Here is a 288,358-nt window from a genome sequence, read left to right as displayed (position 1 = left end):
CTGGTGTAGTAACAGCCATACTGACAGAAGGCAGCTTTTGTCAGTTCAGGTTATGTCATTGAGTGAGCTGGTGTAATTACACTAGCAGAAAGACTCTTTCTGCTAGAATATACTGCAGGTGCAGTTTAATGATACAGCTCCTTTGGCAGCAAAGCCAGTATATTAAGTTCCTACCCCACAACCCCCAATAGCACAGTTGACTCCTCGGTTTGTCAATAGAAGTGTTTGTAGACCTCAGCATAAATTGGATAGCTACTCTGATTGTACTTAAGTACCCAAACAAACAGTGTAATGCCTCCTATTTATTTGAAAAAAAAACATTTCACTGATGCGTTTTGCAGTGTGAACAAACAGTTGCATCTGAGCTTCTGATGGGGTGACAAACTGCTCTGTAGGCATGGAAACAAATAACTAGATTTAGCTATGGAAGAAATGAATGTTTTATACTCACTTTGTTACTGAGGAAAACATTTGTGTAACTACTCAAAATCTACATTAAGGGACTCTAAATCAGAACACACTGTATACATCATGGGCAACCTCTTTAACTCTCTTCCTTCTGTAATTTGCCCAGATACTCTCTGTGGCAAGGACTGTCTTGTCTTAAATTTTTACATCAACCCGCACAACTAGGACCTCACTCTAATTTAGAACTTCAGAACTGTTACTGTTATGGAAATAATCATGATGGCATTACTGGAGTGTCTTGTAACTAGAATTACAAGATTAGGGTAAATGAAACGTTCTACTTTTATGTTGTAGCAGACTTCCGTAAAAAACAACTCCTGTACTTAAAACTATACAAATCGAGATTGAAAGAGACAAAGTTCCAAACTTTGGTACAGCTACTACACGAAAGTGGTGTATAAACTCTGCCCACAGAGTGAATTCTCTTTTCCTGACTATGTGGGCAGGAGCTACTGGTGTCAGCAGCAGCAATAGTAGGGCAAAAGTAAGATAAATTTGCAAATACCCATTTTGTGTATCCTATTTAAAAGAATCTGTGGACAAAGGAACTGTGACACTTTAATCCTTACTACGTCTGCCACAAATTACTTAGCATAAACAATAAATGCTAGCTTTTCATGGTTCTTCTGCTTGTCGGGTGGTAGTTTCAAACATAATTTAGATAATGAGGAATACCAGCTGATTTCACTTGCACATAGAGTCCAAATTTTTCTCTTAACAAAAAGCTATTATCATTCTCTCTAGAAATGACACTTGCATCCCCCAGATCTAACAGCTGCTATCAGATGCAAAATGCATGAAACAAGAGTGACAGTAACATTTAAGAGTTCCCAAACAATTCTGTATTTTATCAGCTATTGATATATTTAGGCAACAGAGAGGTTGTTCAAGACTGGATCTTATTTGGCCAACACAAGCTGAACGATCTTTATGTAACTTGGCCCTGAAATGTCCTCTACCCTGAATTTCTGATGTATTCTTGTCGGTCCCTAATCTAAAACCAGTAGCTCGCATGAATTTCTGAATCATTTGAATTTCTGAATTCAAAATCTTACCTAAATATTATTCTATATTTAGAACTCAAGATAGAAAGCTCCATATGCAACCATAGACTCATCCGTTTTCATTGGATAAGTAAAAAAGTAGGAAGTAGAAAAGGGAAAGACCTGTCTTAGCCCTGGCTTTGTCAAATCTGATTTCTCATCAAATCAAGATTTATGTACTGATGCTTTCTGGTGCGTGATTTCAAAAAAGTTTGACAGAAGAGTAGAGGTCTCAAAGATAATTGAAGCCCTACTGGTTTTATGGGGGAGGGGAAGATGAAGAAAGTAAAAGCATTTTGTTTGAAAGATGTATCACAATATGAGCTTTTATCTTTTAGAACATCATAAAACTTCATGCCTTTACACCTTTAAAAATGTCCAAAACATAGATAGAATTGCCTTGGGAGCTCACTTTCTTTCAGTCATCAAAATCAGTCACTCTTGAATGCCTGATTATTTCTGTTTGGTCTGCAGAATATCAGATGGATTTGGGGACTGGGGTTTTTTTTTGGTTGTTTTAGAGGGATGGGTGTTGTTTGGTGATTTTTACTTCCAAGACCGGTGGGAGTAAAAATACTTCTTTTACTATGCAGTGTTTTACCATCAGTCCTGAAAAGAAACAGAAAAGTCAAGTTTGAACGATTCTGTCCTTTGATAGGCGTAAGTGCCCTTTATTCATTGGCCTGGCCTTCACAACCCATTTGTGTTGAGCGTTTCCCCTAGCGTTTCCCGTGTTGCTTCAGTGGTGTTTGGGCTATTTGCTTCTCTTTTGCACAAACGTACAATGCTACTCCAGCAATGCCCAGCCCCTGTGTTTGTGTTCAGCTCACAGTGGAATCGCTCCACCCACACAGCCAAACATCTGATCAGCCATACATGTGGCCTGTGTTTTGGGCGGTGGCTCCCTACTGCTTGAACAATTTTGTTCAATAAAGAAATTTAACTGCTTCGAACATGCACCCTGGTGAAGGGGAAATACCACACTCAACAACTTCAGTAGTATTTCATTCAGTGCTACGGTGTTTTCCATTGCAACTAGTATAAGTATTATTTGCTTTCTATTCTTCAGTTTGTCTTTCAGAGTAATGAAATTAAATAATATACAAAGTTTAAACTAGCTCCCATGTGCTTGGATTGAAGTACACAAAACTCTATTGATTATATACTGAACTGTGGCAATGTATGAACAGTATTTATGGGATCTTATCTTTACTATTTTAATGCTTATATTATTTAGATGCTTATAATACAATATAATAAATTTTATAAAATAGATGCAGTTACCGTAGCAATCAATGTTACAGTGTATTGTAATGGTCTGAAAGATATTGCACCATATGGAAATAATAGTGTCTCCAAAAGACATAAAATACTGTCTTCCTCTTACTACTACTAGTGTATTTTTAATGCACGGTTGAAAATCATGGTGCTGTTGCTTTTGAAAGTGCAAAATTCACAGTTTAGCAAATTAATTCCAAATGTAGCTTTCTTCTAAGAACTTTGTGTTTTTATATCATCTGTTATTGCCACATCTTGCAGATCCCACAACATAGGACAGCAGATGACTTAGTTCAAATGGTTCTTCATTGTTTTTAATATTTTTAACATCCCAAAGGGGGGCGTTATTTATATGTTTAATAATTTCCAGATTTTTGAGCTGCTAGTTAGTTCAGTTGTCTGGAAAAAAAAATCTGACAGCTATTATTCATCTTTTTCTCTCTCAAAAGATGATTTTGGACCTCTGATTGGATTATTAAAGCAAAATTACTCATTTTTAAGGCATATTTTCACTTTTTTGTTGTTTGTTTATATGGGATTGTGAATTACTATAATTAAAAAGATATTTTAAAAATATATTACATTGAATTCCTTCTTTCCGTCATGCATACATTAATGGGTATGACTGAATTACCTACATTTTCCCCTGACATGTTTTACATAATTATATATATCTATGACTAAGTATCTATCCGTATAGCTTTTTCATCCTTACATCATTTTAGCCATGTTCTAATTCTGTTAGTATTAATAGTCCTTTACCGTAACCTGGAAGGCTGACATCTTTATCAGAAATTTTATGTGATTTCTACTGATTTCAGTGGGACTATGTGCCAAAGAAGGTGCTATTTAAGATGAGAATTGAGGCTAAAAATTACCTGATTATTTAAGACTCCATTCTCATGAATAGCCAATAGTGATTGTAGCTTTATATAAAGTTAATGCTTTTCAGGAGAAGAGTACAAGAATGTCAACATGGTATACTCATAAATATTTATGGAATCATGTCCTTAGATTAATATAGAGGTTGTGTAACTTAGAAAATTTGACCTGATGTCCCTTAATTTGCTTTAAATAAATCTAGTTTCATCAAAGAAAATTCTCAGCATAGGCTGATATAAGACAATTCAGTCACTAAATTTTACTTGATATACTAAGTAACAAAAACACTTTGGAAGAAAAATATTTTAAAGTCATGGATTGCATTCAGATTTCTATAGTGCTAAGCCCATAAAGGAATAATGAAGGTTCTGTGGGTGAGTATATATTAATCGAAACTGTGGCAGTATAAATGAAAGTCTCAGGGAATGCTGGTGTGTGATATCACCAGCAAGAATACAAAAGGTTTGAATTTATTGTTCTCATAATTGTTAGGGTTTGAGAAGTTCTGATGCAGCCTCGTCTGTCAGTAGACCAAATTATCATTTGTATTAATTAATTAAAACATGCAGCTATAGCTTATTGCTTTCAAAACCACATTGGGCATCTATTGTTTATTCAACTGAATGGGGATAAAATATGTTGTTCTAGATGTAGTCTATGGAAGAGAGAGATATAATTGTCATGCTGATGTCTTCCTTAGTGAGATATTTATGAAGAAGCAGTAGTTTAAAGCAAGTCATTAGGTTGGCTAAAGAGAAAGTTACAATGTAAAGTAAAATTTAAAGATAAAAAGATACAAAATAAACATTATAATGAGAGCTTTAAAAGAGACAGCACTGCTTCCTGCCTGGAAAAATGGAAGCTGTTTCTAGGAAGTTTGAGTGCAATTGAGCCCAGAAAGCTTAGGCAGCATCTATATGAAAACACTTTTCTAATAAACTGAAACAGTTGTACATAGTGTAAAATGTGCATAGCAGGGACATAGCTGTAGAAACAAGACTATTCGCTTGTCAATACAGCACTTTGCATTTCCTTCCATGATAATGAAGTTATACATAAGTATTTGAAATCATACGTACATATATAAATCAGTAAAAATTGCATGTTGTCATATTTCTGACCAGTCTGACTGAACTCAAAGATTCGTAGTGTAGAAATAGTGTAAAGAAAAGGCCATGGTGTGGAAGCCAATGAGGACAAGGGTAGCCTGATCTTTCTGCAAATCTGGGAAAATTTTCTTGTTGTCAGGGGGAGGAACTGCTGGACAACATGAGAAGTTTCATCAGATTCTGTCAGTTTTCATCAATCATTTAGTAGTTTTGTAAGGAAGACTCCTAGAAGAGCTGTATTTTGAGTACCAACATATAAATAATAATGCACAGTGTCCTTCAGACTTTTTTTGTTAATGAGGTAAAGGATGTTTCATTGTCTTATCTCCCTTGTGAAGAGCTATTTCCCCCAATCTAATGTCCGGCGAGGGCTGCATTCTCTTTCCCTTCCTGCCAACTTGCCATCTTTCTGGTTCCATTAATTTCAATGGTGGTGTTCTTCACTTTTATCACTTTTAACAATGTTACTGAAAGGATAATAAAACTAGTCCAAGCACAGAGTGAAACAGATTCCATAAATTACAACTATCGTAGCATGTCTTCTTAAAACTAACTCCCTATCAGAGATTATTTTCTTCAGCTAACAGCTAGCAGTGTTTCTTTTGTAAAGCAATACTTCACGGTGACTTTCTTCAGAATTGCCAGTAGGTGAGTTTGAAGTGCCCATAGTTTCAACTTACTTTTATATAATATTTAATGAAATACAGAGCACAGTCCTTTTCCTCTTAGAAATAACAGAAAATGCAAGGGACTGTGCTGTAAAGTCAGGTACCTGTAAGGAGTCTACAAGTAATTTATTGTAGTACTAACTGATCAGGAAGTTGAATCAATGAGTAAAAAAGATCCGTATTCCTGCATTGCATATACACTTCAGGACTGTGCTTTGGACAAGATGTAGCTTAGCCTTTGGACCTAGTATCTGTAACACCCATGGATCAATGTTCAGAGCCACATGTAGAGTTAGGGTATTCCAGCTCCCAGTGTGGAGTAGGCGCAGTTGAGACTGCAGATCAGTCCTGCGTTGGCATGCACCAAAACCCCTCTGCAAACTATATCAATGCCCTGAAAGCAAGGATACTGGGGCTTTGCATCAAAACTGCACTACTGTTCTGAACCAAAATACGAAGTTATATGAAGCTTAATATAATACTTGTTGTTTCACAAGATATATCACACTACAAAAATACAAGTCCCAATCCTGGTCGTCAGGAACATTGCCAATGATTTCGGCAGCCAGAGCGGGATTATTTAGCCCATTTTGTTCTGGTTGTATCTGACTATATATATAAACAAGGCGATGTATATATCTTTCCTTCACCAATTATGACATTTATCCTTCTGGGAAACTACTGTACACAGAAGGACCAGAATGTTTGTTTGTGTGCTGTGATTTAACTTTCCAGTGTCTCCTAAGAACAGACAGAGTTTGTGGCTCAGAGCCAAACCCAAGACAACTAACACTCTTGTGAATTGCAGAGATAGGTTTTGTGCAAGGAGAACTCTGCTGAAATTTGGAGCCAGTCTATTTGCAATCTTTTTTTAAAACATCACAGTAATTTTCTGACTAACCCTCAGTCCTCAGGGAGATGGGACTTTGAAAAACAGAACAACAACAAGAAGGACAGCACAGGACACAAAGCATGCGTCATCTAATACGTCATATGTATTCCTGTTCTCTTTCTAGGTATAGCTTCCCAGACTAGAAAACGTGGTTGCATTTTAAAAGAAAAAAAAAATGCTTTTCTGTTGTTTTCCTGGGAAATGCTTCCTCTAAGCATGTAGCAAATCTGAGGATCCATTTCCACAGTTCCCAACTGCAGTGACCAAATTCACACACAAGATATACTCTACCTAAGGAGCCTAACGGCTGCTAAAGGACTACTAAGGGACTATCTTTGATAGGTTTAAGATCAGATCATTCATACTGATACTGCACTGTACCGTTCTTCTGTCAGCAAGAGATACTTGACTGTTGTAGAGCTATTCAGATTTTCCATCGAATATAAAGTTTAGTCATGCTTTGATTTTGTTCTTCCTGTTCTGCATTGTGAAAATGCTGAAATGTTCACTGATGACATATTTTCAATTAGCAAAGCATCTGCCACACAAATCTTGCTTGTGAAAAAAGTAATGAAGCACCTCTTATATGCAACAGTTTCTGTTACATTTTGAAGTATCTACAAAAATTATTTACCTGTTTAGTAAGCTTATTTTTCTTACATGTATAATTCCTCTGTTGTTCCCTGATTTTGTTGCTTTTTATTCTGGGTGCGGTCCATTACTGCTCTAGTTGTATGTCATTTTAAAGGAGATATCTTTTAGATTGAAAGACTAACAAGAGGCCTATTAGGCTTACATTGTGCATTAAGCACTATGAGGTACTTCAGAATCTACATTTTTTTATTTGAAGTTATGCCTTCCATCTCCTAAGAGAATAACGCTATTTGTGTTGTCCTCTTAAAAGTATGGGCCTACATGGAAAGGAAAAAAAAAGCTATTTGGAATTCACATTTAAGATGCTTCAAAAAGGGTCTACTGATAGAAAATTATTTACCGTTTGGTCTCTGTCAACGTTCTCTTGATAGGCATCAAAATTATTTAATTAACAAATTACTCAAAATTACTTGTTGCTGGTAAAAAGGAATATATGAACACTGCTGTCTTCCAAGAGATAAAAAGATTAATCAAAGAAATGCAAATATGTGAGTGTACAAAAGAGGTAGAATGTGAAAAGATGGTAATTCATATGAGTGTTTTTTTCATGATATTATTTGCATCTATGAGTTACTGGTAAAAATTATGTGTATAATAATCAGTCATTATAAAATAGTAACTTAACACTTCTTTAGTCATTAGCAGCAAGAGAATTGAGACAGATGACAGTAAGGACCAGCCCAGCGTGACCAATGGAGGAATGGATCATAGATCCTGTATATGAGGCTGCGGAGGCCTTGGGTATCCCATTTTTGTCCAGTGTTGGACGGAGATTCACAGTCTGATATCCAAAGTAGAACAAAACAAAAAAACATAACTGCAAAGAGAAAGAGTACAAGTTTTGTCAATTTATAAACAGTATTTCAGTGGTTTGGGGATGGGTGTTAGAGGTGCCATTCTCAGCCAAAAAAGGCTCAGACTTGTGTCATTTTAACGCATTCGTTAGAAACAAAGCATTGACAGACTATCTGTCTTTTTTTATGCACACATTGCCCCAGAAAACTTTATGCTTTTGATAAGGTGAAACTTCTTGTTGGAACTCACAGCATAAACTTTCAGCTCTAGTACGAATCAGTGACTGAAGATTTAAAAAATTTTGTAGTTGTTTTGCTACATTCTGGAAAGCTTTTAAGAGATGTTTTGGTGACTTACTTGGAAGTCTGTACTAAAAAAGGTAAGTCAGGTATATTTATGTATATTAATATATATAAATACAGAAGGTACTGTATAGATATAAATGGATGTTACTATATTGTAACATAGTGACCTTGGCGGGGGGGAATTGGTGAACAGAGAAGAGAATTAGTTCATGCTAATTAATCTCTTACATATTCCTTATATTTTCTGTCATCTGACCCTGATTGTATGTAAACATATATTAACACATAACTGATATGTTCATGACCCCCAATTTATAGAATCACCTAACATTTAACAAATCAAAATCAAATACAAATAACAAAGGTCAATTCTCCAAACACTCTGGCCTCAGCTGCAGTCTCTTTCCAGTGATCCAAAACACTTATCTTTCCACTTCCACACCCCACCGGGATTTTAAGTTTTAAGGCAGCATCTGATTCTCTGATTATTATTCTTTTTTTTTTTTTTTTTAATGACCTATGAACAGAAGTTCATGTGTGTCAGTAAATCTGGCTCCAGCAGACTGTACACTCTGTGAAGCAGCAGCATTTCTCCTGTTATCTCTTGTGACACCTGCATTTTGGTAGTTACACAATACCCAGATTGCTGGCTGGGGTGTGGGTTTGGAGAACGTCTGGCCAAGAAGCAATCTCTGCTCTTCTTACGGAGAAGTCCAATGAACTAGATTTACTTTTTTTTTTCTCTCCTTCCACTAGTCTCCCTGCTCTCATAAATTCTGTAAGATTTACTGTCAGGACACACAATATATTGAGTACAGAGACGGACACCTCTCAGCACCACTGTAAAAGTGGATGTATGTGGTAGGCTCAGTGCTTTCCCCACTTCGTCTTACACCATAGTGGGAGAGGCTGAGCATCAGTTTCTTTGAAAAAGAAACAACTATCTTCCTTTTTCCCGTTATGGTTAACAAGACGTCTCAATGAGTAAATGAAACTGGTAACTGTTTCTGTAATAGTGCCACTGTATGCCCTTTCATTACTGCCTCTGGTAGCAAAGAAAGGGGCAAATCCTGAAAAGTCTTTGCTAATGTGTAAAATGTCTTAATTCAGTGGGATTCCAAACAGATCTGTTATTTCTCCTTCAGTTTCCTAATCTCACCTGTTTTCAAATTTGACTCTCATTTATTGTGTCAGGCAGAATTCAGATTAGTATCTTCAGACAGGCAGCATAAGGGGGCATTTGTGAGGAATCTAATATAGTTTCCTACTTGTTAAGCCTTCATGCTTGGCTTTGGGGGGGGAGGTGGAAATGTTTGGAATGTTCATTTATATCCCTGAACCCATAGCAATTTTGCAGGAAATTTTCATTAAAACTAAATATTTGCAGACAGGTGACAAATAATGTTGAGTAACATGTTAATGTTTGCTTTTGTGGAAACAATGGGCTGGAAAGTATCATGTAAATTAATATTGAAGGTATTTTGGCAACCCCCCATCATTCAGAAGTCCCCACTGACTGTGGGTACCCAATCTGAAACTCCTTGCCTGTTGATTTTCAGCAGTTTAAAATACCTGCTGTATGAACAGACTTCATCGCAAATAGGAGTATTCTTCCTCTGAAAAGTAAGACCATACTGTGGAAATCCTGGTTTCTGTTGACTTCAAAAGTTTAGCATACACATAACTGAAGTTTGCAAAAAGGAAAGCAGAGGCACTCAAATTAAAGGGTACTTTTCAGATGCGTAGTTAGCCTTCAAACCAAGATGAGCTGTACACCTAGATTTCAAAGAATATTTTTTCTGATCTGAAAAAATAGCTGCAAAATCATGCAAATTTAAAAATAGCATTATACAGGAAAGTCCATATTCTTGAGAATTACATTTCATGTAGCATAACCATAAGCCATAAAATGTGACTATACTAAAAAGTCTAGATTGCTCCAAAATGTCACCTGACCATGCAATGGAAAGCAGAGCTACTTGGATCACAGCTCTAGTTCCCGTGTATTGCCCTTGCAGTGAGCGCATACACCCGCCAATAAACAAGTACACAAAAGCTGCAAGTTTGGACACTCCATCAGAGAAGAGAGATGCTGAATGTGATGAGAGGGGGAGGGATAAGGTGGAAGGGGAAATAAAGCACATCCTTTTTGTGCTTCCATAAATTGCATTTTCTCTCTCTAGAGCAATAGGAAGAGGAAGTGGGATTCCCTGAAGCACAGCTCCTCACTGTTCCTTTTCTGCTGCCCATTGTCTCAGACTGAATGCGAAGGTTTCCCTGTAACCCTACGTGACTTGTGGTGCTTCTCCCTCTTCTTGCAGTAAAACTGAACAAACAGAAAAAAATGCAAAGCCTCTAGAATTAACAGTAAATGTAAATTTGGAAGTTCAGATTTGGTGCAGTTTCATAAATATTACCACTTGTATATTTAGTCCTTAGCCTTGTCCACACAGAAGGGTTCCACTGACTTTGCTAAGGTTTGGTCTAAACTTAAAAGTATAATTGGTATAACTCTGTTAGCTTAAGCATAGTTTGTATGTTGGGTTTTTTGATTTGGGGGATTTCTTTTGACAACAAACTCATAAAAGCCTTGTCTATATGCAGTCATACACAGATATCTTACACTTGAATAGTTTATTTCAGGTCCCATACTAGAATCGGTTAAAGGAGTACAGACACTGTTATAATATGCTCGAGTCAAAAGAGAACATGATTTTAGAACTTGAATTAGTTAATGAAGTACATTTATATAGGCTGTTGCTAGAAGTACTAGTTCAACCAAATTTTGCACAGACACGACTTTCCAGATACATTGGTATCTGTCTTCTGTTTGCCAAGTAGAGCTTTGAACCAATTTTTTTGCCAATTAAAATAAACGCGTTGTAATGGAATGCCCATGGGTTAAAACAGTGCAAACATCTAATTGTTCAGCATGTTTAGTCATGAGGCCAAACTGATCTTTGATGTATCACTGGCTTTCTACTCATTTACTGCAAAGATGAGCCGTTGCATATTTGATGTTATTAATAATGCCTTTTCCATTTTTAGTGGTTTTTGTTCAAACAGAGTAATACCTTAAAGTTGCATTAACCTAGGTTTATGTTACTTAACAAATGTAAACTCACTTCACCAATACTGTGTTTTTTAAAAATAGGTGGACCACTTTTATTTGGTGAATTATAAAGTTTGTGAAATGTTATAATAGAAAAACATAATGTCTCTGTGATGGTGGAATTTAAATTTCAGGTTGATAGAAATGTTCATGACGCAGTTTGAAATACAAGTTATCCTGGCGTTAGCCTGTAAATAATTGATGGTGGTAGAGCTGTGGTGATGGAACAGAGTTCTTTCTTTCAGTCCTTTTGTGTTCATTCCTAATTCCCTTATCCTGATTTCATCCACCACCTCTCAGTGTTTCCTCTACATTATTGTCTCACTTTTGAAACCAGGATGCTATGAAAGCTCTCCCTGACTGAAAATGATGCCTGTATATGCACAGTTAGTGCACAGTGCTACCCAGCCATGTTACTGAAAGAGCAGAAAGGAAGAAGGCCTCTTCTTTCTTTTGGACCTAATCTGAGTGCTCCTGATGCACACTGCAAAATGTTCCCAGAGTTTTTCAGACTTCATCCCCCCAAAACATTAAAAAATAAAATATATAAAAAAGGTAACAGCAAGCTTTCCTGCAATAGTCTCTGAACAAAATGCAGTCAGTGTAGAGTGCTTGATCAATCCCCTCTTTGTAGATGGGCTCAGTCAGATTTAGTGACTCTCCGATTCAATCCTGGACAACCTGCGACCTCTTTTGGTCAATTAATAAAATGAGCAAGAGGACAAAAGAAGACTGAAAATTGTTGGTGCAATAGCCCATCAGGGTATTAAACTAGGGTGATTTCTCTTTTGACACATCTTTAATTTCATTTTGCAGGTTAAAGTCTCCATTTATTCTTACATCATATTCTTCATGGATAAGATTGGGGGAGAGGTATCCTGTTATTTATGGAATCCCTTTCACAACAGTTTCTGAAAAGTATCATTACAGAATAAGGAACAGAGAATACAAAGTAGAGAGTCGGTTTTAATTATCTAAAAAAATCTGATTTGTAAAAAGTGCAGTTTTTGAGATGCACAGTATCGTGGGAATAGCGGTTCACTGAGCTACAACGCATCTACTTCACTCTTCCATCTGAGTTCAGATACGCGAGCAGCTGATGAATTACTGGAAGGTGAACTTCAGTGCTAATGATGGAGAGGTTGAAAACAGAGCAGTAGTCTGGCTCGTATCATTTCCATGGCAGATAATCATAGTGCTAGCCAATATTTGCGAGCATTAAACGTTTAATTTTGCATGAGGAATAGACTCCTATGACCGAAAGACCGCAGTGTATGCATAAACACCTTACGATCCCCTTCAGCGTCAGCTGGCATGAGGGCTGCAGCAATGATGCACGCACATTTTGCCTTTGCCAACTCGGATTTTCTTGATCGAAGCTGAGCCAAGTAGCCGGCGGAGCTAAACAAACCCGAGGGACTGAATTTGCACGGGCTGCGAGCAAAACCAAACCCGGGGCTTATATTCATTTTGCGGGACGGACGGTGGGGCTGCTCGCTGCGGTTCGCGTCTCGGGCTCGCGAGGAGATGTCGGCGCGGGAGCCGCCTCCTCGTGGCAGCAGGGCGCGTTTTAAGGGTCCGGAGCAGCGCAGGGGAGGGAAGCGCCGCCGGGCCGGGCCGAGCCGGGCCGGGCAGGCCGGGGCGGCGGGCGCAGCGCCGCGGGACGCGCCGCCGCGCCGGCTCCGAGGCATGTGCGGAACCTGCGTGCGCGCGTGCGGGTGCGCACAGGCACGGCACCGCTGCCCCGAGTCCAAAAAAGGGCACTCTCCGCGGGCTTTGCTCCGGTCTCCTCTCACGGTGCCAAGGGAGGAGGAGGGCGGGAGGAGGCGGGGGAGGGGAGAGGGGAGGAGGAAATCCCCAAACGCGGAGGGCTTTCTTATTTTATTTTATTTTTCCTCCCGAAACAAAAGGCACATGATGCGGCCCCGCTCCTCCGGAGCCGCTCCGACGCATCCCCTCCGCGCCGATTTCCAAGAAGTGCCCATAAACCCCAGCCGCCGCGATGGGTTGCTCCCCCCTTCCGCCCTCCTTCCTCCCTCCCTGCCCTCCCCTTCCCACGGCACTTTCTGGGCCGAAATCTGGATTTTGAGCGTCACGGCCCTGCTCCCGCAGCGCCAGGTTGTTCATTATTCATAGTCCGGGGCGTGTCCCGGGCAGGGGCGCTATATAGGCGGGGACCTCGGCGGCATGAGAGAACAGATGGGAGCAAAGAGTTACAGAGAGTAGAAGCAAATAGCAGGCAACAAAGAGAATAAAAAGAAGGGAACCTTGCTTTCTTAATTTATTTTTTTCCTGCTCTATTTTTCTTTTTTCTCCCCTCCACTTTCTCCTTCTTTCTTTTGTAAAGCATTTTTGGACCAAGTTTTCTTCAGACCGTCTTGACTTGGCTTTTTTTTTTTTTGATTTTTTTTTTTGATTTTTTATCTTTAATTTTTACGAGGTATTTTGTAACTTTTTTTTTTTTTTGCTCAGTTTTGTGTGTAGCAAAAAAAGAAGAAGAAGAAGAAGTTAGGGTCCAGCCAAGTGTTTGAGGCGCTCTGCAGGGAGGAGGAGGGGAGGGAAAAGAAAAGAGAAGAGAAAAAAAGAGAGAGAGCGAGAGAGAAAAAAGTTGCCTTTGTTGCCAGCCAGCTCTTTTATTATATTCATGTTACTAAAGGCAGGAGGCTGAGGAGCGAGGCCGGGCTCTGCGCGTGTGCGGTGCGTGCCCCGTGCCCCGGTGTGCCGGGAGCGTGGCTTTCCTCCCTCGGACGCTGCCCGCTGCGCGCTGCTAGCGGTGCGAGTGGCTTGTGGCTTTTCCTCCCGCAGCCTGCGCGCAGCCCCCCGCGGCGGGGTGCGCGGGCGTGCGCGCGCTGCTCCGCCGCTGCTGCGCTTGCGGCGAGGAGGGGGCGGCCCGGCGCTTACCCCCCACCCCACCCCCGCCCCGCGCGGAGCCGAGCCGCGGCCGCGCGAGTGCGTGAGCGGCCCCGGCGCGGCTCTCTGCCCCCGCGCCGCGCCGGCGCTGCGCGGCGCCCTGCGCGCCCCTGCGCGCCTCTCCGCGGCGGCGGCTCGCGGCGGCGCCCCGGTGCCGGTTGCTATGGTGCCGCGGCCCGGCGTGCTGTGGGCAGTGGCGGCGGCGGCGCTGGCGCTGCTGGCGCGGCGGGCGGCGGCGGCGGCGGCGCTGGCGGGGCCGGTGGTGCGCTGCGAGCCCTGCGACGCGCGGGCGCTGCAGCAGTGCAAGCCGCTGCAGCCCGACTGCGCCGAGCGGGTGCGGGAGCCCGGCTGCGGCTGCTGCCTCACCTGCGCGCTGCGCCTCGGCCAGCCCTGCGGCATCTACAGCGAGCGCTGCGGCGCCGGGCTCAGCTGCCAGCCGCGGCCGGAGGAGGCGCGGCCGCTGCAGGCGCTGCTGGACGGCCGCGGGCTCTGCACCAACGCCACGGCCGGCGGCAAGCTGCGGGCCTTCCTGCTGCCCGGACCGCACGCCGCAGGTAAGCAGCGGAGCCCCGGCGGGGATGGGGGTGGGGGGGCCGAAGCACGAATTGCATGCCTGCCGCTGCCGGGTTTAGGAAGCAGAAGGAGGAAAAAATAAAGTCGGAAAGTAAGTTGCACGCAGAGGGGGAGGTGCGGGCGCGCTTGCTGCAAGCGTATTCCTGCGGAAAGGTCCCCCGTGCTTGTTGCCAGCGCCCGGCTCGGCATCCCGAGCGGGATTTCGGCGTTAGGGTGCTCCCAAGCGAGCCTGAGCTCCCCTCTCCATCGCAAAACATGCCCTCCTGGCGCCGGGGTCAGGGCCGGGCTCGTTGGAAGGAGAGAAATGCTTTTTCGGAAGGAAACTAAGTTTGTCCCCTCGCGCCCTTCCCCTTCTAGGTTGTTTTTATGTTATTACTACTTTTTTCTTCTTCAACACCGATGGTGTGAACTAGAGCCTTGCAAAAGAGGCGGAGTTGCCTTTAAAAAAAAATGTGAGGGAGTTGCTCTTCGCTGGGATGGGTGCTTGGGGTTGGCACGTCCGCAGGGCTGCGCAGCGCTGAGGGAAAAAGGTTAAATCCTGGTGATTTAGCCGGAGAGTTCCTAGAAAGAGGGGACGAGAAATCGGAGAAGCCGGAGCTAACTCCTGCGCTGCAGTGCCTCTAACTCGGGACAGTGCTAAACCCAGGAAAAAACGCCAAAAAAGGAGGGGAGTAGGGGGAGTTGTTAAGTGCTTCCCTGGCTCGGAAGGTGGTTAATCAGAACAAAGCATTTGCACAAAAGTATTTTTAAGAGGAAGCTGTTTTCCCCTGCACTGCAAGTAAATGTTTGGTCCCACGAAACTTTCCCATAGCTCTTGCATGTCTTGTAAACAAGATGTTCATAGAGCGTGTTTTGTTGTGTTTTAAGAGACAGGGAAGGCTGGAAAAAGTTCTGTTAGCATGCACATTTGGAAACTTCAGAGACAGGGAAACTTGGGATTTGGATCAAGAAAGCACAGTCGCTCTGTGCAAACATTTCATTAAACTGTTTGCTAACCAACAGCAAGTATGTTAACATTTATTTAATAGAAAAGTGTGTCAAAAGGCTTTCCACTGTTTGCGTTTTTAAAAAGCCTGGCGTTTTTCTGCTGGGCTGCAGGGACTCTTTGGCTGGCCTCTCCTTAGCTGTGCAAGAGGAAGTGGCACCAGAGCTCCAGCTAACTGGCTGCTCTGGCAGTAGGAGATGCCTTATTATAATTATTTATGTGCTGCTCCCAAGCTGTGACAATTTGAATGAGCGAGGGTTCAAAGGTACTCATTGAAATTTTAAATCTCGTCGGAACATGGAGCAACTTCCTTCATCCGCTGAACTTGGCTTTACATATTCATCCTTCAGATGAATCAAAAAGCGAGGGGAAGCCTCCCTCCAGGTAGCTGGGACTCGTCACTGAGGTATCGTTTTGGAACGATGACTGTTGGGAAGGGGGAAGGCAGAGCTGTGCTTTAGTTCCCTGCTGAAAATCTTTGCGTTTTGAGCCGAAGAGTGGAGATGCCGAGTTCCTGTTTGTGCGCTCTTGGCTTGGGGAGCACGCCTATTTTGAAATCAGTTGGAGCTCTGATCGCTTAAAAAGTGGAAAGCGGGTCCCTTACAGTTCCCATTCAAGGACTGAATGCCAAAAACTCCGTGTTGGAGGAGGGAAAAATAGTCTGAACCCGTGTAACGAATTGTGCCCGCCTCTTTAGGGGGACCTCTAGAGTTTCAGCTCTAAATCCAGCACTCAGTAACTGAGATTCGCATGTCACACACACTTTCGGGGCAGGGCCAGACCCTCTCCCTGACACATAGCTAGGTCCTGCATCATATGCGGCACTTTCTGTCATTACTGATTTACAGAAATTGCTGAAAAGTGGCATGGGCAGTGCACATTACGCTAGCTTCTTAATTCCAAATATAGTGACTTAATTTACAGTTCAGTTTTCTGGACACTAAAATGAGATGATGTCGTGTGTGTACGCAACCCTTCTAGTCTGTTTTCTAAAGGAGGGCAAGTAACTTTTTCACAGAGCACTTTTGTTTCCATTAGGACTGGATGTAAAGCTAACATGGCACCAGGTTTTATAGGACTGACTTGACAGAGTGTGCTTCACAGATTAAAATGTGACATTAAACCAGTTCAGAACTCACATGTAAGAAATGCTGTCTAGGCACGAGGGTCTGAATAAACCGCGAAATGACCAGCCTGGTGATTATTCAATGCACGTTAAGAATACTTTCTACCTATTTTTGGTAGACCTGGTAAACTAATGAATGGGACTGATTGCAGAAAACCTGGTAGGCAGATAGTATTTATATATAGGAGATCCAGATTTTCTAGCGTTCTATTGTATCACCTCTTGCACGTTTCATTGCGAGTGTGGAAAAAAATACCACTGTTCAAAAACAGGACATTAAACCGCCAGAAATATGTTCAAATACCGCTGAGAGTCTGACTTAAACCCACAAAAGCCAGGAAATTTAGACTTAAGACTTAAACTTCCTTAATCCATTTGCACTGGGAGTTGGATTTTCCTGGTCAATTATGTCCATTGCCAGCAGTGGCTACACTAAAACCACTGGCTCCAAGATGTTAACTCTGATCCCTCCTCCTCCTCCTCCTCCTGTTCCTCCCCTGTGCCTGTGTATTGCTGGGGCCACTGAGCTGTGTGTTTAAATACTTTGACTCCATGGTTCGACATGACCATGGCCTTTCAGGTTTAACACTGAGTTTCTTGGCTTTTGTGGTATTTCAGTGAGCTGGCGAGTATAACTTTAATATAGATTTTCAGCATGTTCCTTGCACATCGGTTATCACTGTACACTCCCAGGACCATTTCCTTAAGAAAAAGAAAAGAAAAGTGGCCAGCAGCCAAGGTACTGAAATGCAGCAGCAACTAGCGTGACTTAGCGGGTAGGAAGATACGAACTTAAAATATTCCACGGAGGAAATGCAGCCAGTTTCAGTTGCACTGCAAGTCTCCTAGGAGAGAAATGCAGTGTAGACAAATACCTCAGAAAGTACAGGAACACTGTGCTCATGCAGTATTTAGGAAAAAAGTATTTCTCCTGTATTTTTACGGATGGTAGTTTAAAGAGAAAATATTTTTAAAGCCCGTAATGAAAGCAGATGTTTGTCCTTTGACACCATTACAGAATGAATGGCGATTTTTTTCCCTGTTTTGTGCACCTAGAAATATTTTTGAGGACTAAAATTAATAACGAAAAGCAGTGTTAAAAATTGTTAATTAGAACCACCAAACTCAACCTGGTAGAATTTCTTTTAATAATGCTTTTTTTCTTAATTACTTTCCCAGGGAAGACAATCACACCAAAACCAATAAGTTCCACAAGTTAGTTGTATTTAATTAAATTCCACTAAATCTGCTCTAGGTCAGGAATAAATTATTCGGATACTTTGCATGTCCCGCATTGGTGAAGTTGCTAACAGAGTTCTGATGCAGGTCCAAACCCTGGGAACTGTCAGGTCATGGTACAAAGCTGCCCCCATCTGGTGGCAAACCAAAAAACTTCAGCATAAAGCAAACAGCAAGACATCTGAGCATCAGCGATTTAAAAACGCTATGAAATCGAATTAATATGAAGAGCTTTCAAATAATTAATTAGGAAGGGTGTATATGCAGTAGCACTTTAAAGATTTACAAAGTGTAAAGAGTTTCTTCATTTATAAAAGTCATCACTGTTCTTAGCAGTAAAGATGCTGTTGCATGCACAATACTAAATTGTTCATGGTTTTATATATCGTTATTTTGTAAATAAAAATTAAGAATATAGACTAATTGAGTGGTCTTGACTTAACTGGCAGTTGGTTAACATTTCTTCTTCACTGATTTTTTTTCTACTTGAAGGAAATTCCAGTGATTCAGAAGAAGACCGGAGTACCAGTAGCATAGAAAATCAGGCCATCCCAAACTCTCACAGGGTGTCAGATTCCAAGTCGCATCCACAGCACATCAAAATAGATATCATCAGGAAAGAGCAAGCCAAAAATACACAACGCTACAAAGTGGAATATGATTCGCAAAGTACAGATACACTGAATTTCTCTTCTGAATCCAAACAAGAGACTGAATATGTAAGTATTTTTGTAAACAGAAATGTCTTTTCCTGCATGTGAGTGTGCACACAGGTGTATGTGTGTGCGCGCCTGTGCATGTGGTGCATTTGACAAGGTAAATTAAAAAAAAAAAAAAAAAGAAAAAAAAGAAGATAGTGATAATTATTGTAGCCATTTAGGAAATTCTGGCTGATACTGGTTTGACCAGTAAAACTATAGATTTGCAAATGCAGATGATCAGCAGACCGAATAGATCATGTTCATAAAACATAGAGGCCTCGTGCATTGATGTTTACATTGACTTTTAATACGATTTTTGGTAGTGGATTCTTCGCAGAAGTTCTTTACACCTACTATTACGCATTTGTACTTGAGGGTTCAGAATTGGCTTAACAGTATCGTCATTAAGCGTGGCTGCAAGCAGCATTATTTGCTTGCAATAAGGCAGAAGAGGGAAAGGCTTCCCATTCAGCGGTATCGTGCTCCCGCTCCGTGGCGCGCGTCAAGGAAGAGAAACGTAGCTAGTTTTGCTACCGACGGTTTGGCTAGTCGGTATTTGCGCGGCATGCAGAACGCCGCCTCCCTTCGCAGTTTCTGTGTGGTCCCGCTGCATGAACAGGTAATGGCTCACCAGCGCACAGTGCGCAGCAGGGGGACTGCCGGGTGACCTGGAGGAGAGGATGCTCGCTGTCTGGGAACTTCTTGGCCGATAAGCTGGTTATTCTCGTGCCTGTGCCGGATGGCGTTAAAAATAATTGCCGCGTACGCTTTGGCATTTCATCAGGAGAGGCGTGATGGAACCAGATACAGTTTCCCATCTGCAAAAGAAGGTTTCAATACCAGCATACAGCAGAAAGTTCTGTCCGAAGGGGATGTGGCCTCGCAAGTTAAAACAGCAAGGTTGATAATACTGCATGCTCAGTTTGTCCTCTATTCTAGTGAAAATACTTCTGTGTCTGAGTTTCAGCATATCCTTCTTCCAAAAACATAAAAATAAACCCTTTATAGTAAAGGAATCAGCTTTGGTAGCACTGAGGAAATAAGGTCCCGGCCTTAACCAGCAGAAGCATTTCTCCTTATGTGGTAGTCTGGACTCATGTGTAAAGGCCCGCAAAACTGCTTAACAAAACCGCTCGTGGCTGTAAAGACCAGAAATAAGTCCATCTGGGACACATGCCTTTGTAAGCAAATGCCTTTCTAGCTGTGTCCGTATGTTTGCTTTTGATATTGATCTCTCTGAAGCCTACTTGAAGTCTACTTCAAGAAAAAAAAAAAAAAAAAAAAAAAAAAAAAAAAAAAAAAAGTAGCTCTTTCTGTAGGCCTATCTGGGGACCAGGTCTCTGGAAGCGGGTGATCTGCAGTCAGTGCATCTGAACAGTTTGCAGTTTTGTTCGTTTAAGGAGCTGCCAATAAGAGCAGCAGCAGTTTAAAGAACATGTTCAGAGCTTGTGAGATTGATACTGAAAGAAAAAGTATGAAAGCTGCAAGGAAGGTATTTGTTAACCAAACCAAAAAAATCAATTTTAAACTTCAGTAGGCCTGCTGGGCCTGTGTGCTTTCAGACACTCAGATGAAAGGCACTTTATATGAGCAAACTATTAATATTGCTACTTGAAAGTATAAATATCATTACTTCACTAATTAAGAAGTGCACCAATGAGCCTTTGTGTTGTTACAGCAACTTAAACATTTTAAATCCACGTAACCATGCGAAGGATTTTTTTCAGGTCTGCGTTTAAGGAGTGGATTGGTGGATTGAGTCAATAATACGCTCAAACAGGAGCAGAGCTAAGCACAGAATTTGCAGGCTGTAATTCTTGAATTCTAATCCCACTGCTGACACTGACTGCCTTCTTGGCAAGACTGACCTCTGGCACATCTTGAACTCCTCTGCTCCTGGTTTTCTGCCTGTAAAAAGGGACCGGTAATGCTGTACTCCCTACCTCAAAGGGCTGCAGTGAGAAATAATTAGCTGGCATTTGAGACACGCTCTTAAAAGTGCTTCTGTAAGTTCTTTTTATCTCAGTGCCCTAAAGCCGCACTATTGTCCTCCTTTTGCAGATGTAGAAACTGATGCAAAAAGCGACTGACCTATCTCATGAAAATATCATGTGCAACCATTCATTTGCATGACTGCATCTGTTTGGTCCAGCTGAAATCTGGAATCGGTGTCCAACATTATATTACTTAGACTCTACTTAGCTAGAGACAGAGAGGGAGAAAGATGTTGCACAGTATTTTTATGTATACATATACAATGTGCAAGACTGCACATTTTCAATTAAATCCATTTCATTTGAGCTTTTGGATCCAGCATCACCACAAAAATAAATGGCATTAAGGAAGAATTACTGAGTGGTTTATTTCCAATTCCCTGCCTCCTTTCCCAAAATAAGGTGTTTGTGTGATCAACCTGTACACTGGTTAGGCCTTCCCTTTAGGTATAAGTGGCTGTGATTACAACTGGAAATACCAGTCTGTGCCTGAGCATAGCATAGGGCATTCAGTGTTTAGAAACCAGTTTATCCTTAAAGCATAATCTCAAAATTTTACTTGTGAATGGTCTGCTTTTGACATTTCTAACCATTGCTTTGTTTTAATAGAGTATTTGGGTTTCATGCTTCTTCTGATTAAAAGATTTACTAAACTCTTGTGTGAAAAGCAGCATTTGAAAATGAAATTTCATTTGTGCTTTCTAAACCATCCTCATTAACAGGGTCCCTGTCGTAGAGAAATGGAAGACACATTAAACCACCTAAAGATCCTGAATGTCTTGAGTCCTAGGGGTTTCCATATTCCAAATTGCGACAAGAAGGGGTTCTACAAGAAAAAGCAAGTAAGTACAGTGTCTTGGTCACTTCAGGGAATACATTTTACTTTTATGCGTTTTTGCTGAAGGCGTTGCATAGCATTTTACTGAGGTACTCATTTAATCCCACTTTTAGGACCTGATCTTATAGCACTGAACCTTGTCAAGTGGGGACAGTGTTTTTATTTGGTGTTGGTCATGACAACAGATTAATTTGTGAAACTTCATACCTAATCACACATGGGTTGGCTGTTGTCCTAGATACTAATGCCCTTCAGTTTAAAAAAAGCAATGCCTCTGTAACAACCCACAGAGCTAAATGTTGCAGTCACCATATGACTGCAATAGATCAATGCTTTGAATTGTAAATAGCTGCCTGAGAGTTCCTAGAAGAACTGGGTTAGATCATATTACAAAAAGCAACTTGAGAAAGGCATATATCTGCCCTTTATATGCTGCACAGATCACTTCCAAAATCCAGGTCATGTTATCATGAAAGTGATACATTTAGCAGTTACTCTGCAGCAAGGGTGGCTTCTCAGCCCTCTTTGGTTTTCCATTTGCATTTGGCTCTGGGGTTGTGACCTTTCTTGACAAATGCAGACCCAAACAGCAGGTATTCCTGCTGTAGCTGGGTCCGGATTGAACGACTGCATCGCTCTCCACTCAGTGCTGCCCTTGAAGCTCATTCTGGAACTCGGAACAGTGCAAATTATATCATACGAATCCTTTGCTTAGTGTACACATGTCGTATAATCCCAGTATTTAGTCAGTGTCCTGCCCCCAAATGTATTTCTTGGTGTAATTCAAGCAATTCTTGAATTTCAAAGATTCTTTAAGATTTTCCTCACGGCAGGCCTCTGTAAGGAAGGATTTTTTTTGTGGACCATCTTTTGTCTGCCATTTGGGTTTACATAAGTCAGCCGCCTCCTTTGTATCTCTGGTAACTGCAGGAGTGACTTACTCAACGTGCTATTAGCTAATGCAGTTTCTTAGGTGGAGGTGAGAGGCCAACCTCAGACCAGACGACCTCGTTTGAAGAAAGGTGTCCCTCTGTTTTTTGGCTTCCCGCTTTCTTAGAAATAGTCTTTCCTTTTCTGTTTTTTCCTTGAGCTCTGCAATAAGCAAACAGTGTCAGGTGGGGTGTTCGCAACAGGCGCTGTGGGTCCCAATATTCGCTTTTGCCATCAGTCCTGCAGTGACTCTGCAGTTTGACCTTGGCTACACGCTGCCGAGCTCGTCTGTCCGCCCGAGCTTTTCCCGAGCAGGTGGTGATACTCCCCGGCAGGGAGAGTTTCTTTTCCTTGCCTGGAGTTTTGAGTCCCCCACGTCAATTCTCGTGCCGTTGTGCGTAGATGAGCTGCCAGTGATACTCAAACCCCTGCCTGCATTTGTTCAGAAAATGCTGTGGACTTCTGCACGAGCTGCTCTGTGGAGCAAGGCTAGCCCTGTGCTTTGTGGCTGTGCCCAGAAGCATTACGTAGCTACTTTAGAACAGCATATAATTTAATTACATTCAAGACGCACAAGTGAATCATAGTCCTTATCCTCCAGTAGGTAGTACAGAAGACCACAGATTGATATTTACTTTGTTCAGTCGATCTTTCATCTGTCTTTAGGTTCTAAGGGCTTTGCTTCATCAGCAGTAAGGTTTGCGCACTCTCTCTGGTGCATGAATAATAAATTAGATCCACAACAAACATGTCAAGGTGCATTACGTGCAGTGATAGTTCTGCCACTGAGGTACTCGTACACTCTTCCTCTCCAAAAAAAAAAAAAAAAAAAAAAAAAGGAAATAAGGATAGTATACCCTCATGCCATTCTTAGTCTTTACTCCTGGATAAGATGATAATGTGAAACAAAGACGTGCTTTTGCAGTCTGGGTAGTATTCAGTCTATTTGGAGACTTTGCAAGTGCTTTAGGAAAGGTTCCTGCACTAAATGTAACAGTCTGTTGGGGCAGCAAAGATGCAGGGGCAGTTTCATACGTGGCTAGCCTTGTCAAATGGTGTGCCAAGTTACACAAGTCGCAGTGGTAGTTTAAGACAGCTCAGGATTTTCTAAGAGATTCTCCCAGGTAAAGCTCATGTAGTCTACGTTAAATGCAATTTGAGTTCTCTTCTAAAAGAGCCAACTTCAAATAACTTGAATCAACCCTTGATACAGGCTTTCATATCATGTAAGGCTTAGGGAGCACAGGATGAAATGAAAAACAATGTATTTATGTTGCCCTTCTAAAATTAATTGCCAGGAAAAAAGCATCAATTTAAGAAATAAGTGACTCCTGGCCAGACTGGATTCACTGTCCATGAGACAGCACAATGATTGTATTCATTTATTTTTCTTTCTGGAGCATCAAAATATAGATCTGATATTTTGGGAACTGTAAGCAGGTGTCGAACTGAGTAACAGAATGCTAGGCTATTTCATTGATATTCTTCATTGCTATTATTAGCAGCATTTGATCTGTAGTTCAATTATATCCCACTGAGACAACAAAATTCGGAATAATGTTAGGAAAGAGACAATAAGGCCATCAAAGAAGAGCTCACGAAGTAGGCATTTTTAATTCTGGAAACACTGGCCACTTTCCTGGATCTGTGAAGTTCTGTGGTTGGATGTTCATTTCAGTGCACAATTCCTGTGCAGTCTTCACAAAGTGCTGTCATGGGTAGGTTAAAGCCTGATAAAATAGTTAGTTCCTTCCCAAAACAGCTTCACTGCCATACAGCAGTACTCACAGTATTGTATTGTTGAATGTTTGGATCAGGTATTAGGAGTGAGAACCACTGTATTTTCTCCTTGACTCATCTTTGGACTTTGTGACCCCGCACACTGTTTCACAGGCAGATAGATCTGTTTCTCCTCCTTGTGCAGTCAGCTCCTGAGGACTGGAACTACACTGGGTTAAATTACATAGTGATTTACAAAATAATGGGTCCTCATGCCTTGATTTAATGTCATATCTCAAGGGAATTGTGATAGACAAGTTCACATTAATGCATGCTCTTAAATAAATTACCTTTTCAAAGACAAATTGTATGTTTTGTGGATGCATGTACACGTGTAGTCCAATATACAGATATCTCAATACAGAACCAGGCAATGCACTGCAGGCCAAAACCTAAAGAGATGTACTTTAGAAGGAGTAGAATGGTGATGTAGGTGTGTGTGCGACAGGAGGAATCTGATAAATTATGACTACTCTGTCTCATTCATGAGGCACTTTGCATGTTAGTATAATCTGCCTTCCTGGTCATTTGCTCTTCCAACCAAGTTGAAAGCAGCTGTTTTTCATGACCTTTGTGGTTGTCTGGAAATTGACTTTTCAGGAACCACCATAGGGGGTAATTTTCATAAGTGAGACAGATTTTAAGAGCATAAATTTATCTGTCAAGCTACAGCAAGAACAATATTTCAGACATGGTGTTTATATATAAACTTCTTTTAAAAAATCAGACCTATTAAAATTTAGATTTCTTTATCTTAACAAATCACCCATGTAAGGCTGTACTACACAACTGTGGTGTGAAGGTGTATTTATATGAAATATGTTTATACAGGCACGTTTCTGCCTCCAGCATGAAAAAAAAAGTTTTAATGAAATTAGAATTATCTTTGAATTGCCCCATACTCTTCTACTGGAGCCAGATATTCACATAAACGTGAGTTGGCAATGTTCCACTGAAAACAAAGTTGGGCTTGACAGGAGCCAAAACGGCCTGAGGTGTACGTCAAGGCTGTCTGCAGTCTGTTCCAAGATATCACAATTGTAGCTCCATGGAGACTTCTGCGCTGACCAGGAATTAAGTGGGATACCATATGCTTTGCTGTGCCCCAAGAATGCCTCCGCGCCACTTCTTTGCGGAAGGCCGAGAGGCAGGTGGCATAAAGCTGGCAGCTGGTGTTTCTATCAGAAGTAATTATTGGCTCCACTGCTTGGGCAGTTTTCCAGCTCTTCTGAGCTTCTGAAGTCATATATAAGAGCTGAGTGGAGCCTTGAAGTTTACGTGGAGTACAAAATTCAGAAGAGTGATTTTGTTGTTGTTATTGTGAATTATCCATCATTTCAGTAGCGAATGCAAGCTAGCCATCTCGGGATAAAAGCGTCCCCTTTGAACCACAAGTGCTCTGCTATTGACAGCATGACTGAGCAAGTAGTACAATATCACAGATTGGAAAAGGTAAATTATTTCTCTGTTTCCTCATAGACAGAATGTTATTTCAGCTGCAGAGCTCTAATTCACATGGTCTAAGGGGCTTCATTTTCTCAAATGGATTGTCCAAAAGAAATAAAAAATTCTTAATAGTAAAGAATATGTTCCTGCAGACTAACTCTGTGATAATATTTAATTCCAAAAATTGATTATGTGACTGTGAAAAGCGATCGTCACCCTCAACTGTGTGAGATAACTTTAATTGATCATTTGTTTTGACAGTGATGCAAGCCTGTGAATCAGCGAGAGTTGTGTAACATACTTCATATAGTACTTCTAAAAGGGGAAGATGTGTTACTATTATTAGTAGAAGTGTAGTTTCATCGCCCGAGCACCAGGCTGGCAGCCAGAAACCCTGCCTTCTAATTCTGGCTCTGTCTGTGCTTGTGGTCTTGGGAAAAACAACCTCAGAATTTCTGCCTCAGTTTCCTTATCTGTAAAATTTAGATCATGCAAAGGCTTTTGTTTATGAATTACTTCATTCTGCACATGAAGAATTTAAGGTGCTAAATGTTAATACAACTTCAGCTAGAGTCTAATCCAGCCACCACTGAAGTTAAAGAAAAACTGCCCATTGACTTTAGTGAACTTTGGGCAGCTGTTCACTGAAATCCTAGAGAACATTTGCAAGCCCTAGTCAGGCTCATGAAACAAAACAAAGCATACATTGATTTCATATGTAAAGGTTTGCTTTGGAAAACGAACTGAACAGATAGCCAGAACTCAAATACAACTAACCATATAGTTTAGCAAATTATTAATGTTTCTCTTCTCTCAATAGGCTTGTACTTCTTCACCTTCTCTTAAAATAAGCCAATATTTACTTTAAGCCTGATCTTATAATCCTGCTGTCAGAATTGCCATTCATTCACATAGGACTATTGAGGAAGGACAGCAAATCCAAAGAAAAGAAGGCACTATTATTTCTGCATTAGACTTCCTACTCAAAAATGTAGCACAAAGGTAGATTTATTTTCAGTTGTGGTGATCCACTTATTTCATGTACTCTAAAATAGAATAAGAAAGATAGAAGCAAACATTCTAGGGGCAAAGGAGTCTGCCCAGCAAAATGATCTTTGCAAGGGCTGTGGAAACTTGGGGTCCCATTATGGTGGCAAGTTCAAGATTTTTTTTTTCTAATACATGATTTGTTCCTGTCTCACAAGTTCCTAGTGATGTCTGTCTGTGTTAATCTCTGCTGCCACAAATTAATAGGCTCAGGGGCCAATTTGCTGGTGTGGCCAGTCCCAGGATTTGCGCATATTCACGTTTCTGTCCTATCCTGAGATCCTGAACTGGAGGTGGAAAGGGTCCAATACTTTTGGCAGTATGTGAGGCCCAGCACTTAATTGGTGTTTCCCAGTGTGTCTGCACCTGGAAAAGATACTTTGTTTTGTGAGCATGGCCATATCACATGAGAGAGCAGGCACCTGTATGAGGCTCTGGAGAACAGTGCAGTTGAGTGGTAATGGCAAAGTTTAGCTGGCCTGTGGTAAACCCATGGCCAGTACCCTACCTATGCTTCAGAAATGCTTTAATTGCTGAGAGAGTAATCTCAGAGGTAACACGTAGTTTGAGAATCACAAGGTATATGCATAGGCTACTGTTGTCTTTTGAAAAAGTAGTTCCATGCTCCAAGTAAAATTCTCAAAGTGGAAGAATTATATAAATAATCATCTAATCTAGTCTTGCTTGTATGATAGCTTTTAGAGTATTGAAGGGCATAAGTGGCTTCAGCCTGTCTGGCCTGTTCTTGCTTCAAGTTCACAGTACAACAGATCCAGTTGCAAACTTTGGAAGGCTTGGTAGGCTTGTGTCACCTCCTGCTTTGAATGTCTATCCTGACTCAGTGATCTTTTCTGTTAGTATTTGCAGTGAGCCCTCTATTGTCAAACCTCAAATCTTCAGCTGACATAGGTGGAGTCTCTGCCTCAGCCAGGAGGTTGACCATGGAAAACATAGTAAGACATCCATGTCTGTGCAGAGGAGTGGGTTCACCCTTTGTGTAGGTGACAACCTTGCAGAGTCTCAGAGATACCTGTAGGCTGAACTGGGCCCAGAGTTACATGAAGAATATACCCTACAGGATGTTATCTCCTTTAGTCTGTTTTTTTTATCACTCTGGTTTCTTGGGGAGACCATTAGTTAGTTCATGGCAGACCTGTTTATCTATTTATTTAGTGCATTATTATTTCTGAAGTTTTTGTCCACTTATTTTCTTGTTTAACGGTAGTTTCAGATTGGTTAGTATTGTTAGCAGATTCCACAAGGCAACTGACTTCTAAAGTTGCCTTAGGTTATAGACCTAATACATAAGCAACATTATTTATAGGAAAATACACATGTAAAGTTCTAATATATACCTAGCAGTTGTTGAAGTGATAACTCCGTTACAGAGGGATTCTGTATCTGTTAATAAATGTCAACTACAGTACTGAAATTCCTCTGGAAAGCAGATGCAAGTTACGGGTGTTTATTGCTGCAAGAGCTGTCTTTGCCAAACCCGTGCTTTAGCGCAGAACAAATCTGTGGGCCTTCTTTTCCAAAGAAGGGTCCCAGTCATCAGCCCATACTTTTGTAAATAGTCCTTGTTCAGCAGAGGACAACTGTGCCGCCTAGTCTAATAGGGAGCAGTTCAAAAGACTGGGGTTTTGGGGGCAGTTCTTAGAGCAGGTTTATTGTGAGATAATTAAACCCAAAATAGTGTACTGATGGAGACAGTGGCTTTATCCTGTCCTGCTTTGTGGTGGAAACACAGCTTCTACTTAACAGCAGCAATGTCAGATATGACCAAGATACAGTTAATGCAACTATGAAATGAGTAGCAATCCCTGCGGTGTAAAGCAGAGCAAAGAAATAAAACTAACTGGGTTTTACGTTCTGTTTCAGTGCCGCCCATCCAAAGGCCGAAAAAGAGGTTATTGCTGGTGCGTGGATAAATACGGACAGCCGCTTCCTGGATACGATGGAAAAGGAAAAGGAGACGTCCACTGCTATAACTTGGAAAGCAAGTGAGGAGGTAGAGGCTGTCTCTTCTGGCGCCTGTGCGTGGCAGTTCGATGTATCGGAGACCTTGGAGGGGCTGGGCAAACACCGTGGACTGCATTGCACGTGGAGCTCTGCATCCTGCCTCCTGCCTTGCCGGGGGATCCGCTGGCTGTGTGGACTCCGCAGCTGCACCCCACCACTGACACGCTTCGGGCTCCCTGTAGCACGTGTAGGGAGCTCTGACTTCCCAAGTAAATCTGCACTATTGATACCCAGAAAGAAAAAAAAAAGAAAAAAGAAAAAAAAGGCACTTCAGAATGGATTCAGGGAGTCTCCACTGACTTTTTAAAGAACGGCCTGTGACCAATTTGATCCCGAAAGATACTGTGTTTTATTTTAAAGAATTTATAGATTGTAAGCTTGTAAAAGTATTAAAACAACAACAACAACAAAACCGCAAGGATTTAAAGTTTAAGCTTTTTTACAGGTCTGACGGGAAACTTATCTTCACGGGTAAAATGTTTTATAAAAATCTCAAAGAACTTTTTAAAGAAACGTATTTCTAAAATAAAGACATGGCTATTTTTTCTGTAAAATATATTATGAATATTCTGTTAGTCTGTATTTAATATAATTGTTTTTTAATAAACTTTTATTTAAATGTAACATGTGAATACCAAATATTACACGATAATTTTAGCGTAAACTTATGTATGCAAAGAGAAACTGAGGGGATGGGATGATTTACAGCTATGTATAGATTCATATGCATACACACTGATCTATTATAGATGATGGAAATGGATTTATGGAGTGAAGAAAGTATTTCCAGAAGAGGTTAAATTTCCTCATTTGAGATAGCTACAACTACCAAGATAATTTTTTTAAGTGTGTTTTTTTCCCCCATTTTATTGGTATTTCTAACACAACCATCACTGAATTATGCCACTGGAAAGAATTGACAGTTGCACTGAAGCTCTCTGTAAAGCATCCTTCTGTCTGTCCTTTGCTTCAGTTAGTGCAACAGGGCTTAAATTTCCTTGTTCCTTCAGAACTGCCCATGTTAGCATAAAATACTCATGGACAAAAAGTTGCCATTGCAGTACGACTCTTTCTGTTTGCTTATTTATTTTTTAAGAGCCTGTATCTATTCTCTGTTGTCTCAGTATGCTCTACCAAAGCACATATTTGGGGCGAGGAATGTCTGTTCAAGCGAGTGCCAGCAAGGTGGGGGATTGCGGACCCCGCTTTGAGACCGGCGCGCTTCGTTTTGCGCTGCCGCACGATCGTTGCTTCCTTTGACGCTGGCAGAAGGCATTTGCCCGCCTCCGGGCGTAGAGTAAGAACCGTCGGGTTGAAATATTTGAACTGGTTCTCTGCCGTGGTGTTACATGTCCTTTTAATCACAAGCGTGTTGGTTTTGTGCTGATAATGCGATGCTTTCACACGAGGAAGTCTTTGGCACCGATTTGAGGCTGTTTGTTGAACTTTATGACAAATCCTGTATGACAATGAAATTTGGATAAGGAAAAGCAGCCTGTGAAATGTAACATCTCTCTTGGAAAGTAATGCCATATTTTGTATGTGTATTTATTTATATATTTTATATAAATATTTTATATATTTATATAAATATATAATATATTCCTTTATGTGTCACTATAAATGTTTGCTGTTGCTGTAGGAAAAAAAGAAAAGAGCCCATCAGCACCCTAACGTCCTGGTGGATGGGGAGCCGGGGGCGAGTTCAGAGCCGTATCCCTGCCTCAGGGCTTTCCAGCGACCGGGGCCGAGGGCTCGCGCGGGGGCCGCTGGCGCGGAGGGGAGCCCCGGCGAGAGGAAACTCGCGGGGGGACTCAGGGCTGCGGCCGCCCTCGCTTTTCCCGCTGCCTCCTGGCTGCAAACCCGCAGCCGCAGGAAGGTTTTTAACGTGCAGCTTGTGGGATCGAGGCGGTCGAAAGCTTTCCCCCGAAACACGGTAGCTGAGCCGCCCGGGGGGGCGTTCTGCGCAGCTTCCCAGTTTCTCTCCCATGGAGGAAGCTAATGTCATCGTTAAAACTGCAATTTTAACCCTGAGGAAGAATAAGGAAAATATCTAGAGGTGAGGCTTAGTCCAAGCTAGTGCAGACTTCCCAACAGATGGTTGCAGAAAACTTTGTGAGATGAAGATTTATTGCATTTTTTTTTTTTTAACCACTATTGCAAATACAGTGCCTGCAAAGGCTGGTTGGCAAAAATACTATTTTTTTTTCTTTTTTTAAGTTATTAATCAGTTCCTCTCAAGTAGTGTCACATGAGGAAGAAAACTACATATAGCAGCATTTGGACGCTATAGATATGAAAATAAGGATCAGATTCGTGAAAATTAATCTGTATTTCACCATTTGACTTACAAGAAATGTTTTAATAACTCATGGCAGTATTTCTGATCAGTGTTTTTTGTTACATTTTTAAGCTTTTTATATTTTGCGCCCACATTAAATAGATATAAAAGACATATTGGCCAATAAAGTTTCTTGAACAGTGCAAAATTCTTTAATCTACACAGAGCACCAGCTTTATTTTTAAAAGAATACGTCTTAAGGAACTCAAACTTCTTGATTCAAGCAAACAGTTTGTCACAGGAATTGGAAAAAAAAAAAAAAAAAAGATTCAGCTACTTTAGTGGTGCTAATGAATCCAGCCTTCTGTATGTAACATATTAGACATATAGCCATAGGAAAAAGATACGAATTTCTGTATGGTTGTGCAAATCAATTTGGTTATCTTGTTTTCAATAGATGCTTTTAAAACAAAGACACTGTTAAAAACTAGCAAATAAAATGTTTCTCGTGTGTAAGTTAAAGTTCCCCCCTTGTTCAGAAATTGCCTGTTCCATGCTTTGTATGAGCACAGTTACTTGCATGAGTATTGGACACTTCCCATCAGGTGCCTGACGCGCCCCACAGCTGGCATTCTCGGTATGAAATAAAATAACCTTACTTTCACCCCTAAACCACACTCATTAAAATGAAGAGGAACAGTGGTGGCTTTTTTTCTTTCTGGGGTTTTGTTGTTGTTGAACGTTACTATTTCCACGAAGACAAGGGGTCAATTCAACAAACACGTTACATGTCATTCAAAGGTTTTTCTCGTGGCTGTGGGAGTCAGGCTGCACAATTAGTGCCTCATTCATCAGAAATACTTGTGGGCTGCAGTTAAGCAGGAGAATGTGAGCAATATCAAGCAATCGGATGGGTCAGTATCAGTTCAGGGGAAGAGCTCCTTTCCCTCTGCCTGAGGACTTTTTGGTTTTGGTGGCAGAAATGGAACGGATGCACTAGAAAAAGATCTGCTGTTTTGGTGCCTTCGATTCTTCATTTTTTATCAAGTAAACATTTGTCAGCTTTTTTTCTTAGTTTGAACAAGGTCTTTCAAGAATCTGAGGCCATCCAGGTGAATAGTGTGACGTCTCAGAAAAATCTGTAACTTCTAACATAGTTTACACGGTAAATATTTGCACGGCAACACAAAAGCACAAAAGCTTAATGTATATACTGCAAAAGTTGCTGTTCTTTTTTTTTTTTTTTTTTTTTTTTTTTTTTTTTTTTTTTGCGCAGACTTCAACACTAGATGCGACATGGGTACCATATGTAGCCCATATTGATGTGGTAAGTATTTATTTTAACCAGAGTAATAAATAGTTGCATAAATTCCTATAACTGACCAGAATGTAAGTTAAAGCTGCCTGCAGGCAGCTCTATTATCTTTCCAGCTATTTGAGAAAGTTCCCTTTTTTAATGGACCTACTGTGCTATAGTCTTTTGAGCTCAGAATATCCTTTTCCCCCTTTTTGGCATGCACACGCTTCAGGGCAAAATGTTAGCTATTTGTGCACAGGGGAAAGGAGGCTTCAATGAATACCAAAACCACAGAATTAATTAGTTTTTAGTACAGTCTGAACTTTTTATGACTAAATTCCATAGAAACCTTAACACAGCATAATTCTTCATTGAACTGAGCCCTAAATTTAAGTAATGGTTTTACAAATCTTTGGGGAAATCATTTTTTGGTATCTCTAGTCACTCTTTAAAATTGTGTAACCCAGGATGGCTCCACAGAGATTTTATGTATTAGCAATACAAATTATATTTAAAGTTTGAAAAGTGCTGAGCCATTTTCCTGGATGCCAAAGCTTATTAGTATTTCAAATGAAATGTTTATATGGGTAGCTGTTTTGTATGTAGGCCTGCTGTGCGTTTAAAAACTCTTCACATCTATTAATTTCTGTGAGCTATGTTTGCTTTCTGCGTCAGAAAGGATTATTTTTTTCTTCCCCCCCCCCCAAATTTTTCTAAAAGAGTTCCAAAAGACTGGAGTATTCCAAGAGCAAGCTTTCTGTGGTCACTATCTGTAGTAAGTTTTTCATCTGCAAGCGTGTGAAATTCATTCTGTTTAAGACCAGTAGAGGAGTAATGTTTTGCTATGATCAGTGGACCTGTGCATCTTCTTCTAACTGGAAAGCATTTAGTCTGTCAGCATGTGCGATCTTTGTGTCTTCAGTTCCAGTACATTATAGAGTCTTTGCATTATACAACAAGTTGGATGGGAGACTGTCACGTTTTTTTCTGCAAAACGGCAGCTATGCTAGTAAAATGGTAAGTAACACAAACTTGTTGTTTACCGGAAGAAGTCCTAGTTTTGCATCTCTTTCTGCATTTTGTGTTGTATCATTTCTTTCTGCTCAGGTTTTGTAGCTCTAGAAGCATACACACCAGCTGTAGAGGATACACCATGGTAAAAACTTTGCTTTTGCCCTGTGCTTTTACTCAAAAGTGCAAATGACTCCCAGGCTGCATGTTGCAGCTGAGAAAAACTGGAGACCAGGTATTAGCAAAAGCGAAGGATAATGCTGCAAATCTCAGTTTATCCTTGCAGAGTGCTTGTCCCGCTGTAGTATGTGTCCTGGCTTTCCACTTATGCTGACTTATCCAGATTCCTTGAGAGCCTTTCTCTGTCATGGCTAATTTCACCCCACTGCTCTCTCCACGAGCAGAGATGGAAAGAAAGGCAAAGAAGTTATTGTTCCAGAGAGCAGCTGAGATTTCCACCAGCAAGTCTGTCAAACTGAAGAAAAATGTCATGGAGAAGGGCTGTTTCCCATATCCACGTGCCTAGGACCTTCCAAAAGCGGGGTAGCAAAGGGGCTTGGTTGCGAGAGCCAGGCAGCATTCACGTTTCCCTCACTCCCTGTAACTGGAGAGTAGTGCCTATTTTTGCCTGCTTCTGCCACACAGAGAATATTCAAGGTGAAGATGTGTTTCCTATGTCTGCTGCATATCACATAACTTGCACCCAGTAAAAAAGCCGTAACGGGCTGAGCCTGAAAAGTTGATTATTGCTTTAACGCAGGGGTGCCAGACGCAACCTTGAGCCTGCCACGCATTTCCACAGCTGCTGTTGCCCTACTACTAGTGACATGTTACTGCTCTTCTTTCTCTGTTCCCTGGTCGGAGCCAAATGGTGCAAGCTCAGCTGCCGAAGTGGCAATAAACAGAAGTAGCAGGCCAGCAGAAAACATGAAAGAAGAAGATGATGAAGATATAGCCAGCATTTGCTCTAGGCCTTCAGAGTCCTGCATGAAGACACTTTTCCAGGGAATTGCAGTATCCACACATTAGCTTATTCAGCTTGCAAAACACTGCCAGCAAGAGAGAGACAAAAAAAATCACACATCACAGTGGGCATAACTGTGCAATTAAAAACCTCAGCGTAGGCACAAATGTACAGCTCTCTGTTAGCTTAAGAATGGTTTGAGGAGCCCAAGCAGCTAAAGCAGCAGGAAAACGGCTGGTGCCATGGGCCACATCTTCGGCAGGGGGCTCTGCTGGCAAAACTCTGCCCCGCCAGCTACGCCGCTCCCCAGCGCAGACGTGCTCTAAGCTGCAAAACGTGATTCATAATTAAACAGCAAGAAGCCCGGTGTACGTGCAACCCTCCCTTCACCTCCGCCGTCGTTAGCTGGGTTACCCAGGGTATGGCTCAGAGGTTATAAAACACCAGGGAGTTTGAAACGGCAGACGGAAACTTTGGCAAAGCGAAACACCCAAGATCTGGAGCGGTCTAAAGTTAGCTTTGCTCGTTTGCTTCAGCATCCGTGGGCGCTCCTCACTCCTGCCACCCCCTCCCGTAGCTGCCTTGTAGACGGACTTTGCGCCCTGGGGGAGGAGGGAGCTCCAGGAGGAAGAAAGGAGGGAAAGTAAAATAAAGCCCTTGTTTGTTGACAGAGCTATTGTCAGAGCTGTTTTCATTACTCAGAGTGCAGGCGCTGGTATGTTTGGGCTCCTTCTGCATCGCGACTGTTTTTGGCACATCCTAGTAACGCAGAACCAACCAGCTACATCTTGCTAGCTGCTCCCAAGCTGCTGTCCTGCCAGCTATGAAAGGTATGCACCCATAAGCTTGACTGGGTGAAGTGGTGAATGTGCAGTGACATGTCACCAAGAGACTCCCCCTGCCAGCCCGCTCCCCTCTATTGCCTTATTATACATCGTCCATGCAAGTCGTGAAGGGGGCAAACGTGCTAAATACCGTTAGGTGCTTGTTAAAGTTAAGGTGCTCAGACACCACACTTATGCACCCTGTTTCCCCGCCTAATTCTCAATGCAATGTCCAGCAAGTGCGTAACATAATTGGTCTGTAAATAAAGAAATGTGTCTGTAAATAGAAAAGCCTGGGAGCTGCTCTCATGCAGCCTGGGGAGGCAGTTTAGGCTAGCAGCTTTATCAGTGAACTGATAGCTAAGGAAAAGGAGAACCGCTTCAAAGGTGCTGTCATAAGGTAGAGAGATAGGACTTGTCCATTTGGCACACAGCATGGACTGAGAGTCTAGCTCTGAATGAGTCACCTGGACCATCTTTTTTTCCTGTAGCTTTTTATTACTATGGTAATTATTACAGGGGGGAGATGGGAAGGAAAAGCAGAGCCTGTTGTGGTTCGGCATTAGCAGGCAAGGAGGAGCGCAGAAGAACCTCTCTAATTCGCCTAAGTCAGAAGGCGGCATTGCTGGTAAAGCACGAGCATCTCTTGTGCTGACTTTTTGTGAGAAACAGCTCTGTTTTAGTATTCTGTTGGGGCCCTCACGCTATGTCCGATGCTATGGGAGCCAAAGGCCTTCCAAGAGTGCAGCAAGTCCTATGACTAGCCATTGGTTGCTGTTCTTCACTATCCTACTTTTCTTCCTCTGCCTTCCTTCCCCTGGAAGAAAGTTACATATGAGACACTCTGTTTGCTGTTTTTGATTTTGGGATGTGTTTAGGACTTTTATTAGCAAGTGAAAAGTCAAAAAGAAATATATTTCTTTTTGGAAAGGAAAAAGGCTGAAATATGAGATGCTTTATGTTCAACTGTGCTTTTGGGCCAGCCCTGGAGAGAGCTGTTTCCTAAATTTTGCCTTTGCAGTGCCTGTGTCCTTGGTGGCTCAAAAGTGGCAGAGATGCCTATGAGTTTTCAGCATTGCTGTGGCTGTTCCCAAGCCCCATTTTCTTCCTCCCTTTCTTTGTATCCAGCTAAGTGCTAACCAACATGGATGGGTCTCTGCTGCACCCCAAGTAACGAGCAGACCTGACTCAGTATCAGCAGAGCTGGGTACCAGGTGACTGCAGATCGCCTTGGAGAGCTTTAGGGGAAAAGGAGGGTAGCAAAGCAAGGAGAGAGGGCAGTGAGCTCACTTCTCTGCGATGAGCGTTTTGTGCTTGGCGGCAGGCCAGGGGCAGGAGGCGGCATGGCTGGAACAAACCCGGCTGCAGCAAGCCTGACAGCGTTTTGGCAGGAGAAAGCGCGAACCAGGGCAACTCTAGGTAGCCTTCTCAGATATCGTAAGCCACACGTTCCAGGTGCGTGCCTAAGACCTTCCCACCAGTTAATTTCTCCTGGGTGGGAGAAGTGCGAGCGGGCATGAAGGGAGGGAGCTGAAGCAAGCGGGAGCAGGGTGTCCCCTCCAAACGCCCCACTGCACTGCGGGGATGTGCCGCCCACTCAGAGCATCCTGCAGCACTGAATCCCTGCTCTGCCCCACCAGGCTGGGCTCTCTGGCACCAGAGGGGCCGGGGCAGGAGGTGCATGCTGAAGCCAGGGTTGCCAGCTGGCATATGCCACCACCCCCCCCCCCCCCCCGCCCAAAACACCCAAAATCAAACGAAAACTACAAATCTTTGATTTTTTCCCCCATATTATTGAGGTTAGTGATAAAAATCAGGACAAATCACAAGATGAGGCATCTAGGGCCTACACATAGGTTCCTTGGTGGTGGTGTGATAGCAGGGAGACGATTTACCTCCTTGCGTTAGTCCTAATCCCAGCATGCAGAAGAGCCTGGCCCAACTCAGACAGCCCAGGCCAGCGCAGTGCAGCTTGGCAGAAGTCGGTCCTGGTGAGTCCTGGCAAGATGTCACAGGAGGCCAGATTGCAGATGAGGAGGCACCCATCCCCTGTTGCTTTCGGTGGGAGGTAAGGAGCTAAAGCCCTTGAAGGAGTTGGCCCGACACGCCTGGATGCTGTGCTGGGAAGCCCAGCCCAGGGCTCTGCTTGGCATTACGAGAAAGGATTCCCTAAAACCTGCTCCCTGGTAAACACTCTTTTTCCTTGCAGCAACCATGAAAACCTGCCACCCTGGAAAACATCAGCATTAGCTGCACTTTGGGTTGTTACACTGCAAATAGACTGTGCTGTTAACTGTTATTGAAAAGATGAACGTTTCCCCATAAATAACAACCCCAGCAATGAGAACCCACTTCTGTTCGTTAGAAATTAGCCTTTCCCCAAGGCTGAGTGGGCTCAGCAAGCTCTGGCGTGCATGCTCTAACTGCAGTGCAGGTATATAATCTTCCCTCTTCTCCCTCCCAACGCCGTACGACTGTGGTGCAAGGCCGCGCGCGCGCCGCGGGTGCAGCCAAACAGGGCGATGCCACAAAGCGGCAACACGTCGCGCACCGATCGCCCGGCTTGAGCTTCGCTGCTTCTACAAGCGACTTCGCGTTCCCACGTTGAACCCAAAGCTGGTGCCAAAAACTGCAGGCGGATTTTAATGCCGAGTTTCGCTCTGGCCAGGCTCGGAGACAAGGTTATCTGCTGCTCCCCAGCCGCTTTCTCCGGCAGGGCTGGCGCAGCCCGTTTCCACCGCCGAGACCTGCCAGCTCCCACCACCGCTTCTCCGGGGGAAAAACACAACTTGAAGCCGTGGGGGCAAGCAACCGCTTTCTCCCTCTTTCTCTGAAACCACTAAGGCGAAGGGAAATGTGGAGGAGGGGGGACAGGATGGAGACTAATTCCAGGGTCCCAAGCCAAGAGGAGCCTCTTCTCTTCTTTCGGCCAAAAAAATAAATGAAGTAAAATAAAGCCGAGGTGTTCTTGCCAACCTCCCTTTTATAACCTCCGACTTTCTATGCGGGAAATGTATTTTTCTAGCACTTGTCAGCCCCCGTGTTACCTCCTAGGCACACTCAGGGCTGCTAAGTGGAGGACAGCATCCAGCTTTCCCGACTGGGAAACCTTCTAGTAACTCTCCTTACAGGCTACTTCCTCGCCCAGGGCCACGGCTCCCAAAGAGAGCTGGATCCAAGCGCGGTTTCACTCGGCCCTGGAGTAACTCGCGGAAAGCAAGAGACCAGGGCGGTGTAGAGGAAATTATTTAATAGCACATCTTAAATAACCTGATAATGTCAACATGTGACCAATTTACACCTGTCAAAGGTCGCACAGAATATCCTGCTGTGTTTTACCATATAGCCAGTGCATATGTTTGGAAAACAGAAACAAATATTGTCCCATTGGATGCTTCAGTGTATAATCCAGGTTTAGACTTTCTTTTTTAAGAAACAGTTTGACATTGAAACAGAGGTGCAAAAGCAACATGATATATAAACAAAACAGGTTTTAAATAAGTTCCTAAGCTTGTTCTCTACTGAAAGCTATTTTTTCAAATTCAGTTTTACCTCTATAAATACATAGTACAAAAATGCAAGTTTACAAGCCATTTCTCCCAATAGAGTTATGCCATTTGAAGTTTTAAGTAGCAACATTCCCCCAGCATAGGATGCATACATTTAAGATCAATAATATTAAGTATTTACATATAAAGTTATGAAGTGTTTGAGGATATAAATTAGTAACAACACACAGACAAAAATACACTTACTGTGAAATAAATAATTCAACAGCTTTACACATGAGGGTATCTAGAATATTATACAGACATAATATACAAGACTGTAGGACTTGATCTTGCAGTTGCTCGTATCTGACCTTCACTCAAGCAGCTGAGTGATCCCAGTGCAGCACGAAAGCTACTTTTGGGGGTTATTCCCACGGCGAAAGTCAGGCGCACGTATCAACCTTCCTGAAGGGGCTCCCAGCGGAGAGCTCAATCGGGCCCTTCGGAAAGCGTGGTGCGAACGCCCGCGTTCGGATTTACTCCTGCGAACTGAGCTCCTGTTGGCATTCGGCGTCTCCTTTCAGCTCCGGAGAGCCAGGGATTCGCTTCCCGCTCGTCGGATAGACACACCAGCACCCGGCAGACTCGCCGTCCAGCGACGTTTCGCACTGGAACGATCAGGAAAACCGAATTAAAGCCCAGAGTAAGCAACCGATGGCACAAGATCAGCTAGGGAAAACTACAAGCGTGGGTGTTCGGGCAGAGTTAGGATTAGAAACTGGGCACCTGCCACGCGCAGACTTTTTTTTGGAGCGCAACGCGCTCCGTTTTGACCATACCTCCAGGCTTCATGGAGGGACGCGGGGCTCTTTTGCGGGGACGGGGACGCTTTCTGCACGTGCTGGATGCGACCGCGGCGCCCGCGAGCAACACGGTGGTGGAGTGCCCCACGCAAAGGCGGCACGGAGACCTTAAAACTGCGCGCCCGGCCGACGGCGCAAAGGTTGCGCTTTGGAGCTGCCGCTTGGTGTAACCCAAAATGCTCCCGTGGAGGCCCCAGCGCCCGTGAGGGGTGTTATCAGTGCAATGCAGGATTATTATTATTATTATTATTATTTTTTTTTTTTTGCTCGGTGTGGTGTGGGGACACACAGGGTTAACACCTCTTGGAGGAGGCCTTGCGTGCACCTGTTCGCCCGCCCCCGTTTCTGCCAGCCTCCGATGCGCGGCTCGCTTTTAAGAGAAGAAGGACGAACCATCTGCTCCCGAGCGCTCGGGACCCCTGCTCGCACGACCTGCTCCTGCAGCAGCTGCGGACCGGCGGGCTCGGGGGCCGCGAGCGCGGCAGGGGCCGCTGCCGGGACGGGCAGGAGGCACGTACCTGTTTGCTGTGGTAAAAGCCGTTCCTGCTGCAGTTGGGCAAGTAGAATTTGTAAATCTCCCCTCCGCTCCTTTGCTGGGCTTTGGCCAATTTATACAGGGCTCGGTAGAGCTCCTTCTGGCATGGTCCCTGCAGCAACGCAACACACAGGTCGTCAATACGGAAATCGCAGAGACACCAGGCAAACAAAACGTGACCGGCAGCGAAGCCAGCCGAAAGCCGAAAATTCCCACCCTCCATGAAACCTGCACCCAATTTCTATTTGTCCCCACAGGGGCGCAGCCGGGAAACGCCAGCGTTGCCTTTACGGCCTTTGCTCTTATTCTTCGGCCCCATGTCAGGTCCTCCCATAAGCAATCCTCTTCAAGTCAGCTGGTTTTATCCATGGTTTGGTTCAGAAGAGCAGAAGCCTTAAAAATTGGAATGGGAGCTAACAGGGCTTACAGCTAAGTGAATTTTTTTGGCCATGCAAAACCGGGCTTTTCTGACCCGCTGACTGCCGATTTAGTGCGGGGAAGGGCTGGAAGCGGTCTAACCTGGTTCTCTGGTGCCCTCAAGTGGAGCTTGCTATAATCTGGTACCACTTGCTGAGCAAGATTCAGCCTCTGCAAGGAGTTCCTGTAACTTCGTAACTGATGCACGAGTGCTTTTACAGCCACTTCCATTTCGCTTACCCATCTAACTGGCATATTCCAAAATAAGTCTGTTTGCTGCCTACCAAAAACACTGACATCTCAGGGCTGCTGATAGAGTGTCATGTACATTTTCATTCAGTATTTTATATCAATATTGTCTACTGAAATGCTGTTTGAAAGGCTTGCAGTAAAACCCGTACCTGCTCTCTCCATTTCTTGAGTTCAGATATCCTCTTTGCTTTCATGTTTTCATAGGCAGTGATGGCGTTCCAGGGGATGGATTTGTCCTGGCCGAAGGGAAACATCAACTGATAGCTCAGCAGCTGATCCTGGGTCATTTCTGTGCTTTCTAAAGTTATATCCTCCAGTTCTACAGAGTCTGGAAAGGAATGACAGTAAGGTGGAAATGTTCAGTGAGCTTTTGCCTTTACTTCTCCAAGGAAAAAAGAAGAAGAAAAGGAAAAATTGATAAAAGAAAAATGCTATGTCTAAGATCAACTTTAGTACCTCCCCCATCTTTACATGGGCAGCACATCAAATTCAAGTTCTGTAATATATTGGTATGAGGACACATCTGCTGTTCTCTAACAAGCTGGCTATTTTATTACCCTCTGGAATCGTTCAAATACCAAAAAGAGGAAGCTGAAACCAGTCTGTTGGAAATGAAAGGTCTTACCTGACTACAGTAGGTAAAAGACACTTTGCTAAATGAGGAAAGACTGGAATCAAACTTGTAACGCATATGGATTTTTATCAGAACGATATGTTCTAGTTTTTATTTGGGAGAGGAACTGGTTGAGACCCGATGCCACAGCATCCTTTAGCTTGTGCTGTGGCTTGGCATGTAACAGGGGGGGCAGCAACCACACAAGCGGGCAGCAGATCCCGCTGGCCCGCTGAGGATCGGATACCCAGGGACTAGGAGAAGCTGGACCATGCTGGGCCCACCAGCCTGCGCCCCGCTTGGAGCACGCAAACCCCACAGAGGTCTTAACAGCCACGGGGATACCTCGTGGGTGCAGATATGGAGGCTTGTTTAAATAACTCGCAGGATTAAGGCTGCAAATGACCAGTGAAGGGATCAAAAATATCAGAACTTTTTTTTTCCCCCCCTCCCTGGGGTGATGTGTTAGAAAAAAAATGAGGAGGAAGACTGAGGAGGGAAAGAAGGAAAGAACAAAATCAGAGAAAGAATAACATCAAATACTGGACAGTTTTAACTGAAGAAGGCTTAAGCACCAAGTCTAGTGACTGCTCCCACCATCACCACCCCAAACAAGAATAACTCCATTTCTGCCAGCAATGGCAACTGTGATTTTGAGTCAGCCAGGGTTATTTTGGTAATGCTATATGACTGAGTTACTTTAACCACCAATATGCAACCGTAGCAATAATATGATGCTGAAAAATAAATAACAAACTGTTGAAGCAACGCTGTTAGAAGTTCTTGCTCGTCACTTAGCCTAAGATGCTTGAGCCGCCTGCCTGCTGCATTTTGCTCAGAGAGGGACCGGTCAGCAATGCACCGCTGAAGGTACTTCCCATGCTCAAAGCGGAGCCAAGCGCAAAGCCCGCACAGGTCTTCCCACCACCTCGTGTGGCTTCTGAGAGAGGGTCGCAAGCAGAGCACGCAAAAGCACTCGCCCCGCTCCAGCGCCTGCTTACGACTGATGCAAAGCGAGCGGTAGCATCCCAGCACCCTCATTCTGGCCTCACTGCGCTCTCCCCCGAGGGCTCGCTCCGCCGCGGTGCGGTACCTGTGGGCTCGACGGCCTCGCCGGTGGTGGGCGGCAGGCAGGTGCCCTGGCCCCGGAGCAGGGCGCGCAGCGGGCCGGGCTGCTCCGGCGGGACACGGCAGCGGAGCCCGCGGGCGCAGCGGGCTGTGTACACCCCGCAGGGCTGCCCCGGCCCCAGGGCGCACATCTGGCAGCAGCCGCAGCCGGGCTGCCGCGCCGTCTCGGGGCAGCCAGCCGCCACCGGCGGGCACAGGGCCAGCTTCTCTGCAGTGCAAGGGGCGCAGCGGGCCGGTGGCAGGCCCACTCCGCCAGCCGGGCCGGGCCCCAGCAGCGCCGGCAGCGGCAGCAGCAGCAGCAGCAGCAGCCAGGGCAGCAGAGACTGCATGCCACTCATTGCAGGGGTGAGTGAGTACCAGGCGGAGGCCGGCTCAGTGCGTGGAGGAGCAGCAGGCACTTTGCACGCATTCGCCTCCCCCCGAGCCATTTATACAGTGCTGTGCCTGGCTATTAATCTTTAACCCCGAGTTAACGATTATCCGGACGGGAGGGCCGGAGGAGCATCATTTCGCTGGCAGTTCATGTCCCTGACCGCGCTTCCCCTCCCCTTTCACTTTCCCCTTTTATCTTTTTTTTTCTTTTTTTCCCCCCCTCCAGACATGCAGGAATGCTTTCATTCCCTCGCCCCCACCTCTAACGCGTCGTTAACAGGGAAAAATGCGGGGGGGGGGAGGGCGGAGGGGGATGTTCCCCTCCCCTTTTGCCTGTCACAAGCATCTCCTTTTCTTGACATTTGATAAAAATGTAAATGTTTAAAAAAGAAGAAAAAAACCGTGGTGGTGCTGGCGGTGGGGCGGGGGGAGGAAGGGGAGGAGGGAAACCCCATTGAAACCGAAGCAGCTGACTTCACATTTCCCCAGCAAGCCGTGCAACAAACCCGTGTTTGATTTTCGTCATGCAGGTTAGGAGGACACCGACGTGCCGAGCCGGGGGGCCCCGGGGCGGCCGGGGCGGGGGTGGCTGCAGCCGCCGCCGCCGCCGCCGCCGCCGCCGCCGCCGCCGCGCACGTCGCTCCGCCGCCGCGGCTCCGCGGGGCGCGCGCGGAACGTGTCGGCGAGCAGCTCCCGGCGAAGCGAGGCGCTCTGGCTTTCTCCAGTTTCACCCGGAAAAATAAATAAATAAATAAAGATACCCCCTCCCCCCAAAAAAAAATCTTTTCTCCTTTCCATGCAGCGGTTGCAACTGCAATAAAAGCAAAAGCGCTCAAACTCGGCTGTGCTGAACAGATAATTTTATCCTGGCATTCGCAGTATGTACTAAGCTGGAAATAGCAAATTCCGCTGTCAAGTCATCTAATGTAACATGGTTTTTGTTTGTTTGTGGGGGCTTTTTATATGTGTTTAGTTCTCTTTTGTAAATGCATCGTTTGTGTGAAAGAAAGCAAAGAAAAGCTGCAGAGCAATGCTTTATATTTTATTATTCACTTTTTTGTTTCTTTTTAGTATTCAGGCTTTATTTATAGTGTAGTACTTAGTGTGTTTTAACTCCCTATATCCATAACTCAATTCATAAAAGTATTCTTATCGGTTACAGACAGTTACAACTGGAAGAAACATTTTCACCTGAACACTTCATGTAATCATTTTTAGGTGTCCAATCTTTTAGACATTTAATGGAATGTAAAATAAAAAGAAATAGCTCAGATTGTTTTCAGGGTCTCTCTCTGGATTCCCCAAAGTGTGTCTCCACTCAAAATCGACTTGCATTTTGAAGTATATTAAACAAAGTTAGTTTTACAAAGAATTTTGTGAGTTTCACATTTCTGTGACTGGGATCAGATTCTGGCTGAAAACCTGGGACTCAGTAACTTCCGTGGAAAAACACAGCAGGCAGACCTTTCGCTCTCTAATGCTTATTTTCCCCTTTCAAGTGTAAACATTCTTCTTGCACATCTTATGTAGAACATGATGATTCCCCTACTCAACATGCAGTGAGAAGCCACAGAAAAGTAGCAGCTTAGGCTCAACACCCTTCTTTCCTCCCTCAAAGTGGAAAAGAAAACAATACAAAATCCCTTGCATGAATATGAAAAAAAATCCCAAATTAAAAGCAGAGCCAGCGGGATGATGACAAAGACCCAAAGAGCTCGTATGCATGTGCACATGTGTGTATGTTTGTTTGTTCTGTATCTATGTACGTGTATTTCTTGATTTAGATTGCTTTTGTGTGAACAGAATTGAGGCTCATTCTACTGCTGGCTGCTTGTGATGAGATACAAAGAGAGACTTAAGGCAAGAGCACAGTCCCTTGCCTGAGCGCTGTTGACTTGCAGGCCATGTTGCAAAGGCCGATGTCACAAAATTTCCATTGGTTTGCGAGAATCTCATTCCTCCAAAGCACCATGGAGTATTCAGGCCTTTGGCACTTCTCATTGCTGTGGGGCAGCTGGCAGTATCTGAACTGTCCAGATATTTCCTAACAACTGGAAGCTATTTAGAGGCCTTTTTTTTTTTTTTTCAGCTTATCACTTAATGATAAGCAGGCAAAACCCCACAGATTATACAAAAAAGAATTGAAGGTGTTTTTGTTTTGTTTCCTTTATAATCACAGGTCAGCTCTATGTGGTGGCCTGACCTTGTTCTATTTGCTGGCCCTTGTACATTCAAGCTGAGGAAACTTAAAGCTCTACTAAAGCAGACGTTGGCTGCAGATGGCTGTCTACAGGAAAGCCAGACACATATAAATCAGCCCCTTCATATTTTGTTTGTATAAAATATAACCCACATACTTCAGAACAGGTTGTGATAACTGAGGACAGTTTCAATCAACAAAGCAATGTTTTTGTGTAGGCCATAAGACATCAATGAAGTGAAGGTAGTGTATATGTTTATGCAGGCTCTGTTTGATGTAATACTACAACTCATATACCAATTTCCATCTCTGACCCTGACATTGCTTTAAAGAACACAAACAGATAAGAGTCAGGAGGTTAAAAACATCCATGATGTAAAGGTGTGTTTACTGAAGGGCTTTGACGGTAATTTTTAGGTATTCCAAATGATGTCCTCTAGTTTGAACCACTTGTCAGGAGACACCACATGAATCCTAAGCAGGGTTTACTTTTCTACAAGACCTTTCTCACTGGTTTCTCAATAATTCTTAGCCAATGACCTCATTTTGTATGTTAAATAAAGTTTGTTTTGTTTTTTTCTTTAAAGCTTCATGGAGTGACTCATAGAACATAAAGTTTTATATAAGTTTATGTGCAAGCGATCTTTATCCTCTAATCATCAAAAATTTAAGTGACTTGCCAAATAATTTCCTGCCGGGACTGTTTCTTTGGATATGTTTTAAAAAAACACAAACAAACAGTGGAGTATCGTCCTTATTTTTCTTTAGGTAAGAAACTGATTCAGAATTTAATATGCAAAACTGCTATATATCATATACGTACATGGCATCTAGCTTGCAAAGAAAGAGAAACAATTACGTTAGAAACACAAAATAACTACTTCTCCTTAATTTGTCCCTCATCAATGATGCTTTATTTCAGCTATATAGATTACTAAAAATTATTTAGCAAAAAATTATTCGTGAATAATTTAAGTCTTGGTTGGTTGCTTGTTTTCATAGTTTCTACTTTCTAAAAATAACATGCATGTTACTTGGTATTATTTTTCGAGTCTAGCTGGGTAAGGAGGTCCTTTAGTATTAGATTCCAGATGTAGATAATCAGGTGCTCCCAAGTTTGTTTTGCTCTAATATTGCCTAACTTGCTAGAAAAAAATGCTAGAATATAGAAACTGATTTGGGTGAAGAAACTCAACAAAGTCACTAGTGAGAGAGGAAAAGTGAGAGACTGTTTCATGTCCAGTCTAGATAGGGAAACCTGAGGACTTTCTGTGTCAAATTGTAGCTTATCACATTCAAGAAAAAAGAGAGGAAAAAGTTATCCACCTCCTTGGTGACACTCAAAGCATTTGAACATTGAGTAAAATGTCTCATTGCCAAAATATGCTCTTGCATGCATAGACCAGTCAGATAATTATTTTCTATGATCTACTGTACTGCCTGCAAGACAGGTAAAAGAATGGTCCTTTAAAGGAGCTGCCATGGATTAGCTTCTCCATGCAATAAATAGTATAAGTGAGAATTTGCCTAGCTAAGAAATAATCCAGAAATGCTTTGAGAAGAGATAAAGCTGCAAGTGCTCTGCAGGCTCTGAGTTCCTGTGTGGGCAGTTAATACAGAAAAGCTTCAGCTTCACCCCTGCTGCTTTGTCCACACTAATAACCCCCAGGGCAGTGGTATTCCCCAGGACCGCTCATGAAAATTGAGGGTTTTGGTGCCTACTAGATTAGGCATTAGCTCAGCAGGGGCTTCTAAAAATTTTACTGATCTCTTCAGTGCTGGCTCCAGGCACCTAACTATCCTCAGCTGTTTAAATATCTTTGTGTGCTTCAGCCTTGTTGTCCCTGCAGGTCCAGAGGGAGGAACGAGTGTCATCGAGGCGACAATGTGGCTCTGCCTGTCTGCGACAACCTAAGGATGCTGATCTTTCCTCTTTATAGCCTTTTAACAATGCTAATAAAAATAGGAATTAAGTCATAGGACTTAGACCACAGTAGCTCCAGAAGGTCATTTGCTCTTCGTATCACATGAAGGGGGAAGCCAAAGTTGGGGGACCAATATGCCCAAACAGTGCCAGCTACGGCTGCCAGGCTGGAAGGGGGGTTTCCTGCAGGCTCGGTGTAAGCCAGCACCTTCAGTCTCAGCAGATGTGGGCAGGAAGGCTATTCTGGACACCAAAACGATATGCTGTTAACACAGGAGGGCGCATTTCCCTGGGTCATTTTTGGTCTGCTCACCCTTGAGCTGGTTCTTGCAAAAAATCAAATAGTTTGCCCAGGTGCTTCTTTGACAAAAAAATCTATTTCTGCCTTATGTCTTGGGGCATTTCTGATTTCAGCAATACTATCCTTATGAATTATTATTATTACTACCATTGTTACTAATACTTACAGTATTTTTTCAGGTTTCTGTTTCTGTAGTGGGCAAGGGACAGAGGACTTCATTTCTGCTCAATTTTGGAGAGCCCAAGGCTTGCACAGAGAACTGAAATTAAGCAAGCTGCTTGGGGAACTCAGGGCCACCCCTTCCCTCAGGTGGTCAGACATCATCTCCATTGAATTAGCCTCTGGTATTTAACAAGCGTGAAAGCTTTTGATGCTCGCTGTGAGCTTAATCTATGCGTATGTCGGATTTCAAGCTCTTAGGACTGGACCCACAGTGGGAATTAGGCACGTTCACACTATCCATAGGAGCGAAGGTCCCCAGCTCGCTTCCACGGGCTGCGAGGAAGGAGAGCAGCATGATGATGCTGTAACCAGGGGACCCGACGCCCTCGTTCAGGCAGATCACCCTGGGTGATTTGTCCCGCTCATGGGCAAACCCATCTCTGCAAGCACCTGGGAGAAAGCCGCATCCCCTAACTCAAGGCTGAGGGTGCCACTTGCCAGCAGAGCGCTTACAGCCGGGCAGGGCCCTCGGAGCAGAGCACATTTTGCAAGCAGAGGTCTGCAGGGGTTAATGCAACCTGTTATTTCACACCAGCGATAAGGCTGAATGTCACACGAATATTTGCCTGACCTACCGTATAAATAAGCTTTGCCATCAAACACAGAGATCGCACAGAGTTACTGGATTAAAAAAAAATCAATATAATTAATGTATAATGAAACAAAGCAAAAAGCCAGATTAGATTGTCAAAGCACTTCGTTACAGATGAAAGTGGAGTGCCTCTCTTTACAAATAACTATTTGTCTGCATTCAATAAATCATCATGATCTTGCCCTCTGCAGCAAAACCATGTGGAAAAGAATAAAATTTCTAGTGACCCACAGCTCAGTGACAATGAGTCCATTGTAAAAATTAAGATAGTCACAGAGGGCAATTATTGGATGTCTCAAAAGCTTCTCTCTCCTGAAGTATAGCTAATCAGGCCTATGTAAAAATGCCTAAATGGGTAACTATAAATTTAAACCTTTAATTTGATTTTTGTTGTTGCTGCTGTTATTGCAGCCAGTGACTCATTGACTATGACACGTTTGTTTACAAAATACTTCCTCCTCCCCCCCCCCACCAACCTTTAATTTAATGCATTTTTCTCTATTTTCATTTGGGTACATAGCATTCTTTTTTTTTTTTTTTTTGCTGTGATTTAGCAGCTTCCTTGGCCTCAAAGGTATCCAGTGAAAGCAAGTGCCCCAGACTCATCAAGCATATGCAACACATTGTGAGAAGCCAGAACAGCTCGTCTGCTGCTTGGGAGTCCTCAGTTTGCTACTAAGGCGAGTTTTTGCTCGCCTTATTCATCTCTTCTCCCAATGAAGCTATCCCAATCTCATCAGTTGTCCAGTCTCATCTAAGGATTTTGCTATATGTTTGGCTTCCTTTAATCAAATTTTGTCATCACCTCGCCGTGGCCAAAAAACCCACCTGCTCCTGAATGTGCTAGTCAATGTCAGGATACACTATTGATTTACCTGCTTGCATCATACCACTTGTAGTATAAGTCCTGTGTTCTCCGTAGACAGTTTTCTCAGCTACCCAGGGCTATTTAGGATGTCAAACAGCATTTCTCCTTTCTCCACTATCCTGGTTGCCCTCCTTCTTGCTTGCCTCTAGCACTGTTACGATTACAACACGTCTCCAGCCACATTAGGAGAACATCAAATGACTCCCCTTGCAGCATGGCAAAGCCTGTCTCTATTGCTATGTTACGCACATCACCCATCTAGCTGGTTTGTGGTGCAGTTATTTTAACTGCAATTAATTGCTCGGTGCTCTCTCGGCTGGGCAGTTGACTTTGAAGCCCACTTCTCCTAGGCATTTTGCAAACTTTTTTCCTGGCCCATTTCCTCTCCCAGTGATTCTGTCAGCACTCATTCTTTGTTTCCTGTATCCTGATGTACACATCACCTTTCCATATGTAGAAAGATGGATTATTCTGTTTCCAGGACAGGAACCCATTTGCTTTCCTATCCTAAATTCATGAAATACTTCCTTTCCCCCTTCATTAATGGTATCTCCTCTTTAGAAGATGTAAGATGTCATGTTTAGGAAGCTTACGGTATTTTCCAGTAGAAGAGGGTCACTACAGGGGACAAATCTGCAATAAGATGAAGAGCTGAAAGCAGAAGCCAGTTAGAAGAGGATCAAAATGGCAGTAAAGATAAGGAGCAGAAAAGACACGATTTCGTTATTTTTTTCTCCGCCTGGGAGTAATGAGGGCTATCCCTACCCTTTCCACTTCTTCAGTAAACATGAATTTTAAACAATCCAAGAAATCAAACACCAGAGATGCAGCACGGTGAGTCACTGACCTACGACGCAGGTTCGAGATTCTTTTCTGATGAATACCTGGGCGAAGCAGAACAGCTCTGACAAGTGACGCTAAAAAGCTCTGACTGCAGAGTAAGGCTAGACGTGGCAATTACTGTCCTGTGATACAGGCTTGGTTTCACGGTCCTATTTCACCAGAAAGGGGGATTTGGGAGGAAATCTCCTACTTCCCATTTAGTTCTCTAGGGCCTTTAGGCACCTATATAGTAATAAAACAGCTGAGCAGCAGAGCTGAGGTTTACTGTACAGGGCAGAGGGAATTATATGCTAGGAGAGGTGCCAAGATCTACGCCTAGATATAGTTTTTTAATTACATTGGAAAATGTTATCAAATAGTTTCAACTGGACCAACTTTTCTGAGGTGGCTACTTTAAATATTCCACATACAAAATCCTGATTCATTTGTTTTTTTGTAAATTCAGAAATATTGAGGAGCAAGCAGTTTTAGCAGGCATTGGCAATGGGAGACACAGCTGGAGCTAAGCGAGACTCTTGTGCTTGTATGTCTTATAGAACAAACCACATGGAGTGCGGACACCGCTGTGTTATTTATTACTCAGGGTTTTGTCTATAGCAGCAATGAAATTATGTTGTGATTTGCAGGGGGGGGAAATCTGTTTTTATTTAAGAGAGTTGATTTTTCCACTTTTCCTTGTTATCCTAAAATTGTTCAGCTATGCTCAGTTCAGCTGGATCACCTATCATAGTGATCCAGATGGACAGAGAGTGCCTAACTCTGTCAACAGTAGTGTTACCATTTCCTTCTGGGGGAACAAAACTGAGATCATAAATCAAGAGCGAAGACATATCTGTCTCTTCTCTCTCTGTTCTTGGTAGTGTTTTTTGTTCGTCTCCATACAACATCATGCTTAGTCACCATCAGCAGGTAGATTGTGTAATATCCGTTCAGAAACAAATGTACTAAAAACAATTCCCTAGGTCAAGGTCATAGCTTAGCTTCTAAAGGAAAAATACTGCCCTAAAGGGGGGACCCTTGGTGGGAAGGCTGTTCTGAACATATAAACACGCTCCGTGTTACGTTTGAAAGAGCAAGGCTGAAGAACCTGTTGCAATTCTTGCTTCACAGTCATCCATGCAGAAAATGGGCTTTTTATGTTCCTACATTTTTTCAGAACATGGTGTCTTGGGGGCTAGGTTCTGATAAGAATCTAGTGTCTATAGGATCTTTTTCAACTTCAGCACTTGCAATCCGTATTTGGGCTCGCTAATAAAACAGGCTAATTTTTTGGAAGTGTTGGAATCCATAGGTCACACTGGGTTGTTTGTTTGTTTGTTTGTTTTTTTACATTGGGGTGATATTGCAATGTAAGTATGCACAAAGGAAATGCACATGAAATGAGCAGCTAACCAAACAGTAATTCTTGGTTGTTGCCACTAGAGGATGAACATTAAACAACATTGGAATCGCATATTACTAGTGTCTCTCTCAAAGCGTGTTCTTCATAGGTGTATGCTGCAGCAGAAAACTAACTGTGTCACTAAAACATTTGGAAGTCAACTAGAGAAAGAAATGTAAGTGTAAACCCTGTAAATAAATGTTATTTTTGTCTTTTTCTTCCCTATGCATATGCCAACATGCGAAACATAGCAATAGCAGTTATATGTCAGAGTTTCATATTCCCTAACATCCTGGCTTTTGAAAATTAGAGACAGGCCTTTCTTTGGGAATATCATTGACTAGGGGACAATGTATGACTTAATACTCTGTGGCTGTCGTTGAAGTCCCCTCATGCTATAAATGACAAGCAGTAATAATGCTGTTGATGTAGATTATATATCAGTCACATTTCAGCAGTGCCCTAGAAAGCCAACTAATTCTATTCATATTTTCTCATAAATCATAAAAGGCTACCAGAGCAATAGTGTGATTTTTTCAAATTCTGGAGGATCTGAATTACTTTGAGAGAAATGCTACAAAATGCTTTGGCATTTCTTTTCAAATTTTCTGTACGGAGGAAATAGAAGTGTTTTTTCCAAAATCTTGAAAATCATCGGTTTTGTGCATCCATCTGTCTAATGCAGTTTCAGGACTTGCAAAGACCCAGTCAAAGTCAATTCTGTGTTATCACTCTGAGCAATTTGTTTCTCTCCACTGAGAAAATCCTTTGGGACTTTACTGGTACCAGCTGGCTCCAGAAATTTGGCAGGGAGGCAGCGGCTTTGTTCCCCATCAAACTCTCCAAGTGTTTACCATGTTCTAAATCTTAGGAAGTTTTGTATTGTGCTTGGCGCAAACCTGGAGACTTCCCAGATGTTAGTAACTATATTCCCTAGATTTTTCCTCCATTTGATCTAGCCCAAAGCAGGGCCTGAGCAGGATATTCCCAGCAACTGCATCTCTGGCTTGCTGAGACTCTGGGGGCAAACAGCCATTTATGACTTTTCTGCTTAGCCTAGCATCATGGAGGAGGCAGCCTAAGTACACAAAGGCACGTCGGGGTCTGATGGATGAGATTAAGAGTATTGCTGGAAGACTGACGTCAAATGTTGGGGGGGAAGTCTCTGAAATTGGTCAAGTCTTCCCAATTGGTTGGGAAGACTGGGCGTAAAAGACAAATAAGGAAGGAAGCCACAAGAGGACAGATTGGAGAAGACTTTTGATGGAGATATGTTAAGGCCAAGGGGCTAGATGAGCTTGGGCAGGAGCCAAGAGTGGCTTTGAGAAGTGGTTGGGGTAAAAAAATGGCAGAAGTAAGACCAAGACTTTCTGAGAGCAAGATGAGAACCCAAAAGAAGGAACAAGTGGCTATCTGGGGAAAGTACAAATAAACAGGAGACAGAACTGAGTCATTTGGATTAAGCGTTGGGTCATACGGCCAGACTAATCTGTGCTTGTCCCGGGGGTAGAGGAGGGCTTTATGCTAACCTTGCAGTTGCCTGATCTTAGCTCAGCCCCTGGCACAAATCATAGCTGCTGCTGAAATGCCTGCAAACCCAAGGGTATAGCAGCACATCTGCAACCCTGCCCACTTTATCTCAAGAACATCTTGGGATCTACATCAGCCAGGAGCTCCCTGGTTGCCAGAGGAACCTGAGGAGGCTGGGCAGGCAGCCAGAGTAACACATACAAACAAATACCAGAACATTAACTAAACTTCAAGCCAAGCGAGGGTACCTTGGCCAGTGACCTGAGGGCAGCATCACCCCGCTGCCAGGCTACCACAGAGAGCTGAAGCTGAGAATGCTCTCTTGAGAAACTGGAGAGTTTCATTTCAGGAATTGTTAGCAAAAACATCCTAATTCTAAATCCTGGGGGAGGTTGTAAAGCCACAGCCCTCCTTGTACATGGATTTTTGAACATAACGATACAGCTATTTATTGGTCAACATGTCTTGTAACATTGGTGCGGGCCATGTTTCTGCTTATCTGCCATCTTGGACAGCAGACACTACAAGTTTCAGTGTGTAAGAAGGAAAAGCAGTGATTCCTCCTTTCCTTATTTCACAGTTTCTGTTGAACAGAGACTGTCCCCTTAGCAGAGCCAGGTGCAAATACATCTTGCCCAGGACAAGCTGCACACCCAGTAGTGTCAGAAAAGCATATGTGCTACAGCAATGCTCGTGCAGAGGCGGGTGCAAATGGACATACTGCCATCAGGTCCACCATAGGTCCCTGTTGCTGTTGGCCCATAGGTCACTTCAAAGCATTAGGCTCTACTCAGTAACAGCTAGTAACTGACAGTAGCACTATGCTTTTTGTATTACTTCTTGTCTGGTGCTTCACAGCAGACAGCTGCTGAATGCTAAATAGCCATTTCACTACTGTGGTCATCAGGGAGCCCTCCGTCCCCGCTGCCACAGCTCCAGAGAGAAAGACAAAAATCAAGAGCCCTTGGAAAGGCACAGAAGAGCACCGAGCACTGCCGGTGTGACATTGCGGTACACTTGCAATCCAGGGCCAGAGCAAGTTCATTTAGAACCAACCATTCCAAAACAAACTGTCATTAATTAGTAATCTCCAAAGGCAATCCTCCCTCCTTGGTGCCTCTCGCTATTTCCTCATCTCCCCAGCTAGCAGCAAAAACATTCCCGATTGCATCAGTTTTGATTACTCTTTAGATGAGGAGATTCTCCTTTGGCTAACCAGCATTATACCCTCTGCAGCCACTAGGATTGCAGCCTTTGTCATTTGAAGAACATTAGCAATCCTAGAAGATTTGAGTACTGCGTGAAAGAAGGTGCTTGGCATGAGCTTTGGCAAGATCAAGAGCCATTCTTGCACAATATTTCCCCCTTGCTTCCTCATGCCAGGGCTTCAGCTGTTGTATATTAACATTGGTCCCCTTGGGGAGGTAGTCCTCCGTTTTCACCTAGCACTCCTAGATTTAGGAGGCAAAAGCAGAACACCAAGAAGTGTGTGTATGTGTGTGCGTGTGTGTGTGCACGTGCGTATGTGTTCAGGGTGGGGGGAAACAGCAGCAAAACTACACAAAACCTTTTGGAAAGAGGAAGTCTAAGCAGCACTACAGTCTAGTCAGGTAGGTGGTTTATTGGAACCAGCTATTCCCACCAGAAGGATGTGGTAACATTCATTCCAAAGATGATTCAATCAAGCTTCCTCAATTGTAAGTTCATGTTCAGTTGCTTCTTCAATATTTTTAAGTTGGCGGAGCACCCATTCTCTTTGCTTCTTCTTCTGTTGTGGAGAAGAAAATATTATTTAGCCAACCTAATCCACTCAGATGTCACATTTAAAAACAAAACAAATGCCACAAGCACATTAGGAATAAATCCAACTAGATTTGGGGCAAAGATTTCTATTTATTTATTTACATTTTTATTTTTAAGCTAAGAAGTCTTTATTAGCAGAGCAGGTAGGTTTTCTGCGAGTTTCTAGGCTCCCCTCCACCCCCAACACACATGAACAAAGCAGTAAAACTACACTAAAATAGCAACAGAATTCAATGACTTCACACTGATACAACAGCTTTAGATTAATTTTGCTCTCTCCTCTTCCTTTCTATGGGTTTTCCACAGAGCCCTTGGCAATAACTGAAGCTGTAGGAATTTGAGCTCTCACACATCACAAAAAAGAAAAACAAAGACCCCTGTAAAGTCTATTAAGCTAAGCTTTCCCCAGAAAACCCTGAGCTGACCAAAGAACTTCACCCAAGATATCATTTGCAACAATTTAGGAGGCTTTTTTTTAAAAAAAGACCACCGCTACCAAACAAAGAAGAGCACTTCCAAAGGAATTAAACAAGGAAAGGAGTGTAGATCATTTCTTAAATGCTAACATGCCAAGTTCAAGTTTGTTAAAGCTAAAACACTGATTTCTTCCCATACTTAAGCTTCTCTTAAGAAAAAAAAAAAAAAAGTGTATTTTTGCACCAGCATACATGACTGGTCACACAGGTTCACAGGGTGAGGCAGATGCTGCTTTTGAAAACAGCATTCCACCCACTCTGTGACTCGGACTGATACCACGACTAGGACTGATACCACACAGCCAGCTGGTTAGACCCAAGCCATACATTAATGCTCTGTGGATACTCATACTGCTAAAGTGCTGGGAGATGTTCTGTTAGACATGCCCATACTACTAGAAAGGTCTAAATAGACTCAGCATTGTAGGAAGTAGCTTAGCTATTTTATAACATTGGGAATGTAATTACCACAAGAGCTTTATCAATTCTCTTCTTTTTGGCTTTTGCTATTGGGGGATCTTTTATCCCTGGTATTCCAGTAACCAGCCACGAAAGTCCATGCTTGGGAGTTGCTGCAGCCTCCTCAATTGCTTCAGAGGGGACTTCAGTTTCCGCTTCATTTTCTGCAGGAGGGACACCCTTATTGCTTGGTTCTTCAGCTGATTCATCTGAGGCCAGCACCGTTGAAAGTCTCCTTCTAGGAAGCACAGCCCAAGAGCTTTGGCTTCTCTCTTCACTCAACTCTTGTGAGTCAAATACTTTTGAGAGCCTTTTTGGGGACACAGCGTGAGGGAAGTATGCATCAACGCGTACTGATGATAACTGAGCTAGTGATCTGCTGAGAGACGATTTTGGCATTGGGGATCCATAAACTCTCTTACTGGCATCTTGGTCCTTGATTGACTGATTTGTCAAGTCCATTAGAGACGGCATCGTTCTCGAGAGCATCGAGTCCACTGGAGTGCTGTGTTTCACCATTCTTTTCTTCAGGGATCTTTTAATGTTTAGAAAGGAATCTTCTTCCTCTGACATGTCCAAGTCAAGTTTGTTGTCTTAAGAAAATAAGAGAGAAAACTGGAATCTCTCACTTTGTGAACACTGACACAAGTGTAAGATACCTAACTAATCAAACAACAAATCCAACATATTCCTGTTCCCATTGTGACAGTCTGTCTTTACATGAAATTTAAAGTTCATGTAAATCAGTGTTCTTCAAGGGTTTAAGAGTCATACTGAAAACTGAACACTAAAGGACAGCTTGCCACACACTTACTCCTACGCCAGCCCTCTGCATGTAGAGCTCCCCATACACTAAGGCTTCTTTTTTTAAGCAGTTAACTGCAACTTCATTAAGACAGTGCTTTCTCCTTCAGGACATAGAGGTAATGTGCTTTTGGGGTTGCAGCTGCTACTACTGGCTAGGTAAATAACTGCTGCATGCAGGAAGGATTAGCATAGTGTAGCAGAAGTGAAAGTCTTTTGAAAAGGATGAGCGAGGACATTCTGGACTCAGGCAAGCATCTCTTACTAAAATTTCCCTTTAATTTCCTTAAAGAGGGCGATCACAAGCCTCTCCTTCCCTCCCACTTGCTCACTGTTTGACTTCATTCTTATGCTGGCCCTGAACTTGATCCTAATGCAACTGTTTTACGCGCAAACCCCCTTTCAACTGGATCTACAACACCAGCAAGGTGGTTGTTTTGTTAAAGTGTCTGCTGCCCCCCTTAAGAAACAGAACTTGACTTCCTGTAAGTGAAGATAACCAAGAAATATATCCTGTTATATAGATATAGTTAAAATAAATATCTTAATTGGGTGGCCAATTAAGTATCACGAGTAATTGTTGAGCTCCTAAAGCTCACAAAGGAGGTAATAGCTTGTGAGCTTATTCAAAAGCCCATGGAGCAAAGGCCCTTGGCAGAGAGGGGGGCAGACAGAGACATTTGCTGGAGTCAAAGGCCTCAGGTCTCCACGCCTCAGAAATGACTTGCACCTGTGCAGGCTCTATGAGTGTAGCAGAGTTTCACACCCACTTTGTATTTCCAGAGAACACAGAGCAAAGAAAATAAAGAATTAAGACCCTTTAAGCACTTCAACACAGCAAAACAGTCTGTTCATAGTCAGGGAGTGGGTGGGAGGGAGAAGAGAGGAGGAAAAGAAAGAAAGAGGGGAAAAAAAATTTTTATTAGTTTCTTCCAAACAGCCATTTCACCTTTTCCCACTCCTTAATAGAGACAGCTTGTGTGATGCCTTATAAGCAGCACTTCCAACCCAGAGACACTACTTTTTCTTCAAAAGACTTCTCTATCCCTGTTTTGCCAGGTTGACTTAATTTAGTCATTACTATAAGAGCTTACTAGCAGTAAGCTTGTATGAATAATATTAGAGGGAAGCAGTATAAGAAGTTTTTTTGTTTTTTTTTTTTTTTTTTTTTTTAATTTGAAAACATTTCTCAGCTGGACATTTTAATGCCTCACCTTTATTCACTAATGAAAAGCTTAAGTATTCGGTCAAAAAGCTACTTTTGCTTTTAAAGTTCATTTCTTAAGGAGACTTAAGAAAGTCTCCTAACAAGGCTTCTGCCAGTAACAATAAAATGCCTTTTTCCTTTTCACACCTCTTTTTGCACTGCAGAATACATGCATGCCAAGAACAGATTTTTTCAGTTCAGCTGTTTTAATAAGACCATTACAGATAAAAGAGGGGAAAAGTCTAAAACAACAACAAAAAAAAGTAAACATTTAAGAATATCAGAATCTACATTTAGAGAACATATCTTGTAGCAACTTCGACAAAACGGAACAGCCTTACCACTTCTGCTAGGACCTCCTGATGTTTCTCGCTGATCTCCTAAGTCTCAGGTGCTCTGGTTTCAGGTGCTACTTGCATTTTTAAAGCCCTCACAGCTTCCCAGCACCCTTTGCTGCACAGAGTCCCTGACTCTCACATTTAGCATCTCTGTAGGACTTCCATGAGGAGTGTTGCTAACTGAGCGAGCTATTAAATAGAAGTCTAGGATGAAGTAATCATTATAGATTTTCATATCTAAAAGCTATGTTTATTGCTATTTAGTCTCTGCTGTTTGCTACTTACTGCAGTCGTAGAAAGGTATCTGGTGTCTTTTGGCTTCACATAGCTGCTTACAGCATATTGAGGGTCTGTCCCAAGACCACTATTGATATAGTGTATCTGTTCCCATTCTGATTTTGTTTTCTTTACCCTAAATAAAAATGAGAAAACAAACGCTAAATCTACCATGAAAAAATTTCTTCTTTTAAGAAATGATGGTAGTCAGAATAAACTGACATTTATTTTACTGTTTTGTGAATTTCACAGCATCTGCAGCTGATGATTGTGGCAACAACAACATTTTGTCTTGAAGCTAGTGGTGCCAAAATATCACCTCCTAGATGACAGTTGCACTGGTCTGAAACAGTTCAGGTGGAGGACTGCAGTCACCACCAAGAGGTGGTAGGACTAGACCACCTAAAGCTGGTCTGCACCCAGCACCACCGAATTGCCAGTCTGCTTCCCGGTGGAGGACAGTCAACAGCAGATGTAAAAAAAACAGATCTGAGAATCTGCACCTGTACAGATATTGGGGTAACCTCTCTCAATCAAACACAACCTGTGGATCTTTAAGATCTCAGCTGACCAGAAAGACCTAAAGTCACAGCTGACCTGAGGTTGCAGAGCTCGTTAAGCATGGCGGGGTGAAGGGCTGAGGTGATCTTACCAAGGTTTGAACCTGTGGTTCCAGCGAGTCTAGGCATTTTGAACCTAATCACAAACCACCCTCTCTTGCTGTATTAATAATTGTACTATGAATAGAGAATTAGAGCTACCAGTTGAATATTTAGGAATAACAGTCTGTCAGTATATGGGGTAAGTCGCTAGGTTTAAATTATGTGCCCCTAAGGACCTGAAAGAGAGCTTGAGAAATGGAGGCACTTTACAATCACATGGATTGCACAAGTAAACATCCTGGAAATAAATAGTCTGTCCAGGATAAGCTATTTATTTCCTGAACTCCCAGGAGAGGTCTCTACAGGAATATTTTGAGAACTAAACAAAAACTATTTTGAGATATTCGTGGCTGGGCAAAAAAAAAAAAAAAAAAAAAAAATCCCTGCAGTAAAAATCTCAGTCCTTTGTAAACACAGAAGAGGGTAGACCAGCCCTTACCTCATTTTGAATATTAGTAGTTAGCTTTCAAACTAGTGGCCTTGTGGCTTGGTGAGCAAAGCCACTAGGTCAGCGGCGCTGCACCTCGCAGAGCTCGGCAAGCCCGTGCCTTATATAGCACAGAGCGGGGAGCGATGCCTTGTCACAGTGTCGCAATGTTTGCGCCGTCCAGCCGTGTCAGTGGGACATATCATCGCCTCTCCTAGCAAGACAGTGATGCAAACAACGCCGGGCACTGTGAAACCCCACCAGAGCTTTTTCAGTGGCTTTGGGCACCACTGGTATTGTTTCACTGGATCCCATAAAAAAAAACTTCCTGGCCATGTCTTCAAGGCTTGAGGTTGCACTTTGCCCTCCCCTCTGTGTTTGCCTTCCCTTTCTAGTACATCCTTGTCCTGGCATCTCCTGGTTCACCAGCGCTGCTTGTAATTGCACCATGTTATGCCAAGCCTCCTGCCTCAGTGCCTTTCTTATGAGCCCCGTAAAAAAGACCTCCCTCTTTCCCTTGTAAAGCCTTTCCTTGCTGCTTGTTCCAGTTCCTGTTTGAACACTCTCAAGATGCAAATTAAGAGTTTTGCAAGTTGTTTTCTCTATTATCCATGGCTTCTCTTATGTCATACAGATTTAGTTTTTTATGAAGTGAAATTACAGGGGACAGGAAGGACGTAGCCATCCAGAGATCAAAGAAAAAAGAGTCCAAGGTAAATATAAGCATGCTAAGCTCAGCAAACCAGCTGCAGTGTTGATATTACCTTGGCCTTGATGTGTGCCCTAGAATAAAATACCCAGACTCAGACATGAGTGGTGTCTTGCATGCGTCTTGCTGATTTTTAAAAAAGAACACATGGCGTGTCTTTTCTTCACTCCTTTTCATTAAACATTCCCTTAATAAAATTACAGACCTATTGCAGTCTGTGGCATGGCCATCTTTCTCCTCTGTATTCACTGCTTCATATGTTGAAGCAATAACTCATGGATCTGGATCCAGTTGTTTGGTTTATGTTTATGTATCTTCTCTTTTACTGGACCATGCAAGATGGCACACAATTCCACCAAATTTATTTTGAAGTCTCCGTATATTTTATATCCAGCTTCCTGCTGCTTTATGTATATGGCTTGAAAGATTGTTTTATTGATCTCATTTTAGAAGATAACTTTATGTCCCATTCTAAATTGGTTCCAAAAATACAAAATCCACATAGGAAATGATTTAAATGTCTTCAGTGCATTCCCTTATGGAAAATATTAATTCTTAATATTCTTCCAAAACCAACAAAAGTGAGAAAAACAAGACAAAGCAGGGTTTTGTTCAAATTTCAACCCTTTAATTCCGATTCAGATGCGCATATTCACTTCAGAGATGTTGGAGTTTGTGACAACTAGCTGGCCTCATCTGGAAAACGACAAATCTGGAATTATTTATGAGTATACCAAGGAATAGGATACATTTCCCTTAGTGCTCTGCCCTAACCTGAGAAACCACCTCTCTTCAATTGCTGGTCCATTCACTGCTTAATTTCCAGCTCTGACGATGCTACCAACCAGCACTTTCCTGGAGGGAACTTTGTACATCGGCTGCTGAAGTGACCCTTAGTGCCTATGGTCCCTCACGTGCTATGTTGGATTGGACATGTAATTTTAGCTTACAAAGTCATCAGTCTTGCAAGTGTCCTAGCAGTTTTGAGCTAGGTGCAGTCTTGACTGCACAGCAGTGTTGTATTACTCTGAAGCCTGCGCTTCTTGCCACTCTGGCTACTATCCTGATGGTTTTTGATGTACAGGGTGATTCCACAGAGATTTTTATAACTGACGGTAGGAAAATGCACTGTTAAGTGCAGCTTGGCACACTGCCCTGACTGATGAACCATGGCTGGATGATCATTGGAGAAGCGAAGGAAGGAGGAGAGGTGATGATGGGGAAAAAAAGCACAGGAAAAAAAGACAGAGAAATGAAGAGAGGGAGACAAAGATTAAAATGTTTTCTGGAATTTACAGCCATACCAAAAGCATAAGTTAGAGGAAAGCCTAAAGGAATGAATGATAAAAAGGAAAAGATACAATAAGAAAGGAAATTGAACTGTATTTCCTAAATGATTTAAATGACTTAAGCCCAGATTATTTGTTGTTTATGGATAAAGATCCCGCTGAAATATAAATCCAGCTGAAACGTTCATAACTTCCTGTGTCAGTGTTTTGTGCACAGTCATGTCAAGTAGGAATGCTCCAAGAACGCTGGTCAGACTTTGTGTGTGTGTTTGGAAGGCATTTTGCTGAAACCTTGGATGCCAAAGATTATATGAATCCTTGGTTAAATAAGCTCTGTACTTCTCAATGCTTGAAAAGCACCTCAGTACATTTTAGCTCTTGCACCCCAAGAGCTTTAAAATTTGGGTCTTTTGGAAGACTTTTCTCAGTCAGTAGAAAGCTGAATTACATCACTATCATCTGCGAAACAAATGACATCACTTATATCAGTAGAAGGGAAACGGTACCCTTGTGTCTGCTGCAACAGCCTCCTTTTCAGCATAGCCGTCACTTTGACTTTTTTTTCTGGCCAGAAGCAAGGTCAGTATCTTTGGCTATGCTGTCCAGGAACAGACTTTAGTGTGATACAATTCCCACTCCAACTCCTGCCACAGGAGCATCTCACAAACAACCTGAAGGGGAGGCTTCAGCGAATTCGAGACAGATGGTTTGGTAGTTTCAAAAGCTACCGGAAATTAAAAAAAAAAAAAAAAAAAAAAAAAAAAAGCATCAAACCACCAACTCTGTACTAGCAGAATACAGAGTTGTGGCTTGTGTTTCAGGTTACATAGTTCCACATATTTTGGGTAGTGTACCCTGCTTTAGCAAAGACTGTCTAGCTGGACAGCAAATCTGATTTTGAGCACTCAGAAAGACAGACTTGATACCCTAATTAGGTTTTGTGGTGGCTGCTCAGGCTGCTCATTAAGTTAAAATATTTAAATGTTTTAATCTCCTTCTAGGTTAGTGATAGTTAGAAAATGAATGGGATTTGGGTCTTTGCCTCTGAATCATTGCAAATATTCTTAAGTGCTTTTAATTTAGACATTGAAGTTTCAAATTTTTCCTCTAGGTCCACCAATTGCAGAGAATTGAAGTTAGCATTCTACTAGCCATTTTTTTTCTGCTTTAATGTAGCATTAAGGCTGAGTAAATGAAAACCTTAAGGAGTGTACCTTTACCTGTGTGTTTTAGCTCACCTGGTGAGTATCAGAATTCAGAGGCAAGGACAGAAATCTTCAGCTCTCTGGCCTCTGCAGGGCCCAGCTTTCCCGTCAGATATAGCACTAAGCACCCATGTCAGAGGAGGATTGAGTTGTAAATATTTAAAGATGCTGCTATCTTCTAATCCGAAATCTTACAGGCATGAAAGTTTGTTGACTGTTTTGGTTAAACAAGTCTATAACATGCAAGTAGCCACTCTGAAAACATTCCAGGAAATGCCAAATTGAGAAAAGTCTCTCTTTTTTATCCAGAGGTCTGGCTGATTAATATTTGACTTCCAAAAGTCTAATTACTTCAGTAAAAAGCTAGGTACACTTTAATAGTCGGAGAGGTCATTAACCTTCATAAAATCAATGTGCCTCCATCTGCCTTTGTAATTGCGTCAATGATTCCTCTTCATTTTGCGCTTACCCCCTTCAGTCTTACCAGAATGCCACGATGTGCTCTATCTCCATGTTGTTTATTCACTAGACGGTGTCCTATACGCTTTCTACGTGTTTCTACACCCCAGAAGTCAATCTGAGTTAATATTCAACAGGGACCTTTCCTCAGTAACTTGCTGTGTGTTTTCTGATATGACTGCTCCTTTCTAATTATGTTGGCAGTGCTGCTGAGGAGCACAGAATATTATTGCCAAAGTTCAATAAACATACAGAGTAACTATAGAGTTTGGGGGAAAACAGTCGATGATGCTTTCATGACCTTTGGCAACAGTATGAGCACAGTTTGGCTAATGCCAAACAAATGTCTAACTTCAAATCTCTCAGCGACCAGAAGATGATGGATTTGCTTTACTTTATTACATCTAATAATAAACAAAAAATGCTGTGTTTGTGCAGTGCAGTAGCATGGCCAGACTGAGTGTAGTCCTGTGCAGGAGGTCGGGCCAGATGACTATCAATGGTTCTTTCTTGCCTTATTAGAATCGCTCTGACAAATCCCCAGGTGGTCGGAGATGAGGGTATGCTAATGAAGTCATCGGAGTCGCACCGACTCAGGGAAGCAGAGCGTTCGCGATTGGGTAGCTCTTCCACTTCGTCTGTGGCCGTGGAGTAATCGATATGGCATATGGTCTCTATGAAAGTACTCATTGGCATCTTACATCATGCCTACTAAATGAAAGGGTAAACATTTATAATAGTCATGACTGCTTCATCGCTAGCTCATTCTACTTCTTCATCGCTAGCTCACGATGGCTAAATCTGGCAATTGCAGACTAATGTCTGGTTATAAGTATAGAAACAGCAGAAGCCTAGGAGGTTCACATTAAAGCAACATTAAATGAGTCTTTTCTGTTTCCTCTCAGCCTTGAGCCTGAAAATGTGTTAAACCCATGAAAAATCTATGCAGCAGATAGATAGCAGGAATAATCTGCAGAGGACTGAATGTTTAGGATCAGACCAGACTCCTAAGTAGCCTGGCTGTACCTCAGGCTCCCCATCCTCAAATGTTCTCTCCACAGTTCAGTGGGTTTCATGAGAGCCAGGATTGTCACAGACAATTTCCACTACATGACTCCCTTTCCAGCTATGGCTTTTTTTCCATCAGAACAGCCCAGACCAGAATAAGGCCCGTGATTGGTACCTGTATAATTATTTCATTCCACTGCACTGCAGAACATCGTGTTCTACCAGCAGGAATAGTGAATCAGGTGACCTACTGACCTAGGGAACGGCTGCAAAACTGGAATGCTTTGACATAGATAAAATGGCAATGCACCAATAATGCCTGGACAATGTACACAATGTTCTCATTTTCCATTCTTGCCTTCTCCTTATTTCCAAATAACAATAAACCATTCCAGAGACTGCCTTTCTATAGCATAAACCACCCAGGACTGGAACTGGCTTTCTTGTCCAAAATTGTTACCAGAGGATATGAGCTGATAGTACGCATTATTTAAGCAATACAAATTCTCATAGTGTGATTTGGTCTCTGAGGTGATTCAGCTGTGTAATGGGGCATGACGGAAAACTGTTTCAAAGTACCTCACCACAGCCATTAATCCAGAATTTACACAATGTATCTCATTAAGATATGTGCATCTGTGTGTACACGTGCATTAGATATACATAGCTACATGTATATTTATACACATAAAATCCCCTGACACAACACAGTGAGATTTGCACATTTTAATATTAAGAAAAAGACACAGAATACCAATATCATAGAATAGGTCCAATTATTAAACATGAAGGATAGATTTTGCATTTAATTTATGGTATGGCCCTTCTGGCTTTAGCAGAGCATTTCCGATTGACGGTTCTGAAGATCTGGTACATTGTCTTCCAGAGGAGAAGGGGAGACTCAAAAATGGCTATATAAGGGCACAGACAACTCTTCTCACTGCTGTTAGGGTAACCCAAGAACAGGTCCATCACGTTCACTGTCATCACTCTAATTCTATCCAACCCACACTGTGCTCTCTAACCTGCAAGAGAAACAGCTGGGCAGCCTTCATCCAGCATTTGGAATAAAAAGCCTTGCATCTGAGCCCAGGCTGCTTTCCATCGCAAGGGACTCTGCATTTCCAAGTTATCTCAGGGCATATCTGCATGGACAGGCGTGACGGACCCAAGCACCTCTGCTTTTATTCTGAGCTGGCCAGATGGGAGTCTGCTGTAATCTGGAAGCAGTACAATCGAATTAATTTGGTACTGTGCCCAAGCTTACAGGCTCCCTTGAGGGACATGCTACCTGATAAAACTTTATCAGTTTTCAAGTCAATTTTAAGTTAACCTATGCAATTTCACACATATAGGCCTATTTTCTATCTTTTTGCACTATTTGCTCCATATGAGCTGCCTCTGTGATCTACTGCATCTGCTTAAGTGGCTCAGTTACTGTTGGCTTGTGGAAAGGGAGCGAGAGATGAGCTTCCTCTCCCCTTCTTCTGGTCTCTGTGGCCAGTATTTGCACATGTTTACTTTCTTCTGCTTGCAAAATGGATGGAGCATTTGGCCCATGCCAGCTTCCAGTTTAGTCAATGCAAAAAGTCCTCATGACTCTATAGGGAGCTGGACTGGTCCTATAAGGTTCTTTAGTCCAAGGCATTTGTGAAAGTAAAATTGCAGGATTTCTAGATGTGTACTCTTGGCTTTAAACCTTAAAAACATCCTTTTTGAACCCTCTGAAAAGCAGCTTACTGTAAAGTAATGAATGCAACTTGGTAAAAAACAAAACAAAACAAAAACAAAAAAATGCCCATTCAGCTTTTTACTCAAGCAGATCTTTTTCCTTTATTTTAATTAGATTCCAGAAATTATAATAGTGCAAACACTCAGTATAAAAGTTGCAATAAGAAATTTACATTCACATTTAACATTTCAGTCCATTCACTTTTTAACATAAAAATAGGACAAATATTCAATTGCTCTTCTCAATTTAACAATCCTGAAAAAGACTGGAAGATACTCTACAATATTCTATTTACATAAAAATAGACCCGTATTATTAATGCAAATCTATCATTAGAAGTTACCCAGTGTTAAGTTATTGTATTATACTGTTTATCATGCACACATGCACACGCACACACACTATATATAAAATACATAAATATATATATAATGCGTGCGTGTGCATGTGTGTGTCTATGTGTAGCTATATAGATATAAAAAGTATTTATAGGTGTCAGTGGACTACAATACCTGGAAAAATGACATCTTGACTTACTAGTTCATTCCTTAAAGCTAGGACTAGTCATTTTATTTACCTGTGTAGATGTTTCTATTATGATAGAGCTGACCTCTTCCTGGTTCCTTTGAAGTCAGTGGCAACACCCCATTTGACATCAGTGAGAGAGGAACAGACCTTGAAATAAGGCCAGATCTAACATTCATTGAAGTTAATGTTTTCATCAACCTTACTGGGCTTTAAATAGAATAAAAGATATTTTGAAACTTCTTAAGCCAATTAAATAAAGAGAAGAGTACATTTGATTTCCCTTTGAAAGAATGGAGTATCTCTGCCTGGTGCATTCAAAGTCTAACTCAGAAACTCAAATTAGTTTGGAAGCAATATAGTTTACTGCAAACATCTACAGGTTAAGCAGCTGACAGGATTCCTCTAGCATGACCTTCTTACTGAATAACTAAATTCAACCAACCTCATAAAACTCCAAAACTGTACAGTCAAGCATCTGTCTTTACTCTTACTATTTGGATTAAACAGTGTTATCAAGACACAGACTAAGTGACGACCCTGGAAATGGTTTTGCACACGTTTTGTGAGAATGCTCACACATGCAGCTAAATAACCATCTAATATGATTTAGGCTTCTTTTCCCTTAATACTTGTTCTTTGAAAAATCTTTAAAAAAATGTTGGCAATCATGTGATGGAGGACCTACAGAGAATGACAGCAAGCATGCCTGAGAAGACAGTAACCTCCTGAGACAGATGTGCGAGGGAGCTGAAACCTGATGGTGAGTGAAGAGCAGCAGTGGTACATCTACTTGTTAGCAAGCTGTGCAGTGTTTATGAGCTGCAAGTCATATTTTAATGTCCAGAGCAGAATTATGTTGTGTTAAGATGCAGGTATGCATGCCTAGCTCCTTTTCTCGTCTTAGTACTATAGTGTTTATTTATGGTGTTATGTACATAAACAACTATGGTTATATATATAGTTATTGGATGCTTAAAATTACGGATATGGCTACAATGGAAATTGTACTATCATTTGCAGGCAGACCAATTTTGATTTTTGATTTTTTTTTTTTTGCTTTGTAGCTTAGTCTTTTCAATTAACAGAGCTGAGAAATGATTAACAACATCTCATTTCTATGCAGAAGATATGAACATATACTGGTAGGGCAAAAATTAACTTCCTGATGCCAGAGAGCATGAGAATGAATCTACAAGACAAAATTCAGACAGGTAATGTCAGTGGCAGCATAAAATTTAGTGGCAGGAATTTTGAGAGATGGGTCAAATTTGGTCCAGCCTGCTGAAATATTGAAATCTGTGCAATACTACTGTTTTGCACCATTATTCCAATTCTGTTTAAAATGTTAATTTGCATGCTAATCTACAGATAAGTATATTGCAAAAGATAAAATTCCAGGAAGAGTACAGAAATTCTATAAAATTTTGACTTCTCTTCAGAATTCCACTGAAAATAGTGTCCCTGCTCTAGATTTCTCTATATAAGGTTAAATTACTCTAGAAATGACAGAGCACTGGACTCCTCTTTTCTAGAGCAGTATCTAAGAAAGCATTACTTTCATTCCTACTACATTCTATAACATTGTCCAAAGCCAGCTCTGTGTAGCAATCAGCTGCTTGAATGCCAAATAGAAAATTCACCTTTTGCTTTGTGCACACATATGCCCTTGAAAGTGGGAGCAAGTCACAAAATCGCTTTACACTTTTGTTTTCAATTGAACACAAATAGTATCACTGTAAAATAAAAGCAGGAATTCTAAACAGAAGGATTTCTACTGTGGCTTTTTAAAAAATAATGTAATTATTATGATGCAATTTTGTGATCACAAAATTGCTATTGGAAATGTAAAAACAGGTAACCTTCTCATCAATGCTCAGTAAAGAGTTTTTTTTAAAAAAAGTGACAAATCATCTAAATCACTTCCACATGCCAGCTCAAATTTCTCACAACTGATGCCACCATTAACAGGTCTGGGATCAAAGTAGCAGGTCAGGCACTTGAACAGTAAGACACGATAGCGTGCACGACTGCAGTAATTAAAGCACACCTTGCCCTTGCCCACAGTGAGAATTGTTAGCTGTTTTACCACCAGTAGTTTAACCTGCATACGGCAAACATGGCAGTGCAGTTATAAGCTACAGATAAGCATTCTAGATTTTTTTAATCATCACGTTGTCTAAGACTGCCTTCAGGACGAGGGGAGCCAGCTCTTTCAGAGGAGCTTCAAACCATCTGGCCAGATTCTCTGCAAAATTCAGCTTACTGTGTACACCAAGCTTTTAGGAAAATCTGTTCTTATTAAGCTTGGACCATATATACCTGTGCGTGGCCTCCCTCCACGAACACTTGCATCACCCCTTGCACCAGCACAGCTGCACTGGTAGTAAACCAAGGTGGGAAAGGAAGCGGTAAAAAAGTTTCACAGTGATGCAGCACTGTTTGTTCCTTCAGTTTTATGCTAGTGCAACATGTCTCATGCCACAGAAGGCATAAAACGGGGATCCCAAGATAAAGACGTAGATCCTCCAGCATGCAGTAAGGCACAAGCAAAACCAAGTCCCTTCAGCACATTGGCTACATATATTAACTAATGCTAATTCAGATTTCAAGATGCTTCCTTGTGATTAGAAAATAGGCATCAGAGATAGCAAATCCCAATCATTTCTAATGATTTTGTCTGAAATTCTCAAAGCAGTTCACTAAGAGATCTTGAATGCTGTTGTGAATGTAAACAGACATGAAAATTCAGAAATGGAGCTGGCCATGCACTTAAACACAAGCTTAACTTTGCTGCATTAGGAATCTGGTCAAGGACTTTGCCAGCTCGGATGCTCAAAACCTGCCCCGTGCCACTGAGAGCTTTGCCGTTGACTTCAATAGGAGTACTGTTTTTTCACCTTTCCTTTCAGCAATTGCTTTCTTGTAGTCTCCTTTTTGTTATTTTATACCCCTGCTTGCTTTGTTCTTTTTTCTTTCCCTGTTTTGGCCCTTGTTTGGATCAGATGCCCTTTAAGTCACACCACCAACCCAAGCAGTGTGACAGTTTTAAGTGAAATCAAAGAGCAGAAGGCAGACACTCTCTCCTCCCTCCTTATGTATACCTGCACTTATTTATTTAGAATCATATATTTATTCATTATTTAGATCTGGTCACAAGTGAGTCAGGGATAGATAGGCTTAAAAGGAATGAAGAACTAAAAAAAAAAAAAAAAAAAAAAAAAATCTGGAAAAAGCCAATCATAAACTGGGTCGGGCTACAGAAGCAGATTGTCATTAGTCACAACACTTATGCCACATTGAAATTCAAAACTCACTGAATTTGAGAGGAATTAATTTATGACTGTTAGAAACCCTGAACTGCTGTATGAAGCCAATCATCAACACAAGGTAATGGTTCTTGTATGCAGCCAACTGAGACATAGTGTATAAATCTACATCTTAACGTCTGATGACAAGGTTACTTGCAGAAACTGTACTGCTTTATTAAGCACCGAGTCATCTGATTAATTTAACTAAACAAATTAGAGGATTTGTAAGTCCTGTTGTAACACTAAAATCTGTAAAACATAAGCAGCTCTTGTTAATCCATAGCAGACAGTACTCACTGTCCACACCCTTCTCCCCTGCAACCAACCCCTGCATTAAGCTTCTACAATACTCCTGAATTATCATGCAGCAAACATTTGGGTAGTCTCCTGCTGTAGCGACATAGATATGATAACTGTAAAAATGATGCATGTAAAATATCTTCATAATTTGAAGTTTTGTTTAGCAGCAATACGGTAAGAATCAGCTAGAAGACTGGATACTGATCTGTTATTCCCATATCATTAACTGATGTCAGGCTCCAGCTCTGGGCTCCACTATGATATCTAAGGGACTCAAAGCCAGAGAACCCAGTGAATGTCTCCTAGAAGTTCTGTTCAATACTTTTTGTTTAGGAATACAATTTATTTGGAAAACGAATCAAGAAGCTAACAAAAATAAGGCATTAAAATGATTTATATATATATATATATATATATATATATCTTATATAGCTATATATCTAGGAAAAGAATCTATTTTTGCATTGTGCACTTTTCAGATACAATAACTTATTACCACATTAAAAATATACTCTGGGTAACATCAATGGGCCAAATTCACCTCCTTTACCTTTAATAGCGTTGCACCTGCATACAGCAATGATGGATTTGACATCTGGTCCTTCTCCTTGATGATTATACTACATCAAATGCAGTATCAGAGAGTACCCACTGAATATCAGATATTACACCATTATGAACTAGAATATCTGCTTGCTTTTTATATTACAGTAAATAGAGTTTATTGCTTCTAACGACCAAAAGGTACCTTATAAAGATAGCATAGATGTTGATAACACATTTCATATACTGTATTATGGACCTTGGAACACTGAGATTGGCAGATCAAGATCATTAAATTGTTTTCTTCTTATTTTGCTGTTTGCATTTTGATTTTTTTTTTTTGCTGAACGCACATGCAACTAGTGAATTTAACTCTGTGCCAGAAGTGATATGTCAAAAACATTTAGGAAAACGTACAGTTTTGTTTTGTTTTACTGAAGTCAGGCATGAGTGGCATGCAGTAGATTGCAAGGGAAAGCAAAGGGACGTCCATTTCCAAAGGATTTATAATCTCCATGCACATGTAAAATGTCTGTTACAAAAATCATTAACATTTGTTAAAAGTGTGCCTTTTTGCATCTTTTTATACAAGTGTACATGCAATTACCTGTCAGAGCTAAAACTATTTACAAAATTTCATACAATACATCTTTTAAAGTGAATAATACATGAAAGGCCAATGTTTTTTTTGTTGTTTTGTAACACTGTACAAGATTAAAAATAAATAAGGCATTATAATACAGTTTATCACAAATTAAAAAATGTTGGTTTTCACTGTAATACAAAACTCTAACTTGAAAGAACAGTATGGCTAAATAGTCCTTCTGTCTGGGCAGAACGCGTACAGAATCTGGACTTGCTGATGTAGAGAAAATGCTTCGTTTCTGCTACAAGCCGGTAGTCAACAAATGAAAATGATTCACACTGCTCACTAATGTGTTCAGACTCCTCAAAGCGCTGAAATGGCACAGATCATACGCTGTTTTCTTACAGTGACTCTCGAGGACTTTCTTTTGCCTTACCGCTACATTATAGGCAAAAGCGGGAAAGAGACTCAGGCTCATCATCTAGTCTGGGTTACAGTACGGTGACCTCGGACCAGTACCACGGTGAGGCGTCACTGTAACCCAAAGCAGAATTTTGCCTACAGAAGTTCAAATCCTGACTTTCCTCACCGTGCTAAGCTCTGGGCGATGTCCGCAGGCCTTGCGGGTCTGTAAGGAACGGAGGTTCAGCCCTAAGGAGCTGAACCGTTTGGCGCTCAGTCTCACCTAGAGAGAGAAGTACGGGCGAACTTGCGCGCGTTTCGGCGAAGACCGTGGAAGCCGCTACAAAAAAAAAGCATTGTACAGGCTGGACAGAATAGCTTTCTAGTCAATGCAAACACAAAATGTTTCGAAATATCTAGCCAGTAATTCAGCTGAATGACAGGTTGTAATCTCAGCAGTAGAATAGTAATTAAAAAATCATTTAAAGATAAAGGTAGCATAGGAACATTTTGAAATTAGCTCCCAAGACAGTGAAGTAAGTTTGAAGATCTCTGATACTTATCTGCTTATATAAAGAACAAAAGACTTCATTTATTACTATTATCTTAAAGAGAAAACGTGCAAACCAATGTGAAATATTGTGCTTGCTACTGACAGACGTTAACTTGCCGTAATGGCACCACTTTGTTGTAGGGCTCGTATCCGTTGTTTCAAGCTGGCAGCTGCACAAAAGATTAAACAGAAATGCAGGAGGCTGTTCTGCCCATGATACATCCAGGTAGCCACCCTCAGTTAGAAGTGAGGGCGTCTGGGGCTCTGTGGGGCAGAAGTGACCCCTTGCTGGGGCTACAGCAAGATCACCCAGTCAAAAGTTACAAAGCTTGACCAGAAAATTAACGAATGCAATATAGGGAACACGATTGCATGCGTTAAGGCGGGCCAGAGCCAAATCCTACAAAACTCCAAGGAACTATTTCAGATTGTTTTCACTGGTATTAAAGCAGGCCACATATTATCTTCAGCCAATTATCAATAGAGATGTTAGGACCAGCGTCTCAAATTTGGTAGATAATATGCATTTTTGGGGTTATCAGAATTACAAAGAATCACAGAATTATTGTTATTGTTATTATTATTATCATCTCTTTCCTTTCCTTAAATAAAATTTGCTAGAGATATCAAGAATGTGAAAGAGAAGAGAGATTAAATCTGTCATTTAAAGCCATCATATGAGAGTTGAAATAAAACAAATGTACACAAAAAATGAAATGAAGAAAAAATTACAAGAATAGGGAGGGAAATAAAGAGCACAGCTTTATTATATCAAGATTTCAGTGCATGTTTAGTCTTCCCTGCTGGAACAGCTGCTAAACACTTTCTATGGCTTTTTATTCATTTGTGTCTTGGCTGAAATTTTTTGTGATTCTGCACTGCTCAGTCCTGGGCTACAAAGAAATAGGGAAAACATAGTTCTCCCTGTGGCCAAAACAGCAACAACATCAACAGCAATCTGAAAATGTTAAGGCTAGGACTCAAGCAAACAAAGGCTTGAGCTTGACTCCAAATCCACCTCTGCCAGTGGTCCCAGCTAGTCCGTGCCATCTGCAGCGGCTGTGGCTCCAGAACCCATCCTGGTCCACACACCCTACTCCAGAAGCAACAATCTCCTGCAAAGGGACTCTTGTGAGGAGCTGACCCAAGACTGCCTCTGTCTCATCCCTTCCATTCAACATGAAAATCGCCCTTACAGAAGACACATGTCTTATTCGACTGTTGGAGAGGAGGATCAGGTCTAGAAAAAAGTTCTGAGTGATTCCACCAGCACCTTTTACCTTGTTTCATGACTTCCCACACTAACCTTACTCGAGGACTAGACTGGGAATGAGTCTCAAGCTTTCTTGTTCCTGTGATGGGTAGGAGTTTATCAAGACCCGGACAAAACGCACAAAAATTCTTCCAGTAAAACTGCTGTTGCATTAGTGACAGCTGAAAGTAGTAGGTCTGACATATCCATGTTGCAGTTTTTGAGGCATCTGCCACATGCCACTGTATTGTTAACTGGCTTTGCAGAACAGTCCCCAAAATATTAGCAAAGGGAAAAATTCACTGTCAGTTTAGTGATACATGAAACAACGGCAATATATCTCTGTTTTGGACGCATTTAAAAATAACAAAAAAAATACTCTCATTGTAAGCTTTTCACAGGGATTCAATGACTATATTTTACCTGTGTGGTCATGTACTACTTGACCTACACCTAGGATCCAAAGATGTTTTGTGATAACAGTACATGTAAAAATAAAGCTTAATTATCATCAGAGAAGTCCACGATCCGCAGATTGTGTGACTTGGGCTCTTTGTGAGTGCAGTTAGATGATTAATGCTATTGCACATAATAATTTCCATTTTAGTTAAATATTTGACTTACTGTGGGTTGGTTTAGTTCTTACAAAGCTATTAGAAAACATAAAATATGCTGTGTCCATTATGTGGATAACATTTATTCAGTTTAATTAGCAAATACTCGCTCTTTTAAATGTATGTTCTATAAGTGTGTTTATTTAAATGACTCTAAATGCCTCAAAACCAGAATTTAATTATTCTAGAAGAATGCTTGTGAATTGGATAGATTCTTGGGAAATAAAGAAATTCAGTGACTTTCTGCAGGTCAGCCAGGGTGCATACACCTAGTACAGCTAGGAATCAATCCTCAGTTTCCTCAACTCACTCTAATTACAATACTAATTTTGCTGGTTTTGTAATGAAGCATCTAGCTGACAGTCAGTTAAACACCCTGCTCAATGATTGTAGAACCCCGTAGCTACCTGACATGGCTATATGGGAACTGAAAACTGCAGCTTTTCTTTAATGCTTTGCATCTATTGACATAACATTTTGCATATATGTAAAACATAAACAGTGACTGATTCAAAAAAAAAGAAAAAAAAGAAAGAAGGAAAGAAAAGAAGAAAAAAAAAGCTGATGGCAGGAGACTCACACCCAGAACCCTCTTTCCACTGAAATCAGTTAACAAAATAGGCTCACTGAATGGGAAGGTAACACCTAGGACATGCAAGCTGTCAACTGTATAGTGCAGTATTGTATATTGTATATTGAAGACTTCTTTTTTCAGCTAAATGGAAGTTTTACCTTTTTTTTAGGCAAAGTAAAGCTTTTCTTTTCTTTTGGAAAGCAGCAAGGCTGGTCAGCTTGTGTATCCCCACAAGGACCTTACGGCAGCAGTCCTTGGACCACACTGCCAGCCATCCTTGACAGGATGACCTGGGACTGCTCTCACCTCAACTACGGAGCTGCACTCCACGTTTCACATCCACATCAGCATTTCAAGATGAAACCACGCTCAATGGGATGTGGGCTACATTAAAGGAAAAGCAGTCAAAATATATTCCCTTTTATGCAGATGAAGAGCAGCCCTCACTCTCCTGGCAAGTTTACCAATATGCTCCTCTTTTGGGCAGAGTTTGACTGTGCTTGTTTCTCAGAATTGTAACTTTCTATAATTGTACAACTTTGAAGAAGGAGCCTGGGTAGAATCAAGATATAATAAAAATGTGGCATCAATTTAAAAATCAATTAAGAAGAAAGTATATTGGCAAACATACAACTATCACAAGCCTAACAACAGTATGTTTGTCACCAGTATAGGACTACTCTTTGAGTTGTTTAAAAAGGTGCAGCTGTAACTGAGCCCAAGGACCTATGCTGTTTGTAAAAGTCTGAAATAATACCATCCTTCTACTCTTCAAAAATATTGGCATTGAATGTAAAGAAGGAAGGAATGTTTCTATATTTTGTAAGCATATTGCTGTGTTGCCAGGCTGGCATTTTTGTCTCACAGAATCAAATGAGCTGTGAAGAAGAAGCAACTTTTAAAACTTTATCATCAACTTTTTTTTTTTTTTTTTTTTAACCGCAAGAATAGCTATTGCTATCTTCACAAAATTTTAAGCCTTGTCATTTATCTACTTCATATCCTCATGTTATTATTTGAATTGGAAAATTTTCAAAGTTTTTGGCGCATGCAAGTAGAATTTAAAAAAATACATTGGATTTATCAGTTAGCTGAATCCAACCCTCATTAATCTGTCACTGATAAGTTTTCATTGCTTGAATTCAAGCACTGGCAGCATAGTTTCTTTAATTCTTGCTATAGCCCCGGAGAGCTTCCAGCTGCCCTACACTCTCCAGCTAAATGCAGCTTTTCTAATCTCAGACCAAACAGTGCTGACTATGACAGGAAGAGAAATCTCTTTGCTATGTCATTGCAGGTGGTTGTGTAAATAAATACATTTTTTATATTTATATATATAAATCTCTATTAAGTCTACGTAGGAGTGTTTGTGCATATATAGATTAAAACATATATATACACACACACGTAAAGAATTGCTTGCACGTTTGTCTCAATTTTTTTCACATACCCTTTAAAAATGCCAAGAAAATACTCCTTATTTCCAGAAAATCAGGTTTTGACTTTTCCTAACAGAATTGCTAGCCCTTATATGTTCCATCCCAAGAGTTCATTACACAGCCCCCCAGTTCTCTTTGGTTGGGTTGTAGTGGTCCTTGGTTCATGCCATGGCCTACGACCTCTGACCTCTTGGTAAAAAATTCAGGCAACCACTGCTCTCCAAGTTCACTGCAAATGGCACAACCAAACCGCCTTTGCTCTACGCCTCCTTCACAGCTGGCACAGAAGGAAGATAATGTAGTGTTTGATTTGTGTGAGTAGCAGACGCTTGAGCTGCTCCAAGCCCAGCTTTTGTAGTAAAGCCAGCAACTGAGGACACCGATGGACAGCTGGTGCCCAGTTTTGTTTGAATGTTTGCTCTCCCATAAGGGTACATTTTCCGCTCTAAGTTTAAAGATCGTGTTTGTGAATTATTCCCATTGGCTTTTCCTTCCAGGAAATAGGTCAACATTTCGCCTTTTCCCTTTACACTGACTTTACCCCGGCAAACAAATTCATAACTGCACCTCTTTAATATCCGCTGAACTTCTTCTGTCACCTGAAGACAGAAAATAAAGAGCTATTAGGTTTTCTCTATTCATATAAGGTTAATCCTAGAACTGCCCAAACTCTCTCTGCTTTACTTCTGCTTCATGAAACACATGGAGCAGAATGAATAAGCAACTACTGCTGTTCATTGGTTTACCGAGAATTTTCTTAAGGAATTAAGTATATACAAAACTGGAATCTGAGAAGCAAAACTTTCGGTCTTAAGCTAAATAATTACAAAGTCAAACTAAGCTCCATCCATCAGAAACATGTAGCCATATTCTCTACTGTTGTAGGTTGGATCAACTCCAGTGAGCTTAACTTACTCCGGAAGAAATTTTAGGAGACAAAACAGGTATTTTGGATAAAAGACTCCAAAAGTTCATTGAGATTTTCAGAAGTGTAGCATTACTTCTAGCCAAGCTCCAGTATACCAGTAACGTCCTCTGACTCTGTAGCCCCTCTGATCCAAAGTATCCTAAGAATTCTTAAAGCTACATAAAATGCAGCAGGATGCAAATGGACATAGCTCCTTTCCTTGTAGTCTTTATTCAGGCAAAATTCCTGCAGCTCAAGAACTGGCCCATGCAGTGTTGGCATTCCCAGGCTTGCCTCCAACCGAATAAAATGCAGCAGAGAATTAAATGTCAAATCTGTTTCTTTGGATGGGAAATGATTTATCTGAGGATTTCATCGCCTCCAAGTAGTGAAGCATATATAATGGAAAATAACTATACCTCTGATGCCTGAATCATTTGGAGAGTGTTGTCCTTTTCATAAAACCACAACATCAAGTGAGGCTGAATTTTCTAAGCAGTCTTGAAAATGTAACCACATATGAACCAGGAAGTACATAAAGCTTGCAAAATGCTCTCAGAATGCACTCACCTGAATTTTCCCCTGTACTCCAGTACTATCCATTCGGCTGGCAACATTTACAGTGTTCCCCCAGATATCATATTGCGGTCTTCTGGCTCCGATGACTCCGGCCACTACAGGTCCGACGTTAATACCTAAGATCATCATAACAATAATGCTTTTGTTATTCTTTCAAAAACTACAGCATGTTATCTGAAGGAAACATTGATCCTGTAAATTAGATTTAACACAAGTGCCTCAAAGTTTTCATGGTCATAGAACATAATATACATTAAATTAATGCCATTTGGACTTCTGGATTTTTAAGGGCTTTAGAAACAAAACAAACATGATATTCTTGGAAATGCAATATGATAGACAACTTACAAGTTTTGCTCATCTGTGGATTTTTCTTTTTGCTTGTTTTAAGAAAAGAAGAAAAGTAGCAGTAATGCAGAGCTTAGCTGTGCACCAGTTCAGGACAAATTGTTAAAAATCTCCAATTGCTTCCTACGACTTCCACTGTAGTTGCTATTACAAAAGCCTTTGAATGGGGGATTTTCCAAACTAAACAGAAATAGTGGCCTGGGAAACACCAGTACTGGGGTACAGGAATCATGTCTCATTTGATCATCAGTACAAGACATCTCAGATAACGTATTGTCAGTCAAGAAAACCCTGGAAGTAGAGAGGAGTGCATGCAAATGACTCAAGCATCTTTTTCTTTCTTTCTTTCTTTCTTTTTTTTTTTTTTTTTTTTTTTTTAATAACCACAGTGTTCACTGCTATAATTCTGAATGATTTTGGCTCCCTGTTTGGAAGATAAAAGGGAATGTTTCCTTTTCTTGTGTGTCCTGAAGAGCTGCAGGTGCTAAATACTACACGAGGCTCTGTGCAAGGCATTTCCCAGGCAAGTTGCACAGAAAAGGGGGAAAAGATATTTGTGCTATCTCTGCCTTCAGGTATACTTGGAAAGACCAGTTAAAACACAGTTCTAAAAAAAATTTTGGACATGTAATTACTAGGATGCAAGGGAGGGCAAAGATGCTGTATTACTGCTGTGCTTGATATCTTCAGTCTTTCACACTACTCTGCAGCTAGCAACCTCACTTTACCCTTCTCTAACCAGCTCTGATAATTAAAACATGAAAGCATATACAGAGAGAGAAAACTAGCTGTGTTAGAAAAATTAGTGCAATGGAAACAGCACTGGACGTACCATTGGAGAGGAGCTGGATGGATGGAAGCGAAGGGGAGAAACACCTTCTAAGCAGGCTGGTAGAAAAGACTCAGAAAGGTAAGATATAAGATAACATATAGAGGGAACATATATGGGAATTCTGTGTCATGAAGACCAGAAGATTTGATTTGTTGGAGAAAATAGCATCCATCCAGCCAAAGAGTTGGGAAGACTAGTAAAAAAATATGGAAAATAACGGCATAACAAAAAAAAATAAATAAAAAAATCAAAGGGAGGGCTTTTCAAACTATAAACCTAAGCCTAGAATTCAACAGGAAAGCTTCCTTATCCAGTAAAAAATTTCAAGATATCTTTTTTCTTTTTTTTAACTTGAATGAAATGAAATATGCATCCATATATGGAAAATATTCATATATCCCAATATGCCTTGAGCATTCACTGAATCCAGATCAATCTGGTCATGTTTCTCTTTCAATCAATCAATTAATTAATATTTCATTAATTATATGAAGCAGAGAAATGCCAGCAGAAGACATTGAGAGTGCCTTCTGCCAGCACAGCACAATAATCTGGGGACTAAAGCATGTCAAGGATTCAAAAACTTGAGTCTGATTCTTCAACTGCCTTAGCAAGCCTCTTCTCTCTCCTCCTGCTTTCCCCAACCAAAAATTCCATCTTGGAACTAAAAAGTCTTCCCTATCATAATCTTTTTTCACACTATGTCCTGACAAAGAGGACAGGTGATTTGTGATTTGACATCTGCAGATGAAAAAATTCCACCACACTTTAATGGCAACACAGCTTTTGCACATGCAGGAATACATAATAGTTAAGTACAGCAGCCCCAGTCTGCAGCAGTTTAGCAAAGCAAAGCAATGTGAGTCACAAGACTATGTACATGAAGAATATTGTATAAAGTTATTAGTGCAGTTTCTTTTGAGGTGCGCTTTGATTAATTAAACACATTAGAGCTACACACAAGTAAAAATCCTTAAAACTGATGCCCACCCTTCAACCTGTTTATTTCTTATATGGATGTACATCTTCCACTACAGGAGGCTTTTCAGCTTTGCTCAAGAGTGCAGGACAGGCAATGTTTTGCAGAGAGCACAGGGAAAGCCAGCAAACAACAGGGTTCCACTTGTGGGATAATTGTAGAAACGTGACTTACCAACTCGTAGGACAAAGTCGTTGTAAGACTGATAGTTGATTTCATCAAGAACGTCAAACATCTCTATTGCAAAATCTGCCAGTGTACTCAGATGGGAATAAATTGATTTTTTAGCCTAGATACAAAATAATGTTGCACATTAGATTTGCATGGTATTAAGAGGCAGGTGAAATACTGAACTGAAAAACAATGAATGGCTCAAACTGGATGGCTTAGGAAAGGAATCTAACCTATTTTGTTGATTGTGAAAGGGAACTTTTGATGGTGGCTAGAGCACATGCATTCTTTTCTCAAGCACTGAATTCTTTTTTTTTTTCCTCTCTTTTTGATTTCTGGGAAGAATGGAAAGCAATGTTCCCATGGTAAAGTGTTTCTGTTGCTAGAGAGCTGCAGATGTTTGTTGTGAGCATGGCAGGGAATATAACCTGCTTTCTTACAAAACTGCTTTGCCTGATGATTATTAATAACTATAGTTTCTGCCCTCTTCTTCCTTTGGGGCTTTTTCTAGCTCTCAGCTCCATAGGGTGCATGCTGTTCCCATTGACAAAATTCCTGTTAAGTTCAGTCCCATGAGAGGCAGAACACCCCTATTTGCTTTCCTTTCCAGGCAAGCCAAAGTGATTTGTTTTGAAACATACCTAAATGAATGACAGCAAAGGGATCGTAAGGAACCAAATGAAATGATGAAGTGTCAGGCTTTAAAAAAAAAATCACAAAAAATACTTTTTATACTGATGGTCTAATTAAACTGTGGAACTCATTGTCAGAGGATACTATGGATCCCAAAAGTTTAGCTAGATTCAAAAATAGACAAATTCATGGGAGAAATACGTGTTATAAACTATTTAAAAGGACTATCTCTAGCTCTGGAACTCCTAAAGCTGCACATTGTTAGAAGGCGGAAAACAAAGGTTTGCATGTTTGTCCTGTTCCTTAGGTCCTTCCCCCAGGAACCTGTCGTAGAGACAGGTTACCAGGATGGACCTTCGACCCGACGCCGTATGGGTGCCCTGCTGCTGTGCTCTTACTCGAATAACACATATGAATTCTTGAACAGCTTTGCAAAGTGAAAGCGGGCTAAAGGTAGGAGATGGTGAAAGCAATGCGGGGGCAGTGGCAGCGTAGCTGCCGTGGGTGTTGCACAACAGGGCTGCGGCAGCTGGCATGAGGTGAGAGCTCACTGGGCTGTTGTCATGATAGCGAGATTTTATAACTGAAGTAGCTGAGGATGGCTGAGGAACCTGAGGAACAGGTTGCTATTTGCTTTATTTGGCTCAGCTAGAAAGAGATCCTTCAAGTGCCTGGGAAATTTAAAAAAATTAGAGCAAAGCTTTAACAAAAAATGATGAAAGGCAGTCTTGGGCCTCTCCTAGTCTTTAGGAAGGGTATTTTTAAATACCTGCCTGGCTCTCCAGTATCTTGTATCTTAAAATGTCAGCTAATTCCACTCTTTTACAGCCCCAGCAAGATAAAGGAAGAGCAAGAGTTAAATTTAAAATTAAAGGAGCTAATGGTCATACTTGCAATAGAGATGGTGAAGAATACCAAAGGTCTGGAAGTGGAAGAGGGAGCAGTCTACAGTTTTCTTTAAATCTCTGTTGTTCTTTATATTGCTTTTCCTTTAACCTCTTTATTGCCTCTTGCAAACCTTGTTTTTTTTGCAGTGCCCTACATGCTGGCAGGAGAGAGGATTAGTGACAAATACGGGATGAACTCCAAGCAACAGACGTCTCTCGAAAGGATTACTATCAAATTCTTTTGAAGCCACATTGAAGACCACAAAGTTGGGACCCCAGTGAAAACACAAACATAATTTCAAAGGGCTCTACATGCAGAAAAAAAGCTATAGGTCTGCAAGAGGCTTGGTCTGTGTGCTGCCCTGGTGGTGTAACTGGCAAGCAATAACTTATTTAATATTTCAGAAGAATAGCTGTTGGAAAGACTGCTCAGAGCATCACAGCAAAACCACTCTGACAGAGTCAATATAGTATTTATTATAGTCATCGGGTGAAGCCAAGCTGCAGAAACAAAAGTCCTGTAAAAAATGTGATTTAAACATTTAACTCCACCAGTGTGCCTGGTTGTTATGTGCACCAGTAATCTCGGTAGGAAAAGCACAGAAGAGCTGAAAAATCTAAGTTACAATCAAAAATATTGGCAGTTTTCATACAAGATCTTTAGATTTTCTGGAATATTGAACATTGAATAAATTCTGCCTATACAGAAGAGATCAAAATTGGCCCTTTACGTTTCAGAGAAAGGCACAGTCCCGCACAAGACCTACTGCAGAGATTTAAAATGCATTACTGTTGTAAGCTTAGAGTGGTATCTTCAGTACAGGACTAACTCAGCTGACCCTTCCGTTAGCAACTATAAAATGCATGAGATAAACATGTTTAGGTTTTGGAACATATGCTGCCAAAGTTACCCAATAACACACTTGTTTTCAAGATTGTAGTTCAAAGAGCATTTATAGCAGACACACAAGCATGCCTTTGCCTGTTTGTCTGACACCACACTGGAAAAAAAAAAAAATCAAAGTTTTTTTTCCCCTCCCTATCTTAGGATCCAGGAATTAAACATTTTCACATAAATAAAATGTTTTTAAAACACTTTTTTTTTTTTTTTTTAATATCTAGATTTCTAAGCTAAGAATGATACATAAAAGGCATCATTTGGAGATACCCTGCAGACCAGAAAATTAGTTGTATGTGATATACTCCAATACGATTCTAACAGTTGATTCCAATGTGTCCTTGTTTTTTATTTGCTTAACAAGTGTAATTGTTGCTAGGAAGTTCACAGGCTATCTTCTAGCCCCTTTTTGCTTTTGCCCTTTAATTCAGTGTTATTTTGCAATGCTAAACTATATGAATCAACTGTACCTCTGCAACATATGTGCCCGCATATCAGACCAGGGAAGAAGCCTCTGGAAGTTCTGGGCAGACCATGCACATGGACTGCTCTCATTTGCGTTACCCTACTCGTATTATTAATTTGCATAATGCTCTGTATACAATTGATTCAGTACACTGCTCACAGGGCTTTCCACTGTTCAAGATGCTGCATGCAAATTCAGGAAATCCCAAGACCCAACCTTTAAGGTGAGAAACATGCCCAGGAGCAGTAATGAGAAGGTAGATGGAGAACTGTGCCCCAGAACCAGCAGCTCTGAAATCACTCTGACTTTTTTATTGCTGAGTCCTTAAAGCAATAAAGAGAATGGAGCAGTGGAGACAAAGAAGAGCTAATTTGTAAGGGCTGGGATAAGATGCAGTAATGTACCTAGTGTTAAGTTCCTGTCTACAGTGGGGTCTGTCTGTGATGGGGGTGGAGGGGATGTTTGCTTTGATTGTAGGATGCACTCAGATTTCAATATTAAAAAAAAACCCTCATACTTGTAACGTTCTTCTGTTTGTTCAGCAGCAATACATTACATCTACAGTCTCCCTTGCCATGCGTTTTTTCAAGGCCGTCTATGATGCCAAGTTTAAAACACCACCATTCTGACTTAGGAGCTTTTTACACCAGTTTGCTGAGAATCCAGAGCTACAGACAATCAAATCTCATATTTAGCCTCGTGAGCAGCTGCCAAGGTAGTAACTTCTGCTTGCAGGCTAAGGTTGCTATTTGAATTTCAGATTTAAGCTGTTGCAAAAAATTAAAACAAATTTACATAATCATATGAAACTGGATGTGTTTCACATGTTCCGCTGGAGACTGGAGCAGCACAGTTTGTCCACCACAAATTACAGCTGTGTAAGATCTACTTACCTTGGTTCCCGAAGTAGGTACAAGTCCCACAGCTGCCATATATGTACTTCCAATTGTCTTGATCTTTTCTATGTCCTTATAATATTCTTTGTCCATAAGCTTTGTTTAAAACATAAAACTGTTAAATATTACATAATATTTTAGACAAACAACCATAGTTATAAGATAATATGTGCATAGTTGATCAAACAACATTATTTCTGGTAAGTTAAGGCTTTCACACTTTGAAGTCATTGGGAAAATTACTAGTAACTTGTATTTTAAAGACCGTACATATATTATGGGAATTTGAGGACAGATTTAGATGCCTAAAAGTACAAAATAAATTATTGGAGAGGCCCACTGGGCATCAACTCCCATTAAGTAGGAAGTTCATAGATGTATTTTATTAGGAAGTGCAAAGTAACCTGAATTCCTATAAATAACCCTTGTTTACAGTAGACTGGTAGAACTGATACGGTCAAAAGACAATGCATTTAGACCTTACCTCATCAAAATCAGCAATAATCTCATTTAACAGGCGTAAACATTCCACTCCCATATTATTGCCATCCAGTTCAATGTAGAAGTCGTTAAAATTTGGGATGGAAGCAAACATCACTCCCACTTGTGAATATGACTGGTAATAGAGGTCCTGCAGTTCACGAACAGATATAATTTTTATTTAAACAGATTAATCTAAACCAGACAAGATTATTATGATATCTATTCTAGTGCTAAGCAACGAGAGAGGTTGCTTTGCTAACTAGGACAAAAGCCATCAATTTTGCTAGAGGGAAAGCAACTAGATTTGCAGGCTTCTCCCACCTTTGAAAACACAGATGAAAATTAATGCCTAAATTATCAAATCCATTTAAGTCAATTTAGTTTTTTTTTACTGCTTAGACTGCAAAACAAAGACTGAAAATGTAGTAGGAAACAGAAAGTCTGAACAGTTTCAGAACTTCTATTGTATGGGGAATTTCATTAGATTTTCCCAGTTTCTTGTTAAAACTAAATAGGAGACAGAACAGCTTTTTATTTTTTTCCTTTTTTTCCTTTTTCTTTTCCCTGCTATACCAAATCAGCCTCACTTCTTTACCTCTTTCTCCTCCGAGTTGCAGAGTCCTGGATTCGGCATTAACCATATAATGTTGCTCTGCATTGTAAAGCTTCTGCGTAAGAATTCAGAGAGCTAACAGAAATTAAAGCCACTCTTCTGTGGTTCAAATACACTTGGCCAAACTCTCCAGCACAGAGGCCCATCGCTTGGAAAAGCTGTGTCACAGCCATTGTGGCCAGGCCAGCTACTGCAGCCACTCCAGAAGGTCTCTGACCAGACCGTCCTCGACTAGTTTATTTCATCACTGCTGCCTTTGAGATTAAAGCTACTGCATTTTCCTTGGGGGTGCACAATACGTTAATTTTACTTCTAAGTTGATGGCTTTTGTAATGTAAGCATACTTTCAGCACTAGAGTGGTTCCAATGGAAGTACCCAGCAGTTCATACACTTCATCATCCAGAACAAAAGTGACCTCTGTGAAATACTGCAATAAACTCAACGGTTTTGACTTAACTGAAAAAGGATTCGCTCATCTGCATGTAGGCACTCAGCTGCATTGATGCTGAATGACACAACATTCATTTAAACAATAATTTATTAAAAACCTTCATCGAAGGAGGACACTATAGAGAAGGAAATAATCCTGATCTAATTTCTAAACACTAGCTTTGACAAAACCGTTCATTTTAACACGAATGATATTTAAAAATTCCAACATTTTCTTGAAAACATATAGTTGAAAGGTGACTTTAGTTGTTGTAAGGGTCACACCCTTAAAACATTCTCATGCATTTAAATTTTATCTTGTCTTACCATATTCCTTGGATTAGACATAAGAAAATGCTGTGCAACATGTGCTGGCAACAGGTTGAAGAGAATTCTTTTATTGTCCAGCTTGACTCTCTCCATATCATCCCTCTCTTCTTCTGCCTGTTGGGACAAAACAAGAAAAAAGAAAAATTGTTCCAAAAAGCAAGAAGTTATCTGAAACGATCATATGCCTTCTATCCCTCCAGGCTTTGAAATTAAACTGGACAAAATAATACCTATGAAATGGAGTGGGGACAGTTACCCTACACCATGCTTCTACCTTAAGGTCCCTTAAAGACCTTATTAATTCAAGCTGAAGTCATTGGACAATCATTATTTCTAGGGTCTGACCAGCAAAGTGTACTGGCATCTCCCATAGATCTTTGTACTTTTAAATAGGCCCCACCTGATATTTTTATAGACTAAAAAAATGGAATAATCCCACTTAAGTCACATTGGCCTTGGAGGCCCATTACCTTTTCTCAGTAAGAGTAGAATCAATAAATCAAATCAGTAACAGCAGAATCTGATTCACCTTTCAAAAAAAAAAAAAAAAAAAAAAAAAGAAGAAGAAGCCTGGAGAACTGGAGAATCACCAGTGTTTTAAACGAACCTATGCCATTTTGCAGTGAAATGGATCTGATGAGACAGAAGCTTCGACAGAGAGAACATCCTTAAGAAAGACATGCAATTTTTAAAATGATTTTGATAGAAACAGTACGCATTTCTAGGGGTGACTTTAACTACCCTGGTAATTGTCACGAATACATATACGATTCCCGTGCACAGAAATTCGTGGGAAAAAGCAACCAGGATCCTGCCATTCTTGTGAATGGTGACATTCAGAAAGAATACCGGGGAGTTAACAAATTTGGGGTGCTTCACCCAAGGTTCTGGTGCCATATTTAGGTGAACTGACTCACAGGAGTCATTGGAAGTTACAGATAGGAAGCAATTCTGAAAATAAGATACCTTATTAAAAAAAAAAAAAAAAAGCCATTAAATCTCTAGAGATTGCCTTTGGGACACTTAGATTTGCAAATTTCAGCCTAGTGCTTAGTACACTCTCCCGCAAAATTACTTTTCTAGAATCTATTCCTTGTTATCAGAGTGATTTTGGCCCCCAAAATTCTCATTTTCAACTAGAAAACATTTGATCAGTACTATACAACTCATCCTATGGATATCACAGCAAATTCAGTTGCATTCTTTGCTCTTCAATCACACTCGCAGAATTGTAACACAAATCTTCTGCAGTAATCCCAACATGACTTGGTTTACCTAGTTACAGTCAGCAGAAGACTGGAAGGCCAAATTCTCAGGTGGTATCAGTGAAACTAAGACGTATAAACCCCTTAAGGATCAGCTCTAATCTCTGTTTGTGTCCCTTTGTATCTAGAATTTGCTATCCTGATCTATTGCAAAGTCCACATACTTTTCTCACTATCTACTCCCGTCTAAGTAGGAGAAAGCCAGTCATCTCGTGTCTGTGTATTCTTTTCATGTGAAAAATCTTTTTTAAGCTTTTCTAAGAGTTTACTAGGACAAGAAAGTAATTTTTGTTTTTCATGATAAAAATTGGGGAAAATCCACTTTTCCCAAATAGCATAGTAATGCCACATTTCCTGGCAGTTTTATTTTGTACTTTTAAATTTATTTACAAGAAAAGAAAATACTGAAATAAAACTGGTTTTAAAAACGTAGCTTCTTCAGGAAATATTCCCCTTTAAAATAAATTATCAGCTTCTCCTTTAATTTGCATAATAAGAATTATGCCTGAAATCTGTATCCTAACCAATGTTTCTTATATCTTTCCTGATTTTGATGTATTTTCTTGACACTTTTTTTGCTGCTTAAATTTTGTATGCTATTTTCTTAAAAGCCTTCTTTTCTCCTATTCTGGAGGTATAAAATCTGCCTCTGACTTACTGCTTACAGATGCTTCCTGCATTTGTAAATGTGTGTAATTGACCCCTGCATTGTATAATATGATTGTTGGAATTTAAATATTTTAATGGTAATATTAAAATTCAAACCAGATTTACAACTCTGTTTTTGCAACACATTGGAAATGGGGAATTTGATTCTGATTACAGCAATGAGATCTGTGAACTCTTAAATTCAGGCTCTGAATCAAACTCCAGTCTGGGTTTGGCAAATGCTTGTGTATTCTTCTATTTTGTTAATAAGAACTTTTTTGTTACCTTCCTCCTAGGAACATTTGAGGTATAGTAATTTGCAGCTCCCAATACAATATGGGGCAGAATAGTAGCCTAAGGAACAATACACTTTTTGGTTAGGACATAGAAATAAAAAGTCAGAATAATCAAGCAAGGGCTTGCAAGTGGAGCAATCACTTTGACACAGCATGAATAGCAATATTGCTCAATTGCTGGTGTTTGCTGCCCGCTTCTGACCTAGAAGTGTGCAATCAGATTCTTCTGCCTTACCCAGCCATCCATCAGGACTTTTGGATGAAAAGACTGAGAAATTTCTACAGCAATGTGTGGCTTTCCTGACATTGTGCCTGATTCACAATAAAAGGTTCAGAAAAAAGCCACAGCACAAGAACAGAGCTGTCGGCACTGAAACATTATCTCTTTGTGACCTTGCTCTTGTTGCTGGACTTCTGTCCAGTCACAGGAAAATACACCTAGAGAAAACAGTGAAGAAAGGACAGTCCAGCCTGTTGGGTTTCCAGCAGTTTCCTTCTGGCAGAATTTAGAAAGCAGTGACGGCTTTTCCTCTCCTCTCCACCGCACTTCTCTTCAATACAGTCATGAAACATGAGAGATGCCAATGGTACTATCATGTCTGTGTGGGCTACTGCAAGCAGTAGTTTCATGGAGTTAGCATAGCAGAAACACTAGGTATGTCTAGTCTAGGTAATCTAGACAAAACACTGGGTTAACACTACTATACTGCTGCTGGTATCTAGACTTAAATCTCTGCATGAATTGTGCTTCTGCCATATAGATGTGCCAAATTTCTATAGTTAGTGTGGATTATCCCAACTTTTATCAAAAAGGCATGCCCGGAAACCGAACCGAAGGGTACCTTTTCTGCTACTACTGCACAGAATTTAAACATCCATCTTCTCTCGCTGCTCCCCCTAAGGTAGCTCTCACACGCACCTCCTCAGGAGTCGCGTGGGAAAAGAAGAAAGATTCCCCTGTGCCCCTTGCAAGGGAAGCTAGGAAGTGAAGGTAAGGTACAAAAAGACTCGAATTCGTTCAGCAGCGAGGACTCTAAAACCCTCTATCTGTGAGCTCCATGGGGAAGAAAGTAACTTACTTATATTTGCTGGACTTTTTCACGGTTCTCTGCTTTCCACCCTTTAGGGGAATGCAAATGAAAACTGTCTTCCCTTCACACAAGACTCATGAACTCCCAGCACCTACTCTTTGAGTAGCTGAGATAAGGGAATGTGTAGGCATCACCCTTTCCCAGGCAAGACAGACACTGAGAAGAAAGGAGGAGTGTGTGGGGCTCCATAAAGAAGATCAGAAAAACACAGATCACAGATATTTACATTCCTGGTGGAAATATTAGCCAGGCAGCAAAACAGCATCTGAATTTTCATCTATTTGCCCCTATTTCTATTGGGTAGTTCAGGAAAGCTGCCAGCAAGGTATTTCAGCAATAGCTGCTAGCTAAAAAAAAAAAAAAAAAAAAAAAAAAAAAGGTAGATTACTATGAAAATGCACAGAAAGGAAACTCTATAGGAATGAGAGATATCATTTTTAATATCCTCCTTTTGCTTGTGCCTGTTCAGTATTCACAGCAGCTAGGTCTTTTTGCAGAGCTTACTGTATTTTTTTAGAGCTGCAGTATTTAAAAGCAGGCTTGGCTTTTGCTTCAGGTTTGGTAATAAAATTTAACATGTTCTTTGGTACTATAGCTTTTGACACCAATGTGATAAGCATCCGTCCACATTTCATACGGTCACATAACCCACTATTTTGCAAGGCTGAGAACTCGTTACACATTCTATACTCAGGAAGTGATCCAAACTGTTGTACTGGCTGAGATATCAGGTGATTATTAAATAGGCATAAAAATGCTGTAGCAATGTCACTGACTGAAGATTTATCTCCTAGAAGTCCAGCATTTCAAGAGAGAGCTAAGAAGAAATTGGGCACCAGTGCTTCAGAAACATCATTTTACCTGAAGGGGGCACTAAAACCACAGGAAAGAGACCCATGAAAATAGTTTCTATAGGGCCAGATTTTAAATACAAGGCAAGCCAGCCTTGAAATTATGGCCTGCCGATCGCAGAGCAAATATTTTGTACAGGTGTCGTAGACTAGAAAAGACAGCTGAATGACATTCTAATATTCCCTAAAGAATGTGACAATCAGTCACGGTATATAGTTATTTTCCTCCCCTGACAAATCTTGGGTAAGCAACTGTTTTTGGCAGGTTTAGCTTCTTCACAGACTTGTTACTTACAGTTATTTGTCCATTTTTTCTAATTTTGTTGAATAATTTGTATAAGTAACATTATCAGTCACAAATACATAAAATGCTCCTATATTTGCTATTCACAACGAAGCATGTAAAGTTATTCAACAATTTTATTCAGAAACTTGTATTTCCCTCCCATTGCTTGTTAAAAGGCAGGTTTTTTTAACAAAAAGTAAATACTGTGATATTCAGAAGAGTTAAATCTGGCATAGAATAGAAGCAACAGAAACAGCAAAAACCTACATGACCCCTGACATGTGAATAGTTAGAACACACATAAATGTTTTAACAACTTGTCATCAATCACAAAATGTATTCTTCCAAATGATGTGCATAAATCACACTGTATTATCTCAGTTCCAGCTATGTGACCTAGATGCAAGTGCATTAGAATAACTTTTGCTTGAAAAGTATCATTTTTAACTAAGTTTTGCTTTTCTAAAATCTGCTTTTTCTCAAAATACATTTTTTTTTTCTGATGCTGCAACTGCAGCTATGTGGGCTAAGATAAAGTTTGTGGAAATGGGTTTTCCTCAGACCTTAGCTCTGTACACTGAGCATAGATAATCTATCTATATATTCTTATCTTAATGGCATTACTTTCAGGATACTTTTGATGTTTAAAATATCATTTCGTTAGTACTAGACTCTTTGTTGTTCAAGATAAAGCAAAAAAAAATCTATCAAATCCTTTATACTGCAGCTTATGCCACAAATGGATTTATTCATCTGAGAACATTTTACAGGATTAGCCCCACAATGAACCTTACTAAAGCTAGGCAAACAAAGTGCTTCCAGCTTCCAGAATAGCCCTTGAGGCTGGAGTTCTTCCAACAAAAAGTCAGCATCCGAGAAACTTCCTAAAATCCATATTGCCTTCTCACAAGTCTTTCATACAGCACAGGCTGGCAGACCTGAGTCTTCAGCTCTATCAGTACTTTGTGGAATTTAGTGTTTGCGCAAAGAACCAGCAAAGTCGCTCCGTAAAATGGAAGAAATTCTGCATTGTCCCTGTGGACTAAGAAATGGTGCTTCTAAAACTTTTACTATGAAAAATGTAACCAAGTAAAGCCAACATAGGGCCGAGAAAAGTAAAACTGAAGCCACAGAGAAACACAGCAAGGGATATTGTTAAACCATTCACAGGGATCCTGGAAACCACATGTAGGAATCCCGGAATCCTAGAGTCCTGGAATAACTACAGAAAATTGTCTCTCAATATGGTTCTTTTTTCCTCATCTCCTCTTAAAGATTGTTAAACCGTTAAAAGCTTGGAACCTGCCAATTATTCAAAGGCAGGTTGAAAATATAGATATTTCCTACTACCAGTCTGCACAGAGCTTTTAATACTCAGGTTATTATGCGAAAGAACCTAATATGCACAAAGAAAATGTTTTCTACTTATTCACTGGAACAGATAAGCACCACAAGCACTTCTATAACATTCACTGCAATGGTATCTCTGCCTGTTATGTTAATTAGCCCCAGTATTCAGTATCACCTGGTACACAGAGTGGAAAACAGTCCAACATACCTTACAATATGGTATCCACCATTATTTATGGTTCATGGAAGAATAGTACCTCCATGGAGAATCAAACAGAACAAGGAGGTGGTGCCTAGATCAGTAAAGACGCTGAACATCCATCCAGAACACTGATTTCAAAGAATGGCAGTTACGATGACCCCTAATTCTGAATCTACACTGATTTTTTCTTTCTAATTTTATCATGCAAATCTCTCAGACTGGATAGCATCACTTAAGTAGCTGTTTTGTAATCGAGGAAATCTGAAAATTGCATTGTCTTCAAGGATGAAAAACCCTTTTTGAAGTGAAGTTTTCCAGGTACTTGAAGATGCTGATGGACATTACTGAAATTTGATAGGCATCCATATCTCTTAACTCCCTTTATTGTTCTTTGGAGCAAGTGCACAATGGTTTTAAAGACTGTGATAGATTACTAGGCATTTCTGTAAAAACCTGACTCCAAGAAAACAGGAAAAGTTTATACACCTTTCTTCACTATTGTACAGTTCTGCTCTTTCAGCAGGCAGGCCTCTTACTAGTTTCTTGGATTTGAATTTTCATAACTTATTAATTTCGAATTTAAAACTACAGACCTTTAAGCAGTAAGTTCCTTAGGGATGCACAATTCACCGTGTAAATCATGATAGCTGCAATGACGAACAGCGTTTAATTCACTGTTGACTTATGGACAGGCAACAGGATGACAAAGTAGTATCTTCCTGCTTGTTACTGAACTTTACAGCTAGAAATACTTAATTCACATACATAAGACTCATAACCATTGATCAGACGGTGCTCTCAAACCTCCACCATTTGCCAGCCTACATGAAGGCAGCTGCTATCCAGTAATTCCAGTCATGTGCTGCACTGAGTTGTAAAGTCGTATTTTCCTCTTGAAAACAATATTTGGCACCACAACAAGAAACTTCTATCAGTCCAACAAACTTGTGAGGCCGACATGCAAAGCACCTATCAATACTGTGGGTCACAGGACAAAAATGAAATGAAGTGGTCATGCGTTATTGACTAAGTTAAACAGCACAGAGTCCACACTAATTAAAGAACAAGATAAACTTAAATCATAAAGGAGGTGGACATGGTCCTGGGCATCAAAGCAAACAAAACATCCCAACAGAACTTAACTGTTTGGTAGAAAAGCTTTGAGAGTAAAAGATTACAGAGCTGAAATCTCCTGGTTTCTCCATTCTAATCAAGATAGAAAAGTCAAGGATGTGTTTAACCCATCTGTTGCAGTTTTGTTCTTAAAAGTAAAAGCAAGCACTGTGGTGATTTATATGATCCTCTTAACAACATATTTAACGATGTAAGTGAGAACAGGATGTTACCACTAGGAAACACAGGACTGTAAGATTTATCATACAGACAACTTCTGTATTCCATCAAATCAAACTTCCTTCTTTCCAACTTTATTTTGCACAATGGCCAATGTTAAACACTCCAAAGGTGGGAACAGGACAGCTAGGGGCAGGGGAAGGTAGTCAGATGTTTCTTAGAGCCCCTGCTTACACTTAATACAGTTTTCATAATTTTTGCTGTAATTACGCTAATCAAGAAATACATTTTTCCCCCTAAATGTCCACACTCTTGGTAACTAAATAACTTTCTGATCTTCCATTAGGAAAAAGTTCTATAGTCTTATGCTATAATATGCATGTAAGTATTTCTTTTTATCGATTTTATTTACTAGTCTTCAATTTAACTGAACATCAACTTCTTTCTACCATTTTTTGCATTAAAAGGCAAAGTGAACAAAAACAGATTTAATTTCTCTGTCTCAAGTTTATGTTGCTAATAGTCAGTTTCCCAAGTCTGAAGTTCTTTGTATTCATAATATGCCTTAGTTATAATCGTATTACTTCATTAATGAGGTACTGTTACAGAACAATTACAAACAAACAAACAAAATTACTTCTCCAAAACAATTATTTTTTGAAGGTCTATGGATGGAAAGCTGCAGTAAATTTTCCACAGTAAATTCCAACAAATATGGAAGATCTTGAAAGTGTTTTAGTCTAAGCAAATTGTTGTGGAAACATTTGCAAGCAGTTCCAAAAAATCAGACAGCATTATGTGCACGAGAGTACTGGAAAGAGACATCCTGAGACTTGCCTGCACAGCCCAGAGGTAGTCCAGACGCAGCTTCAAGTCCACCTGTCTCGAATGCAGTGCCAAAGCACAAGAAAATAGCAAAATGGCTAGTATTGGTTCATAGCCTCGCATATAAAAGGAGCCACCCCTTTAAAAATAAAAGGAAAGTGAACAGGTTATTCTAGGTTATTTTAATATCAAACATTGGGTATTTTTAGTATCAAAGCTTTAGTATGGAACATGTGGGTACCCTCTAATCACTAACCTTTTTGCAAGAGGCTCATACAGGCAGGGACACAGGTGACAGTAAATCTGATCATTGCATCACATTGACATTCAACCTTGCGAGGAACTTACGATAATACTCATTATTGTAATGTGTGTGCCTGCTTTTAATTAGAGATATATAAAAATTTAAAAAGCTCAGAAGCTTAAATAAGGTTGGAAGTGGCTAACGGCTGGCAAAATATGGATGGGAAGTTTTAGCAATTTTTTTTTTCTATTTCATATTAGAATTAGACTGCAATGATCAGCTGAGTTATGTTAGGAGAAAACTACAGAATAACATAGTAGCAGTTACTCATTCCCCCAAACTGATCTCCTGTTGATGAGTATTACTAGGTCCTGCAAGTATTTCTCAGGCACTGCTGAGTATATAACCCTAACATGGGCACAGACTGCTAGAAAACAGGTCATAGATGAACAGTCCATACTGTGACTGCCTATACAGAAATACTCAGCTTTGCAAGACACTTACCCCACTGCTTTTCTGTAACCACTGAGTTCCAGAATAACTATGTACAAAATTGTAACAAAAAGCAGGAGGATCATTTTTGGCAAGGAAGATACACGTAGGAATATTGCCAAGGTGAGCGTTCCCACTACGCAGGAAAGGAAAGCGTAGTGGGCTGTGTCGCATGGAAGTTCATTCATCGTTTTGTTTGTTCCGCCAGGAGAAATGATAACTATGGAACTGCTGGAATTGGTGTTCCAAACCCAAGGCATGCAGCCAACCTAGTAAGCACAGCAGAGGAAAGAAAGGGAGAAAGTTAAATACGAAATAATCAGAAATATAGTTGCCACTGACTGTAGTTCATTCTTAATTGGGAAAATATGGCCGTGGAGTTCTCAGATAGCCAGTTCTCTGCTTTAATAAAATCTCCCTCCTTTTCCTGGAACATTGTACTCAGTTTTCGGTGGGACACACACTCTTTGTTCATTAGATGCCAGCAAGTACAAACAATTAAAGTCTAGGCTTAGTTAACTAACTTCTCTTTCAGTGATCAAAACCAAGAGATTCTAAGGCTAACATCTTTCTCCTAAACTAAAGAACTTCCGTAAACATTTTATGTAGCCATTTGGGTGAGAAAGGTTCTTGCACACATTACAGAAAGAATCGTGTTTGTTTTATAGTCTGGACAAGCAGTTCTAGTTTCAATTAATCAAATCCAAAAACATATTATAATCTTTGATGGACAAGCTAAGCATGAATAATGCCTTTTCTCCACCTTAGAGCTGGTTCTGCTATGACATATGATTCAAATACAAGGCTTCATCTTTAATTATCCATGCCATTTCAAATATCCAAGGAGTTCAGTCTCCTCCCTAGGCTGGAAAAAATCGATGCATTTCCTCTGGGAAATTTGAGGAAATTTATCTTATCCTTACAAAGGCAATATCAGGTACACATCCCAGATCCATTAGGCAAGAAAGGGAAGAATCTCTGGCAAACGGTTAAGTCCCTGGAGCTCCAGTTTTAATTGCACTCCAATGTACGCCCTTTATCAAAGGAGAGGAAAAGAGTTAACATGAAGGGGGAAAGTGGGATGGTAGTGCAAAACTGATTATAACAGGCACCTCTACGTAAGCCCTACCTGTACTTAAGCATTTCTTTTGAAGTGTGTTATTAGACCTTTTTATTTCATCCTAACCACCAATAATGAAATTTTATAACATGCTGTGAAATAACTGATAACCTAAAAGATGATTAAGCAGTATGTTTGACAGGGAGTTGTAGTAATTTAAAAAGATGAGACATAATAGATAAAATATGAGTTAAATTCTTAACAGCTAACATTATGAAACGAGATCAGAAAGAGCGAAGTGAAAAATCCATTTAATGTCATTTTGTTCAGTGTTCTTCTTAAAAGCGCTGTTCATACCAAAGTCATCTGAAAACACAGGCATGCACGAGGGCTTCATAAATGATGTGCAATCCATTTAGGAAAACACCATCTGCTCTGTAACAAGACAGGTGAAATCTCAGTAGCTAGCTCCTCTCATACCTGTGAATTCTAGAGGCATTATTTTACAGGAGCTAATAGTTTCTACTGATTACACATTTCTCCTACGCATTTTAGTGGTTATGGGGTATTTTTCCTTCCATAAAGGATAAAATTATACTTATGAGGCATTCTAAGGTAGAAACTGAACGTCCACGGTTCTGCTGGAGGCCAGAACTTCCAATTTCTAGTCTGTGTTCTTCCACCAATGCACAATGTTGCCTTAGGCCTTACAATGTCTGGTGTTTTGTTTTTTTTTTTTTTTTTTTTTTTTTTTTTTTTTTTTTTTTTACTGTCTTCAGGTGGAGACAGTAGTACTTGACTGATTCACTTAGAAAAAGTAAGTACCAGGTATATTGGGGCTGATCCACAAAAAGTCTTAGCTGGCAGAATATTCATCTAAACAGCAAAGTACAGACCCCTTGCTCAGATGCTAGCTAGCTTGCAGGCACTGCAAATCTCTATGCTCTCAGCATGTTAGCAATCACATGTATGTCTATGTGCTTAGGGCTGTGTGTTTGTCACACAGCTGGAGTTCAGGAATTCCCAGAAATATCTGAACATCAGTAATTCCTGATACCTCACTCAAGCCTTTGGAATTCACAAGCAAGAGATCCACATGCAGATCACTGCCAGTGATCCCAAGTCATAGGGGTCAGCTTGGCAACTACTCTCAGGGCTAGTCCATGGACCAGTGAATATACAAAATATAAAACAAAGATCTTGGTACTTCAGTGAGCACTGTGAGTCCCTTATGGAAAGGGTGCCTTTCTATTGCTCCACATACATTGCCCATCTCCCACAGAAAAGCATGACAGAGATATCTGCCTCCTCAGCACTTCCATTGGTGCTTAGCATGCTATTTCGCATTCTTTCCTTAGGGTCCTAAAACACCTTTAATTCATTAACAGCCAAACTTGCTGCAAGTGAGTGTTGCGAATCCTAGAAGCAACTAAATGTCAAGTATTTAGGCAAAGTGTAAGCCCCATTTTGACATGAAATGCCACCATGTAGACAGAACTGCTAATCTACAGTAAAATAAGCTTACTTTTCAGAAGTATAGAGCAAATTTGCTTCATACAAGAGAGCATCCTAGCCATTAGATGCTAACGGATCTTCTAACTAGCACAGGGTAAACACCTCTTCTCATTACACATTATTGTCTTGATTTTAAGATATGATCATTTCAGATCTGCCTGGACTAAAAATATTGTGCTGTTATTATACAGAAATATGTTCTGTAAGTTGCCACATAGAAATAAGTAATGTTCCTCGACACCGTGCTTTCTCTGTCACAAAATATTAGCCATTAAAGTAGTTAGTAAGCAAGCTAATTATTTAAAAATAGTTTTCCAATGAATAACATAACATTTGCATACTATGTAATGCTAAGGTCTCATATAAACATTTCTATAGGTGTTGACTATGTATTATCTGTACGTTTTGCTAATAGTCTTGCCACTCAACACTGATTCATGGCAGTGAAATTTCAAATTACAGCAAAGAACTTTAAATTCAAATAAATGTCCTCTGCAAGCATAAATAATAAAATGAGTAGGAATTCACAGAATAGAATGTGGCATGCATTTAATAGAATTATAACAAGTTCTTAAACAGAATGCTAAATTTTGCGATACTTGATTTAAATACTCACCACACATCCTTGAGCCACAGAGTATATTAAGATCACAATGAAAATACACAAAATGGTACGAATTTGTATTGTCAGGCACCCTGGAAAACACTAAAAAATAGAAAAGAGAAAAATTTAAAGACGAAGATTTTAAAAATATTTTTTAAAGTGCGGTTGTTATTGTTTAGTAGGCTATAAAAAAGAAGTGAAGAAAGGATATGTGAATTTTGCCTGCACTATAAACTGATAAAAAGGCATGCAGTTGTAAGTGTACACATGTTTTAATGGTAATTGTATTTTTGGAAATAATAAATGTGAAATTATTATTATTATAAATTATTTTCACTACACTTAAAATTATTTGAAAGGTTAGTAGGATGTCTACTCACAATAAATACATTAAATTAGGATGCCATTTGATTTTTTTTCCCATGGAAAAAATACCCAAAGCATCTTTTGCCTTGCAAATTATCAGCTACAGATAGTGATCCAAGGGAACATACTGCAGTAGCATAGAATTTGGAAGTGATGTTTCTGTCTTCTGCTATAACAGTCACATTAAATGCCAGGATAGTTTTAACTATCAAGACCCATTAAAAATATTGAATTTGTCAGAGCAGAAAGAGTAGTAGAGGACAAAAAAGTCTGGTGGAGTGGAGTCTTGCTCATCTCTGTTTTCACTCTCAGTCCATCAATGGGAAATGTGAAGTGCTGTGAGCACACATGAAGCCAGTGACAGAAGGTGAGAGGAGAAGGATAAGTCTGTCAAGCACCAGTGCATATGCTTGTTTCAGCCATAGTGAGCTACTTTGGTCTCAGAGAAAGCTGCTTTCCTCCTCTTCCCCTTCACTGAGAGTGTTTGGGACATCTAGGGGGACCTAGGGGATGCACAACATGTCTTTGAGAGCACAGGAATTCTTTGGTGCCTTCAAGGGGCAAGAATCAGCTCCAGAAAACAATGAAATTTAAAGGTGGGGACAACCGTGTTTTGCTGAAAAGCAGAGGCTCAGATTCCTCAAGGCTGGATTTGACTTAAGATCAGATGGAGCGAGAGAAAGACTAATTTTTGGATGAAAGTCACGAGTCCCAAATAAAACCTGTCTATTTGCTGAGTAAAAACAATAAAAAAATGCAGCTTCCAGCAGGCTGAACAGCAGGGGCTTCTGTGGCCTTGAGACAAACGAAATCATGTACTGAAACGCCTCCTCTTCCTTTCACATGTGCACAGAAATTTCTTTTGTGTGTGTGACCAGAATTCAAAGTTTGAGAGAGTCACAGGTGAATTGGCTTCACCTGCATTGCAAAACATCAGCATACAGGAAATAGAGAAGCAACAAAAACCACGCATATTTTATGTGATTTGCAAGTACATTCTGGCTTCGATATAGATTAAGTTCACATAAGCATAGCTGGGAAATAATCAGTGTAATATCAGCAGTAGATTTGTATAAACACACTAAAAACAGAATGGGCTTGAGTTAAATGGGTTACACCAGCAACTAGTTTAACCCTTAGTACATTGAAACACTTACCGTGTCTCAAGGGACAGGATAAAGCAGTGTCAAAAATTACAAGATGAAAGAAGGGATAGAATATTTCTGCACGCCATCATCAGCATAGCTCATCATAGGATATTTCATGTTGGAAGGGACGCTCAAAAGTGGGTGCAGTATACTAGATGTGACCTAATGAGTGTTGAGTAGGAGGGATAATCACTTCCCTCGATCTACTCGCCCAGAATATTATCGGCCGCCTTTGCTGCTGGGGCACACCACCGGCTCATGTGCGCCTTGCTCAGCCATGACCTCCAGGGTCTTTTCCGTGGAGCTGCACCCCAGCTACTTTGTCCCCAGGCTATATTGTTTTTTCTTCCCAGGTGCCGAGCTTGGCATAGGTTTCTGCTGAATTCCTTGTGGTGGCCCATTCCTCCAGCCTCTCTAGGTACCTTTGAATGGCAGCTCTGCCTATGAGTGTGTTGGTTGTTCCCCCTAATTTGGTGCCCTCCTTCAACTCGTTCATGAAAAAAATTAAACAGGTGGGTCTAAGTTCCAACCCCTGCAGTATTCCACATGTTACTGGCCTCCAAGCAGAGTACAACTCATTAACCATTACCCTCTGAACCTGATCATCCAAAATGGTTTTTTTTTTTATCTCTTTAGTTGTCCACCCATATAGTTGTCTGGCCATCTCAATGGAAATCCTATGCACATGTGACATGAAACATGTGCATCTTTATCTACATAGATAAAATACCTTTACAATCATTTTGTATAAAATAAATACATTTATTCCATGAATTCATTTTGCAATAGAAGACATTTAAAAATGAATTCCTTATCATTCATAGACTTAAAAGCAGTAACAACAGAATCCTGGGAATCCCCATAGTTTGGAGATAATATCTCATGGTTAATAATGACAAAATAAATCAGCATAATGCTGATTCACAGAGAGGTCTGACACATTTCATAGCCATTAGTTTTGTGGTGCATATATGTTATAAAAGTTGACATGTTAATTTACTGAGTTAAAAAGGAAAAAAAAATATTAAAAGGTAAAGTATGAGAGAGATGTCTGAATTAAAGCTCTGCCTGGAACTTAAAAATTTATACTTCTGACTTTTGGTCCTTCTAAGATTGCATCTGCTCTTACAGATACATTACAGGTACAGTTAGATATTATTATAGTGATTTTATGAGTGGAGATGCTAAAGCACAGAGAAATTGAGTCACTTGCCCAGTGCAAAATAGCAAACAAGTGCCAGAAGACTGATTAGAGGATTGTTTAGTTTACAATCCTATACAGATTATATGAAACAAAACTTTTCCACACAATTTCAAACTGCTCTATCTGAATTTTTGTATATCTTTATTTTTGTAATGCCAAATTCAATTCTGTAAGGTACTGAATCACTAGAGGAATCTGGAATAAATTCAAAACCTGCTGACTGCCATGACAGCTGGAACAAACCTGAAGTTCACGCTAGCCCCAGAGAGAAGGCATAAAGAAGAGTGATTTCCTACAAACTTCAACTGTCTTTCTAGCATGCATACACAGAACAACAGAAGATAAACTACTGTGCACTTCTGAGGCAAAAGAGATCATCAAAATTACTCCCAAGTAATTATGTAAGTTTATAAATAAAGACCTGCTCTGTACCAGATACTCTGCTAATTAAACTATTTATGTTTCCATGATAACAATTACTCTCCTCTTGCCAAAGGGCATTTTTGTTAACTAAAACTCAATGTGTGCTAATCAGCAGAACTGATTAACTGTGTAGGTGTTTTGTCCTGATATTTGTCTGAAAGGACTGAATTTAGATCAAGATAGTAAAGACTTATTTCACCAGAAAATTAGTCTGCAGATCCTTTATTGGGACCTGGCACGTTTTCTCTTTCTACAACAACCAAATGTCCTACTGCTTCATTACTGTTGTGAAAATGTAATGCAGGCGAATTAATCATTACTAAAGGTTTTGTAAAGGCCAGGGGTGGGTGCGCATGTAAAACATTGTCCTTCACTGTTAACGGGAGCTTTGGCAGGAAAAGTTTTGAAAAGAGAAAGGAAGTTAGCAGGACTTTACACTCAGACATCAGGCAGAATGGAAGGGACAACTAGCACATTCTGTAGCTGGAAAGGAGAAAAAGTCAGGTTGAAGCAGTTGTTTATCTGGGCACTGGAATGATTCTACAGCTAGTGGCAGATATTCAGGTAAGATGCTGCAAAAGAAAATGCATAGCGTTAATGCCACAGAACCCATTCTGCACTGCTGTAATGATGGCTCACACAAAAAGTCTACCTTCATGGAAATCATGTTTTTGGAGTTCCTAATATATTACATTGCAACAAATCAAACACAGATTTCAGAACAAGACTTCAAACTCTCTGATGCTGTGAAGCAGGCACTGATGCTCCATGTTCCAAAGGACAAACAAAGCTTTCACCGAAAGGAAGAATAGTCATAAAATCTTAAACCACTTACTTGTACTCGTGTGACATGTAGGTACATAATACAAGCCACTAGGAAGCATATGCAGAACACCAGGAGAACAAGAACTATGGTACTCCTAGAATCAAAACACAGTAGAAATAAAGCAGTGCAACTCTGTCTTAGATGAGAATCAATAGAATAAGAGTCCTTCTGAACAAGTATGTTAGATGAACACTGGAGGAGTTCCCCCTCAATCCTGCCGTAAAACTAACAGTCACAGGGGAAATTCTGGTAGCTTCTTTCCCCATTGTTTTACTTCAGATTTGACAGCAAAACGTGCTGCTCTCAAGAACAAGAAATCTGTAAATGTTCTTGCATGTGGTATCCACTTGGACCTTAGCAGCGAAATCAAAGTATCTCAAAAATTCAACTGTACAGTGTCTCAGGAGTGAAGAGTGCAATCCAACTACTTGGCCTTCAGGCCTTGGCAGTTGTGTAACAGATACCAGATTCTTCACAAAGGTGCTGTAATAATTCTTAATCTTTCTTCTCCTGATCTCCCAAAATAGGCCCACTCTCTATCAGAAGAGGGGTATTGGCCTGGCATGTCCCTCCTCTAGCAAGCCTCTGTTATTGAAACAGTACCTTATGAATGTGAACAACCTGGCTAAAATTAGACCACCAGTGCTGGTACTCTGATTTATGCTAGGGAATAGTCTGGTCTCATGCCAGCTATGGGACCATGGCTACAACAGTAGCATAACATGCCCCTCACACCTTTTTCCTAGTCTTATGAGAACAATTCAGCCAGATCAGAAGATACGAATTGTAGCTGCATCACAGAAACACAGAATGATTGAGGTTGGAGGGGACCTCTGGAGGTCCAATCAGGAGTCCAACCCCTCCTGCTCATAAAGCACATTTCCCAGGACTTATCCATGTATGCATGCATACATATGTATGTGCCCTTGACTATCACTGAGGAAAGGCTGCTAATATTATAGGATTATAACACTGGAAGAAAGAGAGAGATCCCTCCTGCTGTAGAATTTCTCAGTATTTGGCCTTGATTCCAAATTCATGTAAGAATTCCCACTAATAGACCAGCAGGGGAAAGGCTGTTGTGTACTATGCAAATCCAGAATAGGGAGGTGACTAAATACTGACATAGTGTGAATTCTAAATACAAGTACTAATAGACAGCAGACTCCCTCATGATTTTAGACAACTGGATTTTATTCAGGATGGTAGAACATTACAAAAAAATGCAGGGGTTATGATTGCAATGGTGTTTTTTAAGGCAGCAACAGCAAACAACTGCTGCTCCTTGACAGAGATTTGGGTTGGCAATAGTAACAAAGAGCTATAGTGTTTTTTAAAATGCAGCATATGATACCAGGAAGGTTCACCATCAGTGCTTTTAGTGGCTACGCTGTATGTGTGCCTCCACAACGGACAGCTTAGTTTGATGTGAACATACCCTTACTTTCACCAACTCCATCTGGGGACATAAATACCTCTTGAGCCGAAAAACTGTTTTGCTCAGATGATCACAAGAGCTGTGAGAATGCCAAGCCCATTGCTTTTTGCGTATTTATGCAGCAACTGGCTTTCTTACAGCATTTTCTCCCCTCTAGATTTTGAACCTCCTGCTTGGAATATTGTGATACTTGTCAAACACCATTATTGTCACCTCTCTCATTACAGTAATACATTACACTTCTTGTCCTGGCTGTTGCATTCTCTCATCACACTCATAACTACTTTTGGCAATTTAAATAGCATCTTAAAGTTCAAGGTTTTGTGGAGAGGGGAAAATTTTACGCTACTTCCAAAGTTTCAGTCTAACTCATGGTCGCATCTGGTGTCACTACTAGAGAAGGGTAAGATCAGGCTGATACTTTGATGGTCTAAGTACATCTCCCATAGATATTGGAAGAAATAACTTTGATAATTCAGCAGGTGGCTTTTCTAACTGGCCAGTAATGAACAAGTCCACCAGTGTGCCATTCAATGGTGGCATTCTGCTGGAGCTCCTATGCCTGTCAGATTGGAGCTTCAACTGTATCTCCGTCCAGCTGGTCTTTAAGAAGTGATGGTACTTTTTGGAAAGATTACAAAACCTGCCATGTTATATGATTCATTGAAAGTCATTCCAGTTTCAACAAGGCTACTATTCTTCGCCTCTCCCTGTTCTAAAATGCCATGTACTGCAGCAAGCCTTTACTTTAGAAGCAAGTGGAACAGTTCTTAACTGTGCTTCAGTTAGTCAGCAGAGGTCTATGGTAATTACATGATTTCTGTAAGTGGCTTGGAATTGTCGAGCTGAAAGGCATTATGTAACAACTTTAAATGGTGATTATTACTATTTAGCAGTACTGGTGTCTCTCAAACTTTCTTTTAAAAATAATAACACCATATAAAAGTAAGTATTATTCTAACTGGGGATGCGTAAACAGAAAAGAGCCCGGCTAGTAACGAGATTTTCAAAAGCATTACTCTGCGGCCAATTCTATTCCCATTGAAATCCTAATAATAAGTAAAAGTGTCGTAACTCTAATTTTGAATGTTTTTGATATCTTATATGAAAAAGAGTATTTTAAATCATTCTTATAATCTGAAAAATAATTAGATCTACTTATTATAACCCTTAGATGTGAAAGCAAAGTCTAACCACCTTTTTCTTTAGTAAGCATTCATATAGAATGGAGAAATCTCAGAAATAATTGCTTAAATATATTATTCAGAAATAAGCAATAAATCAAAACACATCCCTAAATACATCATGAGCATTTGTCTATGTCTCTTTTAGTGCAACCAAGGTCTGACTCCAGCTCATATGTGAATGGCCAAACAAACCTTGCATTAGGCAGCTTTGTACACATAATGAGAGCATTGATCCAAAAAGCTCAATGCAGGCTATAAATTTGTGTTGAAAAGCTAGATGGATACTTCAGTGCTTAGTCCCTAATAAGCTCTGTATAGCTTTATCTATACTGCTATCAATACCCAAACTAAGTGGTTCAAAGCTAGCTCACATGCATCTAGAAAAGTTACAGTAACACCTTTATTTTCAGTGTAGAAATGTTTTAAATTAAATCTAGTTTTGCAGATTACAGCATTTTCTTCTTCCAAATACATCCTTCCAAAAATTATAAAGAAAAAAAAAAGAAGAGAGCAGGGAAGCATTTGTTTTAAATAAGCCAGCTATTACTAATCTCATGGTTGCTTTGGGCAAATGGAAGAGATAACAGTCAGATTCAGAACACACCAAGAGAGACTTTCCAGGCTGAGAAGCTGCAGACCTGGCGCTAATAATCTCTGTTTGAATTCTCATTCCAGAGACTTTAATGTTTTGAATTTGTGCAGGATGCCTGAGGACATTCCACTTTGAATTATAACGGCAAAAGACAGAAACTTACTGTGGTATTATTAGAAGGTAGACAAGGCCAAATAAGGCAGCTAGAATTAGTGAGAGAACTACAGCACTGGTGAAATACTCATCCTGAAGCTGGTGATACTGTTAAAGAAAGGAAACAGATGAAGATAGTGAGCCTTTTCCACCTTAGTGATTCTCAGCAAGAAGGAACTACAGCCTAAAATAAAACAAGCCTCTAGCCTTTTAAAAATATGGGAATAAACATTACTCAATTCACATAAAAAATAGATGAGGCATGTTTACGTACGATTTTCCTTGATAACCACCTGCTTCAGCTGCTCCTATCGGTCCAGACATTTATTCTTCAATTTGGAATTAGTCTGAGCTGGGCTAGCTTGTTTTTCAAAGCAAAAAGGATTCAGACATTTTGAAGCAGCAGGAGGTGCTCCCTCCTTCCCGCACCTATTCATCATAAAAAAATCACCAAAACCCCCTATGGCTGCCTGCAAGGGGCACTGTCACCACAGATGTTCTCAAAAGCACATAAAACAGTGGATTGAGAATAGCTCCTAATAGGAGATGCAGGCCTATTTTTCAGCAATTACTGTTTCCGATTTTAACAAAATCATGATGCTTACAATAGAACACATTTCAGGGGCTAAAATTATGTCAGTGTTTTCTCAGAAGGATCTGAATTTCAATCTCATTTGCACCACCATAAACTATAGTTTATTTCTATCAGTTAGACAGAGTTATTCTAAATTTATACCAAATCAACTGAGACTGTGTTGTGATCATAACCTTAGAAGGCAAGCAGCTGAGTAAGAATATATGCATGACTTTTAAAAATAAGTAGAAATTGAGGCCAGCGCTTTGCATACTCTAACCCCGCAATACAAATTGAACATAGTACAGTGTCTGGTGCAACAACCTCAGAAGATTTTCTCAGGGAATAAAGTTTACAGCAAATATTTCCAAATTATTGCATGTTCATATTATTGTTGTATACTTGCTATGCTTGTCTCTAGTTTTAAAGAGGAAAAAGCGTGAAATACAGAGCTATCTGGGAAAACACATTCTTTGAATTAAGAAATGACAAGCCAGGTCCTGATGTCTGAGGATATTTTGTGTTGCTAGATTAAAAAAAGAAAAAAAAATCAACCATATGAAAAAACATTTTTGAAGTTTTAAATATTTCCAGAAGACATCATATACTTGACATGAAACATTCCATTCTCTTCAGTAAACCTCATATACTTTAACTGTCATACACAGAGAACTTTCTTATTTTGAAAGCAAACAGTTAAAATTCAATAATAAGTCACTGTGGAAACTTGAAACCAAAGTTAAAATTCCAGACTTTAAACAAAATTCAGTCCAATGTGGCACACAGCCTCCCGATTTGAAACAGTATCCTAGACTATCTACGTATCTAGACTATCTATGGTACCCTAGACTATCTAGACTATGATGTGACTTGCGGTGGAAAAATAAATTATAGGCTACTGCCAAATTAATCCAAAACCATATTACTTTTGCTTTTTTCTCACTTAAGATAAAGCTTAAAAACCCAAACAAAACCCATACAACGTAGGAATGAACAGCTTTACTTTGATAACTCTTCTGCCACATATACATTTAAAAAACTGGAGCAACTTCACTCCTTCACAGTCACACTGGCATGAGATCATAACCTTTATCCAAGATTTAAGTTTCTCTTTTTATTTTATAGGATGGGTAGGGTCAACCCTTATCAGGGTATATGTGCAGAGGGAAGCCTCTTGCTGTCATTCTCCAGAACAAAGAAGGAGCCACATTGCCACAAGACATCATTACACATGTGACACAAACCGGGCACTTCAGGGAAGTAACAGGAAGACCAAAACATGGGAAATGTAATACAATGAAGGGGGGAAGCTTTATGAGGAGAAAGATACGGATCTTCCTTTTTATCCTCTCCAAGGGCTTCCACAGGAGGTGGAGACACTTCTTCTTAGTTAAGAGAGTCCAGAACATTAATTGAAGACAGTGAGTAGAGTTTAGTTACTGGCTGAAAACAACCAAGCAAACAATACTAGCTAGCCCACAATCAGCAAAATCAGTCAAATAATTTAAAGAAACTTACTTTATTCTCACGTTCTATTTGTTTATACTTCAGGGTAATGAAATTCAAGTCAGCCATCTCAGATTCAGTTTGCCGGGCCTCTATCAAACGGCTGATGTATCTGTTTACTCGAGTTCCTGGAGTGTTGTATACAACATTTGTAGAAAAAGAGGAACGATTCCTGAGTTTTTCAGAGGCTGTCCTTAATGCTCTCCTCTGTAGCACAGATGAAGAAAGAAGTATATATTTTATTAATACTGAAATTTATTATTGTTATTCATATTATCTCAAGTTCACAGCCAAGATGAGGATTTCATTAAGCAAGGTACTACAAACGATACTTGTCTCAGTATGATTACTACCTCATTAAAATCAATGACAAAATTCCCACTGCTTTCCAGGATTTTAATTTTCATCTTCTGAAGTCCCCTTTACATATTGCCCTTTCTGAAACTTCTCTGTCACTAAGGAAATATACAGTTTGACCTAACCAATGTGACTTTATCTAGCAAAATGGTTGGAAATGTTTTTATAGTGAAAGATGTGAAGCTCTGGACATCATGAAGACAAGATAACCAGGCTATTAATGAGACAAGCAATGTTCTACTGTCCAAAACTGTCCAAGTAACAACACATACTGGAAAAGAAAATCTTCCTTAATCTCTTGCATAATGACTACAGGTGACTCTAGAGATTCCAAAATACCCAGTATTCCTACTTCTAACTCACCCGAGTGGCTCTCTTTTTAAGACCTCTTGGGCATGCTTCGAGGACACTTGCAGATCTGGCTGGAGCACTCTAATAAATGATCAGTTATCCACAACTGCGTTTCACTGGAATTTAGTCTTCCATAATAGCACAACTGACCAGATGATCACTTACAGTTCTTTATAGTGCAAAAGATTTATCTCAAAGTATATCTGAAAAGGATTTTAGAAAATCTGTCTCACTTTTTATTAAGAGATACTAGGGCACTCACAGAGATGGCAAACAGCATCTCAACCATGATGCTGGAAACCTTCAGCTGAGGGAGACGTAATTTGCACCTCTAGGGCTCAATCTGTACTAGTATGTATGTGTACGCCTCAACACACATTAAAAGGATCAACACACATTAAAATGCCCTTGTACCTGCAGAAATTCTTAAACATGGAGTAAGAGAGAGGTAGACCAGCATTTTAACAGGGAAAAAAAAAAAAAAAAAAAAAAAAAAAAAGCCTAATGGTTATCACATTGAGCAGGAAGGAAGATACATCAATTAAACATCCTTTTCACTTCAAAGGAGGTCAAGTCTTACTTTCCAGAAGGGTTTTAATGACAGGCTATAAAGACTATTCTGGGTTTGAATCTCCATTCATTCCTACTGCAGGAATGATACAATTGCAAAGCAAATAATCTGAGATTCTTACAGAGCGAGCAAGGAGATATGTGTGACTTCACAACGCAATGTTTAGGGCATTCACCAAGAGTGATGAATGTCTTGAATTTCATACCATCCTCCACACACTGTGCATTTTCTCTAATCACTACCTGAGGTGAAATAACTGATGTCGGGGAGCCAGGACCAGGACACAGACTCCTCCTGTTGTCAGCTGAATGCTGTAAATGTAATTGAAGAGTCAAGGTGCCTCTGGTTGGCCCTCCAAAATAAGCCTATTCAGGCAAGTTAAGCTACTTTTGTGTAGTTAAAATAATATATATATATATATACACATATATTTATCTAACACCTGCGGAGTTCAAGAACAGCATTCAAAACATGAAATGACAAGTCTGCTCAGGGTAAAAGACACTTTTGCTCAGAATATAATCAGCAGACTCTTTGGTGCTTCTATCATCACGTTGTTATAAAAAGACAATTTCTCAGTCCAGAGCAGTCATCAGCCCGCTTTTTAAAGGCTATGTTACAAAATACCCTTCTAAACCAGATGATAAAAAGCAGTGGTCACCACCATTCAGGTAATTCAGTAAGAATGGCAGTTTCCCATCTTACCCCACATGAAGCAGTTCTTGTAAGAGCCTCACTGAACAAAAAACGATCAACAATAACCCATTAGCTAACGTATCAATCTGTATTACATATATATTTGAATACTTATGAACAGTGGAAAGGGGTAACTGCAGGCGGATAAGTTAGCTTTGTGATCTCAAAAATAATCGATCTTAGCAAAGATAAAACACGTTTCAACATTTCTGTTTTGCTAGCTACATATGTAGAGCGATGGTAGTATCAGTTTTATATGACTATGACACTACATGAAGCACTTTTCTTCACAATATCAGATCCCATTACTTGTAATGTTGTCTGTGGTGTAAGAACTAATTATTTCAGTATGAAAAAATATCCTTGGGGATATACATGGATAAGACTTTTCAAACCTGAACTTCTGTTTTTTGTTGCCCACAACAGAAATCTTAGTCTGACAATGATTATCTTTTATAAACATTTCTAATCATAGATAAAGATATTCCCTTATAGAAGAGATTTTTTGTAACCCAAATGGAAGCCTATATATAGTAGTAGTGGTGAGAAAAACAATTTTTAACTAAAAAACCCTACTTATTTATTTGAAAATCTGGAATAAGAATAGACAATGGAAGTTATTCTTGTATATGGAATAAACTCTGTTATCTATTATTCTATTCTAAATAGGGTTACAGTTACCTTGCTTAATCAGATTAGCTATTGCTCACATATAATTACCTTTGCTAGGTATCCTATCCTTTTTTTCTAGTATTATTTCATACAGTAGACTTGCATGATGTCCCATTTATGGTCAAGATACAGCATTTTGCTGGAAATTAAATAGATAAATAAATGCTCCAGTATTGTACTGGCTTCAAAGCCTTAATAGCAATAGCTAGTTTTACATGATTTGAGGACTAATGGTCTCTGAATAGACCTTGGATTGCAACACAGTCTATTTATATTAAAGCCTTATGTCATATTCCATGATAAATATCCCCTATCAGGTACAAATACTTGGAAGAACTGTTTCAGTTAAAGACAGCATTTTAGAAATTCACTCTGAATGTTCTGACATGATAAAATGTACATCAGATCTCCAGCAAATCCATATCTGGATTTTCTGTGTATGCTACCATATTTATACATACATACACATAAGACACATCATAAAGGATTGCATATGCTTCAAAGAATGTATGGGTTACTTTTTTTAAATACTCAGAGGACAGTACTAATTCACAATTGAAAGATCATATTCAAGACTGATATTGTCTGTGGACAATTTTAAGAGCAAACTTGGAGTTTCTGAACATCCTCGCTAAAATTCTGTTTTAAAGGAACTAACAGAATATTTTACCCCCACAGAGGAAATACATGCATATAGAAAATCCAAAAGTAGAAAATTTATAATGCTGTCTGAAAGTAAGATTTATATTGAAACTTTAATAGATATCCTTACTAAAAGAGAGTAGAACAACCAGTAAAGATGAATTCATCTGCTGACTTGGAGCATTCATGTAGCAACCTATGTAATACTGCCATCTGCTGGCAAAGAAGGTGAAACTAGCAACTCTTCAAACTTCCCCACCCAAACCCATACCGATTTATGGTTAGATTCACGCACAGAAAAGCAATTATGAGTTATAGGATTCCTTGCCATTTAAGACTGTTGTGTTTGATACCCATATTAGGGACAAAGAGGAATCTCTTTTACAAATCACTTGCCTTTCATTTTTCAGAGAGCCATCTAGCAGTTCAAAATTATTCGGCTATTTTACATTTGGTGCCACGAGCTTGAAATTGTGGTGGATGCAAGATATGAAAGACTAGCTCTCAGTAATTGCTTAAGCAGCCTCAGAAAATCTAATACCTGTGAAAAAAGCCCTCAGCAGTAGATACATAGGATGCCTGTGCTGATTCAGTGTCAGAGGCACTTCAAACTGCAGACCAGTTATATTTGAGCTTCTTTTCCACTGAGAGACCCTTACATGCATTTCCTGTGAGCCCCGGGTCAGGAGAAACCTCAGAAACTCCACTATCAGCTGGCCAGGTCACCTCCCATCTTCTCAGTGCAAGGCTGGTTCATGTGATCCTGAAACCCATGCCTGAAGAGCCCAAAGGAATTACCTTATCGTCATCCTCGCATGTCATGACATTGGAGAAAGGAATCTCCGCCTTGAACATCTTACGACAGTGCATGAGCTGAACAAGCAGGTAGCAGACTGTCTTGAACTTCATTCTTTTGGCAGGCTTTATGTCTGAGAGAATCAGTCCAGGAAATATCTGTTGATTAGAAAAATATTATTTATAACTGTCATTATAGTCACATATGGACGTACATACATACAGCCATTGACACCATCTAGCGGTCAGAATAAAACAATATCATAACACAATAATTCTGATCAAGATGCAATGTATCTTGATAAATATCTTGTATTTGCAGACGTAGACTACTTCATTTTTTTTAACCTGATGCATAAATTCTACTGAACAGATGGTATTTAAGCACATACCCTACATTTTGGAAACTTTTTCATATAAAAATAAAGAGTATTTAAAAAAGAGCATTAATGTCAAACACAAAAGAGGCAATATTTGTATTTCTTCAACCTTAAAATAATCTCTGGATAAAACAAAGGAAAACAATAAAGAGGAGATTAGCATTCTTATGAATTGCTTTTAAAAATATACAATTACAGTCTTGTTCTTATTTATTTATTCTCTTAATTTAGCTTCTGGGAAGCTCAGTAAAAGCAGAAGAGGATAGTTTTTGCTTTAAAGATACATGTGCCTGTGCGCCCTAAAAGCAGACTTTGAGGCACTGTGATTATATGTTACATCCCATTTCTTCAAAGCAAGAAGCTTTATACCACAGAGAAATATTCTCACAGGGTTGTGCATAACCTACCCCCTGTATCACTGAGGTCCCAGTTCAGCAAGGACAAGTACATTCTTGGTTAACTTTTAAGCACGTGTTTAACTCATACTGCCTTTAGCACACCCCAAGTACCTGTTCAAATGCCTTCATAGATCTTATTAAGGTCCACCCTTTATTCTGCCCTCTGCATTTATACCAATATCTTACCTACGCTACTGGCATGTGAAAAGCATCCCTGAGAAATGTAAAAGCATCCCATACTGTAACAACATGGGAATAAAGGTTTATAAAATTAATCTATTCTGTAACAAAAATAATTAAGAAACAACACAGGATTTGGTCTGAGTGTTTCTAAACACAAAAGACACAGAGCAAATCACACCCCAAAATCATTTTTGAAATGCTCTATAAAACACAAATGGCACTGAGGATTTGCTGTCCAGTCTTCACAACATGATGATTTACCACAACAATTTACATCACTGCTTAAACGATCAAGAAATAAAGAATGAGGTAATTTGGAAGCATTTGCTTAATGCATTTTTTCATGGATATCTAAATTCTGAGAGAATGGGACAAATGACCCCCTGCTTATACCCTGAATGGCATCTCAGATATTGGTTTATGCTGCTTAACATGTACAACTATTTGCATCTTCTACAGAATCAACAGTGTACCCTAATGAGCTATTAGTTCTCTGTTCAGTCAGTTACACTGTAACCATGAAACACCAAATGACTTGTGTAAGAATAGTTGCCCATTTTTATTAGCATATGATTATGTTCTAAACATGTGACATGCTTTAAATGGGAAAAGGTTCCTAGGTGTGCACATGTACATTATTGTCCACTGAAAGGGTGAATAAAGCCAGGTAACATAACCTGCACTATACTGCACAACCATCAGCTGGAGTCCAAAAGGACACTAGTATAATGCATAATTTCTTGATTAAGTATAGCTTAAGAAGATCTCCACTGAGACATTCCCAGTATAAACTTTCTCTTTTGAGGACTTTCTGGTAGAAGACTCATTGCTGGATTGCCATAACCACCTAGAATATTGTATAATACTGTAATACTGTATAAGCGTATTCACATATTAAATAGCTCAGGACATCAAGTAGATTATTCCTGGTAGACATGGGTCTAGAGCTGGAATATGGCAAATATGTTGTAACATTTGCACTATCTAAAACATAGGTGCTAATAACTCTATTTACAAATGTTTCTAATGTAACTCCTCTCAAAGCACTATTTTTCTCAGTCTCCTTATCAACCTTTTGATGATACAACAAAAACAAGCAAGACTCTATTTCTTGAAACTAATTCTTGTTTTGCCTGTTGTCTCATTTAGGACAAAGAGATAAAAAGGCACAGATGCGACCAGGTATATTACATCTCAAGAGATCATGAGCTTTCCCTTCTATATGTTGGTTACAAACAGCTCAAACCTTTCCACTGTGGACATTGTTGCATTAACTAGGACATTTTCATTTTTAGGACTCCACTAGACTAGCTCAGAAAAGATGCTCTTCAGATGAGTACAGAGCTACAGGGGTTTCCTGAAAGCCTTCATTAAGGAAATGCCACAGAAGACCAGGTACAACATCTTGCTAGCAAAAGATCCAGGGCATGACTGAGAAAGGGGAGAACATGGATACAAAAGTAGTCTCCTGCACGGACTGTAAGTCCTACAGTAAGAGCAGGATTTAAGCTTTCCTCAATGCAAACTTCTTAAAGTAGCTGCATTTCTGAGTACAGTCAGATGCTTGAAAATTTGCAGTTAATATATTTTGTCACAGGTAGTGTGCTCCCTGCACACATGGGATTCCCTTCAAATACATATATTTGTATGTATTCCTGAATATATCTTTAAAGAAATAGGTAGAGTAAATATTTTGGGCTGACACCATCCACTGCTCTTGTCTTTTGTAGAGTTTATCAGCATATATTATTTCAGTGGTGTACAAGCTTTGGAAATATATAGTTGATTCAAATCAAAGTCTTTTAGCTCAGATCACTCAAAAAATGGAGAACTGTGTCTATTTTGGGGCTCCTCAATACAAGACAGACACTGACAAACTGCAGTGAGTTCAGCAGAAGGTCACCACAATGATTTGGGTGCTGAAGCATATGACATATGAAAACTGTCTGAGCGAATTCAGTCCTTTTAGCCTGAGCATGAGAGTACTAAGGAGGAATCTAATAGCTGTCTTCAGCTGCCTAAACAGGTTATAGAGGAGATAGAGACAGATTCATTCCAAAGATGCACAGCAAAAGGACAAGAGGTAATGGATGTAAGTTAAAGCATGGGAAATTCCAATTAGCCATAAAGAAAAGATTTTTTTAAACATGAGGGTGGTCGAACACTGTAGCCAGTTCCCCAGTATGTTGCTGGGGACTGACCTGCTGGAAAACAGCTCTGCAAAGAAGGACCTGGGAGCTCTGGGTAACAATAAATTGACCACAATCAAGCAATGTGTCCTTTGGCAAAGAAGGCCTGTGGTGTCACAGGAAGAGTGTTGCCAGCAGGTGGAGGGAGGTGATCCTGCCCCTCTACTCAGCCCTGGTGAGGCCTTATCTGGAGCACTGCATACAGTTTTGGGCTCCCCAGTACAAGAGAGACATGGAGCTACTGAAGGGAGTCCAGTGTAGGGCTACAAAGATGGTCAGAGGACTGGAGCACCTCCCCATGGAAATGCTGCAAGAGCTGGGCCTGTTCAGCCTGGGGAAGAGAAGACTAAGGGGGGATCTTATTAATGTGTACAAGTATCTGAAGGGAGGGTGTCAAGGGGACAGGGACAAACTCTTTTCAGTTGTCCCGTGTGACAGGACAAGAGGCAATGGGCAGAAATTGAAGCACAGGAAGTTCCTCCTGAGTATGAGGAATTTCTTTGCTGTGAGAGTGACAGAGCACTGGAACAGGTTGCCCAGAGAGGTTGTGGAATCTCCTTCTTTGGAGATATTCAAAGCCCGCTGGAATGCAACCCTGTCTAGCATGCTCTAGGTGACCCTCTTGAACAGGGGGTCTAGATGATCTCCAGAGGTCCCTTCCAACCTCAACCATTCCATGTGATTCTGTAAGAGGCTGAAGGTTCTTCATCTTGGAAGATGCCCAAAACTTAGTTAGACAAGGCCCTGAGCAACCTGATGCAATTTCAGAATTGAATCAAACTTTGAAACTGGCCTTGCTTTGAGCAGGGGTTTTGGCCAGATGACCTCCAAAGGCCCCTTCCAAATTAAAGTACCATCCAATTTTACAAAAACAAGTGGAACATGTATAGATTCTGCTCTTCACGGCAGGCCTAGGCCCTAATCACCCAAGTGACATTGCAATACACACAGCGGGGCACACTGGCAGTTCTCAGATTATGTATAAACTATATATGACTTTTTTTTTAATTGGGCAATTGCAGGGTATGCAGATTTTGCACTGAGAGTGGGGAACTTCTATTCTACTACTATATATACAGCACAAAAGCATACCTAAAGAAAGGAATTCTCTCCCACTTTGATCTCATATATCTCATCTCTTTTTTTTAATACTATTTTTACTGCAGAACAGTATTTTCTGCTATAACAAAATTCCAAGTGGAATATTTCAATGAGCTCACCTTCTGCAGTAAGCCTCTGATAATAGCAAGAAATGCAGTAGTCTGTTGAAACAGATTAAAAAAAAAAAAACCAAAAAACAAAAAACAGGCATCTTTCACTGTCTTCTCTCTGAACTTGCTCCAGGCTAGCATTATAGGAAAGCTGGACAGCAGCATTCTCATTCCAGCTCATTCTGTCAATGTATTTTACTTTCACACTTCTTGTTTTGACCCTAGGGATCATCCCTTATTCTGCTTTCTGCTTATTTGCGTCTCGATTTTAGGAAAGGTTGGTTGTTTGCTGCAACCCAGCCAACAAATCAGGTTAAGAGCTGGGATTTTCTACCAGAGCACTATGAAAGCGGTCAGCCAGACTATCTAAAGCTTTGTGAGCGTCTTTAAGCATGCAGAAAACAAACAATCACTGATTAAAATTCTGGGAAAACACCCCAGTGTTTGAATCTCTTGTAATGTGCTGGTAAGGGATTCACTGCTGCTTATCTGGGATTCTCAGAAACAGCAGCCGGCTGTTCTTCCCCTGACTATATTCAACCCTGGTGCTTAAAATGGCATGGGAAAGAAGATGTTAATGACATTCAAAATACATTAACAGAAACTATAAATGCTACACGCTGTGTCTGTCCTTGCTTTCAACCTTCAGTTACGCAGGACAGTCTTTTGCTAGCAGTATCTGTTCCATTACTACTTGCAGGCTATCAAGCTCTACTGGGTATTACTTTTTCTTGAGATAGGTGAGAAAATCTTTTTTTTCTTCTTACATCTAAAATCATTAGGTATTTGCTTTTCTGTCCTTCTCTACTGCCCTTATTATGGGTTATGCTTATTGCTTTGCAGCTAACCCTCAGGAAAGTATATGAGTATTTTTTGTCAGCAGATCATACTGCTTCTATAAGACAAACTCCTCTCTTCACTGTTCAGGGTAGCGTAGCCGCTTTTTTAATATAGATATAGAAAATATGTTACAGCACCTGCAAAAGTTAAAACAATTTCTGGAAGATCATGAATGGAAAAATTCTTTTACAAATTCCTTGTATTTCTCCCTTCCACAGATTCCACATTTCTGGAGGAAGAAGTCAGGAGAAGAAAACATTAACTCCACCACCAGCAGCAGCAGCGATGTAACACCACAGCACAGCCAAGCGGTGGGCGGTCACGCTGGTAATGCAGTACTAGCTGCAGGCAAGATCTCGAAGCCGTCGAGCAGCACACGCTGCAGCATGAGCCTCGTTTCTGCCTCTCGTTTGCTCCAAGGAAGCACAAGCAGCCCCGCTTCCAGGGCTGCGGCGCGCCTGCTCCCACAGCCGGAGCAACACACAACCGCAGCCGCAGATCAGCCCCCCGCCAGAAACGGGGCAGCGCCACCACCGAACGGCCGAGCCTCTCTGCTCGGCTTTGTCAGGTCGGCTTTGACTGGAGCAGTAAAACTCGAAATGCCTGCGTTAGGCATTCAGATCTCCGGTTCAGTTCCTGAGAGCTGTCAAGACGTTCAGAGCACCGAGCACCCCAGGCTCAGCCAGTCGTGACAGCAGTGGCAGCTGCAGGCCGTCATCACCTCTTAGAAGACAGAAATCATCAGTGCGTGCCCAGCTACGGACTCAGATGCCTAACTTTGGGCATTTCAAGTTACAACACTTTTGCCAAAGGTACTTATAGTTGTTCCACGCTAGCAAAGAAGAACGTTTGTCTGAGGAGCCAGGAGAGCCTTCACACACCCTGCACTTATCACAGGGCTCTCCAGTCTGTCAAATGTCGGAGTATGAGAATCAAAGCTCTCCTGTTACAAAAGTACTGGTAAACAAATGTCATCATTGTCAAAATATTCTCAGAATGAATTAGTCCAGATAGCCAGCAAAGTATGATGACCACAAAGACTTTCTTAAGACAAAGCGGACTGCGCAAATTTAGTATCGCCAGGTACAGAAGGTCCTAGGGAACCGCTAGCAATACAGGTGGATTTACTGGGCCACAAGTGCTCTGAAGAAAATATAAATTTAGCATGCTTGAAAAAGAAAAGAATTTGAAAAGGGTCCAACACATTCACGTAGACCTAGTCAGAGTGATTCAACCAGATCTACTTTGCAGAGAAGGAAATTTCCTACAAATACAGATGGAACTTCAATGCGAATGGATATAACAAATTAAAAAGAACAAAGTGCAGTAATGTTAGTTCTACTACTTCACTCAGCTTACTCCTTTTCTTTCTCTAGCTTTCCTTTTCTTTTTTATTGCTCATATGATGCTGCCTAGAAATTTTTCAGCATCTAATTTCAGATTACTCTTGAGAACTAATAAAGATTTATTTCCTCACTAAGACAAAATCTTTTAAATAGGTCAGAAAAGTCCAACAAAAACCTGCTGTCAAAAATCCAATTAATACATGTATGTCAAATTGAAGTAACTTTAAAACATTAGATGAAAGGTTTTTTAAGACATGGTAGAAAATATCTCAAGAGAGCATATGAGCAGATGTACATGTGAAACATACTAGCTGCTAACTGATTCACAGATGAAAGTCAAATGGCAAGCACATATAGTAACTGTATATCCACTTACATACAGCACAAAAGCAATTGTGAAGAAATTCACATTTATTACAAAATGTTGCATTAGATCCTAAATTTGTGAAGCACCTGTACATGGTTGTTTTGTGTTGGAGGGACCTCTGACTTAAAGTGAACTCTTTGGTGCAATATATGTTTGGTTAAATAGAAAAAAAAAAAACCCAAACCCTCTGCATATCCCAAAAGAATAAGAGCTGTTCTGAACATTGACAGAGTTGCATCTGCTCCATGTTGTTTGCTCTGTGCTATATTGCATAAAATTCATTCCACGCTGTGGGGAGGGGGGAAGAAATCAAATCAGCCACAGCAAAGACGTAAGAAGACAAAACTCGTTGCTTTGTGGCAGAAAGATACAGCGCCTAGTAATTTATTTTACACAGAAGGAAGATCATCTGCTTCATGCAACAAAGCTAGCTGATTAATAGGAGATGAGGATGTTATACTCCTAGTCAAAGTATAACCCTGCTTTTTCAAGTAGTAGAGTGATAGAAAATTTGTTTACTTTCCAGCTACTCCTTGCTGACAGGGCTGCAATGCAGGAAGTTTAAAATCACATCTGTTTATGCTAGATGAAACAACAACATATGACAGTGATGTGACAGCCTTTGCCACTTTTCTTGCAGCTGCTGTCATGCAAGTTGGAATGAATTTCAGGTTGCTGAATTTCTGCCTATTAGATCATAAGTCAAAGAAATTAACTGATCAGCCTCTTGAGCTGTTAAATGCAACTCTAGTTCATGATAAACTATGCCACAGGTGTTTGCTGTAGATAATTGCTTTAGATTTTTCTGACATTTACATCAGTTTTTAAGTTTTAAACAGCATTTTCCAAACATTGCTCTTGTTTTGTTTTCTTATTGATAGGGTTCTTGAAATTTCATGTTTCCAACAGATTTTTCCTAAAACCTGTTGGAAAAGGAAAAGCGTTCTCCACTTCCCCAGATATTTGCTTTAACTTTTATTTTCAAATAATCTGGTTTTGGTTAAAATTACTTTTTTGGATAAAAAGCACATAAAAATTTTAGCTGTCTTCTCTGGATTGTTTTGGGAATGCTTCACTAGAGCAAACCAGACTGGACACAGAGTGTCATAACACCAACTGGCATTTACTTCCCTACTAGGTGAGAATTTAGGAAAAAAAAAAAAAAAAAAAAAAAAAAAAAAGGATCCTTTCACCTGAGATTTTCAGAGCAGTCACAGTCTTACCAAGAGATCTCAGATAACAGAACAGGGCGGTCAGAGCTAGAGAAAGAATTTTCTGAGCTTGCCTGGCAGGGCTGTGTTGTGCGTGGGGTTAAAAGGGAAGGACAAATTCCAGCCCTTTCAAAGAAAGCAGAAACATTTAAAGAGAGAATAAGAGAATATAGATGTGTCTCTCTCTTTTTTTTTTTTGTCATTTCAATCATTTTTTCCATTAAATCCATTTTACAACAATTTCCAAACGGTGAACAGATGTTGTAATCACTCTGAATGACTTCTTATGAGCGTCTACCAACGTGCCCCATTCAAACGGTAGATACCATGCGGTTTACCCTGCCACAAATAAATGATAATGAACATCTCTGAATACACAGTTAGCTGGTGAATAACGCACTAGTACATTAGTAGAAATGCTGCAGAGAGTGATTGGAAACCTATTATTTATTATAATTGAGGGACAATTTAAAAATCCATGAGACTTTTATGAACATACTGGGATCACTTTTATGAAGACTTAGGAGTCATTTATAAAATGCACCTACGCTGTTTACATAGGATTTTTATAATTATTATAACCCCCTTTCCTGGACATAGCTCTATTGCTTCCTGTTAATAGTCGACAGAATTATTTGTCTTTGCCTTAGCTCTGGAGCCAGCAAAGTTATTCAGTGAAGCAGGTTGCTTTAACCTAGCAATGAGTAACAGTGATGGCAGGCCCATTTTAGTAAATGCAAACATTAAAACATTCTGAAAAATCTTTCACCTCGCTAAAAATTGATCATTTCTGACCACTGCTTGGCTACCTGTAAAATTCACCTTAGGCATGTTGCATAATAAACTCTGCTGGGCTGTTTCCTCAGCTAGTGAAATTAATAAAGCTTTTCAAAACTAGACAGCTACCGGCAGAGAGTGAATTACTGCAACAAATGCAAAGAAGTAAGGCTGAGAACAAAACCACCTGGCTATCACTAAGGTCGTAGCCAAAGCCTAGCAGGCGCTGTACTGCCGGGGAACGGTACTTCCCAGAGCAAATAGATAATTTAAATAGATGGTGCAGCTAAGCTCCTGGCTTCAGCTGTGCCTCTGGGAGCCAGCTAAAACACACGCCAGCGGTAAAACTGAGGCAAAGATGCACGGACTAACCCCAGCGATGCTAAGGGAAGACCAATGAATCAAACAAAGAATTATGGTGAAAGCCAGATCCACTCTAAAATTTAATTCCAAGCACATAATTTGAAAGGCAGAACAGGATAAGTCAGATAGATTACTGAGGAATCATTAATGGAAAAAGTTATTTAGCTCGGTCTAAGCGGAGGTAGAGAGTTCTTGTAAGGAGCTCTGACACTGACAGGGCTTGTCCTAGATTTCATCTTATTCCTTCTGCAATAACATCCACATACTGTAACATTCACAGTATTTTAGAAATGTAGAACATTTTGAAAACAAAGAGAATGTCCATGTGCCTAAAGCATAAAGTTTCTTGTGAACATTTGATATATGAGAAAGAAATGTGTTTTTCTAACGTCATCAGGCCTGTTTTAAGTGTCCAAGACATTCATGTGTGTGTTCAGACCCGTGGCTATTTGCCTTTACCAAATCCTTCAAATCTTGTACCAGTACAATATTTTTGGTCATATCACAAAGAGATTTAGTATCAGTATACAGCATCATGAAGAAATAATTAAACATTACTTAAAGAAATGTGTTGGCATTTTCATATCCAGAAACTTTGGCAGAGCCTTGTATCCTTTTGTATTATATTTTTAAAATGTTTTTGCATGAGCTTTTCTCTACGAAGGCCAGCAAAAAAAATGGATTTGATTTGAAACAGTGCTATATGTGTTTAGATATCTGGTGAATTATTCCAATGAGTTTATAAGCTGAATGCTAGCCAGTCAAACTTGCAGAATTATTTCTCAATAATACAGTAATATCATCTCCACCAAACTAAAAACTGTAACAAAATAAAACATGAATTCTCTCAGGGGCCATTTATAAGTGCCTTTTCACTTGCTAGCCTACATACCAAGCTAACAATCACATTAGACCACAAAATTCTGGTTGTTAGTGGATTCAATAAAAGATTTAAAAGTTGTGAATATTTTATAATTTGCTCACATTTAAAATGTAACTGGTACAGGAATAAATCTTCATATACTGTTATTCTCCTTCTTGGTTTATATGATCCTTCTGATGAAAGATCACTGTGTCAGACCAAATACGGAAGAACGCGGGGTATGTATCTTCTAAATTAAAAAAAAAAAAAAATCTAATTGGGGCCTATTTACCTTTCAAATTCAACAGATTCTTGGCCATCTGTTGCTGATAACATTGATTTTCATTCCTCTTGGCATCATACCTGCTAAAGTCAGTTCATATTAATGTCAGAGATGATGCATAAAGAATAAAAAAATATGGCTGTGTTTCAGCTACTGAGGCTCCAGAGGAAGAAATACAATATTAAACCAGCAGATACCTGAATTCACCTAAAGGTCCTTGATCTTGTCTGCGCTTCAGGGGAAGCCTTCTGTTTCTATGTCTCTGAAGATTTAATGGTTGAATCAAGGTAGGAGGGGACAGCAGGTGTTTATTTTGAAGGTAAATATACTATTATGAATCTATTTATTAGTAACTTGTGGTCCAGTGATCGGCATGTGAGTATACAGAGACCAGGAAAGGCTGTGATGTACTGTGACAAACTGCAAAGTGGCACACTGATTGATCTGCGAGCCCAGTGGAGAAGCCAGTCAATACCAGTAAAATTCATGAAGTATTTTTTTGCTGCCAATTTCCTAGACACTCCGTTGATGCATACCAGAGAGCTAATGCTGTTAGCCAAGCTGTACGGTAGCATCTGCCACTTCCACAAATCAATCACTGGCACTGTAATGAGGAAGATGCCGTTTGGTTTCTGCAGCAGATGACAAACTGATCAGTAGTTTCTCAGTAGTCACCATGTTCCTTGCAAGTATGAAGAAATGCGTGCTCACCTCATATTAGCCTTCATCCTTGCAAATAAAACACGCACTGGCCTAGATGACTTGAATATGTGAATGTCACATATTCACAGCGTAAATTCCTTAATCACAATTTTATATAGTGGAGTTGACAGAAGACAGGTTCTCTGTGTAATAGCTGTATTTATCCGTTCTTCTCTGCACCTGTCTCTGTACACCAACCTATCAACACTCTTCTGAAATTCAATTCTTATTTGTCTCAATACGAGATGAAATCCTATATATACTACAGTAGGAGTGAAAGCAGCAGAGAAACAGGACAAACAAATCTAGCACCAATAAGCAAAAACCCTCCTTTCTTACTATTTCTTTAACTCCTTCCTTCTTTTTCTTCTGTATGGTTCTTCTGTTGGTTAATTTAGGAACTAATTCTGGTTTCAGAAAAACTCTCACTGTCTAGGGAAACAGAATTCAGTCCAGTGGTCCTAAAGTAACATGGCCTATTTTCTTTCACACTACGTAAAAACGAATTTAGCCATATACACCAACAGAAGCAAAAACCATGAGATTATATGATTTTTGCAGCGGATGAGAACACTCCATCTCTCCAATAACAAAATCTTTTAAAGGAAATGCACAAAAAGCCCTTGCAACAGCCCTTCCAGGATAAAATAATGGGAGTTCATTCCCTGATTCAAATACCTCTGGGGAATTCACCCCAGCATTTCTGTAAAAACTCCCTGAGTCATCAAGCTGAGACTAAAAACTAACTGTAGGTCTGGAATTCAATGCTTTATGTTTCCAGTTCAATTTTCTAACCATTGGACCATCCAAATTCCCCCGAAGTCTTCCATGGTCTCGGAAAGATGCAAAAAGCTTTCTCACGGGAAAGCCAGGAAAGCCCTGGAACAGCCTGAAGAGGAAGCTCCTGCCCTCCTGTCAAGCACCCATCAGTGGAAAGTTGGCTAGCACTCTCAAGCATGGAGTTTTAACACGACTTTAAAACCTCTTCTTTACTGTTTTCATATTTACTTTTACAAATGGATATTATAGTTTTCCCCCTAAAGGTCAAATCCCTGAATGAAACTTGTTTGGGCAGAGTCTCAGAAGATAAGAGTGCAGAAGTCTGTCTTCCAAATCATCTGACAGAGATAAAGAGTAATAAAGTTCCTCTTGACCTGTAAACATGTTATGGAAGATGACTTGTGAGATAAGCCTCATTCGATATGGAAGAGGTTGGAACAAACTGAATGATGATTATGGACTTTCAAGGCTCCTAGTGAGGCCACAAAATAATTTTGTAGCAGAATAAAAGGTTGCCATGAGCAGGATCATTGCCTAGTTGTTTGTAGTGGATAATTCCGATGGGATGAAATTTCCACTCTTTTTAGGATTTATTTTTGAGGTGCACTCAGTAACTGGCTCGAGAAAGAAAGGTGTGACTGTGCATAAACCTTTGAACACAGTTGTCACCAAGTTCACTATATGCTGAGGCTCAAGAAATTACCATCACATGGCCAGACCTCTGTTCTCCTTATCCTTAAAGACCCCGCCAAAACAAGGAGTCACATCCATCTCTCCATCAGGTGTGGCTAAATCCTGAGCAACATCTAGGAAGGGAAGTTCCTGCTCAAATGAGCTAAAATCTTCTCTTACCTTATTCCTTCCACACTTTCCATTTTCTGTTCTCCATCAAAAAGAAGAAAAGAGCAGAAAACATTATTGTCCCTCCACAGCAGCACTGACTTACTCCTCTTTTCCCTGCACATCTCCAGGGGTCTGACAAAAGGAAGAGGCTGAAGGGAGAGGGGAGCTTAAGAAAAATTTTCAGGAAGGACAGTTAGGACAGGAAAGGATTCACTGTGGGAAATTGTCTGAGGTAGAAGAAGGTAAACCAGGTTGAGGTTTTCATGGGCAGCTCAGTTTAGCAGGAAAAAATACAGGCATGTCACAGAGTATATATTATTTGTTGCAGTAATCTTAGAAAAATTGCCCTACTTCAGCATGGGCATCTGATCTGTTGTACACTGGTATATACATTCAAAAGCAGCCTGGTTAACTCCAGTCTTTTCCCCTCACCTAGATAAATAAGCTGGTGCTGTAAAGCTTACATGCCAACTTTTTCAGACTTTTAGGGGATGTTCAATCACTGCTGCATTCATTTCACTAACTTTGCTGCTGCAGGCATGACATGACTGTAAATGATATTTTTTCACTTCCATTCACTTGGAACTCCTTCAGGCATATTAAATGGGCCACTAGTATTACAAGTGATTGTAGAAAAGGTTAGGAGAGCATGAATGAGGATGTTAACATGTCCAAAGGAAAAAATGGGTACGGGAATACAGGAAAGAAAGAGTACAGAATAATAATCAAATTGTCAGCATTAATGTTCTGAAACTTTCTTTTGAAGGGAGATGAAAGGGAAGAATGAATTAAGTTTTTGGAGTAACACTTTTATCACATATCGTTTCTGAGAGAATAATTACAAAATCTGAATAAATCAACAGTTTTCCTTTCAATGGGGCAGAGGACAGTAGCTTTATTTTTAAGCTTCAAAGTTAATTGATCATTTTCTCTAATTATCATTAAAGGTTAACATTTTTAGCATCCCCTCCTCAGCCAAACCCAAAAGATCTAATTTCAAGAGAGACTTTGAAAAGCTTTTAAAATTAAGAAATACCAGTATTGCCTCTGGTTTCAAAATATGACAGAACAGTTGTTAAACTGTGAAATTATATCACAGACTAAAGTAGGATTTTGGAGCCTACCTTCCTTCGATGAGATGGCACAATAAAAAATGTTTCAATATTATGCTTCTTCAAGAAACTATTCCTTTCATGGCCATATCCTGGTTCTACCTCGTAGTCCCCATTTAGGCACTCTAAGGTGGTCTTTGTTATGTGAACTTTCCTGGAGAGAAAAATTGGATGCTGTCATTTAAAGAAAAGATACATTATGAGCTAGTTGCTACTGAAATACATTCCCATGCAGAAGATTATCACAGGCTCAAACTACATGCAAAAAATACTTTTTGTTGTAGAGCAGATCTGTGTTCTCAGCCAACTAGAAAACAGAAGTATTTTTACTATACACATTTTCTAAAATTAAACAGATGCTTTGAGCAAAGATATATAATGGCTGGCTGTCCAAAAACTTGCAGAACTGTTGATTCATAAACAGTGCAGGCCTGCACATCATCATCTGTATTTGGATGTTTTCTTAAATGTTTATCTAGCTGCCTGCTTGAGATAACAGCCTGCTGGTTGAAACTTCTGACTTCACACTCTCAATCTCTGCATTCTTATTCCACTGCATAAAGGAGAAGGTTCCTGTTCTTCTCTCCCTGTTCCTCTTCACTGCTTTGACTTGTGCTGTTTATTCATTTATTTGGCTCTCTAATCCACCGTGTTACGGCAGCACAGCCATCTTTGATACTATCCATGAGTTTACTTATTCCAAAAACTGTCTTCAAACTTTCTCCCCCAAATCCCTTAATACATGAAATTTCTTCCCAGAAGATATATGAAAAGCTAACTGCCTTCCTCTATTAAACACGTGTTCAGATTTTTTTCACCAGGAAGCTTTAAAGTAAAGAACATACCAAAATACACTGGCAAAACTGTCTGAGACTTGTATATATCTATGTATATAACAATGTCACTCATCTAAATGACAAAAATTAAGAGATTCCATTGTCCTCTGGTTCAGCAGAACATTATCTTGTAAAAATCAAATAGAGGATGGTAGGTCCCATTTTGAAAGTGACTTGCACACAAAAGCACACCTATGCATCTGCACAAAAGTGCACTGTGTGCACCTAAATGGCATCCAAAGAGTACTTAAAATCCCAAGACACGTCTCATGAAATGACTACAGGTTTATGCGCTGGCGTATGATTTGCACATCATCTTGCATAATTGAGTGTGTGTATGTGTGTATTCATACACACACAAATATACATACATATTTGTATATATAAAATGCATTAACAGACGTATTCTTGTTATAGCACACAATGAATTCTGGAACTCTTGTCTTGTAAAAGGAATAAGCCACACAATCCACATGTGTAGAGTTGCAAGGGAACAACTAGAGAGTTTTATGAGATTTTCTGAGGAAGGTCTAGCGCTGCCTCATTCCTACTCTTTAAAACTGGCAGCTTCAAACAAGAGCTTGGAGAATGTTTATGTATTAAGAGAACTTTTTTAAAAAATAATTTATATCTAGTCTAATCTATTGTTAACAGAAATCTCAAGATCAGCTGGAGAATCTCACAAGAGACATGACACAACACAGTGATAGCTCTTACCTGAGACAGTCCCTCTCATCAATTGCAATTAAATTGCAAAATGCCTCAAAGAACTAAATAACTTTTTCATCCATATGGGTCCACAGTTCTTTCTCAGACTTACCCAGGCAATCCTCCAGCTTCCATTACATTGGCTAAAGTCACGTCATTTGACCAGACATCGTACTGCCATTTCCGTAGACCCAGGACCCCACAGAGCACCCTGCCAGTGTGTAATCCAACTCGCATGTTGAGATCAACCTCTGTGGCTTCTGCAACAGATCTGCAATAGATAGCATCAGGATATCGGTTTTTAGGTAATACAATTGCTCTTGATTTTTTATCTCTTTCTCTGAAAGTTAACACATGAATACATAACTGAAGAGAAAGGATCTTTTAAAAATCTCAGTTATCCAAGTCCTGTTCTTTTCCTTCACTTTTAGGTTACTTTCAAAGCCCCAGTGGTAACTCTAAAGAACTAATTTTGCTGGTCATATTTCAAGTGCTGTTGAACAAAATCTCATCATTCTTTAATTTCTTGGCCCAACTGTTTTATGATTTTATCTACCAAACTTCAAGTAAAAGTCAAAGATATTATGTTTCTCTCCATTTAATCCAGAAAAAAGAGACAATGAAACAAGTGTGGTAAAGAGCTTTGTCATGAAACTTCACTGAGACTATAATTTTGGGGGGGAATTATAGTATTTGCCCCCTTTTCAGTATTTGCTATCATGCTCCTACAGAAACTTAGATATTTTACTGTGAGGCAAACAAAGAACTTTCTGGTTGCAACTCAAATGACTCAGAGACAGCCAGGTTAACTTCTGCACTTTCCTGTTTAGCTTGTGTCTCACACTTATTTACTTTTTCTTTCCCCTATCATAACTGTTTCTTTTTCTCATTGCCTATTTATCTTAGACAGGATGAGAAGTAACCACAAGGCAATTGCTGGAATCAAAAGAAGATTTTTAAAACTATCTTTTCGGGTTTAATTTTAGCCTGACAGGCAAACATGTTTCAGTTCTCTCACTACTCAAGACTGCTTTCAGCTCAGCATTAAAATGGACTACATAATTCTTTAATTTTTTTTTTTAAACCAAAACCTCTGTTTATATGTCTCTTTATTATGATCTTAGGTTTACTGGCTGATGGATTTTTCTCCCTCTAATGCTTTTTACTAGACATACTTCATTCATATAAAGACTGTGCTTGACCCTATAACAGCAAACTGAATTTCATCATGAAGGATTTTAGTATTAAACAGTAAGGGAAAGATTGGTGTTGTGAATAAAATCTAAACTTGAGACACAAAAGACTTGCGTTGTTTCTTCCCTCTTTTATTTACCACAGTGTGACTCAAGCCAAGTCACTTTTTTTTTTCCCCAAGCATCTCAGATTATCAGTTGTCTTGGAAGGTCTTTATTTAACAATTCACCAAATTTTTCAACTGATCGCTGTGCTACTGCTTGGGAACTGTACAGCTATTAGCAAACACACGGAGTTGTACTGTGTCTTTACCTTTACAGTAAAGGTACTGTAAGCTTACTGTAAGTAAAGCTACTTTGCTTAGAGCGAAGGGCGCAGACTCACACTTTACCACTTTTAATGGTGTCTGCATGAAATCAGGTAGGCACTAGTCGAGAAGATAAATGAAAAAGCAGTGACTCCAGTTTACTATGCCGTAGCTAGCTCAGTTACCCAGTTATGGGAGTACAGGACAAACCAAAGGATGAAATCACTACATCACTTATGATGTATCAGTGCAAGAACAGTAAATAAAAAGTGATTATAAATACTAATATCTTTCAAAAGCTGCTGCAAGAGTGGCCCAGTAACTACCTGTAGTTATGGATCTGCCCCTATAAATTACACCTAATCTTCAGAGCTTTTCATTGTATAACTGGGAATGGAGGAATTAATTTGCAAAGTCACTGTAATAGGCACTTTTAATTTTGGTGCCACATTAAGGAAGGAATCTTTACCTCTTTGAATGGAGAACATGCTATAACTCTTATCCTATGCTGATTTGTGGACTTAAAAGGAGCCCTGAAGCTAATAATCTTACTCAGTACATGTAAAGATAACACTGGACATAAGTCTTTGCAGCTTTTTCTCCTACAGAGGCACGTGGCAGCAATTCCACAGCTAAGCTGCATTCCAGAAAGAAAAAAAATGAGGGATGAAAAAAACTAGCTAATCAGTGTAAAATTTAATTTCTGTAGATTTATATTCTCTAACAAATTTAAGAGGAGAAGATCTTAAACTGAGGCTCTGACTATAATTTTCTCTTGGCCTTCATTGGCTAATATCTTTTTCTAAATACCATCTATCTACCCTGGATTTGGCAGAGAGGTCTTGGAAAGAACTCTGCAATGATTCCAGGGGTATTTATTGTGTTTTTCTGATGTATAGTTGTACCTATTTAAATACAACTAATTATAAGGGTACACATGGCACAAGTCAAAATGTGGGGTGAGCTGAATGAGATTCTTGGTCTCAATTTAAGTAGAGAGCTCTGCAGCCACAAAATGAAGATGTACATATCATATCAACCATCACTAATGTGAGGAACATGGAAATCTCTTCAATTCCCATAGGAAATCTGAGCCTACTGGATTTTTTCTGGTCATGATTTATGCAACAGCAGAGAGAGGCTTATGCACAGCTTTCTAAAAGATTAAATATTTCCTTGTCCTATTTCTACCCAGCGCCGTCCTCTCTCTTTTCAGGATCTGCTTCCAGTCAAGCCTTAGAACGGTCTCCAAAGAGTCCTAAAATGTCGCTACCTCTGAGCTGTTGCAAGGGTTGCTGTGTACAGAGGATGCTTGACAAATTCTCAAGGAAAAGAAAGGAACTAATAATATATGCCGCTCAGCAATAACTTAACCTTTGTATCTTCACATGGGCACGTGTTTTACTCTTAGCTGACTTACCTTATACCAAGACCATACCCTGCAGCCAAAGTACTTTAGGATTAGGGCCTTGTTACCTGTCTGTATTTGATCACACGATTAAGCAGCTGTGTAATTATCTTCACTGATGTATCTGCAGATGCATGAGTATAGGCTTTTCTCTATTCACAAATTAATGTTAAAAGACTTTTCATTTTAAAAATTTCGTAAAAATTCAGGCTAAAGGTAACTGAAAACAGGTATCAAACACCAGTAAAGAACTGCCAACACTGTTCTTCATTCCAGCTGGTTCCAGAGATTGTGGCAGGGGAGCCTGATGTGGTTTTAGACATATGAATATCACAATAGAAATTAAAAAGAAATGAAAAATACAACATGACTGATGATACTTCTTGTTAAAAAAAACTAGACCGTCTAATGCACTAACAGACAAGGAAGTAGAATGTGAAAACATTTTGTTTTGAACAAAGCATTTCTAAAAGTTGCCAGTTAGAAAAAAAAAATCTAAACTGATAATATTGATAATACAACTCTAAATGTTTGCCAGAAACTACAAAATGTTTCAGTGATGCTTTCATTGTTAATAAATTTGGGTAGGAGAAAGCTCACAATGAGTTCACTAAACTTTTTGAATGTACTTTGAATATTTGCGTGCCCTTTATGCAATTTTTTTCCATGAACGTACTCCACTGAGTAATGAAAAATGAGCCATACAAAAAGAATAGGCTCCCAAGTATAAAATCAGAACACTTCTATCTTGTTTCACAATTATATTTCTAATGAAAACCAAAATTTCTGTATGAAAATGTCACAAAAGTATATAGTAAGACATTTAAAATTATAAATACATTTGTGAAAAAATAGCAGCAATTCAAAATAGCAGCAATTCACAGACAAATCATGAATAGGAAAAGAGAGAAGTTTCTCAAATAAACTATGCACTATAAATTATTCACACTTAAGCTCAGATATTACATGCTCAAAGGTTTCCCAAATGTTAACACAGAACGAGGCTCAGAAATAAATGGATATTTCAGAACAGTTTCTTTTTAAACCAGTCTGTAAGTCTATGCAAATGACTTATAGATAAACATCTACTCTGACGAGTCTTCTAACAAGCCTTTAAATTTTAGTTCTCTATTTAGCTACAAATATTTTATGCGCTGCTACAAGCTATCAAAGTGATTTAGATAAGCTGTAGAACAGCTATGTAATGTAAACACATTTCAATAGACCTGTGCTCAATCTGAAGCAATAGAAGGAAAAAATAAAAGCTCTATATCCTGTTTCTCGTAAGTTATTTAGGGTTCTTTTTAAGTCCAAAAATATCTGCATAGAAGTAGCTGTTTCCTGGTAAAAGCATAAACAAGCTTTTCAGTTCACTTAAATACATTTGCTTTTTATGCATGCAAAATTCAGAGAGATACTAGAGCTCCTTAATCATAAGGAATTTTGCCCATCTCCCTAAATACTGCTGTGACAGTTCCACTTTAACATCATCAGGAATTGGTTAGTTCTTGGATATTTATGGCAAAAACTATCTTTCCATGAATTGCTTCCAGATTATTTGGAAGCATTTGAATTAACTTGCTAACCACTGCAGCAGCAGCCACGACTGGGAAGACCTGCTGTTAATGTTCTCTTAGAGGGTACAAACAAAACAACCGCCATGCAATTAACAGATGTATAGTACCCTGCATACCCATTTTTGAGAGGCAGATAGCTTAAAATAGAGCAATAAGATTCTGAATGGCAAGAATAGAGTATCTGGAGCCTATACAGGAGTTTATTACTGGGGAGGGAGGGCAGCACTCTAGCCCACAGCATCAGTGTCATGGAGTAGACTTCCAGCACACGCCAGGAGGATGCTCAGTGCTACCCCAGAGTGCTACTCTCCATTCAGTGGAAAATTCAAACAAGGGAGCAAAGCTCTCACAGAAACCTGTTTTCATCCTTTTTGCTCTCACTGCCTAAAACCAACCTCAGGTGGGAGGCTGCTCCGAGAACAGAGGTGGAGTAAGGGGAAGTAAACACAGGAAATGGTCATGGATGGGATCACCCTGGACACAGCAAGGGGCTAGTGGCATTTCTCAGACTATTGCGACACCAGGCTAGCAAAGAAGTAGGAAGAGGAGCCTCTCGGGAGGTAGCAGGGGTCTCCCACACCTCCAGCACCATGTACCTTGGCACTTACTGGGGGTCAGCCATAGGAACAGGAAGAAGGTGGTTGACCTAACCTCAGAAGGGACCATCAGCCTAACCAGCTGCTGTTTATCCTCAGTCCCCAAAGTCCCTCTTCCAACACCTAATTTGGCCTTGGAGGATACAGTAAATAAGCAGAAGAGGCCACTGGAGACTGCAGCAGCTGTTCCCCACTGCCAACCTCAAGGTGCTACTGCTTCTGCAAGGCCACAGCCATACTCGAGGGCTGTTAGTGCTGCCGAACACGTGGACTTCCCCCTTCTCCTGCCTCAGTGATGCTAGGCCCTGTTGTCCTCTCCTCTATTTGTTTTCCCACAAATCATGGGTCACACTGGCCCTCTCAAGTGGTTAAGTCCTGTTTTCTGAAAATCTTTGTTATCCCATTTCTGCTTAGCTGTAGCTGTTTCTCCCACTCAGATTTTGGGGGGAAAATATTGCCTGGAATCACACATTTCCCCTGGATGTGGCTCTTCTGCAGCATGGCAGCAGACAGCTAAGACAGAGAGCAGTGCTAAGACTTTCCGCAGTGCTGGTGATGTCAGCTCATGGAGGACTGCCTCCTCCCCATCTGAAAACGTATGCACCAATTGCTGATTCTCCCAGAGCTTGAGATCAATGCAGTCCTCCCAGTCCAAACTTTTCCTGGCCCAGGATCTCTGGAAAACTGGGAGAAAAGCCATCACAGCACTGATGACACTGAGAAAGTTACTGCCTGTGTTGCTTCCTCAGATAAAAGATCAGGAAGGAGAGCTCAGGGTATTTTGCCTGGACTTTACTGAAGTGACTGCTGCAGGTCCTCTTTCTTCCCCAGTGCCTTTGGTCAGCTGATGATCACACACCTTGGGTAAAAGACAGTTCAGGAGTTAGCCTCCACCACGTGACAGGCAAACAAGCAGGAGCAGAATGTGCAGGTACAGAAATAAGCCCGATTTCCATTTGTGAGGCTTTAGATAGATGACTGACTGGTGTCAGCACCAGTGATATTGTCCCCTACATGACTTAGAGAAAAGGTGATCTGCCTGCTGGCAAACCCTACAGAGGTGCCCAGGGTCCAGAAAGCAAAGGTTCATAGAAGCTTTCTTCCAAACCTCTCCAAACTCCAAATGTGTAAGAACATCCAATCCAGGGGACGAGATTAGATCCATCCCTAAGTAAGCTCCCCCTTGCTAACATTATAGGTGAAATCAAAGTATTCAGCACCAACTGCTACAATCTACTGATGTGCTCGTGTTGTGCCAGGCTACTTGGCACAGCTAGTGATCCAGTTAGTTGTGCATTTCCCTCTGACTCACTACTAAAAAGACATCCCAGTAAGATGCCAAGGGAAAAAGTTTCACAAAATGTACCTTATTTATGATTATCTGAATGATTGCAGCATCCCGTTACACTTTCCAAAAGCTTGCGGATGTTAAGCACAGTATTCTGGCCCAGTTCCAGATCTAGGATTTATGTTGTGCTCATCCAGAGTTTCTCCTTATTTTCAATGGGAAACATTACAGTTCATTTCTTGCCCTGTGGCATTACTGCGTGCATTTGAGTAACTCCCATATTTCATCTCCTAAGAGGTTACATTTCTGGATTGAGCAAAAGGATTCTTTAGATATTTTGGCTAATGAAGTGCTCTGGAAGGAAAGACAAATGATTGTTAAAAATGTAAAAATTTCCTCCCTCTAAAACAAGCCAAAACTAGAATTCCAGTCATTATATGGGTGGATGGGAAGAGCTTGGTAGCTTGGTAAAATTTTAGCTCATGGCAATTAACTTACAAATATATCCATTTAGAAAGCAAAATATTGTAGCAAATTGACTGGAACCTTCAAATGTGACAAGAAATTTAAATAAGGTGAAGAGCACACTTGGCCTAATAGTCTGTTCAAAACTGAGGTGAAGACGACATCTGCCACATTAGAGATGCTAATGAACACGAACATTTTAATTATATTACTAACACAATCTGACAGTAAAAACTCACCTGACAAAAGCAACATAGATCATATCAAACACTTAACTCCAACTTAAGAGCTGCCATGATCATTTAAGTGACACTGAAGTGGAACAAACACCTGGCCTGTATGGATGCACTGACAAAAAACTCATTGGCAACACAAATTCATTTGGAGAATAAACAGAATGCAACACAATTACCAAGGGGAGGAAAAAAAAAGAAAAAAAAAAGATTCTTGTAATGATTCTGGTCTGATTTTAATTATGCCCTTGCAAAAACTTTGTGGAAGGCAGATGAAATTATGAAGACTAAGTTTTTTGTAATGTTCTTTGAAGACTACCTTGAACCTCTTAATAAGGAGCTACTGGAGAGAGTCCAGCATAGGGCTACGAAGATGATCAGAAGGCTGGAGCATCTGCCCTATGAGGAACGTCTGCCAGAGCTGGGCCTCTTCATCCTGGGGAAGAGAAGGCTGAGGGGGGACCTTATCAATGTGGATAAGTACCTGAAGGGAGGGTGTCAAGGGAATGGGGACAAACTCTTTTCAGTTGTCCCGTGTGACAGGACAAGAGGCAGTGGGCAGAAATTGAAGCACAGGAAGTTCCACCTGAACGTGAGGGGGGATTTCTTCCTTGTGAGAGTGACAGAGCACTGGACCAGGTTGTCCAGAGAAGTTGTGGAGTCTCCTTCTCTGGAGATCTTCAAGGCCCACCTGGATGGAACCCTGTCTACCATGCTCTAGGTGACCCTGCTGAGCAGGGAGGTTGGACTAGATGATCTCCAGAGGTCCCTTCCAACCTTACTGATTCTTTGATTCTATGAATAAACGAAATAAGGCTTCTGAGATTCTAATGATTCTGAGATCATACTCACATACAGTACCATATTCAAGGATACTTAAACTATAGCTACCCATGGGATGAAGTGAATATTTTCATGGAAAGTATCAATTCCTAGGAATTCATCATAACATTCATCTCAGTCAAATCATAGATCCATTGTACACTAACAGCTTGAATTGTAGCACTAGAAATTTCTATTCCTTGATTTCCTGGAAACTGGAAAAATCAGTGATACTTATGTCTGTGATAGGTACATTCGGTTGATTCATGAGATGAATCATAACTCAAATGATTTGACTTATCTCAGAAAACATGACAAGGCTGTCATTAGGGATGATGACTTCTAAACATACATTGACAATTTCAGGGCATGTTTTCTGCATTAGGGTAAGCAGACTTTTAGAAGACTACCAGCTAGCACCCAGCTCTGAGACTGGATGAAAGGGGACACTTGAAAAACAAAAATGACTCTCTATATCATGGGACTGATGAATAGTAACATCTAAAAATCGTACAAATGGAAAGTCGGATGCTTCATTTCAACTTTACCATCATAAGCTCTTCTCCTTTTAATTTGCTTATTATATTTTCAAACAAATTCATTTGGGGAAATCTATCTTCTAACTTCAGTCTCTGTGAAGGAGGGAAGAAGTTTTTTCCTATTTTTCAGCAGAATCTGCTTACCAGTTTTACAGAATCACAGAATGGGTAAGGTTGGAATGGACCTCCGGATATCACCTAGTCCAACCTCCCTGCTCAAACACAGTCACCTACAGCATGTTAGACAGGGTTGCATCCAGGTGGGTTTTGAATATCTCAAGAGAAGGAGATTCCACAACCTCTCTGGGCAACCTGTTCCAAGTTTCTGTAGTTCTCTGCAAAACTAGATTAGCCATATGATTTTATCACCAAAAGATCTGCACCTTGAATCCAGTAATATCTGAACAGATGACACTCCACTTGCAGTAAAAGAAAAAAAAATATTGCCGTTAAGGGCAACAGTACTCGGAATTTATCCTCTTTTCATTTTCTAACATAGGCAGAAAAGACACATTCATTTAACTAAGAGAAGAAATACGCACTGAGCCAGCATCTTACAATACTCACGCTACTAATTCCTCATTTACAGGGGTAAATCATTGTGTTTATGCACAAAGGATGCAGAAGAGATCTTAAGCCATTCAGCCTCAATAAAACTGATGATAATAACCTTGATAATAACTAATAACTTCATAATAAGTAATAACCTTGACCATTCTCCATCTTGCCCTCTCCTATCATGTTCTAATATCCAGATGAGAGTGACGCGCACACCCTGCAATCTTTTCCAATTTATAAATCCTGTTAAAATGGCAAAACTGCCAAGTAATCATCTTTGACCACAACTTCTGACTAAACATGTCTAGATAATACACAACAGTCCATTTGCTTAGAATCACAGAAGAGTTGAGGTTGGAAGGGACTCTTGGAATCATCTGGTCCAAACACTCCACTCAGAGCAGGGTCACCTATAGCAGGCTGCCCAGTGCCATGTCCAGTTGGGTTTTGAATATCTCCAAGGATTGACACTCCACAAGCTCTCTAGAGAACCTGTTCCAGTGTTCAACAATTCTCACAGTAAAGTAGCTTCTGCTCATGTTTCAGTAGAATTTCTTGTATTTCAGTTTGTGCCCATTGCTTCTTGTCCTGTCACTGGATACCACTGAGGAGAGTCTGGCTTAATCTCCTTTACTACTTCCCATCAGGTATGTATACATACATACACACACACACACACACACACACACACACAAAAAAAAAAAAAAAAAAAAAATCTCTTGAGCCTTCTCTTTTCTAGGATAAACAATCCCAGCTCATTCCTTCTTTTTTACGTCAACTTCTTTATTGAAGCTTACATTATCATGACAGCAGACAATAAATTCTAACATAAAAAGAGAGTATGTTTCATATTTAATATTAGTAAAACTGTAAAACTGAAATATTCAAACGGGAAGTAGTTACATCAATACCTTATTTGTATACATGAAAGACCACGCAGCTACTGAAAAAATGATTAACTTAAGGCTTAAAAGAGGATGAGAGCAGCAGCTATAACTTTCCAGGGATTTAAAAATAAATAAATAAATAAATAAAAGTAGTCCATCGGAAACCCCAGAAAGTGCATACAAGGCCTGTATAGGCCTATGCTTCCAAAGTGCAAGGCTTCCTTATAAATGGAGCATTTCTCTACCACAGGAAGAACATGTGCATATGTGACCTGCATGCTTGAGATCTCCTTTATATTTCAGGATTTCTTTCTGCATGCATCGAGCTGTTAAACAGTCTATTTTGTTGTGTTTAAAGGGAGTAAAAGTGGCTAAAATGGGGTTGTTTAGGATTTTATAATACCATAGATTCCAGTGTCTTTCATCAGTATTACAATCTTAAAAAGATGATAGGAATTTATATTTAATGGACTCATTTACTCAATTCTTAATACTACAAAATATTTTACAAATGGGCATTATCATAAAAATACCTGGATATGGCTGAAAATAAGAATCAGTCTTCAGTTATATTAGGTTCTTCCATCCTTTTTTTCTAAGCTTTAAAGTTGTCTTCAAAGAAAGTTTATCAGATTCAGGTAAACGTAAAAGTTTAAGGTTCATATGAAAGTACCAAAATGCATGTTGATGTTCATGTTCCCCACAGTTTGAATAACCAGCCATCACTTCCACAGAGACAAACCCAATTCTCAAGAGCAAAACTTACAGTAAACTTGCTATATTTTTCTATAATACCAAACCTCTCCACAAAGGAAGATAATCTTGATTCTGAAAACCAACTGTTTTGTGGATGCAGCTGTATATATGTTCACACACATTCTCAAATACAAATGGAAGACATGGAATCTATGGTGTGGCAAAAGTTTTATCAGAATAAAAAACAAGGTGGAATTCTCCTAATCCAAGATATGGAAATTTGTGAGAAATCTCCCTTTTAATTTTTCACTGACCAAGACCTGAAACTTGCTTTTCTGTTTCACGAAGAAAAATGAATAATCATTTATTTTAGTAATAAAAACTTATTGAATACATGAGGGGGTGAAAATTCCATCTCCGAGATGAAGAGGAAATATTTCTGTGGCAGGCTGATTTACATGCAACAAAACATGGCAGTTGCTTAAGATCTGCTTAAAAATTAAGAATTTTATTGCAAGTGTCCTTGCCGATGTGGGGGGAGAGGAAGAGGATTGACGAGCACAGCAAACATGAAACACAAGTTACATGACTGATACTTTTATCAAATGGCTCAAGTACTACGTGATATCACAAGAACATAGAAAGACAAAGACTAGAAGACAAACTGAGACAAAGAAAGCAACATGCAGCAGTGATGTATAGATTTATCAGATTATTTCTTTAATATAACACTCAAATGTTACTGAGGACTAGCTGGAATGGTAAAATGTATAATTTGAATTCCTAAGCTCAGTCTTGTGTTTGTTTATTCTATTGAAATATTTTTCTTCTGTATTTTAATCTATTTTTAAATTGAGATTACACTGTGGCCTCTTCACCTCTACTGAGAAGGCAGAGCATTTCTGGTGTGCAATGCAGAAATATGGGGATTAACTGAGGGGAAGCAGAACCTTGAATCAACTCCTGATTCCCAAAAGTCCATCTAACATCAGAGAAAAAGGAAAATATAGGCTATTGGAAACAGTAGCCAAACACTTCCAGCTACAGAGCAGCCTAAGGCCCCTGATGTGACACACTTGCACATTGCTACTCACACAGGATATGCCAGAAAAGCAAGTTCATCCCAAACATAATAGCACTATGCTAACCAGCATTTATTTATATATAGACTTAATATGTGTGTGCACTCCCTCCTATAGCCTCTCTATAAAACACCCAAGCACAAAGCAGGACGTTAGTGAAGAGATCTGCCATCCCTTATTCCCTTCCCTCCTATGTAATGAAATATATTTCCAACTCTTGCTGAAAGCTGGAACCTCATTCACAGTTCTCTCACATTCACACTTTCCCTTTGCTAAAGTGATGATCAGCACAAAGCTCTCAAGCATTAAAAAATTCTTCTGATCAGCAAAGTGAATTTCACATTACATTTCTGAAAAGGAAAATAAAGGTTTAAAATGACATACAGAAAAGAGTAATCAGCAAGTTATCCTTTGGGAAATATAAACAACAAGCATATTTCAGGACTGGCTTTGAATTTACATACTGCTGTGCAAGATGAACAGTGTTATCCCTGTAAGACAAGAAATTCGACTTCCTTCTTCATGGCAAATGATAATAGGAGTATTTCATGCTTTCCCAGTTTCTATCTCCTAGTCTGTATGTTCATGTGTCTCTACATACTCACACTTGTACACTTTTTCCTCATAGTGATTAAACGGAGTGGAAAATCAGTGCCTAGAACGACCCTGCACAAAAACAGCATACTGTGACCTGAATTTAACAGTGTGAATTGTTAGCTGGGCAGTGCTAGCAGACACTGCTGTTCCTCCAAAAATACACTTCCTGAACGCCACAGAGAAGTCACTGTGACGCTCACGTCTGACTTCACCGTAGGGAATACTTACGTGATGGTGTCAATCATATCCAGTCCCATTTCAACACAGCAATGGGCATGATCTGTTTTGGGTTGGGTCAATCCTGATACACAGTAATAACAGTCCCCTAGGATTTTTATCCTTCTGCAGTGGTTTTCCTTTAATAAAAACAGAATGGGAAAAGTTTTACTTTTTAGACAAATATTCTAATATTTACAGGAGATCTTCTCCAATTATATGAAATCATTCAGGTAATCCTTTTATTTTCAAATTAAATAGTCTAGAATTCATGAAATTTGGATTCACTGCACAGAATTGACATATATAAATATGTATGTATATATATTTGTGTAAGCACACGCATGCATATGTAGACAGATATATATATACTGGAGATCAGCCCAGCACTATTCAGTACACATGGGGTACCATTCATTGACATTATGGCTGTGAACAAAAATGACCAAAATGAAACACTATCTATTCTATTCCTTTCATATTAGGCCAATCTGAATTCAAGATTTGCCATGAGACTTTATGTCTGTATAGATTCAAACCAAAAGCCCGAAGACAAACACCTACTGATTGTTGGGAAAAGTTCATATTGTTAAACCCTATTGGGAAAATTTTATATTCTAAAGTTGTAGGTCTTTCATTCAAATCCCGCTCCAGCTTACAAGGGAAGATGACCTATTTATCTCTGAAGGTACACACAGCTGTGCATTACCAATCCATAAATCACAGTTTACAACATAGCATGCTCATTCCCAGTTGCAATATGACACACTCGGAGATCGGAAGATAAATTCAATGGTAATGAAAGGTGACTGTATCTCCTACTTACATACAGTGTAAATTTTATAGCCAGAGAGATATGGCTAAATCTCTCAGGTTGTGAAGTGATGATTTTTGAATTAGCCCAAGCAGAAAGCTCATTTCTCCACACAGAGCACATAAAGTGCCTTTAACAAAGTGTTAAAGTGGGAGCACTTCTACAGTGTCTGCCTTACACATACCCAAGAGAGCCAATGGTCCTTTCCTAGTCACATCTGCACACAAGTTTACTACTTACTTAGTCAGAATACTGAAGAAACCTAAATATCTGGAAATTCAATGCAATTTTACTGTACTGCAGCACAGAGAGCTATAGAAACTAGTAAAATATGAGGTGACAAGAGTAAGTGATGGTATACCTTGAAGCTATGATATGTCAACTTCTTCCCCATTTACAGTCTGGCACAAAAAAGTTAATGACCTGGTTAAAGGAATACACCTTAAACAGCCAGAGCTCTGCAGATAAGTTTGCTGCAAAATTACCTGGTTTGACTATGATAAGAAAGGATTAATAAAAACTATTTTATTTTCTCCTGAAGCAGTGTGCTATATAGACTTGACTTCAGCGGCACAGAAAGAGGGGGAAAAAAAAGCACCTCCCCCCCAAAGAAAAAAAAAGAAAAGGGTTTCAAAATGTCTGAAAAAAGGGGCCTAATCATACTAGTTCAGCTTCCCATATGACCACGTGTTCTCATTCGGAGAATCAAAGGCTTCCTCATTTGACCACACTCTCCACATCACTACCCGCGTCCCAGCTCAGAAGGAATGGTTGCGTCTGCAGCGAGCCCTTTCTCTTGACATGCCATATGCAAGAAGTCAGGGCTTCTTATCACACAGCCTTTCAGCTGCAGGCGTTCACACGCCTGTCTTCTTTACAAATGTTTCTGAATATTGAACATATAATATAAAATAATAATTACCTCTGTTCAGGCCTGGAAGAGGGGATGCAAATGCTGTTTGAGGAAAATTGTCTGTCCCTTTTTTTATCCTGTGTATATTAATTAAACAGGAAATCCACATCTTGGATCAAAAAAAAAAAAAAAAGAGTTTTTTGAGTAGGCTTAACTAGCAGCAAAGGTTTTTTGGAGAGTGTCTGCTTAACATTTCTTTAGCTGTACAGTAGGGCTTTAAATATACCACAATTTATCATTCCTAATACATATTTTAATGAATGTGAGCATAAGTGTTCTGGAAGCATTATCACTGAGGCCTTAGGGTATTCCTCCAGCCAATCGCCAGAAAACATCTCACAGATTTTACTTGGAGTTTTACTTCATTATTCTGAGATCTTTGGTTAAATGGTATTATATAAGTAAAAGAATTATTGATACAAACAAGTAATATTCAGATCTCAAAATCCAAACAGGCCTTCCAACTCAAGATTTTTGAATAGAAACCACTATTTTTTTTTTAACAGAAATCAGTAGGTTTTCTAGTTCAAACCACTAAATTACACTGACAAAAAAAGCCAGTTTTTAAAAATTGTGGCCAAATTCTGAAGTAGTAGAGAGTACTTAGTAGTTAATGCTGAAACTTGCTCTCCATAATAAATCTAATTTTGGTCCACATCTTACAGTCCTCTATAAAGCCCTTTTCATCTTCAAATTTGGTGTACACAGTCTGTGGCTGGCCAACAATTTTTTGATGCAACTGAAAAACATTCAGAAAACCGATTTCAATAATATAGGATCAGAGTATACATGCGTTAATCAATCAGCGATTGACCCTCTTCAGTGTCTACCTGCAAAATAGCTTATTTCAAAAAACTTGTTTTTCTTAGAGATCTTACCATATTAGACAGCAGCAGAGTGGATTTGATAAAGGACTACCCCAAATTACTCTGGCACAACACAGCCTAGCAGAATGGTAGGTGTTTCAAGAAAGGGAAATCAGGACAGAGCTTGATCCATACCCACTTTTCCAAGTCACTTCACTACTTATGCAAGAGAAAAAGGAAAAGGAGGACTAAAGCATTTTCTGGGGAAGTATTCATTTTGATGGAGAATGTATGGCTAAATCACTTGCTGTCTTTGAAACCATCACTGTTCTTATCAGACGTTACTCTCAGTGTCTTTACTGAATATTAGCTGGTTGTTAAAAATAATCTCTAGCAAAATTGTTTGTTTTCTTATTCTCACCATGTGAGGCTGATTTCCAAAAAGGACAAGCAGTGCAGCTTTACAAGAACATTTTTTTAAAGATTGATATGCAAATTAACAAGACAAATCCTTTTCCTCTGTTTTGTTTCCTCAGCAACTTCCAAAAAAGCCCATGACTCAACAGTATTTCTCAGTATTTGGTGCTATGAAATGAATTCAAGTGTGATAGTTATAAATTCCAGTCACAGCTGATATAAGCAATGTCTATTTAGAAACAGCTGATAACTTGGTTTTACACACACGATAAAAAGCCCCCGAGATCGCTAGCATTTCCAGTATGCTGCATTAGCCAGGCAGCTTGCCCACCTGCAGCGTCTCACTGCATTATTACCAAACTGATCTGCAGAACTGCCCCTGGCTAAGACAGAATTTGCAGAGCATCCTTTAAAGTTAAGAGCTTTCTTTACACTTCGGCCAAACACTTTATAAACCAGTTCATCTCTGTCCATTAGGTAAAACGGGGTGCTTTCTGTATCAAAGAACTCTGCTGGTTTTGTTGTTGTAGGATATTTTTTTAATATATTTTGCAAAAAAAGAAAAGTAAAGCTTGTCAACTTAAAATGTAAAACTGAAAATCCAGACCATTAATTCTTTATCCTTGTACTCCATAAGTTAATTTTTTTCATACTCTAAGAATAAGGATTATTAAAAGCAAAATAAAGGGAAGAGAATTTACAGGCTGTGATAAAAAGACCATCTCAAAGCATTGAGATGAAAAAGTTTAAGGAGTTTTCAGTCCTTTCTCAGCAGAACACACAAGTGCACAACTAGGTGTTCTTTCGAACAGTGATATTGTGTTTGATAAGTTCTTAGTTTTTTAAATAGAGACCCTCCTCAAATGCCATATTCTAATAATCCAGAGACATTTTTAGACCTTTTATTGTTGTTGCTGATATTACATGAATAAATTCAAAGGCAAAGATGCTCAGAACATTATTTTGTTTCTTGTAATACTGTGTGGTAGAAGAACAGCCTCTTCAAAGCTTTTGTTTATTATACAGATGGCAGCTACTAAAGGGGGAAAGAGTCCTTGCTCTGCCCTCTGCCACTGCAACAATCTCTTATGTTCTTTACATATTTGTGTGCTGTCATGGTATACGAGCACCTATCAAAGTGAGTCAAAGAAAGATCAAGTATACAACAACTAAAATGAACAAGATTTTAAAACCTAACCATCGAATTTCTTTCTCTCTTAACTCTATTAGCTGCAGAGGAACTACATCAGGGATGAATCTGACCGTGTGACTTAATTAAAATGTATTTTATGTTTGTTGTACACATCCACCTCCTTTTCCGCAAGCCTCCAGCAACATGATTTGTGGGTCTGCTCTTCAAACTTTTATTGTCCTGCCCTTCTGGAATCACAGTCTATGAGAAGCAGGAATTTTATTTATCTATAAATTAGAAACACATTTCTTTACTGTTTCTCCTAATACAACCAAGCTAAGGCACGTCAGCTCAGGTACATAAAGAGCTGCTTCACCATATTCAGCCAGCTTAGACTTAGCTATGCTCTTCAGAGCAAAAGAAAAGATTGAGAGAGCCTATGAAAAGAAGTAGATGTAGATTATAATTTGTTTAACTCAGACCCTACCAGTCTTGCACCCTCTCCTTGAATGCTCTGGGACCTGATCAGCAGTAATATTCAGTTCTGCTTAGGCTAGAGAAGCATGAACAAGAGTTTAGTCGCTACCTCGGATGCCTAATGACTACAAATCCAAAAACAACATGCATAGAGGTTCAGTTATTTAAGCGTTGGGGTAAAAGGCAGGGAGTCTATTAGGTATGGACTTGCACTGAAGGCCTCACTCTCTCAGGGGAAGGCTCAGGTATCCTCACCAAACCTCAGACTTTTGGACACAGGCTTCCGCTTTAGTGAGACCTCTAGGTACAGCCCTGGCATAGCTGCAAGGCATTACAAGAGCAGCTCCGCATACAGGGGAGAGAGGTGCTCTGCCAGTGCAGGGAGCAGCTCCCGAGTTCAAAACTCGGCCTCCCTCCCCCACCCATTCGTTGTCTGCAATTGCTGCAATGAGGGAAAGAAAAACATTTTCCTACTCCCAGGAAAGGATACTATTAACTCAATGTTTCCTTCACCTATCAAAGATGTCTTGGAGAGAGGGAAAGCACCAAAATGAAAATCTCAGATGGGAGATGAAAATCTCACTGGGAGTAGAAGTACCTCCAGGAGTGATAGTGGCGCACTATGGAGGATGAAAAGGACATTCATACCACTCTCCTGGTCCTCAAGACGCTGCAAGGAGCTTCAACCCTGTGGCAAGCCAGTACCACAGAGAGGGAAAGAGCCCATGGTCACCTCTCTCATGGACACAGTCAGTGAGCCAAAGAAAAGATCAGTGACCCTGAGAAAGGAGTTATGGTACAAATATCTTCACGTTCCTTCTTTCCTTCTGTATATTTTTTGTGTTTCTCCCTTCTTAGTTTATCAGTTGGTTTCCTTTCTGAAAGCCCCGTTCCAGAACCTCCTCTGGGCGGTCTGTTGTGCTCAGAGCTCGACTGTTTGTATCGGGCAGACAAAGCCATTCAAAGCTGTAGCTCAAATAAATGAGCACGGCACCACGGATTTCAGTGGAACTACACTAATTTATACCAGCTGTCCCTCTGCTCCTCAGGGACCCCAGACCCAACTGAAACACCAAGATCAAACACATTACTGTTACAGTCCTTGCTTAGTGATTACAGAATAAAATGACTATTAGGAAAAAAAAAATCCCTCTTAACGCCCCCCCCCTTAAATATAAATAGCAATAAAATGCACTCAATATTTATCTGTCTTCACAAGCTTCACCCTATCTTCACTTAATGTTGCTTCCACAGAGCTCAGTGAAACATTATGGTTAGGGTGAGAACAAGATAAAAGTTACCACTGTTATCAGTCTATCTTATTTTCAGTGTACTTAACATTTTCAGCGTATTTAAAATCTATAGTATGTTATGCCAGAGTGCTATTAATCTCAATAGAAAATTGGCTTAGAAAGCTTTGAATCACTCTAGACGTTAGCAGTTTATCTATATTACAGAACTGTACAAAGACACTAAAAGAGACTTGCAGAATGAACAGTATTTTCTATGATATTTTCTAAAGCTGGACTTCTTCCTTTATGCAGAGATATAATGACTCATAGTTTCAAATGTGAATTTATTTTTCACCTTTGAAATTATTCAGAAGTCTGTTTTGTCCACTGAGTGCAATTGAACAACACTGAACCAAGTTATTAAGCACAGTGAATTGTGAGAATGAGAAATCCTTTGCAAGAAATCAGTTTATGTTCTTGATATTCATCCTTGCCACATTAAATTTCCTTACAAAATTAAGCAAAACAAAAAAACAAACAAAAAAAGAGAACCCAGTGAAAAATCTCTTAGTGTAAAAATAAGATTTTTCTAATGTTTTTAGATTCACATTAAAAACACTCCTTATAAAGGGCCCTCCTTCTCTACTGGGGAAAGAGAAGAGCCTAGTTAAGCTAATCAACTTAGTCTGTGAAAATCCTCTAGAGCTGCTTCACAATACATGCAACTTTCCTTAATGACAAACAATTGTTTTCTTAGTTTACTTTTTTCCTCCCTTCAGTAAAGTAAAAAAATTGTCACTATTACTTTTTGTAGTATCTAAGTATATTTTAATAACTGTGCTGAATGTGAGCCACAAAATGCAACAGATTATTGAATCAGGCTCATCAGATAAAGTAAGTTTTTATTCAAATTCTGACTGTAGTGAAATGATGTGGAAATTAGCAGAAGTTTCACTACACTGCAAACTTCCAATAGCAATAATACACTTTGAAAAATTCTCTGAAGCATAAAAAGATTTAATTTTATCTTATCAGTTACTCTATACACATTTTAATATTTCTTCTGACCCAATTTTTGAGATGTGGATTTAAAATCTGAAACAAGTATTCTGTGAACCATTTAACAGAATAATATCTGCAATAGTAACTTTACTAATTTACACTAATTCTCTCATGTTCACTAGTCCCAATGTAAAGAAACTACAGATTGAACTAGCTGCAATGTTCAGTTTAATAGGATAATAGAAATGTTTCATAGCACTAACAGTGAGCATGAACTTAACTAGAAGAGCTTTTTCAGGATTACAGAAATAGTAGAAAACAAATCTGGTTACAATATAGGAAGGACCACAGCAAATGGCTTGGATGGTTCTGATTGAGGAAAATTGGCTATGTCCAGTTGAGCATTTGAAGCCTTTAATTTAGTAATACATTTCTAGAGTCATGAAACATTATCTGCCATCATGAGAGCCATATAGTCCATGAAAAAAATGTAGAATTATTTAGGATAGCAATAAAATGGAAGACATTTTGCTTCACATCCCTTCCCTCAGTGTTATTGGCAATTATACATGTTAATCTCCAATAACCTACTGGTTCTTGGCCCTTCTCTTCTGTACATTTCCATTCCTACCATAAAGTTCCTCTCTTCTCCACATGGAGCCTAATTTAACAACACTAGAAGGTTAAATGCTTTCAGTCCTTGAGAGTGAGAACCTGTTTAACATCACATATGTTAATTTATCTGCTTGAAAATGATAAAGCATCTTAGCAAGAATATAATCATCACAACTGATATGCATGCCTATCTCCCAACCAGATCCCCAAAGTGACGAGAACAAGATATTTCTGCTGTTAAGTATCATTTAAGATGCTGTCTTTTTATGAAAAAAGCATATCCTAGAAGAAACAGTCTTAAAACAAACATTGTATAAAAGGCTGAAAAATTAAGCTCTAAAAGCTCAGGAAATGGAAAGGATATTTTTCCAAGATGCTTCTAATAACAGTAGAGAGGATTTTAAAAACTGTCACTTTTGTGTATAGACCAAAATACAAAAAGCAGTCACGCTCCAAAGGAAAAAAGCAGCAAAAATCTTCAAGGCATGATCGCTAGAAATGGCCATTCCCTTCAACTTCGCAGAATTACTGAAATATGCTGTCACACAGCAGCCTATAAAGAAAGCAGTTTCCACAGACCTTTCCAGAGATGTCCAGGAGATAAAGTCTGGTTTGAGAAGAGCAGAGGTGATTCTCTGCAGGTAGTGGTGCAGGTGCCTAGCGCGAGAGGTCCCATCCTCCTCGGCCAAGCAGGTGTCCCGACGGCTGCTGCCAGGGGCCTGCCTGGCACTACAGGGCTGTGCAGAGCACTCCTCCACGGGCAGGGTAATAGTCACCTCTTCTAATGAAACACAGCTAAAATGAGGCACCTGGGTTAATCAACCAAATTGCCTCGATAATTAATGAAATGAAGCAGGCACTTCTAGAGTGCAATTAGATATCTCCCTTGGATGACACAAGCTGAACCTTAGAAAAACCTTTCTTTATGCTGGCTACAGTTGTCTAAACAGTTAGTGTCATTGCAGGCACCTACACTGCAGGCACGTACAGTTAATCAGAATAATCCAACACGGCCCTATATAAAAATGCAAGTCTCAAATTTCCAGAATAGGAGCTCAGGAAGAACTTGGTAAAATTTTACCAGGAGTATCCAAACTAAGACAAGAATTATGACACACAACTGACATACCAAGCAAAGTATCTTCCATCATAAAAAGTACTATAAAGAAAGTTAAGATAGTACCTACCCACGGGTATATTATTTACATATTTATCTAAAGTGTATGATGTTCCCCAGGGAAACTGTCCCACAGACACTGCAGAATAACAGCAATATCACATCATTAGTCACTGATCGTGTCAGTTATACAGGTGCTTGTATAAAAGGCTTTGGATTTAAGACAGCTAGCTTCCCTAGGTTTCACTCGAAGATCTCTCCAGTGGTCAGTTCAGCAGGGGACTCAACCTCATGCATCTGATCTGAGCCGGAGGGATCCTGTCACTGCCCAGACTATTACAGGGAACCTGGGGAAACAAGTCTCCTTAAAACTAGCCTTTGCATATATCCCCCCCTAGTGCACACTTACCACCTCCACAAAGAAGGGTTAAATGTGGTCAGTTTATATCCGTCTTCTCTGACATGAACTTCACCATCCAAACCAGCCTGCAAAACTTTATTTATTTTTTTATTTTTAAAATGTATCATAATTATCAGCATACAAACCAAAAGTGTTGTATGACTCTCTAGAAGCAACTTCTTAAAATGACTGCTTCTAGGAATAGGTACTTCTATAGCACAGCAAAGGACTCACTGTTCTTGACACAGTCCAAATAAACCACAGAAGCTGATTAAATATGTAAGTTATCGACCCTTTGCCTAAGACCCAGTGGCAAGGTTATTGAGTTCAAAATCTTTGAGGGAGAACAGGTACAAAAGCCACTGCAGCAACACAGAAATTCAGAATGGAAATATACTTAAAGGTAAAGAAGGTAATCGGGAAAAATTCTAAATAAGAATGGAAAGAAATAAAAATAGATTTAGCCTACAAATATTGGCAGAGCCTGAAGGCATTTTTAACTCCAAATGGAAAGGACAACAGAAAGTTAAATGTGCCAGTTTGGCTAACTGGTGAGATCCCCAAAGTGACAAGTACAAGATATTTCACTCAGAATATTGAAAATCTACTCTAGCAGTGTCCTTGTAAAACAGAATAAAAGCAGTTATTCTTATCCCCTTGTAAAAGGAAATTCTTACAAATCCAAGCTGCGATAAGACAGAAATTGAAAGGGAAATAACTAAATCTGTAAAGGGAAATAACTAAATCTGTAAACACAAACAGATTCTCCATGTAGATCAGAAGCAGAAAAGATGTGAGAAAATCTACCAGGGAAAAGAAGAATTAAAAAAGACCAAAATTCCTGTGAAATGCATGCTTGTTTCTTTGCGTTCATTGTTACCACGCAGGACGCTCTGGAAATGCCTCCTCCTTCCCATTAACACCACTTATCGTAGTTAAAATATTTTGGGTATTTCTGAAATGTATCCAAACGCAATGGAGTTGTGACCATGACAGTAACTGATCAGAGGCATGTGCAATTCTGAACGATGCTATTTGGGTAAATGTAGCCTTGAAAACCTCCCTCATTCACAGTAAATCTATGCCACAGCTCAAACATCAAGAGAAGATGAACTGAAATATGTAGTACATTAAAGCAACAAGTCACCCAGCCTAGATGCCATATGTCCAAGAGTTCTTGGGACCAAAAGAATATAATGCAAATGATTATATTTCTCATTAAAATTTGTCCCTATTACGAGTAATTCAAAGAATGACAAGTTTGAATCTATTTTTTAGTAGGATTTAAGAAAAATCTAGAATTCATACAATAGCAAACCTTTCCTCTTTGCAATAAAACACTACTGAGGGTCTAATTAAAATTAAAATGCTCAGGAGATAAAATTGGATTTATTCAAACATAATTCTCTTAACAGGAAGAATTTGAGCTTCATTTCCCTGTATAAACACTTTAAAAATACAACAGAAACAGTAAACAAAGGAATGCATGTTTTTAATAAGTTGCTTGGCCTCTTAAGAGATCTTTCTGGAAATGACTTAAACATCAGAGTACAAATAACTGTTTATTAATTACTGCCTTATTATTTATTACTGCTTATTAATAGCTGCTTAACCTGACTGGAAAAGCATACTACTACCATGGACCAGTAAGCGGGCAACGGAGAGAAAACAAATGACCAGTAGCCATCGTTACCCTTAGCCACGTTCTTGAAGGCTTACTACAAGGTACCTGAAGACTCCATATGAAGACAGTTGCTTAAAGCATTTATTGACAGCTTGTAAAACACTAGACCACTAAAGTAAAACTCAAGTTTGCACAAAATTGCTTGGCTTCACCAAAACTGGAAAAAAATGAGAAACTTCAGAAACAGCAACCTGAACTAAGTGAAATGAACAGCAGATAAAATCCAGCAGAAACTAATGTGAAATTTCTCTACCTATTGTGCACTATTTGAACTATTCATGTCTTATGAGAGTCTCTGCTAACTACCCGTACTGAGGAAGGTGACTTCACATCGCTGTTTACAATCCTTTGATCTCTTTGGAATGGGCTAACTTATCCAAAATGCATATAGAAAATTAGGATGCCTAAAGACAGCCACATTACAAGTGCTTCAGTGACCAGATGTACCGTGGAAGCCTGCGACATACCTAACGGCTCTCATGCATATGGATTCTCTGATGTCTGTCTAGGGGGATGTTACACTCCCATGAGGATACCAACATTGTCAGTTCCTTTTGCTTAGCTTAATATTTTTGAGACCCCCTTTTGCTCCTCCAAAGTGACTGAACTTAGCCCATAGAATCAGAAGTCAATAAGGGGAACACACAAGTCCCACAAAATATGACTACTGAAGACTTGTTTCTTTAAGAAAATGCTATTGTGAAAACATAAACCAGGTCATCATTTTAAATATTTTCTTCTGATCACCTCTGCTCCTAACAGAGTTCAAAGGCTTAATGATTTACAAGATAAAATAACCTGTACAAGATAAAAGCCTGAAAAACATACTTTTTTCTAGAGATGAGTCAAAAAGAAGGGGCATGCTAAAAATACAGAAAATAATTCCTACTATGGAGTAAGCAGATCAGGAGCTCTCTTCACTCTCTATTAACAACCAAACTTTCAAAGGAGTTGCAAGACAATAATTTGAAGCTTAAGATTTGCCTTTAGACAGGTTCCCTGTCAAAAACAGTAACTAAATTGAAGCTACTATGATTTAAAAAGTAATAGATACACAGGCATTTAAAAAACAGCAAAGCCAACTGCCTTACAAAAAAAAAGACAAACAGCGTATGCAGCTTATGGGTAGAGAGAAAAATCTAAATGCCTTAAAGCATAAACCTGCTTCTAAATATCTAAAAGACAAATTTCTTTAGGATTAATTGTCCCAGCTCTCTCAATAAGAATTTTTCTATATTCCTCAGAAGCATCCAAGTTCTAGACAAATTCAGAGCTACACTGCCAAAAAGCAGAGACTATTTTGGTCTGAATGGCAAAGCAAGATCAAAAGAATGAAAAAAAACATTTTGCAGGTTTCCATAGATTCTTCAGCGAAGCAGTGGTACAAACCACACAGAGTCAAAACTCGGTGTGAGCACTGATTGCTAAAGGATTTTAATTCTTTTGCATGAACGGAGAGGAAAAGTGCTACTGAAACAACATCCTCCAACGTATCAATGCCAAAAAATACCATGACTGTTTTCATGAGATTCCCAACAAATATATGCTGCATTACACTTCCTCACTCCTGTTACTATATTTTCTACGGTTGTGACAGGGATTTAGGCACTACAGTTGTAAGACGGCCTAATTATTTTTGCCAGGGCTGTCACAAATTGCCACTTGCAGTTGCCATTCCTTCCTAAGAAGGAGAACCAACAGCACACAATGTGCATGCTCACAGATCTCAGGGACCATACCCATCACCCTTACATTATTCTTGAGATTTCCTACAATTTTCTTCCTCCCTCATCATTCTGAATACTACCACACAACGCTATTTATAAACCAGCACAGGCCATAGTTTGAGCTAATAACGAACATTTAGAAGTTGTTTTAATCAGGAGATCAGAATCCTTCTAAAAGGTTTACAGATCTCTGCACATTTCTTCCGACTTAAGGAGACACAACTTCTCCTGCTCCTACAGCGGAAGATGACAAAGGGAAACTCATATGTTCTGCCTTTAATTGCGCTCTGATCCAGCATGGTATGAACTAGTAAATGACATGTAAATAGTAATTTTTTCCCCTGTTGCTGAAAGAAGGTAGAGGATTTATTCTCAGAATTCACACTGACTAGAAACCTAAGGCTTTTTTTCCCCTCTTTTTTTCTTTTTCTTAGTTCCTTCTACTTCTTCCCTGCAAAGAACTAACCCAGCAGCAAAAGCTGGCATGTGCTTGGTACCCTGGCATCATGTGTCATTGACACTTCTAGCTAACTGCACCTGCCCAGGGCAACAGGAGCAGCAACCGCCCCAGCTTCACCGCCATGTCATGTCAGAGGTACATGCTTTTGTGCATGCATGCGAGTGTGATCCTGTGTCATGCCATGGCACTGTCATATATGACAGTGCCACCTGTTTCATGGCTATGATTACTTCACAGATCATCAGTATTCTAAGTTTATAGAGTGTTTACTAGATGGCTTATTGCCATTTGGAGGATGAAATTCAGTAATAAAATGAAAGGCAGAGTGGTTATTCGAACTTTTCAGGACATTTCTTGACAATTCTCAGCTACAGGGCAGTCCCGTTCATTTCAAAACTACACATCTCTGAACCATTCCGGGCTGGGACCCTGTGCTCTACATGAGCATAGCCAGGCATTCCAGCCATGGATTTGTTACACAAGGGTTTATGAGGAAATATGTTACAAATTCACATCAAAAAATGACTCCATTGTCTCTCTGCTCAGCATCTAAATTAACCCTCTGTTTTTCTTATAAAAGGGAGCCGTAGGTGCAAAGCATCCATAGGATTCAGAGGTCTCATGCAGATGGCTACATTGAGAAGTGAGTCCAAATGGAGGAAATGTGGATGCTGTTTATGTCGGAGATCTGAAGAAATATGTCCTCTAGGCTTCTGTGCAGAGTCAGAAGAGGAGACAGCTGTATACTGGAGGAGCATAGTTTATGCAGAGGTGATACTTTCCCACAATGACTGCTATGAGCACAAGGCTGGCAAACAAGATAGATTTGATTAAGTTTCCCTTTGTCCTTAACAAGGCTGTTCAAGGGGAAAACACATTTTCAGCATATTGCTAAGTGTAATTTGGAATAAGATGTGTGAATTTATTCAGGCACATTCATTCCTCTCATTTCTTGTCAAATGCTTGTCATGCTTATGTACTATTTTTCTGCAGTACCATTAGACTGGAAGGAGTCACAGACAGGGAGCATTTCTCTCATTTTCTTTTTCCTTGGGGAATCTGGCACAGTGTAAGTGCAGTGACCAAAACATAAGCATCAGTAATAATATGGATCCCATTTTGCCTGCAATAGTCTCTCTGAAAAGCTACAATCATTTATTTGACACACAGTGTTTTCTGTGAAGAGCTAAGTTGAGTCTCTACATTTTTATCATCATAGAAAGTAGTTTTATGTTGTTGTACCTCCAATATTCATACCTTCCATTATCCTATTTTTTTCCATGCAGGATAGAAATGTAAATACTGAAATACTCTCTCCATTTTGTGTAAACAAGACCAATGAAGAACACTGACTGCTTCCAAGGAGGCGGAAGAAAAGCGTATTTAAAAATAGGAACTTTAGCTTCTTTCCTAAAGATTTAAAATGTGTTGTTTTCTCTCCAGAATATTAATCAAAAATAGTAGCTTTAGAAATTAATGACACACAGGGCTAAATCAGTCTATTACAAATTTCTAACATGTAACTCATACATCATTATGCAAAAGGAAAATTGAACTAAATTGAAAAAAGAATGCTGTACTTACTGTGGCTAATTCATCAAACTTGCCAAAGAGTTCATTCAGCAGCTTCACCAGTTCCTGGGCAGTGCACTGTGATGCCAGACTAGTGAACCCGACAATGTCTGCAAACAAAATGCTATAAAGAGAAGAAAACACAGACATATCAGTACAGAAGACATCTTCACATTCTCATTATCCTCTTTTATAGAGCAAATGTGACCCACAGCACAACCCAAACAAGTCCTGAAATGCTACCAGTAAAGTGCTACCTAAGCCAAGATTAAAAGCAGAGAACTGGGCATGAGTTTGGAAGGCTGGAAGGATCTCTGGAGATCATCCAGTCCAACCTCCCTGCTCAAGCAGGGTCAGCTAGAGCATGGTAGACAGGGTTGCATCCAGGTGGGCTTTGAATATCTCCAGAGAAGGAGACTCCACAACTTCTCTGGGCAACCTGGTCCAGTGCTCTGTCACTCTCACAGTGAAGAAATTCCCCCTCACATTCAACTTCAGAAACACAGAGCACAATTATTTCTCTTTACAGAATGTGAGTCAAGGCATAAGGGAGGCTAAATAACCGGGCCAAGCCTTGTTAAAATCTGTAGTAGAATAGGGAAAGAAATTTAGTCCTCCAAGCATGTGGCTAATGGCTTCGCCTTTAGACATGCCTTATTACTTAATGGAAGTCTATCTTTTTGGTATTTCAGCTAATCTTTGTAGATATTATGAGGTTTAATGACAAACACTTGCAAAGCAATGGAAGAACTAAGTTATCAGATTCAAATTAGGAAAGCAGCATTCAGCTATTTCCTTGGCAGCCACAGTGAGAGCCTGCCTGTAGCACCCTGTGGAAGTGCCCAAGTGGATCCCAAAAACGGGTCTCGCACTGGTACAGTTCTACGGCCAAACTCACAAAGCAGGCTCGAGGTTTATTAAGCACTGCAAGATGTGAGTTAATAACTTGCATATGGTAGCTCTGTGATGTGGTTATACTGTTCCAAGTCAGAAGCTAGCATGCACAGCGCTGAGTCAGGCTTCTTTCACTGGGCTGCATAGCTCAGGTAAGTGTCCAGCTTCTGTTCACACGCAGTTAAGTTTCAATGTACGACAGTTTGTTCTGCTTTAATAATACATCCCTCTCCATCTGCGATAAGGGAAGACACTTGAAAGAAATACTACAAAGAGCATAAAAATGCCTGTGTTGACCCTGGAACTGAAGAGTCTACAGAGCTATGATCCTTTTAATAATTTAGATTCTTTCATCCATTGGAATAGACCCAGGGCCAGCTGCAGAGACCTAATACATCTATCTCCAACACCCAGACTATAAACATCAAATAAGTCTTTATTTATGTAAATGCTAACAAACAGTCCCATGCCACATGGCCTAGGTATACTTGACATAATGTAAAATATGGCTTGAGAACCATAACTTAAGTTAAATATTACACACTCCTCTTCCCCTAAGCAAACCTTAACTCTGTAGATAAAATAACTGCTGCTAGAAAAGCAGGACTAACAAGTCTACTATTTCCCAGCCACCATCACCCAGTCTGAACTCAGACAAGGCCATGAAAAAGAACAAATATAGCCCCATCCTATTTAACCCATTCTCTACCAGAGCAGGTTAGCTAACACATCCCAACACAAAGCTAACTCCTCTAAAGTTTAATGGCTTTAATCTACAAACACAGCATTCATGCTGTCATTATTAATCCTTGGGGTGCACTCTTCACTCTTTTCTTCCTTGTGCATACCTTACGAAAACTCTGATTAAAACTGCCCCAGTTCAAGAGAAAAACAGCTATTTCATTCTTACACTATTTAAACATCAAAAAAGAGACTTCTTGAGAAATTCAACACTTCATTAATTGTACTATTTTGTGCCTCTGCTATTGCGAACGTGAACAACCCTGGTAATGGGTGAGGTAAAAGGTATTAACAGGGTACAATAAAACCAATAGCATCAAGAAAGTGCTCTGCATATTTGCTCATGGAGCTCTAGTCATTCACTTAATTTTGGATTGACATCCTTGTTGTTTGACAGTCCCAGGCTGGTGTTTCTGGAAATTCATCAGTCAATGTCATATTATCCTTCTAAATTCCTTAAAGATTTTCAGATGTACATAAATGTACACCAAGTTCTTCCATACAGTCATCTAATCCATTTGTTTTATGATCTACATTCACATCACAATTCATATAGTCACAAAGAAAAAGGCACAGGGAAAAAAACAATTGTTGCAAACCAACACATCGTGTAATGTCCAGATTTTAATTAAGATACTATTAGTATGGGAAAGAGTAGTTGCCCAATATTTCCCACAGAACCAACAATTTCCACTTGAAAAAATTAGCATTAGATTAGTTTTTTAGACCTTTATTGTAGTAACACTGTTGTCTGTTTACCAAGGTGTTTACAAATGAATTGGTACCTGAATTAATCCTTATCCATGAAGCGTTTGATTGAAAATACTAGTAATTATGCACCAAACTGAAGTCCAACACAAGGATGCTTGTTACATAATAAACACATAATATAAAAATTTAAGTAAAATACATAATTATAGTGTGCTGAGACAAAACCAGGGTTATGTTTATGAACAATTTAATACCATACTATACAACTTAAAGCTAATGGAATAGGCTAGGCAGCCTGACCACTGATAAACTTCTTTGGCATAAGTATTTTAAAAATATTTGTAGCTGATTATTAAAATTTTTAATAAATATTCTTAAAACACGCAAACTGTAACTTCTGTGCTGTGTCTGAAAACTGAGGAAATATCTCAAGTGCTGGACAAGGCACAGGGTGGGGGAATGCTGTTTTTTTTTTTTAAAAAAGCAAATTCTGTTCACTTTTACCACCACAAAATGTTAAAACCATAGCAGTTGCTGTACTTCTTTTGAATGACAGCTGAAGCACACAAGAATAAAAGCAAGATCTCAGCATGGAAAGCAGAAAAGATGAGCAAGGGCTTTACAGGACCCAAAGTGTGTCCCTGTCTAGAAGCCTGCTGGTTCCAGGGGGTGGGCAGTGCTGAGGGCTGCGAGTCTGTCTGATACACACTGAGCTCTAATATCCTAAAAATAGATTTGAAACTCATTAGCCAGTTTGTTTTATTTTAGCTAGCATGCTGACTGATATCTTCCACACTCCTTCACCTGTCTGTGTCCATCTGTTATCTCTTCCTTTGGTATGTGAATTATAAGCATTTTGGGCTAGCAACTACACTTATTCTTTATTTGTACAATGCCTTAAAAGTGTTTTTGACTATGGAGGTAAAACATCCACCTGATGCAATACACTTTTTTTTTTTTTTTTTTTTTTGTTATGCCCCGCTCAGGTTTTTGGAACATAGAAGATACAGAAGGTCTTTGTCAGGAGATGGTAAAATCAACTACACGGGATGAACGCAGTTACAATGCTAGGTATGGCCATGAAATTCATAAGGTTACTATAGAGAGAAATGATAAGAAATACACTACTGGAACTACATTGATAAACCATGCCTGAACTGTTTTCAAGGACAAGCAATATTTGAAAAGTCCAACTATCTTAACAGTCCAACTGTCCAACCATCTTAACTTTTCCGAAGCATACCAACATAGACCTGGCCAAAGTCTAAGACGCATTATTTTTTTGTATGAATAATATATTCAAATCAGAGGAAAGGGAATTTGAATATTGAATTGTGTTCTATTGACAAACAGATAAAGTTAAGACAAATTAACCATAAGAGTGACGTCAATGTTAAGGCGCGTTGATCTCTTATGCAGATATAGTCATTCAAGAGCAAAGTAGCCTTGGTTCCCTGTAACTTAACTGCTAGTTGCCATGGAGGTCTGCATCCTCAAAAAGCATCAGCCTAGAGTGAACTAGGACTACCTTGCTTAGGCATGAAAGAATCCACACAGTGGTACAGTACACAAAGGGACACTGCACACTGATTGCCAAGTAATATATATATTTTTTTTTTTTTGTAAGGAAAATAGTATTAAAGTATATAACAAAAAGCAATGACAAGCTACACATTAACAATTGGTTCTCTTAACGTCTTCTCAGGGATATGACTCTCCCTTCTTTAATTCCACAGAATTCTTAACCATGCCTTAGGGACCCTCTGATTTAAAACCAGCAAAACAATCTCAATTAAACTGTGACTATTAAAGAAAGAAGAGAAAAGAAAATGAGAAGAAAGTGAAAACAATGAACACAGATTACTTTTGTTTGTTCAACAACGAGACCCGCACATGACTCAAGAGCAGCTCTCCGTGACAAGTGGTGTATGATGTGATGGTTAGTGAGGCTAAGCAGTTATTAGGGTACTAAGACTGGCACTGCCTCATTACCCAGGGACTCAGCAATGCTCTCATTCCTCAGCCAAAGCAAGGGGACCCTGAGGAGCTATTATTCTCTCTTGCTTGTGGACTACACCAAAAATGCTGCATTCCTTATGCTCTCTGGGATATTCAGTATTCATCCTGTAGTTTTCAGTTACTTGAAGACTCTACTAAGCTGACAAGGTCAGGAAGTTTGGCTAACCCGGTAAAATCTTAAATCACTTTGGCTTTTAGACAGATAAGTTATTAGTGTCACACATTGCAACAGCGTATCAATATTCCAATTAAATTGTAGGGGGAAAAATAATCAGTTATTGAGCAGTGCTTTGTCAAACTTTTGCTCAGCTCTTGATCTGAATCCCTAAGTGATGTCTTTGTGCTGCAGGAGCAGTGGGCTCCTGCGCTGGAGGTTTGCTTGCTCCTGTTGCTGCTTGCTTCCTTGCAGAAGATCACAGGAACAGACCGAGTATTATTAAAGGCAGCAGCAGCAGGAGAGCGATTTCAAATCTTTGCACCTGATGGTTCTATCAGAGATGCAAGACACTTTTGTTACTGGTTGTCTATTTTCAAGCAACAACCACAGTTATCCTTGCAGTGACTTAAAACACTTTTGAACGGTTCCAGTAACACCTTCTGCCCATGAATAACAGCAGCTTGCGAACACAGATGCAGTTGGGTTATTATTGCTGTTCTTGCAGCAGTCAGAGCAGGGCTAAAGCCCAGTTTTTACTCTAAAATTGCGAGGCTCTTTTCTGAAACACCCTACCAGTTTTACTCACACTTAGCAAAGTAAGCCTAAAATTACTTGCTATTTTGTATAACAATATTTTAGCATTATTAAAAAATATTGATTCCTAGTACCTCCAATACTCCCCAATGTAAACATTGCCTTTTTTAAAAAAACAAATTTTCGATAGTCACCTTTCTACATTTAATATGAAAACGAGCTTATTTCTGACAGAAAGCTATCCAGTTTTTTGATTAGTAGTATTTTATACTTAAGTGATTTTAGTTACCAATGTTACTCAGTGATCTTACAATAAATTATTATAAAATATCTTGAAATACATATAATGATAAATTAATGATAATTTTCAAGCTTGTGTCATTTCAAAAATAATTAAAAGTCTACTATAAAACATTTCCTACAAATGCTAGGACCTGCTTCTTTCTCTCTGACCCTAGAACATTTCCTCCTTCTTAATGAAACTCATCTAGCTTTCTGAAAAGATATTTTCAAAAAAACTTGAAAAAACAGTTCCTACAATTAAAATGTATAGTAACTTCCTCTGCAATGACTGATGAGTAGTTACTTCTACATACTCATCACACAGACAGAACGCATAACCTCTAATACGCACATAAGTTTAGCACAAGCCAGTAAGCCGCACAGAATACCACAAAAAAAGCAGACAAGGTAGATATCTATTTCTCTTAGTGTGTAAAGGCAGATTTGTAAGTACTGAAGAGAAATGTTCTCTTATGACTCTTAATGACTATTAGTTCACCTCCTAAATCTAAAGAAAATTTCCCAAGAGTTTTTTTTTGTTTTTTTTAAGTTACCTGGAGATTTGATATGCAGCCCCCAACTCCAATAGCTATTATTTTCCAACTGTTTCTGATGCTAACTTTCTGAATACGAACAAGACAGCATTGCAATAAGCAACTCAAGGGAAATAAAGCAGCATTATCAATAGCTATTCCTTGCATCTTTGTCAAAAACAAGGATTTGAGTTTGTTCAGCACAGGCACACAAGTTTCATAGCATTTGCTAAAACTCTTTGACTCTCTGGAGAATTTCAGTACCAGCAAGCCCTGAGTCATCCTTCCAGGACCGATTACACTCCTGGTTTTCTCCCACTTCCCTGCAATCCTTGTAGTCACGAATAAGCAGCACCTGCCCCGGTGACTCAGCAGCCCTTCTGCAGCTCTGGAGAAAACTGCTCCACCAGCTAAAACCGAACGTGGAAGCCCTGTTGCTTAGCTTCGGAGGCTCAAGCTGCCTCTCAGCTGCACGCATTGGTCAAGTAGCTCTTTTCTGTGGCACTCAATGGGGCTTTTGGGATGAGAAATCCTGCCACGTTCCACAGGAGACTTCAGAGCACGTAGGTGGTAAATATTCGCCTTCAGCAGCATTCATTCATGTGCTTTATTCACAAGAATAGTCCTGCGGGCTCCAAGGGAACCGGCTGTATAAATAGATGCTCAGCAAAATAAAGAAGTGTTGTATGCCCTGCTCTTTAATTCTACTTAGGTCATTATTTAATTAGAGTACAGATTATTATAAGAAAGATATTTTAATGGAACATACTGTTTCAGAAAGGAATCTGGTAGGAGTAGTATAAAGTTACTTCCTCAAAGATCTACCATTAGGGAAAATCATTGATAATTTTATCTATAAAACTTACTACACTGATCAAGCAAAATGTTCTCAAAAATTAAAGAGGACTGTTAAAACTTAAAAAAAAAAAAAAAAAAAAAAAAAACCCTAAAAAGAGAGAGAGAGATTTTGTTTTCCTAAAACAAATGTTGAAGAAAACTAGTTCACTGTGAAACCTATGAGCTTAAAAAGCCTGGGAGGAAGGGGGAAGAGGGAAATAAAAAAGCCTGTTCATAGGCTTTATGATCAAAGACTTTTAAAATATTGGCATAGGTAAGCTAAATTCAGAGTTGTTTTTGGCAGTTCTCATGCTTTCTAGGATACAGGACAAAACAGAAATACTCACATGTAAATAACTGTAGACCCTACTCTGGCCTCAGACTGGGTGACAGCTACCTGTAAACAGTCACGAGGAATCTTTTTCATTGGTGACTTTGAATCAGGGGTTGCTTTGCCTGAAATTGGTATAGTATTATACTAATTTGTTACATGGCAGTCAGCTCTACTTATCATTTATAAAAATTAGGTCAAATCAAATTCCTGTACTGGAGACTCAGGCAATCTGTAGCAGTTCAATATTTACTTTCCATTTAGGTTTGAATGCAATTTGATTTACAGAGTAGTGTGAGAAGTTGTCTGTTTAAATATCAAATCAGCCATACCCTTTGCCATGCATATGTTCAAACAGTTCCATTAGTATCTGACAGAGTGGCAAAAGTCTACTTCAAGACAGACCAACAATGAAATCTGTTGATGGTTCCATACATTTGAGCTGAAACATAACTTTAAATTATTGAGTTTAGTTAGAGCTTCATGGAGAGATTCCAGTCAGGACTTGTATATTTTTGTGGTAGCCAATGTACATATACATGTATATTTATGTATGTATGTATGAACGCATGCATGCATTCAGGTATATAATCTGAGAAGTTCTCAGCCCTACAAAGTCAGACAAGGCCTAAGAAAATGAAATATGAATCCTACTTTACTTACCCTAACTTAGGAAAGAACTTTCCCTCCCATATTACAACCCACAGAAAGTAAGTGAGCACATTCCTGAGCATCGCAGGAGAGGGGGCATGTTGGGGATTCTCCACATATAAGCTGACATATAGTCCTCACATGCTTCATTGTTAGCTTGGCTGGGATTGTACCAGTAAAGGTAGAATTTATGCTGTTCTGAAATGACTCCTGAACTGCACACGGACTATTTCTTTCTCATGCAGAACAGAAATTATTTTAGTCCATGGTTATTTTTCTTTCCTGATGCTTGAATCTTGCTTCTTTGCTTGGTTCACACTATAACAATTTTGGATGCATAACTACTTGTTCTGTATATTGCATTTGCCTTATATTGTTTGTTTCCATTTAACATATGCAAACTTATTTTCCTGCTGTTCAGCAATCCTTTCAAAAACTTTATAAGGCAACAGACACAAAAAAGCCTCCTTTCCTCTTTGAATGACACAAAAGTCACATCTTTGAGGTCAAGATTTACCCAATTGGCAATACTGAGCTATTCTACAGAAAATGTAGAAAAAGAAGCAGCAAAGCTGGAGAGAAGAGTGAAGAATATTTGGTAAAGGACAAATTTTCATAAACCAATGAAAATCACATTGGACCTCCTTTTTGGAAAGGTTATGTGTTTCCTGTTTCTAGTCATTATCCTTTAAACGTATCAGTCTACACTGGAGATAATCAAACTTACCTGAGAAAGTTTACTTGTTCCCTGCTGCACATGTACAAATACATTCACGGGGCTAGCACAAATAACAACCTTTTCTTGTAGCATTATTTTGCTTCTAGATGTAAGGTGAATTTGGGCCTATTTATCCTTCTCTTTTGATACGAAATTGATGCTGAACGCAGAGCTCCCATGCTCACAAATTTTACAGTAATGGATTAGGAAAAAAGGCAGTGGGGTGGAAAGGCAGGGTTTTTTATACATATATTTCATTTCCTCTGCAAATATTGCAAAAATCATGATCAAATCATGAATAAGCTGTAATAGGAGAAACCTAGTGACAGAAAGGCAAGGAACATAAAAAAAAACCCAAACAATAAAAGTGATCAATAAAGGTGACGTTGATTTAAATACAATTCTAATATTTGGAGCAATGAATTTAAAAATAAGAAGTTAAAAGGAAAAAAAAGAGAAAGAATAAGAAAAGGGGTATCTGAAGTAACCAAACAATACTTCAGATTAGTGTGGATTGTTAGTACACAATGAACGTGTACATTGGTCTTCCCTAACAAACAAGTCTCATAAACCTAAGTAATAGAAAGTTAGATTAAAAGAAAAAGTGAATCAAGCTTTTTGGGTGTTAAAGCTCGCCTTACCTTTGGTTTGAGGAAGACTCTGAGTTGGCAGTGCTTTAAATATTTATCTCCCAAGAGAATTACGACACTTAAGCAAGTAATGTTCATAGCTCACCATTTGTAAAATTATTTAACAGCAGCAGCTGGCAAATTGCTACTATTTATTCAATGACTTAAGCCAGATTTTCATGCTAACTCCAAGAAGATTGTAAAACTTCTCATTCAACTTCAAAACTTCTTAGTTTCATTTCCTTTGCTAGACATGATCATTTTGGAAAAAAGATTTTACCCTCCAATCTACAGAACTTAACAGAGGCCCCTCCAAGTTTCTGTGATGACACTGTAGTTCTGTGCACTACAGAGAGGTACAGTCACACAGTGAAGCATTCAGAAGGACTCAGTGCTCATTTATGGGCCCTATCGATTGATGCCCACAGATCAGCCTCAAAGAACAGCTCAACCAGAGCTGTTGCCACAGTAGATCTGAAATATAAACGAGAGTAAACACTGTGTCCTGTCAAAGCCTGCCATACAGTGAAGTTATTAATAACTTTACCTGCATGGCCTACCATGACACTGCAAACATTCTTCTTAGAGAGCCAGCATGACTCCTAGTTTCTTAGCTCTTTTCAAGAGCTAGCCCTCAAGAACAAGCTTGAGGAAAGGAAAAAGAAGCACTTTATTTTTTCTCTCTAAGTGTTGGAAAAGGATCAAATACTCTGTACAGTGAGGTCAACAGAGAAAATGCAGCTATAGGAGAGCAGAAATACTTTCTCACAATTTTGGGTGATCAGGAAAGTACTCCGTTGCTATACAGTCCAATTTGTCAAGGAACAGGGAAGGCAAGAGACGGACTGTTGTGCGTAATGAAGACTCTAGATTTCTAGAGAATTCATTATAAACTGTAATATTGATTTAATAAAGGTAATCAGTTAACAATGTTTCCATAAGCAAGCTAAAAAAAATTAAAAGTACATCAGAAAAAAAGTTAAAAGAAATGAAGAACTCTGAAAATTGATGGCTAAAAGCTGCAAAATGTGACAAGCTATGACAGTTTTCTCTATTCTGTATCATGCCTTTAAGTCTCTATTCTCTAACATGCATCCCTCATAACCTCAGTTGAAGGTAGTGCGCAGGAGAGCTCATTAAGCTGATTTGAGGGACACTTGCAGTGTAATGTACAATGTCTCATACTCTGTATGTTGGGACACACTGTACCGTCATGGCTGTTGGGTTTGTATCATTGTAATACTTTCCAAGGCCTCGCATTCACTTCCAGGAATCATACATCCATTTTATTCTTCTGAGAATGCTTCTAGAAATCTTTCCCTTTCCCAGCTCCATGAAGATATGTATTTTACCTTCTTTTTTTCCACACAGAGACTTGGAAAGTTTGTCTTTTGGTAACACATCCAGAGGCATAACTGTATATTTTATTATCCTTTGCTGTCTACAGGGTACCTTCTCATAGTCCTGGAGCAACAATATCTTTTCCTAGTCCATGATTCCCTTCCTATAGGTATATGTATTTCCACTTTAATCTATCTTCCTGTGTTTTTCAGGGAGAAGGTAAAGAAAATAGCTGTGTTAATAAATTATTTTTCATATGCAAAAGTGAGTGATTAGAGATTTTCTGTTTTTTGAGGTGGATATTTAGAAGCCTGAAACAGATGGCTTTTTGTTGTTGTTTTTTTTTTTTTTTTTTTTTTTTTTTTTTTTTTTTGCCTTGGTCTTTTTATTTTCTTCTTAATAGGCAAAGAGTGGAAAAATCATGCAGTTTACTAATTGCATGCCTACTCCTCCAGTCTGTCCTTTCTGGAAGATGATGTTCTGACATTTCCAGATGTTTTGGGGAAGAAAAACAAAGAGTTGCAATAACAAAAAGGTAAGAGTGCAGCAAAATTTCCATTTCCTACTGTATAGTTTTGGGATTAGAAGCTCCAGAAATTCAGAGCTAAAGAGAGTTTTTTGTTTGTTTTAATACTGCTGTTTTATGGAATGTTTGGTATAACCAGGTCAAGTCTTGAGAATATGGGGATGTTCTCTTAGCTCTGTCCAGCATGGCACTGAGCTGCCATTACTCAGGATGTTCCATCTCCCAAAATAGGTAGGGAATATATCTTACTAATTGGTCTTGACCTCAGCAATTAAGAGCTGCCAAAGACCATAGCCATGTGTGCTAACTATGTGGCATCAGCTCCACAATGTTGTACACTTACAGCTAATTAAGAATATGAGTGTTAAAGAGTAAGAGTTCTGTATATGTAGTGATGATGACTAATACTATGTAAGATTTAACCATTAGCAAAAAATGTGTTGTTAACGAATTAATTCAATAATGTTTAGTTTTACCATGTAAAGTGGCCCAATTTATCAATCTTCTAAACAACACTCATCAGAGTGATCTCTAATGCCCTAGCTGACACAGACGTATTCAGTTTCAATGGCTCAGTCTCCAGCAAGCAGTCCTTGCAAATATGAGTGAACAACTCAGTGGGAGGTAGCCTGAACCACAAAAGAAGGAGCTTCCCGGTGAGTGAGGGAGACAAGGAGGTAGATGCTCTAGGAGTTTACTCCCTCTTCACCATACAAGCACACAGTGCAAGTCACATGAGATGGCAGCTCTGTGGCATTACCCAAACCTCCTTAAATCTGTTTCATATGTGGAGGCAAGGCATTAACAAAATAATAATAATAATAATAATAATAACTAGACAGTGTGATAAAAGAACTCTGAGTAAACAAGGCCTGTGAGTAATTTGTTTGGAGGGATAGAAGAAGAGCAAATGAGGGGAACATATTCCACTTTAACAATTACCAGTATGCATGAGGCCACTTGCTGAATGGTCTGTCACTGAACAAGAGCAAGAGGTAGAACTGGGCCTCAATCAATAACCTCTGAGGAGGAATGCCTATATGATGGGGACTGATATATAGTTTCCTAAGTTTACACCATGCCTTCTTTCTACACATCCACATATCCATGCCATTACTCTACAAAACAAAGTACTAACAGTAATTTGTCTTATTTTCAGGAAAGTATAAATGTGTTGTTAGTATGCAACACAAATATTCCTATTCACCAAGAATATAATACAGAATACAAAGAATGATCACCCATTTGAAAAAGGTTTCCTGCCTCTCAGCATTACTATTCTAAGCCATTTATTGGTTCAATATTGCCTTCTGAGAAGACTATCCAGTCTCCTTAGTGGGCCCATTCTCCCCCTGCACGTGAAAAACAAATCTTTACCATACTGCTTGTTTTTTATGCTCTAAGCTCTGATTGCAACTGTATGTCACTCTATTTGTACTAAACATTCTATTTTAAATTATTTCATAAGCTACATCAATCCTACCTAACGTTGTCATGTCTTTGAATGTAAATCTTGTGGAAAATCCTTTCAGGAGGCTTCAGGAAATCTTCCTTCATTTCCATTGCAACATTCCTGGGCAAAAGACTCATCAAGAGACGTTCCTAAAAGAAAACGTAAACAACATTAGTTTTGTGGTGTAGTATCTTCCCCTCTATTCAACAGTCTTGAACTAGCTTTGAAACTAGACAAACTTTTCCTAATCTAGCTTGCTTTCTGAGAACTTCAGCTCCATTTTTAATTCCTCTGCACAAAAAAAAAAAAAAAAAAAAAAAACCTACACCAGAAAAAACAATGTAGAAAGGGAAGAGCCAGCTTCAAGAGCAGATAATTGTCCATAATTATAATTAACATCGCAATGCTAATAATAACAGTGACTTTATCATTAGTACCATTTATCTATCTGTGAAAGAATTTCCAGGATCACTTGCTATCCTTTTGTGTGTACTACTTGGGAATCTAATGAAAGTGCTACATTACAGGGACTATGACAGCTGGTTACTAAGCAGTAAGAATGGATGATAGATTTAGCCACACAGTCTGAATCAGCAGAATAGTAATAAAGTTACAGTTTTAATAGTGTCTTCTTATCCAGCATGGAAACGCCTGTTTGAGCAAGCTCAGTATCAGAATGCCTCAGCCTAAACCTCTGGTTAAAACCATCTTTGCTTGCTATATCTGCAGAGAGATTCTAGCAAGTGTCACTGACCTTCTTAGTATCAAAGATCCCTAACATTTTGAACCTGGTTGGTATCAGCTATAAAGGCTTATACAGTTATTCCACATATCCTGGCACATTCACAGGCTCTCTAAGTGTACTAAGTATGTACTTACATACCTATTAACACACTGTTCTCGTGCAGAAAACACTTGCCATTTAAAATGCACGATGACTATTTTTGTTCTGCGTGGAATTCCCAGCTTATCAGTCAGGTTTGCTAGTTTCAGCCACTGCAGCAGACCGAAGGAATTCATGTTACCACGTCTGACCTGGTGCCATAGTAACAGCAGTGATGAGACATCACACAAGTACAGATCTCGGCCAGGCTGCATCCTCCTTTTATTTGAATTGCATTAAATAAACAAGGAGCACCAACTAACACCGAGAAGAGGGCATTTGCATGGACAGGTTCTCCGAGTTGCTCACATGCACACATTCATCAGCCACAAACTCACAAGAGTAAAATCAGGTTCCTGATTTTACAGTTCTGGTTTACACAGTTGCTTCTGAAAGATGACACATTGAATATTTACCTCACAGATGGATACATTAAACTTTGCAGAACTGTTTCTGTCCTTATTTTACACTAAAGTGCCTTAACATGCCTGGGGCAGTACCTTTGGACTTGAAGTTAAAGGTCATTCACCTTGATCAAACCTATTTCCTACTGTTTCCACATATGTACAAAGATTGCTGAAAAGAATATGATCGAATTAAATATTTGTGAGCAGTTTATACATAAATTCATTTCAAGAAATTTTGTCTCCAGTGGAACTTATGAAGGTCTGTCTTCCACATACTTGTTATCTTGCAGTTGATTAACTGTTTTAACTCAGTTATATCTGTAAAATGAGCCTACCCCTTTATTAGACAACAAAGCATCCATGCAAGAGAGAAGTCTCGCCTGAGGATTAAATTCTCTAGTGCTTGAGATGGTATAAACTCCAGATGATACTAGAATTTCAGAAGTATTATCCTAGATGTCAATTTTCTGATGTCTGATAAGGACTAAATGCTTGCTACAGCTTCTATCAGTGAGGGTATTAAGGAAGATCTTTGCCCTTCTGCTGGAATGAACAAGTCAATGCCAACGTTGTTTTGGGGAAAGAGCATGGTCTCAGCTTCTTTTTTCCTAGAAAGCCAGACTATAACGAACAGACAAATAATCAAACAAAAATCGTATGGACAGGTTCTTACAGAGAACTGCACTGACTGATCAGCGCTTCTTTGGCCTGTGCACACGATTACAGTAAATGGGGTGAATAGAAGACTCACAGCTAACACCTGCAGTGCACAGCCACAACAACCACCCTTGCTCTGAAAGTAGCGTCGGAGAGCTGCTTCGTCTCAGAGCTTCGAAACTTGCAGCTTTTTGCTGCCAGATGCGTTCAGGCAGTCTACTAATTCCTAGGCACATTTAGTATGACTATCACAAGATGTGGAGGCAGCTTATGAAAATCCTATTTCAAATTGTGGTGGTTCTTTTTTCATATTATAAAGTGGTTAAAAAAATTAGAGATGAAAAAGAAAGTGATGGATTAGTGAGGAAGAACTGGACAGTCTTTACTAAGAGGGCTGTTGGTCTAAACTCATCAACTGAGTGAAAACCTAATTAGGACTTTATCAAAGGCTCATCACGACTGATCTCTCAGGCAAGCAGGGAAGCAGCACTGTGGTTGTAAAGAATTATCACTGGAAGAGAGACTGGCAAATACAAGAAACAATCTCACGGTGGAAATTATTGAAGTAGTGAAAAAAAGAATGAAAGACAGCATCTAGCTCTCTTAAGAAAAGATAAGAAAAACCTTTTTTATTTCAGCAAAATCTCATCTGTCAAGCAAAGTGGCATTGTCTTCCAGGTCACCCTAAGAAACGATGAAGGACTTAGAGATTTGGAGTTGTAAGAATGAAATCATATATGCCAAATACAATTCGGGGAAGGTTTGGGAAAGGGCTCTGTTTGAATCTCTATTCAGTATTGTCTGTTACCCCCTCCCCCTTTGCTTCTGCGAGGCTAATCCACTTCAAAAAATAACCTGAAAACCAGACCAAAAGGAAAACTAGATGTGCACAGCTGCATAGAGCACTGAATGGAACAAGAGACAGCACAGCAGCAAGACTGGTCGCATTTGGGATGACATTCATGCTCGAGTGGCTCCTGCCTCTGACAGTGATGGGTGATGACAGAAAAAATTGAAAAAGTGAGACAGATAGGGAGCACTAATCAATTAGCAACAACTTTGGCTAGAATAAAAAAATATTCATGCTGCAGGCCTTCTTTTCAGTGATAAATGAACTTGTCTTGGGGTAGCCTCAACACATGGCACATCCCTGTTTTGAATCTAAAACAAAGAAGCTAGTAGAAAGATACAAATTGCTTCATGTTTTCACCTTTCTCTCTGATCTACAATGTTGATTAAACTTATTAAAGCTAGTTTCTACCTGGAGAATGAAACCTTGGCCCTACGATCAATTTCTGCTATTCCGGGAATTTGTACTCCCTTGTTCTGCATTAAATTTCCACTCGGCACTAACATGATCTGAAGTGAAATCATACACTGAAAAAAAAAATCTTTTCAGGGATCATTATTGCCTGCTGAGAATTTTGCATTCCCCGCACAAATCTCATTTAGGAAAGGAAATGACAGATGAGGACCTATATCGCCTTCATTCAAAGTGCCCCCCCCCACCAAACTTGTATTTTAAATTGCCAGTGCAGCCTGGGATCTGGAATGCCAAACAGGGCTGTATCTGCCAACTGCCTTAGCCCCATTAATGAAGATTTCTCCACCATTAATGAAGACTTAGTTAATTCTTACGAGAACACTCAACTTAGAAAACCATCCATATTTCAGTCTCCCACAGCAATGAAGCATTTTTAGAGACAAGAAAAGGAACAAACACGCACATTTGATTCTGCATCAAGCCCAAATGTGTATATTAAGCCAGCAAGAAACTGCCCAGCTATACAATTATGCACGACAAACAGAAAATATGTAAATGGAAAGTAATTCAAATAAATATTTCTTTTTCTTCCCATAGTTAATGATCAAAAAGGCTGTAAATTACTTTTTTTTTTTGAACGTTCTCAACCCTAATTGCAAATACAAAACTTTTGTACTGCAATTCTCACTTCATGCTGGACTTAAGGAAAAGTGTCTTCAATAACTGGCCCTGCAGTTATTCATTCAAGACTTAGCTAGACAAAGCCACAGTTGACCTGATCTTGTGTTCTCCCTTTTTCCCAGTCACAGTCCTGCTCTGCCTACATGTTCCTAATACATTTCTTGTTCCTCGCTTCAGATGAGGAACAACTCCATTTTGAGCACCACTGCCATGAAAGTTCTAATTTTACTGCTTTCTCCAACTGCTTTCTCAAAGTTCTTTGAAAGTTTCCACCCTGATTTATAATCATTTTATTCATCTCCCCAAACAATACCATTCAGCCTAGTACCACATTCTATTACTATTGTATGAAGTGATTTATTTCAACATCTATTTGGACTATGACTGTGGCACATTTTGAAATCCTTTTAACAAGCTGTAAATCATATCTCCTTATCAGAAGAGAAGCCTTAAATGCAGTAAGATGTCTTAATGCTCCTAGACAGCATTCTTTCCTCTCTTCCCCATTGCCTGCTGTGTAGCTGGATGGTCCCTTACAACCTTCTACCCACGAACTGGCTGCACTTGCTATGCTTCTGCACGCTGTTTTATATTGCCTGTAGATTACCACAGGCGAAAAAATAGCAAACAAAATGGAAGTCCTATGTATAGACAGTGTAGATTATTTTATCAAGGAAACAGTTTCCATTGTTTCTGAGACACAGGAGAGAAATAACCAGATGAACATTAGCACTGCTTCGAAACTGAGAAATTTCACATTTCTCCGGATCTTCGGAATGCTAGTGCTTACTAGATCTTTGTCCTCTCATGCTGGTGCTGTATATGTACCTAGTAGAATTTCTACAGTATAGTCTGGAATTGCCAAAGAGCAATGAGGAAATTTTTCACTCCCTTATGCACCTCTCCATCTAATACGAACGGGCCAGTGAGAGGCAACTCAGTCTTTCAATCAGCCTCATCCTGGTTCTCCTGAACCGCCCCTACGACTAGCTCGCAAAGTAGAGCTCTGGCTGCTGATGCTGCCAACCTCACCCACTCGAGAGCCAGCGTAGCTATGCCTGGCTCAGCAGACAAGAGTCTCTCCTCAAGAAACTTGCTTAAATGAGACCTAGAGAGGCCCAAACTTGTGCTGGGGAAGACAGTAACTCTGGATGGCACCCCAGATCCCAGTCCTTCCTTACCCTCCCTGGCCCCTCAGGAATAGTCATCTGCATTTTCATAGGGGCTTAAAAAAAAAAAAACCCACTAAACACACAACCCCCCCCCCAAAAAAAAAAAAAAAAAAAAAAAAAACTAATAGAAGCAGGCTTGGCATCTTTGTTTTCTTCGTGATAAAATACGAGTATGTTTATTGCAGTTACTCTCCATCTATAGTGACAATTAGGAAAAGGAGCCCACAGACAAGAAAGGACCACTTTGACCATCTACTCTGTTAGGACTTTACAATACAGAACATGAAACCGACCCAACAATTGTGCAGAACTTCTTTCATTATTGCTATACTACAGTGTAAAGGGCCACCACACTTAGATATACTTTTTTCTGGGGAAGACAAGCATCAGACATGCACATAAAATTAATAAGACTGTGTCAAAGTCAACTCTTCTATGAGGTTCTACTAAGCAGTCAGTAGAGACTCCAAAGTACATCCTAAATATTATCACTTGCTACCTAATTATACCTTTATAAGTTCACTCTTCCATATTTTTAAAAGCTACTGCTTAGTAGTTTAATGATATGTCATCCTTATATTACACTGCACAGATATTTAAATTCCATGGAAGGAAAATAATAAAACGAGAGAGAAAAGAATAAAGGAGCCTACTGCAATGCCCTGAAGAACCACTTTGTCTAAAATTACTGGGATTCATTTATACTTCCTGTAAGTTGGCAAGCAAAGACAGCAGACTTTATTCATGCATTATTTTAAATTAAACTGCACTACAGAAAATGAAATACTGCCCTGTCTTCCAAGTATAAGAAGCATTAAAAATATATATATATATATGATTAAAGATGGTGATGCTTTTCTTAGAAAGCCACAAGATGGCAGTATTTCAGAACATTCTTGAGATTTCTTGAAAAGTTTTTATCAGTAAGTCTTTGTTACAATCACAATCATAAAAGACCACCCATAAAGTTGCATTCTAACAATGCAGGTTCTGAATACTGAGATGAGGGCTAACAGCCTACTCTTATGGTAGGTGGTATCTCATGGATAAAATGTAAGATGGATTCACCATGAGTAGACCAGTGCCAGACAAAACTGGTTTCATTCTATGCTTAGTTTTTTTTTTTTTTTTTTCTTCTTCTTCTTCTTTTTTTTTTTTTAAACCCCTTTAAAACAAAGGAAATACAGAATAGGTCATTGGTATAATGTTTGATAACACACTGACATATTTCCACATGGAAAATTACTATAATTGAGAAAGTAGGGATTAGGAATTAGGGGAGATATAAGTCTTGCCTAAAACAGACAGAACAACGGATAGCATCAAGGACAGAAACACTGGGCTGGAGAGTGGGCATAGGAAGAGCGTAAAATTGCTCAAAGGCACAAAGTACAGAGCAGAGCATACAAGATGTGCAATAAGGATGAGAGAAATTCAAGAGTACAATGTGCATTTTAGATGTCGTCTAAAAACAGCTGTGATAAAGAGGTGTAGAAACCTCTGAAGGTGAAAAAGTCCCACAAACCAGCTGAGCACTGAATGGCTATGAAATATTTATGTGATGTTACCCTAAAAAGGCAAATGTGTTTCTAGGATGTACTAAGAGAAAGATCACTAGCAAGATAATACTTATTCTTTTGAGATCAGCTCCACAAATCATGTTTGAAGAGCAACAAGAGCAGAGAAAAACTAGGAGGACAAACATGGAAACAAGAAGGCTAAAAAACATAACTTGCTTATCTGATTGTCCTCCGATGTAGTAAATCAGAACCCTCTAGAAATGTATCAGTATGGATTAATCCCCCAAAAGGCCAGCCAACAGTGTTAACACAAGGTATAAACTCACAATGAGTAAGTGACTGCAGCGTCAGCCTACCACTGATCTTTTTACTTTCACCCTATACCCCTAAGCATTCTCCCTGTTTGAAATCTAACTGGCAAGGTTTAATGTACCCATAAAAGGATCACAGAAAACTTAACAGGAAAGGGACGACTCATTCTGGTTAATGGAAATCCTCCTGTTGGAAGCAAAGGCATGGCAGGAGAAGCTAAATTCACAAAACAGAATGGAGACTTTATTTTTAAGGCATCTTTACTTACTTCACTGTAATGCAGGCAAATAGCTGTGCATATTCTCTAGAGCAAATAACTTGCAGTGAAACCCTGCTCATGCTTGGCTGGCACTTGTGTATCTCCACTGCATGGCTAGAGACAACAAAAATATCTATTTCTTGAATCCAAGCTCCCCCCCTACAGTGATATTTTTTCCAAAGCGACACCTTGAAATTAGGTGTGGAATGCTGCATTTCACAGTGTTTCTCTTCTGCTCCATAAAGGCAGAAGCAGATGGAAAAAAAAAAAAGGAAGATAAGGCAGGGGGCTGGGAAGCATTGGCAAAACTCTTTGCATGTCTGCAGGGAACATGGGGAAGGAAAGGAGAGGAAATGGAGGAGGATCTGGCGGCATTTTGGTAGCCTGAGAGGTTCTTTCCTGGCTCAGCTACTAGAGCCTGCTTTGCATTTCACATGAAGAAATGCCCACTGTGACCAAAGAGTGTTTCCCCTCTCTCTTGCAGAAGGGAACTCTGCTTAAACAGATGAAGTTTTCAGAGAGTAAGAAAATCAAAACACTCCACACTCCACTGTGAGAAGTTTCCCACAGATCTGATTCTTATCAGCTCCTCATAGTCAAGCTCAGTGCTCTTGAGGAAGAAGTGATATAAGTTATGAAGTAACACAAGAAGTCTGAACAAAAACTGTTTCTATCAGTCTTGGTCACTCTTCTGTGCAAATGATGTAAAGGTCCAAAAAAAGACATGCTACTAATCATGGAATCAATCATTCAGAGAAGTTCAGTGAGAGTGTGAAGGATATGAACATGGTACATCTCTAAAAGTTTACTAGTAAAGCCAAACAGGGCTCCTGAAATTTACCTTTTATTAAATGCTAGTTTAATAAACTTGTTTCTATCTATTAAGCTTCAGTGGGTGCTTCAAGAGCAGGTTCTTGAGCATACATCAGTAAAGATGAAACGTTTTTGGCACAGAACAGCTGTCAGGTATGCAGTTCTAAAACTTCCTCTGTTGGAAAGGTAAATATTTTGCGTACTCTTTTGCAGAGTCTGGTAGAGCAAGTTTCAGTTAAATGACCCCTGTATATTAGCTTCGACAGTATGTTTGTGTGTTGAGTAGAAACATTAAAAAATAAAAAAACACACATAAGAAACGTTTAAAAAATTCCTTTACAAGAAGGATTTTTTGTTCCAAATGAACAGACACCTTAAAAGCAATCAGAAAGAATACCAGTGATGTGCCAATGTCACGCTCAGAGAGAACAGAGAAGTACAATTTGCAATACCTAGACAGGCACTCAGTCGTGATACACATGAGCTCAAGTACGCTACGGACTGAACCACTGCACGGAACAAAGCATTGCATTACGAATAGGATGTGGACAACAGTTCTGTCACTTAATCTGTTCCTGGTTTTCTCTTGAATATACTAAGAAAACTGCATTACTAGCAGCAATTCCATTGATGTTACTCACTTTCAGGATAAATGGAAGAGTAGACAACATTTACCTAGCTAACCCATGCTATGCTAAGTTTCCTCTCAGTTAAATAATCTCTCTGCTTCCAGTCCATAGCTATGTCTTGATCTGTTCCACCAACATAACACTGAATACCTAGAGCTGGCACTTGTGTGTAACTTAGCAAGCAAGTCACCGAGTTCAATCCCCAGCAAGGCAGACACCTCCTCCTCTTCTGCCCTCACTAACCCTCCAGTCCTCAGCTAGTGTGATTTTTTCCTGGAAGAACACCATAGATGTTACAGCTCAAGATGGTTTTGGGACTGCAGGACCCTCTACTTTTGCAGACATATCTTAATATGTCACCCTACCTCCCCACATTTCTGTACCAGAATCCACAGATGTCCAACAATTCCATGTAAATATACATGCCGGATCTGCTGTGCTCTGGTACCTTGCTGAGAAATGAGGCCAGCATGGGGGAAGGGGGAGAAAGTACACAGCCATCTCCAGCCCTTCTCTTCTCACTCCTGCAGCATAAAGTTTGTGCTGTCGAGGGAGCTGAAACGGGGAAGAGACAGAGGAATACTAAGGACATACCACTGTGCTGGAAGTGTGCCACACAACACTGTTGTGGCACACATTTAGAAAGGCAGTAGCCACATAATATCAGTGCATATCTTTCCCTGTAACAGATTTTTACCAGAAGTGGAACAAATAAGAACTCTGCAGTAAAGTAAAACTTTGATTACTAGTGACAGAAACTCATCTCAGCAGCAGATGTAAGCAGACTAAAGGTTGTAAAAAATATAGAAACCTAATATTCTAAAATTATTGCTTTAGACCTAAGACAGACATATCAGGAGGCAAACACTTAGAATTTCTCTTTTTCAAAAATCACACATAGCCTTAGTATATCAATGTGAAAGCAAAACACAGCAATGTAGCATTCTTTGTCTTTAATATTTGCCCACATTTTGTCTTCTGCAGAGCAAGGAATTGACCTCAATCCATCAGCAGAAAATCTGCTTTACAAAGAGAAAAATCACTAATATGTTAAGGAATCAATAAGTGTATTCACCAAGTTTCATACAGATTTTATTCACGCTTACCTTGTCAGACTGGGAAATTCCTAATCAGATGCATCTGCTGAAAGGAAAGCTAACCTCAAAATGAAAAATCAGCATATATCAAAGAGGTAAGAGGGATGAGAAACCTTGAAAGAATTTAAATTATATGATAGAAACTCCCCACTCTACAATGGTAAATCTAAACAAAAAGATGACCTTAAAATCCATTCTTTCTGTAAGCAAAGGGGATGCTGCTCAATATTTTATTTTTCTTGTTTTTCTTCCCCTCCACAGCAGGTTGACCAAAAGGAACAGGCAAAATGTCTGGAAGTGTGTATGCTAGATCAGGGGAGAGGTACTACCAAGTAGTGTATACTGTCATACATTAGGATGAAAGCAGAGTGCCTTGCTTAATACACCCTTCATAGAGAAAACCTGTTATTAAGCAGTGATATAGCAACTCATAAACCATTTGAGAAACTGCACACTGAGCTAGACCTGTTGATATTACAGAATCATAGAATCAGTAAGGTTGGAAGGGACCTCTGGAGATCATCTAGTCCAAACTCCCCGCTCAGCAGGGTCACCTAGAGCATGGTAGATAGGGTTGCGTCCAGGTGGGCCTTGAAGATCTCCAGAGAAGGAGACTCCACAACCTCTCTGGGCAACCTGGTCCAGTGCTTCGTCACTCTCACGGTGAAGAAATTCCCCCTCACGGTCAGGCAGAACTTCCTGTGCTTCAATTTCTGCCCATTGCCTTTTGTCCTGTCACATGGGACAACTGAAAAGAGTTTGTCCCTGTCCCCTTGACATCCTCCCTTCAGATACTTACACACACTTTGATAAGATCCCCCCTTAGTCTTCTCTTCCCTAGGCTAAACAGGCCCAGCTCTCACAGCCGTTCCTCAGAGGGCAGATGCTCCAGCCCTTTGATCATCTTTGTAGCCCTACGCTGGACTCTGCAGTAGCTCCATGTCTCTCTTCTACTGAGGAGCCCAGAACTGGACACAGCCCTTGAGATGAGGCCTCACCAAGGCTGAGTAGAGGGGCAGGATCACCTCCCTCCACCTGCTGGCAACACTCTTCCTAACACACCCCAAATTCCATTGACCTTCTTGGCCGCAAGGGCACATTGCTGGCTCATGGTCAACTTGTCATCCACTAGCACTCCCAGGTCCTTCTCTGCAGAGCTGCTTTCTCGAAGGTCAGCCCCCAGCTTGTACTGGTGCCTAGGGTTATTTTTCCCTAGGTGCAGGACCCTGCACTTGCCCTTGTTGAACCTCAGGAGGTTCCTCTCTGCCCAGCTCTGCAGCCTGTCCAGGTCTCTCTGAATGGCAGCACAGCCCTCGGGTGTGTCAGCCACTCCTCCCAGCTTGGTATCCTCAGCAAACTTGCTGAGGAGACACTCCATCCCCTCATCCAGGTGATTGATGAAGAGGTTGAACAGGATGGGACCCAGTACTGAGCCCTGGGGGACGCCACTGGCCACATGCCTCCAAATAGACTCCACGCCACTGATGACAACCCTCCAAGCTCTGCCTTTCAGCCAGTCCTCAATCCACCTCACTGTCCACTCATCCAACCCACACTTCCTGAGCTTCTCTAGGAGGATGTTAGGGGAGACAGTGCCAAAAGCCTTCCTGAAGTCAAGGTACACAACGTTCACTGCTCTTTCCTCATCTACCTAGCCAGTCATTCCATCAGAGAAGGCTATCAGATTGGTTAAGCAGGATTTCCCCTTGGTGAATCCATGCTGGCTACTCCTGATCACCTTCTTTTCCTCCATGTGTCTGGAGATGACATGCAGGATGAGCTGTTCCACCACCTTTCCAGGGTTGGAGGTGAGGCTGACCAGCCTATAGTGAGGTCCTCCTTTTTGCCCTTCTTGAAGTCTGGAGTGACACTGGCTTTCTTCCAGTCCTCAGCCCTTATTTGAAACAGCTCTATGGCAGAGCTGCAGCTCTGCAGCAGAACCGCTTGAGTTTGAGGAGTGGCATGTGAAAAGATGTGCTGAGCTTGTGATAAAGCATCAGTTTGCTTTTTAATACTGTTTTAGGAGTGAGCACAATTCTATGGATGACAACATATGTAAGAACTTTCCTAATAATATTTTAAAGTTTCCCATGGTTTCCTGCTGCTGAGGAAAGAACCACAACAGACCTCACTCCTGAGGCTGCATTACTTTACATTGTGGCATCCTACTAAAAGCCATAAAACACTTCATTGATTTTAAAATGTCTACTTGTGTTTCCATACGTGTAGTGTACATATGTATTTAAGGTTTGCTCTAGGCACAGGGAAAATGTAGGCTGTGGTCTGGGGAAAACAGACTCCTGAGGCCAAGAAAGTGGCCTCAGCTCTTGCTGCTTTCCTTGCCTGATCAGAATCAGGCTGTTAATACAGAAGTCAGATGGCAGCTAGTGCTGGCGATGGGTGGCACCTCTCCCAGGGGAAACAGCTGCCATCCCTATCCCTGTCCCCATCCCTTGCACTCCAGCTGCAGCAGGACCAGATAGTTCAGCTCTGTAGGAATCTTCATTTCATCTTGGCATCTCACTTCTGTCTTTCCCCTCCCCAGGACAGAAGCAGTAGCAGCTGAAAAAAAAAATTAAATCTTGCCCATACTTTGAAAAGGCATAAGCTGGTTCTATGTGCATCTTTGTATGAGAGTCCATATAGCACTGCTGTCATGAATATTCATATCAATTTAGAAATTAATTGTAAGAAAGTACATTTCAAGTATCCATCTTGCCATTTAACTTTAGGATCTAATGCACTGTCTAGTATTTTAACATACGATTATTTTGTTTAGCAACTGTTATTCAAGATGTTATCTATTGAAAACTGTATGGTAGTATATTTTTAATCATCTAATGACAGGTTTGTGTGTTCTTTTTTATCTCTCCTCCTCCACTCTAAAGGAAAATAAAGAAGCAAGTAGGAAAAACAAAGTGAAAAATTCACAAAAAGCCATAACAACCCCAGCATATTTAATTGACAGTTCTTTGGAGCAGAACATATTGAAATTTCCCAATACTTCCTTCCAAATTCCTAATAGCCAAAGTATCAACAGGTTTTAGAATGATATAACTAGTATTTTTTAATTTCTCTATTTATATTTGTCTATTCAGCATAAGCCAGCTAAGAATTCATTACAACAAATGAGAGCTTAATGTAGTCACGTAAAGATATGTCTATATATCTATGAGGAAAAACAAACTATGAGGGAAAACAAACAGCAGCAAACACCAATCTAAGACATATCCCTGTTACACTGAGTATCAATGATTACATAGGCTTATCACAGAAAGCAGAGTTAATATGCCAGATTTCCAGGCTTTAAAAAATGTTCAGTTGGCACAGTTCAGACTGTGTGTCAAAAAAATGAAATGTCTGGTAACTGATTTAATTTACATATTTACTAAAATCAGGAAGCTTTCAGGGGATGAATTACAGTCAAGCCCAATTGTTCTAGTAGTGATTTGACCTGCTGTTATGGTTTTGTTAAGGCTTTTATATTTTTCATATAATACCATATGTTATATTTTGCAAATTAAAGGAATGTGCATAGAGAAACATAATTACAATGCAATTAAAATATATGTGCTTTGCATGAATTACAACTGTAGGTTATTTCGTGTGTATTATTGAGTCCCTTTGCACTTTGAAGTTTCAACTCCAGTTGCAAGGAATTTCCCTCTTAAAAAGGTGCATTCAGCAGAGATGTTTATCTGCCTAAATCCAAGTGCAATGGGGCTGTGAAATTATAATACATTTATCTGGTTGCCATATGCTGCACTGCAAGGGGTACTGAGAAGCTCCTACGGATAGAAACGTGCCCCTTTGCAAAAGGCATAGAATTTGCCCCTTTGCCTGAGAAAGGTGGGAAATGGGCCAGAAGTAGCATGTAACAAGAGAGAGAGTCTGCCTCAGCTCCTTGTAAGGATCTGAGCAGCCAGAAGCAGCAAGTGATGTGGAGAGCAGCACAAGTTCCCACCTCTGCTGCTGCTGCTGCTACTACTATTTGGCTAAGGGGCATTGCCGGCCACTGCATGAGTGGGCCTGAAGTCCAGCAGTTTACACTGAGTGCCTGAAATCGTAATACATTATTTTTGCTTTTCCCTGATCCTGTAGAAGGATGAATGGATTTCTGAAGGTGGATTTTACTGTGCAAGGTTGTAGTTTAACAGCACAATAAATTCAATTTTAGGTCTCCTTGTAGCATGGCACACAGTGCTAATGTAGTACAGACTCACCCTGCCAGCTAAAATTAGTTAATCCACCTACATTTTTCAAAGATTGTACTGGCTGGCTTTTACAGAGGATCAGATATCATCTCTTGCCCTACAATTTGCGTAAAACCAGGATCACTTCCCTGTTGCACACTCTGGATAATTCGACAAGAACATGTCCTTGTACCCACACACGATCCAGATGAAATTTTGCTGTAGGGTGATTTGCTGATGCACAGAGCCAGGATGAATGACTATGGGAACACAGCCTGCGTTTTAGTAATAAATTTTGTATTTTGTTTTGCACACCTATGAAAAAGGATGCAAGAGTCTGAGAATAAGAAAGTATGGGAAATATGAGGAGAACCTGATTAGCCATTGATAAGCATGCTGTCAGGCACCCTAGAAATTACTTTTGCCTGAAGCTCTGCAAATAAATAATTTTTCAGTTAGGTTGCTGAATTGGGAAAAAAACAAAACAAAACAACAACAACATACCCAATGGCCTGCTATCCATTACTATAATGAAAATTCAATGTATTTTGTTTTATTCAAAATGTTGGGTTTTTTTTCCACAAATGCTTAAAATTAAGTATAATGGACAAAACTGCCAGAGGGCTGGAACTGACATCATTTTAACCAAAAGGTACAGGATGTAATACACATATCCAAAACACAGAAAAATCTAGATCAAATTGTTTTGAAGGAGAATCTGAATCCAGCTGGGAATTTGAACCCCAAATGTTCTAAGCAGAAATTTAAAGACTCATGGTACTTTTTGTTGACACTGTTTCACTCTCCACAAATAGTTACTAAGCAGCTCTCTGACTCAATGATGTCCCAGTTACTCTACACAATGTTTAGCACATTGTCCTAAGACACAGGAGACACTTAAACACACATATCTATGCACACATTTATACACACAATCCAGCATTGCATAAGGAGAAATAAGCCAGCTTCAAATGACTGGATATGCACGTACAGAAAGACTGCAGAGCAACATCGAGATACAAGCCTGCCTCCCAGCACCAGCATTACTGCAGTGGCATCGTGTTGTACTACCAAAGCAAACAGCCCTACCTCTCTGCAAAACTAATGAGCCTGGCCGGAGCGGCACACTTCTGGCTCTGCAGGGAGTTGCAGAGTGGGCTATCTCTACCCAGTGCTTCACAACTCCCTGTAGATTTTAGTCCTTCCTTCAGCTTCATATGTTAAAGCCCTGCAATAAATTTAATTTTCTCTGCTTTGTAGCAGAGTACATGACTATTTGGTGAAAGGTGGATGTTACCATTAAATACATTTTTCCAGTCTCGATGATTTGACAGATTAAATGGAAGTTCAAAAGCAGTTTAAGATGATCAGAATGCTTTTCTGCCAATTTACTATTCTCCAAGTGTTTTCCCACCACCATGTTCTAATTCTGTGTAACTACCAATGTAAGATTTAGAGGGAAGAAAAGATCTAAACAGCTTGCTAGAAAGATGGCTCTGTTTTGCAAACATATTTACTTGAACTTATGCAAGGAAAAAGAAAAAAAACCACTGAAGATATCAAAGCTGCTTTCTGGGTTTTGGAGGTTTGCACAAAGTCAAGTATTTTTCCAGCCTTTCTCATATGGAAACAACAGGCACTTTTCACATTAGTCTATGCTGCGGGCAAGTGCATTTCACTGATGGAGATCATTTGCTTTATCCCCAAATTCAATGCATGAATATGCATAAAAATACTCTGGAAAAAAATCTTAATGAGCAATATTTATCACAAAGTCAGCAGCATTACGGAGAAGAAATAGCTTGCATGCACGCAGACTAAATACAACTCTTCAGTTTAGAAAGAAAGATAGGCAGGGATATGAGGGAAGTCTAGAGTGTCATGACTGGCATGAAAAAGGTTACTGTGGATGATTACTCATGATTTAATCAAAAAGCAAGATCTGGGGAGTACCCAAGAAGTCATCAGACAATAATCCAAATAAAAATACAAATAAAACAAAACAAATAAAAAATTTTAAAAAACAGTTTGTTTTCCCACAAACTGCATAATTAGAGTGACATTCATGATCACAGAATCATGTGTAGGACAAAACTATATATACATTCAGAGAAAGACTAGGAAAAAATGTAACTCTCTAAACCATGGTCCAGCTGCACTTCTAACTTCAGAAGACGTTAGAATTATAATTCTACCATTTGCTCTCATTAAGGTATTGCCTCAGGAGCAGCCAGAATAGAAATCACAGAATGGTTGAGATTGGGATGGACCTCTGGAGATCATCTAGTCCAACCCCACCTGCTCAAGTAGGGTCACCCAGAACATGTTGCACAGGATCATGTCTAGGTGAGTTTAGAATATCTCCACAGAAGGAGACTCTACAGCCTCTCTGGGCAACCTGTTCCCGTGCTCTGTCACCTGCATGGTGAAGAAATTCTTCCTCATATTCAGGCAGAACTTCCTGTTCGTGCCTGTTGCCTCTTGTCCTGTCACTGAGCACCACTGCAAATTGCTGCATCATGAGTCACAACTTCCTGATTTCCCCTCTGAATCAGGCAGTAAGCTGTCTAGATCAATAACAGATCACTTCTCTTTCTCTGCAGAGAAAGATGCCACCCATTCCCCCTGCCAGCTCATTCCCTTTCTTATTCACTTGAAAACGACTGAAGTGTTACCTGGAGACTACTGTCATGACCTTTAATGCAAGAAGTCTTCCTAGCAAGCAGGGTGACAATGCCATGCTTGCCATATGGGCAAGGGACATTCTTAATTTAATAAAGTGAGCACAGAAGGAAGATAGAATAAAGAGGAAGAGCTCAGGTGCTTTGACTGAAAGCACAATGAAGTGCAGTCCCAATTAAGGATAAATATTGCGTCCCCTTTCCCCATAACTTTTGGCTCTGCAAAGGATGGCATTGTTGCTGAGATTTATAGACAACAAGAGCAACAAGATTTTACCAGAAGAATGATCATAATTATTCTCTCATGTTCTAAAACTCATTCGGTCTGTGGCCTTGGCTACTGTTCTCTCTCTCAAATCATAATCTAACATTTAGCGAGATAGCAAATGCATTCATGCTGCAGTGGAACTTACTTATTTGTCTTGATCACAGAAAAGAAAAAATGGTGAACATTAATTAAAAAAAGAACAGAAAACATAGCCAGTCTGCGCTCCTTTTTGCCAATACTCCTCCTTGCAAAGCCTACTTGCAAACTCTTGCATGAAGACTCTGAGAAGGATACAACACAAGGTCTTTGCTCTTGCTCCTAAAAATAGACTTATCAAAATTATCATGTGTGACTATTATTACAAATATATCCCACATGAGGAGAATCACTGCAAGTAGGACACAGAAGAAGCAATCTCACTTACAGATACAGATGTGGTATCTGTCACACAGAGTCAACATTAACTCCAGAAGGCTAGGTATATGTTCAAAAGTCAACAGCATCTTTTTTGCCTGCTTCATCAGAGATTTGCACAGAAAAATCAAGGAAAGGCTTTAGCATTTTGGTTTACAATTCTTAACGTAAGAGGGCTGCAGTATTTAGGTCAGAGCATTTGAATAAGACAAGAAAGTCTGATGAAAAATTTTAGTCCTTTTAACATGCAACATTTGTACTTCAGAAAATGGAAATACAGCAATGAATGTAGCTACTGGACCAGGTCAGCACAGCCTCTTTATCCTCTGAAATGCTCCAAGTGTTACCAGCTGGAAACTTGGGCCACATTAAGCCACAGTATACGCAGAAGAATTCTGTAGCATGTAATAAGGTCTTAATTCTTATCTGGGTTTAAGAAGTATTCTAATGTAGTTTAAAAGCAGTCACTGAAAGTTTTCTGACAGTACTTTTGATAGCTAATTAACATATGTCACTACTGCACTGAGTTTTGTCCTGTAATGCATAAAGATAACCTCATATTTTACAAGTGCAGGAGAAAAACATATTCTCTTCATTGACCTGCGTACTGCATTGGAAAAGTATTTACAGCATTCTTTAGGCATACTATAAACAGCAATGGTTATGTGTAATATTTTTGCTTTCTTGTGGTTCTATAAACATGAATATAAAATAAGACAATTTGCTGATGATATAATTAGAGAAATACAAAGATCAAGCATAATTTCATACTGGAACCCATAGGCAAGTTTTTAAAGGCATAAACTGCAATTAGTTGCCTAAATCCCATGGAAATTCACTCACCTCACATTTATGCCTTTGAAAAGCTCAGAATCAAACTTAAAGGTTTTGATCTCAATACTATGCTACCCAGCCACTCAGTGCAGTTGTTCTAAAGAGGAGTTTTCTCTATTTATTATAGAGTACATTCATGTTAAAAACACATTCACTCAATTCACATCAGAACAGTATTTAAGTACATGTATTATTTCAAACATAGAAATAGACTTGTTACAGAAATTGGAAGTGAAGGAGTGAAGTACATAAGCCTTGAAGACCCCAACATCTTGTACAGCAAGGTTTGAATACCACTTAACTCCTCTATTGGCAGAAATTACCATAATTCTACTGAAGTCAGAACTATACCTATTTTATTTACTCCAGCTGTGAGAATAGCCCTCTATTATCACCTAGAGAGAAAGAAAGGTCTTATCCAAAGCTCCCCAAAATCAACAGATATTAGTGGGTTTAAGTTTTAGACCTGTAAGCAACATATGAACAACAGCAAGTTCTGCCACGTAGTGACTTTTCTCGTTTCTGAATCTGCTTGGAAGGCTGACTGACAAAATTGAGCGAAATAAAACACCATATTAGTAACGTTGCTTTTGAGAAAAGGAAAGATTATCACATTTATTCAGGTATATCACTTCAGTCCCTTTTTCCTAAAATGTAGGTTTTGTCCATAGGCGTCATGAATGCAAATGCCATATAGCACAAGCAAGCAGGAGACATTTTTACAGTGTATCTAACACCAACTCAATAACATATATGCAGAAAAAAACTAGGATCTTAGATTGCAATGGTAACTTTCCCTCAGCCCTTCCGCTGTGGTGTCGGGACTGACTGTAACGGAGGGGTGGGACCTGCATGTGCAACACGTGCTGCAGATCAAGCGACCAGCGTGCGCGTACATCGGGGGGAAGAGCTGAAGCAGGCAGGGGAGGAGGCAACGTTCCTCTTTTGCAGGGGAAATGCACACACTTCCTATCAAGCACTCAGAAGCAGTGCCCTGACCTTCAGTTCATGTAACTGTAATGATCTCAAAGGAAATGGAGAAAAGAAAGAAAGCTTTGAAACTGACCTGTTTTTCATTTTCATCCTCCAGCCTCAGCCTGTCCTCTATGCAGTTCCTGGCCTGAAGGAACGCCTTCCTCTGAGCCCTTTCTGTCAAAATCCTCACAAAGACCCCATACAAATTTACACTGACAAAAAGGATTGCATTGGCCACAAGCTGTAAGGAAGAAAGAAAAAGAAATCAATATTTTAAAATACAGATTTTTGTTTCACATCTCTACTCAGCAAAATAGAAAATTCACAGTCTAAAATTTCTGCCTTGTTAGTCATATTGCTGAGAACTGTTTCCACAGCACAACTACACAAAAACAGTAATGTTACTAGCTACCACAGGTCCCAACAAACAATACTCAGCATTATAGAATTTCTCAGCTGCTGAAGTTAATCTCTCTTATGATAACTTATCATTTTCATTCATCATCGGGTCTCTCGTCAGCCCTGTCTATCTACCAGGAGGAGTATCTTCAGCACTCATTTAATTATGACACATCCAGAAGAGAGAAATTATTTTGTAAGGCAGGAAAATTATCGCCCCTTTCTTATAGTTGAGAAGCAAGACACTGACAAAATCTGTGACTATATCAAAATGTAAGTCTGGGTACGCTAAACTTCCATTTTGTGCAGGTGGCATTTGGAAAGTCTGTTTCTCTTCCCACATCCCTACTGACAGCGACCATACTGACTTTTTGAACAGTCTCCCAAAGTATCATTGACTCAGTACCACACTGTGTCTCCGAGAAGATCCCGAGTGCTCTCAGATGACAGCCCCTGGCACAAGTCAAGCCCCACAGCAATGTTACACGCAGGAGCAGTGAATTACTTTGTAATTACTTGTATGAATAGTGCCAGGATGAGGAACATATACATGACCCAATTGCCCTTTTGATTTATGATGCTTTTGAAATACGCAAGTATAAGTAAATTAAGTAAGCTAAATAACGCAAAATTGGCTTGCACCCAACCTGAGACAATCCTGACCAAGTTTCTCATCATGACGTTAACTGAAATAACGCAGTTATAGCATAATGATGTTAACGAAAATTTGTATTACCTAGATGTCTTTAGAGCATAAATTCTGCAATGTTCAGAAAGGACTGTTCAGAAAGGAGGCAATGAGGCCTGTCTACCTAATATCCTTCTGGTCTGATATTCCATATTTACTATAGTCATTACCATAGCATCATGAGGAGGATGGAGAGGGGAAGAAGATGGTATGAGCTTCCTAAGTTCCAAAATTTTAGATTTCAGATAGAATATAAATTGGTCAAGGCAGAGCATAATAATAGCACAGAAAGAATTCCTGTCATAAAATCCATATAACTGACACTTATTTCTCAATTTCAGGTAAACATAACATACTACAACTGAGCTAGAACACATGGCTACTGTCATATGCTCTGCTAATGTAAATTGAAACGTAGTCCACTGCCCAGTGTTTGCATTGCACAGCCAGCCCAGCTGTACCAACAACAAAATCAAAAAAAAAAAAAAAAAAAAAAAAAAGTCTCACTAATTTTGCTGTAGATAATGAGGAAAAAGAAACACTATGGGGTAAAAACTGAAGGCTAATTCAGCCAATATGAAGTAAAGATTCAGAACCGTGACTTCTAGGAACTTCTTACTGATTTTGGACAACCGTAAGAAGGAGATTTCTCATGTGTGTAACTAATGGCAGTACACACTGACACCTCCCAGCGGTCTCAGTATAATGGGGAGAATTGAAAGATTCATTCTGAGTGGGCTCTCCAGACTTCCATGGATTCTCAAGTCAAGTCATCTAATTTTACTTTCTTGGTAAAACAAGTATCTACTTGGTTGTTATGAGTTAATAGGATATCAAAAACAGCTTTCCAGCAAATATTCTCACCAGTGCAAACTAAAAGATATCCTGTGGCAAGAATTGAATTGTGCCTAGTATTAACATTTTTTTTTTCTCTTCAGATGTCCATTCAGGAAGCGTTGTCCCACTGGAACTAATACCAATAAAGAAATGAGGCTTGGATCCACAGAAGAAACAATAAGCTATGATTATGGCTTCCTCCTGAAAAATGTGAGTTCAAATGTCATCAGTCAGACGAATTTCAACCTAAGAACCTCATCTACTGGGTCCTTACATAATCACTTCTCCAAGACGGTAATATAGAGGTATTACTATTTATAAAAAAAAACTTTGAAGATGAAAAGCAGTACATGAGCATATTATTTCATGATACAGACTGAACATAAACAGTCTGCAATTCCTATCCTGCCTTATCTTATTACATCACAGACAGCGATTTGAGTAGTATCAAGTTTCAGCACAAGTTAAAACTCATTAAAATGAAATTACTACAGAAATTCCAGTAGAATCTTATTTTCAGAGACATGAATGCTGCCACACTCACCTTATGCCTGCATTTCATCATGCTGAAGCATAGCAACAACAGTGTATCGCAAAGCTAATTCTTAGAAATGTAACAGAATAAAAACAGAAAGGATTTGTAAAGGCCACATTTGTAAAGGCAAAAGCAGTGAACAGTGAGCACAGAATAAACTATCAAGACATCTATGGACAACGCAATTCCTTGACCTTGTCCATATACAAAGCAGCTGTTAACAATACAGAGTGAAAAACTGATCTTTACATACTGATATCAGAGTGGCCCAAGAAATAGATTTTTACCTTTAGAGAGAATAAAAACAAGTCAACCCATTTCCTGGTCTTCAACCAGAAGCAGTAAAAGACTATATATTTTAACAGTCTGCTAGCTGTTCTGGGACTATCATTACGATTTCACTCAAACAACGGTGATCACCTCGACCCTGAGTAACCAGTAGGTGGGTTTCTACAATCAGGCAACCACTTCCAAACACAGCAGGGTAAGTCATTTTCCAACAAACTTTCAACAGTTTAAGATAAAACAGAGGCTTAGCTGTCAGCTCTGGCCTGCAGGGAATCAGGAAAAGTGATAAAGCAAGTAAAAGATTCATAGGTTTCAAAATGTGAAAAAAGAAAGTAGGGCAGATTGTCTCCTGAGATAAGAATTCCTCCTCTCCACATCCCATCTTCTGCTTAATTACTATTTTTCCCCATACATATATTCTCTCTCTCTCTAGGCTCTTCAAATGTATACCATTTTCTTGTCCCTTTCACTTTAATATGTAAATAGACTATCTCACTCTCTATATACACACATGCATATATAACCCGCACATATTATCTGATATAACTCCGGGAAAGGCTGAGACATGCCTTTAAAACGAAGGATCTTTTAAGAGTACTGAGGCATCCAAAACTGCTGAAAGATCAAGGAGTTCCATTGGAAATCCTTTCTACATTATTCACTACACTACTACTTAGTATCAAAAAGAGTGCTCTTTAGGTTTCACCATTATCTGCTACCTACAGAACTACTGAGGAAGAAATAATTCCTATTTACTTAATGCAACACAAAATGGCTCAAAGACATTTCTTATTCCGCAATTTCTTTCAAACAGTGCTACCTGTAACGAGATTACCCATCAGCTGGAATAACATAAGGGCATCATAAGGTCATGAAAGCTGCTTATTGTTTTTGATTGTTGTCACTGAATCTTGTCCTGCACATGAAGTCTACTCTGCTCAGGTATCACCAGGAAGTCAGGAGACCTTTAAGTCTCCCTAATTCTTAGCAGGATACAATCTCCATCACTGGATGGACTCCATGGCACAGTTCCTTGAGGCACAACCTCTGGAGGATGTTAAGGAAAGCAGGCTTTGAACAGAGAGAGCTAGTTCTTGTCTGCTGTCTGGTCACTAAAGAGGGACTGACAGCTCCAGCAGGTAATTCAGCTACATTTCTGTCCCTTCTTATTTTCTTGCCATTCTTATTAAAATACCCAGCTGAAGTAGACTAAATGAGAACTATTAATTCACAGAGAATAAAATTTAAGGAATCACTCTCCCAAAGCCCCACTCCACTTTTTAAAAGTTGGATTTACGGTGTGAATGAATCTGAGGATTTGTTTCAATAATTAGCCCTCTCAGGATTAGAATTCAGTGGCTAATACCAGATATTTGATTTATTCTCAGCCACATGAACTGTCATGCTGTCCCTCGAAAAAAAAGGAGAACAGGTAGGAAACATGCCCAGTAGTTCCAGACGAAGGCTGAAATTTGTGGAAAAAGCAAGATCAAGACAGTTCTTATATGTCTTAACCTTCAGCCGGTTGATAAAGCAGGATGTGCAGAGGGCCTGAATTCTATTTCCAGTTTTGTCTAATAACTAAATTTTACTACAAGTGATTTCTGTCCAACTGTTGTTGTTCCCGTTATGCAGACAAAGTAACATTTACTCATTCTGTCAAACTACTTTGAGATACAGCAATGAAATGCATTATTGTGAAATATGAGTTTAAATTGTGAGGCATGCCTCTAAGGGAAGAGTCGTGAACTTCTTACCAAAATGAGTCGATGCTTCCACCATTAAAACTGATGAAGACCAAGGCAAGACTGCACTGTGTAAGAAAACGAGCGCTATCAGGAACAAGGCCTATTGTAAGTTTAAACAAAAAGTCATTTCTCTTTTTCCTGTTATGGAAAATGCTACCATTAGAGCAGTCCTTTATTTACAGCTCAAGACTGCATAAAAGAGAACTTTAAGATGAGATCAATTCTAGTATTTTCAGATGCACAATTGCCTCTTGATCCTGGCATGGCTTTGTTAACTCTAGTAATTCACTTAATCAACTCACTTTGCAACCTTTTGAGGACACTTAATTACTACATCTGCTCCCTGCTTGTACTGAAGTGGCATAAAGCAGAGGCAGAGAGCTGTTCCTTTAGTCCCTGATTGCTTCCCAAAAAGCACTCCCCAGTACCAAAAGAAGTCAACAAAACAAATTATCTCCAGATTATACAAATTTCTTCCTATTTTCAATAAACAATCCTCTTTTATTTCCATTCATTTTTCTCCTAATTGGCTTATGCCACTTATTAAAGAAATTTTCTGCTGTGCTCTTCTCCCTGGTTTCTCTTTTTCTCCCCTTCCATCGTTAACATATGCTAAGTGGAGATCAGAGACCTGTTCTTTCAGTGATCCAGCAGGTTAGCATGGTAAGCCTCAGCCTCCCTGACCATCAGTCTTCTCATTTCTGTGGTCATAATCCTGTTTTATCAAGCACAGATGGAGATGCAGGGGAAAAAAAAGGGGGGAAGGGGAGGCAAACTGCAAATTTCTTGCAAAGGAATTAAAGAAGGAAGGCAAACTTCTTGCAAACTCGCTTACGTGACATTTCTCACAAACTATCCTCCAGCAATGAGAAAGAAACTACTCTGCATCATGGCTATCCAAACGCATGCATGGTGGGGCAAGTGCTTAAACACAGAGCCAGTGTTGAATGAGAGTTAACGTAAGGAAAAGACAGTATCATCAGGGTCATCCCATCCAGACAAGTGCAGGGAGGCTTTTAAGAGATCTAGCATGCTATGTTATTAAGTCACAGGCAGATTTTTTAAAGTGAACATGCAAAATGTATAACAGCAGAAATGCACCATGTATTTCTCCCTCTGTTTATCTGTTTGACTAAAGCACAAGATGTAACTTATGGCCACTCTTGAAAATACACATTGTACAACATTCTAAAAAAAAAAATACTGCAAAAATAGTGTTATCAAAAGCTATCAAGCACCACAGTGTTAAAAAGTAACAGGGTGTTCTGGTTTTTTTTTTTTTTTTTTTTTTGATTTCTTGTACCTTCCCCGGAAGTATTTTCAAATCTAAAACATTCACAGGAAGAATAGTTGGCACACGTTTCTCACTGAAGTTACACTGTTGGCTGATTATCTGGTGCCAGAAGCAGTTACCTCTAAGATGAAGTAGCAGAGAATTATGTTAGAATATCAGAACTGAGACTGATTGAATTTAGGTTCCTAAATCTTGCGTTGCTCTGCAGCTCAAAAACTTTCTGAAAAAGATGTTTTTGACTACTTAAGCTACCAACTATCTTTTTTCTTGCTGAATTCTCAGACTGTTATTTGCCTGCTCATGCAAACTCTCACTCAAATGTGAGAAATATGGCTTAATGAAATATGGTTTTATGAAATTAATTTTAAATTCCTACTTTCGAGGTTCTGAACTGTTGTGCCTTTCTTAGTGAATTTCTGAAAGGAATTCATAATTCCATTATTTTTTATGTACCACATTAACAACAAATAAAATTTTAATTAGTTTACAAAGCATTCTGGAAACTATTTCTTTCAGGAAGAGCAAAAGATGTATTTACCCACAATAACACCTTTTGTTCCTTCATTTTTTTATTTTATTTTAAAGAGAAAGTTGCAGCTGATTATTAATTTCTAGCTATCACATTGGGGAACAGGAAAAATATAGAACAAAGGACCTATGCTTAATACACAACAGAGCACTGAAACATAGAATTTTATATGTAAGAAATAAAGGACTAGGTGGAAAACAAATGTAAGCAGCATACAGGCTGAAAAAGCTTCAGACATAATTTCTCTACTACTTCAAACTTTTCCAAATAGTGAACAAATTCATAGAAGTTGTATTTTCAGGAAAGAAGCTAAACAAATAGCAGTACTCCATTAGGAACAGTTGGTCCAACCACAGCTGTAATGTTTGAAACTTGCTAAGTATAGCACTAGGCTGTCACACTACAGAAATTCAGAAAAGCAGCAAGAAGATGCCCTGATTTGCCTCCATCTGAAGCCTATTTTTATACAGATGTGTGTATTAATACACATTTATTAGTTGTCACTTGATAGCATTTGATAATTTTTAATTTCTCTTGGCTCCCATTAAGCCCAGCTGAGGTTAATGTTAGCCATATCGCCATTTATCAAACCAGATCTTACCTATGGCTAATTGCAGGTTACCTCTACACTATTCAACAAACTCTCTCCAAAGCCCAGAGAAGTACAAGGGCTACTTTGGACAGAAGAGAGTATTTGAAGAATATCACATAAGAAGCCAAAGTAATTTCACACTCACCCACACAAATTAGTCGTCTAGATACACAGAAAAACAGGCTGATCTCCCTGTTTTTTCACTGAAAGAGAGGCTGTGAATACATCTCAGATGTGATATGGAAGATATGATGCTATCCCAGATATAGACTTCTCTTGTAATTAATACCATGGTCTTGCACTCTAGAGTGTATAGCAGGTTCACAACAGAACATACACCTTAACCATAATGGTAAGGTTTCAGTCACTTCCATCGGTGGAAAACTGCAGTTATGAGCGACACAAAAAAAGTCAAAATATTCTTGCAAACTGGCTTACATGGCATTTCTCACAAATCTCTTTTAAGAGAGAAAAATGTTACTTGTGCTTCTTTCCTGATTTACCTATAATTCTTTTTTAGTATATTGTGAATCATAATAGAACAAACAAGCCCTCAGTTCGCCTGTGCTTTTGGGATGCGTTGCTATGGTTGGGGGGTTTTTTGGACACTGCAGTTATTCCCAAGCATTATGAATAGCTGCCAGCTATCACAAAAAAATTGGTATATGGTGCCAAAGCTATTTTCAACCATTTCTATACAAATTATGACCAGCATGTTTTTATCTATTTATGCAAAAGTCTTTTACTTGATTGGCACAGTTCCTGTGACCAGCCCCAAAGCTGTTCTTCATGAAATAGGAAAGTGCAGTTTTCTCCCCTTTTCCCATTAGTTAGCATAACGTCATTTTGTGTGATAAGAGCACAATGCAGCAAGTTGTTGTCCAACATTTGTTTGAATTTGCTGTATGCAACATGCGACTTCTTTCCAAGGCTTGTTCCCATAAAAAAAAAAAAAAAAAAATCTAGATATCTTAATATACTTGAAAAGTTTTCTTTAAAAGGTACAGGAATTTAAATACATAAAAATGATGACTTCTGAGGATACACAGTCCAAGCTAGTTTTGAAACCTTTCGTGGGAATATAGTTGCTAGGTGACTGGACCTTAAGATCTTAAATGCAATTTTTCTTCATTTGAGTCCTGTGCGTGACTGAGAAACGACATGCAGCAGCCTCGCTCCGGCCCCTTGCACGAAAGCGTTTTGTACTTCGTGTGCAGTTCTGAGACTACAGAGACGCAAAACAAGGCCACGACTGCAGTGCAGCGAGGGGCACCACAGCGCTTCATTGCTGCCGTAATAACCTGGAGAGGGGTAGTTATTCTGCAAGCCAGTGACAGAGCAGATCACAAAGCACGAGCTTCCAGGTCTCATTTCTCTTTTCCAACAGTTAAAGTAGTTCTTTTCAAATCTAGGAACGGTACCTCTGAGGACAAAATACTGTCATGATGTCATATTACAAATGACACACGGACACTGAAATATCTATTGGTACTGGAATGGTGTTCTTCTGCTCTGTACAGAGCCTAGTCCCAAAGAGAGTTTTGAATTTTATTCTTGGAAGGTCAGATGCCTAAAATCTAGGAATTGCAACCCCCAGCACTAAAGCCTCTAAGTATCTTTTTGGAATATAGCTTCAGGGGACTTGGGCCAAGGCTACAGCCGGATTTCTGAGTCAATGCATGTCAGTTATGTAGGATTGCAGGCATATCACAGACGAGAAAATCAACACAGGGTAAGTTCAAGAAGCTGTCCAAATGTTATGCTCTAATGAATTCATCATTAGGAAATCATGTTGGAGTGTGTTATTTAAGGTTAAGGAACCTATATAGCAAATCCAAGTAATTTCTGGTGACCTACTGTCAGGCACACATTTTTTTATATTAAGCATAGAACTTCATACTTATTTTATACTTATACTTTATACTTATTAAAAAAAAAAAGATTGCTAAATAAATGTTAGGAAATATACAGAAGTCTTCTAACAACTCACCTGCAAATTAAATTGATTGATCAAACTGCAAGGCCTTGGTTCTCACTGCAAAAACACCTGGTCCTTTTCCAGATGAATGAGGGCAGTCAAAGATAAACATAGAGAGAGGAAAAAGTGCATACACAGCTCTGGCTGCCTGCATATTGCTAAGTGAAAACATGACTACATTAGGACTAAACTGATCTCAATCAGTTTCCTTTTCCACCAAAAAGATTGCCTCCTAGACCTGACAAATGTCCTCTTGTGTCTCTTTTCTCTTTTCTCTTCTGTGTGCAGATATCTGAAGCTGTTGGTGAATGATTTCACTTTTGGTTGAATGTTCTGAAAAGATGAAAGCATTTGCCTTAAGGAAACTATGTTCTATTACACTGAACCCGTTTACTTTTCTCCTATTGTACTTTACAACTTGCAAGAGCTGTCTCTGCAGATAATAAGATTTTCACTCTACGGGGTCATTTAAGCTATGGCATCTTCTGTCAATGTTGGCACTTGAGCTTTAATACTGAGCAAGTTGCAAAGCAGTAATTTAAGAAGAAAAAAAAAAGATAGAGAAGGTTAGTCATTCTCATGTTCTACTTTGAAAATTATTTTTGTAAGGAGAACCCATCTATATATTATGTCAGTAACCAACTGATCAAACAGTAAGCTGATAGAAAATTAAAAAAATATATATTTTCTGTCCCGTTTCTACTTGATAGACTTATTAGGAAAACAAAATGATATACTTTTGTTTAATCATTCTATTTAACAATTCAAGTCATTAGTCAATGATTTTGAGAGAAGTCAAAGAAATTCTAAAGCTAAAACATTAAGAACCAAATGCAACTCATTTTAAATAAGTGACTCCACAAATTAAGTCCACAAATTAAGTTGGTTGTTAGAAACTCTCTAAGCTGTAGGATTAAAAATAGTTGAACTGTGCTAAACAACGGAGGCATGATTGTATGGTTGGAAATTTGGGTAGCACTCCAAACTGATGCATACAAATCTCTCTGCTGGATCAGGAGCATAGCAGAAAAAAAAACAATATCCTGATTTTGTGAGCAACAGGATGATTTTGAAAAAATATCATGAGAGCATATGATTAAAAAATTATTGAGTTATATGAGCTTCTTGTCCTGTGTAGATTTTCTGGTTCTGTTTTAATGTATTTGCATGCAAAAATAATATTATGGGAAAAAGGTACAACATTGTGAATGCCAAGCATTCAAAAACACAGAGAAAACTGAATGAATAAAAACATATAACCACAAAACTGGAGGAAAACCACAGATAACAGAAAGTAAACATGTATCTTTTTAGAAAGGGAAAAATAGATGGGAGTAAGGGGAAAAAATAAAGATTGAAGAGAAAAGGAATGAGAGCAGGAAAGAAGAGCTGAAGAATAATAAGGGAATTAGAACTACAGATATGATGCTGTATTTAGAAAAATCTATAGTACAGTCTTAAAGACAGTGTGGATTTTTTGCCTTTTTTGCTTATTTTTTGCCAGTGCTGTATTACGGAGTTTATTTTGAATAAAAGAGAATGACAAGTAAGTTGTTTTCTTGGGTTTTTGTTTGTTTTCTGCTCTTATAGTTACCATATATCCAAAAACTCTTCCCAATTCTCATTTAAAAAAGCCCTTCTTCCTGGCTGTCTGGTGGGTCTATTTTCTACTCTGAATGTCTTGTCAATTCTGATGAGCCTAATACTGTCCATCAAATTAAGAATGCACACTCTTAGGAGAAATAGTCATATTTCTATACACATGTAACAAGAGATTGTAAAAAGCAGAATTTCATGCCGTGGAAAAGAGTAGGATTTAACTGAATTATTGAGAACTCTGAATAGTAAAGGGGAAAATAAAATACATCAGAAATTTCTTATTCTGCCTCGTAAAATATTGTCTCCTCTGTTTCATTTGTTAAGCTCCAAAGAAAGCTGTTCACTGCTAGAAAAAAGTATATTGCAACTGTTCTAATATGTCCTATTATGTCATATTACTTCTTTCATAACTATATACAAATCCTCTCTTAAGGGTTTTCTGACTGCAGTTTCTTGTGCACTAAGAAACTGAAAAAATAAAAAGTACAGAACAGAGCATGAACTCCTCAGTGCTGCTTTATTTTTGTTTTCTTCTAGTGCAGATAGACTCCATGTGTTCTTGCTCTGATCCTGAAGATGCAAGAGAAGCCCAGAATTGTGCTCGACTGTAAATCAGCCTGTAAAGTCCCAAACAAGTGAGGACTTCTAGAGGGAAAGGTGGTGCTGAGGACCCGATGCCCACACTACCTGTGTTTTGGGAAAGGTTACTCTGGACTAGCTCAAGTTTGGTCCTATAGACTGAACACCATTTAGCCCACTGTCCACTGAACTCTTTGTTCTTAAAGAATCACAGAATCATAGAATGGTAAGGTTGGAAGGGACCTCTGGAGATCATCTAGTCCAGCCCTCAGCATAGCCCATACAGGGATTGAACCCGTGACCTTGGCATTAGCAGCACCACGCTCTAACCCACTGAGCTAAACCTGCCCCCAAGACACAAGATGTGTTACCAGAATAAAAAAAGACAAATAAAGACAAGAGATTCATGCTTTTTTTCTTCAATATGGCACAAATAATGCCTACTTTTTTGAAAAGATCTACTAGCTTGCAAGCCTCAAAGGATTTGTATCATAAAGAATGCATAGGTACAGGAAAAGATGAGACTTACAGCATAGAGATATGTGCTGAAATATATTAACTGTAAATCTATTTGAAAAGATAATAAAAAGGGCTCATAATGTAAGCAGACATAACTGTTCATTATGCTACATGTATATGAGCAAGCTAAAATATACACAAAAGTCTGGCAGATCCTTATTACTCTATGGGAAACCTTTACCTACAGAAAGATTAAAGTATTAATCACCAATGCATTCAATAACTTGCCAATCATTTTAATATTTTCTAATATCTCCTGAATGGTCTGGAAAATAACTAGGTAGTTCCTCAATCATTTTAGGATGATGTCAAAAACAATCCTGGAAATTACAAGTTTATATCCTCGTAAGACAGGATTTAGCAATAAGATATGTGGCAATGAATTAAGGCTTCATAGTAACTGTGCGGATATTTAGGACTTAACATATCTAGATCACAAATATAAGTAGCAAAATATAATGTCACAGTAGACTACAACTGCTCCATTTTTTTCCTTTCTTTTCCCCTATGTATGACAGAGAATAAAAATAGATGTGAAACATATATTGCAACAAAAATGCAAGAATTGTACATACTAGGTTATGTTAGGAAGATTTTGCTTTACTGTTATCATTATTAATACTCTTTATGGGATTTATTTCTGATATGAAGATAGCAATAAATATATTTTTAAAATCTTTTACATCAAATACTTGAAATATTTTTTTGGCCAGGTTCTGAGGCATTGAGCCTCTCTTGAGTGACTGCCCCAAATCCATCGAGAAGGTATCCACACTAGCTGTTCATAAATCCTTTTGTAACAATTCCTGACTTACACAGACAGCTTTGTTAGGGATAGTTCTGCTAACTGCAGAACTAAATACTATTGATCTGATCCTAAATCCCTCAATGAAGTCATTTGAAGTATGGACTTTAAAGAACATGGCATCAAACGCTGTGCCATGGTTACCTGTAGATTCAGCTAACAGTAGAAGTTCAATAAGGACCTACTAAAAATGGAGGTGTTGAATCAGTAGCAACTGCAGAGACTTTTGGAGCAGGATGCGCCCAAGTTCAAGGAAGATGAACTTCATACAAATAAAAAACAGGTCAAAGCAAAACTGCAAACTGGGAAGATTTTAGCAAGGTGGAAGATCACACATTTCTACAGGATTTGTTCTTCACAGCTCAAGTAATGACAGCCTCCAAAACAATGAAGAGCAGTTTGTACTGAAAAAGTCCTGTCTACCTAGAACACAGAAAGTAGGTAGACAGACCAAATGTGTGTGTCCTTCCATACAAATATAAAATGGGAGAACTTGAATTAATTAGAACTGAATATAGACTTAGAAATATCGTATCAGAATGACGCTGGAAAGAAAATAATCTGTGAGACACTGTATTTCCAAACTACAAGGGAAAAAAATAAGAGGCAAGGCTAGAGGAATGCTGCTATAAATTAAAGAAGTCTTTCATTCCAATCAGATAAATATATTAACCATATTAACAAGCAACAGAAACTCTATGGATTAAAATTTGATGCTTAAATAGGAAAAGCATATTAATAGGGCAATATTATCACAAACTGGAAAGGATAAAAAGAAGGAGCATGGTTCACTTAAGAGCGCACAACAAAGCTGTCACTGAGGACCACCCTCTAACGGGAGCCTTCAGCCTCTCCCGTGGAGACTCAGTAACGATTACACAGCAACACGAAACCAAGGCAAACTTTTAGATTTCCTAAAGGACTGCTTCATGAAGCAGATAGCTGGGCAACCAACAGGAGGGGAAGCCCTCCTGAAAAGTCATTCTGAGCACTGCTCTAGTACTTGGTTCAAAAAGTAACCATCAAAGCAACTGCAGTGAACCCATGGACAGCTTTGCAGGGGAAAACAATAAAATAAAAATACTCCCAGCCCCTTCCCCCACCAAAAGATAAAACCCACAGTTTCAGAAGGAACTACACAAAAATGCAGATGCTTGCGAAAAAGGTATCAATTAAAACAGTTAGAAGGGTGCTATCCCGGCTGGGGACATGGCGATGATTTATAGGCACACTACTTGTCAACGTCCCCTGCAAAATTATCAGTGTGATTTAATAGCAGAGTAAATAACATTATAGGAAACAAAGCTGTTCCTCAAGAAGTTGATAAACACAAAAACCAAACAAACACACAAACAAGTATATAAGCTTTGATATTACAAATGTAGAAACCAGGTGAGATTCCTCTGTTCCCCCCGTCCCCACCCAACAGCCATTGCATTTGCTATATTGTCTTGTTTTGTCATCTTAAAAGACTTTTTTTAAAAAAAAAAAGTAGTTATGCAAACAACCAAAGGGTCTATTTTTATAGTCAGAATTAGCTAAGTACACAAACTGAGGCAAAGATTGAGACTAAAGTTTTAAAAAGAAGTCTAAATAACTTTATACATGTTAATAAATGTTTTTAATTCTGTCTAGATTACATAAATTATATACAATTCTGTCCTCAGAGGCCTATGCTGATAGTGATGGTAAATGAGGCATTTTTTTCCAGCGTAAGGTATTACATAGTTAGTTCAGTATATGAAGTATAGCAAGTAATTACATTTTTGCCTACCTAAATTATCCCTGTAGGTTCAGCTGATTATAGGACTCATCCAAGTGCTAAGCAGCTGCTTTGTTTCACCTCAAGAGCAGCAGCTTTTTAGCACTGCAGCAAGCAAAATGATTCCTCCAAGTCTGTAAAGTCTCACCATGCTTTCAAAAGGATCAACACACGTAAAATGTAACCTACATCTGTATAATTGCACAATTAACTAAACCTATCTGTTGCTCTCCCCAGTAACATGACATTATGCAGTAACAACTCAGTAGCTTAAGAGTTCACTAGTGCACTCTTGTGTGTTGCTTGTAGGGAACACTCAGTTCTCTGGTTTTTTAATAACTCATATACACACAATATGGAAACTCTATTTTGACTAATCAACACATGACTGATGATAGGAGTGGGATACAAGAATAAGTGGATCAGTTATCTACTCTAGCAATGCAACTTTTTGGCAAAGAGAATTATACAATTTAATGAGTCAGTTCATTTAGGGGAGAGATTTGTCCACGCAGTCCAGAACGAAAAGTGAGTCACCTAACACAGTTGAAAGGTGCAGGTCCTAAGGCTGACCACTGCTTTTACATACCCTATGCACAGCACAGTGGTGCAAAGGTAACTCCAGCTGAGGTCTGAGAACAGTTTAGCCACATTAGGATAGCTCTGCACAAGAGATTTGAAAATATCTCTTAAGAGCGTTTATCCTTCTAGATGCAATGTTGCGCTGCTGCAGGCACTGGCTACCCCTCTGCAGGCTCCTGCTCCTCTCCTGTGCCAGCCAATGAGCTGGTGTAGTCATGTCTCGAACTGGTTCTGGGAATTCATGTGACCAAAACTGGTCTAGCAAAAAAAAAGGGCTGTTTCAGAGATCAGTTCTCTGAACTACTGACTGCACGAGGGAGCAAGAAAGGGGTGGTAAGTACACAAGGTCAGACCAGAAAGCAGCTACTGACTTCAATGGGCTTCAGCTGCCGTGGAAGCTGAAGGGTCCTAATCATTAGGGAGTCAGCAGGGTCCCAAGTAGTTTAGGTGGTTTTGAAAATTTTATACACTCTTTGCAAATAATGTTACTTTTCAAAAGTGTTTGCTTTAAGAGATCACGTTTTTCAACACTAAGAAATGTGAGATGTGCTACTGCAGGGAAACCTGTTCCAGCTGGCTAAATTAATAAAGCCAGATGCCACAAATACTCCTATTAAGTCATAAAATGTTGGCCCTGCTTATTTCCATGGGGAGATTAGTGAGAACTATAAAGGTGCTGACTCGGAAGCTGTATAGAGCATTTAAGTTACAGCAGCAGAAGAACCCAGAAAAGGACTTCAGACATCAAGGTTATTTAACACTACAGGTACAAAAATAGCAAGGTGAAAACTATTACAGTTTTCATCTGCCTCAAGTCTGACAGGAACACCCACTTAAGGAACATAGCCCAGCCTCTATCTTGAATTGATAATAAGCCTGGCATTCTGAACCTTACAGTCACTTATTAGAGATCTGGTCCGCAGCCACAGCTCTGGTGCATGGTGCCCATGACCACTGCAGGAAGGGGCAGGGGAGAAATACCTCCAAACCCCAAAGCAAAGCCAACTATGAATGAAGTGCAGCATTTGCCCATTCTTGTTGCCTATGGACCAAGAAAGTTTGCAGTCCACTGCACTGGAACCACATTCTTCTAGAAGACACTTCTGAAGAGTCCTAAAAACGCAACAAAATAGTTTGTATCATGGTCGAGGGCTACTTTGGCGAGCAGAGGTGCAGCCTGAAGATACAAAGAGCTACTGCAGAATGCTTAATGAAGCTGCACAGATTCAGAGCACAAAGGAGAAAACCTGAAGAGTATTTCCCCAAGAAAAAAAAAAAAAAAAAAAAGTAGATGCTTTAGGGAAGAAAGTTTACAGAAGAGGTGTTAAGGTTTTGTTGTTGTTTTGTTTCTTTTACCCAACTTAGAGCAGTAGAGGTTTCACTACTGGATTACACAGGCGATAGGATTCAGCCCACGGTAGAAATAAAACTACCAGGTATTGTTTTATTTATTTAGAAAGACTCTAAATATTTCACAACATTATTATAAAATATACACGTTTGAAGGGCCATTTTGATAAAGGTGGATCAAACTGATTTTTCCAGGTTCAGCAAAACAAAATAGTAAAGGCACACAGATTTTAGCCACAAGTGCTTGAGAGCTACAGAGACTTCAAATCCGCAGTTACGAAGCCACAAGTAAAAACATAAAAGAGACAGGTACAAACAAACAAACATTCATTTCAATTTTCTAGGCTTATAGATAAGCTGATGAGCAATAGAGAGCCAGCCTGCTTCTGAGTCCTGAAGACAGAAAGGCAGACAGAAGAGGGGAATACTGCCTGACAGCTAATTTTCATCTGAAAATTCAGTCAGGCAAACAAAATCCAAGACCCTCAAATCAACCATCAGTCATGCATGGTAAAAATGGTATTGGTAGCAGCTAGCTAGAAAACAAGTCAAGCCTACTGTCACTTTTTTGAGGACCACCGGAACTACCTGGAAGACTAGGGAATGAACCAGCTAGCAGCACCACCTCCTGAGGAGCCTGGACAGATAACCACCAGCCACAGATTTCCCTCGAAGTGTTACAAGGTGTTACAATCAAATCTACAGTTGCTAGTCTAAACAATTCCTCACAAAACAATCAAGCTTAAAATCAATGTTTTCAGCAGTTGCTGAACATTATGAGCACTGTGTAGTATTTTGATAATTTTTTTTTCATTTAAATAAGCATGCCAGGAGAGGAGTACAAATATCTAACTTGGCAAAGGTATGGCACACAGTTCCTACTCAGCAATATTTAGTTCACCTGTTTTCCTCTTGCACAGCTCCTTTTATTAAAAGAAAGCTTTCTCCACCCCTCTGGCTGCCTTCACTGAGAAGCACTTCGCTCTGGAAATTTTCACCCGGCGGTGGCACTCTGGCAAACGTGGTGAGGAATTCAATTCTTCTCCTGTGATATACAAGATGGCTTAGAACCACTAAAGAAATATAATGTAGAGATCACTACCTGTGGCATTATAGCAAACAAGGGCACAAGGCATTCTATTTTGTCCTATGCAGCCAGAAGTAACTGCATTTTATATTACATTATCACAGTACCTGTGAAGAAATATAATCATGAATTCATGCAAGAATTTCGTATTTTCATCTTAATCCAAAAAATGAGTTATTCATTTTTCTTCTGAGATTGGGACGAAATAGTTTCTGCACCCTGATCTCCAAGAGAGATGACAGCTCTGACACTGATGATAACACAGACCAAATGGATCTAGTGGCTCAAACATTTCTTCAGACGTTTTGTTTTGTTCTGTTGTGCAATCCCTGACCAGAAATCCTGATGAATGAGAAGAAACAAATCAAACCAACCCCGAAGTTGGACAGACTGGCCCAGTCAGAACCAGGCAGAGAACTTCCCGGACACTCACAAGTAACCGTGGAGAACAGCAGCAGCGTGGCTTGCTCGGCACAGTCGCTTGCATTATGCTGGAAGAATAGCTTGTAGAAAAAACACATGGGGTATACTCTGTTTTCACAACCTAAAAAGGATTGTAGTGGAGAGGAACACTAAGGAGAAGTTCAATGCGCCAGGGTTCAGCTGTGCTCCTAAACAGCTATACTATTTCAAGGGACAGACTTAGTACCTCGGTGCCACCTTTGCAGCTCCACGTGGGGGAAGCCCAGGCTGCCAGGACCAGCTCCAGCTGAGGGAAACACGCTCTGCTCTCAGATCGCTCGCTGCAGACACGTTCTCGCCTAACATTAGATGAGCCCAAGGGTGGCACGCCGACTGTGAATTAGAACCCCTTCTTCCTGCCAATTACTGGTTTCAACCTCCAAATTACAATACTTGCGGCCGAGGAAGTGGTTTGTCAGTAGCGGGGTTACGGTGCCTGTCAGGAAGAAAAGCGCCTGGCCCTGGCTGATCTTGCCGCAGGAGAGGCGGCTGGTGCGCAGCAGGCGGTTACACCCATCCCTGCCTGCGCGTCACTGCACACAGCAGCGCAACGGAGAGCTGCGAGACGCTAGCTCTGAATAAAAGAGAAACAACAACAACAATAAAAAAAAAAAATCTAGGTTTGGTTCCACGCTTTTTCATATCGCCAAGTAAGGTAAATGATGTTGATGAGTCCATCGTGGATATGGATACACGTTTATGAAAGAATCCTGAAACTCCACTTTGAGACAAGACATGGCAAAGGACCAACGCCAAAACTGGGTCAGGGAGAAAGAAGTGGGGCTAGCCCTGTAACCCTGTCAAGAGATCCAAAATAGCACAGTAGGAAATCCCTAGGAGATCAAATCCCTTTTATCCCATATAGCTATCCCCTGTTACATAGTTGTTTTTGGTTATCTCCTTTCAAGCTATAAAGACCTAGATACTTTTCTGTGGAAATGAGAAGTCTGCCTAGGCAAAATGCGATAATTAATAATTCTGAGTTATCTAAAATGCAAAATAGGCTGCCAGATATGTTCCATTAATGATCCCTTTTCAATTAAAACAGTACTTTCGTTCAATTTTTTTCTTCATGAATGTAGGTCAGAGAACAGTGACTGTATTTCATTGATCAGATAACTGGAATAGCTTAGCCTAGTTAAGAGAGTTTAAATTTAAACTTATTTCTAAAATAGTCCACTGCAAAAAGATGGATACAGAGATAGAGAGATAGATAGGGGTGCATGTGAGGTGTGTGGGTGTGTTCCTAATTCCAATTTAGAAAACCGAAAAAAATAATTCAGAATATATTATAAATTCAAAATACATTAATTTAAAACATGGATGCAATAGCCCTTAAACACTTCTAATTACAGCCCAAACCAAGCTGCCATGTTCCCATACCACATTGCCCACTCTCACTTCATGTAGCCAATCTCCCACAGAACTGCCTTGGAAACAAGAAAGAGATGCTAGAGCTTTGATGTCATTCCATACAAAATAGCCCTTGACAAGATTTATTTGTTTTTTTAATTACGTGCTTAGTAATCCCACACAGCAATATGGACACATGTAATTCTGTGAGTGTACCTCACTTTCTACACTCCTGCAAATGACTCCCACCTTCCTGGAAGCATACATGCAAACCTCCTACCTCCCTCCCAAATGCAGATGGTACTAATTATCATAAAGGACCGAAATGTTTACAATAGGGATTTAGCATTTTGATCAAAACGTTTCTTCCCTTGGTAAAAAAAAAAAAAAAAAAAAAAAAAAAAAAAAAAAAAAAAGTGGAATAACAAGTGCTTGCCAAACTAGAATCAGAAGTTAACACATACAAATTTATAATTTTCATGCAATTCTGCTTTAAGCAATTACTTAAAGGTGTAATTATTGCCAAGAGATCTACCATGTACTTATCATAAAATAATTCAATTCTGACATAACAACTAATCACTCACTCAAATGTACCCTGACTCCAAGGACTACCTTTGCTTCTAATATTGGAGCCCAGAGGATGTCTACCAAAAGTAAGAAGAGCAGAACTGTGGTACAGTCTATAGATTTTGAGATTTGTGTTTGTTGTGCTTAGCTGTTGACTCTGTCAATGATTTATTGCGAATTTAAATTGCAGAATGCAATCCATAAACGTAAAAAAGTGAAGATTACAATATGTAAGAAGTATAAATTGGCTTGGTGGTCTTAAAACTTAAGCCATTGTAGGACATGTATGATATGTACCTTGTCACAGAACTCACTTTGACCAGCAGAGAAAACTAAATTGAAAGACCTGGCACTGCCTGTGTGACCATCATGGGCTGTCCCTAGTCTCCCTACCAATTTTAGCACCCATGTGGCCTGCCTGCAAGAGGGACACCAAATCATTTTAGTTACCAGATTGAACAGCCAGTTATGTGCCAGAGTTATCACTAAATCATAATTTCTTCTTATTATTAGATATATAGAATTATAATTGTATCTAAGAACCAATCTGGGGTCCACTGGACCAACCAAGCAGAAAGACAGAGCAACAGTCATTTCCTTTTGTAGTAATAATCTACTCAGACAAGGCAAATGAAGGATGGGGAAATACATATAATATATTAGTAAGACAAATCATGTAAAGATAATAAATGGCACAATTCTAGGCTTTTTTTTTTTTCTTTTTGGAAGAAAGTAAGGCAAGAGCAAGGGAAATGGGATGCTATGGTTTAAGAACATGGACAAAAGGAAAGAACGTAACAGAGAGGGGGGGAAAGGACAGAAGAAATAAGACTAAGATGACCAGGTGTGAATGCTTCTTGGAGGCTATAAGAAAGCAAAGACCATGTAAGGGAAAAAATTGGTAGTTCGTATAGATCAGAGAAAGTTCAGCAAAAACCATAGGAAGTTCTATGAATGTCCTCATTTTCTGAGCTAATGTCTTTGCTTGCTTGCACTTTGCAATTTTGCTTTCTTCATTCATCCTCATCCTCACACAAGCCTCAGAATGAGAAACAAGGGGAGACGTCATATCCACTCTAGTCTCCCCTGTACGTGTTGTCTGCGTGCATGTGTGAGTGAGAGAGACAGAGGGGAAGGTTATAGGGTGTAGGTCTTGCAGAATTCCTACACTACTTCTCAACCTTTGAATTCTGCATTGTGTAGGCTCTATATTTAATGGGATGGAGAAGGAAAGAAGATAATACATTGAAATACATTAAATATGGATTATTGTTCCATATTATATATGTTCCATAGTACACTTTAGAGTTCACAATTAATCAGCCTGATGCAAGCGGTTTGTGAAGCCATGAATTTTAGAAAACAAAAAGAGAATGTGCCTGCCTCCATGTAGGCTTTTGACTTTTGGCTTTTATCTGTTAGTATCACACCTAGGAAGTGACTACTAAAGATTCTCTGCTGTAGGATAACCTACAGGCCATGCTATCTTTCCTTTATCATAGCTAAGAACCTAAAGTTTCCCCTTTCAGGGGTAAAAAACCTAAAATGCGATTTTTAAATGGAGTCAAGGAAATTTCCAAAAATATTACTATTCTTTTTCTAAAGGAAAAGCTGTACCAGCTTAATTCAATTAGACCTTCAGTTTCCACAGATTCATTAGACTTCCTAGCATGAAAACTTAGCATGTGCTTCTCATATGCTCTGTCTTCAAATATTGCTAAGGCTCTGGAAATCCCCAGCCTTGATGTTGTATTGCTTGTGCTCATCACTGTGATTAAGAACAGAACTGTAAGCTGTGCAGTTACAACCACATGATAGCCCAGACATGATCCCTTCTGGTAACACAGATAGCGCTTATCTGTGCCACTCTCTCTGATCGTATCTTTCTTGTTCCTTTCTGTATGATCTCAACCTGGCAAGTTATATTCTTCCCTGTTACTGAGCATATGGCCATAAGAAAGGTCTTCTCTAATATATTCAAATTACTAATTCAGTGATGGGAAATGTATTCTGGGCTTATTCAATAAAGAGAACTAATCAGACACAGAATTATGAAAACAAAAAACAGCACAGGGTAGATTTTCAGTTTATATAAACTAAAGTGCTATCATGGTAAGTGTATTGTCTATCAGAGAATAAAGTTCAATTCTTAATAGTGGAATGTATAATCAAACCCAGATATCTCTCCTGTTTGGACAGGCTTCCACAATTAATGAAGCACCTATCAATATGTGTTTACTGCCAGTGCCTGACCGTACAGTTGCACTATCACATTGGTACCATTTTAGTATACACTTTTTATTGACTAGTATCAGTGCTTCTTACACTGACCTTTGAAACACTGCATCTTACTACAGTCTAATAATTAACGAAGGCTCATCACAAACTGACTAGATATGCAGTACACAGTCAGTGCTCATGTGTACATTTAGGAAACTATCAATCTGTGGTCCTCACAGAAATTCCCATGAGAAAGATGTGACTCAAATGGCCCAGTAGTAGGAACTTGGTCCTATAAAGCGGCCATGACCTTCTGATATGACATAATAGCTCAAAACTTTAAAGTTATTTCTGCACTGTTCTGTTAAGCATTGTAAGAACTAACACTTAGATTTAGAGGATTGGCTCCTCTGAAAATCATGAATCAAAGTCATGCAACTTTCTATGACTTTTCATGACAGCTTTCAAGTGTTTCAGCCTAAATTGACTTCAACAGCCAATGCCTAATTTCAGAAGAGGTTTGTATGCAACCCTCGAAGGTGTTCAAGGAAATGCTCCTGGCATGGCTGAAATGTCGTAACATAACCCCTGCAGAGCAAGCCATTGGGGGTATCCACTTCAGGCCCACACTGGAAGCCCTTGGTCAAGGAAGAAGGACAGTCAGGTCTCCCTGTGAATCAAAGGCAGAGGGAAAGGCACTTAAAATAGCTTTTCAGAATTTAATCATTTTTGCCTTCCTATGCCAAATAAATACCTGAAGTAACAAGGACTCCACAAACCATTTCTATTTGCATTACTTTTTACTTCACAGCTTCGATATGGCCTTCTTGGTGCAGTCTCTGACAAATGCTAAGTAATTCCTGAGTCATCATTCATCAAACTAAGCCCTACTAGCAAAAGTGATTACCTGCCTTTTCTTAGCATTTCTTCAGTGTGACCTGGAGCTTTTACCAGCATTCAAGAATTTCAAGTTGCTTGCTCATGAAAACTTGGTTGCAGAAAAGGTGAGGTGGTGGAGTTGTGAGACAGTAACTGGAATGTATCAAGCTCTGCTTAGGGGTGGATGAAGAGCTAGTAAAAAGCTTACAGGTAGGGATTAAAGGGCAGCCTAACATGGGGGACACTGTTGTGGGTGTTTACTGCAGGCCACCTGATCAGGAAGTCAATGAGGTCTCCAACAGACAGCTGGAAGTAGCCTCATGATCACAGGCCCTGGTTCTCATGAGAGACTTCAACTCCCTGATACCTGCTGGAAAGAAACACAGCTAGGCACAAACAGTCCAGGAGGCTCCTGAAGAGCATTAATGATAACTCTCTAACACAGGTGGTAGAGGAGCCAACAAAGAGAGGTGTGCTGCTGGACTTCGCACTAACCAACAAAGAAGGACTGGTTAGAGATGTGAAGACTGAGGGCAGCCTTGGCTGCAGTGACCATGAGATGGTAGAGTTCAGGATCCTGCATGGAGGAAGCAGGGCAATAAGTAGGATCACAACCCCGGACCTAGGAGAGTGGACTTTGGCTTCTTCAGGGATCTGCTTGGAGCAATCCCATAGGTTTGAGCTGTGAAAGGAAGGGGGTGAGGGGTCCAAGAGAGCTAGTTAATATTCAAGCACCACTTCCTCCAAGCTCAAGAGCAGTGCATCCCAAAGAGAAAGAAGTCCAGCAAAGGGTGGAGGACACCTGCATGGATGAGCAAAACTCCTCGCAAAACTCAGAAGAAGAAAGTACACAGAACACGGAAAAAGGGACAGCCATTTGAGAGAAATATAGGAATGTTGTCAGAGTATGTATGTATGGATGTGATAAGGAAGGCTAAGGCCCATTTGGAATTAAATCTGGCAAGGGATGGCAAGGACAACAAGAAGGGCTTCTTCAAATACATCAGTAGCAAAAGGAAGACTGGGGAAAATGTGGGCCCACTACTGAATGGGGCAGGGGCCCTGATGATGAAGGATACAGAGAAGGCAGAGCTACTGAATGCATTCTCTGTTTCAGTCTTTACTGCTAAACGCAGCCCTCAGGAATCCCACAGCCTGGAGACAAGAGGGAAGTCTGCAGAAGGCTTTACTTTGGTTGAGGAGGATTGGGTTAGAGATCATTTAGGCAAATCTGACAACCACAAATCCATGGGCCCAAATCCATGGGCCCTGATGCATCCACGAGTGCTCAGCGAGCTGGCGGATGTTATTGCTAGGCCACTCTCCATCATCTTTAAAAGGTCATGGAAAGCAGGAGAGTGCCTGAAGACTGGAAGAAAGCCAATGTCACTCCAGTCTTCAAAAAGGGCAAGAAGGAGGACCCAGGAAACTACAGGTCACTCAGCCTCACTTCCATCCTTGGAAAGGTGATGAAACAGCTCATCCTGCATGTCATCTCTAAGCATATGAAGGAAAAGAAGGTGATCAGGAGTCAGCATGGAGTTACCAAAGGTAAATCACGTTTAACCAGTCTGATAGCCTTCTATGATGGAATGTCTGGCTGGGTAGATCAGGAGAAAGCAGCGGATGTTGTCTATCTTGATTTCAGCAAGGCTTTTGACACTGTCTCTTCTTATATACCTCATAGGTAAGCTCAGGAAATGTGGATTAGATGAGTGGATGGTGAGGTGGATTGAGAACTGGCTGAATGGCAGAGCTTAGAGGGTTACAGTCAGTAGTGCAGAGTCTAGCTGGAGGCAAGTAGCTAGCAGTGTCCCCGAGGGGCCAATACTCGGTCCAGTCTTGCTCAACTTCTTCATCAAAGACCTGGATGAGGGGACAGAGTGCCTCCTCAGCACATTTGCTGATGATACCAAGCTGGGAGGAGTGGCTGACACACCTGAGGGCTGTGCTGCCATTCAGAGAGACCTGGACAGGCTGGAGAGTTGGGCACAGAGAAACCTCATGAAGCTCAGCAAAGACAAGTGCAGGGTCCTGCACCGAGGGAGGAATAACCCCATACACCAGTACAAGCTGGAGGCTGACTACTGGAAAGCAGCTCTGCAGAGAAGGACCTGGGAGTTCTGGGTGGCAACAAGTTGACCATGATCGAGCAATGTGTCCTTTGGCCAAGAAGGTCAATGGTATCCTGGGGTGCATTAGGAAGAGTGTTGCCAGCAGTTGGAGGGAGGTGATCCTGCCCCTCTACTCAGCCTTGGTGAGGCCTCATCTCAAGTCCTGTGTCCAGTTCTGGGCTCCCCAGTACAAGAGAGACATGGAGCTACTGGAGAGAGTCCAGCGTAGGGCTACGGAGATGATCAGAGGGCTGGAGCATCTGCCCTCTGAGGAACGGCTGTGAGAGCTGGGCCTGTTTAGCCTGGAGAAGAGAAGACTGAAGGGGGATCTAATCAATATAAACAAATATCTGAAGGGAGGCTGTGAAAAGGATTGGGCTAGACTCTTTTCGATGTTACCCAGTGGCAGAACTAGAGGCAACAGGCACAAACTGAAAAACAAGAAGTTCTAGCTAAATAGGAGGAAAAACTTCTTTCCTGTGAGGGTGACAGAGGTTGTCCAGAGAGGTTGTGGAATCTCCTCTGGAGATATTCTAAACCTGCCTGGGCGTGATCCTGTACAATGCATGCTAGGCGATCCTGCTTGAGCAGGGAGGTTGTACTAGATGATCTCTAGAGGTCCTTTCTGACCTCAACCATTCTGTAATTCTGTAAGAATACTACAAAGCAGCTGAAAGGGATCAGCCCATAATGACTTACTTGGATATAAATACATATAGTATTTAGCTACCTAATTGCCTCTGAAAACAACCTGTGGGCTCTGAGATATAAACACCCCTGAGGATCTGTGCCTCATAGCCTAAATCTCATTGAATATATGCATAATGTATTATATCCATGTATAATGTAGTCATCAACATGTCTTAAGTTATTTGTAAAGAGTTATTCAGCCTTCATAGCAGTGAGTGGAGGATACCTTTAAATATTTATGCTTAAACACCTTTACATTTACTGACTAGCACTGGTTATAAGCCCTGACTAGGTCACTGCTTTTTGTGGAAAAGAAACCCCAAAACCCTAAGTCAAGTATTTGTTTCAAACTTTAGAAGCTAAAAGACTTTAATTAGCAAAAGACTACAAGCAGCCAGAAGATCACATCTCAAAATCTGTACTTCACTTTTCTTTAGGTTTTTCTAGTCAAAATTCCCACTGAAGTCAGCCTCACACCACACTCCTACAGAAGGTCGCTGGTTTCATCCCTGTCCATTCTCTACAGATTCTCCAGTGTGCTAGTCTTGTGCTAATCATTATCTGAACAATTTTCATGAACAGAGTGAAATCTACATTTGTACCCGAGGGAAGAAAATAAATAGCATTTAGTTTCTTTACCCTATCACATTAGAAAGAGAGGAGAAAGAGAGAGAGAGAGAGGCAGGAACATAAAGAAGGACAGACAGACAAACATGTAGAAAATTAGTAGGTAACAGATTCCCTAATCCTGCATGAACCAACTTCACTGGAGGTAGATGTCTAAAATCTGGGATAACTCTAAAAAGTACCAAATTATTTTGAGTATACATAATGAAAACCAGCTTTTAATCTAGGTCACTCTTTTGTATAGTACTCAGATATGCATGAACAAATTTGGTACAGAAATCAGGAAGAGCTATGTAAATATAACTGAGGACAAAATCTGGTTCATTTTCCAAAATTACTGTGCCTTAAAACACCCTTTAGTTGCATCAGAAAACTAAACAATGTTATCACAGTATTTACTGTGTTCTCTAAATCTTACTAGTTACATTGCAAATATGGAAAATATCTTATCCATGGCAAAATTAGAAAGCCATTCAATTCATTTACTGCATCTTTCATTTGGACTTGATTTTCAGTCTATTCACAAGTTATTTTAAGTCCAGCCAAGTCAATTAATTGTCTGCTCAGATACTACATTGATTATCCCATAAAAGAAAGGTAGGGTTCACATACTGTTTCTCGGTCCTGCATAAAGACTTAAATAGGATACCCACAGACAGGCTTGTAATACTGTTGATCATATGGAGTGGTGTATTTATCCCCCTTCCCCCTCAAAAAAACAAAAACAAAACCAAAAACTGAACAGTAAAGAATTTGGGCCTAAAGGTCAACAATGGTGCTATTCATTGAAAAAGATTAAATCATTCAGGAAAGAGGTCATTTAAGTAACATAACGGTGTATAGGAAGAGTCTGAAACAAGCTTCTTAACAATTAGTTTCTTCACATGAAAGGTTTACAGGTTCTTATTGACAGCAAATTATGCTATTATTTGCCATTATGCTACTAATTATATATATATATATATATATATAACAGCACAGCTACAACCCAAATATATTCTGTCAATCAAAAAAAAAAATACCTCTTTTCACAAACTAACAGTAATAAAAACTTCACCTGGGTTTTAATGACGATCTTCTGACAGATGGGAGTGGCAAACAGCACTGCGTTCAGAGGGGGCTGTTTGTCAGGCTCCTCGTTGGGTTCTACAGGAATGATGCTGTGCCAGCACAAGGGAAAATCTGTCAAATATCTTGTATCATACTAGTCATATTTACAGTCTAAACCTCACTTACAAAAGCAGTTATACAATACGTTTCAGTGCCTTGCTTTCAAACAATCCAGATCTAAATGAGTATGATAGAGGCATTTTTTCACTGAGGGATATGATTTTAAAATGAATGTGCTTAAACGTAAAATAATCTTTCTGAAGACAGACAAATGCTTCTACCTGAAAGCAGTGTTTATGAAACAGCAGGCCCTTTAGTTGCCCTGGAAACTATATTTGTAAAGGGCCACAATTTATATTGTCCCAGAGGCTTTTAACATCTGCATCAAAGCTTCAGAAGATGAGAACTTCACTTTAAGGAGGTGGAGTGGTGTATTTTTTTTCCGAGATGATGATAAATGATCTCTCTAGAAGCAAAATAAAAAACAATAAAATTGTACATTTGTGATGTGTTTACGGAAAGTCAAGAGCAACACACTTATGATGTTACACTTGCTGCCCAGGGTCGCATAAAGAACTTTCTAACCAGCTAGAAAAAGAAGAAAAAAAAAGAGCAACATCAACATTTTAAGTATTGTCAGCATTTCTGTTTACCACTGTGCAGCTGTGACACTGAGCTTTCTCAGACACCTCAATCAGGTTACTAGCCAGTGTATAATAGAGTAAAGGAGAGCCTCTTATAAAAAACTTAAAATTCAGAAAGCTAAAACTAAGCAGGTGGCAAAATCTGACTAAGTTCAAATACTTAGCTAACAAAATCATAATGTCAGGAACAGGAAGGGCTTTATTTTTTAGAATAATTATTTTGACATTAAAGAAAAAAAGAACAGATACTATCAGAAGTTCACAAATTTATGTTGCAGAAAGATAGTACAGAAAGAGCCCATCCAGTATCTACTCTTCCCTAACTCAGATACAAAATGGTTGAAGGAGGAATCTTGATGCTCATACTCAAGCAAATCCATAACTGAAATCAGTGTATGAATTGCATATTCAAGGATAAAATGAAACATTCAGAGTTAGCCTGATTTTTCTCATTTTTGCATTGATTTCTAGTCTTGAAAAGAGTAAGGAATCAAAGTGGCACCAAGATGAATTCCTCTTCTAAGGGTCTTGCACAAGAAGGAGTTGTGGACAGTTTGCAGAAATCTGTATTTATGGCCTGTGGAATAAGGGAATCCACAAAAAGGTATCAACAAAGAGACCCTCCTCTAGTCATGGAGATGCTTAGAGATGAATGGAGGGGAAATCTGTGCGCGTTCTGTGCAAGAACACTAATGAGAAAAAGGGACAGACAGAATGGAGAAATTAAGAGGCTTCTGACTCATTTCCTTTGGGAAGAAAAAAACTGAATGAGGAAAGAGAAAAAATAGAAAACAGGCAGGATACTTCTTTCAATCTTTCAGAATAAATCTGCTCTATCTTTGTGTAGGCAATTGTAGACTTTAGTCTAGCATTTACCATATTCAAATGAAATATTCAAATAGACAGCAAAACAGGCACAGTGGAAGTACCATAAATGACAAAAGACAAAAGAAGGGAAATGGTAATTTTGCATTTTATAAAATAAACCACTTATATTCCTCATATCGTAAACTTTTCATCTACTCTTTGATCATTTTAATTTGCTTTTCTTCATCCAAGTGCTGTCAAATCCAAAGCTACAGATAAAGGCCATAAGATGTATGACAATGTCTTCTCCTAATACAGAATACCTTAAAACAGCTCCTAGCAATCAATATCAACGTCAACATAATATGGGGTTAAATGGCAGCTTCCCCTCCTCTTTTTGGTTTGATTAACCACTGACTCCTTTAAGTTTCCTCTTCACCTAGCCAGGTACATACATCCTACATCTATCTATTTTGTGCAGTGAAGCAAAAAAAAGCCACCAGCGAACTGTCTCCAAAAAAAAAAAAAAAAAAAAACAAAAAAAACACACTAATGTTTCTTCAGAAATATCAAACTAAAATTACTTTTCTAGAAAACACAGAATTAAAGAATTGTGGGGGTTTTTTTCAGGTTTCACTTCACTTAGTCTTACAATCTCAGCTTCTCAGTACTGTCACAGTTAAAAGATAATATGTTCTGGGAAAAGTCCGTTTGTCTATATCTCTGCATTATAACTGGGATGTAAAATTATAATGAATAGCCTTCATAATGTACAAACTATAGTTGGTTTCCTCTAAAATGTGATGGAAAAATATTCAAAAATATAGTTGTAGCTTCAGTTTGCCCAAGACAGAAAAAATGAAGAAGTGAAATAATTCCAACTATTATTGGCAAATATATGTATGAACAGCTATTCTTGGTTGTGTTCCTTGATGCTATTGCTTTGGGTAAACAAGACCAACTTCCAGCTACAGCTTGTGCAGCTAATAACAAAGCTACTGAGGCAGAAACATTGGAAAAAGTTTAAGTGGCTCATAAACGTGCTCCATTCAACTGTAACATGAAACTCCTCATTCTTTTATAAACATCCTGCCCCAAGTCATCACGCAGACCAGAGTAAAAGGTTCATCTCAAAGTAACTGAAAAGAAGAAGACATGACAGTATGACTTAGCCCAGAGTAAATGGAAATATCTTAAACTGTTCCTTGCAGCTTTGTGGTGTGCAAAATGAACCCTTTACTTTACGAAAACTTTGTCTCAGACAACTGCAGCTGGAGCCAGGAGACATGCTCTATTGTCATTGACCCCTGAGTTTTCCAAATCAACTCATTTCTCTCTGTCTCAATTTTTTTCCCTATTCTTTGCCATGTCTAGCAGAGGACAAAGGATTGCCTGTCATTTGTGAACTTGTACAACAACCAGCAAATTGAGGAACTAATCAAAGCTGACACCTGTAGGCAACCATAACATGAATGGTAAATAATAATAAAAAAAACCCTGAATTTCAGACCAGAATTCGAAGAATAAGATTCCTGAGCAATCCCTTGTTTCTTTTGTGTTAATATTGTTTCAGCTGTAAGGAGAAAACAGTGATTTTAACCAAGGAGTGCTTCCCTGAGAGACTGCTACAAAGCAAGACTGGTTTCAAGATATATACCTAGTGTATTTTAAAGCACTGCATCACTAATTTTCAGTAAACTCTCTTTTGCCTTTTGCATGAATTTGCTGTAAGACGTTTATATTTAAATACATGCAACTGAACTACTGTGCAAGGCCTCTTCCTGAAAAATACTGCAAGCCAAACTAATTATATGAGTCTACTTCTGCTCTTGACTGCATGAGAACGCTTCAGCACTGAAGAGAACAGGCAATTATAAGGTATCATCTTTGCCACCCTACTTAAGACTTTTTGTGATGTCTGTCTTGTAACTCAGGTATTCAGAACCAAATAAAGTAATAGTAAAAAGTAGGAACTATTACGTATGCAGAGTAGCTAGTTCCTCTCTGTTCTGAAAGCTATAACATAGTCGTATAACATTTCCATAATAACATAAAAAGCCCATTGGTTTCCCATAGCTAAACACAGCACCTTGCATAATTGGTACCAGTGACACCATGATCTTCAACTTCTCCAGAACAAATGGATACTTGTGAATCACCTTTATGGTGATTTATCCCACCATAAAGGATAGCCATGAAAAACTTCTTTATGGATACTGAGGTGATTTTTAAAGTTTTGGGGCATTTAAAGATGCCTAAAATGTACGATTTTGCAATCTTTACCCCAATTTAATTTGCTAAAGCCATTTTGAAAAGTTACTTTCTTCTTTTGGCACCATCTAACAAACTGGTCCCTCTGTAAAAATAGCTAAGGTTGGCAGTCCTTGGGTTACTTTTAAGAGGTCTTTGAAACATAAGAAAATACGATTGTTGGTCATTAGCAGTAATTTATGTAAGTGAGTATTTTAAAGGTTGGTCACATCTGCTGGAAAATGTCCACAAATCCATCAGTGAAAACTATTGTTTTAGAGGATATACAAAATCAACTGAAGTTCATACACCAGTGAAGTCAGCATGGCTGTTGTCGCAGCACTTCATGAGGACATGAGCTGACTGAACAGTCAAACCCAGCAGTTCTGCCTCACTCGTTCTCCAGTTCCTCAGCCCTGTTCCTACCTGATCCTCCCAGCAAGGCAGTTCCTGCAGCCATGATCAAGACTAGCAAACTCATTCATCTGAGAGCTGTTGCTGCTAGAGTGGTTCGAACCTGGATCAGCTCCCTGTGAGATGGTATGAGGTGTCTGTGAAATGGTTCCATCAAATCTAGTCATTTTTCTGCCAAACATCTCCCAAACACTCCCAAGCAAATCTGTCCTTCACAGCTGCAGTGCAGAGCTGTGCCAGTGCTCTTTTGACTTTTCACAATACACAGAGATGGATATTATAATGGATATAGATGAGATTACAACAGAGAAGGGAAAGGCTGAATTGCCAAAAGGAAGTTGGTTACTTGACAGAGTTCACAAGCTCATGCACCTAATCTTGACTGACAGATTTCCAGCTTATAGCACACCTGTAACCTCAGATGGGACTGTATGGAGCGCTGTACGCACTTCCCAATTCACAGGCACAACTAACCTAAAATGAAAGCTGCAGGGAGTGACTTCGGAGTGCAGAAAGTGAATGTACCAGCACTGCCTCACCATAGCTCATCATGGTATGTTACCCAAACATTTCACCTTCTGTATACAAAATCCTATGTTCTAGTTTCCCTAGCTAGAGGGGAAAATCTATTAGTTGGAGTTACCGTGATATTTGCACATGTTATATGGCTGGTACAAACATGGGACAGCAATTGTACATAGACCACACAGCAGTGGGATAACATGCTTTAGAACCCACGTGCTTTAACAGGCTAGTGCAGAGAATTTTGCTTCTTGCCTTTGGTATTCAGTTTGTCGCTGGCAGTCTTCTGTGCCCATCACTTTAATAAGGACTAAATTAATCCATAAAATGGAAAATGCAACAAAGCCTCTGGTGTTTATTAATTGTTAAAAAGAAGTCTCTGTATCTGATAATTTATTTAAATCTCAGAACTTTTCAAAAATAATTTCAATAATGTTACACTCCAAGGAAAGTATGAGTTAAAAGAATATATGAATTTGTGTAGTATGAAATGAATATTTTAATGTAGCCTCTATAATGAAATGGGTGAGGCCTCAATTTAGTTACAGCTAGAGAAGATCCTATGTCTGTTTGAGATGCAGAAAACATTTGCTTATTATTAAAAATGTTAACTAACAAAAGATAAAGTTAATTTTGCCCATGTATACTTCTTCGATACATTCACACTTAATGCACCAATCTGCACTACTTACATTAACTGGGGTTTTCAACCTTCTCCATGAGATGTGCTCTAGAGAATAAATTATTTTAGCAAGTGCTTTCTGAAATTTTCCTGTCAAAGTATTTAAGAAACTTGACATTTCTGAAATTTCGGAAAAAGACAAAAGCCATATTTGAGACCTCAATCTTCTACTTTTGTTTTAAGTCCGCACTTCACAGGAATACAGACTTCATTTAAAACATGCATTATTTAAATCTAGAGCTCTGCTTGGAATCAGTTCATAATCCAACAGTAAAAAGAAGTTATTCAGTCTTAAGAAAAACATTCTCACATTCTTCCTAATGCTTAGAAGATCCTGTGGCAGGCTAGAAATCCACCCCAGAAAAGAGTTCAGGAGAGGCGTAGTACAGAGTATACACACATGATCCATTGTACTCAATGGACAAAGATGGAGAAAGCTAACTAAAGTCAATTTTTCCTGTGGTACTCTCCTGCCACAGCAAAATCCCTAAAAGAACTAAACCCAGAAACTGCTCAGTCTACAGACCGGCAAGTATCTGTCAACACTCACTGTGATACACCTAAGCCACAGCTAGACCTCTGAGATCTACCTTGATCCCAAGAATCTTTCCAACAGGAGATAGTTTAAATAACTCTGTAAAAACAGCTGTGAGATCTCCAGATGCTAAAGAGAGAAGTATTTTTGCTGAGGATGAATAACTTGACCCTCAGGGCTTTCACTGTTCAGCTACTCCAAGACAGCCTGCTGTGTGCCTGCTTTTAAGCCATGGTACCTGGTAATTTCCAGATGACTTACCCCCTTTCCTTAAAGAAATAACAACCTAAAAATACTTTGCATTTACTGCAGCATGTCACAAGATGAGAACAAAGCGTAGCCAATGTCTACTAATGTGTTACACTGTTGTAACTTGTTGACACGTCAAAGCCTTAAGTGCTCCTTTGGGACTGATTAGGCTCAGTGTGACTTTTGCCAGAGTAAAAATCTTGGCCTTTACCCAATATATTAAAAGCAAAACAACACAGTAGACGACAACAACTCGAAGGGATGCTTTCCTCCCATTCTGATGCTATGCATGTTAATACTACCAATGGAGAAGTCTTGTGAACTTTCATTATAATTACATATAAGCTATAAGTATTACCTCATAAGAAATTTTAATAAAGCAGCACTTAATGTCTACCCACAGACAACGAAAACAACATGAAAGAACATCTAACCTAATCTGGCACCAAATAAATAGTCTTATACTTAGGGGTGCAATTTGTTATGGAAGTAGCTGTAGAGAAGATCCTAGTTACAATATTGTTTTGCTCAGAAGGTTTCTACATTGATAGGTATGGAGGAAGTCGATTTTCACAGTCTTAGTGAGGCAAGAGGCAAGTACCATAGAAATGCAAATGACGAATTCAGTATGAAATAGGCTCAAGACCATGGATCAGCTCAGTCCGGGAGGTTTTCATGAAGATGATTAGCACCCCTTCAGGACTAAAAAGGAACTCCCCACAACAACCATCAATATATATTTAATGGCAATGAATCTGATGTTTAGTTTTCCTGGAATTCTCAATACTTTGCTAGTGAGCTTCTGGGTTTCCAGTAGTGATGCTATGTACAAAACTCCCATTTGTCTCTCAGAAACTGGACTATTTTTATCAGTCTATCTTACACATGTTGATAGGATACCAAAATCCCTGAAGATGGTAATAAAATTTCAAACATTATCAACCTAAATATCAACTATGACTCTAAAGAAGAAAAAGCCTTCCATCATACAGCTCTACTCTTGAACCATTTAGTTGCAATAAGCAAAAATATATCTACCAAAATAAGTTCCGTAGAATAAAATTATCTACATCAAGGACTGTGTGCTGTGAGAGTACTGTAACTCAAAAGTGCATAATGTATCATCAGCTTTAGAATTATTTTTCAAAAATTTTAACCTCAGGAAAAAGAGTTTTCAACAGTCTTATATACAGTTTTAAGTCTTGGATTTTTTAGCCTTTTTTTAACCTGTGGAATTGCAGCAACTATTAGACACAAAGAAAAAGAAGCCATGATAGCACTTCATATTTCCTCGTGAAAGATTTTTTTGAGAAAATTAGATAGCAGATTATGTATGTGTCTAATCCTCGCCCTTTTAGAGGGCCAGCATAAACTCTATGCAAACTTCAGAAGTCAACTCTAGTGGCATCTAAGACATTTTGTAAGAAAGACAATTTCTCCCTAGCTTAGGTTCCTTACATTTCTCCAAAAGAAAGAAAAAATTCTAATGATCAGTAAACAAGCTCAATTCTTCAGTACATCACTATGTCAGAGAAATGGGGGCTTTTGCAAAGGACACCATAGAGATTTGGGGCTAAGGCTGATGAATGCAGATTCACAAACTAACGGATAAAATCCCGTGACTGAATGTCACTCCACTTAGGGAACTTAGGAAAGATAGCGTCCTTTCTGCAGTCATCCCCATCCCAGGAAAATGCTCCGTCTTCTTGTATCTGGTTGATATTCTCATTTGGGGCAAGTTCAGTGGAGGTCACTGGACTGAGAACTGGAATAGTTAGCACACAACTGACAGGGACTGGTCCAATAAAAACAGCACCAGAAAAATAAAAAAGACAGACAGCAAGCAATGCCCTCTTTTTTTTTCCTTTTTTTTTTCCCCTTAATGATTAGGCCTTCAGATGACAATTCAGTAATGCTATGGAAATCTCAATTAGGAATGCAGAATAATACATAGCTTTGCAAGTGGTCATTGCCCATTTCAGTACTTTTATTCAATCTAACTGAATAAAAACTGTAAAATTTCTCAGCATATACTTTCCTAAATCCCAAGAGTCACAGAAGTGTGTTTTTCACATCCCTTGCTTGCTAGCAAGCTAGGAAAATCCTATGGCTTACTCTAGATACTGTCCAGGAAATAAATATCTTAACTACATCTAAGTTTTGCACTAAAAAGTCAGTGGGTATTCAGAGGCTCTCACACACAGGTTGCTTAATGTTTTTGTTAAACTTCAAGTAGGATTTAGAAATAATGCTGTTGAGACAAAAAAAGCTATGCCAAACAATTTTATCAATCACGCTCTTCTGTATTTCAAATTTAGCAGCAGCAATGGAACTGATTAAAATCCCAGCAAATAAAGCTTATTCTCCTCTTAAGCACAATTGGCCTTTGGATATTCTAGAAGCTGTCACAACAAAAAGCATGTGGTTTCAGTTAGAAAAGCACATTAACTTCCTGTCAAAGCTATTCCAGCCTTTGTGTTAACACACATTGTGGAGTGCAATTTAGAATAGGAATCCCCTCTTCAGGGATGGGGTCTCTTAAAACAGTAAGTCAGTTTTGGGGTTTTTTTGTTTGTTTGTTTGTTTGTTTTTGAAACAGTGTAAGCAAGAAGAAAGAGACTATTGATAAAGCGGCTTATTTTGGCTACCAGATGAGGCAAATTTATTTGGCTGCGATCTTCTCAAACTACTGCTGCCTAAAATAAAGACAGGGTTGCATAGATCAGTTAAAGAAAGTCAAAAAAGCTAACAAAAACTTTCAAATTGGGTAGCACCAGTAGTTATTGTTTACCATTTCTACTGACAAAACTGTGTGAGAGGTGAGTACTGAACATGAAGATGAGGCTTATTTTGTTTGTTTGTTTTGTAAAGCAGCGTTATTCCTTTTATAGACATAGGCCTATTCTAAATTTTATATGAGCAAATTACATAAGTTCTGATCAAGCACAGTATTTTTTTTTTTTTTTTGGCAGTTAATACTTCAGAGCATATTTTAAGTAAATCTCTTTTATATCTGCGTTTATTAATGTTTTGCTTCCTAATTTTGTGTGGGTGGATAATTACTTTCATCTTCTTAGAGAGAATCATAACCAAATTTATGGAAATTGAAAAACATTTCTTTGCTATTGTAGTGTATGAATGAACAACCTATGGGGAAAAAAAAAAGAGGGACAGAAAGTGGCAGATTAGCTATAAGGCTATAAGGACCCCTTATTTTTATGTGCTAACCACTGTAAAGAATAATTAATTATGTTTACTTCTATAGCCTTATCAGTTTTACAGGACGATACATAACCATTTGTTACTGAATCCAAAAAAGAACAGAGCTAATATCCAAAAGGTGATGTTATACCAAAACATTGCTCTATGACATTTTTTGTATTAGCCGTACTTAGATGAGTTCTTGCAGTTTGCACCCCTGGATCTCAAAGGATTTCTGCAGTTCCTGAACCATAACTAAAGAAATAACTGTATTTCTTACAGCTTTGTCTCACATTATTGCCTGCCTTTGAGCCACATGGGATCCAAATTTCTGGGATTTTCTACTCTTTCAAATCCTGTTGAAGAAAACAGGTTTTCCCTCTATATGTTGTATTGGTAGATTTATTCTTTTCAGGAACAGTTCATGTAGAAATTTCATATAGCATAAATATTCCTGTATTATATTTAATTTGCATTTATATGAATAAAATTTCAAATAAATGCTTTAAATATAATACATTAATTAAAATGTATATTGTATTAATCTGCCTTGAAGGAAAGTACTTGGCCCAGATTACATCAGAGTAAATCAAAGGTAATGCTACTGTTATCGGTTATTCCCATTTTCAGATGGAAAAAGTAGTGGCTATGTTGTTTCCTCATATTTCTCTAGGTATGTCTTAAAAAATGGAGCAAAGACAACCTCTCCAATGAAAAGTGGTCCAGAGGAAGAAAGTAAGAAGGAAACTACATAGTTCATATTTTTTTTAAAAAAAAAGATTCGAGTTACTTTGCATTCTTTGATGGTCTCACAGACTTATCCATCACATCAAGCCAAAGACTGCTCTCAACCCTAAAACTTGAACCAATTTCTTCCACTTGTGTTTTCCCCTCTTCTTTCCAAGAGTTACAGTACTTGACTTCTTCCTGTCAGCAATGTTCAAGACTTGTAAACCATGAACGTCTTAAGTCCTTGATGAAATTTTATTATAAAATATTATGAAATAATCAAGACATGAAACCTGTACAGGAGAGTCTCATGCTACTCCTTTACTGATCTTCCGCACCCTCATGAAGAGTTTCTCAACAATTGTCCTGGTCTGGCACAACCAAGAGCTTAAGAGCTATAAAGAATAATGCCGTTCAGGCTCACCTGCATCCTTCGACGCACGACATTTGCATTTGCTTATGATTCGTGCTACTTTATTCCTGTAGAGGAGGCAGGAGCATATGGCATTTTGAATCTAAGAAAGCACAAGACAATAACTAACAGCAATAGGCAGAAGACATTATTTTACTGATGTTTTCTGAAATGGCAGCAGCAACATTTAACATTGGGAACTCAACGCATCTAAACTGACAGACTGAGCTAAGAAAAACATCTAGAAAGAAAACTTTTGCTCTAGTTAATGAGGACCATCTAATACAGACATGCAGACATTCAGGGTTGTGTTTAAAGCAGAGGAAAACAAACTGAAACCCACCCTAGCAAGGTGCTGCATCACACTGTTTTGTGCAGCAGGGCACTATACTACAATACCACCTGGGGAAAACAAGTCAGGAAAAAGAAAAAAAAATACTTCAGAAGACACGGCAGGTCACAAAGACAATTATTGCTTAGGCTTAATATCTTCTTGTATGAAGTTAGCTCTGAACACATGCAAAATCACATCTTCATAAGCCAATTATTAAGTAGGAGGGTTAATAAAAGCAGTGAATGTGCTGTGCAAAAGTTTTGGCACAATTCTAAGACTGTGCCCCCACAGCTGCTGAACTGAGCAGAACCTGCTAGAACAGGTTGTGTAGGTAAAGAAGGGAACAAATACAATAAATTCAATGGAGTTTCCAAAACAAAAATAAAAACCCTCAATATTTTTACAATAGAAGCCTCAAAGCCTCTTTAAACTCCAATTGGGTGCCCCTGAGTTAGCAGCTGCACAAACACATATGAAAATCGAGTTTTCACATAGTAAATATGGAAACTACCTACAGCCCCTAATTCCTAAGGTTATGTGCAACTTTTCTCTATTAACCAGGTACTAGACAAAGAAATTGTACCATTCTGAAGCCGCTGTTTGACCCACTCTGTTAGTAGCAAAATAAAAGCAATAATGAGACAGATGGAGACAACCTGAAACACACTTATATTAACAAAGACTGCAACCGTGTAGCCCCATAATACAGTACTGACATTGCTAGTAACAGTCATAAGTTTTGGTACTGAGCTTGCAGAGCCTCTGGTCTGAGGCTTGCCAGGTTTGCTCTGTTCTGAATTTTTCTTGACCAGCCTGCAACTTTGTTTTGCTTTGTTTAGACGTAATAGCAATTTTTCTAAATCATCAGGTGTCTATGGCTAATTTGTGTTCCTCTTGTTTATTTCGCATGGTACCATCATGGTTTTATGATTCTAGCACAAAGCTGTAGCATACAGAAATACAGGCTTAGTATGCTAACAGAGACCTTGAGAAGTGGAGACATGGTGCAGTGCAGGGGAATACAGGTATGGGATGAAAAGAGGTGGGGCATAGGCTCCAAAAAAACCCATCACCAATGGCCGGTTAAAGAAATGCAGACTTGAAGATAGATGAAACTGGTTTTAGAGGTAACAAAAAGAATATCCAACATAGGTAAAACGCACCATATAAAGTAAATTTGGACGTAAATGGAGCCGCAGACCAACAAAGAAACAGTGAGGTATAAAAGCATATTAGGAAACATGTAAAAATGACCCTTAACATCTACAGAAGCAGCGTAACAGTGAGCATAATATCAGGAAAAGGGGAAGAAACTAAGGAGTGTGTATATAGCAATTTTAATTGTACTGTTATGATTGAAGCTTTTTCTGCACAGAAGCATTCTTTCGCTTTCTTTAACAGTTAGGTCTAGACTAATAATGGTTCTTGGATTGACTGTTAAAATTTAAATTACACTAAAAATAATTCCTGACTTTATATATAGGATGCGTTTCCTTTTTTGCCCATACAAGATTTTGAGCATAACAAGACAGAGATGTGTTAGAGATGTTTGACAAGTCATTCAGATCTCACTATTAATAAAATTAATGCAAGTTTCCCTAGGGTTTCTTTTTTCCAAAGAAAAAGTACAAAATGGTAGAGGAAGAGGTGAAGCCAGGAAGAAAGGAGCAGTGAGCAAGAGAGAGAGAGAGACAGAGAGAGAGAGAGAGAGAGAGAGAGAGAGAGAGAGAGAGAGAGAGAGAGAGAGAGGAGAATCATGGATTTACGAAAGTAAAGGATAACTCTCTCAAAATCAGTTACGATTTTATTCTGTGAACGCTTATATTTGCTAACTGTTTGATTAAGAAATAAAACAGGAATATACTGAGATGTTAAGAAATTATGTGATTTGCTGAGCACTACGCGATTACAAGATCATAAAACATATTGCTCACGCTTTAGAAGTACAGGAAAGTCATATCCCAGTGAAAAACATTTACAAAATCCAGTATCTAATCGCCAGAAGACCACCTTTTTCTATAACCGATTCAACCATCAATTCTCAACACCAATGGATAGATCAGCATACTAGATAATAAATATAACCTAAATGACCAGGCATATTGACTGACTTACAGAATCAACATAGTAACAACATAGAGAAATAAATTGTAATATAACTGTCATTTCAATTCACCTCAGAAGTACCTTGACAATGTAAGAAATTTTAATAAAAAATGAAAATAAAGAATTTTTTTTAAAAAAAGATGCAGATGTTAATAGGAGAAAAATATGAAAGAAACAGCTTCATATCTTAAGGACCCCAAAATTCCAGGAATAAAATAAACTGAAACTCATACAAAATGTTTGTGGAACCAAACCCGCAGATAAGATGCTTTACATTATCTGTAAATTGAACAAGGCTGTTTGGATCAGCTCTTCCTTAATACATTCTGAAATAAAATTACACACAAATACATTGTGTGTGCTTTATGAATTCATTTGCTAAACAACAGCACTAGGTAATAAATTGTACTTACTATTAACTTCTGACCATTCTACCTGTCTATATTCTGTTCATAAATCTACCTCCGGAAGCAGCAACAGAGCTACAAATTAGTGCTTAATACTATTAGAGAGCTGGAAACCTCCAATCCAACCAAACAAGACATGTGTTATCTTGGTATAGCAAAAGACATGATGAATTTATTTACAGAAAAAGAAAAAACTTCATGGGGGAATTTTTGGAGTTTCTGACCTACATTAGTTTAATATTTCTTGTTCTCTGAGGTGTGTGGAATTGAACACACAGTTTTAAAGGAGTTGTTTTTTTTCTTAAAGTCATTATGCTCAAAAAATGCTTTGCAACAAAATTAAAAGCACTTGGGAGAGGGTCTGGCCTTTCAGTATGAATTTGTTCACTGGACCAGTTAACAGGCATCTGGTCCATGATGGGAACCCACAGATTTTACTACTATACAAACAGCAATATACCAGCCACAGGTGTCTATGCAAAGGCTATGCAGCAAAACATTGCAAAAAATTGCTAAAAAAAAATGAAAATTGAGTTTGTGAATATGGCGACATTGGAGAGAAGCAGCATTCTCCCCAGCCTATTAAGTAGGAAAAAAAACTACTAACTTACTGATAAATTTGTTATTTACTACTACTGCTATTTTCCAAGTCTTTATGATTCTTGCCACTTTCCCAAAGGCTCCTTGTTTCCCAAGCATGCAGGACCATTAGCATGCTGATATTGTTTAGAAACCCATGAACAACAGCAGTGTCAGCAGTCTGCAGACTCAGGAAGCCAAAAGCACATTAACCTCTACACGGAAAAAGAGAGAGAGCTCTACACTACATAGAAACTCCCGTCCTTCAGCATCTAAGGTAAAGGACTGTGGTCAGTCCCTGGCAACCTTCCTGCCACAAATGAAGATTAAAATCCCTTTTTATCTAAGTGCTTTCCACACGTTAAGAAAGGAAGTCTATCCAATCTCTTCGTGTGGGCCAAATGTCAATGCAAAGCTACAGTTACACGTGGATATTGAGGATCTTCAACAATTGTGACTCCAGTGCCACTAAGACTTACAAATAGTAAACTTAACTGGATTATTAGTGTATAGATGTATTTGCAAGACTTACAGATATTCTTAATACTGATGTTTGAGAAGTACCATACAGAATCAACTAATACAGTTCCTTGGCTGTATTTCGTATGGGTGGAGCAGAAAAACTAAGCTTTGCACCAAACTGTAACAGACACTGAACTAGAGAGCTGAACTGTCTTTGATTTGCAACCCTTTTATTAGGCTGCTAGACTCTACCTTCTTTGTGAGAAACAGAGGTGTGGAGATTAACAGTTCTTTCACTGATATGTTCATTAATTACTTTTTAAACACTAACAGAAGAAAAGTAACTATACAACAGTATAACAATAACTCCTTGTGCTATACCAGCTTACTGTCACACTGACCTGGAAAAAATTAAGTTAACAAATAAAATGGTAAGTATTAAATACATTATTTTAACCAACTGTTAAGCTATCAGTTTTCTTCATGTTATACTTTTCATAGTTTACCAGTTCCCCACTATGACTTTGTTACTTGCTGGAGCCAATAAAAGTCATAATCATATAAATAAATAATAAGATACAGAGAGATTGCTTTTAATACCACCAAAACACAATAATATTGTTTTCTCTACTCTACTGAAAACAAAGTATCTTTTCATTAATTTATGATAGCACCTTTCCTTCTGCTCTTTGTTACTCAAGTTTGGTTTTCCAAAAGAACTGGATCAGCAGGGAGCTAATAAATCTCTGTTCTTTCACAAAGATTTACATGACATGTATCAATATTTCATAGGTATAAGATTTGCTTATGAATTTTCTGTTAAAAGTACACTTTTTTACAAAAAGGACAAAGATTTTCAGAGGAAAAAAAAGGAATTATTTAACAGTAAGTCATCAAAATGTGTGCATGCCACAACTGAGTTATTTCTGTGAGCAGCCTTCACTTTCCTCACCCCATCTGCCCTTAATGTCTCTAGCGCCTACACACTGCAAAACAACAAAAATTAGATTAAGCTCTTTGGGGTAGGGTTTTCTGTTTCTGTTTGCTCTAAAGCATTTAGCATATATTTGGACACTACTAGGGAAAGAAAGACTAGAGTAGCTTCATTTTAACTTCTGCCTTCTATGGATACTTCCTCACACTTTTGCCCAAGACAACATTTTATTCCATGACTCCAAAAGGAAGTGAAGGGGAATCTGTCTAACATGACCAATATGCTGTTGATTACAAAAACTATTTACATCTTTATCACAGTGTCAAACAAGACATGCAAAAACAGATGTGGAGTCAACACACCTTTTGCCATGAACTTACTCCAAATGGGGCCAAGGTTGCCAATAAGCAATTTCTATATTATTAATATTCTAGGTTTTACCTATATATGCTATACCTTATTACATTTCAGTTAAGAAGTCAGCAGGAAAGATGGGCAGACTGGAATCTTCTTCTTGTCAAAAACCAGCTACTGCCTGGAAAGACAAAGCTCAAGTTCTGCCGTGTTACTCCCTGCTCTCCCTTCTTCTCCATGCAGTCATGCTCCTCTTCTCCTTTTTCTGCATTCATGTATTTTAACTCTGACAAGACTAACCCTCTCTAATGGTGGAGAGAGCTAGAAGCAATGAGCCTGTGATCTCCACAGACCACCCTGCATTGTCAGAAAACTATCATGCTCGATTAAATGTGCTTTGCAATGCAGACCTCATAACCAATTTTTCCCACAATGAGATATCTATTGATTTTAACACACTGAAATATTTGTGTATTTATATGAATGCAAATTTTAAGCACACCACAGAGCACACTAAGGGTCTGATTCAGCACTACTGAAGTCAGAGAGACTTTTGGTATTCAAGGAGCTGGATACCATGATTCTTCATACAGCATGGAAAGGAAGACATACACCAAAAATCCAGTTCAGAACAAACCCCGTAACTTCGCTATGTCCCTTTTTAATGAGCTGAATTTGAAACACCATGAAATAGTCATTCTTGCTGACTACTTGCAGTGCTGGTTCAACTTTAGTGAATTTATTAGATCTGCACTTTTTAAAGCTCAAGTCAAATAAAATTCAGTTTGGTCCCAGCCTGCATCGCCCCCAAATCAGCAGGTTCCTTAACAGAACATTGGTCTCAGTGGTGCTGGTGTTTCTGCATTTCTGGACACAGCAGGCTTCGATGTAAAGATTGTAATTCACCCCTCTGTTAGGGGCTGGGGAAAAGAGTACAACCACTCATGCCATGGCAGCTCTGCACAGTGCAGTCCTACCTCCTTGACAGGCTGACTGCATGCTGTGTCTATGCGCAATGGGACGGTCATGATAAAATCCAGTGGCTGGAAAGCAAGATCCAGGCTGAGCAAGAACATCTATTCTAGCCTTTACCAAAAGAGCTGTGATACTCTCAAGATGGGCAAATAAAATTCAGATGATGGGGCCTTTACACAGCTTTAGATTTCCAGACGTTGTGAAATCATTGTTTGGGAAAAGAAAAAAAAATCTGGTAAAGAACAGGTCCCTTCTATAATCAGGGTTAGTCTTCAAATCAGAAGACATTTTGCTTGCAAATGTGCAACAAATCGATGTGCATTTCTGTGCAATGAAAGTTCACAGACCAGTTTTTTTGCTTGACTCAGAGCTGGTTTCTGCCTCCCGTTATCGGCAAAGCATACTGCTCAGGGGACTGCATACAAATTCCTGAATTAACTCTGGTTGGGGGGTGAGGGTGATGAAGAAGAAACCTACACGTGTTATATGAACCTCTAGTCAAATATTTTTATGTATTTTTAAGCCAGCTTCTTGCCTGTTGGATAGCTGAGTTAAACTAGCGTGAAGGAAAAAAGTTAGCAGCTTTCCCCTCTTCAAAATATTTCTCATTCAAGCCCTTGGTTGGATAATTTAGCGAGCAGACATTATTGTCAGCTCTTTATGTTGTTTGTCTAGAACAGCAGGTGCCACACTGAGCTGCAATTTACCATCACGGAAAATTTGCCTCCGTGTCAGGGGAGCCAGGACAGTCTGGACTTCCCTGAGGACTAATTAGTACCCCAGTAAAGAAAAGGCTCCCTGCAGCCCCACTCAAAGGGAAACGTGTTAGTGTTTTAGTATCTTTTTGGATGCTTTCTAAGACGACTCCTGTCAGTGCTCCTGCATTTCATCAGCTCTCCCTCTCATGGAAACTCTAAATCACGCATTTAAAAATAGACCATCAGATTATCTGGGTAAATCATAAAGCTCAGCTTATCTCTCTCTTCCCCTTCAAAATATACAATTTATTTTGTCCACCAGCTCAGCAGCATCAAGCCAAGAATAATCCTGTATTTCTCAGCAACCCACTGTCTTGGTTGCCCCGTGTACCTCCGTTATGCGCATAGATGTCATGTTTGTGTGTGTCCGTGTGTGCATGTAAGGAGGGAGAAGGAATTTACACTTCTGGGCATGAAGGTGTACAAATGCACACCTGCTTGTGGCAGTGTTAATGCCCACACCGACCGTGTATGTCCTAGCATCACAACACAGCCCCGCACGGCCAAGGAGAACGACACGAGGATTCAGCAGAAGTAATGCACTAAGTACTTCAATTATGCACTAAATTATTATTTAACACTGATCTAGACCCTAGGCCCCGTGCGCTTCCCGAGGGCAAACACAATCGACGCAACACGGGGGAGAACGTAAATTTTTTCGATTTCTCTTCTACTCAGTGGTTCAGAGGTACCACATAATGGAGCCGCGAGCAGCAAACCCCGACTCGCAGCCCCGGCGTTACATGCCTCCCTCCATGGGGAGACTTAAACACGTCTCCCCATCCTCCCCCCCCCCCCCCAAGCCAGTGCGGCCCGTGAGGCCACGGGAGCCGGAGAAAGCCCTGCAGGGCTATAAATAGCTGCTCGGGGGGGAGGGGGCGGGGGGGGGGAGAGTGCAGCAGCACGTTTCCAAAGATGTTTGCTGCAGAGGGAGGTTTTGCCGGATTAATTCATCGCGGTGGGGGGGGAGGAGGGGGGAACTGCTAGGAACTTCCCCGACACGCAAAGTAGCGGGAGCGGAGAGGGGCCGCGGCTGCGCTGGGGACGCTGCCGGGCTTGGGTGGGGGGGAAGCCTCGCACGCCGCGAGAGGAGCAGGGCAGGACGGCTCCCCCTCGGGGTTTCCTGCCTGCTGCCTGCCTCCGGCGCTCCCCCGGGCTGGGCTACGGGCGCGGGGGGCCCTACGCGGGCCGCGGAGCAGCGCCAAGTGGCGAGGGGCGCTCGCCGTACGCGCACTGGCTCTGCGCGCCGCGCCGCGCCGCCGCCGGCAGCTCCCCGCGCCCCGCTCGCAGCTTCTCCTCCCCGCGGGCAAGTTGCGAGCGGCCGCGGCCGGGCAGCCGTGGCGGCCCCCCACGCCGCCTCGCAACTTCCTGCGAGCGGAGGTGCCGCGCGGGGCGCAGCCGCCGCAGTGCCCCGGCCCGCTCTCACCGTCCTCCAGAGCCGCTGCCGCTTGGCACTGACGGAGGTGGCGGTGACGATGAGGTGGGAGACGGACACCACCAGCCCGAAGACGATGGCCAGCAGGGTCCGGACGGGCAGCAGCGAGTAGGAGACGAAGGTGACCAGCATGAGCTGCCACATGCCCTGCTCGGGGGCGCTGGGGGGCTCCATGCCATAGGCGCCGAGCGAGAAGGGGCAGCAGAGGAAGGAGAAGGTGAAGCTGAAGAGCAAGGTGAGCTTGACGATCTGCTGCAGCTGCGTGACCTGCAGGTACTTGACATTGGTGACGATGAAGAGGGAGAGGAAGATGATGCAGTGCACCGGGTGCGAGCCTTTGGAGATGGTCAGGCTGGGGCCGGAGAGCAGCTCCACCAGGGCCAGGCTGGCGGTGAGCACGATGAGGACGGCCAGCGCCTTGAGGGTGGACGTCTGCTCCAGCTTCAGGTTGTAGCTCTGGAAGAGAGCCTCCAGCTCCTTGCAGTCAAACTCGTCCTCGCAGGCGATGGCATCCAGCAGCAGCAAGGGAGGGGGGTCCCCCAGCCCGGCGCCCGCTCCCGCCGCCGCGGCAGCCGGCGGGGAGCAGCAGCAGTGGCAGCACTTCTTCCTCTTGGTCTTGACTTTCTGAAACGGTATTTCCTCCATGTCAGGGCCATTCATAAACCCCGGGAAGAGGTGCTCCTCCTGGCGCGCCCCGCTGCCGCCGCCGCGCCGCCGCCGCCGCCGCGCTGCTCATAGACGAGACGGGCGCTGCGAGCCGGAGCGGCGGCCGCACGCCCGCCGGCCGCCCCCGCCGCAGCGGCTCCGCGGCCGCGGGCGCAGCGCGGGCCGCCGGCAAACGCGCCCCGCCGAGGCCGCCTGCGAGCCGGCTGCCTGGGACGGCGGCAGGAGGGAGAGCCGCGCTGGTGTCAGCGTGCCAAGCGTGCCGTCTTCTGCCTCGCCTGCTCGCTCGCCCCTCCACCCTCCTCCTCTTCCTCCTCCTCCACCGCCCTCCTCTTCCTCCTCCCCCCCCCCCCCGCCGCCCCGGTGCTCCGGGGATGTTAATCTCCTAATGACACCAAAACACCATCCCCAGGTTTGAAAGGAGGCAGCGGGAGTGGGTGGGGGGAGAAGGCAAGGGTGGTGGGGGGGGACAAGCAACAGGCGGGTCTTTCTCAGGTACCGCTGCCTGCGGGAGCTGGTGGTGAACGGGTTCCCGAGGTGCGGGCAACACTTGGGAAAACAAAAATAAAATAAAACCCGAACGACGACACCGGAAAGAAAAATAAATAAATAAACACGAAAGGGGAACCCAGCCGGGGGACTGGGCTCAGCGGAGGAAGAGCGAGGCAGAGGGGCCAGAGGGAGAGCAGGAGGCAGGCAGGGGCAGGGCGATCCCCTCCCCACGTCCCCGAGCATCGCACCGCGGCCGGCGAGTGACGGGCGCCTTTGCGCTGCCCGCCTGGGAAGCCGGACACGTCCCATCCCGTCCCGTCCCGTCCCGTCCCCCGACCCCGCCGCCGGGGCACCGCGACACCGGCAGCGACCCCGGGCCCTGCGCAGCGCCGTGCACCCCCGCCGCGGGCTGCGCGAGGGGCCGCGGCCGCCGCCCGGCAGCCCGGCGTGCCCTGTCCGCCTTCAAATCTATAAATAAATACGTGTATCTATTTAGAGACAGAGGTGAATCCTGATTCTTTTGAGAAATAAAGTCTGTCTGCCTGAATAAACGTGCTGGTTTTTACCAGTTTTGCCTTCCAGATTGTGAAGCACTTGGAAAAAGTGCAGTGAAAGAGGGGTTTTGTTGTTTTTTTAACACACATTTCTGTCAGTGCTTCTGCCTGTCTGAGAGCACAAATCAGTCAGGGGCCGTGGACAGCCACTCTGGTGACAGGAGTTAATTACCATCCCACACAGAACTGCACACAGTGCCTCATCAAGAACACAGGTTGTTACAGAGAGAAAAAAAAAAAACTTTCAGTGCTGCCTATGGTGCTACTACTCCACACCAGTATTACCACGTTGCCACCCAAGAATGCAGAACAATATTATTTTCTATAAGCATTGCGTCTAATTTTGACACTACGTGGTTGATCCCAAGCTCACCAGTACTAGGGGAAGGACTCCTTTGCTTCTGTTGGCTTTGCATCAAGCGTTTGTAAGGAACCATTAGGAAAGCATAGAGGTAGAATACTATTATAAATTATGGCGGTATATAACATTTGTTTTTTCAAAAGTACTGTAACAGTACTTTCCCAAATCCAAGCAGAATCCTACTACCATGGATACATCGAAGATCTAATTGCTGATTTTTGTGTTATTGAAGTCAGAAGTCAGATTCTGGTTCCTGATTTGAGCTGAAATGCCTTAAGACCAACAGCAGGCAGGTCTTCTTTAAAATTTATTTCAGCTATGGAAAACAATCGTATTTCAGTTCTGGATACTAACATAGTACTAAACAAAAGCTCTGATATATGATTTAAAGCAATATAATTTTTTACATTCGTATTTTAGCATTTTATGTTAATTTTAGCCCTCCAGACTTGGCATACAGTTGTTCTTTTGAACTTGTATGGATCTCATTAGGAAAAGGGAATGAATCAACATTGCAGGAGTTCATGTGTCAGAGACTCAAAATATTTCATGTTTGAGGCAATGATTGTCACTTACTCTGTGTTCATGTGATGCCACTCACAGTGGGTTCCCAGTCTGTGCATCAGTCCCTCAAGCACTGCAGATCTGTAAAAATAAAGAGTTAAAATTTAGCTTTCTGTAAACCAACTCCCTGAGGAAGAAAGTCAAGGATTTGGATTTGCTGACCAAAGTGCTAGAGACAGGAAGAGATATTTAATTGGAGTGAAATGAAATGTAACAAAAAAGGCTTCCTCTACTTTGCAATATTTCCATTGTGTTTGGAAAGCGCTGAAAATACATCTCATTGTTCATTTTGGTGCATAAATTCCCCTCAGTCACACATATACTAGGCAGATGCACAATGTTGTATTTTCACCTGCCCTTTGCTTTCTTCTGAGCTCATGTATCCTGAGGGACAAATTAGTATTTTACATCTCACACTGTATAAGAGGTGGCACCTAGTTGCCCAACCCCAGGAACAATCTTCTGAAAGAGCTGTCATGCTAATAGTTATCATTTTTTTCCTTTCTTCTGGCTCTCTGCTGGCTGCTGGGAAAATGGAAGAAGAGTAATTCTCTACAAGACACCATGTGATTTAGAGTATCCTCCTGCTTCTTACACGCTCAGGTTCGATGCAGCAGAAAAGGTCCGCTTGTATGGGGTGTATACATCTCCATTCTCATCAGGTCAAGAGGACGCAGCGAACTGTCGAAGCTTCATCTTCCTTAGACACTGTAGGAATATGGAAACGCCACACTGATTAATGGAACTCTTCCATCCTTAATCCATTGTTTCACATCATAGGGCAAATACCCTGCCTTAACCTGCACAGTGAAGTGCCGAATTTGTACTACCTGATAGCTCAACTATAAAAGGAGGAACTTGAAAACCTGTCTCTGAAACAGAACTGTTCTTAAATCAAATAACTAGCCACAAAACTGCTGTAATGCACTTGACACAGTGCATTTTCTGGCTAAACTCATCTGATACAGATAGCAGCAGTCTGGTTCAGGTTTTGTGAACTATGAACAACTATTTGTGGTCTGCACTGTACTTCCAGTTCATTTCCCAAAAAAATACATGGTTGATTTTGATATATAATGCCCTCAAAGTTTTGGATGCTGGCCAGATCCAAGCCAGTTCTTCCTGCTGAGTGCCCTTGCATTTGTAACCAGAGACCACTCTTGGAGTAAGTGTAGTACTGACAGGAAGGCACGATTAGAGCCCAGCTTTATTAACTTCTGCGCTGCAAAATCTGTTTTTTCAGCCTTTTCCTAAGAGGCAAGTTGATATGGTTCTTTGAGTCATCGGAAGTGGAAAACATTTCTTTACGGAGAGTTGGGCAGTATATGGATCTAAGTTACACTGAGCATGATACATAGCTTTCTACATTTTACTGGACCTCAGAAGCAGTCTTGAATGTCACAACTCAAGAGTTTCAGAATCTCTAGTTTTATCTACCTTTTGTGTACAGATTGTTCATTTGATAATTATTTAATCTTCATTGTCTATTTTATTTATCTAACTCTATCACCTGCTTCTTTTTTCTCTTCCTCATCTCCAATGGTTTCAGGCATTCACTGCCTGATGCACTTGCTGGAGATCATCTTTGGAAGGAATATTTTCAGCAGAACTAGAGCTTTTCAGATTCATGGGAAGTTTAGAATTGAGTGTTTTCAAAGTTTGGTAACAATAGAATTTTTGCTTTGGGTTGACTTTTGTCTTAGTAAGGATCTCAAAGATCTTCACCTTTTATTCACAGTTAGTATTGCCTACTTGAAACAGAATGCCATGCTCTGTCATCCAAGACAGGGATACAAACCTTTCTCCTCCTCATCCTCTCTGACAGCGAGTGAGGATTCCGCATAAAACTACTGAGAAATTTCTGCAGACTCATTCTAGCAGGCGCAGCTTGTTAATGCCACCACAGAAACAGGGAGGTGTGTGACCCTCTGGTAAGAGGAAAGAAGTAACATGGGCAGGACAAAGAGGTCCTCCTGGAAATGGTACGAATGATCTGGCTTAAAGATTCAGCTGTTTTCACCTCTCCTGGCTCTTTATATTTACATTACTGGTTTAGATTTTAAGGAAAGCCAAAGTTTGGAAAAGGGGAGAATTTGTCTTTTTATATCATGCACATGTTTTATTTGGATCAGTATGGGAGCTCCATTAATTCACATTCAGATTTCAAGAAATATAGATTGGATTCCAGTAAGGCTACTGAAATATTTTCTGAATAGATCTTACAAGCATCATACTAATCATTCTTTAATTGTAAAGTTTGATTTATGTTGTATGTATTCTGATGGAGAACAAATGAAACAGATATCCCTGTTACATACTGCTTCCACAGTTACACAACTTTTACCTGCAACTTTGAATTCACCTAATGAGAGTTTGTACTACAGAGCTGAAACAAACTTTCACCAGCAGCAAGTGAAAACTTTACAGCACTTACAAGTTCAGCTGTTAGGAAACATTACTATTTAACCTCAACAGGGTACTCCAAAATACCCTCTTGGTTTAAATTTCCTCTTCAGTGGTTCTTCCCACAAGAATGAGTTTTAAGAAATAAGCAGTTACCTAAGGCACCCAGAACAGACTTGAGTCCTTCAAAGATAAATCAGGTTGTAACACTAATCACGGAGTGAGGGACCTGTGCCTTAACTTTGGCTCATGTCTAACAATAACACTTTTGCTCATTCATCTTCCTTTGGACCACATAGTGCTTCTGCACTCAGATTATTTTAATCACTATTTTATTTGTATGGAAGTCTATTTAATTATGTAATCAGTCAGAGACAAAAAATAATAATTTCAGATTAGAAGAGAATTACTTTAAGGGCTTGACCTCAAGTCACTAGTCAGACAATACTGCTGCTGAAGCAAATGGCAGATGTGACTGAAAAATAATATGGCTGAGTGGCTAATTTGCCAGCAGAAAATGGGGATGGGTTTTCTCCAGTCCTCTGCTGAACAGAGAGTAGAGACAGTATGAGCACTGGAATCCTTTACCTCTCTCTCCTATTCTAAGCCTTCCAGGAGAGTGTGAGACTTGTGACCTACTGAACTTCTATATTAATACTAATGAACCTCTTCAGTGAGCAAGCAACATGCTTTTCAGCCGGCATGGATTTATGGTAGGTCAGCTGGATCCTTCCAGGCTTTGACAACTCATTCATCTCCTCTATCAGTACTGCATCAACTCCAATTTATCTATTCTTCATCTAAAATTAGAGCTGTCCAAACACTGTCAAATGGGCAAAATTTCAGAGGGAGAGGAGGTTGGTGCATTTTTATGAGGAATTCACTGACCATTTCTTTAATATTTTTTCTCATAAATCATATGACTCTGTGCTGCTTCTCCAAATACCACTCACTCACCTGGCTATGCTTCTGCTTCACCACCCCTCACTGACTTCTCCCTGTTGCCTCAGAGGTATTTCAGGAGTTTTCCTTCATAAGTCTGTGGAAACAACATAGAAATGACACAGAGAGGTTTCAAAGCTTCTTCAAAACAGTTCACTTCTTACTTTGCCAAGAGGCATAGAACAGTGCTCAGTATTTATTAAAAAAATGAATGAAAGAACGGGAAATATACAAAACAGAAACCACCATCCACCTGCAAAAGCTACACCGTGCTCACACCATCTACTTTCAGCATTTCATTTTAGATGCTTAAGTTAGAGTTCACCCCCTTTTCATAGCACGAGTAATAGCAAGAGGGTACGACGCAGCACTCTCAGGTCACAGAACGGCAGAATCGCCGTTTGCGACGCCTGTTCTTGTACATCCTCTCGGGGCAATGCAGGCCCAGGCAGACACACCAGTTCAATTGCTAAGAATCGTAAAGCTGCATGTTACTCGGCCTCGTACCTGTGTAACTGTTTACTAGCTTAGGCTTCACACCATGCTAGCATGACCATACAGTTACCAGGTCTGGAGACAGCTTTTTCAGTGCTGCCTTGGGGATCTTTGCACACAGTCTGGAGAGCAGAAATAACACATGCTAGCCTGCAGCAGCTGACAACCTTTTCCCTCCTTTCCTTTTAGTAAGGCAGATCTTTCAACACACTGGTATCTTTGGAATCACATTTTCATTCAAGGCTAGGATGCAGCCCAAGAATTTGTGTTTGAATATTTGTCCTCAGTAAAGCTATTATTTTACCTTTCCTGGTCAGTGTGCTTAACAAACTCTTTTTCAGCCAATCCACAGTAGAAATAATAAATGCAATTATACAATACTGGAACAGTTCTCAGACAAAATACAAATATTTTTGAGTTCCCAACAGTTTTTTTTCTGCAAGTACTTTTGGAAAACCAAAGGAAGAAAAACCATTCCAATCCTTCTCCCCAACACCTCAATATTCCTTCTTGCAATAGTATGGTGATGATTTCCCAAACTACTTAGCAGATTTGGTACCAGTTTCCATTCTGCAAGTGATCTGATTGACCAAAGTATCCTTAAAAATCCCTGCATAAAATCATACTCACTAAAAGTAAGACCACAGAGATGAAAATATTTTTTCATTTCCTTGCTTCCAAGTATAGCATTCAATTCTCATTTTAGGAGTTCAGCAAAATGCCCAGTATCAGGGTGCTAGCCGTGTTTGACAACCTTGTAAGGCTCTGATACCATTCCATGAAATCAAGGAAAGTTTTGATATTGAGTGTAGCTAAATTAGCCTCAAGGTACTAGAACCATCCTATCGCAGAAGCTATCTGTTCTTCTTCATATTCTTACTGACATTTTCTAAGGTAAGAGTATGGTTCTGTACTGATCCTATAGCATTCTTTTCTGCCTAACAAGATGCTATTTTGATGTACTTGAGAGTGTGTGCAAGGACAAGTATCTTGCTTAGTGTAATTCTTTGAACATTTAAAAGGAAAAGTCAAGAGGTAAGCAAAAATAAAGGTACTAACTATAGCTGAATTTCAGAGTTCACAGCCATATTTCAGATCCATTCATTTTTACAAAATAAACATTAAATAGTAGTTAATACACTGGCCAGATCTGGTCTACTCCTATTTTTTCATCTCAAATTTGTACTGCACATATATTCTTGAATCAGTTATGCTGCATTTTATTATTATTTATGAACCAAAATTTTTGTAAGCATTTTTTTTTTTTTTTTTTTTTAATTAAGGCTGTCAGTTCCTTAAGTTTTTCTACTCCTGTGTATGCTTTTCTTATGTCAAGTTTTCACTCTTGGTATTATTCAGGACATGATCTGCTACTGCTTTCCATCAGAGTGCATTCACAAGCAGTTCTGTCAAATAGCTTCTTCAAGTGCCAGACCTTGTACTCCCTTCTGGATTTCTGATTTGGGTAGAACTACTCAATGCTGAGTTCATCTGGGAGTTTTTCTTGAGTAGGAATTAGGAAGGCATGCATATTTTCATCTGCTGAGCCTCCTCTCAAAGAGTGAAGAGTACACTGGCAATGTGAGTTTAACAACAACAACAAGTAAAATAATTACAGACAGCTCCCACTGGAGGAAAAGTTTGCTCTTTTTATACTAATTCTAGTGTTTCCTGGTAACTATGAAGCTAATAATAGCTTAGACACAGAGCATCTTACAACCAGTGTGTTCTTTACCAATTACTACTTGCATTCTATCAGTAGGGTCTAAACAGATATTTTGCTTTTTTGTGCTTTTTTATATAAACTAAGCAAATAATTACACAAAATGTTGAGACTTTTAAATAAAAATTTTAACAATGCCTTTCAATTAAAAAGGTAAGCTGTTACAGAAGGTTAAGCTGCGGAAGACACTTACTAGCAATTCACCTCTTCCAACACCCCCTTGCAAGTACCGGACGGACATTACCCAAAAACTGGGTTTATCAGATATTAAATTGCTATTCCACTTGATCTTTACCAGGGGCTAAGATTTCATCTATTTTATATCTAATCTATGTAACTAGATTCTTCACATAAGTCCTGCAACCAGTAACAACTAATTAGGTCAAATTAACAGCACATATGTTACTGGTTCTATTTTGAGTTTAAACCCTCAAGACGGAGCTTTAAGATAACAACTGCTGGATTGCTCACATGAAAAGACAGCTTTATGTTGTCTGTGTTTACTATCTCTTTGGTCAGACCATACTCAATTTTAAAACAGATTTCCACTGGCTTTCAACGCTATATTTATTCTCTTGTCATTTGTGCTCCCCTTTCATCCTAAACAATTTGCATAAATCCACCTAATGCTATTTAGCTTATGTCCCCATTGTTACTATAAATAGATGAACTGGAAATTCAGCTTAGTAAAGCAACTTAATTCTTTTCTTGTCTCATTCCTTCTTCCTGCTTACACTCTGTATGTGTGTGTGTGTGAGTGTGTGTGCGTGCGCGCACGCACGTGCACGTGTCTGTGCGAAGGTGTGGAAGAGATACCACATACTCAAAATAAATACTAAGCAGTAAGTGTTACTGATCTTATTAATGATTAACGGCAGCACAGAATCTTTTAAGCTAACACAAAAGTAGTAACCCTAAGAATAACCCTTAATATTCTGTGTGTGTGTGTGTGAGTTAGGGAGTCAAAAATCTAGAGAAATAGGCTTTTTTTCTCTTTTTTTCTTTTTTTTTTTTTTTTTAACAGGAAAGGGAAACATTTTTCCTCATGTAAAACAAGCTGAGAGTAGTTGGGTAGTGATCTTACTAAAATTATATCTAATATCCTTCGTACACAACCTTCCTTTGTTTTTTATGTTTTTGTTTGCTTATCAGACAAGTTTCCATTTGAATATTAGGTTGCTTCTTTAAAACTCTACAGGTGAAACTGAAATTTTAAACGGCTTGAAATAAAATTAGTATGACACTGAGATTTTATTTTAACTGTAAGCTTTTTTGCCTCAACAATTTTTGTTTGCAAAAATCACAAAAATGCATTAGTTTAGATACAGCTCTTCCTGCCTAAAAAATTAACTGGATATTTAGAAGGGCTATTTCTATAGCACCTTGACAGTCAGTCCCTGCAAACACTTCCCCTCCTCAGCGCTAGGAGTGTTTTATATCACAGAGATGCAATATTTTAGCAGAGCTCACTGTTGTTTTTTCACTCCACTTTTCACACCTATTATAGACTGCGGCTTATTCCCTCGTCTGAAACATATCTCCCTTCCCCAAACAAGGTAAAGGGCTGTTTTCCAGAAGTACCTGCAGTCAACGGGATGCTTTCCCTTGACTCTGCTGGGGTTTTATGTCTGCCCTGTAACTTCTAGCCCTTCACATTCTCGCTGTGTGACCGAAGAGCCTCTGAGCAGGATTTGCAGCAGCTGCTATATTCAGCGAGGTGCTGCCTAAGGTCAGTGTGTCCGTAAGACAGCGCTTAGACTCACAGGCAAATACCGAGGACAGCTGCCCTGCTGGCTAAGCACCCAAATATCTCACCTGCAGGTAATTCGCTTCCCCCCTCTCCCCCAACCAAGAACCACAGGGGACTTTCTCCCTTAGTGGGAAGATGGAGCCATGGTAATCCCTGAAATGGTGAGAGCGCTTCCTCAGGACGTAGGATGCTCGAGCTCCTACATCATGCTCCAATGCACGGGAGGGGACTGCAGACTCTCTGGGGCTACCCCACTGTGCAGCACAGGTTACTTCGTGTACAGCAACTGCTTCGCTCGCTCTCTCTGCTGCGTGAAAAAGGAAATTCAACATTCACTGAGCTGAAGGAAAAAACAGATTGGGCAGTAAGAAATCTGCCCCAATACACATTTATCTGTGGTATCTAATGCCTACGAAATAGAAAACTGTTGCTGCATCTTCTAATTAATCTGGTCCTGTAGAGGTTAGCTGTATTACAGTTTCTTGTGCGATTAAAAGAACAGCTATAAGAACAATTAGTTTTGAGATGCTGGTTGGGCATATCCATGACCCAAGTAACAAAAAACCCCAAAACAACAAAACAAATCCCCTCAATTCTTTCAAAACTAGGTAGCTCTGAGAAAATATGTGAAAACCCATAGAAAATAATATACCAAAAAGAAAAAAAGCTCTGCAAATGCTGGCCTGCCACAATTATGTTGTTGAACAGGAGACTTGAGGATTGCAATTTGTATTTAGGTTCTTAAGTTAGTTAACTGCACCATTTGTGGGATCTGACTTAGAGTGTGAAAACTTGCGTGCATGAAAACAGAAATAAGAAAAATGACACTGTGTACTATCAAAGCTCACCTTCTACATAGACTTTGAAAAATTCAGTCTGGAAATGCTTTCATAGCAAAGTTTTCAAAAGTTTTCATGTGCAATGACCTGATTTTATAGCCTTTGTATCTTCTACAGAAGCAAGCATTATTTTCGTTTTTTAAATATATTATGATTCATGCAACCTGCTGATTGGCAACATTATTTTTTTCCCCATTTTAAGTCATTCATATGACTAAACTAAACACTACAATTGAAAGGAAGGAAATGCTAACATCATGAGGCACTAGTCAGCCAACAGATCTGAACAGCATTTGTCTTGGTTCAGCACCATCCTTGTGTGTGCCCCATAGATCCTCGTATTGAGGATTTCAGCGAAACTCCTCACAGACCCCTTTCCACAGATTTCTTTCAACCTCATATGGTATCTCAATTACATACAGGAGATGAAACACCTTTCTAAAATTTCAGTATTTGAAATGGATCAGCCAGGGCTTTTAAATAGATTCTCAAAACGAATTTATCATCAAGGGGATTTTTTTAAAAACATAAGGATTTTTATGCATACATTTATGGTAATGAGTACAAGCTATTATGCCTGTCACAATACAAAGCGATTCAGCTGGTATTATTTTCATAAATATTTAAAAGTTGGCACATCTACAATGTAGGCAAGGGGTATTGTAGTACAGTCATTAAAAAAAAAAGAAAAAAGTTATTTCTTCATCTAGACCCACTTGGTTAAAATATTAATGAAAACGACACACTTCAGCTTTATTTTGAGTTAGCAGATTAAATTTGTTTAAAGATAATTAGAATGAAAATCTAAGACACTTTTTCCTCATTGCATTTTTCATATAATTTGACTAGATCAGCTTAGCCACACTTCTGGTCTGGAATAAGTTTCCCTCCACAGTGTAAACACAGTTCATGTGAGAATATGTACCACATCTCCCAGGAGACTGCAACCAAGACCCAAATGATGATTCCAATTAGCAAAGACAAAGTAATATTGCATTGAGTATCCGGTATAATCAAGGGTGAGAACAACAGTGGGCATGCCTGGGGTACGTAATGTCTCACCACTGCACAACCCTGTGGACAGAAATGTAAAATGTACGTGGAAGGACTGGTTCAAGCAGATGGCTCCAAAAGTACTCTCTTTCCTAGGGTTTAAATTTCTCCAAAAGTAGTGTTCTTTGCTTTTCCGTATTGCTTGACTTGTAAGCTTCATCTGGCCAGATTCATTGTAAAACATACTTTTTTTTCTGAGACGAGAGTAAAGAATACCAGTTTTGGAGTCTTTCAGCTACCTTTCTGGGTGTTGTCATTTATACGCCACATAACTTGCAATGGCCTTGGACAGGACCTGGAAAATTATTTTTAATCACAAAGGCATACCAGGTCAATAAATGGAGTAAGTATTTTGTTCTATTCTTGCAATTGTTCTGGTACCATTGCTGTCTCCTGCAGGGAATTAGAATAGTATATTGGGAGCTTTTGTCAGAGGAACAACCTTATGCATATTTGATGCAGTTGCTAACTGGTATTATGCTTATTATTTGTGAATCATTGAAGCTTGCATATGTTTCTTGTAGTTGGGTTTTGGGCCTGAAGGTTTATTTTAATGGCCCATTAAACTCCCACCTGGCTAATTTGTTGATTACATTAATTTCTATTTGTGCGCTTCATCTGTAGGTTTTTTAAGGTAGGTAAAAGTTCATAGTTCTTTCCATAATGCGCTCTAAGACATTGTGACTGTTATTAACTTAAAGTAAACAAAGAATCCATGGCAATAAGTAGCTAGTTAGGCAGTAAAAGGATGGTATTCCTCTATTTCCTTTGTTTCTGCATCTAGAATTCATGAGATAAAAGGGTGACCAAAAAAAATGCAGCTTCTTAAGAATGATGTGAAGTACCAAACACAGTAATAAAAAACTTTATATTTTTAGTCTTGGAGAAATGACCGAGACTGTTTTTTACATACTGTTGAAAATCTTAGCATTAAACTATGGCATTATGGCAGTTATTATTATTAGGAGGAATTACTTGTATTCTCATAATGCCAAAAATAATACCATAAGCAGGTTTAAAATGTAGTTGTTCAAAGTTCTGTACAAGTATATTGCATAATAATCCCCTTCCTGAAGAGTTTATAGTCTAAATAAACAAGACAGATGGAGTCTATATAAGATAAAGGAAATGCCAAATACAAAAAAATGTTTAAGGAAAAATGCCTTATAAATTGCAAGGAAGTCTTTTGAATATGTTTCATCTGCAAGCAAACTCAGTTTCTTGATTTTGTTTTTCTAACAAAAATCATTTCTTCAGTTCAGAGCAACTGCTTATCAGGTACACCTTACCAAATGAACTAAGGTTGATTCTCAGCTGTGGCTTTGCAATGACTTTTCTTCATGCACAAGTTCACTTTCTATTGTTACCTGCTAGAAAAATGTTTCCCTTTTCTCACTAAGCATGTCATGCAGACTACTCAATCATATGTCAAACAGTGAATGTGTATATTTTTATTTTTCAAAATTTAATCCTATTTCCAATCTATTCAACCACATACTCCCTGGAATACTTTTATGTAGTCGCATGCATAATGCCCTGGAAGACCATTGGTAAGTCATCTAATCTTTGACTTATCAGAAGCACAACATGGTGAATTAACCACATGACAGTGGAAAACGTAATGGCTGCTACATCCAGGAGCTACATCCAGCTTTCCTGTTCACAGCACTGGTTCGGCTACACCTCATTTGGATTTGAATGAAGCTGGAAAATGTAAAGAAATCTCCCCTCAGGAAGAACACGATTTTTAAACCTAACATTTATGGAAAATATTTTCAGTAATTTAGAAAGGTTTTGAATCAGACCAAGAGAGACCACCATGCTGATACCTTGTCACTGCATCTGGAAGCATCAGAATGAAGCTTCTTAGAAAGACTAGGAAGAAATCCAAAAGGTTTCAACATTAAATGAGAGTATATACACAGTCTAAGAAGTTTCCAAAGCTATGAAAAGTACAGTTAACAATTGGAAATCACAGGAAAAATACCTCTTAGTTAGGAGAACAGTTGATACGGAAGTGGAAAGAGGAAAAAAGTACTCCTGAAAACAACAGAATTTTAAAGAAAAACTTTAAATGTGAGCACTGGCCTTGTCAAAATTGCATGAAGCTACTGAAGAAATAAAGACAGGGTACTACTGGCTTGCAATCTATGAACTTAATTGACTGGATCTCTCATCAGATTTTAATTTGGAAATCAAAGGAGCTCATCCTGCCTACACATAGGAGATGTTTACCATGCACCAAAGGACAGAATAAACTGATGGGAGGTAATTGTGAAAGAGATGACTCTTAAGACAAGAAAGTGCTCTATTACAGTATTAAAAAAAATCAAGATATATTATATACATTGACTGGAGGACATTATTTTTACAATGTGCAAATGTTCTATATGTGATAGACTGTTTACACTTCTTTATCACAGACAAATCAACCCACCATGCAATTTTCTCTATGCCTTTGGATTAAATTCTAAGGGCAAACTCCCCAACTTTTGGAACCGCTTGTATTCATACTTCAAACCAAACTTGGTCTAGTAACTCCATCACTGAAAGTCTTCTACAGATATCTTTTCTTTTTAAACTAAGTAAGCTTCAGTTAGTCTAAGAATAACATCACCGGGTGTTTGCTGGACCCTAGTTTCCTGGAAAGTGGTATTTGAGGAAATAGGGAGGAAAAGATCTGCACTGCACCAAATTCCTAAACACATCATTGCTTACATTTCTTGCAAGATGTAAATGAAGAGTTGTTTTTTTTTAAAAAAAAAATACAAATCTATGCATAACCGTCACCCACCACAAAAAAATTCTCTTTGTTGTCAGATCAAATATATCCTGACCTTTCACAAGGTCATGAAAAGGAACCTAGCTTTTATATTCTATATTACCTTCATATTCAGAACAGATTTCATTTCGGACACTTGGGTAGCAAGTAACTTAGCCAAAGTCAAGGAACTGCTTTGTCTCTGCTGACTGAATTTCCTTTCCTGTTGATACAGCATTTGTATCTCGTAACAGGATTTTCTTCATCTGTGAAGCTTCCTTTAAATGGAATCTTCCAACGCACTCTTCTCACTGGCTCAAGAGAGATGTATTCCTAAGAACGTTTTGGGCTCAAAGTTCACCTAAATACCAAAACAGAGACATTTTCATTTCTAAAACCAAATAATCTAGTCATCATCATGACGAAATATCTGGTGTGTCCTGCTGCTTTCTCTTCTGTTCCCACTAAGTCAAGCCACATGACTGCACTGTCATAGGAGTAGGTGTTACTGTCTGATATTACGCAGGTGTGAATGCATTATTCCTTTAAAAAACACTTCTTTGAACTTTGAGATAACAGGAAACATAGTAACTGCAAAGATAGTAAACCAAAACCAACAACATGTCATGAATATCCAGAGAGGTTTGGCCATATTTGCTTAAAGAAGTAAACAAACTAAATATGATGAAGTAATTTAAGTCTTCAAAATAGTACAACAAAACCAACAGCTTTACTGCATATTATCTAAGGCAAATATGTTCTCAAAAGGCATTTATTTTCAGAGACAAAATAGATGGAAGCTAGCAGATCTAAACTGCAATTAAGTGCATAGAGTTTTTATTGAATTTGGGGTAGCAGAAGCTGGGTGGGACCTCAGTCATATCAATTTACTTTCCTTTGCAGAATGTTGTGCTACAAAATAATAGACTATAAAGGAAAAAAAAAAGATAAAAATCAGCAACATGCTGTTTGTGTTACAGTTGGTAAAACAATGTTGAAGAGCCTAATGGCAGCAGACAGGGCCTGTAAATCTTGTCACATATAATAAAAAGCAAGAATATAAAGAGAGATGTGAGCAATCAGTTACAGTAGGCTTAGGTCATACATTAAACTACTTTAAAAATGTTATCTAAATGTCTAAACAATATTTCCAGCTTAAGTTGCCTTCCAAGTATTAGCTTGCAGCAGCTAATATTCCATTACAATCCACAGGGGGCTTCAATTAGAATACTAGCTTAGTAAAAGAAAAAAAAGAAGAAAGTGATTTCAGATAAGCTACCTTCCTTTTTTCATGTCTATGCTACTTAGAGTCAAGTACCATTTTCTCAGCCACTATTGAAGGAAAAAAGGATGCAAGGCATGGGCTAGAATAACTGAGTAAGCAAGAGCGAGGTTTCCCATACAAACTCATACTGAATAATATCTTCCAGTGAAGCCTGCAGATTTCATTGCAGTCAATTGCAACGTGACTAAGGGAAGAAAGAGTTAGGGAATCCGATTTTTTTCAGTCACTAAAGAAACAGTAGGAAAGACAGCAAAATGAAAAGCACAGCAGTTTTTAGAAACAATGTCTATACCACTATTTTGCTCCTTTTTATTATACTTCTTATAAGCATATAGCGTTTTGAAAAATAAACCGATCTTCCTATACGGATAAGCTAAGACACTGGTAGGGGGAGCAACATTACCCTAAGCACTTGCTAAATGATGGAAGCCTAGGAACAGAAGAAATCTTACTGCCCTGTTCTCTGAGTCACTTAGCACAGGGAAAGTCTATATTTAACATATATAGAGGAAGTAACTGACTTGATTTAAAGTTCTGGATATAGGGACAAAATTTTTTTAATTTCATATTTGGTGACTTTTTTTTTGAGTGGCTAGTTGCTGCCTTATCTTTCTTTGCATTTCTGAAACATAAAAAAAAATCTCAAACTGCTGCACTAAAAAATCCCCCTGCATCTCAGCTTGCATATCCAGTTCATCATCACTTTCCTGCTTCACAGAAATGCTCCCTATTTCTGTTAATTCATACATACCCATACCTTTGTCAGAGGCAGCAATCTGGAAACTATGTTTATAAGAAAGCACAACACAAGCAAAGGGCATGTAGATTATGCTGCGATCTATCACAGACAAGCAGAGTAACAAGAAAGTTGATTCATGCTACTTTTACTGCGTGCTTTCATAAGTCTACTACAAGCTATTCAGAGAGAGGCAGAAAAAATTTAAGTATATTAATCTTTGGACACTGTTATTTTACTTTGAAATAATGACAGCTCTTAAAATGCACTCATCAATATTTATTACTAGCAATAAAGAGATAGTTTAACTTCCTTTTCTCTACATGCATACAATTATTTGAGAGCTATCAACAGGGATGTATCCATGTTTCAGAACAGCAACTTTTTTCCTTTAGCACAAAGCTCATTATGGTATTATTTGATCAAAAATTGGATGCATCTTATAATTAACATTAATGTTAATCATATATTAAGACAACATACTGACTGGATTATTGTATACAAAGTTTTCAAGATATCAAAGACTGACAGCTTTCATATTCATGATCTGTTGATGAATACAGCAAAGAGATCAACACGTATTCCTCCACAAAAGATTTTTCTTCCTTTTTAATAATAATTTTTTAAATCAACATCCTTCTGCAAACCACAAGCTCTTTCTTCTTCCATTTTCTTTTCCTTTGGCATCCTATACAAAAATCACCAACACAAGTTGGGTGAACTGGAGAATGAAGTGGTCTTTCCCCTCTCAGCTGTTTACTTTTGATGGTGCTTTGAAGTCCTGTCTGCTCAGGACACAGCAACTGGAGTGTTGTGCTGGTCTCGCCAAAGTCAGGGCAAGTTCTGCCACTCGCTTCCAAGATGTCATGATCCTACACCTCGATTTTCTTCCTTAGAAAATCCCCTACTGCTGCTCTGACTGTACTTAGAAGGTAAGCCCAAACCAGACAAATGTCTTACTTGGCCAATATATTGGTATATAAAAAAACGACAAAATGAGATGTCCTCTTAGTATTTAAAGCTTGGATTGGCTTCTCTCGATTCCTGGTGAACCTGAATCTGTTTGAGGAAGCAGTAATGTTACAGTTAGAAGAAAGAATTGTGGTCAGAAAATCACCAGATTAACTTGGCCACAATATGGAAAATAACTTCCCAGGCTGCAGCTCCTGGAGTTACAGCACATACAATAAAATCACATGGCAAAAGCCATTTTGATCCTCTAACATGAATACATCATTTATGTATTTGCACTGGCACTTATCTATGTTAAACATCTGGCACAGCTTCTCCGTTGAAGTTTCTAAATCTTAACTGAGTCAATAAAACTGAAATACATTTCTAACATTATGATCTCTGTAATTTTTATAGTTTATCTAGTAGCAAACCAGGCACATTGACCTTTAAGAATAGCGTCAGTGACATAAGGAAAGAGTCAAATTACTGCAGAACTAATTTGGATTTCAAACTCCTGTCCTTTTTTTCTTCTCTTTGTTTTCATTAATGAGAACTGTAACTTCTGAATCTAAGAAGATGCCCATTTTGAGCAGCCAGCCTCACTGTAGACTACAAAGGAGTAGAGGCACCCATCTGGGCTTTGCTGAGACTATTAAACATAGTCTGAAGCAACAAAAGACAACTCTGCACGAGGATTCGATTAACTGTCTGCTGACATAGCTACAGATGTTGATGATGGGCCAAATGAGATGGTGCTATGTCACTTTATCTGATGCTGCACAGTTGATTGGCAGGTTAGAAGAGATTGGTAAAATGCCATACAACTCATCTTTAAAAAGGATGATCTGAAAATCACAAGGTCACATCCAAAGCGACAAGTTCTCTTCTGATGCAAGCTGATAGCCTCCTTCAACAACAGATTCACAGTGGCCCCCTTTTCTTTCAGTCTTACATGAGCTGAAGAGCATTTCATGTCCCTAGAGGCAGTAAGTTGCAAGAAGTGCCTCTGAGAACTTCCCTGGCTTGGAGAGGCAGTCAAGCTGGCACCTCAGAAAAAAACAGACTGGGAGCTGCAGTTGCTTCACTGATTTTCTCCATATCCTTATGCTTTTTTGGTTAAAATCCTTTGTATGTTCAGAGTATGGACACTACCTCAGAGAGGCTGAATCTATACTCCTCCACACGCAGGCTGTGGCCATGCTGTTCTCTTCACTCTGCTTTCCTCCTGTGCACACAGCTGTATATACAGGAAGCCTGCAGAGAGCCTGTCCAGGAGAGCCTGGAGACATCTAATGGCAAAGCTTGCTCATGCTGCAGGGTTGCTGCTTCAGATGTCAGAAACGTAGGTACCGCAGATCAACTTGAGTTTATGCACCTACAGTTTCAGGATGAGCTGGAATCATGCTAAGTATTCGAAAGGAGATGACCTATCTGGCTGTGGAGGCAAAGCTTCCAATTAGCCTCTAATTTACCTCTACCTTTCTAGCATTTTCCTACTTGCTTTGTTATCCTATCAAAAAGTGGTTCTTTAATTGTTGCCAATCACGTGCAGAAGTTAAAAAGTAAAAAGCTCCCTGTGTTTTGTGTTTTGCCCCTACTACCTCCATCTCTTTTGCTGTTCCCCATTATGATCAAGGACCAGCATTTTGTCAGAATTCTTACCATCACTATTAGTAGCAATTATTTTGTAAATGTCTCCATTTATCTGAAGTTTTATTTTGCCCTGGACATACGGCATGCATTTCTAAGGACAGAAACAACTTGCATCTTGTTGGCTAACAAAACAGATGTCATTTGCCTACGCACTAATTACCAGCAATCATCACATTCTGCAAAATCAATGGCACTGTAAAGATCTCTGTCCCTGGGTTTTATTCTACACAGCACAGGTACAGCTTATGGGGCTTGGGGCAGGAGGGCTGCTGTTTTTTGGGGTCTCTGTGCGTGCACACGCATGTGTGTGTACATGCATCTGATTTTGTTTTGTCCTGCCCTGATTTTTGCTAAACGCCACCTGATGACTTGCAGCATCAAGGCCACTAAGCTCATCTAACTTTACTGGCACAACTGGAAAGATGAACCTAGACTAAAATGGTATCTGTAACAAATGGCATACTGCTATCAACAGTTTATGCCCAAGTTTGCACTTTAGACACCAGCAATCAATACAGTTACACAGAGAGAAGTTTGGTCCAGTGCCTACTGTGCTCAGAGGCACGAGAGTGGAAGTGACACCAACTCAGTTTTTCCCAAACGCAAACACAGTCAAAAGGAGTATAGCATATGCATTTGACAATACTGGAAGCAGCTAAGAGCTAGATTTGTCACTAGTCATAGATTTCTTTCTGCAAACACTTTAACTCAGCCACAGTCTATTCAAGCTTCAGAAAAATTCTGTTCACATTGAACAAGCTCAAAGTTTAGTGGGCCAATTCTTATGCTAGGGTTGTGTTCTTCATTTGACAACTAAAAATGAAAATATTGGCTTTGACAATAAAGAAAAGTACAAGGAAAGGTTTTAATCTAATTTCACTCTCATTTCTTCAGATATATGCTACTTTACATAAGTTTCTGTTGCATATAAAATAGAGAAGTGCACTTGAACTCTAAGTTTTACAGTATGAAGAGAATGTTTTTTCTTCTGACAAGAACTGAGAAAGCATTAACATTTCCTGATCAAAATCAGTGAAGAGGCCATTGTGAAAGCCTATGAAATTTATTACAAAAGTCAAATCTTTCCTTTTAAGAGAAGTTGCCTCTCTCTTCTAAAAAAAAAAAAAGAAAATAATAACTAAAAAAAGGGGAATTCTGAGAGGCTTGTGTTGTGCCTACATGAAATGATAAAGGAAATCCCAGTCTCACTCATGGTAACTTTGGAAATTTAGATAAAAAGGCAAAAGAAAAAGGAAACATTTCACTTAAAGGCTAACAATGCTAGAAGAAATGGTTACCCCCCCCCCCCAAAAAAAAAAAAGAATTAAAAAAAGGATTATTTGAAATGGAAGTCTGGCTAGGACACAAAATCTACAAGCCTGGCTCATAGTTTGGAAAAAGGAGGAAAAGAAGTTGAAGGGAAGGACTGAGGAACTTTAGCCCTGAAGTTCCTGTTTAGGCATAGGCTGTTAAAAAGTATGAGACATTTTGCTAGTAAACATATCATGTTATGCATAAACCACCCAGAAGCTGCAAACATTTGTAGACAACATCTCAGCCAACTTATGCAGCAACTGTCTAGCTGAAAAATTTCCCTGGAAGGTTCACTTATTGGCAAAGTTTACTTCTGCGCAAATGCCTCTGTCCTTAAGGGCAGGGACTGCAGCGAAGGTGAGACTCTCCACTCACTGCACCTCAGCTGACTCCTGCTTCTTCAGCTTCTTTCTCTAACTAGCTTTTAAAACTTGGAGGAACTACATAGCATTTGTCACTCATTCTGGAGTTACACCTGGCATAGACCAACATGTAGAATCATCATGCAAAATTCAGCTCCTCAGTGTTTCCCCTGGGATACAGGTCTTGCATCCTCATATTCAGCACATGCTTCAGTAGGGGGAAAAAAACAACCAGTCTAGTTCACTGACATTACTAATCTACTATGACAGCACGAGCCAAGCAGATACTGACAATACCAATACACATACCTATTCACTCAGAAAACCCTTAGCAAAGAGGTTCAGGAAAGGAGAAGGGAAGAGAATTTAAGAAAGCACATTCTGTATAATATAGCAGTAAGTATTTATCTTCGTTTTTTCACAGTGCAGTCAAAGGAGTTGACAGATCATTAAAATGTGCTTTCTTTTGAATACTAAACATCATTCTTTCCTCCTGCAGCCAAACAGGATTTGTTACGTGCAAAGCATCTTTCCAGTGAGTGGTACCTGCATACCGCATTCCAGTAGGTCTGTTCGGTGCAGGGAGGACTGGCATTAATGACTCACAGGAAGGAATCCCTTGGGACTCTGCCAACACTATTACACTAACCCATGATATTCCTGTTAAAGACAGTGACATTTTACGGGCTGGCGACACATGGGTTCTACAGAGCACTGGTTTCTGCTAATAAAATAGATCTAGGAGCCATCTGCTTAAAAAGGACAGGCTACTGAAAGATCCAGGAGACAGTGGACTAAAATTCTATCAGCGTCTCCCCAAGTTCAGCAGCTTTACAGATGAAACAATACAAATGAGACAGAAAGTTGGTTTTGCTGACTCCACTGGATTAACACAAGGGCATTCTCTAACCAACAGGCGCAAACCCAATCTATGCCATACACTATACCATATAGCCTGGGCAGTTTAGCAGAGTAAGAAAGCATAACCTTTAAATTACAGTTATTTCTGGCTGGCAGAATTAGTTTTAACCGATAATCCCATATAAGGTAGAGCATTGTGTTTCCTCCAGTCTACTGAGGACAAAGATAATTCAAAGCCGAAAACAGGAGACTCAGAAGAACTACGGAAGTGACATCCTCTTTACTGTACATACACAGTTACATTGAGCTTTTGCCACATGAACAAAGTTTTTGCCAAAGATGCTGTTATTTGACAGCATGACATGGAATGGCAGTACAGACCTAGCCAAAGGATCAATAAAGAGTAAATATTTGTATATATACTTATGTGTATCAAAACTCATGTTTGTGTTACAGGGGCTTGAAGTACAGTTTCAGTGGCAGAACTAGTCTCTAAACATCAAGTAATATGATTATCTTGTGATTTCTTTTAAAGCATGAGAGCCCAAAAGAATTGCATCTCATTCCTTTCATTTATCCTTCTTCAAAATCAAAACATGCTACCTTCATATTATATAATATTTTTTTTTAGTCTACCTTAGGGAAACAAGGCTTGTGTAATCACTGTTTGTCTACCTGCCTGTGTGCTTGCAATATGTAGTGAATTGGGAACATTTAAATAATTTTAACTATTTATTATATATTTATCTCGGAACATCTTATATCATCACATGAAAAAATATATCATGTTGCTCATTGCAACTAGATATCTGCATTTTCTTTATCACTACAAATATTGCCTTCCCTATTAGCAATGGACAAATACCATTATGGAAATTTCTATTGTTCCTAAGACATCAAGTGAAGACTCCCCTCAGATATACCATTTTTATAAGCTGTTATAGCACTGTCAATGCTGCCAACTATGATTTTTCATCCTCCTTAAAAATGAGAGAGTTCCCCTCTTCAGGCTCCCTTATCAAGTTTTCTTCCAAGACACTCCTGCTCCCAGGAAAGGCCTCAATCCTTTCAAGATGCTTTGAGGAAGCCACTCACCAGTTGCTTAGCTTGGCAGGTTATTGCATAGCCTGTCACTAATCCAAATTAAAATGTTACATTTCCTGGTAGAAAAATTCATGTTCTGGAAGGGCCTGGTGTATCAGGCAAACACTGCCAAACTTAGCGCAAACCCTCCAAGCATCTCAGTCAACCCTTTACAGGAGGGGGAAGGAAAACACACTGTTAACACAGACTCAAGTGCAAAGGGTTGTAGCTCAGCACAGAACTTTTGCACAGCGCTAATACGACGGTCTCTGTACCCATCTGAAAACATGTTCTTTGTGTTTTCTTTTGCTTTAAGTGCATGCTGCCACCATATGTGTAAGAGCACAGTCTGTTCCTGGAGCAGCTGTTCCTTATTTTTAAATTTGTGTCCAAATTTACTCAACTTACTGCTAGTACAGAATTAAAAGAAAATATCCATACATAGCAACTTGCACAGCAACTATATTCTCTGCTTGCCTCCTCCAACCCCCAACTCTTGCTTTTTTTGGTTCAGATAGAAAAGTCTGTGATATAATCTGTATATTTTCAAGGGAAATGTATCAGGAGCTTGGTCACAACTATCTGTTGCTTGCAGCAACCTTTCTGTTTAAGAATTCTCTTATAAAGTAAGCTTCTGTGTCACTGGTTGCATAATGAAGTTAAATGCAAGAAAAAAGTTAAGATGAGCTACCTCTTTGCATAGCCCATCTCATTTACTGCACACTTATGAATAAGACCTCAGAGAAAAAGCACGATTTTCTTCCCCTGTAGGTTCCTTCTTCAGTTCCCAGGTGCGGTAAACTTAAGATCTGGACCAAATGTCTGTGCAAAACAATTTCTGATGTTGTTTGTAGCGAAGTAAATACATTTGTCTTACTATGTTATAGCTCAACCCACAAGTGTGCACAGAAACTAAAGGTAGAAGAAAAAGATTTTCTTGAAAGAGTACATCACTGTTACAACACTACGTAAACTACTTTCTGTAGAAACTTGAAAAGCACGGATTTGTGAAATGCGAATTTTATTCCTCTGCATCACTCCCTGTTTTCTATCAGATAGTAAAAAATGTAGCAGAGAAAATTTGTAACAATAGTTGCTGCTTGATCCAGCCACTGGGGCAAAAGCTGAAACTGTTCTCAGAGTGGGGAAATGTTATCTGTGTGCAGCTATTTTCAAAGCCCTATCATGTCCAGGATTTGCCTTTCATTTTAGGCTATGTATCCTGAAAATAAAAAGGCAACAATTTCCCTGTTTGTCCTTTCAGGACTTTATAGCTATTACACAATATTTGGCATTTTTCTTAAAGCTGCAGTTCCTGTAGTCCAATGATTACATAAAAGTCTTAGGTTTTATTAAAAGCAAGAAGTATTTAGTCTTTGTAGTTTAAAAGGAAGTCTGTAAACCTGACCTAAAGTTCTGCAAATGAAGGTAAATAAATAAAACAGGAAGAAGAAAAAAAAAATGATGAAAAATTTAGTTTTACAATTTGAGGTGCAATTCTTAATATTTAAATTTTCTATACTGGCAATACTATTTAGCAAGTCTGAGGAAAAAGCTTCTTTTTCTCACACCTTTTTTTTATGCAAATATGGAACAAGTAATCTGTTTTCTCCTTCCCTCAGTTATATGTACACTATGCCTACGCAAGCTCCAATCCAGTTCTGCTGCTGATGGTCGTGAAGGTGAGATGGAGCTATACTCTCAGGTGTCAGCTGAGCAGCTCTTAACCCTCTCACTCTTGATATGAAACGTTATAACATAATGGCAAGTGCTAACGAGAAGCTACAATGCGCTGGCCGAGGAGGGATCCCCAGTACCCCAGCGTATCCTTATGTTTTGTGGTTCTCTTCCTCCTCATGTTCAATGCTGAGATCAATTACCACGTTCTTCATCCGTACTATCATATATGCAAGTGCAAAATGGGTGTATAGCAGTTCAACTGACTTCTGCCCAGGGCTGTTGGGAAACCATGCTCCAGCATGACCAGCAGATCTGCTGCTGACTGGAAGCCCCTAGGTAATAGAAATGGCTCAATTCAACCTAAACAACAGAGACGAACAGTCTCAGTGAATGCATTTAGAGCTGGCTGATTCCATACCACTCGAAGAGAAGGAAGGGCATGAGAAAACATCAATTTCTGAGTGGTCTCCTATGCAGATAGAAAGGAGGAGGAATTAACCCTCTTTAGATGACAGCAGCTTTTTCTTGAAAGTTTATATGCTCATGTTTATATGCCACCATGACAGAAGTACAATCTAGATGTTTTGTTCTTCTCTGTGGGCAGCCAAGAGTCATTACTGGTTTGCATACAGTGAAACAGGGTTTTACAAGCACTTCTGTACTGGATTTTATTCTTTTCTGGGGGAGTAGAGAAGGGAATCTAGGGAGAAGATAGAAGTCAAGAAAGGAATGGAAAAAAGTATCCAGAATCTGACCTTGTAAGTTTATAAATCTTTGCACTAATGATGTATCGTGTATGAACATAATTACATATATTAATATAATTATGCAATTATATTCATAGGAACAAAAGTCCTTTACTGTATTCACATTAAGTTGTATAAACCATACTTTTAAATTAGCCTTACAGTTTGGAGCTCGTCTCTGAAGCCATTGCTCTTATTAGAAACAAGTAATAGTCAGTAAGGTTATGGGGACACAGTACTTAGTTAAGTATTACAGTCTATTTCAGTCTATGTATCTGCTGCATATTTTAATCACTTACTGTCTAAATAAGTTTTGTGGAATATAAAGGTTCTGATACCAGAGATATCATATTAAAATAAATAAAAATGAAAATGTCTTTAAACAGCAGCTTGATTTAAAAAACCAAACCAAAACAACAAAAATACCTTCTCTGGCTCTGTCTTTCTTTCTAGTAATTTCTTTCTAGTTATTAGTCTAGACTGGGTTCCTAATTCTTCCCCATATTCTTAATCTTTTCTAATTTTTGTTCAGGCCTTGGATTTTGTATACATGTTTTCTGGAAAAAAGAGCATATTAATCGTGTTTATGATTAGTCCAACAAGGCATTTCTAAAATATAGGCATTAGAAATAGTTGTAAAGACCCGGCTTGAACATTTTTATGCCCTGACTGAGTAACAGCTGCAATGGGAAACTTCCAGGTTGAGGAATGATCTGGGCCTGTCCTATTTTTCATTCACTTTCTTTCCTTAAGGATGGTTAGCAAGTTGAAGGTGTGTGTGTGGGGGGGCATCAGTAAGAATTTATAACACTGATGCAAGGTAGATAGGCAGATTTCTAAAGAGGGGCAGTAGCCATGCAAAGTGGCAGTGCTCTCCTTGGCGTTTGTCACCGCAGGTCCAAGTGATCCATTCACGGGGCAAGTTCTGCACTTGATCTGCATCTATTCTATGGACGCTCAGCCTGCAGTCAACACCTTGAAGCAAAAACCCACCTTGTGTTTGGTAAAGCAGAACTGACTCCATTACACCATAAGACATCAGTAATTAACTCAGAAAACAACAATTATGTCCCAGTTTGCTGTTTCGTCAGAGCCGGACAAACAGAGAAAGAAAAATAAACAAAACGAACAGAAAATACAGTCCCAGCGAGCGCACAGTAATGGATCTCAGAACGGCAAGGCAGCAGGTCCCCTTCACTTCCTCTCCATTGCAGTTTATACGGTTCATAGCTGAACTGGCAGGGAACTGACCAACTCAACCGCAGAGCCTCCCTTGGGTTTTCCTTCCTCCTACAAATATAGCACCGTAACCATCATAAAGGCAGACAAGTCAGACTGAGAGTCCCTCTCTGAACTTGACTGGTAACATGGCTGAGGAGAGGAGGTTTTGTGTAGCTTTTGTTTTGCGTGAAGTTGCAAACACAGCACTGGGGACTTTTGTGCCTCTGTTTCAGCGACTACCACGCAGACATAATTCCTACAACTCCCATTCAGTATGTTTCTGGAACCACGTTCCTTGTTTCCCTCCTTTACAGATGCTGCCAAAGAGCAAATACCATATTGTGTGAGCACAGAGCAAAAGATCTGGGTTGAATATTATTATGCTAGGCGCACACTCTAAATGTTGGCAGGCAACCCATGGCATTTGGGAGCCCAGCAGTAAGTACTGTTTTGTCCTGAGGTATCTAGCGAGCGAGCAGTCCAAGATGCTCTCCAGAGGTATTCAAGTCCTTCCTATTTCTTTTGTGTCAGATGTGTTTGTATCTATTTCTTATGTAATGGATGTGGTTCAGCTTTTAGGTCCTATTAACCAGTGCTTGACCTAAATGCTACCAGTTATGTGCAGCTGGGTGGGTTATTTACTCCACATTCATCGCCTTTGCTAGACACGGCCTGTGTGCCATTTTCTATTTTCTATTGCCACATGTGACCTGACACAAACAGAGAACTCTCTGGTTTTAAAGTTATATATAGCTAAAGAGCACAATGAATATCCTGATCTTCTCCTCCTTTTCTTCTGACCGCTCTTTTTAAAAGAATTATTTTAACTGTTTCTCTGTTTCAATTAGAAATATCTCACCAGCACTGCATCTTAATCATCACTTAGCATATCAGAACTGGGATACCAATTCTAGGTCAGTCTGGAAGACAAGCAAAAACACCCTGAATCTTTGCTTATTATAAACTAAAAGAGAGGGAAAAAAAAACCTGAAATACCTAGTGAACAATCTTTCCCCTTCTCTCCCCAAATACACTGTACTTCTTGCTGCTCACAGAGGATTTCTGAAATTTCATCTACTAAACTCTGTTCAGCCACTGGGATAGGACAGGTTTACAACACAAGACACACCTCAGCACAGCGGGCATCAGTGTTTACATCACAGTTTGTAATAGATCACTATTGTCTTTAAGTGCAATTATGTAATATTTGATCTTTTTACTCTCTCTGTATTATTATAAAATCAGCCAAGGTTCAGAGTGGAAAAGAAGCACAACATGAATTAACATTACAATAGTTTCCCCAAGTCTCCTACTAGAGACTGGGATATAAACAAGAGTTTTACATATGAGATATCTCTAGCCCATTTCAGCAAGAACATAATCTACTTTGGGAAGATGCACTTTTAAGAAATATGTGGAAGAAGTGAAAAGAATCCAGAGGATGAAACTCAGAGGCATAAGGAAGTGACAAAAAACAAAGACCAAAAAAACCCTGCATACTGAATTTGAAGAGGAACTGAGAAAAAATAAGAGGAACTGAGAAAAACTATCATTTCCCTATGAATGCTTCAGAGGAGAAGGGAATAAGCTGTACCCCAAATCCATGATGATTTGCCAAGAAATAACAGACTCAAATCAAAGCCTTAACAGTACTCAAAGACTAGTACTATTAAACCAGAATGGGCATCTAAACATAGGCACTACAGAAAGCAACAATCCTTGTTCTAGAGTTTACTCCTATCTACATTCTCACAAGGGAACTACAGGTTAGGGGAATTAAACGCCACAACAAATCTAATCAATATGTTTGCACTGTGCAGAAGTAGGCATAACACTATCTCTCTGCTACTAAACAAGCAACACAACATTGTCTTGGTTTGTTTTTTTTTTTAAAAAAAATCTTCAGTGTGCTCTATGACTGAGTGGTTGGTCTCTCCTCAATATCATTCTGGCATATGAAGTCAGATTAGATCCAAATTCCCTAATTACAAAAGGCTGGGGTGAGGGGGAAAGACATAAGGCCAAAGTGTGATATTCAGCTTCCAGTAGAAGGGGCAATGCGAGGGTGAGGGAAATCAGTATATTATCTTTGAATTGGAAAGCCGAGACACTCATTTCAGGGTTACGGTAAGACACGTTTTCTACACACATGCACTGAGGAAGCTGAAATTAGAACCATAGCCTGCAGGCAGCTCATCTCCCAGACAGAAAAGAAGATTATTTCTCCCAATGTTGCAACAATACTACAGTCTGTATTTGTCTCACCTCTCTCACACAGTACTGTAAGAAAATATCATCTGCTATACTATTACTGCATTCTTTATTTATCTCCTTTTGCCTTGTGAGAGGGAATGATACTGGCGACCTCTGTCCCTCCCTCTGCTTTTCCACAAACCTATCAACCCAAAATAAGCACACTGTAGCAGGTCCAGGCCTTGCCTTGGAAGGGCTCTTCATGGGTCATCTGGTATTTCAGCAAAATTTTGCCTGCAAATTTGAGCTTGTCAGACCTGGGGGGAGGTCACAGTACAAAGATAATCTGACACCAAAACCCAAATAGTATTGGTGAGGTTCATTAACAAAGAAGCAGATAAATAATCCTTCTTTAGTAACAATTTAAAATGGCTTGTTCTGCAAGCTGTTTTACCCAGCAAGATTTATGTGCACACATCAGTTTCTCATGCATGCTCAAGCTGGAGCTAAATTTTTAAAGAAACACTGACAACTGGTAGATTTGTTATCCTGTGGTGATATTTGCTATTTGACAGCTAGATTGGGAATCTCTATTTAATATGATTCAACCTAAATATTTTATTTATGAATGTTAATAATAACAACAATAATAAATCTCTTCAGTTACAGAAACCTTTTATTGGTGGAGATCTCAAGGACAAGATACGCCTGTGAAACTTAACAGCCAAGCCTTGCTGCCATGTGCTGAATTAGCCCTTTTCTGTATCTGTTCCAACAGTGGCCTACACCGGTCTAGTATTGCTGTAATAGACATTGGGTTAAAAGGTCTGAACAAAATTATTTTGGGCACAGGAAGTTCTGGATACTCAATCTGAAACACCAACTGCCTTACCAGGTGTACCTGATGATGTAGTCTTAGCTGAAAGTGTCCATTTCAAAATCAATTTTAGCATATTCCTTTGAAAATCTGGGTTGAAGGGATTCAAAAACTCATTAAAAAATACTCAAGTATGACTCAAGTACATGTATCTCACTAGAACTAAAATATGATGCTCCTAGTCTCCTTTCTGGAAGGTGTTGGCACATTCATCCATTACCTATTGATATCCACATTTGAGAATTAAAGACTTTTTTAAAGAACGTTATATAACTGAGTTCCTATGCAGAGGCTAAAATCCCATGCTCAGTGGTTATGCTGTATCAAACTCAGAAAATTCAAATGGAAAGAATTTATTTTTAATCTCTTAAGCCTTACTAATTTTCATGGAAGATTTCTCTTTGCTTTTTCCAGAGTATCAGTATTTGTGCCTAGATTCAAGCAGCAGAAGGTGGAAAGTCTTCTGTAAATGGGAGGATCAGCCCTGACAGATTTCTAAAGGAAGTGCAGCTTTCTGGAGAAAATAAACTGTTAGATTTAGATTAGACCATCTTCCTCTTTGAGCTTTTATCTTTTTTGATTTCCACCAGCCACTTATGAAGAACAAAATCAGTCTCCAACTTGTATTGTTACAACGGGGCAGGCAGATTCCTATCTACCCCTGGGACAAAGTGCACCATTTGATTAGCTTCAGAAACTATGTCTGTTTTGTTTCCAGTACCTTTTCTGTGTTTGGCAACCTGAACAAACCAGACAGAATTAAGTCGCATTTTTTTATTCTGAATTCATCTTCTAGTAGGTACTTACTGCCTACTTTAAAAGTTCACCAACTTCAAGTGAAAAGTCAACAAACAAAAGTAAGGTAAGATATTCCAGATGTTGGATTTGAATTATTTTGAAGTTTATTTTGCCCATAAACTGCCGTTATATAAGTCAAAACATAATTATTTTGTTAGTGCTAGGATCTCCATACAAAGCTCAGAGCAAACAATACTGCACAATGAGTACTGAGGCCTGAGAAATATTGACCCTCATAAACCTCCCTGTGAATCATTGCTGGTTCTGGAGGTGCAATTTAATCCACCTCCCTCTTTTAGACTCATAAATGCTGACTAATAGGGAAGGGATTCAGAGCTGTGGCTGTCACCTAACACACACTTCTCCAGCCACAGTATCAGAACTGCTGCTCTTCCTTACCTCCCCGGAATTAAGAGTTGTAATATTTATCTTCCAATACAACAGCAACGACTGTCATGCATCGTAAGGAAAGCATCAGGCCTCTGGGAGGTTTTTTCACCCTCATCAGTGGGTATCACTACATCATTACATTGCTTTAAGAGTTGCCTACTGGTATATATATTTGCAAAAGGAAATTACTGAATGCAAGCAAGGCCCCACCTCATTTACACTGATGTTAAATGGAAACATAGCACAAGACAGATGGGCTGATCTCAGACTGGATTATATTGGATGCTAGCAGGCCTTCAGGTATTTGCACAATATAGATGTAGAATTTTGAGGATGTATTAACACAAAATGAGCACGAACTCAATGACAGCACCATGCAGTGTGAAATAAAATCCCAAGCTTTTTTAGCTATCAGTGTACAATACTGACTATGTATGGCTTGAGATTAAAAATTAATTCAAGTTTACCACGACAAAATGGAAAGTCACTAACATGACTGTAAGCTGGTGACAATGTCCTTCTTTTCCTTCCTCCTCCAGATCATTTGCTGTAAAATACCAGCAGGTGTCTGGAAGTCTTCCCCTGGATATCATACAAGCCTTGTTGAGAGAAATCTTTGGCAGATGGTACACAAGTGGAATGGAAGAGGTTCTAAAGTTTTCCGGGATAACACTAATTAAAAGCAAATATAGCATGGGACTATTCAAGTTTCCATCCCCTTTCCCCGGCTTGGCAGCAAAGCTTAATGTTTGGAGGATCATGAAGAAAGGAAGGCAATAAAATAGACCTGTGCAACAACAAGGATGAAGGAAAGCAAACAAGCTTTAAAGAAGAAAAATGCTACTGACTTACCTTCATGCCTTATCCATTAGTTGAACAGAGAAAATCCTGCTGGCATAACTGCATATAACTTCTTGAGAAAAGCGATCTGAAAAAATCGGTCTATTTGCCCTTTTTTCTCTTCCCTCTACTCTCAAAGAGAACTTATTATGCTCTGCAAAGATGTGACTCACTAACAGCTTAAGAAAAATCAAAATGTTGTCTTGATTTTTTTTAGGCTTTCGCTTTGGGGAAGGATGTCAAACTCCCAGCCTGTGAACTGAATGTAGCTGTGGAATGACACCATTTAGCTCCCCATACTTCCAGTGCGGCTACGTTATGCTAGAAAAAGTCATGGTAAGATCCCCAGTAAGCAAAAATCCAAAGCATCAGTTTATATAGTGATGAAAGGTGCTCTAAAGTACACTACATATACATCAAGAAGCAGCACTGACATACTGACATGGTTCCGTGCTAACAATTTTCCCTTTCAAAAACTGTCAGGCAAGCAGAAAAAAAGTAAAGAAGGGGTAGAAACCACCACGGCAAAGGAGGTTTTAGAGCGATCCAAACAAATCTGTGTGTGAGATCATTTCACCTGCTCTAAAGATCACTGACTGCCCTAATGTAGATCATGCTGTGAGCTGCATATCCAGGCACCAAAGCAAGAGCAATGTTACTAGTACAGACAAGCACAGTTTTAGGCTCTCATTACTCTTACTCAGTGGAGTAACTTCTCCGCAGCGAGCCCAGCAATTCCATCTGATTAAGCCCACTCTGTGGCACAGTGCCTCACACGATCTCACCAGGTCTTTCAGAGTGACGCATTCATCACAACTCCAAAACAGGGGTGAGGGGGAGAGCCCAACAAAAAGGAAATTCTAGATTTAGTTACCTAAGGATCTTCAAATCACAACCAAAAAATATGCCTGTGTCACAGTTCAGTATTTTTTTTCAGAGCAGAGATGCGTGGAGTTACATTCTCATCAGGCTAGGGGTCACATACTTGCTTCTGTGCTAACTGATCATAACCCTCATTTCCTTCAATTAAGTGCCCATAACCAGTTGCTTTAATATTGTGCCAACAAGACAGCTGTTTTAGAATGGTTTCATTTCTTTTCATAATATCTTTACTTCCACTAATCACAAACTATTGCATGAATGTCAATGAATTAAGCCTAAAAAATCCCCAGTGATATTATTAATAATTTTCTCTAGGATGGGAAATTGGATCACAGATAGGTCCAGTGCTTTGGCCAGGGTAATCCATGTGAACTTGTGCAGAAGATAGAACAAGATACAGACCTCTAGTCTGCGTATCAGCACATCAGACTGCATCGCCTTTACACAGGCTGGATATTGCTTTCATATGTATCACACATGCAGGGGCAGTCTGTTTCCCCTCTTCCAATGCAAGGGGAGAGGAGAGAGGAGGAGAAGGGATGAGGGCAGGGTGAGGCTCCCAAAAGGAATTTTTGTCTTTTTTTAAAAAAACATAAGCAATAAGGCCTGGTACAGCAGACACAAAAACGGGAACAGGAAGGCTTGGTATCTGTTCACATATTCTGCCCCATCTCTATCTGTCTGACTTTGAATGTACTAGGCTAATTTTCCACTTCTTTTGCATCTTTACCTGGGCTATCCCCACATGATTTAACCTAGGGATTGGAAATTATGAGAATATAATTTTTGAGGGAAGAAAAAAAATACTGTTATTTGGTATCAAGTATGGACAGTCAGTTTACCCCTGCATAGGGTACTGTGTCACCAGTAGAGGGACATGGAATTGGTTCTTCGTTACTCATTCACAGGACACTGGGAGGTGCTGACAAAATGTAAAGAGTTGTTTGATGAAGTGGCAGTCAGAAAGCACATTTCAGTTGGCTGTCTCACTGTATTAAAGGCCTATTTTTATCCAGACATTTAAGTTCAAGGGCATTTCTTCCTGCAGTTTTGAAGCTCTATTAGTTCTTTGCCCTACATGATTAAAAGAGAAGACTGAGTCTCCTCCTTATGGGCAAGTACAGCAGTGACAAATAAAAAGGGGTGCTGACAGTCAGAGGCATACAGTTTTTCAAGGACAGATGTCTAAGGCAATGGCCCCTTGTACACAGACATCCAAAAACAGGCCGTACCTAACTGGCCACTGGCACCTCAACAAAACGCTTCCTTTTCTGTCATCCGTTCTCCTAATGCCTTGGAGATTGCAGGGAGGTAAGGAGGGGGAGTATAAAGCATAGTACAGCCAGTAGGTACTCCCACGTCTCTGGCTGAGGGAAGCTCTGAGAGGTATCCCTGTGTAATTCCTCCCCCTGTATCAAGGCTGGTGCAGGCTTCAGAGAGAAGTCTGAACTTTCGGAGAGAGTCTTACTGAGATTCAGTCCTACACATGACCTATCTTCCTGGACCCAATACACTGCTTCCATCCTATCTGTCAGAAAGCTGAGATTTTTTTAAAGCCTTCTAAATGCTCCTAAAGTAATCGGGGCCGGGGGGAGGAGTAAATGCTTTGATGTCTACAATATGCAGTTTCCTTCCTTAATCATTCCTTTCACTCCAGTTCTGATGTTTGCAACAACGCTGCAACATATATCACTGCTTCCCTTTCAAAAAGGATCTAAAGCAAAGGTAAGCTGTGCTAATACCAAATAACTTTTCTTTATTCTTAGCTTCCACACTCTTCTTGCTCTCAGATTTCTCTCCTGGAGTCTCCAGGAGAGAGTATTCATTAAAATTCACAGTTCCTTTGTAAATTTGTAATTTATAGGCCCCCAAAGAACAGAAGTTATCATGAGCAGCAAAGCAATGGTCTTCCCTCAAACTGTGTAATAGTAGTAGTAGTCATGTCTCTAACTTATTTTCTAGAAGGCATCTTTAAAAGCAGCAGAAGCCTTGCTAAACCTTAACTATTTCCTCCAAGTGCAAGACCTTCTCAAGCAATATCCAGCTGTGAAAGTAAGGGCAACTTCTTCCAAAGTATGAAATGAGAGAGTTCTAAGTTTTTACTAATTTGATTATTGACAAATGAGTGTGCAATTTAGCTCGCATGTTGAAAAGGCAAGAGAACACAGGTAATATCTTCTTTTTTTTTTTTTTTTTTTTCCTTGTCTTCAAAGGTTGTGGGTATGAAAGGCCACCATCTCAGTGGAGGAGGTTTCTCTGTCAGTAAAATCAAAAGGCCATTACTGAAACAATGTCAATACCAACTTGTGAAACATGAGGTGGTAACTTCTCCAGTAACAGAATAGAAGAACCTGTAAAAAGTACTTTTACATACAAGAGGATGCTGAATACTTTAAGAGCACATATGAGCACTACATTCCTTGCCTGAAAAATTTTTTATCTAAGCAATATGTACAAAGAAAGGAACAAAAGCAAACATACTGACCATTGAATAAGAATGTATGTGGGTATTTCTCTTGTCTTGGTCAGATGGCAGGTAGATCTCTGGAAAGATACACATGTAATCCAGTAATCTACTCTCTTATCTACTCTCTAGTAGGTGTCAATCAGAACAGAGCACAGCAAGGACAGACACCATCCTGAACAAACTGAGGCACAAGGAAGGATGACATCAAGTCATAGGGGAATACACTGCAGTCATTGGCGATGACTGCAATAGGGAGACTAGTATTTTACCTGTCAGAAATTGGATAAATATTCTGTACTAAAAGAGACAGTAATCCCATCTGAAAGCCAAAATGTCCTTCATAATTTTCTGCAAAATATCCTCTGCTAAACATCCAACCCATGATTCCTTTTCCCTAAGCAGAGTACTAGGGAAACAAATGCACGGATGATGCCTCAATGGATGCTGGATCACTCACAGGTTTTTCCCCTAAGTAGGAATTTGCAAACTCCTCTCCCCCTGTCCAAATATAACAATTGGTTGAAAAGGTGAAATGAAAATCATTGAGCAGTTTCTAAAGACTTGTCTCATTGAATAGATGGAGAGGGGTAATAATTCCTTCCTATGGTTTGCTCATCATCCAGACTATGCTTATGCAGCATTTTCCCTACATAGAAAGAGAGATTTGTTTCTGAACACACAATCAATGCAATCATCTGCTGCGAGTTATGTCTTCTGCTTCTGGAGCAGTCTCCACAGGAAGAAGTCCATGCATCTTACAGACATAATTGAATTAAACATCACAACACTTCTTTTAAATGATGAAGCACTAGCTCTTCCAGCTGAAAAAGATGGTAGTGAAGGCTTAAGTTAGCTGACCAGAGTTCATAGGGGTTTTTTTTGTTTGTTTTTAAACATAGTTCACCTAGTCTGACCTGTTCATCTCAGGCTGTTACATTTCAATTTACTGCCACCACACTAAGCCCAGGAGCTCTGTGCTAATACAACATACCTTTCAGAAATGTAGTCAGTCTCCATCCGAGACTATCTGAGACCATGGGAGAGAATCCATTACTTCTCTCAGCATTTCTCACTACTTCCATCTACCTAAACTACTTCCTTCCATCACTCCTAAAAAATGGCATATTTCCTTTTTAATTTGTAAGACTTCCGGTTCCTTTTCCTAACAGATCAAAAAGACCTTTGATAATGACACCTCACCATGCAGATGGGGCTGGACTGGAGGCAAGTTGACCAGGCTCACGCAACAGTCTGCTTAAAAAACTTTCTCCAGCAAATTCTTCTCCCAGCATTTTTGCTTTCTCTTTGGGGAGCTTCATTTTACAGTAGGCACCAGCTCTTCTTCCTCCTTCCACTCATTCAAACTTGATCTGGAAGTCTCCATTTTAACTTTTTACTTCAGTTACTATTAGTTTAACAGTACCCTTAAATGGAGGTAGGTAATACTCTAATCATGCCACTTTCTCTTCTCCAGATGATCCTCTTCAAGTCTTTCTTCAAAAGCTACTGTTTTCTTCAGGTCTCAAATCAAATTCATATATTTTCTTCTTCTGCTACAACTTTTCAATATGTTTTCTTAAATGTTGACATTGAGATTTTAGAAGTTGCTCCAGAATTACTTTGACTGTTGGAATTTTCAATTCCATATACAGCAGTAAAAGTTCTCTTTACTTCCCCCTGCTTTATTCATTCAAGAATCTCAGTGACAGCATCACAATGAAAGCAAAAATTACAAAGAAAATCTATCATCTTGTAGCTGTTTAATGACGTCATGTCAAATTCTTCAAAGTTAACAAACTGCAAATATTCATATTAACAGTCCTGTTTAAATTACTAGAATTATCGACTCAAGGAAATGTCACTTCTTTGACTAAGCAGTGCAGAGATAGACCCAGTTTAAACAATTACAAACTTTTTACTTTTTCTTACATAACTAAAAAACGATGTATATGTCAACAGTTCTATTGATTTCCAGTCTATTTGTATTCTTTCTTATGAGTTTATGCTGTCTGCATTATGTTGTAATAGAAACCAGCTCTGACTGCCAGCAACAGCCCTCTTACGCTGGTTTTATATGAAAGTATTTCAGCCTGCTTCCTGATTACAGAAAAGATTATAGTAGATGCAAGTTAGAAAAACGTAGGCATTAACTTACACCTAAACCATTTAGGTACCCGAAATCCTGTTTCCAAATAGCTGGGAAACTTGTTTTTAAGTATTTCCTCTTCCTGCCCAATTGACATACAGAAGACCTAAAACTGCTTTTAAACAACTGGAGAGACATTTTAATCTGCACTTCTAACCACTAATGGTTAGAACAAGTTGTGACAGAAAACATGAATCCTGAACTTCCAAAGGAAATGGGCATTCATTTGAAAAGGGCTCCAAATAAGGATAAGCGCAGCAAAAGGATTATCAAACTGTTTCTCATTAATAAAAACACTTAAGAGCCTCTGGTCCATAACCCTGCTCTCAGGACTCTTTACATGGTAGCATTGGCCTAGTCCATCACTGAAGTCACAGGTACTTTTTAGTATAATGGCATTTTGGGAGCCATTCTTCTCTACATAATAGCAGAACATCTGTTTTGCAATAGCAAAGGCTGGGGTTACTTTCACTTTAGAAGCAAGTGCTACGTACTTTCAAATGGCACTTTCTTTGGTCCATGGTGATCTTTAACACATCTTGAGAAGGTTCAGAGTAGAGGGGACCAAATGCTGTGTCTGTTGAGCTATGGGTTTCTGAAATACAGCTCAAAGTTTTTTTTTTCTTTTTATCATACCTCTTTTTATTCATTTTCCTTCCTCTCTCATGTCTTTAGATGTAATTGCATTTCTCAACGTGGCCCATATGGCCTCAGTTGCTCAAACATTTACCTCAGGTAGGGTTTGTAGGATAGGGAGTAGAATGAGTGTGTCAGGGTGCAGGAAGTATGGTACAGATGTGGCTAGATAAATACTTCTTTAGAGAAGCAGAATTGAAAGCAGTATCCCAAGAAAAGCTGGATTATCTAGCTATTGGTCTAAAAAGATGACACTAAGCATGCACTATGTGAGTGGGATATTGTGCAACACACGTGGCTGCCACTGAGCCCAGGGCAGCCATCACCCACAAACCCAGGCACAGTCAGCTTGGGCCAGACTCAGCCATTTGGCAAGGAGGTGAGCAGTATCTTCGGTTTCCTGTCAAATATTCCTGTTCAGTTTTCACTGGCTTGGGTTTCATTTTGTGAAATGTTTTGTCTACTGTAGAGTATTCAGAAGGCATTTGACTTATTTTCAAGCAGAATATAAAGAGCACAGATAAATCATCACCAGATAAAAAATAAAGTATGAGAATTAAGATCTGGGAAGTAAGACCTAATTACACGATCTACAATGAATGCCTTCTTTGCTTCACTCTTCACTGCTAAGGGCAGCTCTCAAGAATCCCAGAGCTTGGAGCCAAGAGAAAGTCTGGAGAAAGGAAGACTTTCCTTTGGTTGAGAAGGATAGGATTAGAGATCTTCTGGGCAAACTTGACCTCCACTAATCCATGGGCCCGGATGAGATGCACCCACAAGTACTGAGGGAGCCGGCAAATGTTGTTGCTAGGCCACTCCCCATCATCTTTGAAAGGATGTGGAGAACTAGAGAGGTGCCTGAAGACTGGAAGAAAGCCAGTGTCACTCTAGTCTTCAAGAACAGCAAGAAGGAGGACCCAGGCAACTACAGGCCAGTCAGCCTCACCTCCATCCCTGGAAAGGGGACGGAACAGCTCGTTCTGGCTGTCATCTCCAGACATATGGAGGGAAAGAAGATGATCAGTAGTAGTCAGCAGGGATTCAGCAAGGGGAAATCCTGCTTGACCAACCTTATAGCCTTCTCTGATGGAATGACTGGCTAGGTAGAGGAGGGGAGAGCAGTGGACGTTGTGTACCTTGACTTCAGGAAGGCTTTTGACACTGTCTCCCCTAACATCCTCCTAGGGAAGCTCAGGAAGCATGGGTTAGACAAGTAGACTGAGGTGTTGAGAACTGGCTGAAAGGCCAGAGGATTATAATCAGTGGCACAGAGTCTAGTTGGAGGCCCATGGCTAGTGGCTTCCCCCTGGGCTCAGTACTGGGCCCCATCCTGTTCAACTTCTTCATCAAAGACCTGGATGAGGGGCCGGAGTGCATCCTCAGCAAGTTTGCCGATGATACCAAGCTGGGAGGAGTGGCTGACACACCTGAGGGCTGTGCTGCCATTCAGGGAGACCTGGACAGGCTGGAGAGTTGGGCAGAGAGGAACCTCCTGAGGTTCAGCAAGGGCAAGTGCAGGGTCCTGCACCTAGGGAAAAATAACCCTAGGCACCAGTACAAGCTGGGGACTGACCTGCTGGAAAGCAGCTCTGCAGAGAAGGACCTGGGAGTACTGGTGGATGACAGATTGACGATGAGCCAGCAATGTGCCCTTGTGGCCAGGAAGGCCAGAGGTATCCTGGGGAGCATTAGGAAGAGTGCTGCCAGCAGGTGGAGGGAGGTGATCCTGCCCCTCTACTCAGCCCTACTGAGGCCTCATCTCAAGTACCGTGTCCAGTTCTGGGCTCCTCAGTAGAAGAGAGACATGGAGCTACTGGAGAGAGTCTAGCATAGGGCTACGGAGATGATCAGAGGGCTGGAGCATCTGCCCTACGAGGAACAGCTGGGAGAGCTAGGCCTCTTCAGCCTAGGGAAGAGAAGCCTGAGGGGGGATCTTACCAAAGTATCTGAAGGGATGGTGACAAGGGGATGGGCCAAACTCTTTTCAGTAGTGCCATGCGACAGGACAAGAGGCAACAGGCACAAACTGAACAGGCAGTTCTGCCTGAATATGAGGAGGAATTTCTTCCCTGTGAGAGTGACAGAGCACTGGCACAGGTTGCCCAGAGAGGTTGTGGAGTCTCCTTCTCTGGAGATCTTCAAAGCCCGCCTGGGTGCAACCCTGTCTACCATGCTCCAGGTGACCCTGCTGAGCGTGGAGGTTGGACTAGATGATCTCCAGAGGTCCTTTCCAACCTTCCCCATTCTGTGATTTTAAGTAAGGTGAGAAAGGGAGAGGAACAGTCTGGGACGGTGAGAAGAGTATCACAAAAGTGAAAATACAGTGGGACACTAGAGGAGTGAGAAAGTGCAGGCAGCAGAATGAGGTAAATGAGAGAAAAAGAAATGATACAAGTAACACTTCATAGTCATCTATTTCTGTCTTCTAGCTGTACTGAGATATGAAGGTGCTGCCCTTCCACAGGAAATTCAGATCCATTTGAGCTTCCTCCTCTTCTGCTGACACTTGGGCAAGGATTTTGAGATATCTTGAGAAAGCAAAAGAAGGACAGAAAGTTTTGCATTTCCCCTTCTGTTCATGGGCTTAAAATTACTGAAATCACCCTGTAACAAACTACTAGTGTTTGGGGATCAATACGCTACTTTCTTCTTTGGGCTTATTAGCTATTACACAGTTCACATATTTCAAAATGTACCCATCATCCTCTCTAGTATATATATACGATGAATTAATTTCATTGATCTCCTAAACGGAGGCTATGGAAAAGAGATATGTAAGAAAAACTAGTAAGTCCCTTAGCAGTCTTTAGCTTGTTCATTTTAGTGACATAGCTTCACAGGTATACAGTGATTATAAGCGTGACCATCTTTATCTAACAAAATACCTTTGTTTTTTTGGAAAAAAAATAAAGAAGTCAAAGAAATAACCTAAATGTTCATCTTAAAGACAATATCTGTATCTCTTCTGAGTGGACTGTACTTAAAAGCAAGGAGGTTTTTTTTCCCTCTCTCTGTCCTCCTTTGGTCATGAGCAAATTAGGTTTATTAAGCAGTCAATGTGGCTATTTCCTCTCTATCCTTTTCAAGGCAATGTTTCTTCTGAATAGAGTTCAAGGAACTTTTATCCAGCCTTCCCCAAACTAAAGACAAATCCTAAACCAAGCTTATGAAGTCCTAAATCTAAATCCTAAACCAGTTATAAAGTCTGAGGAACACATACCACCTGTTTTTCTCTAATTCTTACTATTTCAGCTTCAGTGACTCAGCTTATTCAGTGGGGCAGACGGCTCACATTATGAGAAGCAGGGCACATAAGCATGTTCCAGAAAGACCATGCACTGGGCTGAGATTTCATTGTTGTTGTAATTTGGAAATTAAGATGATGTTTTATTCACACTGAAGAAAATTGGTCTCCTTCCCTCTTGCTTATCTTTCTGACTGAACTCTAAGACATCCTGAAAAGTTTGTTCTGGTTTCATTAAGGGTTCTCACTTCCACGTGAGCAGTCAGGCAGAACCTGCCTCTTCCCACCCCCTTCCTAATCTTCACTAGAACTGTTGTTCCTTGTATGGCGAGACTTTATATCCACTCTACTCTGTTTAAAAAGTATGATGTGAAGCTTCCAGAGATAAAGATTCTTCTAATTTCATTTCCCTTTAAGACTCAGCTTAGAGGCACTGCCTGAATAAAAATGAACCCTGGCTTCAATATCTATGTTCCTCAAATTATAACACATCCTATCAGTTTCACTTTTTGTAGTCGTTGCTGGATTGACTTCAGTATTTGACCTTTTTATACTACAGAATAATACGCTAAAAATAGAAGACTTGTTAGGACATTTAGGTAGGCTTCAAAGGAAACAGCAGGTCTTGTTCTAGCTCCCACAGGCTTACTCCATTATAGAGTTTATTATATTATTGTAGCACTCTCTACATCCACATAACACTCTCAGCAACTTGAGTCTCAGACCAGAAAATATGAGCAAGCACAGTAAATGGGTTTCTCTTTCCCTATAACTTAGAAGGTACCCTATGCTGCCTAGAGTGCTCAGTTTACATACATGGAAAAAACTCACCTCCTCAACACTTATCCATTTAATCCCTATACTATTCTGCAAGATGGCTTTTTCTCGTACCCTGCCGGTTATTTTCTTGATTCTAAAAGATGGAGTCAAGTTTTGTTGTTTCATCTCCCAGTCTTTAACTCCTCATCTACCCTTGTAGTTCCGTTTTGTGGGCTTTTCCAGTCTTTTACCACAGAAGTATGAGTTAGCTGAATGAAAGAATTTTAAATGCCTCCAACTTCTTCAAAGCAGAGTAAAAGCTTAGTCTTCCTAGAGCTCCTTCTGTTCATCTTTGCAAATTAAAATGTCCATTTCCACTATAATTAGACAGACTAGTGTGGAGCTGATTTAATACCTACTACAATGAAAATAATTTTAAATTGAATTAAGACTGTTTTCAAGGCCTTAAAGACTACTTAGTGTCCACTGACTTCAAGAAAAGTTAAAAATGAAAAGGATCTCTGAAAATGCAAGCTAACGGAAAATGAAAAGCCTGTATTCACACCATAAGAACAAAGCTACCTATTCAAAAAATTAGTCATCTGCCAGTTATGTTTAGGGATGCACTTGATGTTTCAAGTTCTAACAATCCTCTCCATCTTTAAAGAAAACACTGTACTCCTTTACAGAGCATTCCTCACATCCTTACATCCTCTGTAACCCTTAAATCATTTGCAAGGCACAACTACCAAATGCCCATTTAATAGAAACCATGAGCAAAAAAAGAAAAAGTTTATGCTTGTGTAAAAAAGTTAGATAGGAAAATCCCTATCTATTTCTATTTTCCCAGTGTTGTAGAGAAATAAATGCTGTTTCCTGTGCACCAGGTCTCATATTCCTTGGAACCTTCCATGAATCAAATCAGCTCACTAACCAAAAAGCTATCATGAAAACTAAAAAACTAAACCAAGGAATAAAACCTCTACAGATTATTTTCTGCTGGCTCAGTGGGTTGAACAGGTTCATGATGAGTGCCAGATCTAGAGGGACCATATGTCCAGCTGCAGGGGAAAGAAGCTCCAAAAACAGAAGTTCTGGGATTAACTCAGCTGTTCGTGAAAACCCAGTCTAAGTTTCAGTCATCAATTCACTCATCAGGTCATCTAGGCATTTAACTTCCATCTTTACCCCAAGCCTCTCCTTGCACAGCTCCTCTGTCTTGACCAGATGGCCCCATCTTAGTCATAGCTTAGCCTAGCTTAGTTCTAGTTCTCAGACCATTCAAATCAAATAGGAAATAAATATATATCCCCCCCACCCCACCCCTTTTTGCCAAAGTAGCTATCTCTTGGGATAGTGAGTTGAACCGGCTGCTGATAGGTATCAATCAGCATCAGAACTTGTTAAAGGCAAGCAAAACCCCAGTAGTCAGGGCTAGCAATGAGGGAATGCATTCTATTATCCCAAAACTCAGGAGACAGAAGACATGAGGAGACCAGAGAATATATACAGACACACAAGAAAATAGGACAAATCTCCCCACCCAAAAATGCCAAGATCATTTCATAATTGCTCAGGTACAAAAGCATTCTTAGATGGCAAGTACAAACTGTTAGCTGTATGTAGACACATCACGTCAGCAGCAGTAAAATTTCACTTTTTGTTTTAAATTGATTCTTCTGTTTGTTCACTGATATCTATAATCTTATTTTTAATTCAGACTGAGTGTGCTAGCCAACCACATTTCTACCTAATTTGGAAATATGCTTTTAGTTCTTTATATAAGAGGTTGAAAGTCCACTTTGACTTGCAACCTGGACTCTCAACATTTTCGCTTGCAATAAACAGTCAAATTCAGAGAAATTCTGCTTCTTGTCTCAAGTGTGTGCTTTGTTTACAAGTGGTGTTCTCTCAAGTATTTTTCCTCAAAACACTAAAAAAAAGCAACAGTAACATTATTTTATATGCTACAAACATTTTACACCATGTCAAACCTACTAGGTAGGTTTAATATTAACATCTCTCGTAAGAGCTACAAGTTTAATGGCCCAAATATCTACTTGTGCTGCAGTGAAAGCTGGGTGGAAGAAAGAAATGACTGTGCTCCAGATGGAAAGGTGCACATCTCCTGCCTAACCACAGCTCCAAATCTTTTGGAATGAAGATGGTTTTCTGTTTGAGATAGGGGATAATTTGACATTTAGTGCTGGCACGTGTCTACTGGTGAGCCGCTGTTGCAACTTACTGCAAAGTTATTGATTTAGGCTAACCTGTAAATGCTTTATTATCAAGTAGGTACTACCAAGGCAATTGCAAATAAAGAGTAATAAAATTAAACCCTGGAGTGCATCACATCTTCAAGGCAAAAGCCTCTGAATGAACTCTTCTACTCAAGTACAAAGGAGATGCCATTTAATGGTCTTTGTCAGAGAATCGCTTTGGCCATAAGTAACCAGAGTATAGGTAAGGGATTGTAAAATAAAGTAAGGAAGTAAGGGTAAGGAAATGCTGTGGTATCGATACAGACACAAAGCTGTCAAGACAAACGTAGAGGAAGACAGAAAATATCTGTGTAGGGAGATGGGGAAAATCAAAGATACATGACCGTATCTCCATAAATCCATGTAGCTCTATTGACTTAAAAGGAGATTTGCAGACTGACTAGCTGGAAAGATTTGCAATTGAGAATTGTCTTTCCGTTAAGAAAAAGCTAGCTCTATCTGTGAAATAGTGTGATTTTGTACACACTTCCAAACAGTATCAAAAATAGTTTAAATAATTGTTTACTTTAAAATAACTGCATACAAGCAATCCTTCATCATTTCAGCCTTAAAAAAATGATGTTTATTCTAATGTGACACAAATTTCGTATCAGCCTATATATATTATACTATGAACCAGCACCACTATTCCTCTTCCCACTCCCTATAAATTAACTATTAATATACTAGGAGTTTTTGCTTTAAGAGGATGGCTACCTGAGTTACCTATATCAGTTCTGGAGATTCTGCTTTCTCAGTATTATTTCTGAAAAGCCAAATAAGTAATATCATTACATACTTTTATCACTTAGCCATGGCAAAAGGCAGGCATCTAGCTTCTGAATCTGGGCTGGCAGAATTCCATAGTTATTTAAGAGACTGAGCTAATATATACTACTTACTGGTTCTCCTCTGACCTCTGTTCAGGTCTCACTAGAAGAGCAGAAAATTTGAAGGAGTGAGGAGGCAGGAAAGTCCTTTCTAGCAGAACACACCTTCAGGGGTAGCAAATACTTTTGTGAGGGTCAAGTGAAATCTTGCAAGAGCTCTACTTGAAATCCCAAATGTCAGACTGTCCATTTTAATAAAGTAGTTCATGTTGGGTTCCCTTGAAACCTCTTGCTATAACTGAGTTCCAATGAACAAAGAGTCCAGCTCTGAGTTCTTTGCAACTTTAGGTGCAAAGTTTCTCCCTAGTTTAGGACATTTCACCATCTGAAGATCCAAGTGCCTTGGCTCTTAAACAAGGCACAATATGATTATAATTTAGTCATCCACTGCTCAGATACAAGAAGATGCAAGAAAAAGCTACATGCACATGAATATGCAGTGGATTCTGGTACGGCAACAGACCACTCTTTAGATTACTGCACACACCACAAAAAGGTCAAGAAATCTTGCCATTACTATGCATGGAAGAAGCTTAGATATGTGCAAAATATTCCCCCAAAATGATATTCAGTGACCCAGTGCAACAAGTAACAGAGAGAGGTGGATCTGTGCCCAGGCCTAGCGACTCCTCTCAGTTCAATGCCAGCACAGAGACCAAAATTAAGGAGTGTAATATTGTATTCCTTAAAAGGCATATAAATAATCTGACGGTTTTTGCACACTAGTGTGTTCTCGCTGGCATGTTTTATTCCACCCTGAAAGCATGGCAGAATATTAAGAGGACAAAAAAAGCCCTGTTTTGTGAGTAGAGTCCATTCAAACATTCTCCCTTCTTTTGCAATTCCTCATAAGCAGCTGATTATTTGCACAAACGGACAAGGTCCCAGAACTCTCAGCAGTCAACTGGGCTATGACAAGTAATATAGGTATTAACTGACCATAGCAAAGCTTTAGGTTGACATTAGTAAAATGCTACATGTTTCAAGGTTTTGCCAGCAGACAATGTAATGCCAAAAAAAAAGAAAAGAAAAGAAAAGAAAAGAAAAGAAAAGAAAAGAAAAGAAACAAAACTGTGGGAAACTGTTTACTGGAAGCACGTCTGGACTAGTCTCAACAACTACTGTACATGCTTAGGACATTGCGCTGCATGCCTGCAAAAGTTTAACTGCAAGCTGTTTGGATCAGACCATACGAACCTCTCATTCTAAGTACAGTAAATGCGGTGATAAAAGGAATTTCAGAAGATACTCTTGAAATCCTTATTGGTCATAAATGCTCTGGCATTTATTTTGAGCAAACAGTAAGAATAAAATGTTTTCAGAAGCACTTTCAAAAGCTAATGAGCTACGCAACTTCACACATTTACATCTGGGCATCAAAGGCTACAACAAACTCAACCAATTGTAGAGGATAAATCCCTTATATCCTTCATTCTTGTTGACAGAACTGACCTTAGCATCACTGCTTTGGGATTCTGCAACTGAAGCAACAAGGGTTCTTTTTTATATTAATTTTATCATTTTAACATTGAACATCTCTGGCTAGAATAATCTCCCCTTAGAGGGGAAAATTTCTCCTGATTTGCAGTATCAAATATGCTTTAATTTGAGTGCTATATAGTACCGCATCATACATGCTATAGCATGTTTAACTACTATGTCTAACTGCTGTCTAACTACTAGAGAAGCCTGCTGAGACACTTGAACATAGAGCTTAAATATGTCCAGGAGAATTCAGAGTTTCCTGACCATTAGAAATAGCTGTGTATGGGAAGGTGTTTAACAAGTGTGTCTCATGATGTTCTAATTTTGTTTTATCTTGTGATAGCAGAGATGCTTTCTGTTTACTCCCCTACCTTCCTTTTATGATTGTGGGTATCTCTGACAATTGGTGATTATCTAAAGATGAATTTCTGTAGCTGGCAGATAAGCCCTTTTGACATTCTTCACACCCAAAGATAAATAAAGCACTACGAGGCAAAGTGGAGTCTAAAATTCAAAGATGACAATAAGTTACTGGGTCTTTTACAACTTTGAACTTGCTGGCAACCAGAGTATACATCTCAAAAAATGCTTCATTTCACTGTGCTTCTAACTTATTAAGCAACTTGCCACTGAAGAACAATTGCTGACATTTATCAGATACCAACATCTGAGTTAACAGTCCAAATTCTTCACATTCTCTTCATAGCATTATGTATTCCTGTGTTCTGTAGTAAAGGTTCCAACTGCAGTTTCACAGTCCCTTTGTCAGCCCTTTCTCAGCTGCTTAATAACCTCACAGGACTGGGCTGACTAGGGCAGGGTGAAGAAGGCGGCACTAAGAGCATGTGAGGATGAAATGACTTGATTTTAGAATAACTATTGGACGCAACAAAATGGAATTCATGGGCTTTTCAGTCAGGCAACTGGAGTTCTTTGCAATTAAGTCTGATTTTATCTTTATGGATGCAGTAAAAATGCTAGTTCAATATGTGTTGCACCATTACTACACTAAGCTGTACTCTTCGCATTGTCCTAAGAAGAGAAATGGAGATCTGCTCTGCATGATTAAACATATTGTTCCTTTTTGTTGTTATCTGGCATGACCTTTGTAAAAAACAGGTGAATTTGAAGACTTGCACGTCAAAGGCCCTGCAGCTTTTGCAGGGAGACTAACACGGCTCCAATGTCGAATCTAACCACAGTCATTCATGCACCTGAACTTAGCTGCTTAGCTGCAGCAACAACTTAGCTGTTTTTCTAACAGCTAATCTCTTTAGTACAACTAGTAACTGAAAACAATCTATACTGCAGTTGAGAAAGGTAGCAAGATCCCAAACAGAAAGGCAAAAGACATCCCTAAAATAGTATTTAAAATTTGTTTTTGTTTTTTTTTTTAATTTGCTTAGTCCATATCTCTCTGCATCATCAAGGGGGGCAAACTGCATCTGTGACCATCACTGATATCTTCAGTAATGCTGAGGAGTTTCTCACTGGGACACAGCTGAGTCAAGCCTTTTGTATAAACATTGCCATCGCAAATGAATTTGAAAGCCTGATTTCATTCTGCTTCTTCCAGCGTATGAGGTCAGTCATGCAAGGCATCCTGAACTCTGACAGATAGAAAGCCAGCTCTTTCTGTCTCCAAAGCGTTTTAATTTACTGGAGAGTCTGTCATAATCTTTTCCGCACAGATACACAGACCAGTATGAGTGTATACAACCAGGACTGCATGGCAGGTAACTGAATACAGTCCCTTTCTTTGGCTTTGTTTTCTTCTCTCCATTCTTGACTGGCTGCTATGTTTGTCCATCACTCTCTGAAAGCCTTTCTTTTCAAAGAAAGGTTGGGTTAGAGCTAAGACTTCACTTGAAAATCTTATTGTGTTTCTTTCCTCAGGTCTGACACAGCTGAACTGATCTCAATAATTCAGAACTTCCTTGTTGACTGGAATTTTCTCCCCTGCACGGACAGCAGGCAATCCAGCAGCTGGGATCGTAACAACTCCCGTACCTTGCCCAGAAATTTTATTGTACTTCTATCGTATAGTTTACACTGTAACTATAAGTCATGATATTTGTGACATTTATCAAACATATCCTCAAATACCTACTAAATAATATTTCCATACATCACATACACAAAATAGAGGTTTCCTGCATGTATTTAAATCTGCCTTCCTGACTTCTGAATGTTTGAGGTCCACTTGTGGGACTTGCAGGTTTTGGCATAAAACCACTATGCATGAGTATTCAACATCTGTTCTTTATAAAGTGTTGGCCTTATAAACAATTTGGAAGTGCTAACACTACAATCGCATACAAATATAACTCAGCAAGAATTCCTGACAGCAGAAAATGCAAATTATTTTGAATTAATTAAAATAAGCTCAATTCTGAGCTTCAGGATGTATGTGCAGACTTCACCAAAACAGACATTTTTTAAAAGATTAGCAGTTACAAATAGATGGAAATAAGAAGATAAAGAATGTCACTGTGGTGCATATTTCCTGTATATCTCTTTGAAAGGCTTTAGGATTTTTTGAAGATTAGTCAAACCAAAATTTTCTTTTAGTAACAGGCAGTTCCTTCAGGTGCCCATTGCAGAAAGCTATTTAGAGCCTTCTGATGTACTGTAGGCTTTATAGCTATAGATAATCACTACCTGTGGTGAGCAACATAATTCGCAGCCAACTAATTGTAAGGATGCTTAGCACACAGTATCAGAACAAGCAGCAAGACCCTGCGAACTGCTGGGGCTCATTTGCCACAACAATGGCTTACACTGTGTTACTGTTAACCTAAAAATATCTCCTTACCCCACATTTTGCCCATGCATGGTATAATTTAGCTGCTTTCTGAGGGATGTCATTTTATACTTCGTAGGTAATAATTTTAATCCAGTATCACACTTACAAAGTATCAGTCCACATTTTGCAGTATAAATCTATAACATTTACCTTGCTGTAATACTAACATTTGACTTGCTGCTTTTGCTATACACCACACATAAGTGTGTAGGTGTGCACATACACATGTGTGTGTACATGCAACTCTTCCATTAGTTCATCTTCATCTACTAGAGACTGGAATGCTTGCTGGTAAGCTATACAGCCAGACACCTACCAGTTGGCTTTATTCTGAGAAATATTTAACAGGCAGCCTATAGGTTTCCAGATTAACTCAGCTGTAAATAAAAACCTAGGCTCAAATGTTATGCTCAGATGCACATGCTTTTCAATGAATTGAATGGAATCAGTAACATAGAAAAATAACCATCCGAAAAACAAACAAGCCATCTTTATAGTCAGAAAATCACATCTAATCCTAGATATTTTCATACGCCATTTTATTTCTTCTCTGAATATGATTTGGAACCAACTTTAAACAGAAGTGAATAAATTAAAAGCTACGTAACCTTTAGCTTTCAATATTACTGTCTCACTAAATTCGTATTAATGAACACATTAGAAAAGCCATTATAAGACGCATTAGTTGCCCATGTGGGCATTTCTGAATAAAGACAGCAAAGGATTTGATACAGCAAGTATATTGAAAATTTTCCTTATGAAAACTCATTTCAATACTTACTATCATTCTACATATTCTAAGAATTTGCAGAAGGTGTATTTTTCTAAAAAAATAGAAAAGAAAAATCAAATTAAACCGAGTACAGAAAATTCCTACACCTGGAAGCTGGACTGTCTGCTCTCTGTACTGTGACCCCTGAAGAAGTGCAAGACACAGAAGAAAATGAGCTTTCCATTCCACAATTTACAGTGCTTTAACATGTAAAAACATGCCAATTTATTCCCCCCTGTGAACTCCAAAGAAGGAAGTGTCAGCTAAGTGAGGCTGTCAACATTAAACTCAGAAAGACAGTCACTTACTTTTCTGGATCTATGCACATAACTCCTTGCAGTGGCTGGGAGAGTTTTCAGTCAATGACAGTGTAACACCAGAAGTATTTTATGTGGGAATTGAACTTACAGGGAACTGTAAGGAAACATGATCCCCCCCCCCCCAACACACACAGATGAGCTCAGCTAGTAACAAATGTAAAATTTATTTTTCATAGCTGAATTCCTGCTCCTAGATTGAATAAAAACAGAGTTCATAAATTATTACTAGTACTTACAGAGCTATACAATTATATAAAGTGCTAAACTAGGAACTCTGGGAGACCAAGGTATTCTGCTGGTATTCTGAGAGGAAAGACAGTATGCAGTAAAACCCAGGAACCTGGGCTGATTTTAGAGATAAACTGTGGAACAAATCCCCATCACTAACCCAAGCCTTAAGCTCTCTAGCAAAGGAGGCAAAATACTTTGCTACCTCAAAAAGATGTTCTGTTGAGAATATATGCTGCTGAAAAGCCCCACAACTGTAAATACTGTATAACTTACTCACTCCCATCTCTGTAAACATTTCTTTCTTTCTTTCTCTCCCTCCCTCCCAACATGTTTCTGCTCCGCTATTTATGTAACTACAAGGTAAGTCGATCCACCTGACAGAAAACTATTTGTTGGCCCAGCACCAGAGTGTGCCTAAATTACAGCTGAGAAGGGGAGGGTTGTTGGGGGAACAATTCTCTCCTGAGGGCAGTGTCTACACTATAGCAGAGCTAAGGGCAATTCAGGTACAAACAATTTCTTTTTTCTCTGAAGAGCAGGACAAGGTAAAAACAACTTGAGAAGACCTCAACAGAATGCAAAACTGAAAAGAATACAGAGTTCACATCTGTTGACCCATCATTATTCAGAAAGTACTAAATACAAATAAAAAAAAAAATAAGGGCAGAAAATACTCGTTCTTTTTCTGTTTCCTTTTTAACTAGAAACATTGTTTCAGTAACACTAGGAGGAGCAACCAATCCATAAGGTAAGAAAGATAGACAAGGCGAGGCGAGGATGTTTATTATAGGAGGGATGAGTTGAAGCTCGAGCAAATGTGTTTAGTAGTACCTCCTGCCAGACAGAGATCCTAACGCAGAGACCTAAGACAGAGATATCTGGGTTTTTTTAGGAACAACCAATGCCCCACTTCTTTTGTAGCTAAAACAGCACCAGGCAATTAAAAACTCAATGATATCAAGCTACAGTAGAGAACACTTCACAGTTATAGTACTTGTCATCGGGGGGCTGGGGAACTGCAAGTTAGATAAAACGGTCAGGGTAGATTGGAGACCTTTGAGGGCAACTTTGTTTGGGGTATGATGCACGACTACAGTTTCAATCTATAACTATCAGTATAAAGCCTGAATATTTTTCTGGCTTGGTTCTTCTTGTCCTCAACTCCTGTTTGTTCAGGGACAGGGAGCAGAGCCAGATCAAGAGACTGAGATGAAGCCAGCCAGAACTTGATTAACTCACTTGCCTCTAACTATAATAATTATCATAATAAAGAGTAATACATTAATTAGCATTGTAAAAGACAGTAAGAGTCAAGACATTCTTCTGTTCAAACTACAAAAACAAATGACTGTTTAGCTTTAGCCTCCATTAGCCTGTATATTAGCCAAGCACTTTTGGTTATAATAAACACAATACTACTGGTACAATCCTTTCTGGATGTGTATTTGTGTGCCAATGATTTAACAGCATAACAGCATACAAGGTCATGCTTTCATCTTTTATATAAGAAACTTCTAAGAGTCATGGTGAAGACCCCATTGCTATATTTCACTTAGGAAGGAGAAAACTTTTCCTCTGAACATCTACTTCATTTTAAAACAAATTTAATTCTACCCATAAAGTAAAACATCAAAAGTCTGTGACAGCTGAAATTCATTTTCCTAATTTTCTCCCTGCTGCTTTGCCTTGACAAAGCAGAGAGCTGACAGGTGATTACTCCTGATCAACTGAGGCAGAGAGAACTTGTTGAACTCCATCTGAATCCCGTCAGGAAGATGAAAATAGTCCTCTAGGGAATCTAAATTAAGGCCTGGGAATGATGGAGGTATAGACAGATCTGAAGAAAGAATAAGAACTGGAGCTATCTACATGTATAAAGATGTTTTGTTCTAGAGATTTACGTCAAATTGTCCTTTTGCTAAAATAAATAAATAAACAAACAAACTTACAGGGAAGGATGACTTCTGATACCACAGTATATGTCAATTCAAGATCTCTATTAAGTTCTTCCAGCTAAATGTTCCCACAATGTTCTCTTTTATCTCATTATGATCTTTTTTGATATATATATATATATATATATATATATATATATATATATATATATATATATAAAATTCACCACTGTCTCAAGGCCTACAGAATTTGAAGGCAAGGCTCTGACTTTGAAGCATTACTTGCACATAGTGTACTTCAATATCTAGCTTTCAAAGGATTCTACATGGTCATATTCATTATTCATAATGGAAATCACCTAAGCCTGTGGCAATATGATGTGCTCTACTTAAAAATATTTCAACTCCTTACCAGCTACAGGCTATAAGCCTGTGTAATCTGCACAGGTTCAATCTAGTAAATTTGTGAGTGAATATAGAAAAAAAAATCAAATAGATACACAAGGAAAATGATGAAATAAGGCTTTGTAGCATTTTCCTTTTTCTGTATCACTGAAGTGTCGATGAAAATAATGGCAACATTCAGAAGAGTTTCGTTTCGCTTAAAGGACAGGCAAGGAAATTCAGTGCTTGCCTGGAGCTTGGAACACTTTGGTGTCATTTCCTGTTGTGACACAGTGGTGTATTTTTTTTTTTTTTTTTTTTTTTTTTTTTTGGTTGCCCTGCAATGATCCATTTCAAAAGCTCAACAGTTTTAAGACTGGGCCTTTTGTCTCTGCCTCTCAGTGCCCCTATGGGTAAAGATGTGCAGAAAAGTACTTTCCTTGCCCAGAGATATACTGCTGCGATAAAATTATTCAAAGATTTGAGGCACTTAAATATTATAAGTACTAGTGTCATTGGTCTGCAGTACATGAACTGCAATTTTGCCTGAGTTAAATCCTCAAGATATCCTCTTACATTTAAAAATTCTCCTAATATCTAAGTAAATATTTAGGACATAGCTTGGTTTATGTGAGCATCTGCAACCTACATACTTCCCAACAGGTACTGAACAGACATAACAGCTTGAAAATACAGCCTTCAGACCTTTATCTATTAGCTCACAATTTTGCAAGGATTTTCGCAGATCTTTAATCGTATACACCATGGTAGCCTGCTGGAACGTGTGTCTAAGTCTTTGCAATTAATGCAATTATGTTTATACAACCTCCATCAAAATCCGTATAGAAGAACTTATGGTAGAAGTAGTATTTGGCATTTAGAACTCTTCTGAGATGATTTAAAATACATGCTTACCTCCTCCTACTTTTTACATGCTACCTATTGTGTTGCTATACTGTTCTTACAAGAAAATTCACATTAAGCATCTCTATCTGTATTTTTGTATAAAACAGAAGAAGAAACAAAAGTGTAAAGACATGTTAGACAGGTACAGAGGCAGATAATCATAAGGATAGACATGAAGGTGCCTGGTACCTCAAGCATAACATGATTTACTATGGAATTAAGCAGACCCTTCTGGCACATTCCTAGAAATGCTAAACCCTTGAGTTGGCACACTCCACAATAAAACACTGGGACAGTGAGAACCCAGAATCTTATGCTCAGTATTGTTTCGCTAATATTTTTTAAAACAATATAACTAGTGCAAGCGTCCTTGGCAGCTGGCTTCATTTTTACTGATTTCCTAACAATAACTCTTTGCTTAGCTTTATCAAAGAGAAATCGCTTCACCATAATACTCAGCATACGTTCAGTTACACACAACAACCAACAGTTTATTATTTTCCATAGTTACTGATATTTAATTTCATAGTAATGTTATTAACCAGAAAAACTTTTCAAAGCAATAAAAACAGCAAGCAGCTGAGGAATAATCTGGGATAGCTTTAAAGCATGGATTCTATTTAGGTGTTTTTTTTTTTTTTTTTTTTTTAAACCAACCCCATCTTTGTATTTCAATCTGTAGTAAGATTAAACAGAATGAGCCTGTTACATTAATGAGGACATCGCTTCACTAAAACTTTACAAACAGTCATTGCTGTGATATCCTAGTAACTCTAAATATTAAAGACAGGCTCCCCAAATCACAGATCTTTCATACACTAGTTTCATTCAGAGAGTCTCAAACACTACAATAAATAAATACGCCTGAGATGTGAAGCAGGCATTCTTAACTTTTCTACAATTTACAGTGTACCGTACACACAGAGTTTTTCTTTTAAATCAGTCTTGTTGACTAATAACAATATTTAGTACTAAAGCTTCATCTTTCCTCTTTTTCTCTTGAAGGCATCATATAAGAGAAAAGTACCACTTTTGTCCTTTCTAAAGGCAGGAAAGCTGAAGCATAGTGCAGTGAAGTGTGCTGTGAAGCACATTATAAGTGGTGTGTGGCACCCCTTGGAATATAACTTAACCCTGGCTTCCTCATTCCTAACACAGTCTATCCTACACTGAGGACATCCCATAATATCAAGGAGTGTAGAGGTGGATGTGGCTCCCTCAGGATTCAGGTTTGCTTTGCTACAGGGTTGCTTCAGATACCAGTCCCCATCCTCTCACACCCACTTTACCTGGTGCCAGAAAGCCCTTATTTTCCTTGTTTAATCATTTCTAATTTAGAAGAAATCAATTTATAACTGAACATGTTTGTGTGCTTTTTGACTATGAAGATACGCACTATAAACAGGAAGAAATTATTCCTGGCAATAGCTCCATAAATACATGCTACATGTTATTGTGTTAGTACTCCTAATTGACTAATTGCCAGAAATGAACTAACTGACTTCCAGAGCCAAGGCTAATTTTATGTCAGTTGGAGATAGATGCCAGCTTTGTCAAAACTAACCAAAATATTCAGAAAAAAAGGAAACAGAGAATATATGATTACGTAAAAGCTATCACTAAAATATATGGGCCTAATCTTTCCATCTTCCACACAAAAGCTATTTTAAAAGGCATTTCTACCAACTTGACATGACTTCTTGCTCATGTTTTATAAAGGAGTAGAAAATTAATACAAAAGCCATGCATATCTATATCCCCACAGCAAAACAGGAATGTTAATCTAATCTTTTCTGCTATGTGCCTTCAGAGAGTCAGCTCTTTCAGAAAACTCTGAAGAGAAAGGCACCTTACTGACTAGCTGAAAGAAAAATGAGTTGGAAGGTGACGTCTGTTTTGTGGCAGATTTCACCTACACTGCAGAAATTGTAGAATATCAGCACTTTAAAATTACAAACATGTGCCGCACCTGGTTCCTGAACAAACACAGCACAACACAGGACTCTCCCTTGATGACTTATTTTTGATGGAATCATTGAGCCAAGGCAGAAAGCCTGAATTACAAAAGCAGTAGCCTGAATAGACCTGCTTATTCCTGCTTCAATTACCTTTTCTCCGTGAAGGCTGCCTATTTTGTCAATAGCTCTGTCAACATTTTAAAACCCCCTCAGAGTAATTCAGATTGTTGAATGTAAATAAGCTACCTACTTTCAAAGATCAAAACAAGATTTTTTTTTTTACTAATAAAGATGGGGCCCTGAATATAAATAGGAAAACACTCCTCATCTCTTGCTTTAATCTCTTTTTTGAGATACACAGATAATGGTCTAACTGAAAACTTCAACTGGACAAATAGGCAACACCAAAGGAACTTAAATGCACATGCATTTGCCTATATAACATCAAAAGAATAGATACAACCCCAAATTTTATGTTTGGTAGATGTATCATCCAAGCAATTCTCTGCAGTCCAACTGACCCCTTGAAAGGACATAACAGGGTCCTACAACAGAAGCTGACAAAATCAAAGACCCCCTTTCTGGTAATGCTTTCAATATTACAAGGAAAGCAATGCCACTCACAACATCCCATGGAGGACAGATCCACCTTATTCATTGGAGGTGCATACCAAGTATCTACCTTTATGCTCAGAGCTGGTCAAGGATTTGGAAACACGGGGTCTAGTACAGCAAAAATAACAAATTCTTCTGGGATGTAAAGCTATTTGCTTGTCAGAAATCCTTACAAATGTTTATTGGTTTGAGGCAATTAAACTAAGCTTCTCTGTCCTCACTTCTCAACATTTTACGCTGCTGTGAGAGTAATTATAGACTCCAACAGAAGACAGAAATGGAGTATGTATAGTATGAGAGAATTGTTAGCCTAAGTATCCTCATCATTTTAAAGTTGTGCTATCAGAGTGTATCACACCACACTTTCGTTCTGCTTTCTTTCTGTACTTTCTCCAAGCTTCCCTCAGATCTAGCTTTCCTGAGCAGGAAATAGGAGCAGATTTTAAAGAATATTTCATAAGCCAAAACTGTCTTCTAAATTCTCTGAAGCTATGTATGTTATCTGCTGCTAGAATGTACTTGACTATCAGTTACCTGCAGAAGAATTAAACACCTCACTTTCACCTTTCATTATCTTAGGAAGTACAACATAAAGCAAATACATATATACATGCGTATATCTATATATATGTATATCTAATTCTAAGGTGATTTGTATCTGACTTTTACTATATCAGTACTGCATTTTGTAATACTGTACGAGGAGTTTCATATAATCTAAACAGCTAGTCTCAAAACTGCTCTTATAGTTGCCAATAGGAGCTCTGTCACTGGCTACAATGGGGACAAGTTCAGGTTTGATATTTGTGATGCAATAGCCCATAAAAAGTGGTTTAGTATCTTTTTGAAAGCTCTTTTCTTACCTTTAGTACCAACTAAAGGTATTAATTTAATAATAAGATAATTTAATTATCTTCCATCTGCCAACATTTTCTCTGTGTTTAACACTTTTCAGATACAACTCTTAGAGTATTCTTTTTCAAAACATGCATCTTAGGTAGCAGATTTTTGGTTTGAGGGCAAATATTCTCTCTTATTTCTTCACTGTTTCCATGTACATTGTTCAGAATAAAATTGGAGAAATAATGGCAACAGACCTATATTCAGTGGTCAAGCATATTCCTTTCCCATGGATGATATAATTAAAATTATAGAAATAACAGCATGCAAACAAGGTTTACAGGTTTCTTACAAGTGTTAGAAACACAGACTTCTAACCACATTTACATTAGTAATTTAAAATGGAGATTTTGATATTTCCAACATCCCACATGCTTTGGGCCATATTCAAGCAACGTAAAAGCATCTTTACTTCCATAAATTAAACAGAAATTCTATGAAAGATGAATACAGTATAATAGAAATTTTAGTATATATTTTAGTATAGAAAATAGTTTCAGATGATAAGCTACTTTATGTAAAGGTTATGAATCAATCTAGGTGAACAGACCAGTCATTGCAGGAGAGACACTTAGAAAAATAAGCAGATGGTTTACTGGCACATAATATGTCTCCATCATTCCATCTCATGCTGGTGGGGGATTGGCGGGGGGGAGGCTTATAAAAGAAAGAACATTTTGAAGAAATCAAGGGCACAGATGGGTATTCCAGTAGAAAATTAGATGCAATCAGGTTCAAAATTTCAACCTGACTCCAGCTTTTCAAGATGGAGAGAGAGATTTTATGAACCCACACCTGAAATTTTTAGCTAACTTTAGGACTTGTAGCATATCAAGAGTAAAAGAGAATGAGACTGGGAAATAACCTCTTTTCTTGAGGTTACTCTCTATCTGTTGGAGTGTGGTTTTGAAGCTGACAGCATGGCAAGGCAATTAGGCACATGCCATACA

General features: G+C 39.6%; 4 protein-coding genes across 4 annotated transcripts; 1 reads left to right on the top strand and 3 right to left on the bottom strand.

The window, feature by feature from the left end:
- The first annotated feature begins 14,279 nt into the window (after positions 1–14,279).
- On the top strand, positions 14,280–31,776 carry IGFBP3 (insulin like growth factor binding protein 3). The gene is made up of 4 exons (XM_062569609.1): positions 14,280–14,670; positions 18,532–18,758; positions 21,457–21,576; positions 28,656–31,776. The coding sequence occupies exons 1-4, from the start codon at positions 14,280–14,282 to the stop codon at positions 28,779–28,781; spliced, it is 864 nt and encodes a 287-aa protein (XP_062425593.1). The 3' UTR covers positions 28,782–31,776.
- A 6,655-nt stretch (positions 31,777–38,431) lies between these two features.
- On the bottom strand, positions 38,432–42,810 carry IGFBP1 (insulin like growth factor binding protein 1). Its single transcript, XM_062567933.1, has 4 exons — positions 42,438–42,810; positions 40,881–41,059; positions 40,046–40,174; positions 38,432–39,332 (listed from the first exon to the last, which is right to left on the bottom strand). The coding sequence occupies exons 1-4, from the start codon at positions 42,808–42,810 to the stop codon at positions 39,201–39,203; spliced, it is 813 nt and encodes a 270-aa protein (XP_062423917.1). The 3' UTR covers positions 38,432–39,200.
- An 11,576-nt stretch (positions 42,811–54,386) lies between these two features.
- On the bottom strand, positions 54,387–56,016 carry CCDC201 (coiled-coil domain containing 201). The gene is made up of 2 exons (XM_062568490.1): positions 55,453–56,016; positions 54,387–54,473 (listed from the first exon to the last, which is right to left on the bottom strand). The coding sequence occupies exons 1-2, from the start codon at positions 56,014–56,016 to the stop codon at positions 54,387–54,389; spliced, it is 651 nt and encodes a 216-aa protein (XP_062424474.1).
- A 19,902-nt stretch (positions 56,017–75,918) lies between these two features.
- ADCY1 (adenylate cyclase 1) lies at positions 75,919–230,918 on the bottom strand. The gene is made up of 20 exons (XM_062567932.1): positions 230,250–230,918; positions 184,365–184,514; positions 165,245–165,363; positions 152,870–152,981; positions 138,502–138,629; positions 126,137–126,295; positions 124,493–124,634; positions 110,637–110,792; positions 106,562–106,756; positions 104,480–104,577; positions 101,109–101,193; positions 97,145–97,234; positions 93,966–94,222; positions 93,226–93,356; positions 85,108–85,220; positions 83,739–83,885; positions 83,252–83,350; positions 79,478–79,592; positions 77,136–77,260; positions 75,919–76,257 (listed from the first exon to the last, which is right to left on the bottom strand). Exons 1-20 carry the CDS (start codon positions 230,916–230,918, stop codon positions 75,919–75,921), a joined length of 3,429 nt encoding a protein of 1,142 aa, XP_062423916.1.
- Between the last annotated feature and the right edge of the window lie 57,440 nt (positions 230,919–288,358).

Source organism: Rhea pennata, chromosome 2 (genome assembly GCF_028389875.1).
Source record: "Rhea pennata isolate bPtePen1 chromosome 2, bPtePen1.pri, whole genome shotgun sequence".
NCBI lineage: Eukaryota > Metazoa > Chordata > Aves > Rheiformes > Rheidae > Rhea > Rhea pennata.
Note: the sequence above shows the minus strand (reverse complement) of the source record. Positions and strands in the feature narration are given on the sequence as shown.

Bases quoted from the DNA above. Each gene is read 5' to 3' on its own strand.
- ADCY1 (XM_062567932.1), bottom strand. From the start codon at position 230,918: ATGAATGGCCCTGACATGGAGGAAATACCGTTTCAGAAAGTCAAGACC. The intron at 110,793-124,492 runs GTAGGCTCCAAA...TCTAATCAACAG, and splicing joins TGCCATCTCATCGAAGGAAG to ATATTTCCTGGACTGATTCT. The intron at 77,261-79,477 runs GTAAGTCACGTT...TGATGATCTTAG, and splicing joins CGACTTTGTCCTACGAGTTG to GTATTAACGTCGGACCTGTA.
- IGFBP3 (XM_062569609.1), top strand. From the start codon at position 14,280: ATGGTGCCGCGGCCCGGCGTGCTGTGGGCAGTGGCGGCGGCGGCGCTG. The intron at 18,759-21,456 runs GTAAGTATTTTT...CCTCATTAACAG, and splicing joins CCAAACAAGAGACTGAATAT to GGTCCCTGTCGTAGAGAAAT. The intron at 21,577-28,655 runs GTAAGTACAGTG...GTTCTGTTTCAG, and splicing joins GGTTCTACAAGAAAAAGCAA to TGCCGCCCATCCAAAGGCCG.
- CCDC201 (XM_062568490.1), bottom strand. From the start codon at position 56,016: ATGTCAGAGGAAGAAGATTCCTTTCTAAACATTAAAAGATCCCTGAAG. The intron at 54,474-55,452 runs GTAATTACATTC...TCTCCACAACAG, and splicing joins GAATTGATAAAGCTCTTGTG to AAGAAGAAGCAAAGAGAATG.
- IGFBP1 (XM_062567933.1), bottom strand. From the start codon at position 42,810: ATGAGTGGCATGCAGTCTCTGCTGCCCTGGCTGCTGCTGCTGCTGCTG. The intron at 41,060-42,437 runs GTACCGCACCGC...ATTCCTTTCCAG, and splicing joins CGAGGCCGTCGAGCCCACAG to ACTCTGTAGAACTGGAGGAT. The intron at 39,333-40,045 runs GTACGTGCCTCC...TGATCGTTCCAG, and splicing joins GCTTTTACCACAGCAAACAG to TGCGAAACGTCGCTGGACGG.